The 275,223-nt window shown below is 38.2% G+C and overlaps 15 protein-coding genes and 1 long non-coding RNA gene across 31 annotated transcripts; 10 read left to right on the forward strand and 6 right to left on the reverse strand.

Annotated features, from left to right (window-relative positions):
* Positions 1 to 215: 215 nt before the first annotated feature.
* bada (BCL2 associated agonist of cell death a) lies at positions 216 to 3,293 on the forward strand. Its single transcript, XM_067422842.1, has 4 exons — positions 216 to 900; positions 1,056 to 1,196; positions 1,306 to 1,529; positions 1,610 to 3,293. Exons 2-4 carry the CDS (start codon positions 1,064 to 1,066, stop codon positions 1,712 to 1,714), a joined length of 462 nt encoding a protein of 153 aa, XP_067278943.1. The 5' UTR covers positions 216 to 900; positions 1,056 to 1,063; the 3' UTR covers positions 1,715 to 3,293.
* A 588-nt stretch (positions 3,294 to 3,881) lies between these two features.
* On the reverse strand, positions 3,882 to 14,582 carry zgc:110782 (uncharacterized protein LOC541358 homolog). Its single transcript, XM_067422841.1, has 2 exons — positions 12,477 to 14,582; positions 3,882 to 5,031 (listed from the first exon to the last, which is right to left on the reverse strand). Exon 2 carries the CDS (start codon positions 5,003 to 5,005, stop codon positions 4,142 to 4,144), a length of 864 nt encoding a protein of 287 aa, XP_067278942.1. The 5' UTR covers positions 5,006 to 5,031; positions 12,477 to 14,582; the 3' UTR covers positions 3,882 to 4,141.
* On the forward strand, positions 7,073 to 10,872 carry LOC137046466 (uncharacterized). Its single transcript, XR_010898971.1, has 2 exons — positions 7,073 to 7,164; positions 10,350 to 10,872. It is a non-coding gene; the product is annotated as an uncharacterized lncRNA (long non-coding RNA).
* Positions 14,583 to 14,724: 142 nt separating the features above from the next.
* On the reverse strand, positions 14,725 to 18,176 carry zgc:77262 (uncharacterized protein LOC402952 homolog). The gene is made up of 2 exons (XM_067422840.1): positions 18,020 to 18,176; positions 14,725 to 17,106 (listed from the first exon to the last, which is right to left on the reverse strand). Exon 2 carries the CDS (start codon positions 17,023 to 17,025, stop codon positions 16,033 to 16,035), a length of 993 nt encoding a protein of 330 aa, XP_067278941.1. The 5' UTR covers positions 17,026 to 17,106; positions 18,020 to 18,176; the 3' UTR covers positions 14,725 to 16,032.
* A 1,790-nt stretch (positions 18,177 to 19,966) lies between these two features.
* Positions 19,967 to 66,584, reverse strand: mark2a (MAP/microtubule affinity-regulating kinase 2a). 14 transcript variants are annotated; one of them, XM_067424070.1, is made up of 20 exons: positions 65,767 to 66,584; positions 65,469 to 65,646; positions 45,918 to 46,073; positions 44,537 to 44,590; positions 44,152 to 44,200; positions 43,782 to 43,847; positions 43,019 to 43,089; positions 41,384 to 41,440; positions 41,023 to 41,259; positions 40,827 to 40,946; positions 39,888 to 40,026; positions 36,561 to 36,673; positions 34,014 to 34,134; positions 33,798 to 33,925; positions 33,611 to 33,699; positions 29,163 to 29,300; positions 27,295 to 27,555; positions 25,671 to 25,697; positions 22,347 to 22,385; positions 19,967 to 21,443 (listed from the first exon to the last, which is right to left on the reverse strand). In XM_067424070.1, exons 2-20 carry the CDS (start codon positions 65,517 to 65,519, stop codon positions 21,008 to 21,010), a joined length of 2,352 nt encoding a protein of 783 aa, XP_067280171.1. In that variant the 5' UTR covers positions 65,520 to 65,646; positions 65,767 to 66,584; the 3' UTR covers positions 19,967 to 21,007. The 14 variants fall into 14 exon arrangements, with proteins under 14 accessions (XP_067280171.1, XP_067280172.1, XP_067280177.1 ...); XM_067424071.1 differs by having other exon boundaries at positions 66,423 to 66,567; XM_067424076.1 differs by having other exon boundaries at positions 39,924 to 40,023; positions 65,469 to 66,583.
* Positions 66,585 to 70,749: 4,165 nt separating this feature from the next.
* Positions 70,750 to 78,442, forward strand: si:dkey-175m17.7 (uncharacterized). The gene is made up of 4 exons (XM_067423226.1): positions 70,750 to 71,066; positions 74,618 to 76,794; positions 77,470 to 77,775; positions 78,048 to 78,442. Exons 2-4 carry the CDS (start codon positions 74,634 to 74,636, stop codon positions 78,311 to 78,313), a joined length of 2,733 nt encoding a protein of 910 aa, XP_067279327.1. The 5' UTR covers positions 70,750 to 71,066; positions 74,618 to 74,633; the 3' UTR covers positions 78,314 to 78,442.
* Positions 78,443 to 86,050: 7,608 nt separating this feature from the next.
* Positions 86,051 to 89,415, forward strand: si:dkey-175m17.6 (N-acetyllactosaminide beta-1,3-N-acetylglucosaminyltransferase 2). Its single transcript, XM_067423601.1, has 3 exons — positions 86,051 to 86,284; positions 86,921 to 88,287; positions 88,869 to 89,415. Exon 2 carries the CDS (start codon positions 86,924 to 86,926, stop codon positions 88,247 to 88,249), a length of 1,326 nt encoding a protein of 441 aa, XP_067279702.1. The 5' UTR covers positions 86,051 to 86,284; positions 86,921 to 86,923; the 3' UTR covers positions 88,250 to 88,287; positions 88,869 to 89,415.
* A 498-nt stretch (positions 89,416 to 89,913) lies between these two features.
* On the forward strand, positions 89,914 to 103,545 carry sart1 (spliceosome associated factor 1, recruiter of U4/U6.U5 tri-snRNP). Its single transcript, XM_067422716.1, has 20 exons — positions 89,914 to 90,419; positions 91,275 to 91,329; positions 91,461 to 91,516; positions 92,702 to 92,828; positions 92,922 to 93,027; positions 93,130 to 93,207; positions 93,897 to 93,996; positions 94,148 to 94,290; positions 94,455 to 94,661; positions 95,884 to 95,987; positions 96,068 to 96,219; positions 96,338 to 96,462; positions 99,200 to 99,364; positions 99,447 to 99,557; positions 99,637 to 99,724; positions 99,812 to 99,902; positions 99,997 to 100,132; positions 100,211 to 100,300; positions 100,508 to 100,629; positions 103,309 to 103,545. The coding sequence occupies exons 1-20, from the start codon at positions 90,170 to 90,172 to the stop codon at positions 103,325 to 103,327; spliced, it is 2,325 nt and encodes a 774-aa protein (XP_067278817.1). The 5' UTR covers positions 89,914 to 90,169; the 3' UTR covers positions 103,328 to 103,545.
* Positions 103,546 to 104,124: 579 nt separating this feature from the next.
* Positions 104,125 to 113,190, reverse strand: hif1al2 (hypoxia inducible factor 1 subunit alpha, like 2). Its single transcript, XM_067422717.1, has 14 exons — positions 113,000 to 113,190; positions 111,609 to 111,835; positions 111,403 to 111,533; positions 111,232 to 111,316; positions 111,046 to 111,122; positions 109,448 to 109,623; positions 109,247 to 109,353; positions 108,811 to 108,958; positions 106,744 to 106,931; positions 106,586 to 106,659; positions 105,773 to 106,020; positions 105,606 to 105,678; positions 105,142 to 105,235; positions 104,125 to 105,060 (listed from the first exon to the last, which is right to left on the reverse strand). The coding sequence occupies exons 1-14, from the start codon at positions 113,098 to 113,100 to the stop codon at positions 104,795 to 104,797; spliced, it is 1,995 nt and encodes a 664-aa protein (XP_067278818.1). The 5' UTR covers positions 113,101 to 113,190; the 3' UTR covers positions 104,125 to 104,794.
* A 2,096-nt stretch (positions 113,191 to 115,286) lies between these two features.
* On the forward strand, positions 115,287 to 126,843 carry dpp3 (dipeptidyl-peptidase 3). Its single transcript, XM_067424234.1, has 18 exons — positions 115,287 to 115,392; positions 116,199 to 116,499; positions 116,584 to 116,673; positions 116,771 to 116,908; positions 116,993 to 117,067; positions 118,726 to 118,816; positions 118,925 to 119,058; positions 119,177 to 119,307; positions 120,343 to 120,401; positions 120,858 to 121,052; positions 121,181 to 121,293; positions 122,845 to 122,937; positions 123,786 to 123,848; positions 123,923 to 124,047; positions 124,129 to 124,249; positions 124,343 to 124,522; positions 125,824 to 125,986; positions 126,096 to 126,843. The coding sequence occupies exons 2-18, from the start codon at positions 116,230 to 116,232 to the stop codon at positions 126,236 to 126,238; spliced, it is 2,184 nt and encodes a 727-aa protein (XP_067280335.1). The 5' UTR covers positions 115,287 to 115,392; positions 116,199 to 116,229; the 3' UTR covers positions 126,239 to 126,843.
* Positions 126,844 to 126,927: 84 nt separating this feature from the next.
* On the reverse strand, positions 126,928 to 138,724 carry rin1a (Ras and Rab interactor 1a). Its single transcript, XM_067424233.1, has 11 exons — positions 138,471 to 138,724; positions 135,767 to 135,958; positions 135,553 to 135,667; positions 134,703 to 134,775; positions 134,522 to 134,613; positions 131,405 to 131,970; positions 130,825 to 131,323; positions 130,425 to 130,733; positions 129,056 to 129,187; positions 128,723 to 128,889; positions 126,928 to 127,907 (listed from the first exon to the last, which is right to left on the reverse strand). The coding sequence occupies exons 2-11, from the start codon at positions 135,953 to 135,955 to the stop codon at positions 127,593 to 127,595; spliced, it is 2,457 nt and encodes an 818-aa protein (XP_067280334.1). The 5' UTR covers positions 135,956 to 135,958; positions 138,471 to 138,724; the 3' UTR covers positions 126,928 to 127,592.
* Positions 138,725 to 139,289: 565 nt separating this feature from the next.
* Positions 139,290 to 145,631, forward strand: rbm14a (RNA binding motif protein 14a). Of its 3 annotated transcripts, XR_010899086.1 has the most exons (5): positions 139,367 to 139,522; positions 140,309 to 140,672; positions 140,755 to 141,604; positions 141,705 to 144,230; positions 144,747 to 145,631. XR_010899086.1 is itself a non-coding variant. In XM_067424237.1 (4 exons), exons 2-4 carry the CDS (start codon positions 140,324 to 140,326, stop codon positions 141,985 to 141,987), a joined length of 1,482 nt encoding a protein of 493 aa, XP_067280338.1. In that variant the 5' UTR covers positions 139,290 to 139,410; positions 140,309 to 140,323; the 3' UTR covers positions 141,988 to 145,631. The 3 variants fall into 3 exon arrangements, 2 of the variants coding, with proteins under 2 accessions (XP_067280338.1, XP_067280337.1); XM_067424237.1 differs by having other exon boundaries at positions 139,290 to 139,410; positions 141,705 to 145,631; XM_067424236.1 differs by having other exon boundaries at positions 141,705 to 145,631.
* A 301-nt stretch (positions 145,632 to 145,932) lies between these two features.
* On the forward strand, positions 145,933 to 159,356 carry actn3a (actinin alpha 3a). Its single transcript, XM_067423640.1, has 21 exons — positions 145,933 to 146,271; positions 150,981 to 151,095; positions 151,530 to 151,649; positions 151,777 to 151,863; positions 153,968 to 154,055; positions 154,333 to 154,411; positions 155,174 to 155,255; positions 155,345 to 155,430; positions 155,542 to 155,634; positions 155,744 to 155,974; positions 156,083 to 156,230; positions 156,322 to 156,472; positions 156,572 to 156,680; positions 156,905 to 157,045; positions 157,310 to 157,492; positions 157,599 to 157,733; positions 157,819 to 157,998; positions 158,170 to 158,316; positions 158,415 to 158,480; positions 158,606 to 158,764; positions 158,859 to 159,356. The coding sequence occupies exons 1-21, from the start codon at positions 146,140 to 146,142 to the stop codon at positions 159,015 to 159,017; spliced, it is 2,691 nt and encodes an 896-aa protein (XP_067279741.1). The 5' UTR covers positions 145,933 to 146,139; the 3' UTR covers positions 159,018 to 159,356.
* Positions 159,357 to 159,678: 322 nt separating this feature from the next.
* slc29a2 (solute carrier family 29 member 2) lies at positions 159,679 to 167,933 on the reverse strand. The gene is made up of 13 exons (XM_067422976.1): positions 167,864 to 167,933; positions 166,888 to 166,930; positions 166,661 to 166,739; positions 166,442 to 166,575; positions 166,190 to 166,329; positions 165,825 to 165,959; positions 164,974 to 165,071; positions 164,767 to 164,845; positions 164,529 to 164,662; positions 164,312 to 164,411; positions 164,150 to 164,235; positions 162,956 to 163,155; positions 159,679 to 162,824 (listed from the first exon to the last, which is right to left on the reverse strand). The coding sequence occupies exons 2-13, from the start codon at positions 166,917 to 166,919 to the stop codon at positions 162,713 to 162,715; spliced, it is 1,329 nt and encodes a 442-aa protein (XP_067279077.1). The 5' UTR covers positions 166,920 to 166,930; positions 167,864 to 167,933; the 3' UTR covers positions 159,679 to 162,712.
* Positions 167,934 to 187,360: 19,427 nt separating this feature from the next.
* Positions 187,361 to 232,474, forward strand: LOC137047031 (complement factor B-like). The gene is made up of 18 exons (XM_067424562.1): positions 187,361 to 187,496; positions 187,694 to 187,909; positions 188,384 to 188,569; positions 188,824 to 188,997; positions 189,139 to 189,234; positions 200,973 to 201,106; positions 214,564 to 214,714; positions 217,519 to 217,653; positions 223,666 to 223,758; positions 223,928 to 224,062; positions 224,275 to 224,372; positions 226,672 to 226,798; positions 226,904 to 227,042; positions 227,130 to 227,209; positions 227,371 to 227,483; positions 227,923 to 228,052; positions 228,212 to 228,261; positions 231,708 to 232,474. Exons 1-18 carry the CDS (start codon positions 187,436 to 187,438, stop codon positions 231,876 to 231,878), a joined length of 2,289 nt encoding a protein of 762 aa, XP_067280663.1. The 5' UTR covers positions 187,361 to 187,435; the 3' UTR covers positions 231,879 to 232,474.
* Positions 232,475 to 240,738: 8,264 nt separating this feature from the next.
* LOC137047032 (complement factor B-like) lies at positions 240,739 to 261,075 on the forward strand. Its single transcript, XM_067424563.1, has 18 exons — positions 240,739 to 240,879; positions 247,541 to 247,756; positions 247,937 to 248,122; positions 248,389 to 248,562; positions 248,691 to 248,786; positions 248,921 to 249,054; positions 249,345 to 249,492; positions 251,545 to 251,676; positions 253,953 to 254,045; positions 254,243 to 254,377; positions 254,647 to 254,744; positions 255,045 to 255,168; positions 256,054 to 256,192; positions 256,280 to 256,359; positions 256,521 to 256,633; positions 257,373 to 257,502; positions 257,617 to 257,666; positions 260,233 to 261,075. Exons 1-18 carry the CDS (start codon positions 240,819 to 240,821, stop codon positions 260,401 to 260,403), a joined length of 2,280 nt encoding a protein of 759 aa, XP_067280664.1. The 5' UTR covers positions 240,739 to 240,818; the 3' UTR covers positions 260,404 to 261,075.
* The last annotated feature ends 14,148 nt before the right edge of the window (positions 261,076 to 275,223 follow it).

The raw sequence follows: 275,223 nt of genomic DNA on the forward strand, positions 1-275,223 counted from the left end.
GGGGGCGGATCTTTGCGAAGAGTGAATTGTATTGCCATTAAATCAGCAGACTACGCAGCAAACCATGATAAATGCCAATAATAGATACGTCAAAAACTGTCCATAATAAAATATTCATAATTGAGCAAAGCATAAACTCCCAGGGACGGAGCAGCTCCAAGCTAGAGATGCACCACAAAATAGACTGTTTTGAATTCTACTCTATGCAAACAAACATAGTTAAACGGTGCGTTTCTTTTGCAAATTCTCTCGTGGCGGTGGCGTCCTCAGTGAGCACGATGTATATCTTCCCATGCTTCTGTGAGCCTGGGCCCGTGTGAGGTAAACAAGTCACGGGACAGCATGCAAAGGCTCGCAAAACCCTATCGCAACAGTGACGTTGTATCAGAGAGCGCCCAAAACACCCTAGCAGCGGGCTGTGATTGGCTGATCAAAGAAGCCGAACGCCGTCTGATTGGCTGAGAGCGGAGCACTACTGTAAACGACGACGGACAACAACAATATCCGAGCCGAAATGAGATCATACACACTGTGGCGATAACAACAGCCGGACTGGAAATTTGGCACGCTACTTCTTGCGGCGAGAAGACAATCACTCCGACTAAATGTCACGAAAAACTGGATTTTTTTTCCATTATTTTTGGCCGACGACGTTTTCAGATGAGCGTGACTCAACCTTAGAAATATGAAACTTATATAAGTAGCACTTGCAGCTATTGTTGTTGTTTGGGTGTGTCACATGCCATGAGGCAATCAATATATGTTGAGAACTGGAGAAGCTACTCGTAATCGTACTGGAGATAAGAAGGAATAACATCTAGTCAAGTGCCACTACCAACTGAGACAGGGAGAGACGAACACATTCAGATCTATTGTCCTGGAATTCGTCCAGATCCACAGGTATGCATTTAGGAAAACCAGCTAATAACCTTAATGTCAAGAACTTAATTTAATCATTGAAAACCTTGTGTCATTAAATGTTCATGTTAATTAGGTCATTAGTTGTTTTAACTAATTGAAATTCCAATATTAATATTCTTCTCTATGTTCACTAGCTCTCACAATGGACAACACATTGCATGACCATCAAGATCATTTCAGTGCCTTGGATGGCAAAAAGAAATCATATCTGGAAGAGACAATCAGAAACCACGGACACCATCAGAATCAATCCTTGCCAAGCATTTCTCCTCAACGTGAGAACTTAAGACAACCACACTCTTTATTACATATAAGGAAATGTATTATAGATTGACCTAGATTTAACAAAAAATTATCTTGCCATGTGATCACGTGCTTTTGCAGGGCGTGTGCGGCTCTATTCAGAGTCTCAGGTGTATACAGTCAGCCGCTGGCAGGACGCAGAACCCCAGGATGGAGCATCAGTGGAGGAGAATGGAGGAACGGGAGATGGACTTCCATTCAGAGGTCGTTCTCAGTCGGCTCCTGCTGCGCTGTGGAAAGCAAAGAAGTACGGACGGCAGCTGCGGAGAATGAGCGATGAATTCGACACGTGGCTTGACAAAGGGGTGAGCCAGTTATATGGTACACTGAATGCATTTCAGCCTTAACCATGCTAAATCTTACTAAGTTGTTTCGTTGTTTCTAGGATGCCAAAAGACTGAACAGCCAGAAACAGAACTACAGAGGATGGTTCTCATTCCTCTGGAGTTCCAAAGAAGAGGAGGGCAGAGAATGTGTAGTCATGCTTTAGCAAGGCTATACAAACTTAATAAGAGTTACCAGAGCGCTGCTCTCAGATGAAGGCTGGTCTGATCACCATCATGGCCTTTTTGTAATCAATGTGCTCAAGCTAGTGCAAAAACAATCTGAGAGAATGGTAAAAGTGCTGTATCAAGTTTTACCACTGCAATAACGCACATTTAATTAAAGGAATTGTCAGGGTTAATTCAATTTGACAATCTTAAAAGGGACAATGGCTGCATCGGAAATCACATACTTCACTACAATATAACAGTATGTGACAAAAGAAGTATGTTCGAATTCACAGCACTCGTAAAGGAGTAGGGAAATAGTACTCGGATGGCTTATTTCTTCCGGCAAATTTCTTAAGTGTGCATATGATGCACTTTACTACCCCATGAGGCCACGGGAGAGGTCACATGATGAATATAGTATGTACGGATTACATTCATACTACACACATACTATCCACCTTATTTTTCAATGTGGAAGTAAGGTTATCAATAAATAACTAGGAGAATATATCATAGTGCAGTAAACTGTAAAACTGATTGCGCTAAAAACCAGCATGTATAATTAAGACAGAAATAGCAAAATATAACTGGAAGCGAATGACACCGTTATTCGAATTACTAATGGCCATGCCTGCGCTTAGACGAAACATAAGGTGGATATTCAATGTACTTTTTTTAAGAGCTGTGAAGTAATTACTTATTCAAAATAAGTATCTACTCGAGAATATGCGATTTCGGACGCAGACAAATATATCTCCTAAAATGTTATAATTCATTGGACAATCTTTCTATATACTGATTTTAAAAATCAAACCTCTATTTAAAACTATTTATCAATATGTATTAAGTTCATATTTGGCAAAGAAATGTGTTCTATGATGTATTTTATAGATTGATATATAGATGTGCGTTTTTGTTGTACTAAAGGCTGGAGCGGTTGCTTGCAAAATGTAAATATATTTCAAGGACTGTGACACTGGAAAAAGTTGTAAAGTTTGACGTTAACAATAATACGGGTAATTTATTTAATTTGTTGATATATGCTACATCTCAGGTTTGTTTGTTAATGCCAAACCATTGTGGTGGATAACTAGTAAGAGTGGATGAAATCACTTGTTCTGCCATCTCTTTAATGCTGAATATACTTCGATATATCACCAGGAAAACGGAACAATTTATTTAATTGATACTTTCATAGCCTTGCAATTCATCACTGCCTTTGATGTACATATTTCTTGATTGTAAAGTTGTCTTTTGTCATTATTGGATTTGAACCCCCCCCCCCCCCCCCCCCTTTATATTCCATCTGCTGGTCTTGTATGTAAAACAACATTCAGTCTCTGCTAAACTTGTGGGGAAGCAAATATGCAGATGGATAACAAGTGCTATTGCTGTACTATCAGTCTTGCTGTGCTTTATGTGTTTCATTCCTTTTTTAAGATCCTAGTTGTATATATTTATAGCTGTTTACATAGTTTGAGTAATGGATGAACTGTTTAAATACTTTTTAAAACAATCAAGTTTTTATCTTTTTTCTATAATTTTGTGGTCAAAATAAAAGATTTTCTGGCTGAAGCTAGTTATGTTTTGAATCAAACTGGGGGGAAAAAAATCAGTTTTAAACAAGTGTTCTAAGTGGTAGAAATTTTATCTTTGTAATCAACTTTGGTTTCAAATGGTTTTGAAAAACTTTTCTGACATATTCAACAAAAGTCTAAATTTAAAGAACTTGTTTGGTTTAACCATCAATTAAACTGTACACTATTAAAAACAAAAATCAATGGGTGCAATGTACTGTATAAATATGTATATTGTAAATAGCTCTTTACAGGTGTTTTACCTGTATTTTGAATTACACATTGCATTATGTTGTGTTTTAAGTGTTCACCCCCTTTCCAAGTATTATAATGGCAGCCCACAATTTGAACCCCAAAAAAGTACATCCATTCATTATAAAAGTACTTCACATGGCTCCGGGGGATAAAGGCATTCTGAAGTGAATCGATGGATATTTTTCTTACAAAATCCCATATTTAACACATTATAAAGTAAAATATAATGACTTCCGACGGACCGCCTTCTGTATTCAACTCACACACAAAAAAACTTTTTTAGGTGAACTATCCCTTTAATGCTTCTTAAAAATAAAACCTTTTTCAAATATTAATTATTAATTCAAAATATATTTTTATTAAGTCAAACCTAATTATACAGCCTGAACTAGACTTGCATTACATCAAAAAGGTTCATTATATTACATAAAAATACACCCAGTTGTATCGCTCATAGATTTTTGATTACTTTTTGTTTTTTTTACTACAAATTTTGTAATAATAAAAAACATGCTCATCACTGGTGTATCCAAGTCATGGCCTATACAAATACCATTTCTGTTTTTTCACAAGAAATAGTCAAATCAGGACTTAAGCTATATTGCTAGAGTCTCGTTTACAAAATCTTGCTCCACAATTCAGGGCATCCAGTCTCATCATATCCTTCTCACTTAACTCGAAGTCAAACACCTGTGCATTCTCCTGCACTCTGCTCGGCTTCGAGGACCGAGGCAGAATCGAGATGCCTTGCTGCACAGCCCACCTCAGGAGTACCTGGGCAGGGGTTCGACCACAGCTCCTCCCTATATCCATTACCTCTGGCTCCTTAAGGAGAGCTCCTTTACCCAGAGAAGAGTAGGCCTGGAAGTGAATGCCTGTCTCCATACATAAATCCCTCAATTCCCTCTGGATCAGCTTCGGTTGACACTCCATCTGAAAGACTGCTGGGGGCACGTGGCAACTCATGAGCAGCTCCCTAATGTGCTTTGAGGTGTAGTTTGAAACCCCTATGGCCTTGAATCGCCCACTGGCATAGAACTCTTCTAGGGTCGCCCAGCTCTGCGCCCGATACTCTGAGTGGCGAGAATCCAATGGGTCAAGACCCTGCATCCCAGGCCAGTGCACCAGATAGAGGTCGATGTATTCACAGTCTAGTTGCTCCAGACTCCTCAGGCAGCCTTCCTTTGCCTTCGGCCCATGATCAAATGGGGCAAGCTTGCTGATGATGAACACATCTTTACGGTTTAGACCATACATGGGCAACAGCTCTTTGAGGACTTGCCCTAGAAGTGCCTCATTTTCATAGACCGCAGCTGTGTCAAAGGCTCGGTATCCTGCTTGAAGAGCAGAGCTAACAGACCCTTTCAGCTGCTCATGGTCCTGTAGCTTGTATGTGCCCAAACCCAAAAGTGGCATCTGCACTCCTGACTTCAGCATTACTGATGGTACTATCATTTTTATAATATTGCTTAAATTTAGCCCTGAAAAAAATTGAAAATAAGAAATTAGTTTTTAAAAAATAAATACATTTGGCCATTTTTTTTTTTTTTGTAACACATTAAAGCTATAATATAGCGGAAGTAGCTACACATCTTCTGTATTGTGAAGTGCATCTGAGTGAAACAGGTTATCGAAAAAAGAAGGATGGGAACTTCAGTTGTTATCCAATGGAGAGCTTGTAAGAAAAGTGTCGGGTTAAGGTTGACTGATGGGAAAATTGTAGTACTCAAGACTGGTCTTAAAACTGGTCTTTTTGACAGTCTTGGTCTTGTCTCGGTCTCGACCACATTTGTACTCAGTCTTGCCTCAGTCTCAGATTTAGGATTTTGTTTCAAGACCGGTCAAGACCACGACTGCTGGGATATCACTAAATTACCAGTGCATTGTCTGATTTATTTATTATGTCATTAATGTAATTGTATGTAAAACTTACTGCTTCATTTATTTATTGTGCCGATTCAGAAATTAATACGGGATTTGCAAAACTGTCACACATTTTTTTATACAAATGCACACAAAATTCAAGATATTGTTGCAAAAAGTTATTGAATGAGATTTGGATGCATAACGAATACATCTTCTGTACCACCTCTGTACACTGTAAAAAATTTTTTTGTGATTTTGTTATTTCAACAAAAAATTTTCAGTAGAGATAACTAGATTGTCCAGACAACAAGGCATTTTAAGTTTTCTTGTCCTCAACTAGACTGAAAGTTAAGTGAACAAGTATAATTGTTGTTTTAACTCAAAAACATATGTTGAAATAACTACACTAGATTTTCTGTTGAATGAACAAGTATAATTGTTGTTTTAACTTAAAAACATAAGTTGAACTGTTCTGGATTTTACTCCAATTATACTTTAGTCTGTTTATTTAACTACAGTAAACTAAACTTAATCTACTATGTGCAGCTGATTTATATACAACACTCTAATTATATGGATATGAGCACATTTATTTAACTTACCGTATTTAATACGTACCATTCCACACCATATAAACCAAGTCATAATTCAAGGAGTCAATTAGTAAAGAGTTTTTGTATTAACACGGCTTGTGAAAACAGCGCCATCTGGCGGAGAGGATAATTATGTACATCCAGGAAATGCACGTGCTGTATGCGCGCGCCCCCGTATCCCCTCCCCCACCGACTGACAGACCAGACGCCATTTCCATTCAATCGCAATGCTGAGCAAATGAGTAGTGTTTACACCGGCATAGTGTTTTATCTCATTAACAGTATGAAGTTTATAACATTATATTGTGGTAGGATGGTGTGTGTGTGTGTGTGCGTGTGTGTGTGTGTGTCCGTGCGCACCTAAACTTAGAGATATCTTCTTTGACTCGCGGTGCAGAGCGGAGGATAGAAACAGGCGACTGAGGCGAGATAACTTTTTTACAGGGGAATATTATAAAGTAAGTGTTTTATCTCATTTACCATTTGTTTTTCATATTCATTGATTTATACCAATATGTAACTTATTTGCTGTGCGCGAGCCAAAAATTTTCTCTCAGGGGACATGACTCACCGTGCAGTGCAGACATGGAGTTTACTTATAACCAAGATAACACAAAGTAAGTTACGTGTTTAACCTCATCTACAAAGTGTATTTATGACATTATATTGTTTTATAATTATATTTGTGTGTGTGTGTGCGTGTGTGTGTTGTGCTCCCAGAGGCGTTGAAATACAGAGTTCCTAACGTTACACGCTTTTACCTCGCGGGGTTCATGGAGCTCTCAACAACTCGCGCCGTCTATTTGTTCGAATGGTTAGAGGTGGACAGCAGTTTCACTATATTTGCTGCAATTTCTGGTAAATATTAACTTTATGAATTTAAATAATATCAAATTGTGAAATTTGAAGTTTTCAGCCCTAATTAAATCACATTGAGTCATTGTACAGTGTAAACATTGCAACATGTTGTCAATAAGCCTATAAAATGTTTTTTTTTATTATTTTTTTTTATGTTTTTATCTATTGCTCCTTGACAAGAAACTGAACTGGTTTATGGATCGGATGAAACTACATCTCGCTTCACTGCATGGTCTCTCTCTCAGATCGCCATCAGATACAGATAAGTTTCATGAAACTCCTTGAAAATTATTAAATGTGAGTTTGAATCGATACAGGTAAAATAAATAACTATTAAAGGGTAAGTTCACCCAAAAAGGAAAATTACCTCATGATTTACTCACCCTCAAGCCATACTAGGTGTATTCCAGACGAATACAATCGGAGTTATATTTAAAAAAAATCTAAAGCATTATAAATGGCAGTGAATGGCAGTCCAAATTTTTAAGCCCAGAAAAAAGTGCATCCATCCATTGTAAAAGTAATCCACATGGCTCCAGGGGGGTTAATAAAGACATTCTGATGTGAATCGATGGGTTTGTGTAAAAAAAAAAATCCATATTTAACAAGTTATAATGTAAAATATGTAGCTTCTGGCACGACGGCCATCCGTATTAAAGTTACGGAAAAAGTGTAACTGGCACGGCGATGTCGTCGGATGTAGAGGGGAAGAAAAACACAACTGGCGCAGCGACGGCATCGGACATGGTGTAAAAAAAACGTAATTGCCGCGACGATGACGTCGGACGTGGCGTAAACCTTTTGAACTTTGAGAGGCATTACACTTATTTCGTAAGTTGAAGGCGGTCCGCCAGAAGTCCGCCAGAAGCCTTTATTAACCTTTATTAACCCGGAGCCTTCTGGATTATTTTTATAATGGATACAGGGCTTGACATTAAGCATGTTCATGTGCTTGTCCGGAAAAAAGTTTGATATTTTGTGTGTGTGTGTGTGTGTGTGTGTGTGTGTGTGTGTGTGTGTGTGTGTGTGTGTGTGTTTTAAATATAATTTATTCTGAAGCAATATGCTGACCAGTATTCAATCAGCTTTGACATATTTAAATCTGCATATTTGTGAATTTTTTAATTATTATTTTTTACCTTATATAATCTTTTTTAATATCTAATCTTATTAAATATAGGCTATGCTTCAGGTTTCATTTTATATTGTAAAATTTGATCTATACATTAATTTAAAATAAGACACTATAAGGGCTGTTACCAATCACATTAAATAATTTACACTGAAAAATTTAATTTGCATTAAATAATGTTTTGAAATTTGTATTTTTGAATAGACCAATAATGTTTAAACATCAAACCAAACCTCCAGTAGGTGGTAGCAGGTGGCCTTTTTAATGAGTGAGTCATTGAGTTGTTCATTCAAACGCTGAATCGTTCAGTAACACACATGTTGCTGTGACGTGTTGCGACGTGAATGATTTTCACTGCTGAAATAGAACAAAACATTAAATATTGCTTCTTAAATGTAAGTGACTTTAAGGGAATGTTAATTTAAGTGAATGTTAATTAATTGTTTTGCTATGAACTGTCATATGAAGTCAGTGTCATTTTCAGTCGTGGTGGTATTCAGGAAAACGGGTCAAGTGTTGTAATGTCTTCTCTAGAGGCTGCACAAGTGTCAACAGCGCGACCTTGTTATCGTCAGTTCATTATATATTATTATCCACTATCAATCGCCACTTACACTAAATTAATGCACAATCATTCTTGCATTTTGGTGATTCGCTAGCTATTATTTGTTTTAATCAGGTCCATCGGGCAAGTAAAATTCTCTTTCACTTGTCCCTTCGAAAAATCCACAAGCGTTAATGTCGAGCCCTGGGATAGATGCACTTTTTTTCTGGGCTTCAAAATTTGGGCAGCCATTCACTGCCATTTATAATTTTTGGATTAGCCAGAACTTTTTTTAATATAACTGATTCAGGGCTCGACATTAACGCTTGTCAGGGACAAGTGAAAGAGAATTTTACTTGCCCGATGGACAAGGGCCTGATTAAAACAAAAAATAAACTAACGTTAGCGAATCACCAAAATGCAAGAATGATTGTGCATTAATTTAGTGTAATTGGCGATCGATAGTGGATAATAATATATGATGAAATGGCGATAACAAGTTTGCGCTGTTGACACTCGTGCAGCCTCTCGAGGAGAAATTACAACACTAGAGCGTTTAAGCTGTTTCCTGAATACAATCACGACAGAAAGTGACTCTGATTTCATATGACGGTTCCATAAACATTACATTAACATTCACTTAGTCACTTACATTTTGGATGCAATATTGAGTGTGTTTGTTCAATTTCAGCACCGAAAATCGTTCACAGCAGAACCGTAACGCATCTCACAGCAACTGAACGATTCAGTGTTTGAATGAATCGTTTGAATGAACGACTCAATGGCTCACTCATTAAGACGGCCACCTGCTGCCACCTACTGGAGGTTTAGTTTCATGTTTAAACATACTTTCTAACATTTGAATTTGTCTATTCAAAACTACAAATCTCAAAACATTATTTAATGTAGTTGTGATTTTTCAGTGTAAATTATTTTATTTGATTGGTAACAGCCCTTATAGTGTCTTATTTTAATTTAATGTATTGATCAAATTTAACAATATAGAATGAAACCTGAAGCAGAGCCTTTATTTAATAAGATTAGGGGGAAAATCCCCTTTATAAAAGGTAAAAATATCATACATTTCAAATGATTAAATAATTTTTTTTAAATCACAAATATGCATATTTAAATATGTCAAAGCTGATTGAACACTGGGGAGAATATTGCTTCAAAATAAATTATATTTACAACGCACACACGCACGAAAAAACAAAAAAATATCAAACTTTTTTCCGGACAAGCACATTTTTTATTTGGCCAAGTGAATGAACGATTTACTTGTCTGAAGGACAAGCACATGAACATGCTTAATGTCAAGCCCTGTGATTGTATTCGTCTGAAACAAGAATGTAATACACCTAGAATGGCTTGAGGGTGAGTAAATCATGGGCTAATTCTCACTTTTGGGTGAACTAACCCTTTAATATGACAGTGGTTTTAAATGTTGTTTTTGTTGCTTTTTTGCATTTGAATATTGCACTTTACTAGTAGATACAGCATGAAATAAACATGTATGAACATCAGAGAATATGTTTGAAGATACAGTACAATGTATGAAATCTGTATTGTCTCATGTAATCGCAGTGTTTCAACTGCGCAAACGTTAATAAACGTCAATAAATAGCTTTTAAGCAATGTCGTGTCACATTTACCTCAGAAAAAATATTCTGTCAGCTAGAAAAAGTATATTTACTATATTGCATAGTTATTGTATTGCTGTTCTTTAGTATTTAATGTATGTTTGAATAAATATTTTATGACAGCACCACTTAAAATTTGTATCTGTGTCTCATTTTTTTCCAGCCAGATGATGATGAGAGAGACATTGTTCATGGGGTTAATGTAGGGCATCTTGACCATGAGTGAGGACATCAGACATGATAGTGCCTTCCCAGATGATGTTGTGGATGATGATGTCATACTAGACGGAGATTGTGGTCATGGATCTAGAAGATGCCCTAAATGCCTTTGCCACACTGTTTGGGCTCGAGCTATGAGGTTATCCAACTTTTTATTTTATTTTTATTTTTAATCTAGGTTTAATGGTTGGGGAGAGCTGCAAAGCTGAAAAAAATGCAGTGAGGTAACACTGGTGCATATGTGCTGTTTATGCTCATTGATAAATGTACTGAAGCTTGAGAGCTTACACATTGTTAATTAAAATGAACTTAAATTAAGTTTAAATTAAAATGGTATAAAGCCAAATCAGAGGTGTTTAACAGTCTGTGCCGTTTCTTTTTGCAATTTTCTGAAGAAAGGACATTTCAGACCTTTTGTGTGGTTGTTTTTGGTGTTTGTTTTTGCAATAAATATAAATGTGTACTGATATGTGTTGCTGTGATTTTAATTTGCTATAGGTTTTATTCTAAATCAAATGTAATTTACAAATCAATATAGTAATGCAATTAATACTTATTAAAGCAGCTTTGCAACCAACTAAAGTGAAGTTATGATGACTAGAACATTTAAGTTCAGAAAACTGAAGTGAAGTTATGATGACTAGAACATTTAAGTTCAGAAAACTAAAGGGGAAGTTTTTATTACTAAATGGAATTAGTTCAGATAACTTATTCAAATAAGTAAGAGAAACTTAAAAAAACCAATGCAAAAAGATAACAAAATATATTAAGTTAAGTCAACAAATAATTTTTTACAGTGTAGTGCAAATAATTTGATTGGCAACAGTTCAGGGTGGGGGCAGGTTAGGTTCTGGATAAGAGATCTCAAACTAAGATTGGACCAATCAGCTGTGAGAAAAGTGATGCAATAAAGTCACTCCCCCTGTTTCTGCTCCAAATTAAAGGTCACTACATAGCAAATGTTTTGTACAGACTAAAGCATCTGCCTTCTAACAATGCTTATTTATAATAATAATACATTTTAATGATTTAGATATAATTTATGTAATTATTATACCCATAATCAATTACACATGTATCATTTTAGTTATTCACTCATTAATAGGCACTTAAAAATAATATTAATAGCCTATAAGGGTCATACAAATAAGCTTTAAAATCAATAAATAAAGCTATAAAAATTACTATATGCAAGCTTAAATTTTCATTTCTCTCTATCAACTAAACTAACTTCATTAATTTTACTTGCATTTTTCTTGCAGATGTCCTCTTTTATAGACAGCTATTTTCTTATTGCTGTGTAAATTTGTTTAAATTCTTAATATTTTTCAATCAATCATGTAATATTCTACAGAAGATCAGCATCATGGTACCAACAAAAAACATGAATAGATTGGCTGGGTTTTGTCAACTCGAAACTAATTCCGTAACCCCGAGTTTGTTAAACTACCATCATGGAGGCCCCTGGTCTGGTCTTGACTTTTTCTTGTCTTGGTCTCAGATTAGGTGGTCTTGACTACAACACTAAGACCAATGCAGCTTGTCACCAGAGTCAATATAAGATTGAGTATTTAGGTTAAAAAATATGAAATGAACACTAAAATACATTTAGAAAATAGAGGAGTGAACTTTAATTTCATAGAAACATTGAGGTAGATTTATATTCCCTGGATCTTTGGCTTGCTTAAGATTTTAAGATTACATTTGAGTTAATTCAAGTCTTTAAATTTTCTAACCTTTAAAGATTATGTAATTTAGTTCAGCCAAAAATGAAGTCTGCCCTCATTTACTCCCTCAAGTTCTGCCAATTCTCTATGAATTTTTCTTCTGCTAAACTATTTTTAAGAATGTCGGTAACCAGTTGACTATCCTAGTATTATTTTTCATAGTCTAATAGAAGTCGAAGGGGTCCAACAACTGTTTGGAAACCCACTCTTTCAAAATCTTCTTCTGAGTTTAGCGGCTCGTGTAAAAGTAATATCATCAGAATTTTACATATGCGATCAATTAGGCTAGTTTTGCGTATTGCAAGAATTTTTTTGTGTTTTAGGTTTTCTATGTTAGTACTCACGCGAGTCGCAAGTAAAGCAGGTGTCTGGTCAGAACTTAGACTGTAAAAAACGGTGTTCAACGGCCACAGGATCCGCGTGCTCATACAGCGTGACGTCACATGTGCGGATCCGTTTCCTGAAATGGGCGGGTGATGGTTATGCAGTTCGTTTTAGGGCAGCGGTGGTCGCATTTTTGTCGCTGTGGTAATTTGCATGGTCAGGATCAGCTACTCTTTTAAGTTCATAGATGATTGCAATACTGCAGTTAGCTGTGCAATGAGGCAAACAAATTCACGACACAAATGATTAAATTACCACCACCTTTATTAACAAACAGATATTATTGAGCATTAAAGAAAGGGCTATTACACATTGCACTTATTTCACTCACATTTACACTGCAAAGATTGTGAAAAAACACGCCAGAGTGAAATTTATATAAACGACAAAGAGCTAAATCAGATAAGTGCTTTTCTTTTTGGGTAACTGTTCTTCTCGCGATTTCATTTATGGAGGTTAAAGATGTTACATCTTACCTAGTGCTCTTCTGTGTTATACAAATAGACCAGACCCACAAGTCTTAACCTCCCACATGTGCACATTTGATCTGCTGTCACAGGATATCCTACTCACTCAGTGATTCATTTTCTATCGTCTCTTAATTCTTTACCTGAACTAAATGAAAAATATAATATATTGGTCATTCTCAGGAAACGGTACTATGTGTGCTATACATTTACAGGAAAGAGGTTACAATTTAATGTGAAAATAATTGAATTGTTTGGCCATGCACCACAACATGCAGATTAATAGTAAATAATGACAGGTTTTCAGTTGCAGATTATTTTGACTACTACCTTCATTATAAGCAGGTGGTTAAAGCATTTTAAAGCACCAGCTGTATAACTAAATCAATAGATAATTTCAACCCAAGATAATGTGTAAGTTTGTAATGTATACAGGCCTACTCATAAATGGGATGAATGGCAGTCAAATCTTTTTTTTTTTTAATTGACAACACAATGGTATAAGAAAGTGAAAGGACAATGAAAATTTCATTTGTTTTAAGGAAAAACAATTAATTTACATAAATTACTTGAATTGAAATATTTTCTTTATTCTAAATAACTATGGTGATAAATATGTAAAAAAAAAAAATTATCTATTGACCAAGTTCAGACCATTATACTAATCTTAAATCACCAACTTAGCAGACAAATGAGTTACCTGAAAATTACCCTAATGTCTACATAGATGTTCCTATTTAGTTATATTGTACATTTAATTCTATTTAAAACTTTATTTCATGATCATGCTCTTTGATATTTTCTGTAATGTGTTCATTACCTCATTTTGGTCAACAGAACGCCAAGCAAATTAATAAAACATGCTTATTAGCTCTAAATTCTAAATGGTAACTGGAGAGTAATCTAATAATGTATAGTTTATCATTCTCTTTAGAAACAGGCTATAAGCTGGTGCCTGGAGTATTTCAGGTTCACACAAGGCCTGTAGTGCAATGCATTTGGTTTTCTCTTGAGACATTTTTTAGTTCAATGGTTTAGTTTTTCTTTGATAATGTATTTAACTTATTACATTAAATAGCTTCAAAATGGAGGGGGGGGGGGACAATAACAAAAGTACAGTAATAAAGTGAAATAGTTTATAAAGAGTAAAACTGTTCCGCATCTTGATAGAGCTGATTGATAGAACTTCACACAGTACAAACTTCTGTGGTGGTGTCTCTACCGAAAGGCTGTGAAGGGAAAGATACAAATCACCTGCACCTACAATCAGAATGAAGCGTTTCACAAACAAAATGGCTGTTCTGATATCATCAATGAAAAAAGCAAAACCAGTCAAACAGGCTCTGCTAGCACATGATGAGATTCAATAAAGTGCAACATGACAAGGAGAACAAAAGTCCAAACAATCCAGCTCAAAATACTACTTACCTTCTCTTTTAACTCACCCATCCTGATGGAACAAAGCTTTAACATTCAGAACAGAGTATTAAACATTCATCTTGGCCAGGGGTAAATGAACAAAAATAAGTCCTAGTGACTTTAATTACTGGGGTTTAAATTAATGCCTTTGGCATAAAGGGTTCAAGCGGAAAGTGCAGTTTTAATACGAATCTATTTGGCACATTACTTCACACATGAGAGATCAAGTCATAGGACATTTGTATTATACGAATGATAACGTCAGCGAGAGACATGGTAGAAATTAAAGAGACTCAATTAAAAACGAGTGACATGAAAAGCGTTGCGTCTAAGTCAGTCGAAATTTTATTCAGGCGGCAAGATGACAGCGACTGGTAGAACATGAATCTGTTTTCATAGGTTTAAATCAAAACAAGCATAAGTTTCGAACCTGCTCGAGTGGACAATATGATGAAGAGAGCGGTTTCGGATAAACAGTCGAGAAAACAGGCTTTTTACAAACGTACATTTTAAACAGAAGTGTACGCTAACAAGAGGCAAACAGCAGTAGTACAAGTAGGACAGGAAACAATGTTGAGAATTCAGTAATATTTTCAATCACAAGCACGTCCATTATAATGTGATGCCAAAATAAGTCTTTAATCTTTAAAAACTTTCTGAGCCTACGGAGTCGGCAAATCAGCTATTTGTCTAATACAACGTGATCTCGTAATACAGTGTTGAACTGATTCAGCGTTGTTTTTAATTTATTAGGCGGTCGGCGGCTGGTCGGTCGTTCGTTTCCTTTGACCGATGGTCCTAGGATGCGGCAGCGGATCCGAAAGTTGAGCGGCTGGTGGATGCGATGTGCTCGGTTAGCCGGTAGGATGTGATTGGTTGATCAGTCAGTTAGCATACAGCTCCGCCCACAACCACCTCTTTACCCATTTCCTCTCTGTTCCTTCCCACTGGTCTCACTTACATCCAACATTACTTCTAGCACCACAGCAAGTTAATTTGCCTACATAAAGGTAGTCCAGAGAAGAAATTCAATTTAAAAAAAAAATTATAAATTCAAAACCCGAGAGAGAAAAAATAAAGACAGTATTAATATAATTTAGCTATGAAGACCAATGATTAAAGTCTCCAAATTAACTTTTGACTCATGCAAGACAGTGACAACACTTGAATATTCCTAAATACCAAACAGAAAAAAACAGGTAAACATTCAACATGACCAATTTCCTGTTGGGTAGGCTATGCATGTTGAAATATAAATGCAAAAAATAGATGCATTCAAGCTATTTTTTTGTATTTAGTGCATGCCAGAGTAGAATTAACCAAAAATGTGATATGATTTAAAAAAAAAATTATAATAATTAAGAAAATACTCAAACCGATATGGCTGGCAAATATAGGTACATCATAACATGCTGTAAAACTCCGAAACTCTGTATTTGCCGTTCCTTCATCGGGCGGAGGTAAATCTATTAGTTAAATGAGTACAGTATTAGCTGATTGACCCGTTATCTAAAATAGCTACAACTATCACAGAATATTACAAAAATTGACCCCTAACTCCCTGAAGTTATGCCCCTCTAAAATTACTTGGCTCCTCAATAATAAAAAAGGGACAGACAAACTTCAAATCTTAGTAGCTACGGCTGAAGCCATTGCTGTACTTGTCCTCCAAATAATCATCCTTATCAAAGCCTGAGCCAAGAGAATAGCGCTGATAGTGGGAGGAAGGAGGGGCGGTAGGGGGAGGGGGGGCGGAGCTACCACCATTGCGGGCGTAACCACGGGGGAAGGCGCCAGAAGAGGGTGGAGGTGGAGGCGGAGGCAGGAGAGAGCGGCGACCACCGAGAGGGCTGCGCTCACGATAGTAGCGCCCGGCGAGAGGAGGTGTGACTGGTCGCTGAGGGGGCGGAAGGCGCCGTTCATATGGATCCCGATCGTAAAAACGTGGGGCTGGGGCAGCGTACGGGTCATGGCGCCTCTCGTACACTTCACGCTCGTAGTAGGCGCGGGGCGGCGGCGGTGGGAGAGGAGGGGGTGGAAGTCGGCCACGAGGCGGATAGTAGTCACGGGGCGGCGGGCGTGGGGGGAGAAAGTGAGGATGATGGTGTGGGTGAGGTGGGTAGTGATGCGGGGGAGGAGGAGGATAGAATTCCTCCCCTCGGCCGTTTCTGGATGGGTTACTGCGTGAGAGGGACACAAAGATCTTTTGGCCCTCCAATTTGGAGTGGTTAAGCTCTGAAATGGCCTCCAGAGCCTCACTTTCCCTCTGCATGTGAACAAATGCGTAATTCTTCACGATATCGCATTCCACCACCTTGCCAAACGGCTGGAAGAGCTCCTTGATTTTGGCAGCTGTGACGCCTTCGGGAACATTGCCGACGTAGATCTTGGTGGCATTGCGTACCTTGGTGGTGGCATATTCGACGGTAATGCGGGAGCCGTTGACCTCGTGCTTGTGCAAAGCGGAGACAGCCTTTTGCGCCGACTCTTCTTCATCCATGTGCACGAAGCCATAGTTTTTTAGAATATCACAGTCAGACACAGTGCCATACTTCTCAAACAGAGCACGGAGCTCATCTTCAGTGGTTGCTGAAGCTACATTGCCAACAAATATCTTCACCATTTTGGACAGGAAGAACTGCAGTGTGTCTAGGAATCAGTCTTTGGTTGATCTGCACATGCAAGGTTTCAAACAATGAAGTTCCTAAGACAAAAAACAAAGTCAATTAAACAGGAAAAAAAAAAACCTAAGTATAATAACATCAACTTTAGTTCAAGCTATAATTAGAAATTAGAAACGGGGGAGAAACCACAACTTCCCTGCTACCATAGTGCATTGTTACATTGTTTTTTAAATAATTTAATTGACCCATAATTTAATCATATGAATATGGAACAGGATAATTAATGTCTGCATGTTTATTACAATTACACAGCTACTTTGAGTAAGGATAAAACATAATTTATATAGCTCTGTGCTAAATGATAGTTAGCTGCCACGCGTCAAAATTATTTTACCGCTCAAAAGCTTAATGTGACTGACCAATCAGAATCAAGTATTTCAGAGCGTGCGTAATATGGTCAAAACGGTTTCACTATCAGGCTATATAGCGTATATAATTAGTCGGTTTCAAGCACGGTTCACGGTCTATTTTGATACCGATTATGAGGTCAAAATGAATTTGGCTGAATGTCTGATGAAAACAGTCCATCTTTAACCTCTTGTATAGACAAACAGATCAACTGCACCACAATCATGCAATGACTAAAGCTATCGTGCTAACGATAGCATACGTTAGCCTCAAATTAAGGAAGTAACTTAGCTACATAATTCCGGTGAGGCAGGACTGTAACGTTACAGTCATTACGACCCAGTAACACTCGCTAACAAAAGAATCTCACATGTACAATATATTCGTGTTATTAAATTACGATATTTTCGGTTCACATGAGGACGACGCTCGGTGTAGGAGAAAATATCGACAACGGAGTCAATCATTTCTAAGTTATGGTCAATTAAACGGTCTTGTCGTACTTCTTATAATGTACACTCGACGAGTGAAATACCGAGGGAAATGATTTAAAGTATCTTATTAAGTGTAATATTTAAAACTCACCTTCAAAGCGCAGCTATAACGAGGACGTAAGCTAGCTCGCTGATAATAGATGATGACGGAGCCGATGGCTTGTTTGAGGCTGGGGGAGGGTTACATGCACGGTGAGCTTTCTGGAGTTAGCGCCTCCTACCGATTGACTCCAGTAAGTGATTAATTTTCTCGAACCGGTTCTTTCTATGATTCTTTCGAACAGTTCATTGGCTGTAAATAATTGAATGACTATTTTACGTAGTACGTCATCATGTGATCCAACATTTACACGGTCCGTGCTGTAAAATTTTGCCTTTTTTAAAAGGTTGTATATACTTGCGCCGTAAACATTTGATATTAATGTCATTTTCTCTAATATATTTCTGATATTCGGCTACTGCAGTCGAAGTAACTTTATGCTTAATTTGTGTTTCAATTAACATTATGAACAGCTGTTCACTTTGACGTCTAGGCTATAAGGTTAGGTTTAGAACTTGGTGTTATCTGTTCTGACAAACAGTGTTAAAGCACAGGTAAATTTGGCTTTAAAAATACATTGCTTTGGTCTTGGTTGAGCTTGTGTGTGAAAAAAGTTAAAGCATTTTAAATTAGTGTTAACTCTGTATGTATTATTTCTCAATCTGTGTTGTTTTTATAGTCCACACAGACAGATGTGCTAACTGAGTGGAAATGTGTTAAAAGTGTTCGAAAAAAATGTTATAGCAATTGTAAAAAAAATAAAAATAGTTCTTATTTCCTTCGCTCCCTGCCAGTTTGTTCACGGTTACTGATTAATTAAGAGTATTCTGTTCAGAGTTGGCTATTTTGAATGAATTATCATAAACAATTAAATCATGTTTGTAATTTCGTTTGTCGAGCACCCAATATGAGCAATTTTTTTTGCTTATGTGTGCTTTGCAATAACGATTCCTCTTCGCTCAAAAACTGCTCGGACCGATTCAGTGAGATTTGTAAATGAATCATACGTTTTCTGAACCGACTCGGAATAACGATTCGTTCAAGAATCGGACAACACTATCCCAGGTGTGCATGACGTGTTGCATCCGGTGTCATTTTTTGCTTTACTTCCTCGGATTGTTCAACTCAATTTGCAAAAAAAAAAAAAAAAAAAAAAATATATATATATAATTTATTTATTTATATTTATTTATATATATATATTTATTTATTTATTTATTTATATTTATTTATATATATATATATTTTTTTATTTTATTTATTTATTTATATTTATATATATTTATTTATATTATATATATATATATATATATATATATATATATATATATATATATATATATATATATATATATATATATATATATATATTAACTAGGCAGCCTATAACTTGATAAAGATGTCCAGATTTAACTTAAAACAACGCTACTTTTTATCCCCCTTAAAGCATTGTCATGTTCACATTTTATATATTCGTTCATTCAATTAATCATCTGATATAGACAATGTTATCAGTACTCCATTAATAAGGGAGGCAAAAAATTTTACAAACGCAGATAAATTTGCTGCTGGGTTATAAGACATTTTTCCTAACATAAAGAAAAGGAATTTTGAATTGTGTAAAAGAAAAACTATCACTATATTAAATACAAAAAGATAAGGGTTTAACAACTGTAATTGAAAACATGTAAAAGATATTCAACAAATAACATCTGCTACTATATAAAATACACTAACTAATAATCGGTTAAGCATTGTATAATGTTAAATGCTAATGAATGTGTTACCCTATAAAAAAAAGCCACTTGAATTAGTAAGAGACCTTTCCTAAGTTTCTTAGGTGGAAAAGTTTTAGAAAGTAAATAGTTTTATTTGTATTGCACGCTCTTTAAATCAATTAAAGAACAAAATCATATTTCTTGCTTAAAGGTGAAACAAAGGAAATAAAACAATACACTAAAATAAAAATAACATTGTTCATAAACAGGTGAACACAAATCATCCAACGTCTGGTTTATTCATATAATAATATTAATAATTATCTTCTCCAGAGAAAGGCAACGAAACACAGACTCATTCCAGTGCAGCAGATTGGATCCAACCAGCAAGTCTTAATTACACTACAATCCACCAATAATTACTTAATTGGCCCTTAATTAGTTTCAGATATATAACCCCTGCAATAGAGGGAAAAAAAAACAAAAACAACAACAAACTAATTGTCTGGGCATAGAGTGCTAAGAGGTGATTCACCTCCAGTGCACCAAGGGTTCAAGTCAACACTTCCATTTCAGCTCAAATAAGACACTGTACTGTGATGTAGAAATGGGGCTGAGGTTACGGATTAGCTACCATACCGATCAGAGCATGATGAGTGATTATAAAAATTCTAATTATGGCTCTAATGAATGTGCCTAGCCATTTGGGTCTCGATTTTTTTTGTTGTACATTCAGAGCATCAAACCGCCAATCTCTCCATCACAGCTCACCTTGAATTGGAAGTAAGATCAAGTACTGTGGTTTAGTTTACCATTGTTTGTGTTTGGGGATGAACAAGGAATAAGGACCAGGGTATGGGGGGCGTCTTTCCATGACAGTAGTTGGTTTGCATTTGTAGAAAAAAAAAAGGTTCACTGGCAAACAATTCCAGTTTATTAATGTCAACCTCTTCTCGCTCTCTCATAACTTTCTGAACTGAGGACAATTGTGAGGTCCAAGAAAAACCACAACATTTGAACGAAATTGCCAAAAAAAAAAGATGACATCACAAAGTATTTGAGGAGGGTGAGAAAGGAACAGAAAAACCCAAACCAAGACAGAACACCTCCCCCAAAAAATAAACCCCTTGAAAAATGTCTATATGCACAAATGTCCTCTGTGAACTCGTCTTACATCTTTCCTCCCTTTACAGCCTCGAGACTCTTCATTGCTGTTGCAGAGCTCACAACTCCAATGATTTTCCTCACAGTGCCTCCTCATACCCAACATACGGGCTCCAGCCGCTCCTTGAGATCTTTTCCACAGAAACGATCGACTTCCTCACAGTTTTAGCTCGTTGGCGATCTTCGAGGCGATGTTCTTAAAGGCGATGGATGTTCCGGAGATCCTCTTGAAGCGCACCCCGTTGAGAGAGAGGCGAGGTAGCTTGCACACCTCCATCTCCCACTGGACAAAGTCGTCACGCGCAGGGTTGCCCGAAACGCAGAGGAGCATGAAGCGCTCGCGCAACTCGTACTCGCAGCTGTTGGAGTCCAGAACTTTCCGGATCTCCTTCATCATTTCGTTGGGCTCCATGGAGGAGGTGGTCTTCATGCTCCAGGTGAAGCGGAGGGAGCGTGGCTTGGTGTCCTTGGAGGCCAGGGTGGATGAGGGTGTGCTGGACGCTGGGGAAGAGGAAGAAAAGGAGTCCTTGTTTTCGTCACCCGGCAGTCCCTGGGTACCTTTCTCCATCTTGTCTGCCGGACTCAACATGGGTCTTTGTTGAAAACCATGAGAGGAGAGAGGCACAAACAGGAAAATGAAGGTGAGCACGAGGAAGACAAGGAAAAGCAAATAATAACCGGCAGAAAAATCTAGGTTGATTCAAACATCAACATAATAGTTCTTCTGCTTTAACACATTTTAAGTTTAAATCAACACGATTAAATGTTTTTATAATCAACACAAAAAACCAACATGGTGCCATGGTGGAAGACTACAATGCAGTCAAAATAAGAGCATCCGCTAACTAATCGGACATCTGTAAGGGGCTTGAGGGAGTTGAAAAGAAAACTTGTTATATAAATATAATAAAACCGGGCAAGAAGTGGACCTATTTTAAAATTCTCACATTGTTGTTTGTATATTAAAGAAATACAGTAGTAAAAGTTTGGTGTCAGTAAGATTTTTATACTTTTATATTTATCAAGGATGCATTCAATTGTTCAAAAATAACAGACATTTATAATTACGTAAACACTGTTAAACCGCACAACTGCTTTTGACATTCATAACAAATGTTTCTTAAGCAGCAAATCAGCATATTCAATGATTTCTGAAGCATCACGTGACACTAAAGACTGGAGAAATGGCTGTATTTTAAAATATTAAAAATATTTGTTTTAATTGTAAAGAAATGTAATGTTGTTACTATTTTACTGTACTTTTGATCAAATAAATGCAACCTTGGTGAGTATGAGACTGCTTTCAAAATGATTAAAAAGCAGTAAGCATTCAAATGAAAACGTAATGATCTCAAACTTTTGAACAGCAGTGAGCATTTGATTCTCAAGTTGCAAAGTCATCCAATGATTAAAATAAAAAAAGAAAACAGTCTCAGTAAGAAATTATTCAGTGATTTGAGCAGTACACTAGGATTTTTATTAGTCGTTGTCCTCACCTGCTGGCCTCATCTTGACCCTCTCCCTCATACGGACTCCTCAAAGAAAACCAACAAGTTTAGTCCCTCAATTCAAGTTATTATTAGTGCTCGCTAAGTATTAGTCCTGTTCATGTAGACTGAATTATCAATGACTAAATTATGTTCACATAACTTCACTTTAGAGTAGCATGTCCTGTTTCCATCAGCAAAATGACAACATGAAAAAATCTTGACCAAAAGCCATAAAACATCTTTTTACAGTCCCTTCACCAAGTCCTGGAGAAAATGTTCCTTTTAAACTCGGAACCTTAGGATCAACACACACTCACATAAGCCACTCTGTACTTAATTTTAAGCATAAACGTGCACAAATGAGCAGACATGAGCTAGTAGACCAACATAAGTATATACATGTACATATTTCAAATGAACAGCGAATGTGTGTGTGTCAAACTGTTAAAGGGCAAATTCGAATTTCCTTTGTGTGTGTATATATATATATGTAGAGAGAGAGAGAGAGAGAGAGAGCGAGAGAGAGAGAGAGAGAGAGAGACTTCTATATATATATCTATATATCTAACTTCTATATACATAAAAACCTAATTCCGAAGCTTGTCATCAAAGATAAACTGTTAAAATGTGTATCTGCGGCTGACGTTTTATGAGGATCATAGCCTAAAAATTGTCTACTCATGTGCGTTTCGTACAGCTGAACAAGTGACTTTAGTGAGGTGTGTGTTGAAAGATAAAGTCGGACGGGGAGACCAGCCACCTCCAAAACAGCGCAGCACGAGAACGAAGGGACAAAAGCAGCACGTCTGTTTTAGTGCAGCCATATAAGAATAAGCAGTAGACCGTAAGAGGAGAGAAGCAGGAGTCACCCTATACAACCCTCACCATGAAAACACGACTGACATCCTCTATTTACTCTGCCAGGCTCGATGCAGACTATGAACTTACCCAACCTATTCGAAATCAAATGTCAAGCTTGTGGTGAATGTTTAGTTCCCATCAACCGAATATAAAATCACAAATAATTCGGTGCCTGGTATGTCTACATGCTGTTAGATATGAATATGGATAATTTTCTGTCTGAGGGGTTTACAAAATGGATCAGAAAAAGGAATTCATCAGTTCTAAATACTTCGCTAAACATACTCAAGACAATATTATTTTTGATAATATAGCATTTTATCTTTATTAAGAATACTATATCAATACAATTATTAAAGTATGATTAAAGGCACAGTATGTAAGTGTTCCCCACTATAGTTTTTTTTAAACAATAACAAAAGCATAGCTTGATGCCATGAATAACTTTTGAATCATGGGTTTTTTCGTCGTCAGCTCCACAGCCAACGGAAAGCAATCTGACAGAACTCAGTTTAAAGTTTTATTAACGTTAATGTGGAGCCAAGAAGCTCTGGTTAAAATAACTGATTTCTCTGAATTTGTACACTTTCTGAAACATTTTTGATAATGTAAGTACAATACATTGTTAAATACATGACAGTGCTCTAGTGGTTTTTGGATATTTTATCCTAAAAATCTTACATATTGTGCCTTTAATGAAGGAACTATAATACACTAGGTTTTTAAAACTTTCTGATTTGAACAACCAGTCAGAAACTACACTGATACAAATCTCACAACCCTTAAAGGGATAGTTCACTTAAAAATAAGTAATCTAATCACCATTAAGTTGTTCCAAACACATAAGAATCTTTGAAACACGAAGATATTTTTAATGAAACCTGAGAAATGACAACCAAATCTTAAAGGGATAGTTCACACAAAAATAAAAATTCTGTCATTGTTTACTCACTCAAATTGTTCCAAACCTATATAAATGTATTTGTTCTGCTGTACACAAAAGATTGTATTTTGTAGAATGTTTGTAACCAAGCAGACCTCAGGCCCCTTTGACTACCATAGTTTTTTTTTTTTTTCATACTATGAAAGTCAATGTCATTATTAAAATCCTAATTTGTGTTCAGCAGAAGAAGGACATTTATACAGGTTTGGAACAACTCGAATGTGCGTAAATGAAGACAGAATCTTCATTTTGGGGTGAACTATTCTTTTAAGGTTAACATAAAAAGTAATCCATGTAAATCAAACTGTTAAATGCAAGTCTTTTGGAGAGACACAATCATTTCATATGAACTGATTTGATTTGGCATTTTATTCATTCATATTATAGAACAATAAGATTTGTTCTCAAAAGTCAGAAAAGCAAATTTGAGCTTCTGCAAAAAGTGACTGTCTGTTTGTGCAGCAAGCACATTTGATCTTCACTCTACCATACTTGTTCTCCATGTACACGTGTTGATCAATGTTTATATATGAATAAAAGTGTAAATTAAATTAGTTCATCATGTAACACAACCCTGTCTCTTTTGGACAACATCGCTTCATTCATATGGTTCCCTTGGTTTCAAAAGTTATCATTACATTTTGGCGTAATGGACTTTCTATGGAGAATAATTCAAGTTTCATTTATTTGTGCTTTAAAGATATACCTCAGTCATGGTTTTGGAACGACATAAGGGTGAGCTAGCTAGCAAATTAACCATTTGAGTATCAGTTAATTTAGAGTTGGACATGACAAAACTTGCTTTTCACCAAGTTAAGAACAGACAGATCTCTGACAGATTCATTCAAATGAATCAGTTCATGAATCAGACTACAACTGTCATGCTGTATGTTTGTTGTGGACCCTGCGGTAGAAATGTGTTATCTATTTATAGCAGTGCCCAGTCTTTCTCTTTCATCGCAATAAATTTAGACTGCAAGCGCAATTGTTTTTTTAACCTAGGCACTGTAGATAGATATAGCTGTACATTTGAGTGTTTTAGATATGCAAACTGAATATCAAAATCATTTAGTTTCAGAAAGGGTTTATATCAGTCCTTTTTCCAATGGTCTAATTTGAAAGTCTACAAACACCTGGCAAACTTGGAGGGTGTATCACACTATCATTTAACTGCATTGTAGGAATGTAGTCATGTTGCATGATGACAGTACAAAGCAGAGAGACCATTCACAAGATCTGCGGCACAATGTACATGACCGGACTCCATGAGTTCAAATGAGGGAGGAGCAGGATGTGATGCAATTGAAAGAAGGATGCGTTATTCATCGAGGGAAGAGAAGGAAGAAAAGAGGGCTGGCGGAGGAGTGAGTCAGGCAATGAACGCAGAGCATTAGTAAAGAATAATACCATGAAAAAAATATGCATATGGAACAAAAATAAATGTTGGCAAGACATCACAGTAGAAATATAGAGCACAGGAAAAAGACATTGTCTGGAGAAAACGCAAGGGTAGTGTTATTGCCTACCTTCTGGGAAATCTGAATGAGAGATTTCTACAAAAAAATTAGAGAAAAAAAGGGAAAATAAAGTGTTTCTTACATGTGCATGAACCATTGAAGAAGCTCTCAAAAAAGGATTAAATACTTTGTGTTTGGGTGATAGATAAAGAGTTTTAAAAAAGGGTTCTTTATGAAACCTATAAAAGGTTCTTTGAGCATTAGTGTTAGCTGGGGGGTGCTAAAAAGGGCACCAGTGTTTAAAGTCAGATTGAAGAATGGGAATTATAATTTATTAAGTTAATACAGGGCCATTTAGGATCGCTAAGGAAATTGTGAATTGTAAATGCATTGCATGAATGATGGATGTTAAGATTAGGGTCCGGTTTACAGGGTTCCCACACCTTTTGGGGACTTTTTGAGGACTATCCCAATCTTTTCTGATTACCGGATAAAGATATATATAAAAAAAATTGATAGATAGATAGCTGTTAAAGGTGGGGTAAGTGTTATTTCAAAACCGTTTTAGAAAAAGGACTCGGGCCGAGTGGAATAACAAACTTGTAGCCAATCGGCAGGTAAGGGGCGTGTCTATGGTGAGAAGGCCCAGTGCATGTCATTATTCAAAACACACAAGTCACACAGGACAGACATTAGCCAAGAAAGAATTAATATTTGCTGGCTTTTGCTTGACTATGCTCGTGTGTCATGTTCGCTTGTTTGCCCATATGCGATCGTATTGTCGCTCACTTCAGCGATGATAAAGACCTGTTCATTTCCACACTGTATGGAGCATCTAAATCTAAATAAAAAAGGTTTCAAGGGTCAGCTCACAAAATGTGTCCGACAGGTAAGATACTATACTCCTGATATATTTTTGTTTCCTCTTTTTATCTATATAACCCATCCGGTCATAATTGTAATATGTCGTTAGCTGGACTATCGAGCTTGTATACTAATGTTATCGAGTTGTTCATGAGAACGGTTTGTGTTTTGTGATCGCTATAACTCTAATCTGGTCATAATTGTAATATGTCATTAGTTGGACTCGTGCTCGTGTACTATCGAGTTGTTCATGAGAACGGTGTGTGTTTTTGTGATGAAAAGGGTGTTTTTTATTAATTGAATTTTCGACCTGGATTAGTTACACACAGATTCTGCCATAGTCGTTGCCTAGGTTACGTATGTGTGGGGCGGAGCTATCAAAATAGGGCCGAGACCCTTTTGGGGGTAGGGGCGTGTTTGTTTTGGTGATTTGAAATACCAACAACGGTTACCAGAAAGCATTTACCCCACCTTTAAGGCAATTTAATTACCATAACTACAAAAACAGAATAAGATGAAATGAATCTCCATGACTTTCTAGGCATGGAAATCACTCCCTGACATTTCTAGGTATTCTCTGACTGTGGGAACCCTGGATTTAATGTTAGTTATCCATCAGTTAGCATCTCACACATAAAACCATCTCTGCTCCAGCAGCCCTTTGTTTCAGAGTTCATGATCTTAGCGATAAAAAACAGTGCCAGTCCAAACCATTTCGTCCTGAAAGAGGGGAGCACTGGTCATGAGAACGTGTGCATGTGTATTGCTGAACTCATTATTTCCCAAACGCAAGTAACAGTGTCATTATACAGACCGATCGTAAACTCACCTGCGTACAAATTTGGAAGTAAACTTGCTGAAGATACCGGCCCCGGGACGGCGCACCTGGCTGTTGCCATGGGACAGGGAAGGGGAGGCAGAGGGGTCGTTGTATGCTGAGGCTTGCTGGTCTCGTGTGGCTCTTTGCTGGCCGGCGTGGAAAGTGCTTCTGCTCGTCACCCCTCTGGGGAAGTTGGTACGGTCAGCCATTGAGGAAATGTTTATGTTCTGAGCTGAGGGGGACACAACTGGTGTTCTCTGGTTGGCTGTGCTGCTTATTACAAAGAAGTTTGCAAAGGTGAAAGAGAATCGGTTAATACTTTATTGCAGCCATTAAAATACAAAAAGGCATAGTAAAATTGAATCCACTTGATTTAAACATGCAGCTTCAATAACCAGGCACTAAAGTACAAACAGGCCATTTCATTAATATTCTAACAACTGTAGCTTTTGCTGCTAATGCACTGATGCCAGACTAATTATTATGGATGCACCGATATGACAATTTTGTCCGATATCGAGAACCAATAATTCTTTATATTTGAAACCCAATAACCGTTATATTGGCTGATAAATCCATTATTTAGTGGCTTAAATATATCAGCCAAGTTTTTTTATTGGACCGATAACATTAAAAATTAACATATATATTCCGATTCCAATATGGTGGCCTATGTATCTGGCATCCCTACAAATGTCCCAACAAACAATTTAATTTGAGATTGATTTTAAAATCTGATGGAATAAAACCCAAGCATGCACTTGCGTGTGAAATCCAAGTCTAATTCCATCATCAGCCCTTTTTGTACCATGCCAGACATGCAACAATCCACAGGCTTAAATCACACGAGGACCAGAGTTTTTTTTTTTTTTAAATATTACAAAACCATACAATAGATCATAATTAAAGGTGAAGTGTGTAATTTCTGCATCACCATATCATATATTGGCCAATATTATGCACAAGATCAGCCAATAAAAGATATTTAACCATTCAGCTTATTTCAACCCATTTATTAAAGTTATTTTAAAATTATAATTATTTTTCAACTGTTTTTACTGTATTTTTGAAAGGCAGTTCAACTGTAGTTCTTATCGGTATTGGACAATTTTTTATATCTATAAATCCCTAATGCAATGTCTTGCAATGAGAAACAGTATTTCAAATGCTTAACTTAAGGTTGTCTATCCACATTAAAGTATTTTAACACAGAAAAAAAATTACGCACGTCACCCTTAATACTTACCATGCAGCTATTACCAATAAATAATGAGACAATAAACAAAAAACAGCTTTAGGGAGGGAGACGAAACCATTGTTAGCATGCATACAACCATCTGTGACAATTGTTTAACGTTCCAGAATGGTACAAACATCTTAATTAAAGTCACGCAAGCAGTGAGACAGGTTTTTGAGGATACTAGATTTTCTGCAGAAAAGGGGTGGAGAAGGATGGGGCAAGCAGACCTGAAAACTGCAGTATGACAGCAAGCGAAGCAACAATACATGCATAAGTGAAGGAGGATCTTACAAGAAAAGAAAGACAGCGAAAAAGCATGCACGTGAATTATGGGTTAGAAAGAAATGGGTTGGAAGGTATGTGACGTAGACAACATTTTTTTACATAGAGGGGAAAGTGGGATGGCGAGTGAGACGGTTGTATTATTGTGGATAACGAGTGAGAGAAAAGTAGACAGGGTCAACAAAAAAACAAAGAAATTCCAAAATTTGTTCAGGGCCTTCCCATCTCTTTGCTTGACGAATTCGGTCTGCAGATCTCATGTACTCCAGAACTTTAAAAAAAGCGACTTGATTCGTCACTAGTTCTTTAAGTCGAATCCCCCTTTGGAATTGTTTCGAGTTTGGCTGCCACTTGCCTGGGGCGATGTGCATGGAGGTCTGGGGGGCTGGGGTGGGCGGAGGTGGACAGGGACTTGTGGTGGCGGTTGCGGGATGAGGCGGCGAGCACTGCGGCTGCCGAGGCGGTGGATGCGCGGGACCCTGGAGTGTTCAGGCTGGGGGAAAACGAATAACAACAGCCCCCACGTACGAACACCCCCACGTACAGAGTGGAGGGAAGTATGGGTGAGGTTGTAAAGCAGATTTAGCAAAGATGGCATGAGAGTTGAGAAAGTGATGGAATAAGACAAAAGCGCACACACACACACACACACACACACACACCAGGAGATAAAAATACAACACTGCGTTGCAATAATGCAGGATTGGGCTCGTTTTATCCTATTTTTAGATCTATACAGATCAAAGCTAGTCAACGACAACGTTGGATCAAACTTGCATTATTGCTGGAAAGCTCGCTCTGTCTCTGCATCTCATTTCAAATTCTCACTCAATGCACACTGATGATCAAAAGCGTCTGACAGTATAAGCCTCATGGGCATGATGCGCATTTACAAGCTACTTGCATCAGCTCAATTATTAAATAGGTTAAGTTTATCAAACTGAACATAATACATGCAGAATAAAAGCAACAGACGAAAGACATCTGATGCATTTGTGAGGGTTATTTGGTGGCAGGTGTTCCATCAGTCCTATAATTGTACTTTCTTTTTTTTTGCGCTGCTCTGCAACCTGACCTTTCGCACGCATATAAAACTCTTTCCCGCAGCTTTCTGACTGTGCTGCCGCTTGTCACCTCAAGCTAAATTCAACATCCATATAACAAGGTTGCCGTTTTTGGTGTCCAGCATCTCTTCTCTAAAACCTGATTATTTGGGTCAGGCAAAATCACTAATTCCAGATTAAGGGATGAGATTGACTACATACCAATCAGTGGTAATACATCAGAGTGTGTCCGAGTATATCTGCAGTAAAATATAGCAGTGAAATTTCACGATTCTTGATAGTGTTTCCACAGTGAACTTTCCACACTCTTTTATTTAAAGGGGGGGTGAAATGCTGTTTCATGCATACTGAGCTTTTTACACTGTTATAGACTTGGATTCCCATCCTAAACATAGACAAAGTTTCAAAAACTAAGTTGGACGTTTGATGGAGTATTTCTGTGTCAAAAATACTCCTTCTGGCTTCTCACAAGTTTTGGAGAGTTTTTTTCAGCTTGACGTCAACGGGTCGGAATGGTCTTGTATGGGCCGTACGGGCTCTTCTCCCGGAAGGCTGCGTGCGCACGCGTGACCAGAGCGAGAGAGAAAATGCATGCCCATAAACACTGCTCTCAAGCTGCAGATCCACTCGTCCGTGCAACACTTCTGTTGCACCGCGCTCCACTTTATTCATATGGGTGACATCAAACGACTTTAACTCGCCCGCATAGCATTCCGGGAAGGCAGCGCTGCATTTGAAGCGATTTGAACGCAGAAATGATGGGAAGCGTCACAACGTCACGTTTGAATCGTGTCGCAAAAGTCGATCTCCGCGGTCACTGCTGTCACAGGACTTCACCAAATCAACAATGTTACCAAAGTGTGTTTTTGACGGAACGGTCCCAGCGATAAAGATTCACGTCGTGCTTTGGAAGCAGGCGGTGAGCAAAACTGCTTTAAATGTCTATGTTGTTGGCTATCGTTGCGTAAGTAAACAGTAAACAACACGTAAACAGTAAACAACACGATCGCGTATGGTTAATTTATCAATGGAGCATGCGATCTATGGTGTGTGTTTAAATACATTTGTTTAGCTGACCACTATAGGTGTCAGTTTGTTTATTGTAAAACCACCCAAACATAAACCTAGGGGATGATCATACAAAGCGTGCTTCTTCATTCAAATCCACTACTCCATGTTTTTTTTTATACACTATCTGACATGCAAAACCATTTTGGTTGCTACTGCTAAGGTTTAGTCGCATACAATAGTCCATAAACCCAATCATGTCCTCATAAACCGCGAGTAAACACACGCAAATGTTGACAGGCCACTAAATACAGTACATACCACAGAGACGGAAGTCCTGCTGATGCTGCTTCTCCTGTTCAAAAATTATTTCAACTTCCGGATCTGATTCTCGATCATATATGTATTAGTTGAACCTGATTGATAGCCATGGTTTATTTAGGGTAACTTTTTCTTTTCCACGCATGACGATGTCAGCTTTCAGCTCCGCCCACACTATACGCCTCCAGGCGCTCGTTTTTTTCCGGAAAGACTCAGTAAAGCCTATCTTTCTTTTATAAATATAATAAAACTAAAGACTTTTCAGAGATATGAAGGATGCAATACTACTCTATAGGTACTCAAGATTGACATGAGATTGACTGAAAACTGAGTGTTTTCAATCTGATAAATATTAGCATAAGCAGCATGTCTAGATACCAATACAAAACAGATCAGACTTATTTTATTTTAGTACCAATTTGGCACTAAAATACATCTTTAATCTATCTGCAGTGCTCTGACTGCAGGAATTCAACACAGTAGATATGTATGGGAACCTTTAGGGACCATTAGAGAAAATATCCAGGTAGTATTCAAAATGGGCTTTAACGACAACATCTGTGGCATTCTGTGGATTACCGCAGACAATAATTCTCACTTGTCCCCAAGTGTGTAGAAATGAACTAATGCCGTTTCAATAGTTGGCATGCTGCCCGGAGGGTTTAAAAGGACATGTGCAGCTTGTATTTCTGTAAAATAAGACTTAGATTTTTAGCTTGAACTGTAAAGTTATCCAAATCTTTTTGGAATAGAAATACTTTTCTAGGTGGATGAAAACCTACAACAATTCCAGTGGGTGTTTCCTGAGAGAAAGTAGCCAGATTTACGGTTTAGTTAGTCATAGTATGAATTGAAAGATATAAGGATGTAACTTTAGATAAGCAGGGTCTGTAAGAGATTCTAAGACACCTGTCTTATGCTGCGTTCACACCAAATGCGAATTGAGCGTCAAAATCGCGTCTACCATGTCTAGTTTGACGCTTGAATATTTTGAATCCATTCGCGCGTCCACAGCGAATTGGACGTGTATATAAATTGAAAATTTAAAGCGAAATAGACGCGCTTTCAATGCGCTCCAGGAGAAAAATTTCATAAAACACCACTCTGTCTCTTTTCATGTTCAATAAAAAAAAAAAATATTAAACATTAATAGCCACACAAATGTGGTCCAGACAACTTCTACATTATCTTCACTGCATGTATATTTAAATATCCTAAGAAAATAAAGTTATGAAACTTCTTTGCCCTCAGTCAAAATGATTTGGCAGACAACAAATGATAGATTCATGACGCCAAAGATCAGCAATTAGATCTACACAAGACTGAGCTTAAAACAACTACATTTTACCTGAAAAAGTCTTAAAACTAAATTGTGACACAATAGTAGTATTTTTAAATTGTGCAGGGTTTCTCATCACGTCACTTTACCATGTGAAAGCAGCAAGCAGGCTCCTGATTGGTTAATGTGGCGTGAATTGACACCAAAGTTCAATTTTTTCAGCATGCGTGAATGCGCAAAAAGCACCACTTGCAAGATGTTCAATTCGCATTCGGTATGAACACAGCATTTTTTTTAAAAATTTAAGTAATACTTTTAATTTATCAAGGACATACTAAATTGATCAAAAGTGGTCAGTGAATACATTTATAATGTTACAAAAAAACATTCTGAAATTTCTATACAAAGAAACCTAAAATATATCAAGGTTTCCATAAAAATATTAAGCAGCACAACTGTTTAGAATTTTTGATAAATGTTTGTTGAGCTACAAACCAGCATATGAGAATCATTTATGAAGGAGTGTGTGACATCGAAGACTGGTGTAATGATGCTGAAATGATGCTTTGCCATCACAAATAAATTACAGGAAAATATTTTAGTATATTTTTGATCAAATAAATGTCATGGTGAACATAAGATACTCAAAAATAAAAATCTTACATTGTAAGTGTATAGCTGTGAATTATTGCCTGTGCAAATCCATAGAATGCCACTGACAGACGTCAAATTGAAAATAACCTTAAATATTATTTTATTGTATTAAAATGAACCCAAGTTGTCAAGCCTTTTAATCAGTACTCTGTTTTAATCTTTGGAGTAATTCTAAGTTCCTGAAGCGTCGCAAATCTAGCCGAACAGATTTCAGCTCTGTACTGCGCTCAAATGTGTGCAATTGTCAATGTGTGAATGTATGTGTGAGCATTACAGGATTAGGTTTCCCATGCTGGCAGGGCAACAGCCTGACAGAATGAGTCGAGAGCAGAGGAGCTTTCCAAGTCTAAATATACATATATGCGCATACTCTACTTTTAACATCAGTCCACTTTGCAGAAATGAATTTGATAGGCTCTTTCCATGTGATTCGTGGCTGGAAAAGAAGACTGTGCATAAAGAGGAATGTGGCAGTACCTGTCCTTGCCATTCTGTACTCCTAGAGTGGCTCTCTCAGTGATTGGAGAGTTCCTACTGCGGCTGGTGCCTGAGGACAGGATGCTGTTCTATACGGCACATAGAGAGCAAACAGAGACTTCAGTGACGTGAGATCACAACCCTGATGCCTATCAGTCATCAGCTCCTCAGGGGGCTCTGTACTCACAGTGGAAGGGGTAGGAGTTTTCTTATGGTCTCCGGAGATCAGCGGGCTGGGAGGGACTTTACTGGAGCTGCTTGAACTGGCGATGTGCTTACTGTCGCCCTGAGGACGCTTGGTGGAAGCGGAGGAGCCTGTGTTGGAAAAGGAAAATGTTAGAGATATACAAACCAACAGAGGCAGTGTTTATGGTGGCTTATGACCAGCAGAATGATGCTTTACTTTGGTCTGTGGATCTGCGCGACTTCTGATTGGAGGTGCTGCGTTGTGCCTTGTGAGACGGTGATTGGGCATTGTTTGTGAGGTCAGTGCTTAGGCGAGGCTTTATTGATAGTTCATCCAGCTAGGAGGGAGAGAAAAAAAAGGGTCAACAAGCATCTAACAATTATGTGCTCATCTCTTTTAATCTACAAAATTACACTATTATGGTTAAAAACAATTGCCATACAATTTGGTATACATCTGTTCCATGATTTCTTTTTCATGTTTAATGAAGCCTATAAAAATTAAGTCACACATACATACTTACATAATATATATTATGTATGTGTGACTTCATTCTGCTGGGATATATAATATATATTACATAATATATTATATATCCCAGCCCTAATATATTATATATATATATATTAGGGCTGGGACTTTAACGCGTTAATTAAGATTAATTACGCAAAAAAAAAAAAAAAGTAACCACACTTATTTTCTCCACGCGGAACATTTTTCAATGAATGAGTTTCGATGGACCGATTATACTGGAACACCAACTAGCGTTCACGAGTCACGACAACAACAAACCATAGTGAACATGAACGAAGAAGCTGATGAGACCACTTTGCTTGGCCCCATGGATGGGAAATTTTGTTTTAAAAACGAAAGGATGAAAGCGTCGACAAGAGCATGGTTGTGTGCAAGCTATACAACAAGGAATTTGCGTTTCACCGCACACACATCGAGCCTCAAATATCACAAATATGCTTTTGCTATATAATATAATAAATAAACAATATTTTGTTGATTAAGCTTATGTATTCAGTCATTATTAAATGGTATACTAAAAATCCATGTGAAAAATTACTTATTGTTCTCAGGTCAAATATTTATATGCAATTAAAATGCGATTAATTTGGATTAATTAATTACAAAGCCTCTAATTAATTAGATTCATTTTTTTAATCGAGTCCCGGCCCTAATATATATATATATATATATATATATATATATATATATATATATATATATATATATATATATATATATATATATATATATATATATATATGAATTAGAGCTGTATGAATGATCGTTAAAAAGATCATACAATCTTATCTATAAATGACAACCTATCATAGGCGTAATTTGCGGTTGGGACGGGTGGGACATGTCCCCACCACTTTTTGAAACATCTTGCTTCATGGATGAACCTAACTAATACAAACACAACATCTCTGGTTAATTTGAAGAGCATCATTTCATTCGTTTGTTAAATAAGAGGCGATCAGGCGCTCGTTGCCGCTCTTATCAGTGGTGCAGATTTCTCTCGTGGCTCGTGCAGTCCTCACAATGACCAGCGCTTTAATCTAACGCTTAACGCCGTTGCAAAGACTTTCTTTTTGTTCCGGTGAAATCACGGAACAAAATGCACAAAAACTGTCCCTGCTCTTGAGGTACAATCACTGTTGATATTCGGTTTTGATGAGAGAAAAAATACGAGGGCAGATTAGAAACGAGAACTTCTGATAAATTTACCAGACTAGACCAGGGATTAAAAGTGTGCAAAGCTATGGCTTTATTCACGTGAAGAATCTTGGCACTATATTATGTTTAGATTAAACGAGATCTATATCAATAAATGAACTAACTATTTAATTAATTTCTGGACATCTCAATACAAATTTTTCTGCAATTGTTATTGTACATGATTTACATCTGATATAACGTTGTATTAGCAGTGCTACCCCACCCCGCCATAAAGTGCGTATCATATACACGCGAAAAACTGCGTACCATTTGCATGCCAAAGCTCATTTTGACGTATACATTCCACAAGATTGCACACTCGTACTATTTATACGCATTTTTGTGAGACTGTCCCACCCACTTTTTAAAACAGTTACGTCACTGCAACCTATGCCTATTAAACTTTTAACGTGCAATCACAGAAAGTAGCTGTAATATATAGGTATGAAACGGCTTCACAAAGAGTTATTTAAACTGGTATTTTAGTTAAATATAAATGCTGATGTCTACAGTAGAGCTCAAACGTAAAGTAAATCACCTTTTGAAACTTGACACTTCAAATAAAGACTATCAGTTACATCGCTAATGTAAAAAAAGTGTTAAAAAATGTATCATTCATTCAGGAGATTTTTTCAAAAATATTCACTGATTCATCCAGTAGGTGCAATGAAACATGTGAAGTCTTTATTATTTAGTCATTCACTCAAATTTAATTCAAGTTTATTAAATATTTTTAACAGATTTTTTTTGTTTAGTTGTCTATTCATAATCGGTGGGTGAACAGTGATCATGATTCACAATTTATGAATCTTCACGCTCTTATATGAATTGTAAGGTGCCTTTTTAAAGACTAACTACAGAAACTGTCTGTATCGTTGGCTTAATATAGCAGTTTAAGTAAATATAATGGAAAAAAGAGAGAAAAGAACCAAACAAAATAGAAAATAAAACAGAACAACATTAAAAACAACCAGGAAAACAGAACAAAAAAAAAATGCAGATATTCATATGATATTTAGAGTAACATACCTCTGAGTTCCTATAGTCCAGTAATAAGTAAGTTGCCATGACATCATTGTATTTTTGGTTGATAAGGGAGTCTTGTATCTCATCTAATGAATATCCCATTCGTAGCATAATATCTGAGGACATAGACCAAAGGGTTAAATAAGTAGGAAAAGACAGCTTACAATTTTGATGACAACATGCTGAATTAGAGTTTTATTTTTACAGTGTTTCCTCAAGCATAACTTCTTGTCACAATGTGGATTCTAAGTTGTGTTGGATGTTTGCATGGGTGATTAATTACTGGACCAAGCCATAAGAGCCCATCACCTATAATCCCAAATTCTGGTCATTATACATGGCTAAGTTTCCTTCAAAAATGCAACCCACTAGTTAAAAAGGTCTGACTGCTTAGAAATATAAAAACATACTGGGTATAATTTAAGTATGCAGTACAAATGTTGCAAGATGAATTACGCACCAATTTTTAATACTTAAAGGGTTACTTCAGCGATTAGCATATGACTGACTCTTGCAGCGTTTGTGCTGTGATATTCCAGGGTACCCCCAGGATACTCCAAATGAAATTCAAGGCTTTTTAAGACCTTTTTAATACCATTTTAAATGAAATTCAATGCCAACTTCGTACCCATTCTGACAGAAATATGAGGGGAAAATGTCAAATCTGTATCAATTTTGAACCCTAGAAAATAATTATGTAAAAGTAGGCTACTTGAATTAAATAAAACATTTTATTTAAATGATCAGTTGCATTTAATAGGACAATTCACCATGACGTCACAACAGTAATAAACGTTCTTCTGGGTGGCAAAAGCCGAAGCGTTTCTATGGCAACGCTAGTAAATTGCTTGGGATTCAGACAAAGTTAACATGATTATTGAGGGACTGATTAACTAATTCAGGAGACAGCAATACATTAAATGCCTAACCTTGTTCCAGTAGATGTAGCGTTAGTCTACTACCATAATTTTTAAATGAGCCTCAGCCTACCATTGAGTAGTTATTTAGTGACTGTTGCTGTTTGAATTACAATATGTTAGACTATCGTAGATGGTCTATTTCCCTGTTATCTAACTATTTACCTGTTCTCTGCTTTTCAACAAATCATTTGCACGCATTTTTTTGTATCTGAAGCTATAGCAGCAACATTGCATGGTGTCTGTGTTTAAAACACGAAAGCTTGTGTGATCGCGGCCGGCTCGCGGTGCAAACAGTCGTGCCGTGTACCAGCTGATTTGATGCGATGATCAACTTAAATGACTCGTAGCATCTGCAATATCTCACGAGCTCCCGATGTTAAAATATGTTATATTTATCATTTTATATGGAGCTAATCACTACAACGGTTAGCAGTCATAATAAACATCTATTATTGATATAAAATAGCCGAAATCACATGAACAATCACACAAAAACCTTATTCCATAGTTATCGTGTGTTTATTAGCTTCTTAGTTCACGCGTAGAAATGTAGAACAGACTCGTTCTTCACAGAGCCAGAATGAGGAAATGTCCGAGACAGGGAGCACGTCATGCGAGGGCGGTGTTGAGCAATATCAAAAGATCTTATTTTATATCGAATAATTCCGTGAGAAATGAATAGAAATGGTATTCTGTATGACGAAATATTTTGCAAACGTGATATGTCAATATTTCTCCAAATATGAGGACTTTTGAATTAAGAGCTAAACTGAAAGCGGTTCTTTGCGATCTCTGTGAACACAAATGAGCCAGTGCAGACGAGAGAATGAACGTGCGTGTGAAAATCTATTCAAAATATCGTTCATAACGGATCGATTATAATGCACTCCTGACATATATTAAGAAATGAATGTCACTGCAACCCGTTTTATCATAAACAGTGTTCAAATATCGAAACTGGAGTCTTTAATCTTTCTGATGATAGCTGTGTTTGTCCAGATAAAGTAAGTGTGCAGTGAATGCTGAACAATAGTAATCTGAGGCCGTATGATCTTTGAATCATAAGGGGTTAAAAGAGATCTAAAGTTTACTAATATTAGTCTCGAATTTCCCCAGCTGAAGATAATTATGCTCTGCTATGATTTTGTAGATGGACCGTTTTGAGAATACTTCTCTTTAGCGCTACTTTTGACGACGTCCACTCGCTTTAGCCTCCTCACCCACAGGTTTTGTTGGATATATTTACTTCTTTCTGAATGAAATTGATAAAATCCTACACCTTTTGCTGTATATCTGACGGTGCAACCCCAAACACAACACTTTTTCGTCAGAGTTTCAACTTTAATCAACAACAATGTTCTTAACTATGTAACTGTTTACAGTAGCCGGCTAATCTTTTCAGTTTGTCAGTAGAAGCCGCTCGCGTTCTGCCACCCGGAAGTATCTTGAGGGAATTGTTTACAAACATTCAATTGCCTAGTAACCATAGTAACGGGTACGCAAGCTTTCGCGCTTACTGCTGTGACGTGGAACGCGAGGTGCACTCAACATTACGCTGCATTAATTTTTAATTAGCCTAAACTAGTAACAGTTCATTTTGTTACGGTATGAACTTAATCCTAGGAATAGTAAAAAATAAAAATAAAAAATTAAGACCTTTATAACGAAATCCAAGACTTTGTATACCAAAATCAAGGCTATTAAGGCCTTCATTTTAGATGATCAAATTTAAGACTTTTTCAATGCTTTTAAGACCCCGCGGGTACCCTGTATTCGCTCAGCGACTTACTCATTATATTGAATAGACACATTCAGTTTTTAGTGCCTGTTCTCTAACTGAACTGATTTTATGAAAATGAACACGCTGGGCAAATGATCCATTAATCCAGTAGCGGTGGCTTTGGGAGTGGCCTCGTAGGGCAGCGAAGCAATGCTTTCTGGGAATTGTGGTTTTTCTTCCCCATGAGACAAAAATAAATTTTCTGTCTTTTCTCAGTCTAGAAAGCACCAAATTCAAAAATAATTTCACATTTCTACTACATTAATGACCCAGTTTAAATACAGATTCATCTTCTCAGCGCGGAAGTACCCCTTTAAGTATAGGGATTGCATTTCCCTAACCCAAAGTACAAGTAAAACAACAATCAATTGATTAAAAAAAATACTAATCACAATTATGCAAATCATTTCAAACGCAAAACATAAAGATACAAAAAAACAGGAAATTTGAAAGCGTTAGTAAGCAGAAAAATCATCACCCAGCTGCTTTAACTCACAAATAAAGATGCTCAGTTGAGCTGCTGTAAGGAATTCAGATCCAGTCCCATCACCAAGATTTATTACCCAATCAAAACCCATCTAGATCTCAAATCCCACCCACAACCAAAGCCCCGGGCCACGTCTACCCCACCTCTCTTCCAACCCCCTGCACTGATGGGGTGCTGACCTGTCCTCTTAGGGTCCTTGTAGTCGGGTTGGGGTTCGATGTAGGGCTTTAACTCGTCGTCCTCATGACCCCCGTTCATCCACCGGTCCTTCATGATCTGCTGCTGAGTGCAAGCAGAAAGAAAGTGTACAGAGTGAAGAGATTATATTAGGTGGGTAGTAATGTAATGCAAAAAGATTTGGCCTTTATGAAAGGGATGCACAGAGTCAACTGAGGGCAGCACTTCAGAAATCACATTACACATTGCTGAAAAGCTAAATCACTCCATTAAAAACATATCAATCTGCAAACAGTTGTTTATGCAGAGTCTAAGCCTCAGACTATACGCCCACAGACCCTTCATGAACAGCCTGATGCATATTGCACACAAAAATAGCAATGGCTTTTATGTAATTTCCAGGAATCAAGGTTTTTAATCAGTCCATTGTGTTTACCAGGTATCTGCACAAGAGCAATTGCACACTGGATTTACCAATTTGAGAGGTTCAATGACATTGAATCTTACATACAATATTCAAAAGACGGTATTTTATACAATTTATAAAAACATTTTTTAGAACTTATCATTTTCATAAAAATTGAACATAAATGTTTGCACATTTGGACAGTTACAGCCTGATTGGAAATAATGCCTAAATTATTCTGCTCAAGAAATGCTATTTGTCATGTCTTCATCTTAAGTTTCTCACTGACAATCACCGTTGTCTCCTTGTTAACCAAGTACTCTAATCTTTGTTTAAAAAAAAATTGTTGTGTAACTCTGATTGTATTTGTCTAAAAGAACAATGACATATACACCTAGGATGGCTTGAGGGTGAGTAAAAAATGGGATAATCATCTTTTTTGGGGGTGAACTATCCCTTTAAGACACAATATTGCATAAGTATTTATGCATGTACAAACCTCAAGGCTCCCTCTCTTGGTTGGGTTGAGTATGAGGAATTTCTTCAGTAAGTTCTCACAGTCGGTCGACATATAGAAGGGAATCCTGTACTTGCCCCTCAAAACGCGTTCTCGCAACTCCTAAGAACAACCAAACACAAATATTCAGAATATAATGCAAAGCTGTTGACCTTTACTCCCATTTCTCTGTGCTCACCTTTAGGTTCTGTCCATCGAACGGCAAAGAACCACTGACCAGTGTATATAATATGACCCCAAGACTCCAGACGTCCACCTCCGGCCCGTCGTACTTCTTGCCCTGAAAGAGCTCAGGGGCAGCATATGGAGGGCTGCCACAAAAAGTATCCAGCTTGTTGCCCAGTGTGAACTCGTTACTAAAGCCGAAATCTGCGATTTTTATGTTCATGTCTGCATCCAGAAGCAGGTTTTCTGCCTGTAAGCAAGTGAGGATCTTTAGTGATTATGTATTTAAGGATGAAACCAAACCTGCACCATTATAGAAATTTACACTCACTAAAGAAAATACATAAAATAGTGTGAAAATATATCTTGTGTACCTTGAGGTCTCTGTGGACAATGCACTTCTGGTGACAGTACTGCACTGCTGACACAATCTGCGCACACACACACACACACACACACACACACACAGCTGGTACTTTTATCATAAACAATAACTTATAACTATTTGTTTGATGATTAAGACTATTTGTTTGATGATTTTAAACGTTACATTTTCAAATTTATATCACAATATTTCAAAGAATATTTGCGATAATGATATTTATGATATAAAATAAAATATATTTTAGAAAAAAGTTTTATTTGCAGCTCTTACTCTCAGACAGTTGTTGTTGTGCACGCTAGGGAACGAAAAATTGCTATATCATTGACATCACATGACGACACTTTTTATCATGAAAAAAAAACGGTGTTATTGTGGACGGTATATGGCGCACCCGTCATCATAGAGTGAAAGTTTATCATTTGCATGAATTTTCAAGTGCAAGAAGACTGGAACACACAGAGACATGCATATAGCATGTAAACACTCAATTCTTCTTCTTATTGCGCAGCAACAGGCAGGTACCCCAATTATTCTAGAATGACTAATTCTTTTCAAATAGAGCTATTCAAATAATCTGGTGACATTTTTATACATTGCAATATATAAAATTGCAACAACAACAAAAATATTGCAATGTAAAATATCACTTTTTTACAATTATGTGCAGCCCTAACCTGAATAGTTAGATTTACCTGAAAAACAAAGCACTGCTTATTTCATTTGTATCTTAGTTCTATTATATTTATGTACGATAAATGATATTTATATTTATTTAGATAAATTATATTTATCTTTGTTCTATTATATTTATTTAGGCCAGAGGAGAAACTGGCACCCCGACTGAGTCTGGTTTCTCCCAAGGTTTATTTTTCTGCATCATGCCCTGATGGAGTTTTGGTTCCTTGCCACTGTCGCCTTTGGCTTGGCTTGCTCAGTTGGAGAAAGTAAAATTATGATCCAAGTTATTAAACTAATTCTACAAATAAAATTAATTATTTAGGTCTTATTTAATTCTATATACTATAATACTCATCTGCCAACATTGTCACTATATGATAAATTAAAATAAGCTGATAACATCCCTGTTTTCTCCAGAATGACTATACAGCCAAATCAAATTTTGTTGCAATATTATCCTGTTTGACACTGTGAAGCTGCTTTGAAACAATCGTGATTGTAAAAGCGCTATATAAATAAAGTTGATTGATTGATACGCTTGTAATGCATTTATTATTTTCTATGGAGGAGCACTACCCTATAAAAATCACACCAGTCATCCTAGAATGATGAATTATTTACAAATAGAGCTATTCAAATCATCTGGTGAAATTGTTTTCATATTCATATGATATAACAAATGTCATCTGTGCAATATCATGCAGCTCTAATGTGACCAGGGTGTTACATTTTAAAATTAGAAAAAGTTTCTGTAAATTCAGACAAACCCAAACAACACTGTTTGGTGTGTGTCACGGTGAGTGAGTGAGTGAGTGAGTGAGTGAGTGAGTGAGTGAGTGAGTGAGTGAGTGAGTGAGTGAGTGAGTGAGTGAGTGAGTGAGTGAGTGAGTGAGTGAGTGAGTGAGTGAGTGAGTAAAAAAAAAGAAAAACGAACGCAGCCTCTCACCTGTCTAAATTTGGCTCGGGCCTCTTTCTCTTTCATTCTGCCATGGGCAACGAGGTAATCAAACACCTCACCTGCAAACCAAGAAGAGGAACATCAGTCATGTTTAGAAGAAACGCATGCACAAATCGGAGAGGTAAGCTAGGGTCTAGCATTGGTACAATCCCAGCCACTGGTACTTTACTATAAATCGATAACTTGGAAAACAAATAAGTGGCTGGCTGAAGAAATTACCTAGAGCGTCAATAAATTCAATATTGATCATTCAAGATGTTTACGTGTTGGGCTCTGCAATTTGTTTGTCTGACAAAACTATGGAATGCTGTCTCTGCAGTGGGATGTTTTTGCAGCGGTCATCTGAAGGTCTTAATGTTTGTAAAAAAATAATAATTCATACTTAAATTGTGCAATACAAAATAGATTTGACTTAAATCAATTAAAGAATTCTTTTAAAGAATCTCATGAATAGATTCATTAATTTTTACACTTAACGTCACAGTGCTTAAACTGCCTCACTGAACTGTGCTGAACAGCAGCGCATTTTCATCCGGGTCAGGCAATGAAATTTAACGAATGAAGATATAGTACCATGGTAAGTTTTGTATTTAACGGGGACTAAAGACTGAGAGCCACATCCTGTCTACAGTGAACTAGAGGCATTTGCACAACAGTTGAATTATCACAGTGCATCTGAGAGAAAGAAACAGTACAGGATGTAACGGTAAAAAAAAAAAAAAAGTTAAAATAGGTTTGGGAGAGCTCTGACCTCCGCTAGCGTACTCCATCACCAGGTAAAGAGTCTTCTCTGTCTCGATCACTTCAAATAGCTTCACTACATGAGGACAGATGAGGGAAAAAAGAGGAATGTAAAAAAAGGTTGAACTAACAGACACAATTTACTTTACTTAAATGCAATATCAGCACGCTAGCTAAAGGCTAAAAATGATTTTGATTTGGGTTATTCCCAAGAGGTTTTACGCTCACTAAATCCAGTTGCACAGAAAAACACTAACATTTGGACATGGATTAATGAACTCAAAAATGGGGGGGGGGACACAGTGGGTACTGCCAAAACCGGAAAACTGGAGACTCAAGCTGAGAGACTTAAGGGCGATTTGTCTGTCAGTTAAGCTCACCGATATTTGGGTGATTCAAGAGCTTCATGATCCTCACTTCCCGAAATAGCTGAAAACGGAGACAGAAGATGTCAATGTGTTGCAAACAGATGATGTGTTTGTCCTTCACAGAGCATAAATATTTCAAGCTTGTGCACATGAATAAGATGTGGTTAAGAACCCCCAACCAACCCTTCACTTCAGGAAGTATTTGAGCCTAATTTCCTATAATTAGCTGCCATGGGCCCTACAGAGAAAAGGCTTCAAGTCTTGAAAGTCGCAAACCAACAGGAAGAGACACAACTTAATAGGGGTGGGAGAGTTAAAAAAAAAGAAAACAAATTACCAGTAAACATCTGAAATAGAATACCAACCCCATTCCAACTTGAGGAAGGGTCACACTCACCTTTTGAAGACTGGACGAATTGAGCTGAGTCTTGTCTATGATTTTCACCGCCACCTGATCGAGAGGGTAAAGAGTTCAGTTTGGACAAGCGCAAGGAAAAGCCCTGAGGCGGAAGGCACACATCAGCTTTGGTCTGCATTTATACAGATCACAATCTCACATCATCAGGAAACAATTCACCGCGGCACATTGAGATTACAGCGCGCTGTTCCTGCGGCGAGCGCACGGGCAAAACCACAGCTTTGTCCCCCTCTACTCTATCAAGTGCGTTATCGGCGTCTCAGACACCATGCAGTCCCGTATTAGCATGTACGGGGATCCAAAAACAAACCGAATGTCAAGGGTGCTGAATCATGCACCAAGAACAGCCAGTGGAGGATTCAGAGACATTTAATTAAAAACGGAACCGCTAAAGGTCACGTGATCAGCTCATTATCCAGGAAGTGTAAATGAACAGCTGCATTCCAAATGCACATATTATTTGTATGATATAACAGATGCACCAATGTATTACCAGTATTAAAACCTTCCTAGACCTGATTAGGTCCTGTGATTTATATACAAAATCCCTTTTTTTTGCACAATTTTCTATCTCAGCTGGTTTTTATTTCATGATGATAAAGTGCCTTAAATTTGTGATGTAACGGAAGTAGTGTCAGATCTTTTCTTCCATAGTGACGTACAACCAAGTGAATAATTATTGAAAAGAAAAGGGTGGGGATTTTCCGTCCACTGGTTGTTGATTGGACAGCGACGTATGTAAATGTGAGCTTGCAGCTGATTTTAAGAAAGATGCAGAGTTTAAGCAGAAGTCTGGCATGTCACCAAAGAGAAGTCTGTTGAGTCATGATATTTCAATTAAAAAATGAGACTTGTATGGATGAATCACAATAAGAGCAATAATATGCATTTGGAAAATAATGTGATTTTCTATTACACACTGACTTTAAATTACAAAAATAAATGTGATAAAACATATTTAATAAAAACAAATATATTATAATATATAATTAAATAACAGTGTTTTAAATTAAGTATTTTACAGCATTTGTAAATCAAACCCGATAACCAATACCAACAAAAATATTATTGGGAAATACTATATTGCCATTTTTAAATAGTGAAAAGTACACTCAAATCACAAGGGAAGTACACATTTTCAGTGCAATTTTTTCTGAGAGGGATCAGGTGGATGGCTGCTGCAGTTACTTTAAAACCTCAGAGGAGTCAGATTCGAGCTAACAACTGAGTAGCATGTTTATCATCATCTGCATTATCGAGATCAGACAAATTATTCAAAGACATTCCCCTCATCTGACAAATCCCATGCCAATTAAACAGCTTTCGGATTTTTTCTTTGGAGGTTAAACTTGATCCTCACCTCTTTGCCAGTGAGGACGTGCTTGGCCAGTTTGACCTTGGCGAAGTTGCCTTTGCCGATGGTTTTCAGTAGCCTGTAGCAGCCGATGTGGGGCTGCTCGTCTGCTGTGGAGTGGGGCATGTTGCAGCGCCCCCCGGGCTTTGATTCGGAGTGAGACTACAAAGGGAGACAGAGATAGAGAAAAAAAAAAGAGTTTAGGCCAGTGTTTGTTTTCCCTCGACTATTCCAGACCACAGTTCTTCACCTGAGAACGGTTATGAAGGTTAAACCTTAACACACAGATGGGAGGTTTGCAGAGCTCTGCTTTAATAATATCCTTATCAGAGCTCAAATGATTCTGATTGGATAGGACTGTCGCCAGTCACCATCTGATTCTCACACTAGGCAGACATGCAGAGGGAGACAGATGAAGAGTGAGGTAGAAAAAGGAAGAGACTGTGGAAAAAGAGCAGAGAATAGGGGTGCACCACAATTTCATTGTTTTTTGCCTGGCAGAAAACGGGGCAGACAACCATGGCCAAATATGAGAACGAAAAAACCTTTGACATCCAATAACAGCATCACCGACCTTAAAAAGCATATTTAATGGTTCAGGTTTACTTCAAGTAAACAGCAGCTGTTGATGGAGGATTTTTTGTTGGGAAAGATGTTGTGTTCAACAATTGCATTTCCTATCTGTCTGTGTTAAAGTCCCAATGGCCAACTTAACATACTTTATTCCACGTCTTGGCTATTATTAGCACATTAATACAATGATTGCACAAAGCATACAAGTCTATCTTATGTAGCACGTCAGATAAATTTTCCCTCTGAAAATATACATTTCTGTACAAATATCCCAGGACATTCTGGGAAATGATACAATACTGCTGAAAATTTTGGGGTCAGTAAGATACTTGCTTTTGAATTAAGTCTCTTATGCTCATTAAAGTGGTTTTCTAATTTAATATATTTTAAATTATTGTAGGCCTTCTATATATATTCAGGGTATATACAGCAATCCTTAAGTTAAATTTACTACTTTTTAATACCTTTTTTTACTACCTTCAGAATATTTTTTAAAACCATCACGACACTGAATTGCAAGTGTTAATCAGCGACCTTTCTATTATTTACACAGATTTTGACATATATAACATCGACAGCAGGAGGAAATCTGTTATGTTATCATTCAGACAGAAAAACACATCTCAACATTCACAAAGGATGGTGAAGGAGAAGCATTACTGCATACACATCTGATTTACATTAATAATGGGTAATTCAGCAATTAAATTATTTAGTGTTTTTTTTCCAACAACAAAACCTGAGCCAAATATTACATTTCTATACTGTGATATCTTGTTGAATTTAACAAAATACTAAAAACTAGTGCTGTCAATCGATTAAAAACTTTAACTAGATTAATCACACATTTTTTTCTGTGATTAATCGCAATTAATCGCAATAAAAAAAAATGTTTTTGTACGTTTTTAATATGTTTTTTAATATAATAATTTCACAGTTAATCAAATAATGTAGAAACAACATAAAGACAGTATATTTTAAATACTTGTTTAAATGGCATATTTTTATGAATGAAGGCCAGTATTACTGATATTAATACAGCTACTGATTTTTATTTTTTTACATTTATTATTAGGCTTCAAAAATATAACAGTTTTTAATTTAAGTAAACTTAAAACAATGCTAACATAAACCCATAATAAATGTCATGTTTACTCCTGCCCTTCCTGTCTGAACAGTAAGAAAACATACAGAAATTTTATAAAGTTATCAAAGTAATATGCAGTCTGCACTGCATAAACTATAAATGAAATAGTTAATCCTTATTAAAGCTTTCTCTGTTCCCTTTGTTCTTTAAGTTTACTGACAGGAAGCTTTATAGGCTGCTGTCCCTTTAAGAGCCGACAGACACGCAGATCTCACTGTCTATGGATCGCGCCTCATTCTCTCAAAACTCTTTTTGTTCATTTTAGACTTTATATAAATCATTTAAGATTGCTCTTATGAGGATAGTCATTGAAGATATGCCTTGAAGCAAGTCTAAAATAAAACGTAAGCCAGCCACTTCTGTTGAGCGCGCAGTGTTCGGAGATGATGCCGAACGACCGCTGAATATGACGTCAGCATCAAACACACGTTGAGACGGAGACGAAAAGATCTTTGATTATGTGCCCAGATATGCTAAAGCCCATATTTAAACGAACTAACGCGAACGCAGATAGAATTTCAATCAGAATAGGACACCTGATAATCTGAAAAAATAATACCTAATTTGGAAAAAAATAATACCTCTGAGACCACATTTAACACTTTTAATGGCCTTAAATTTGACAATTTTGATTTATCACCTTTTAATACTTTTTAAAACCCCGCGGACACCCTGATATTGAGATTCTATATCTCAATGTGTGTGAGAAAAATATATTGCAATAATTATTTATACTAAAATGAATGCGTATTCTTTTGTGTGTTCATGCGCTTGAACTGCTTACTTGAAAACACTTCCGTCTTCCAACAACACTGGCCTTGGGCTATCGGCAGTTTTTGTATTGTTGACTACAATAACATCTATGCACCGCAAAAGTTAAAAAAAGAGAACATAAGCTAATCCAAACAAAGGCAAATTTAAAATGAACACATTCGGTTTGATTTTGAGACCGGTATTTTCAATATCAGACACTTTCATTTCAGTGCATTATCATTGTATATTATCAGAGATTATAACAAAAGAGAGAGGGGTAAAAGGACAGACAGCAGCCAAGGAAAGAAAAAAGGAAACTAATGGGGAGTGAAAAAGAGAAGAGGTTTGACAATGGGGATTTCTCTTGACTGGAGTGATGTACACTCGGTTCTTTCAGCGTTGATTGGGGAACAGAGCATCAATTGTGGCCTGTCCCTGTGAGTGAGCTCACATTAGAGCTACAGTCTGAGGACAGGCTGTTGACTATTGAGGTGAGCACATCAATTCAAACAGATACTCTTTTGTCTGGATTGTCGCACATTTTCAAAACACAGTTACTGCCACCACGTTCACATTAGTGGGTCCCTGAAGTCTGGCTTGTGTCTGTACGTCAGTGTGCTAAGGGTGCCCTTTGTCTATAGACGGCTACAGAAACTTAATTTGAAGTCACATAAAAAAAGCACAGGATGAGGTCTGTGATTTAGTTGATTCTTCCTGAAAACACCCTCATAGAGCCAGATGAATTGACTTCACTTCTGCTAAACACACCTATCTCTAGTGAATCAGTCAGGGGTTACTAAAGAACAACATTAATAGACTCTTAAGTGCTTTTTAAACATTACACAATGCGCATAACAAAAAAACTGTTATTTAGTGTAGATAAGACCGAATGCTACACTGGTAGTGAGAGATATCCGTGCATTTCAGGTACAGAAATCGAATAAAGTAATCGTGAAAAATAACCGCATATTTTCACAGATTAAATAAAATAATGATCCTTATTAAAGTTACAAAAATTGTTTAGTCATGAGCAATCAGTGATTTATGTCTCTTGTCTGATTGACATTAAAAACAGACAGCAGCAGGAATATTGGCTGCTGTCACTAAGACGAATGCATGGATATGTATACATTGTCTTACTTGACCTTTTATGTTCATTTAAAGGGTTAGTTCACCCAAAAATTAAATTTATGTCATTAATGACTCACCCTAATGTCGTTCCACAGCCGTAAGACCTCCGTTCATCTTCACACAGTTTAAGATATTTTATATTTTAGTCCCAGGGCCTATGCAGTCTATGCACACTATACTGTCCATTAGGGGTGCACCGATCCGACTTTTTCAGTCCCGATACCGATACCGATGCCTGGGCTCTGTGTATCTGTCGATACCCGATACTATTGTTAAATTAATAATAAACTGTATACCTTCCTTGAAGAGACTAAAGCCACCAGACTTTACTAAATAAAGATAATAAGACAAAATAACAGATGTATGCAAAGTGTTGAATTCTTATTTATTTAAAAAACAATTGTGCATTCAAATCTAAAATATAATTTAGGGCTCGACATTAAGCATGCTCATGTCTGTCCTTCGGATAAGTAAATAGATCATTCATTTGTCGTGCTTGTCCGGGAAAAAAGTTAGATTTGTGTGTGTGTGTGTGTGTGTGTGTGTTGTAAATATAACTTATTCTGAAGCAATGTTCTCAGTGTTCAATCAGCTTTGACATATTTTAAATCTGCATATTAGTGATATTTTACCTTTATAAAGGGCATTTTCCCCTAATCTTATTAAATATAAGCTATGCTTCAGGTTTTATATTATATTCTTAAATTTGATCTATACATTAAATTCAAATAAGACACTATAGGAATGTTACCAATCAAATTAAATTATTTACCCAGAAAAATTACTACTGCATTAAATGATGTTATGAGATTTGTATTTTTGAATAAACACAATAAATGTTAGGAATATAGGAAACTAAACCACCAGTAGGTGTGTCTTAATGAGTGAGTCATTGAGTCATTAATTCAAACGATTCATTCAAACGACTGATTCCTTTAAGAATGAGACAGTCGTTTACGAACAGGTTATTGAATCTTGATTCAACCACTGAATCATTCCGAACACGTGAGACTAGGCTTGGGCGGTATCCAAATTTTGATACCGTCAAACCTCCTCCCTATTCTACCTCGGTATACGGTATTACCGTGAATAATTAAAACATTATGATGTAAGGCTCAGACAGTGTCAACAAACTGTTGGCTTATATATATATATATATATATATAGGCCTATATTTTTATTTTATTTTTTACATTTGAGCCCCTGCCCCTGAGAAACTCTCTGCACGTTTTATGCTTACCGTTATGAGACAATTGTCAGACAATTGACATTTTTTTTTGTGAGTCCCATGTCCACTTGATTTTTGTGGAGTTCATGCTTATTGCTTACATTGCCAGCTGTGTGACAAAAGGCTTCGGCAATATTACAACATAGTCCGAGGGTGCGCTCGGTTTTTCAACCACGCAGCAGTGAGTGGATGGTGGTTTCGGATATGCGCCCTTAGGTTCAAGGTATTTCCATCTCTCGCGGTCATCTTTTTGTTGCACAATTTGCAAATTGCCTCGTCTGTATTTACCGTCAAAACCCAAAATACTTCCAAACTGCAGAAGTTGTGTTCTTTTTCGAGACCAAATAACTCAGTGCCCGACTCGCCGTCTTTTCCCCTCTCTCTCTCTCTCTCTCTCTCTCTCTCTCTCTCTCTCTCTCTCTCTCTCTCTCTCTCTCTCTCTCTCTCTCTCTCTCTCTCTCTCTCTCTCTCTCTCTCTCTCTCTCTCTCTCTCTCTCTCTCTCTCTCTCTCTCTCTCATCCATGCTGTCACAACAACGCATACACATATTTAGGCATTTAATAAATAAATAGTATTTAATATGTAAATAGTTTAATTAGTTCAACTTATTAAATATTTAATAATTAATTGTTGATCAGCAATATGTAAGTTGATCTGTTTTTTTTTTGACGGTTTGACGGTATTGAAACTGATACCGTTGCTATTTTTAGATCCCGCGGTATACCATTTTACCGTATTACCGCCCAAGCCTACGTGAGACGTGTTATGGTTCTGCTTTTTGGAACTTTGTTGCTTGGAATCTTTGTTTGGAACTATTTTCGCAGCTGAAATAGAACAAAAAGACTCAATATTGCATCTAAAATGTAAGTAACTAATGTTAATGATTGTTTATGGAGCTGTCATAGGAAATCAGTGACATTTTCAATCGTGATGGTATTCAGGGAAACAGCACATTTGGTTGTGTGAAGTTGTTTAACTGTATCATATGTTATAAAGATAAAAACGTAACATTTTTAATGTTTACCGCAATTACTATGTGTGAGTGGCGCTTTTTTGATTTCTTCTCAAGATGCGCGAGCGTCAACAGCGCGTTGTTACCGTCAGTTCATTACATTAGCATTATCCACTATCAGTCACTTACACTAAATTAATCCTTTGCATCCTGCAAAGTTAGCTGCTGGGCTATATTGTCCACTCCTTTAGTTTTACTGAGCTGCAGGAATGCAGCGTGCTCCTTAACATGGTGTTTCTGGATTAAATTGGTAGTATTATTGCCGACAGATGAACTAGTTGGCGTGGCAAGCATAAAATATCTCTACACATCCGTCTCTCTGGCTCACTCCATGTTGCTTCGAGCACGCGACACACGTGAAGCTGACGAATGACGTAGGGTTCTGCTGCGATTAAAAAAAACAACAAAAAAACACCTGGATCGGCCTGTGGATCTGTTCATTTTTCCGATCCCCGATCCAGCTTTGTCGTCAGTATCGCGGCCGATATCCGATCCTAATATCGGATCCGTGCACCCCTACTGTCCATGTCCAGAAAGCTAATAAAAACATAATCAAAGTAGTCCATATGTGACATCAGTTGGTTGATTAGAATCTCTTGAAGCATCAAAAATACATTTTGGTCCAAAAAAACACAAAAACTACGATTTTATTCACCATCAGTCTTATCTTCCGTGTTTGTTTTCAAACCTCAAATAAAGATTCAAACAGCCATGAATCAATGAATCGATCAATGATTCGGATCGCCAATGTCACGTGATTTTAGCAGTTTGGATCATGTGTCAAACTGCCAAACTGCTGAAATCACGTGACATTGGCGATCCAAATCATTGATCGATTCATTGTTCTTTATTTAAGGTTTGAAAGCAAACGTGGAAGAGAAGATGGATGCTGAATAAAATAGTAGTTTTTGTTATTTTTGGACCAAAATGTATTTTCGATGCTTTAAGAGATTCTACTCAACCAACTGATCTAATCATTACCTCCTTCATATGTAAATCTCGTGCATGAAAAACACCATGGAAAAATAAGAGATTCTCAGCATAACGCCAACCATAACGCAATCGTTGGGGATCAGTTATATGCACGCCCACAACATTTGCATCTTTCTGAACATGTTCATTGTCAGGCGGAACTGACAGAGCGAAATCATCGGGACTGCAGATAAACAAGCGACACTCGAGGATAGCAAAAACGGCAGCTCTGTCATGTTCCAGGCTGTGCAGGAGACTTTTCTACCCTTCCCAAAGATGAAAAATGTCAATAGTCATGGTTGATGTTTATAATCGGATACCACAACAATTTAATTCAAAATCGTTTAGTTTGATCTACCCATTTCAAGCAAGCTTCGCTCAGCGTCTTAAACTGAAGAAAGTGGCAATATTTCTGCAACTTATCCACTTATTGACTGGTTAAACAATTTCTGTTTAAATTGAAAGTTTCTTAGAGAGACCGCATTGTCTAGATAACGCAAGATGCTCGTACAGTAATAATAGGAAACTCCAAGTACCATACAAAACGAAATAGTGTGTCTAATGACAAAGGTTAATATTATTAGTATTACAAAACACAACTGTAGATATGTTGCTTACAGATCATTCACTCGATCCTTCTAGCAAACGTCACCTTTTCCACCATATAAGTTAAAACGACAGTCATTTGACAAGGCTATTCATTTTGTAAAAATATATTTATATTGTTGAGAACTAAAGTAATATTATGATGTTTTTGCATGCTTGTATTTCAGAGTACACAGTCACTGCATAGCCTACATTGTGACTAACGTTATATAAACATGCAATATCGTTGATGAAAAAAGACAAGTCTAAAATCACTGGTTTTGGTGTTCGTGCTTGCGGTTGCCAGATTTCAGTAATTTAAATCCCCCAAATAGAGCTTTTCTGTGAAAAGAACACGTATACTATCCGGTGTTTTACCTAAACATGTACTATCTGGCAACCATATGCACGCGAGCTCTCTCTCACGTGGATGATCTGAAAACACCAATGAACAAGTAGGCTGTATTTTAACAATCTCCATTTGAGATGTTTAGATGTGGCCTGTGAAATGTGACATCACATGGCTACACAATTTTTTTTTTTTTTTTTTACACAAACCCATAAGTTAGCTTTATAATGCCTTTATTAACCCCCCAGAGCCACATAGATTACTTTTATAATGGATAAACATTTTTGGGCTGCAATTAACTGCCATTATAATGCTTCGATTAGGCATGTGAAAGTATCAAATTTTCATGTTTCGATTAATTGCTGAAGCTTTTATCACGGTATACGGACTATCACTATATTGAAACACGCTGCAAAAAAGTGTTGTCATACTATAACATTTACATTTACATTTATGCATTTGGCAGACGCTTTTATCCAAAGCGACTTACATTGCATTCAAGGTACACATTTTACATTATAACAGGTTTAATAATTTTCTAATAACAAAAAAACTTAACATTTAAATACAATAAAGCAATATAAAAACAAAAATGTATAAAGTAAACCAAACTTTTACACTGATCTCACTAGTTAAAGCATTAATATTAATAGCCGCTAATATTAATAACCGCTACATTTTTACAGAAGTTATTCTTCTTTGATTTTTTTATTCTTCTTCTATTCTTCTCTGCATTAGCTAAAAATCAACTGCTAGTTAGTGGTAGCTATAGTTACAACTTTTGATTTAAATGTGTCCTTAAATACTGAAATTTACATGTAACTAAGATTAATAAATACTTTTTCAATGTCAGTTTGTTAATGAATTAACTAATGTTAAATAATTGAGCCTTATTGTAAAGTGTGTGTAAACAACAAAGAATCAGAACATATTCAAGTATTAACCCTATCAACAGTATTACCGTTCACTGGCACATGTCTAGCCAAAATATTTTTTTATATAACACAGATTATATTAATCTGAAAGAAGAATGACATATACAGCTAGGATGGCTTGAGACGAGAGCGAGTAAATTATGAGATAACTTTCATTTTTGGGTGAACTATCCCTTTAATAGTAGCTGAATACCATGACAAAAAAAATCAACAGGATAAAGAACACTTACACAAGGAACTTTTGCCTATGGTTTAAAAATAACACAGGAAAAGCAAATAAAAATGTCAAGCATTATTAGAGACAGGTATTCATTCAAATGTAAAACAACACTGCACATTATGAATAAAATATACATTACAAATATAGTTAAAAAAGTTATTAAATCAAGAAAAGCTTTGTCTTTTGTTGTTTGAACAACTTTATTACAGAGATGGCAGCAGGAATATTAGGCTGCTGTCACTTTAAGCTCGGGGCTTAGTTGGTTAAGATAAATGCCACCGTGCGTCAGAGCGATTAAGTGCACGCACTGAGACGAGAGAGGTATGTATCAACTCGTCTTAGTTAAGGGAATAACACAGTTTAATATGAAAACACGGTGGAGTATCCCTTTAAAACTAGGGCTAGACCAGAATATTTGAATATTCATTGATTTTGTTTCTCACACCTGGCATCGGAACGGTTTTCATTCACACTTGAATATGTTTACACTATAAAATCTGGTGAAACACTATATTTTTGTACTATTTTTTATTTTATTATCTTATAGCCTAGTCGTTTTTAATAGGATGGACAGTTGAATAGGAACCCAACCTTGTTATACTTAATAAATATATTTGCTTCTTGGCTGAAGTGTTTCCTGCAAGGCTGCAACTGAGTATTCTTTGTCTAGAGCGCACAACTGCATAATCTTGCATTTTGGGTTGAACCGCATTGGTTTGACACGTTGGTTAGATTAATAGAATCAAAAATGTATTAGCCTTTTTACCCGTTATTCAAAAATGGCCACATATTCAAAAATGGTCGGGTTTAAATCGGGCTCGGGCTCATAATTACAGTTAATGTGTCGGGCAGGGCCGGTCTCTTGGGTGCATTGGCTCGGTAGGGTCGGGCTTGATTTTTTTGAGCTGATCTAAGCTCTAGTTCTGGCTAAAAATGTAGTTATGATGTACCAGCCCATTGGCATGAATTGTACTTGTGGTGGAGTGGTAGTGGAGCGCTCTCGGAGCGAATGAAAACCACAACGCTCCGACTTTTAAAAAACCTGCTCCTCACTCCATTCAAAATCTCGCCGCTCCACTCCTCGCTCCGCTCCCACTCCACTCACATACTACCCCCTCACCCCCACCGATATCATCGTCCATCGCAATGTTTTATTGTAACCATCGTCAGCTGCCGATTTAGGTGACATCGCCCAACCCTACTGTGATTATTGCATGCGCAGATTTTCAGAGCAGTACGGCTGTGATCAGTAGTTAACGCTGCTCTGCAAGCCAGAGGTCGCTCTCGCGCAGGGTACTCCAAGTATATGACACAGAAGTACGATGGCACATCATTCATGGAAATCCATGTGGAAATCGCTATGAACATCCTACTATCGGTGAGCTGAATAAACAGATTCAAAGCACTTAGATTAAACATGACTAAATGCTTAGATCATGTTTGGAAAGATGTTTGACGCATGTTGCTTTTTCAAATGTATGTTATAAGCAACTCAAACTTGCAGTGCTTTCAGATGATCACGTTACTACACTTTATCGCCTTTGCGATTTTATAATCACAATAAGCCAAATGGCGATAAGTAAAATGTAAAATTCGATTTATCGTGCAGCCCTACAATTCAGACCCCTCCCACCAATGCTTCACATATTCTGTGATGATTACTACCGAATTTTCAAAGCTCATAAAATGGTACTCGGACCAGCCCTAATTAAAACACACAAAAGGTGTGAGAAATCAAAATTAACATTTTATAACAGGCATTTGATTCCTGACCTTAAGTTTTCAATTCCCAACCCTAGTCTTACATTACGGACATTGCAGTTTATTGTTCTGGCCACACCTTATATAAAAATATTTTATAAAGAATTGTAGGACTTTTTTCTATTTTAGTGTGAAACACAACCCAGACATTTTGTAAGTGTGTGAGATTCACCCACTTACAGACAATCGCCTCTTCCTGACAAAAGGGAAGTGTAATGATACTGCACCGAGTGAACGTCACAATGAGCTGATATACTGTGAGGGTCTGCAGTGAGATTACCACTGAAAACACACACCAACAGAGCTCTGACCTTCAGTACAGCAGCACTGCTGATCAGACACTGATTTACACATCCATCACCTCGCCAAATCTATATCACTTCAACACAGATGTTGCAAGAGAAAACCAACAGAAGACAAACAGAAATCTTTCAGCATACCACGGTAAATCTGACACAATTAACACCTGAGAGAGAAAAGGCTAGACCTAACAACATACGACAGGAAGAGATACGGCCTTCCTTTGAGAAACTAATAACAATAGAAGCAAATAAGCAACACGCTTCAGGCACTTTAAGAGGCCTCTAGTGTGGTTATTTTAAAAGAACTTTAATACTTATCACAAAAAAGTCATTTAAAAGCTTTTTTTATTTTTTTTAAGAACACAATACATAGATATGCAAACAAATCTTAAAGGGTAATTTAGCCTAGAATGAAAATTTGGTCCGAACATGTATGACTTTTCTTCTGACAAAAGAATATTTGGACCCCTACATTCTTAAAACGATCCTCTTTTCCACGGAAATCATTTTTAAACCTCTATGACTGACATGGGGTCAAGTCGAGGGCAAAATAATATTTTGGGAGATCTATCCCTTTAACTACTGCTTTTTATAATGGCATAATCAAGCAACCAGTAAAATAATAATAATAATAATAATAATAATACCCAGATTGGATAGTCATGCTTAATGTATCATACATGTAAGGAGAAATTCACAAAAGGTCTGCTCTTATATTCACAAACCGCTTGAAAGAGCCATAAGGAATTAAATCAAATTTAGGGTCATAAAGATTTTTTCTCTTCAGTTTTTCAGAGATTAAATACTTTAAACAGCATACAAAAAAGAAAGATTGTGGGGAAAAAAAACTAAAACAAACATTGACCAACAATTAATTAAATAGAGCCGAAAATATGCCTCCCTACCCCACCCCAGACATAAAGATGTGGCTCTGTCATATTTTAGATTATATTTATGCCTTCAAACTTAAGAGAAAAGGAAAAAAGCCACTTCTTTCGAACAGATAATATAGATGGATGTCCAAATAGAACATTAAACGGCGCATAAATCCTCACAGAATGACAGAACATGCTAACTTGGATAAAACACTTGGCTATAACTCTTTCTGGGTCACAAACATGCTGTGCATGCTTGTACACACACTGACACGAGACTGTCAGGTCTTATGTGCAGTGCATGTTACAACAAAAAAAATGGCACAAGAATATATACTAACCACCTGCGCTTTAATGACCACCTGTAATTTAATTTCAGTGTCTATAATAATTTAATTCAGTCATCAAAACATTGCATACCTCTAGTTTTTAGCTTCTGGGTCCATAAAAATACCTTCTGTGAAGAGTTGAATTATCTCAAATGCTCATGACAGAGGTGAGGACAGACACTTCAGGATGGTTAGAAAACAAAAGCCCAGCGTTGATAGCCGTACATGAATAACCGAGGAAGACTTCAGAGGCCAGGAGGTCTCTGGCTAAAATAAGATCCACATGCTGACCACTCTGGGCATCCGAGCTAGGAAAAGCAGCTTCCTCACACACTGCGGCATAACAGGAAGTGGCGCTAATTCCCGGAAGTACAGTGATAGAGGAGTGTGAGAGAGAGAGAGAGAGAAGGAAAAAGGCCTAAAACGATTTGGGTTCCAGGTCATACACAGGAAGCGACGTGTCTGGGTTTGTCAGGAGGAGTGGCTGGTGGAGCAAGACGAGGCCTTCCTGAAGCTCTCTGGAAACGAAAGCTGACATGCCCGGACAGCTGGGAAACAAGACAATGGAACGGAGTGGGAGAAGACAAACTGCAGACTGAGCCCTTCTGAAGGTTTCTCCAGTTAATCTGAGTAGCAATGAGTCAAACGCACAAGAACGCTAGATGAATGATGTCATTGCAGCTACATTTTAAAAGGAATTGAAGAGATTAAGGAGCTTACTGTAATTAAAAGTGGATGTTAGATTCAATTATTTCAGGCAAAGGCATTGGACAAAACTAAACTCGGAATGTTGAATGATCTATATTAATCTCTACAGTAAATACTACTGGAGAATTAGATTGGCAACAAATGATGACAAAAAGTGTGTAAAAAAAATGACAAACAACAAGGAAAATAAAGCAGAATACTAATCATTTAGATAAAAGAATTCACTTGTAAAAAAGAATAAGAGTATGTATTAAATAAAATTTGTATAAAATTTAAATCAGAGAATAAACCTCTAAAATCATCAGAAATGTTTAATTTGGTTATTAATCCCCCTTTTTATCAGTTTAGAAAACATTTTAAATAAAATTGTCAAAATTATCACTAAAATTATCTTATTTAATCTTTAAACCTACCTATTATTATTAATAATTAATCATTATTATTTTAAACTTGTATGAATGAACATACAAGGTAGATAAAGTATTCTAACCTAGTTAAACAATACACTTTTGTATATAATAATAATACGTTTCATTTATATAGTGCCTTTCCAGAGCTCAAGGACACTTTACAATAAACAAACAACAATAAAGGCAATTGACAAAAAGAGCAGACAGAACAACAGTAGGCAATTGAGAGTGCAAGTACAATAAGTGAGAAATCGGGAAGGAAAAAAAAAAAGTTTTTTTTTTTTTTTTTAATTCTAAGACCTATAACATTCAGAAAAGAGGTGTGTTTTGAGCATGGATTTGAATTCAGAGATAGTGTTAACAAAACGGAGTGATCGGGGTAGAGTGTTCCACATTTTGGGTGTAATATAGATGTTCGAGACCTCTAAGATCATCAAGAAAGACACTGCTGCTCTATTTTTCTTAACAGTGCATAAAACTACAAATTTTAAAATACAATAAAACTGTAGTTGAAACTAGGCTACCAGTCACTTTAAATGTCTTATTTATATATTATTGATTTCCTAATGATTACTCAATTTAACCATTCATATTTTTTAAACAGTATGATTAATTTCCACCTAAAAGTACATAACATTTTCCATCAAGACTTAAATTGGGCATGTTATGAGATCAGGCTAATATATTTCTGTCATGAGTGAAGTGAGGTATTCCCAGACTCTTCTGGGCACAAACTTTCTGGACTCTCCCACCATGATCACAGTGTGAGAGGAAATTTTATGAGTCAGCCATGAGTCGAGTAATTCTTTTAGCCAAAGATCAATGAACGACTTAAATCTCCCAATGATTTGCACAAGATAAAATCTTGGACATGAATACACATTTATAGCTTTAAATGGATTTCAATTTGTTGCCTCAACTCAGCTGAAAAGACCTGCATCCAAGACATTATGTGCGTGGGCACATTCGTGGGCACGGTCAGTCCCTTTTTTGGGTCTCTGGAAGAAAGTACATGGTAGCATTTGTTGTGTTATAACAAGATAAAAGCAATGAGTTCTGCTTTGATTTCACAACATTTGCCAAAATCACTGCAGTTAAGTACCACACCCATCGCAGTAAACATCCATAAAATAATCATTGTTTCTGCCACAGAATGGACCTGACCAGCTGGAATCCTGCTCAATGAATCCTAAAAAAAATTGACAGCTTATCAATTGCATACCAAAGAAAGAAGGCAGAATACAAACACTGCGCTTCCGACATGCTACAACTGAACCAGCTCCACCTGTCTCCTAGAAAAACCAGTTTTGCCCAACACCTTTATTTCCTTTAACCTAGCACCAGTGGGAAAACCAACCAGATGATCCAGCTCCACATCTACAATACACAACCCTTCATTAAGCCATTCCGCTACTAGACTAAGAGTTCATCAGGACTTGAGACTCCTCATTATGTCATCAGTCGAACCGGTTGGAGTCCTCCGATTCCTCAGTGAACAATCTGAGGTTTTCTAAGCTAGATTAGTTTCTGCATTTGTCACCACTGACGTTTATGGCCCAGTAGAGAGGGCCGTTGACAAACATTAAGGAGGGGTTTGTTTTATTGGGACAGTATGTAACAATTACAATCCAACTAAAACCCATTAATTCAGAAAATGACTGGTGTCAAGCTAGCGTTGCTAAGATCCGACTGCATTCACCTTCATGGCATAACTCGGAAGTTTCATGTTGCTATGGAGATCTCTTGCTCAAAATGTTCTTTTCATTGTATATATGCTCACCTCAGCCTTCGGTCTTTCTCCTTATATAGAGACCTGAAGTTCAACATGACATCTCTCTTACACACACAGAAAAGTGGGGTAAGATGGGTCAGTGGGTAAGCAGTTTCATTTCCTTAACAGTGCCTCATTTATTTTATTAGTAAATAAATATCACATCACATTGGCCCTAATTCTACATGACACAGATCAAATACATTTTTCGAAGCAAAACTGTCCATGTGTATAAAAAACAAAACAAATGTGTGTGTGTGTGTGTGTGTGTGTGTGTGTGTGTGTGTGTGTGTGTGTGTGTGTGGCCAACAGCTCAACTAATAGTATCAACAAGAACAAAAAAGGTTTGCAATTTATTTTTTATTTTTTTTCAAATATTATTTTATCGTAATATCTGATTAACCTGAATCTTATTTTCTCGACTTCTGTCAAACTCTTACCTATGCACAGAAAGTAAGTCCTTTGGGAAGTACATTTTGCAATACTACTAAAAATATTGAAAATTGTTCAACTACATTCAACTATTTGGAATATCAAACCCATTAATGTCTGGTTTATGACAAATACAGCAACACAAGACTTGAGATTGCCCACAATTTTTTCCCCTCATTTGTGACCCTGGACCACAAGATCAGTCATAAGCCACACGTGTATATTTGTGGCAATAGCCAATTGTATGGCCATTGTATGGGTAAAAATTATTGATTTTTCTTTTATGCCAAAAATCAAAAATAAAGATCATGTTCCATGAAGATATTTTTTAAACAAAATTCCTATCATAAATATCTCAAAAAATGTATTATTAGTAGTAATGTGTGTTGCTAAGGACTTTTTTTTTTGCACTTCAGATTCCAGATTTTCATATAGTTGTCCTATCCTAACAAACCATATATATATATTCAGATTATGTATACATTTCAATTTCAAAAGTTTTTTATGGTCCAGGGTCACATTTGTGCTCATTTTATTTAAAATATAAATTGCTAACATATTGACAAATTATTTAATTTGCCCATGTACAACAAAGTATAGAGTTGTCTCTATGTTGTCTATAATAAGTCCCATTTCTATGGCCCTACACTACTGACGTGTTTATCTAATTTCAAATGATAGCAAACATCCTGAAATCTCTCCTTCTCTTCCCTAGAAGATAACATCAGTAAAAAAGTGGCACAGCTTACCCCACTCCCCTATATGTAAACAGAACCAAACAAGCTGGCTGGGAGGCAACTTTGTCACAGTAGTGTCGGGAAGGTGCCATTGGTTGAAGAGCAGCTACACATGGCGCACACATCCTATTGAATTGCCGGTTTTTAATTACAAAAGCTTGAAGGAAGACATTCAGGTCCGCATGAATGGCTAATATCTGACAAGGATACGAAAACCACTCCGAAGACGTGATGCACACCCGAAAGAGGACACCGATTGTGGGAATGTTGCCGAGCGACAGCTCACCACCACGTTCAACATCGGCACTCCGTGCACTAGAAGGTCAAGGAGAAGCAGAGGCTCCGAATGAGGGGTAACTATCTGAGACGCTGGGGAAAACAGCAGAGTAGACTGGTACAAGGGGGAGGGGGAAATAAAGGAGGGGTGTGAGCCAGCTTGTCATTTATCAGTATTTTTATCACAACATGACTATTTCAAGAGGAGGGAGGTAGCAGCCAGTACACAAATAGACGGCAGCTGAACATCCCCCCATCGGTGAAACGCTACAAAGCTTCAAGCTTAGAGATACTGAGATGCCCATGTGAAGCTCAAACTGCAGGTGATCTGCTACAGCACATGATTGAAATGTCAAGTGAGAAAATGCAGGTTATTTCAGTGGCAAAGCAGACAAACGATTCAAAATCCTAATAGTTTTGTGATTCTCTCCCATGATGACCTTCCAGACTTATAAGCATCTAGTTAGGTAATGCTTGAAAAACACATTGTGCATGAAGACTTACTAAACATTCAAAACAGAAACACCTCCAATGACACTCCCCGAATCATGCCCGACTGGATATGCCAGTCAAGACTGACAATGCTTCGGATCACAAATCTTTGTCCAGAAACACAGAGCCACAACTCCTAGCATTGCTTAAGGAGTAAATACATGAAAGTCTTTATCTGACCTAAAAAAAGATTTACGTGGAGAGAAGATGATTAAAAATCATTACACTACTTCAGGCCAAACAGATTATACTGGATTCCCCTAAAACCACAAGAAGGGTTCTTGAGGGAAAAGTGCTGACCAATCTTTTTAGACTAGAAGATGGTCGTAATTTTGGTGATCGTACCGACTTAGCAAGAGACATTTCAGTAAATATTTCATCTCCACTATAAACAACCCTTACACTCAAAATGACCCCAAATCAACTTTATTTTAACTACAATCTGCTTACTGTTAGTATACAATTCTGCCATTGAGTGACTGTAAAGGACCATAATAATTTACTTAAGAGTGCTTTAAGAGTTCCTTCCATGGGTTTAATAACATTTAAATTATTTCAAAAGCTCAATCAAGAGACCACTTGGATCAAGTGCAGCTTGTGATTAAATTCCTCTAATGCGAAGCATCAGATGAGTACTTACTAGGAATGTCACGGATAGGGGTGTGATGGTTAGTATATAATCGTGAGACCGACGGTTATAGTTAAACACCGTCATTAGAACTCTATAACCGCCAAAACCGTGTTATTAAAATATTTTTTACAAACATAAAAAAAAAAAAAGATGCACTCGGGAGGGAAATTGTATCAGCTGACGAGGTAAACGGAGGCAGAGTTAGTGGTGCTTCGGAGGCTGCTACTGCTGGAGATGATTCGGGAGAGGTCTGTGCATCACCCCTACCAAGAAGAGAAATCTTGGAGATCATCACGGAGGTCTGAAATCTCTGCCTCTTTACCGATCAGAGCGCGCACTGACACAGAGTTAACCCGCTATCGCCAAGAACAACCAGCGCTGACACAGAGTTAACCGCTATCTCCAGGAACAACCAATTGACTCTACGGCTAATCCACTATCATGGTGGAGAGACAATGAAACGCGCTATCCGCTCTTAGCAAAATTGGCACATAAATACACCAACATGCTTCACTATGTACACGACCTGACTGTATTACTTTTGAGTGTGCGTTATGATGTACACAGCGCGCGCCGCGCTCACATGCACCAAGCTATAATGTTGACAAGAGAGGGATAAACTTTTTATTTCATAAGAAGTTATGAAGATAATTTTGGCATAATGACACCTACTCATGTAAGCAACTACTTCAACTGCGCCTGACATTAGAATTTATTTTTTCTGACATGATTATACACTTTACAACAAATAAATAACTTTTATAAAACTGTATAAGTACTAGTGGCCGTTGAGAGTAGCTATGGCATCTGTAAACAAATCGGTGTATGGCCTGAATATAGAGTAACACCAATGCCACAAGACTAGAACCTACAACTACGAAAAATACACAGGAAAACTCAACGACTTTAAAAAACTACTGACCCAACTTCACCCAAATGTCTGACTAAGAAGTTATAAATCAAACCTACAACTACTACATAAGTATATCTCACTTTATCGGCATACATGTAAGCAAAATATACAATATAGCAAATCTCAACTGCATGATTGTTTTAATCACAAAATGTAAAATATATTATCGCACAGCTCTATGCATAAAGTTGGATATCATTGCATAGATAGAGTATACTTGTCTAAATAAATTTTAGATTAATCAGATTTGAGGGACAAGTCTACAGTTTATGTCAAGTTTAGGCTTAAAACAAGGCTTAGGTGTTGAACTACATCAGTGTTATATCATTTCCACATGATTTTAGGGATAAGTTTTGGATAAGATTAAATTTAGGGGTTTGACAAAATTTTCAGACTAGTCAACAACATGAATCTTATTTGGCAAAAATCACAGTGACCTGTCTAAAGAGACAGCAGATCTCAACTGTTTGGGTGTTCATATTATTGAAGACAGTATATTATTATGATTTCCTATATTTAAAAAATAACTGCATTGAAACTGTGTATTGAGCAAAGTATTCTATACAAATCAATTTGACCAAGTAAAAAGCAGATACACATCTATACAGAATTTACAAAGAATTCTCAACCTCTTAACATGAAATGGTACAGAAAGTAAACTGGTGATGTATATCTTCCCAAAAACGAACAAAAGGAAATCATGACAACATGTTAAAATAATATCTAGAATTAACTCATGCATCTCAAAACAAGCCTCTTCTATTTGTGGTAAAGAGGAAAACTATTAGTCAAGACTGTTGTGCGGTTTCCTGTTTGTAGTGTACAACAATAATAAAAAGCATTTTCGTATTACATAATTTTGCAGTGAAAAACTGACATGCAAACTAGAGAATCATAAGCTTGCTTCTATACTTTATTCTAGCTAACTAGGCCATGATCTGACATAATATGGTAATGCAAGAAAACAAAGCAACGTGGAAACAAGCAAAACTTGCTTGTTTTTGAAAAAACTCACCTGGCCAGTGGTGTGGTCAATCATGGGTAACAGTGGTGTCCTCGTCGACATATTCAGAGGTTGAATTTGGCAGTTTATTTTCTGAAACTGAACGTGTTCACAGCTCTCACAATTCAATCAGATGTGGCATCGGCACAGCACGATGAGAAGTATCCAAAGTCCAACTTGTAAAGAGCTCCTGAACTCGGTGCGAGACCCCCAAACCAGCACAGATTAGTAAAAAAGTCCTGTCATTAAGTCATAGTTTGTTTACTAATTTCGGAAGGAAGACAATTTTTACAGAAAACTATCGACTAACCCTGTCGGCGGGTGTCAACATTGAATGTCAACTTCCTATGTGAATTTCTGCATTTAAACAAGTGAGTTTTCAGTGGAATTGCAGCAGTAAAACATTGCCAGATTCATTTGAACCCGTCAGCTAATGAAATACAACAAATTGTTCCCAGCACAAATGTGCAAAATCGAGTCCGAGGACTCACAAGTTTTATTAGGCCAGGTGGCAAAAGGGTCCCTAATTTAGCCCCCAACTATAAATGTTCGGCTGCCTATTATTGTGCATCTGTAATGTCAAAGCTTAAGTCCTGTTTTCCTCTTTACAAGTCTGAGGAAAGGCATATGGAAGTCCCGCTAAGCACAAACAAAAACTTTAGGGCAAGTTATTGAGCTGCTCCTTCCAGTTAGCCAACTCAGCAGCGCTCAGATCAGCGTTACTCCGAGTAATGATCCGTCACACAGGTGTCAACATGTCCTTTTCAAAACCAAATCAAACAGTTGGTATCGTTTCAATGTCACAGACTAACAATCCACGCACAAAAACATCGCGGAACTGCTGGTATACTGGCTCTCTGCGCCTCTGAAAATCGCATCTAACCTGCTAACGCGCGTTAGCTGGCCGGGTGACTTCGAAAAAGTCACTGATATTTTGACAGTATGATTGTAAGAATATGTCCTAACCGTAGCCCGGTTGTGAATGGGTGTAAATTGGTCGGTTCCAGTCCGTGGTACGCGACAAAATTACATCTGTGAGCCGTGAGAAGCCGAGCAGTCGGGCGGTCACGACTGGTACCGCAGCAGCGCCCGGACGCCAGTGTTGTTTGCGTTCAAGAGAAATGAGAAACCAACCAGGCTGTTGGTCGACTTCCTCTGCCTCTCTCACACATAGCTTTAAAATAAAAGTCTTTCATTCACACACATGATTTTAAAACTAAATTATTATATATAATCGCCATGCAAAAAACGTATTTTATTATAGGCAATAGTAACGTCACAGGATGTCAGTTGTTTTGTGCTAGGTTAATTGAAAAAACAGACAACAAAAAAAAAAACTCTAAATTGAACCTTACTGTGTTTTCTTGTTTTATTAGGGCTTTCCAGTGCTTATTATACTGTACTGTACAAAATGTATTATATCCCTTTACACTAACCCTACCTTTAACCCCATCACAGGCCTAGGCCTACTTTCTGCATTTTTGTTGCATTTTCATGTATGATAAGCTGTTTTCCTCATGGGAACTGAAATGTCCCCGCACAAGGACAAGGATTTGGGATATAAGCCATAGGCCTATTTGTTGGGAAATTTTATGGGGACATTCCATAGACATAAGGTTTTTATACTGCACAAATTGTAGGCCTATATTATTTTCCCTAAGCCTACCCTTAAACACAACCCTCACAGAAAAATCACATAGACCAAAAATTGTATTTTGCCCCCACAATATAGGGTTTACCAGGACACCACACACACACACACACATACACTTGTTTGTTTTTGTGAAATGTGGCGAAATTCCATATGCGTAATGGTTTTTATACCGTACAAAGAAACCGTATTTTCTATCCCCCTACACTGCCCCTACCCCTAAACCTACCCATCACAGAAAACATTCTGCATTTTTACTTTCTCAAAAAAACTCATCCTGTATGATTTATACGCATTTTGAAAAGTGGGGACATGGGTAATGTCCTCATATTTCACCCTCTCCTTGTAATAACTAAGTCATACCCATGTCATTATTATCATGTCATTATCATACCCATGTCATTATCATCTCTCTCTCTCTCTCTCTCTCTCTCTCACACACACACACACACACACACACACACACACACACACATAAACAAAACATAATAAATAAATAAATGTTAAATAAAATGAATAAATGTTTAAATAAATGTTCCTCAAAAAATGGTTTATGTACAAATATATGATCAGCGCTTTTGGAACAATTTGTTAGAAATTATACACTCACATAAAATGAACACTCCTGATCATAAAGAGGTTTACATTGGATGGGTTCCTTCATGTTGGTTGCCATATTAGATCAAATACAGTTTTTGTCTACTGCTTACATAGGTTTTGCTAAATTTGGCTGATTGTGCAAAGCTCTACACTCTAAGCAAATAAGACACAACACTGGGAAATAAACCATTCACATCTATGGTAAATTGAAACACTGCTATCAAAACAAAAAACTTTTGTCAAAATGTCACTCTGATGACAAAATGATACGCCCTTGCATCATATGAATACACTTTCAGATTAGCACCAACAAACTAGTGTGCTTTATATAAAACACTGCAGTTTTAATTTTCATTGTTTTTATTCAGGTCATCTGTTAGCATTCTGTGAAGCAATGCAACACTTACAGTTTTTGTTCTCTTTTTCCAACAAAGGTTTTCACAACAACCAACAATGAAAATACTGAAAGGTTACGACATACTCAGTACTGTACATAACAGTACAATACTTCACAGTGAAATCCCAATGGTGTATGTTCCACAAAACTAAATAAATTTGTAACAAAAGGAGCACAAGCCAACTTGCAATACAGTAATATGATATGGTGCAGTATATACTGATACAGTCTGGAATGGAGAGTTGCTGTCTTACAGTCTAAATGTCCTTATGATGGATGCAACTGTGATGCAACTGTGAACTGGTTTAGATGTGGGTGGACTCTCTGCCCAGCTTCCCTCATTGTCAGGCCATGATTTATCACATGATCCACCAACGTTGCTCTAATACCATCTGAAATATTGTTCCGTGCACAGCCCCCTACCCCCCCCCCCCCCCAAAACACACACACACACACACACACACACACACTCACTCTTTCTCTTCCTCTCTCTCTTGCTCTCCATGCCTCAAAGCTTGCAAAGTTCCCAAAATGGCTCAACTGAGTTGGCTACTGAGATGTAAACAGAAATTTGTTCTATGTTCTAGTTCAAAACCAAACTTTCACCTCAAAACAGCTCAATCTGTGAGCTCAAAACTGAACTATATTGTCAAATCGTGCCCCGAGTCAATCAAAATTAAAAACACTATAATGTTTTTAATTTTGATTGACTCTGGCACGATTTGACAATTTGGGCACGATTAGTATACTAAACAGTCACCAAACAGTAGAAAAATAGAAAACACAATGCTGAACATGAAGTTGGAGAAATAAATGTTTATTGTTTACTGTAAACTAAATGCATGTTGCAAAACAAAAACCTGTGCATTTAGCACTTTATACAAAAAGACAAAACCTAAACCTTATGGGTTTGCCACTTGTGCAGTATTCCTCTCAGATTTATATCCATTTTAGATTCTCACAAACCAGTGCTCTCTGAACTGGCTTACTGTATATGTTCCCTCACATTATTAGTCACAAGTGTGATCAATTTTGAGTTGTTGTGTTAAAGTGGGGACATCTGTGCTTTAGTTGTGGTTGACTTTTGTCACCTGTGCTCACCATTTTGAAGCACAAGTGCATCACAATGAAAATGTGTTGGCAAGTTGTGTCTAAATAGGTGAAAAGTGCTTATGGTTTTGCCGAAAGAGTGATTGATTCATTCAGTGGGTTCAGGTAACTGAGCATTTGGTTCTGACAATAGGGTTTAGTGTTTTAGCAATTGAAAAAAACTGTATTGGACAGCGAATGAAGGAATGAACACTTTGCTGCCATCTCTAGGCGTTTAGTGGGATATAAATTGTGTAAAGCAAAATAATGCACTTTTCAGTTTTCCAGTGAGGAACATTATTGCATGTGATTATGATTATGGTCTCTTGATGATGCCTTTAGAGGGATGCCCCTCCCCACTACCCCTAGTGGCAAGACCCCCACACACACACACACAAATAAAAAAAAAAAGAATTCTACTAACATTCTTTAAAATATCTTCTTTTTGTGTTCTGCAATTAATACCTAAATAAATACAGGCTTGGAGTGATGAACTATTAGCTCCCTATAAGACTAAATTAATTGGGCTTTAAAAATAAACCTGTTTTTGTAATTTTATGTGGTAGTTTGGTCGACCATTTTGAAACTTCAAATTTCAAATGGTTTTTAAAAGATTTTTTTCTCCATGACAAACTGGTTATCATGTAAAACAACAACAACAACAACAACAACAACAACAACAACAACAACAACAACAATAATAATAATAATAATAATAATAATAATAATAATAAATAGCATGTTTTGCTTTTTTTTATTGACTGCAAACAGAGATGATATTAATGATACACAACTTTGGAATACAATACACAAAATGTATCAACAATAGGCCTATGTTCAATGTCATCTGAACATACAGGAGAGAGGTGAAAAATCACAAAAAATTTCTAAAAAAGGAAAGAAAAGAAAAATATCAAAGATAAAACATGAGAAGATAAAAAAAATAACATGAGGGTAAGATATTATTTGGGATTATTGGGATTGTTTTACTTGCTTTTTTTATTCACTTTGGATGAAATAGTGTTGAGGTACATTTATGGATTATGGATTTGTCAAGACAATACATTTATTTTTTTAACAAAGCAAGCTTTGTTTTTTGTGTGGTCAGAGAATGGAATAAGCCTATCCAAAATAATGTTATTGATATATACCTTGCTGGATATTATCTTTAATAAATGTCAACATTTTTCCAAAGTTGTTCAATATATAGCAATATTACCAAAATAAATTATAAACTGTTTCTGTGTGAACTTTGCAACATTAGCATATTGTGTCAATATCAATTGCCTATTAATATTATAAAGTAGGCTATTTAATCATAAAATATTTAACAGGTTAAATGTTATTTATTATTTTTAAAGAAAAAAATCTACATTTTCCTTTTTCCAGTTTAAGTTTTTAAATCAATTATTCCTGTAAAAGACTGCAGGAGATACATAAATAATATCTTCATTGCTTGTTTTGCTGCAGCTACGTTATTTGGCCAGCGTTTCGTCACATTTTGTTTGTCATTGGTCTAGGATGATGTCACCTACACAGAAACCCCGCCCCCCACATAGCGCGCTGTCTCATGCACACGCACACTATACAGAAGCGCACATTGCATCGCGATGCCGTACACATTGTTATTGTGTTAATTGTCCATACTGATGAAGTCAAGCGCGTTGAACAGTATGAGGATAAACTGCATGAATGTAATATACTGATGGACATCACTGGATTTTTAAAGTGTAACCCGTACACTAAGGCAGACCATAGATAACCGCAGCTATGTAAATGTCTCGCGGCACTGGAGCGGAATTGTCGCGCGGAGAAACACAAGGTTCTAATTTATCACAAACAATGACGATACAGCGGACGTACAGATTATAACGTAAGTCATTTCTCTTCCTCGTTTTATTTTTTATGCCTTCATAATCAATGATATATGTGTTTCCGGCAATAAATTATACTACTTAATGGCTACTTAATATTTTATATTCAACAAAATGTCGCCTGGTGAGAACGTGCGAGATGTATTGCTGCTATTGTTTTATATAAACAATTCAGTATAAAAAAATAGTCCACGTTTTGGAGCTTGTCTTTAAAGAAACGACCAAATATAGGCAAAACGTTTGTAATGCAAATACGTTTGAAATAAAATAAGCATAATTTTACTTAGCGTTTATATTGAATGGCAGTGAAACCGAGCTCAAATGCCGAAGAGACACCGGGCTACAGTGAAAGCGCATCCGAAATTGCGTGAGCGCATCAGCATGGCCTAACAAGTGACAGTCAATACAGTTGCAAATCTGTGGCGGATGCTCTTGTTTTCTCTTTCATTGACCAGTTTAGGCCTAGATAACGTTGTGTTGGTTAATCATTCTTTTTGGCGACACGTACGCGTTTGTTCAGACATCACATTAAGCGCAGTTATGCTTGGACAGTTGTAGAAACATTAGAAACAAAGGCTCCTGATTACCGCTGTGATTTTGCTTTCCAGTGAGAGAAGCTGGAAATTCAGGGGCAATGAACGTAATGACGTGTGACGATGCGCGAAATCATTCCACTGGATTTCACCCTCTTATCCTGTTAACCTTTCCCCACAATTTTTATAATGACTTAAAACAATGCAGTCATTTCATTAGGCAAAGAGTTGAGCAGGCCCATGCATCAGCAGACTGTTGACTTGAATGTAAAACATGCCTGGAAATGATCCGTATGAATGTATAATAAGTGTGTATAATGTATATAATATAATGCTAATTGTAGCCTATACATTAAATTATGTGAATAGGCCTGTTTGCGTAATGCTTTGTGGCCTTTACTCTGTTTTAAAAATATGGTTATAGTATCACAAAATGAGAGACACATGAATTATAAAGCGCAAATAATTTCAAATGTTACTGTTTTGGACAATAATTGTATATTTGAGACAACTTGTCATTCTCATTACACTTTGAATTGGAGAGTGATTATTCTAGATGACCAATTCAAGTCACAAATCACATTTAATAATATAATTCCTTCACTGATACTTTCTTGTCACAAGATTTCCTAGGTTACTAGATATGACCAGCAGATAAATATTGAATTTTTTGGTCTAGTGGTAACATTTCTGCTTTGAGTATAGGGAATCTGTGACTTGATTCGCCTTAGTATAGCTTTTAATGAAAAAAATAAAAATAACAAATTCCATTACTGGGTTGTCATATCATAAAAATGGAATCCTTTGATATCATTATTACATCTCAGTTACATATATGATTTTATAAAGTGGTGTGGACGAAATTAAAAATGATTTTTCCCTTTCTTTCTGTAATATCAGATATGCATGTTTGTTTTCAGTTATCATCTTGCTTCAACATTACTGTATTTATACAACCACACACTGTTCTTTGTGGTGATATCAGTGAAACCTGATCGTTGTTTGTAGCTGTGTTGGTGCTCAGTCGGTACCTGAGCTCATTGATGCTGAGGCTGTACATCTCTGAGAGAAGCACAAGCTGATGCCCGAGCGTGTGCTGCTGTACGTGATTCATTGCGAAAACCCCATTACACATGTGGTTTGTGTGTGAAATACTGCTGATAAGGTGTTTAGTGTGAGAGTTAAAGTGATTGGAGTGATGTTGACTTGCAATATGACAAATCTGGGTCAATGTAACCACCCACCCCCCTTCACCACCACAGGCTACAAAAGGCAAGACTGAAAAAAGCAAAAAGGATGAGGATACCATCACCAGGCTCTGTGCGTGAATGTATGCATGTGGAAATAAGAGCATGGTGTGCTGGGTCTGTCCTCGGGTCTCGCTCTCTCTTTCTGTGTGTGTGTGTGTGTGGCTGTTGTGTTGGGGTATATGTCTGAAGTGCTGTTGTGCATGCCTCCCTCCTACATGAGGTCAATCCAGCCATGTCACATCCTGTAACTGTTCTCTCGGCGCTGCTTTATATTCACTTATACACATACACTTTTTGTTCCCTCCTATTTTGACCCTTTGGCACTTTATTCTTAAGGAATAAAAATGAAAATCATGCTATTATTTACTCATTCTCTTGTTGTTCCAAACTCAAAATACTTTTTTTTTTTTTTCATGGAACACAAACATGAAGCCTATTTTCCATGTTCTTTTTTGTGCAATAACTATGTAGAAAGACTGAAGCTTTTTTGCTTTTTTGATCCGTTATAAAAGTGGTTACAGGATTAGTTCAACCAAAAATTAAAATGATCTCTTCATTTACTCACCCTCATGTCGTTCCAAATCCATAAGACTTCCGTTCATCTTCTGAACACAAATTAAGATATTTTAAATGAAATCTGAGATATTTCTGTCCTCACTACTACTACTTTGACGTGTCATAAAGATCATAAAGAGATTGTTTTTTTTTATCTCTTCATGAACTTTTTGAAGCGTCAAATTGGTAGTTATGAGGGCAGTCAACGGAGCATACAGAAATCAGATTTCAATTAAAAAATATCTTCATTTCTGTTCAGAAGATGAACGAAAGTGTTTGGCAGTGGCACAACATGAGGGTGAGTAAATGATGACCGAATTAAATTTTTTAAGTGAACTAACCCTTTAATATTACTTTATGGGTTTGGAGGGTGAGTAAATGATGACTAAATAGCTCAATAGCTGATCTATTCCTTTAACCTTCTCATTGTCTTTTCATTGAAATTCCATAATGTCCGATACTAATGTTTCAAACTGCCATTATTTAGAAATAATGAGCTGGTCTATCTGCTCTGTAGAGGGGTGATTAGTGCAGCCATCAGATTATATCTCTATTTTATTAGACAAATTATAACATTATTCCCTTTGCATTACCTGTTTGACTATAATAGATATATCGTTAAGATAAATTCTAAGTGCATCATAATCTCTAGCATAAAACAATGACCTCCCTTTAACAGTTAAGTAGACAAAGTCGATATGTTGCGATATGTTGATATGTTGCTTCAAGACAATGGTGATAGCCAAGAATATCAAATTGTCAATATTTCCCAGATGTGACATTAAAAGGCTACCCGATTTATACAGTTCTTTACATGGTTTGCTTATGTGCTTGTAATGGTTGTTTCATGCCTTTGATGGATGTGAACCTCTGGCATGGTAATGGGTCAGAAGGGCTTTCCTGTTACATTAGGGGTTGTCTTACTGACAAGTCTGTGATGTTCCCTGTGTGCTGTTCTTTATTCTTTCACAGTGTTTATTATAAGGATGGTTGTGAATGACTAACAGAAGACTGTCTTCTGTGCTTACCTCATCACAATTTTTGATGTAATTCTGTGTGCTGTGACTAATATTAACTGTATGCACAATATTCACATTATGTATGTTGTCTGTGCATATTTCTAAATTACTATTAATTTCTAATTACACAAGTACCAAAGTAAATGAGCACTGATTCATTTGCCTTTTTTGTCTCTGCTTTCTAACCCCACAGCTTTGCTCAGCCCCAGATGCCTCCACTCCCTCTTGACGAGCGCATAGTGGTTATTCAGCGCCCCAAAAGTTTGGCCTTGCGCGTGGCCTCCCCACCAACCACATCACAGTCTTCCTCCCACCGCCCAGGCACTCACAACGAGCCCCCACCCCGCTTACCACAACCCCAACTCCCACCACCCTGTTCCTATCCAGGTTCCAACTACTTGTCTTTGGAATGCAATCGCAGGCAATCGTCCCATGTTCACAGAGATAAAGGAGAACGAGGTGCTCCCTTTGAGGGCAGCGGCCACAATGCCAGCCATTGTCACAGCAATGGGACTGTAACTTTGGGTCCCAGACCTCAAAAGCACACGCATACCATTGACATTAAAGTGTCTTTAGACCAAGGTGGACGAGGAGGATCTTACATAGACAAAGGCCGCAGCAGTAGTCTTACCCGAAGTGGAAGCATCAAGGGGAGCAGAACTAAACGGGTATCCCTGCACTTGGATCCAGGGCAAGGTGAAAGGAAATGCAAAGGAAAAACTTCAGAGTTAGTGGGGAAGCACCAGAACCATCATCAGAGTCAAAATAGGAATCAGCACAGTAGCCATCATTCGAACCAACTAACAGTCTCTCCTGGAGGGGTCTTGGAATTTGTACCAGCCCAAAGACAGCAGTCAAAATCCAAGCCAACTAGAGAGAGAGATTTGTCAACAAAGTCTTGTTCTGCAACTGCCAGCTTCCCATTGCACAGTGAGAGGGACGTATCATCTGTAGGAAACAAAGAAAACTCCAAACTGGGACCCGGCCACCAACTGCCCCACACCCACAGCCTATCCCGTCACCACAGTTCAGCCCCATTACCCCATGCTGCCATCCTAAGCCCTCACTACCCTGCTGTTCCACCCTCACTCCCTCCTCGAGCCCCTTCCTCCTACCAGCACATTAGTCAACCCCGCCCCTCACGCACTAGAGAACATCGTCCCCAAATTCTTCACGCTTTGCCTCTCTCCCCTACTTCCTCCAGAGGAGGCTTCCCTAGTCCTGACCACACATGCACGATTGACTTTTCCCACCCTTGTGGCTGTTGGAGGTTGGTGCGTTGTAGAAGAGGTAGAAGTCAAGGTCACTCAGCTGGCTACCACGGTCGTAGTACAAGCCCATCCTCTTCGTTTTCCCACACCCAAGGAACAAGTGCTGCCAACGGAGGTGGCGAAACCATGGGATTGAAGACTTTAGGAGGGTGTCTGTCAACTGCTTCCACCACCAACACCTCCTCCTCAAACAGCACTGTCTCAGACTGTCGAACAGGGCTGCTCAGACCTCTAGGGTGTGCATCATGTTCTGGAGAAGCTAGAGGTTTTGAGAGCCCTGCTGCTTTCCGTAAGAAGCTGGTTGGTGGTTGCTTACCCTGTACTCCCCTGTCCTCATCTGCACCTCTTCGAGCCCTCCAGAGCTGTGTCAGTGGATGCAATCCAAAAGCAAGCCAAAATGGCAGTTCCACATGCAGCTACTGCAGTAGTGACCCCATTGTAGTGACCTTTAACCCACACAGAGGCAATCCTCCCAACATGGGCCGTAATATTGGAGCACATACCATGGGAGGATACCAGCCTGATGATGACGATTACAGTGTGCGCACAATCTGGCCAGAGGAGTTAGCAAAGAAGATGACTCGCTCTAAAACCCAACCTATCCACCATAACACAGGGATTAGCATGGGCTCGGGAAGGGCCTGCATGGGCAACAACCAGAATAGTGGCAATGGTGGAAATCCTGTAATCCTTGACTGCAGAAATCTTATGGAGTTCACTCGTTCCCAGCTGACAGATCAGGCAGGACGACGTAGGCTCCAGCAAGGCAAGATGGCAGTTTTGGACTTTATCGGATCAGGGAATAGTGGGGACCAGGGCAGAGATTCCCTCAAGAGGCTATGGAACAAAGGAGCAGATGGTTGCATGGGGGATGGCAATGGGTTTGATGATGAAGTGCTTCCACAATCCCCGTCCCTGCGCTCTCCTTCTCCAGATTCCCCTCCATCCTTCTCTCCTCCACCCTCTGCTCCTAGCACACTTATAAAGCCCAAACCCAAACAGAGAGAGAGGGAAGGTGGACACACCTTACCCTCTGCACAGTCGCTCCACCTGGTCCTCAACTCACTCAACAGAGAACAAGATGAGGAAAATGGACGAGGTAAAGATGCTAATGTGCAAGTACACAGCAGGTTGACTGACATTTTTATAATGTGCTGTTGATGATTGACCACTCAGAAAGAGGAACACAATCTCTTCACATTGATAATACCACTTGAATGTACTGACCTTGATTTCATTTTCTCATCTTCCATTAGGCTGTACAACTTTGTGCACTGATAGTATTCAAATAAAACGATAGTTCAGTTAATCTGTGGGGTGCATAATCCTCATTAGTCTAGCTTCAAAAGATTGCCAGAGTGACATTATCCATGATGCTTTTGTAATGTAAGTTCAAGTTCAATCAAAAGTTTTCTGATTAAACCCTTTCTACCTCTGATTCTTTTGCTTAAATTTCAGCATTTTTTATCCTCTGCTTTATGTTAAAATTAAGTTTTGTAAAAGAACTAAAGGATAATAGCCATTCTGTGGGGGAAAGAGTGATGAGACTTCAAACAAGAAAGATAAGCAGGGATGGATTTCTTCTTACATAAGAGCTTGATGACATCATACTCTGTGCCATATTTAAATTACAGAAAAGAATCTGAAAACATTAAAACTCCATTTCCAGCATGCCAGCACATCTCTCTAGGACGATCACTTAGAGTGAATAATTTAGAAATATAAGAAAACAGATGTAAGCAGCAGTATGTTTTTTTTGTTTTGTTTTTGCCAGTGCACCTTTCCCTCCCTCTTTCCTCCTCCCTCCCAGCGTCACTGTCTGAAGAGAGTGTGATGACCCCAGATGTGGAGAATGCTGTGATCAGCCCCATCCTCCCTTTCCTTTTTCTGGGTAACGAGAGAGATGCAGAGGATTTGGATCTACTGCTTCGTCTCAACATTGGTTTTGTGGTCAATGTCACAACCCATCTTCCCCTCTACCACCTGGACACAGGCCTGGTGCGTTACAAAAGGCTCCCTGCTACTGACAACAGCAAGCAGAACCTGCGACAGTACTTTGAAGAGGTTTTTGAGTTTATCGGTAAGAGAACTGGTCAACCCTTTTATAATTGAAATTAAATGGCTTGTCAAGTACATTTTTCTGTCCTGTGAAGACTTGTTTCTGTTCCTTTCTTTTTTAAATAACTAACAGCTATATAGCCTTTAGTGGATACCTGCAGGACATTCTCATTATAGAGAGCATTTGATTGAACCACAATCTAGTAGTGCAAGATAGTAGTCATCAATATTTTTGGTTTGGTTTGTGTTGTTTGTTGATGTATACCACACATTATTTTTCTTTCTTTTTTTCAGAGGAATCGCACCAGTGTGGACGGGGTGTTCTTGTGCACTGCCAAGCAGGCGTGTCCCGCTCAGCGACTATTGTCATTGCTTACCTGATGAAGCACACCCTCATGACCATGACTGATGCCTATAAGTATGTGCGGGGTCGGCGACCAATTGTCTCCCCCAACCTCAACTTCATGGGCCAGCTGCTAGAGTTTGAGAGAGACCTCAACTCTGGGGTAACACCTCGCATTCTCACCCCCAAACTGAGTGGCCTGGAAACACAAGTTTAAAAGGGTGGAGCAAGAAAGAAAAAAGAAAACAAGAGAGGAGAAGGAGATAATTAGAAGATGGAATTAATGGAGAGAAATCAATAGATAGAAAATGATGGAATGATTAAAACTGTTTAACAATAGCAAAAAGTTGAGAGATTTTAAGATTGAAGATTTAAATAGAGAGAGGTAGATGATATAAATAACCAGAAGATGAAAGCAGTTTAAAAGAAATGGAGAAAAAGAGTCTTTCTTCTGTTTTAATTGAAGTACAGTACCGCCGCTCTTTTAAATCTTTCTGTTTTTATATAAATAGCACTTACAGTATGTTACATTTGGCAAATGGATATTTGCCCTACCCACCTTAATACTCTGTTATTGTTGTGCCAAGTTTTAATTCAAAATAACTCAATTCATTTAAATTATTGTTGTATTACTATTATCAATTTTATTTAAATATTAAAGTTATATAAGATTAATTGGGGGAAAACAAATGCAATCAAAGTACTCTAAGACTGTCAAGCGCAGAAAAATATTCAAAGTGTTGAGACTCTCAGAACTGTGACATGCATCACATTCGAGACCCAAGAGCTGTAGCAAACTTCAAACTCCTATTCCACTGTGCACAGAACTTTTCTAGACAGATTATTTTTGATTTGGGAGATCATTTGAAAGTGCTTTTTTGGGTTACTTTTGTGTTAGCTGCATGCCAACTATTTATAAATTTCTCCACTGACATGAACATTAATTTTGCCTTTGAAATTTTTTCAATACTGCTATTTTTGTTACTTGATTTTACTTCTTGAATCCTTTATCTTAGTGTCTTTGTGTGGGAGGTGTGCAATAGAGACTGATGTTGTTGTGGAAGTAGAACTGATTTAATTTATTTTTCGCTCTGACATTGTTTCACTAATGGACATTTTTCATGGGACATGAACCAGCCACTATAATGGCAGATAAAATCCAAAAATCATATTTTTTTCTATTACTTGCTTATGATATTGGACAGAGGGCAATTTGTATAAGTACAGTGTAATGAAAAATACACGTGAAAAGCGAAGATAGTGCACAATAGACTATACATTTTTTTTGGTCTTTTTTTATTCAACTGACTAGTTTTTTAACAGGCAGTGCAACCACTTAAATGTACACATTTACTTTTTTTTGTGCTTTCTATGTTATATTGTTGTCTTTTTTTTGTGCTGCACATGGTGTTTTGAAATGATGAGAAGAAGGATATTGTGGAATCGAGCGCAGAAAGAATGATACATTTTTAATAAGGAATATCTGCACTGTTGATTACTGTGCAAAATGACTATGGCCAAGTCATCATCATGAATCTCCACTTCAGTATGACTGGAATTTGCATTTCAGAATTGCACATTAAGATGACAAGTAGGTATTTTTAGTTTATGCAAAATCAGCTTGAAAGTACCACGATGGTAGTGTGCAGATGTAGCTAAAACTGTGCTTTCTGTCATTTGGTATTCAGTTCATGGCATATTAAAAAAAGGAACGCCCTTATCAGATTTAATGCCTGAACCCATTTTAAACACCCTGTCTAATTTGACCATGATCAGATTTTAGTGCTCTCAGGACTGTAGGCAAACAATCTGGTTTTGTATTACGTACCACAAAGGAAACCAGAGCCCCTTCACCCATTTGAATTTTTCCTTCATTTACCTACCTTTGTTTTTCTTTCTCTGTGTTCTCTTAGAGACTATGCATTACTATGGGAATATATTCTGTGAAAAGGACTTGGTTCACTCAGTTCACTGTGAAACACATTCTTCTTCCTGCATACTGTCAAGTTCTCAGCCTTGGTCCTTGAAGCCTCTTTTCATCAGTCTTGACAAGCGAGGAGTTTGTCTGCCATCTCTGAGCTCTTATCTGCCTCACTGAGCCATTGGGCCTTCACACACCACTGCTATGTCTCCATCAATTTGCTCTGCCCAGCAGTGCATGAAAAAGTATACTATTTTGCATTTCAGTTCAAATATGCTCCAGTTCAAAACCCCTACAATACCTACATGTGTAGGTGCCTTCTTATAGGTTCAAGACCACAGAAATGCCCCCAAATTTGTGTATCCGTCTGATCCATCTATAGCTAGGTGCACACTGTAAGATTTATAATAGTCTTTTACGACTGTTGCTTGTCAGACTGCACAAACATGATCCCGGCTGTAAGCCTTGTCACAGCCGTGTAGGATCTTAGCTGTCATTAATATCAGACTGTATGGCAGTCAAGACACATTAACATGTTCAGTGACTATGAGCTGCATTTACATGCCAACAAAAACAAGCTCTAGTGTTAATTTTCATGGCTTTATATAAAAAAGGAAAACTGTGAAAAAACAAAAAAAACTAGCAAGTAGGGGTTTGTTGTTGTCTCACTAACTGCGTCATGAGGTTCTGTGTTCCTATTGGTTTTTGACGGTTGTCATAGGAGAAGTCCCGCTACCAGACTGTGTGTCATATCTTCTGACTGTGCCAGAATTTTGTAATATTTGATTGCAATGGTAATTAATCGGCTGTTAGCGAACATGTCAGAGTAGCAATCAAAGACTTCAGATTTTGGCCTATGATCAGAGGAATCTTTTAGGATTTACAAAATTTGTCTCAAATTGTGGTCAAAATGGTAAGTCTGATGCACACTGTACGATTTTGGGCCGTCAGACAAATTTAGCAAATCCTCTGATCCTGGGCTAAAATCTGAAGACTTTGATCGTTAGTTTGACATGTTCACCAACAGCCGATTAATGACCGTTGCAATCAACGACAAAATGACTTCAGATAAAATGATCTATGGGCATGGTCTAGGTGCGCTTAGGTCATGTCCGAATCGACTTTTGCTAGTTTAACAATGGGGAAAATAGTTGCTGCCACTGGCACATGGTCTAAAAGGGTTGTACTTAGTCTCTTAATGAGTCATGGGTGTGTCAAAGTCTAATCTGCCATTCCTTTTAAAAGCCAGTTGTGCTTGCACCATGACACGCACCATGATTCGCTATTTACATGGCAGAATTTACAAGCGGAAAGACTTGAACACAGAGAGGAATCCTTTTATTTTTAATATTTAAACATTTTTGTGTGCTGCAGCGCAGCTAATTCCTGTGTGTGTAATTAGCAGTGTATGCGCATTATGCACCCACTTATAGGAACATATTACTAACGTGCCCTTTAAATAATATATAAAAACTGACTCAATGGCACAGTCGATATCAATTGCGTCAAAATAGAGATGCACCTGAACACACCCTGTTTTCAGACCAGCATGCCCAAAATGCTTTTGCTGGACTTGAAAATGATAACTGGCTGAAACTAGCACAAAAAAAAACTTGGACCGGGTTTATTATTGGGCCCTAAAGATTTCTTTGTAGATACCATTTCAGTCCCGCATGAGATACAGCTCACTGTTCCTGAATGTGTCACTAATTCATGATGTAATGCTGCACACAATTTTTCTTGTGTGTGTCTGTTTTTAAGATGTCTTGACTGTCATACAGTCTGACTTTAATGACAACTGAGATCTTACAGTCTGACAAACAACAATAGGTAAAAGACTATTATAAATCGTTATTAGGGTCAGCTGCTGCTTGTGTTTGTCATACTGTGATACGCTGACTGTTTTATTCTGTCTCTCTCTGCTGACAGTGTGTTTGTCTGACACTGTAGCTTGATTATGCCCAGAGGAAACGATTAGGTAAGCAACACCTAATAAATAGGTGTCAGTGAGATGACAGCGTGCTGAGAAATCAGACAAATCTTTTAATCTAAAAAGCAGGCAAAATTTATATAAGAATTAACTATCGGCATCCCTTTAGTCCTTGAATTTGAATTTGATTTGAACTGACCACATGCCGCAGCATATTGATCTGAAATGACATGGAGGAATTCAAAGAAATTCAACACAGATTTACATGCCCTGGCGAAATTAATAACTAGTGACTTTCTATGCTAGACAGATCCTTTGGTATCTGGCATCAGGTACCTTCTTCTTCCATTCTTGTAACATTTTGTTGTTTACCATTTAAAATACTGCCAGACCCTTCCCATCCCTGCACGAGTAAATGTATATAGTGTATTATAAGCGAAAAAGTAATGCCAGGGATGCCTTTTGGTACAATAACCGTCTTCCGAGTCAATGTAGCACCTATCAATGGAAAGAAAACGAAGCACTTGGAAGTCTTGTTAATGTTATGGATTTGTTTTGCTCTGTGCTATATCTGTTTGCGCAAAAGTGTGTGTGTGCGTGTGTGTGTGGGGCAAAAAGAAGTGAATCTGTGTGCGTTTGCTGTGTGCTAGACATGTTGAGACACGAGAGTATTGCGAGTTCAACTTTCCTACCATTTCTATCAAGAATCCCAACCTCAGGCCTCCGTTGTCCATTGGCACAACTCAAGCTTCGCTGTTAGCTTGCATTTGTCAGTGCCATGAGCCACTGCTGTATGCCTTCTTTACCCTAGATTTGCTCTTCCAGACATTAGGGGAAATTTACCTCTTTGTACATTCAATCATACCTTTCACTGTAGAAACGAATACTGCATAGGCCTACCAGAATCGCCTGGCAAAACGGAATGAATAGCGCTGGACATCATAGATTTGGTGAATTGCTGTTGGCTGTCCACATCTTGAGAATCTCAGTGTATGAAAGCTGAATTTGTTTAAATAATGTGTGCAAAGCGTCTAAACTGGATACTATATATGACCAGTATTTCCTGTGTTGAATAATCTTATATACAGTATATGGTTTGCACATAGAAATTAACTAAATGTAAAGTTTTGTGTAAAATTTGTTTGGACATGTTGTAAATTTGTGAATTGATTCTTTCTGTGACTTTATTCATGTATGTAATGCTTGTTCTTTTGTTAAATTATTATTATTATTACTATTGTTATTATCTAATTTTTGTGCCAAATATTGAAATGAAGGTTGGCTTGGACGGTTGGCATCTTAATATTGACAAAAAGAAGTGCCCTCTAGGATAAAACATGTTTGAACTGCTGCGACTTACATTGTTCTCTGGGCGATATGATGTTGTCATACTCTGTTACTGTACCTTTACACTTTTCTTACCCACTAAACTGCTAAATTGCTCATTGAAGATGTTATATTTTCACATGTTCATTTTTGTTTGATCATGGCGATTTTATCAGTGACTCTTTGGATAGAGGTTTATAGCGATTCCTCAAGGGTTGTACTTTGAATGCACGTGTCTCCAAACTGACCTTCCAGTCTTCTCTCCCCTTCCCACTGACTCAGCCGTTCTCCCCTGTGAGAATTCAGTGCCCACGCTGCTTCAGAGAGAAGACGGACACGGCAACCTGTGTTGGTTTGACCATATACTTGTGTGTACTTCAGTTTTATCACTGACAAATGATGGGGCTTCATCCTTCTTCCTGTTTAAAACTTTACTGTGAGAGACTGTGATACTGTTGTGAAGCAAAAACGATAAAAAGTGTTGGACTGACCTTGTAATGAATATGAGAATAACGTACCTCTTTAAAAAAAAAAAGAAGATCAGCTTGTTATAGAATTGCTCATCGATATGATGTTCTTGCAAAGCTAAAACGATTTGTCGAAATAAATTTTTTTACAACAAATTGGTAACGCTGTTGTGTTTCTTTTCATATTGCTTGTGACACAAAGTGAATGTTGCATTAGTCTAACACTCTCTCCCATAAGCTCACCCTAACCAGGGCCCATTCATTCAGATCCAGGGATGTTGGTTTGGAAATTATTGGTTGTTACAGTATGGTCAATGAGCTGTCAGATTACCATTGACAAATCAGCAGCAGTGTAACCCACCAGTTACATAATTGTTAGCTGCTGTGTTGTGCGACTGCGCTGTGATTTGACACCCTGAGGGCTTGGATCAATAGTCAGTATGGTCTAATACAGGACACCTATCATATCAAAGTGAAACCTAGGTGCTTCTCTCTCTTGGAGAGATCTCTCTTGACTAGGTTTTCATCGGCTTTTCTGCGACATCCTTATCACAATCTATTCTGCTTCCTCCTACTCCTTTAGGGATCCCTCCTGTGAGCGCCAACATGCAGGCCACTTCAGCATTAAAGTCAAAATGATAGAACAAAGCTAAAATGGTAGTGTGCCTGAGAGGGATGAGGAAAGAAACTGGGGCAAAGGCTTTTAGAGTGTGTGTGGAATTGTGTGCACATGTGAGAGGCCAGCATAAGAATGCTCAAGGCAATACTGCTGATCCATGTCCCCAAAATCCCCATGTAATGGTAAAACTTGATGACTCAATTCTGTAGCCTGGTCTTGAAGGCTTGAATGAAGAGATGCATTTGATAATTAGATGATGATAACTGTACAACAGCTAGCTCCAGTTCAATTTGATTGACTGAGAAGTTGGGGATAGTAAGCGAGCATTTAAGAGTACTTGACCACTGCACATACTTGCGATTGGTTATGAATTGTGCGCCCGAAAACATTTTGGAATGCAACAGCATTGCTAGAAGCTAAAGCAAATAAGTACACCTGCTGGCCGAGCACTTGCAACTGCATTTGTGTACTTGCCTGAAGTTTTGGGACATAAGATCCAAAAGACAGACTGCCAGCCAGTCTGTTCATTAGCGGTGGATATTTTTCAGCGACTCTTTCTGCAGGTTACCTTGGGTGTGTCTCAATCGGCTCCCTAGTTCAGTAGTCAGGGCACTGATCAACGAGTCGGCCATTTTAAGGGCTGTCTAAATCCCAGAATCCTTCCAGCACTGAACCTTTGCTCCCTAAAAAGTCCCACAAAAGTGCACTGTGAAAACCAGGGCGCGTCGATGCTTACTATGTTCACCTAAAGGATTAGTTCACTTATAAATGAAAATTTCTTGATAATTTATTAATTCCCAGCTCATCCAAGATGTTTGTGTCTTTCTTTCCTCAGTCAAAAAAAAAAAAAAAACAAAAAAAAAACAAAGGAAAAGGAGGTTTGTTTTTTTGTTTTTTGAGTAAAACATATTCCAGGATTTTTTCTCCACATAATGGACTTCAATGGTATGGTTAAGGGTCCAAATCAATGCAGTTTCAAAGGGTTTCAAAGGGCTCTGCACGATCCCAGCCGAGGAAAGGGTCTTATCTACCAAACCATTGGTCATTTAAAGAAAAAAAATGTTATATACTTTTTAACCTCAAATGCTGGACTTCGGTGTTGTGCTTATTCATGACGAATGACATCATAACGTCGGAAAGCATCTCATAATCTTCTCCAATATTAAACATGTCCGACATGGTTGTTACATTTATTTTTGTAAAGGCCGTTTGATTTAGTCTTTGGTCTGATATTCAGGCCAACAGCTATCTCTCATGTAATTTTTCTTTTTATATTCTTTGCTAACTTAGGTAGGAAAAAAATACTTAATTATTATTATGTAATGATAACTTTGTACCTCCAATAAGGAAGAATCCAGTCTTATTGATTCAAGGCACGTTTCACTGAATTTCTCTGGAGTCATCAAACGTTGCCCAGCAACAAAATCCTTTTAATTTATTTTTTATTTTTTTGGTTTTTGTATAGCCTATAGGAAGCATCACGTATCAAGCAAGAACATTGTCTATTGTAGCCTAAGCACAACAGTTTGGTTGAAACTGACATTATAATCTCATTCCAGGCTTTTAAACAAATATCAGAAGGCTTGTTGGTATAATGCAGGGATGTGGGTGTGGCTTATGTGCCTCCTCAAATAACCTGTGGCATGCAAATGTTATCATTTAGAATCGGCACCTGTGAAGACAGTGAGAGGTAATCCTATTCTATTTCAACACTCCACCAACAGACCCAGAGATATGATTTTTGCACAAGAAAGGGACAATTTAATGTTTACATATTCCTGGAAAACACCACAACCAGCATGGAAAGACATCGGGGACCTCTGAGGACCTCTTAAGAAAGGATGGGAACTGCGTGGGGAGAAAATTCCAGAAAAGTGACAAGCGTTTGCTAAAACCATCAGAGCAACTGAGCATCTAATTTGAAGGTATTGTGAATTGATTTCTCTACTACAGAAGATTTTTGTAAGATAATAGATTATCTCACAGTTGAATGTGTCGCTTCAGCTAAAAATGTATTCCTTAAAAAAATGTTTTTTATTTTTTTATTTGTATTTAATATATGTATCAGTATTTATGTATTTTCTGAATACAGCTGTACCAAGTATGTTTGAAATATTAAGAAATCCCTGAATGTTTTGGGAAATAGTTTTCGCTGTAGAAATATTTTTCCTGGTGGAAAAAAAACAAGACTACTGGATATTCTTTGCCATCCCAGATTAGTGTGCTTCAGTTGCCCAAGGGAAAATAAACAAAACAGTGCTGTAAGCAAGGCTTTTCCATATGCAGAGTAAATGTTGTGGTCTTAAAGTACATGATGTAAATATGGGCGGTAGGATGCTGTGGACGTTGCCTGGTCAGGCGCGCATAACGAGTCTCATGAGGCAAAACCATGGAGACAAAATTCTTCAGAGGCTTACTCCTAGTGGCAGAAGCCCTATATTTTACTCTAATATAAACAGCTTGGCCTGTCTTAGATTCCTCATCTGTAATTCACTGAAATGTTATGGTATGTATTAAGTATCCATTTACACTACCTTTCAATGTTTTCCATTCTCTTCCAGTCCATGGCACGCTCCAGGTGTAATGGAAAGATCCTATGTCTGTGCCTCTTGCCTTGTGTGATGGTAAGTCACCTGTTGGTCTACATTATGGTGTCCATATTTGTAGCCGTTTCCTACTCCCCTCCTCAACCGCAGCTGCCCCTCCATTTCATTGCCACCGGAGCCTCCAGAAACTCAGGAGCTCTTGCATCCCATCCAGTTCGGCCCTTCTGGAATCTCAGACTAGAGGACGGGGCACTGTGGAACCGCCTCCAGCACATTTGGGACAGAGAGCACAACCCTATATTAAGAAGTAACGGCACAAGGTCCAAAGGTCTAATCCTTGACACAATTCAACCCTCAGAGACGGGAAAAACTGGTGCCTGTGAACAGGACGAGGCTTGGGCATCTCACCTGCCTGATTTTAACACCCTTCCTGAACAAATGAAGGATTTTGTCCGTTCCATGCACTGTAGGAATTATGCTATCCTCGTGGAGCAACCCAACATGTGTTTCGGGCAGGAGTCTGAAGCGGCGTTCCTTTTGATGGCGATTAAGTCACAAGTCGGAAACTTTGAGAACAGGCAGGCCATCCGAGAGACTTGGGGAAGGAGTGGCTGGATCCAAGGGGATGGCAGAGGGAAAGGCTGGTTTGTACGTACAATCTTCTTGCTTGCGAGGCAGGACACGGAGACAGGGCCTCATCCAGACCTGAGCGCCCTATTGAAGTTGGAGAGCAGCACCCATAGGGATATCCTGCAGTGGGATTTTAAAGACACTTTCTTCAACCTCACCCTGAAGGATGTCCTCTTCTGGGACTGGCTTTCAAAGAACTGTCCTCATGTCCACTTCATTTTCAAGGGAGATGATGATGTGTTTGTTAGGACTACGGCTCTGCTGGACTATTTAGACCATGTTGGAGTACAAAAAACGCATAAAAATAAAACGAAACGATGGGATAATTTCATTGTAGGGGATGTTATTGCCAATGCCTGGCCTAATCGGCAGCCTAATACTAAATATTACATACCCGAAAGCTTCTATAGGGGAGCGTATCCGGCATACGCAGGAGGCGGAGGGGTGGTTTACACTGGTGCTTTGGCCATGCGTCTGCAGGAGGTCTCTCAATGGGTCCGCTTGTTTCCCATTGATGATGTTTACTTAGGAATGTGCCTTCACAGGCTTGGAGTGTCCCCCACTCATCATTCAGGTTTCCTCACCTTTGACCTTCCAGAGGATCTGCGGGAGAAGCCGTGTGCGTATCATAATGTTCTCCTAGTGCATAAACGCACCCCAAAAGAAATGCTAACGCTGTGGAAGGAGCTACAGGTTCCTCCTCTGGAGTGCTAGTGTAAAGAAGGGCAGCTTGTTCATGAAATCTAATGAAGGTAAATGATGCAATGGGGACCCAGACTTTTTACCACAAGGTATTTTTATGCCAATTGGGCATTTTAATTTGCATAAAAAGGCCCTTGCTTTTTTTATGTTGGGCTGTGTGTGCACTCGTCATTATAAAGAAGATCAAATTGGGAAGGCAAGAGAAGTCACAATGTGTACAACACGTTTGACTTCACAAGAGAGGGTTCTTGTGGAATGGCTCTTGTTTTATAGGAATAAGAATTCATATTTAATAGACAATAATTGTTTTTCATGTTTTTTTTAATTATATATATATATATATATATTTTTTTTAGATTTAAAGGTTTGTGGCCCAAAACAATTAGGGGTTATCTCATAATGAAGCAAATAAAAAATGTCATCAACATAAATCTGTTTTGTGTTTAAAAAACTATGCTACTGCTTTATGATAAATAATAATAATAAAAAACGCTTTACTATTTCATCTGAAATGTTTCAGAGAGGTTGTAGAATTATTATTTTTGTAACAATATTTTTACGCTTGGAATCTATATGAATTTTATGCTCTGTTTGAGTTTTACATATGTGTCATTTTCCTTTGTTTTGCAAGAATTACCAATGTGGAAAAAATAAATGAAGAGGATCTGGACTCCATTTTGGAGAAGAAAAACGATCTGGATGCCTGAACACCCTACAGACATTGTCATCTGGTTTAGGCCTTGTGGGCCTAATTATAGCCTGGTGTTGTTGGAGGCATACTGAATTACAACAACAAAACATAATAATGGGAAATAATTAATGGCAATAACAAAACAATGTATGATTTGTTCGATCAATCATAGAATTTACTTTAATATTTTATACTTTAAATGTTTGCGCATGGATCAGATTCATGAAATGTAATGGTTAAGAACAGTTTTATGACCATAATTTCATTATGTTTGGTTTCACTTATTATTATAATCTCTGTGTTTTCATTTGCCTTGAATGGCTCTCTGTCAATGTATGTTTATTATTAATAGAGGAAATGTCCCTCTTCATTTTTGTTTGATAAAAAAAGTCACCTTCAACCTCCGGATGTCTGTTATAATCATGCCAAAAGAAACTGTCAACCTCTATTAATTTAACTGTTGTTTTTTGTGCTGAATTCGAGACAATAAAAGTGAGTGGGTCTTGTCCCACCCACACACAATGGTTCTGAATTCTGTGTATAAAAAATATATATTTCTGTGTTCATCTCTGCTTTCTTTCGAGAATAGTTAGAATTTTCTATGGCATTTCTTATCTGAACTTGCTCACTAGAAATGTGAGGTACTGTTTTCTGTAAAAACACTGGTAGAATATATATTTTGTACATATATGTTAGATGTTAGATACATGAACTTGAAGAGAAAGATACACAAATCTTTCTCTTCAAGGTCATATATCTAACATTAATACATTAAAAGTATTTTATTGTATAATAAAGTGTATTTTACAAATATCTTATTTGACTAATAAACATTTAATGGACATTTTATAAGGCAATAATTAGTTTTGCATTTTGTGAATTATTACCACACTGTACAGACCTATGGTACAGACCGGTACAGACCAACAGCCTCCATATTAGTAGGTGGCGCTGCATCACACTCTTTGGCCATTTAACCCGGAAGTTGTCAGAGCAACAGCGTTCATCAAACGACTGCGTTGTTGCGGTAGTGTTAGTCGTGTTTGTTTAGTGTTTACATTTGGCAAGAAAAATATATGCAAAATAATCCGTTATTTAAAAATTGGATAACAGAATCTGGTCCTGATACTGCGATGTCTTTGTATTGTTGATATTTAGTAAATATTTACCTCTTCGCCGTGTTATAATCAACTAAAGTAAATAGAGAGAGACAGCACATTTAGTCCGTAAACAGAACTGAAATGGGTTCATCAAAGAAACACAAAGAAAAAGAGAAAGACCGGGATCCCGAGGACCGGCACCGTGAGCACAAGAAACACCGTCACAAGGATCGAGACAAGGACCGAGAACGAGAGAAGAGAAAGAGATCCCGGTCCAGAGAGAGGAGCAGCCGGGGAGCAGAGAGAGACCGAAGCGGTAAAGGAGAGAAGAGCAATGCAGAGCCGCGAGTCAAGAAAGAGAAGCTTGATCCTGCTTTCGAGGACAACAGCGGTCAGTCCTGTAGTTTCTGACAAAGTTACATAATTACAACAGTAACGTTACATCTGATTGACTTCTTCTGTACTGTCATCAAAATGAAAATGTAGGCGGCATGTTTGAGCCTCGTATGACTCATTAGGCCTTAATTCAATTAGGGCATTAAGGTAGCTATGTGCCTTAAAAATATTAACGTTACTGGTGTGAATCTTTAGACTAAACAATCGATCTGACCTATGTCAGTGCAAGTGGCTTTCAGTTAAAACAGCTCAAACATGCATTTAGTCTAAGACGAGTCTCAAAGGAATAACTTTGTTTACCATAAAATTAAATTGTTTCATTTACTTTCCCTCAAATAGTTTCAATCCTGTATGAGTTTGTTTCATCTACTGAACACAAAAGAAGATATTTTAAAGAATGTCAGTACCCAGGCAGTTGATGGTCCCCATTGACTTCCATAGGAAAATACTATAGAAGTCAATGGGGACCATCATCTGTTTGGTTACAGTACAGACATTCTTTAAAACTTATATATATATATATATATATATATATATATATATATATATATATATATATATATATATATATATATATATATATATATATAATAATAATATAATATATAATATAATATAATATATAATATTTATTTATTTATATATAATATTTATATATATATATATATATATATATATATATATATATATATATATAAAGTATTTTTTTCCTTATGTGACTGATATTTGTCTAATTTTGTGAGAGAGCCTTTATCTTATTCTACAATTTCTACAATAGCCCATACATTTCTTTCACGTCATGATATTGGATGGTATTAATGTACCGGTATGTCAACATCTTGTGTTGCAGAGCCTGGTCCCAAATCTGCAAGTGGTGATGCTTCACTCAGCATTGAAGAGACCAAGTATGTGTTGTAGCATACTGCCATTTTTAATTATGGGAGGGGAAAATATAATGAATTTCAATGGGGGTGTGTATATAATTATATATCGTATATCTCATATGACTAAAATGTCATTCATCTTCTTTTTGCAGTAAACTGAGGGCCAAACTAGGTTTAAAACCCCTTGATCTCAATGAAAACAAGAAAGGTAAGAATATTATGGTTATGTTAAAGCAAAGTGCTGTTTTATACACTTCTGTTTAAAAGTTTGGCGACAGTAAGATTTTCTTTTTTATTATTATATTTTGATAGTGTTTTCCTGAGGTGCACTAAAAATATTAGTATGTTTTTTACATACATTTTTTTTGTACCCTGATTTAAAGGTTATTTTTTACTCTGATTTGAGCGCTTTGTTTTAAGGGTGTCTGCTGTTAGACTTCAGTGCACACCCACTGCTAATGATGCATAACATCTTATATATCACATGTTTACAGGGTTAGTTCACCCAAAAATGAGAATTGTCATTAATTACTCAACCTCATGACATTTGACACCCGTAAGACCTCCGTTCATCTTCTGAACACAAATGAAGATATTTTTGTTGAAATAAGATGGCTCAGAAAGGCCTTCATTGACACCAATGCCATTTCCTCTCTCAAGACCCATAAAATACACTAAAGACGGTGTTACAAAGTCCATCTCACTACAGTGGTTCTAGTGCACAATAGTGTTTGTGCACAAAAAAAAAAGACTTATATAGTGATGGGCCAAAACAAAGTTTCTAACCGTTATGAATCACTGTATCGATTCATGACTCGGCTCGCCAATGTCACGTGATTTCAGCAGTTTGGCGGTTTGACACGCAAAGCAACCCATCACTATATAAGTCTTAATTTCGTTTTTTTTTTGTGTGTGTGCACAAAAACTATTCTCGTTTCAAAGGATTTGTATTTCAAATAAATGTGGTTTTGAACTTTCTATTCATCTCAACTTTCTATTCTATTAAAAAAAAAAAAAAAAAAAAAACACTTTCCAAAACAATATGAAGCAACACAACTGTTTCCAAATTTCTGATGCATGTTTCTTGAGCAGCAAATCAGCACAATAGAATGATTTCTGAAGGATCATGTGATGCTGAAGATTGTATGATGCTTTGCCATCACATGAATACATCACATTTTTAGATGTTTTGAAATATATATTTTTTTTAAATTTTATTAATATTACTGGTTTACTGTGTTTTTCATCAAATAAATGCACCTTTGAGCATAAGAGACTTTCAAAGATGTTTCAAATATCTTACTGACCCAAACTGTAGAATGTTAGTGCACGTATTACATTGTTTTAGATGTCGCATGTCTTCTAAATCTATGAGTGTTTGACGGTTCTTCAGAGCTCGGAACCAAGGAGGAGCCCCTTGTGGCTGAGACCATTAATCCTGTCCATATCAAACAGCAGGCTGAGATAAGAGAGAAACTGGCTGCTCTTAAAGAGAAGCGTCTTCTCAATCAGAAACTGGGGTAGGATATTGCTGCCAACTGCAACAGATATAATAAACTAATATAATATAATGAAACATACTAATAGCAGTTTTTGTTGTTTTATGGTTTTAGAAAAGTAAAGGCACTTGGGGATGATGAACCATGGCTGGACGACACAGCAGCCTGGGTGGAGAGGAGTCGCAAACTTGCCAAGGAGAAGGAGTTAGCAGAAAAGAGGGTGAGAATAGACAATTGTGGAGACAACCCGATGACTAGCTTTGTGTCTCGCTTTTTCTTTGTCATGGTTTTTATTTTGTCTGTGTAATTCCTCTCTTAACAGGCCAAGCTCCTAGAGGAGATGGATGAAGAGTTCGGTGTAAGCAATCTGGTCGAGCAGGAGTTTGCACAGGAAAAGAGGGTGTGTGACCTTAATATTGACACTTTCTTGCTGTCTCCCAGTTAGACTTAAATACAGCTGTTCTTAACCTTTACTTCAAGCTTCCGAAGACAATGTTTAAAGGCCCCCCTAAAACATTTATTCTACATCTGCTGTAATGACAAATACTTTCAGGCTATTCAAATAATACAATTAAAATTATTACATAAATATTATATATAATGAATGGGATTCACATGTAAAATAAATTCCAGAAGCTTCAATGAATTAATACATTGAAATATTTTCTCACAAATAGCAATTTCTACCCAATAAAATATTTCAGAGATTGGAATAACTACAAAATTATACTTATTAATTTCCATGACATAAGATTTTATGAATGTACTTGAGTTTTCCACACTTAGAAATCACAATTTTAAGATTTAACTTCCTCAAATACAAGTTTAGCAAGATCGTGGGAATCCTGGTTGTTGGACTGTGACTGTTTTGAAATGTGATTGCTGTTGAAGGAGTGAATTAAAAAAATAAGAAATATCCTTATGTTTTAGCTTATTTCAAGATTTAATTGATTTTAAATAATTGTTTGAAATGGTTAAGAACCACTTTTAATCACCAGTGAGAGAAACTAACTTTGATCATGTAACTGTTGTTATGATATTGCTTATCCATTTATGTATTAATTCAGTTTAGCTGTTTTTACTAACCAGGACTCGTACAGCTCTCACCATCTCAAAGGGCTCAAGGTTCAACACAAGATGGACTCTTTCAGAGAGGGGGAAACGGTTGTCTTAACTCTAGAAGACAAAGGTAAGCTAACATGATGATGAGGATTATGATTGTGAGGTTGAGTAAATGTACTGTTGCTTTAGATGAATATGGACCTGCTAAATCACTGACAGCACCCACACACACTCCTACAGGCACACTTACGGTTTCTCTGTGTGGGTGATTTTCACAGGTGTTCTAGAGGAGAAGGAGGATGTGCTGGTGAACGTGGGTCTGGTGGACAAAGAGAAGGCAGAGAAAAATGTGGAGCTGAAGAAAAAGAAACCCGATTATAAAGCTTATGAAGAAGATGAGAGTGTGGATGATATGCTCGTTGTAAGATTGCCTGTTAACTTTCAATGTCGCTAAATGCGTTAAAACATATTTAGGGTGCTTTCATACTCGCACCTGCAACATTTATAATGTAAAATTTGATAGCGCTGTGTGCTTCTGTCTTTCTTAAATGTAACCACCTTTTGTTTTCTGTTAATTCTTTCCAGTTCAAGCCAAAGTCTGTGCTGTCCAAGTATGATGAGGAGATTGAGGGGGAGAAGAAGAAGAGTTTCAGACTGAGTTCTGGAGGCTTTGTCGGGGGTGAGAGAGAGCGAGAGTTACAGGCCATCAGAGAAAGCCTGCACAATCAGGCCCAGTCTCTGGACATGCCCTCTCTCACCCTCGCCACTGAATACTACACACCACAGGAAATGGTGAGAAAGGAGTTTAAGTACAATTGGTTTTAAAGGGATAGGTCACCCAAAAATTCTGTCATTTAATTATTCACCCTCAAGTTGTTTTAAACATATAAGACTTTTTCGTTACAACCGTAAGAGATTTTTAAAGGGATACTCCACTGTTTTTTTTTTCATATTAAACTGTTATTCCCTTAACTAAGATGATTTGATAAATACCTCTCTCATCTCAGTGCGTGCACTTAATCGCTCACACCTGACAAAAAGTCAAGCCTGACAAATACTCCCTCACATCTCCCCCTCCCAGGGCCAGCTCTAGCTCTTTGGTTGCCCTAGGCGAGATGGAGTTTTATGGCATAATATGGCATCTATCGTTACTCCAGTAAAAAAGCCCAAAAAGAACGAGTGGCCCCACTTTTTATTTGCTTCCGACGCCCATGTAGCGAGCTTTTGTACTTTTCATAACTAACATGCATACGTTATCCATATTTATAACGAACTGGACTTTTGATATTTAAATGACATCCATGTAGGTTATTATAGATTATTGTCAGTGAAGTTATGTTTGCAATACGTAGTAATACGTAGAAAACTAGCAAGTGATAGCTTAGTGACAATATTAATAATATTTATAAAATAAATATTAGTTGATAATGCTAAGTAATTTTATTTTGTTTGACAATTTATTGGCTGAGATAAAAAGACTAACCTTTATACTGCTTTCTTTTGATCTATTTCTTTCTTGCTTTCTTTTGATCTATTTCTTTCTTTCTTTCTTTCTTTCTTTCTTTCTTTCTTTCTTTCTTTCTTTCTTTCTTTCTTTCTTTCTTTCTTTCTTTCTCAATCAATAATCACCATCGATTCAATCTAATAATCAGGTTCATAAGTAATTAAACGTGTGGCTGAGGGGGCGCCCTATGATGATCATGTTAAATAAACATTATGTTGTATTTCGCTTGTTCCGATTCTATGCTTAATGGGAAGTAATGGGCGGCACTAGAGCGCTCTCGCGCCCCTAACACAATTGTCGCCTTAGGCAACTGCCTAGCACGCCTATAGCAAACGCCGGCCCTGCCCCCTCCCTCTCTCATTTCCTTCAATAGGAGGAGATTTTTCAGGTGTAACTTTTTACTGAAAGAAAGTGACGGTGTCTCTTCTACTCAATTCATATGGATTAGTTTTCGGATCTCTAAGTTTGATGTCTATTTTGACTGATTTCTTTTGACATGCGTCACATCAGGTAGGCTTTAAGAAGACCAAGCGTAAAGTCAAGAAAATCAGAAAGAAGGAGAAGGCTGGTGACCTCTTGATGGATGACACTCGAAGCACAGATTTTGGCTCCAGGTATAGCTTTCACTTGATTGCTCTTGAATACTTGAGCGACACCACAGTTATTTCAACCCAAAACTGGTTCTGGCACTCAGGTCTCGAGGTCGAGGTAGAAGACAAGAGGAGGAAGAGGAGGAGGAGGGTGCAGATTCTAGATATGCTGCTATGGAAACCAGTAGCAAACCCAGTGATGTCCTCCAAAAGTCGGATGACATTAGAATGGCCGACATGGACTTTAGCGATGAAGGTAATGATTTTTGCGTTTTCTGAAGGCGTCTATTTCTGTCTGTCAGGCTTCCCTTTGAAATTCAAATGAATCGCATCAGTATGCAGAGACACTCACTCTTTCTCCTTGTCTTTCTCAGAGGACTTTGTCTCTCCGGAGCCTACTGCATTAGAAGAGGATGAAGCCGAGCAGGAGCTCCAGAAACAACTTGAGAAGCAGAGGAAACTCAGACAAAAACAGATGCTCAAAGATTCAGGAGAAAGGGTCAGCACTTTTTTTCGTCTTCAGGATTCAGATCACAGGATCCACAAACAGATATTGTTGAACTAGTGGCAGGTTGTCACAGCTGACCTGAACGGCACACTATTCACTAACATTTAGCCATGTTGGTTTTACATGGTTTCAACCATTCTAAAATCTTTAACTGTTCATTTAAGTGCCCTAGAATGAATTGAAACGATATGTTAAATTGTTCTCTTATATCTACATAGAGCAGGGGTCTCAAACTCAAATTACCTGGGGGCCACTGGAGATAGACTCCGGGTCAGGCTGGGCTGCATGCCTGCATTTTAGTAAATCTTCTCAAATGTTCAGAGATCTAATCTGCTCCATTACAATGTTCATCAATGCGTTTCTCCTCGCATTGCATTTTGTGTGCATTTGTGTGTGTGCAATTTAGTTTTGTGATTTCACTGGAAAGAATAGTCTCTCTCCGCAACGGAATTAGGCCTACTTGATAGATTAACAAGCTAGTCTGGGTGTGTGAAGACTGCGCGAGCACGTGCGCGCTGCGCGGACCAAAAGAGACTCTAAATCCCGCCTACTTTAATTTGGTTGGCCATTTGAGCGCCATTAAACCACATTCATGACTGTCTGATTAGCCTCTGTTCATGTCAATCATGCGGTGTCAACCAATTATACTGCATGAGGGAGGGCCGAGCTAACTCTCTCATACACACACACACACACACACACGGCACACGCAACGACTCCACCAAAAATGATTTTCAGAGCAACGCGCGTGCCACACTAACGCTAAACTTTGATGTCAAGTAGGGGGCCGAGACCCATGACATAAAGGGTATGCGGCTTATTTAAGGACAAACATTGTCCAGATATGGTTGTATGCACGGGAGAGAGCGTGCTTGTGTGCATATGGTTGCCAGATTGCACGTTTAGGTAAAACACTGCATCGTATACCTGTTCTTTTCACAGAAAAGCTCTGATTAGGGGAATTATTACTGAAATCTGGCAACCGCAAGCATGAACACTCGAATGCTCATCTTTTTCCCCTGACAAAACCGGTGCTTTTAGTTCAAGTTTTTATTTTATAAACTACATTTTAGACTCGCCTTTTTTGTCAACGATATTGCATGTTTATATAATGTAGTCACAATGTAGGCTACGCAGTGACTGTGATGTACTCTGAAATACAAGCATGCAAAAACATCATACTTCAGTTCTCAAAAATATAAATATATATTTTATAAAATTAATAGAATATGGTGGAGAAGGTGACGTTAGCATGAAGGATCGAGGGAGCGATCTGTAAGCAACTAAGCTAACGTAGTATGACTTGCGTATCTACGGTTGTATTTTGTAATACAAAATAATATTAACCTTTGTCATTAGACACACTATTTAGTTTTGTATGGTACTTGAAGTGGTCCTTTTGTTACTGTATTAGCATCTTGCGTTATCTAAACAATGCTGTCTCTCTAAGAAACTTTCAATGTAATCAGAAATTGTTTAGACAGTGAATGAGTGGATAAATCACTACTTACTGCTTGCAGGAATATAGTTGGAATTGCCCCTTTCTTCAGTTTTAGACGCTGAGCGAAGCTTGCTTGATATTGTCCCAGTTCAGAAAAACTGTCTGCGGTGAAATGGGTCGAGCAAACAAGCGATTTTTAATTAAATTGTTGTGGTATCCAATTATAACAAACATCAACCATGACATTTTTTATCTGTGGGAAGGGTATGAAAAGTCCTCATGTCCCCTGCACAGCCATGATCTGCCATTTTTGGTATCCTCACATGACGCTTGTTTACCTGATGATTTGGCTGCAGTTCCACCTAACAATAAACATGGGCTGACATGCAAATGTTGGGGGGGTACAAATTAATGATCCCAGCGATTGTGTCACAGTGTCAAAATTTGTCTATTTTACGTGGTGTTTTTCATGCACAAGTTTTACATAAGAAGGAGGAGGCAATGGTGTTTGAGACTCACAGTATGTGATCTCCATGTACTGAACTCTTATTATTTCACTATGGCAAGGTTAATACATTTTTTCATTGTAGGGCACCTTCAAAATTTAAAAGCATACTGATTTGAAAAAAGTGGCTTTCATGCAATTCCCTGTTGTACAACCCTTCCCCCCTACTTTATATAATACTATTATATCCCATTGAATCAAGTCAGTGAAATTACTAAAGTAAAATGTACTTTAACTAATGTCAACTAATGAAGCCTTATTCAATAAGTAGTATTTAATAAAAGAAAATAAGTATTACCTAACATGAGGTAATAATTAACAAAACATTTTTTACAGTATTAAAGGGGTAGTTCACCCAAAAATGATAATTATTTAATTAATTACTCCCCCTTATGTTGTTGGACACCCGTAACACCTTCGTGCATCTTCGGAACACAAATGAAGATATTTTTCTTGAAGGGTGTTGGCTGAGAAAGGCGTCAGATAGGCCTCCATTGCCATTCAGTACATTCCCACTCACAAGACTCATAAAAGGTACTAAAACGTTGTTAAAAAGTCCATCTCACTACAGTGGCTGTGCAATAGTTTTACAGTTAAAAAACAACTGTATTTTTATTATGTTAGTTCAAACTCAACTAATGCATTATTAAATGTTGAAAAATAACACAAGATTAATAAATGCTGTAGAAGTATTGTAAAATGTTACCCTTATTTTCAGTAATTAACAATAAAACGCTGAGAAAACGTTTAATCAAAGTTTCTTTTGTATGCTGTGTTTTCAGGTGGCTGAGAACATGAAGCAAATAAGGACGGCAGATGATGACGACAATGACCCAGACAAAAGGAATAACATTGTCTTCAATGCCACCTCTGAATTTTGTCGTACCCTTGGAGACATCCCAACCTACGGGCTGTCAGGCAACCGAGAGGACCAAGAGGATATTATGGTACAAACCATCCCAACTCTGCGCTCTTGTGACATGTTGCTTCACATGCAGGTCTTGATGGCTTTGATGATTTGTCTCACAGGACTTTGAAAAGGATGTTGAGAAAGAAGGAGGTGGACAGTCAGACTCTGATATGGATGACAACGTGGGCTGGAGCACCGTCAACCTGGACGAGGAGAAAATCCATGCAGATGTGAGTCTTCCGCTCACTTCACTGACAGCGATTCAGTTGGAATGTGAAGCCTTTTCTTTAACACGATCTTCTGTTATAGTTCTCAACGGCATCCACTACTATTCTGGATGAAGAGCCCATTGTGAACTCTGGTCTCTCTGCCGCTCTGCTTTTGTGCAAAAACAAAGGTGAGGGAACAACCATATTTGTTTTGGAACTAGATCGAATGGGTAATGTCTAATTATTAAAAATGTATATTTATTAAACCCATTCAGGGCTGCTGGACACACAGATGCTGAAGGTGGCTCGTGTCAAACCCACAAAACCAGTTCTGGCAAATGATAACTACTGCATCGAAGACAAGATGTGAGTAGATGTTGAAATACTCTCCCCAGTTGTCTGTATTTATTTATTTATTTAAAAAGGCTAAGATGTTTCCATTTCCTTTTCATTCCTGCAGGAATATTGATGACAAATACAGCAGGAGGGAGGAATACAGAGGCTTCACTCAGGATTTCAAAGAGAAGGATAACTACAAGCCTGACGTTAAGATCGAATATGTTGATGAATCTGGTCGCAAGCTGACACCTAAAGAGGTGTGTGCACGTTTCTTCACCCATCATATTATCAAATATCACTGCTACAAGTGCTCAACTTCATTTGTTGTCCTCCAGGCTTTCAGACAGCTGTCCCATCGCTTCCACGGGAAGGGCTCTGGCAAAATGAAGACAGAACGGAGAATGAAAAAGCTTGAGGAAGAGGCGGTATGTTTTCTTCACATCTCCAAGCACATCAGAACATGTCTATGTCTTCCCTATTGTGACAAATGGTTTATCGAACAAGAAAAAAACATCAAGTGGGACTTGTCCTTTGGGAATTGTTTAGCCTGTGGTGAATTTTGAATCTTTTTTTGTGTGAATATACCACCATCTGTCTGGTCGAACTGTTTTTTTCCCTCATCGTTCCTGCAGTTGCTGAAGAAGATGAGCAGCAGTGACACTCCACTGGGCACCGTCGCTCTTCTGCAGGAAAAGCAGAAGTCTCAGAAAACTCCTTACATTGTGCTGAGTGGCAGTGGGAAGAGCATGAATGCGTACGTATTTGTTCCACACTTTCTGTCCCATTCTTATGGGGGACCAAATTACTCAAATTGAAATAATTAAATAAATAATGAATTCGATAAAACAACCATTCAATTTACCAGTTTATTCTGAAATAATTAATTAAATAAATAAATGTATCTATTTATTTTATAAAATTACATGAAATTTTCATATATTTCACAATAACCTCTTTCACACACAGTTTAAAGGTCCTGTTCTTCGTGTGTTTTCGAAGCTTTGATTATGTTTACAGTGTGCAATATAACATGAGTTCATGTTTCGCGTGTAAAAAAACACAGTATTTTTCACACAATTTACTTATCTGTACAGCGCTGTTTTTCTCTGTCCTAAAAACGGCCTGATGATTTCCTTGTTCTATGAAGTCCCTCCTTCAGAAACACGTAACGAGTTCTGATTGGGCCAGCGCTTCCCGTGTTGTGATTGGACAGCAGCTTAGCGCAATTTGCCCGGAAAGGTCCCGCCTCTTACCATAATGCCTGAATGTGCGCTTTTCCCCACGTGAGAGAGCAACAAGACCACACCCCCTATTTTACTAAGGCTTTGAAAGGGAACTTCTGTTAAATAAAATATCTCGCTTGGCATTGAACTTTGAGCGTTATCATTTTACAGGTATTATTTATACTCCAACAGCAGCATTTCACACTAACTAAAGTTTGAAAGATGGCATCATGAAGAACGGGACCTTTAAAAATCAAAATTTTCATTATTTAATGTGCTTTTTCAAAAAGACGTTTTTCATAATATGCTGCATTTATGAATGACGCCTATTTGACGAATCATGCATTTCCAATGCATTTCACAAATGCCAATCAACAGGCATTGGCCGGTGCTTGGCGCTGATGTGGTGTGGTGGCATCACAGAACACCAAGGATGCTTCTCATTTCTTATTTGTGACTGAAAATGTATTTTGACTATTGGATTTTCTAAAAACCTGAAAACTATGAGAACTGTGGCTGTGTTAAAGGCAGTGCGTTTTTATCTTGATCAATTCCTACCGCCATATTAATTTCCAATCAATTCCCCAATTTCCCCTTGATACTTGCCAGATCCTAGACTGATCTCATGAAATGGCGTATGTATGCGTGTCGCCAATTCGTATGCCATTTTGGCGTGCTATGAAGACGCATAATCGCTTTTTAGCGTGTTTATCAATGCCGTTTCATTGTAACCTCCTACACTGCCCCTAACGCTACCCCTAAATCTACCCATCACACACACACACAGCCCCTAAACCTACCCATTACAAGAAACATTCTGCATTTTTACATAATTTAGTATTGCTTATAAATCCATTTACCTTGTGGACACACACATATTCAGACACATTTTGAACGCGTATCTCAAACTCTTCCCTAAACCTACCCATTTGTGTATTATAAAAAACAGGATATAACAAGCAGATACGACTGCAGGCACAATTTATTCAGAAAGTACAAATATTCTAAGTGTTCTGAGGCCAAACGATTGATTTGTGTGAAGAAAATCCCCAAAAGCGATCAGAACATCGAGTCCATCCGCCAAAATTTCAAATATTGCCACTGGAAGAAACGTCACGTCAGCTTTGACAGCATTGGCTGTCGTGTGTTTCGGGAACAATTGCGTCATTACGTCAGCTTTGATTGTAATGGCATTGGCTCTCGTGTGTCTCGTCGCCAATCGCGTCATTCTAAACTTCGTGACGAGTGTATCATTTGAATCAGATCATTTGAATATGAACGAGTGCGTGTGTGTTCTGTTCACAAAGGGGCGCGATCATCATTTCAATGATTAAAACATTAAAATCAAGTCTGTTCTTCACATGAATTTATCGTATGACTTCAGAAGACGTTTGAATGCAACATGAGTTAATACTTTTATACTGTTTTTGGGTCAGTTTTTGCAATAAACACATGTGACTGTACATTTATTTGCCTGTTACATGTTTTATATTGTTGAGAGTGGGTAGGTTTAGGGTAGGAGTGGAGTTAGTTGCTCCAAAATATAAAATTAGGCTATAAATATTAATTCTGTGAGATCAGGTTGGCGGAATCACATGACTTTGTTTAGGCATAGACATACATGCGAAATCACACGGCGTAAACATACACTCGGATAGCTCAAAATGAATACAGATAACACGCCACTTGGCTTTAGAAAGTGGCATGTATGTTTATGCAAAGTCATGATGTCATGTTGCAGACCCAGACGGAAAAAAGTAATCAATCTGAAAGGATTATCCGATAAGGGCCAAGCACCGCCCACTGCCTGTTGATTGGCATTTGTGAAATGTCCTCTATTATTATGAAAAAAATCTTTGGGAAAATCGTGCTTTGGAAAGACATGAGTCGTCAAATAGGTGTCATGTTTGTAAATGCAGCATATTATTATGAAAAACAGCTTTTTGAAAAAGCACTTTTAATAATGAAAAAAGGTATTTTTAAACATAATAGTGTGTGTGGAAGAGGTAATTGTGAAATATATTAAACAATAAATTTTGTGAAATAGATGCATTTAATTAAATTAATAATTAAATTAATAAATTAATTTCAGAATAAACTGGTACATTTGTTTTATTTAATTAGTTATTTATTTATTTCATTTTTAATAATTTGGTCCTATAATACATCTATAATTCTGGTTGTTAATTGGTTTTATCTTCTTTTCACAGGAACACCATAACAAAATAAATCTAGGAACCTAAGAACTGGCCTTTCACAGAAGACTTCTCAAAGAAAATGTACTCGTTTTAGCCGTCTCTTAAAATGAATAAAGTCGCAATTAGTGATGTATATACAGACACTGTCCTGTGAGTGAATTTAAATCCCTTGATTGATTTCTTGATTTAGACCACTTTCCATAAAACTTTCTTTTTATTACTCATTAAATGCTATTGCAATTTAACAGATCTAGTGTTATTTATGTATTATTACAAGCATTTTGATTGTTTTGTAGATTTAGTTTAAAAGACATATTATAAAATAAGCATAGTCAGTGTTTCTTAGCTATCCCTGTTTTAGTTTACTTTAATAACCAGTACCACAGTGCTATTAGATGCTACATTGCCATCTATTGCCATGGATCTGCATGACCTATGAGTTTTACATAACTCAATAGTATCCGTGTAATTTTTGACGGTGGTATACACAATCATTAATTCCCACCCAGCCATGAAAAAGAAGCAACTTGGGCATCAATACTGAAGATTTTTTTTCATTGTCAAATCTTTCACTTGTCTAAGGCGTTAATTAGTGCGTTTCGCATCAAACACCACGCTACCAGCATATCTAAAGAGGCTGCAGCCAATGAGCGTGAGTGAGGATTCTCACTGTGCCTATATAACCTTTTAAATTAGCACCAAAGTCTTGAGTCTTTTATTTGATAAGATGGAAAGGTAACAAATGAGTGCAGACACGCTGACCATAAGTAAAATTATCATGACCCAAAGCATGAATTTTTTTGAATCAAGACATTGTGACAGTGCAAACAATATGCCCTTATTTATTCTTAAAGATTTCTAGAATATGCTGAAATACAACACAGCAATCGTAGAAGACTCAATGCCATAATAACATACAGTAGTGGCTGAAAGTGATGTCCAACGGTGATCATTTGTTTTTAACGACCCTTTATGTTTGCATAAGCCATTAAAATATATGGAAAATATTTTATATTTTTTAAATACGAGGTAAGAACAAAACCCTAAACTTGGTTAAGGTATTTATCTGACACAATCATTTGGCAAAAAAGGCAAACTACAGCTACAGGTTTTACTTTATGCAAAAATGCATAAATTAATTTTATTTTCCATGTATTTTCTCTTTGTATGTCATCTTGGCCAAAAATGATGTCTGTACAATGTGCATGTCAATTGCATTATAGTATTAAGTATGCATTATACTTACAAAATCTGTAATAAATCTTTAGTAATATTTAAATGGTGAATATGTCAATTTTCCTAGGCCAGACATCACTTTTGGTCACTACTATACTATTTGCGCTGTAACTTCAGAAAGGTGTCATTTATAGCACAAAGCCTAAGATGAATGAAAACTTTACTCATCACACAGGTTTTAGTAATGTACACTAAGGCAATGCTTGTTGGTGTTGATTACTGGTAAGTGTCGTCATCATAAGACTTCTAATTTTGTATTGTATCAGCACCAAGGTACTCTTGAGGCCACTTGGTCCAGAACAGATGTAATTTCTGTCCCTTGGAGCAAATAGGATGTGGGGTCAAGAGGAGCATTGACCTCACACTCCCACCCACTCAAAATAGGAAGAGTTAAAAGTGCTGAGTCTGCTTTTACATCATAAAGGTGCTTTGTATTCTGAAGATGATGCTTGGGATTCTCTGGAAGTGGTCTGTACTTTGATCCAAGTGGATTGAGGCCTCTGTGACATTGCCTTGGTATTGGCCCATCTAGTGGAAATGCCATCAATGTAAAAACTGCTATATATATTGAGGAAATATTGTTTTGTTGAAATCTGGAAGCGATCCTACCAATGTTCCAGTGTGTTCTGTTGGGTTGTGGAACTTTTAGCACTTCCCTCCAGTGATCAGCTGAGAAGAGGGGATGCTCTTTATAATTATAAACCTGCAAGAATGGAATTAGTCTGATTACTTACTGAAAACTTAATTTTAATGTATTTTCAGGGTTGTTTAAACTCAAATTACAATCTAAAATTCTAATTCAGTATGGAATATTAAATATTATCTTATACTTTTATACAACAATTAAATGAACAATACATTCATTTGTATAACTTACATTTTAGACAGAATATTGCACAATGTTTTTACTTTGTCTATTTTTGAAAATAATTTTAAATGAACTCTAAGCATAATCAACAGCTGAGCAACATACAGTAGTGGTGCTTCTGTGCTGAATGAGTCCACCAATCAAATTGGAGGACTGGAACAAACTAATATAATAGGTAGTTTGCATGCACATGAGCACAGTATACCTTTGAAATTCTGTTCACAAGTTGTAAGCTGTTATTCCACTGCTTGGCTGTTGACAGGTTAGTATCGGTGAAACTATAACAAAATAAATGTAATAAATCTATTAATAGATTGCAAAAGGCATATCGAGCATTATTGTCCACCAGAAAAATATATTTATTAGACACACCTGTTTGTTTGAATATAATGGCTGACACTTTGTTGGCTATGTGTAAAGCTCTTCATGGGTGGAAAGACCTTTCCCTCTGAATTTTGCAACCGAGGGTCCAGTTTTTGATGTGGACTGTTTAATGATGGTCCACACACATTTAGTTCAGCGCTGTTCACTGTCCCGTCTAAAAAGGGAGTTAGCAGGAAGTCCTCTCCATGCATGGGAATGTATGGAGCCAGACTGTCCAAGTCTAACTCACACAGATCCTGCAGTAAAGCACAGCAAATAGGCAGGATTTCACATATGTACTGCACATGTCACTTTTCTTTTTAAAAAATATGCATTTAATTGATCAAAAGTGACAGTTAAAAAAGTTCAATGTTACAAAAACTTTTTTTGTAATTAATTCTGTTGTTTTTGAACTTTGTATTCATCAAATAATCCTGAAATATGTATTCCAGTTTCCACAGGAATATTAATCAAGCACAACTCTTCAGCAATGATAATAAGAAACGATTAGAATGATTTCTAAAGGATCGTGTGACTGAAGACCGGAGTAATGATGCTGAAAATCCAGGAGTATATATATATATATTTTAAATGCATTAAAATAAAAAAGTTATTTTAAATTGTAATAAAATATCACAATATTACTGTTTTATGTTTGATCAAATAAATGCAGCCTTTATGCACACTTAAAAAAACATCTTACCAGCCCCACATTTTTAGTGCAAATGTGTTTAGTACCAATTTAGCATCATGGTGTGCTATATCAAAATACTACGGTATTAACATCCAGGATACCACAGTACATTTTGTAAGGGTACTCACACAGTTGAAATTGCAGCACTCTTCTGTATCATGTGTGATCTCTCTGCAATCATGAACTTCCTGCATATCACCCTCTAAGCAAAAACACAGTTCATCATTATAAAATGTATTTTCAATAACATCATATGCTGTGAAATGTTAATATCTATTAGTTTTACCTCTTTGCTTTAGGGGTATTGTATGAATACTGGGCACATTTGATTTGCTTCTAAAGCTGTTTTCATCCTGCTTGTTTGCAGACAGTGGAAAATGGGCAGGATGGGATTCTGGACAAAGTGAATTGAGTGGCTTCGGATCTTGTTTTTTCTGCTCTAGTAAAAATGCCAAATCGGGCTGCTCCACACCACTAAAATATGATGAAGTGAACAAATACATTAAAATGTATAAATAAGAATTTAAATAAGACAATATAACTTCAGCCATTCACACATTTTGGGCATGTTTACTTGACAACACTGCAAAAAACTGAAAAGTTTTTCATGGATCTGCGAAAACGACTAAAAAAAGGTATCTTGTATCTTGCATGCCAGGCCAGTAGTTGGCGATGTCACTTTGTAAAGAAACACTGCACACCCATAGACTGAACACCCAGTCTGTGGTGAACCAAGGGGGTAATCTAGCGCTCGGAAAGCGTTCCACCCATAGGGGTGGCCATTGCTAACCAAGCCATCACCTGCTGTTAGCATCCCATTGACTCCCATTCATTTTTGAGTCACTTTGACAGTGAAAAACTTTACATCTGAGACGTTTAAAGACTCCATTTGTCCATTGTTTATTTCTAAAGAAAAACGACAATGTATAAAAGGCTCCGTTACCTTGTATCTTACACTATCGCCCCGCAGAAGCTGTTTTTGTAAAAATAGGCTAACGATTGCGTCATAACCAACGCGACCCTGTCGCACAGTTGAGAAATTACCGTATAGACCGGAGGAGACGCTCGCAGGCAATCTTTTACTGTCTATGAGACAGTCGGGGGGACGTGGAGACATAAAGTCTGATAAAGTCAAGGGGGAAGAATGGGGAGAAGCCCATAGTGAGCCAAAAGCAACGGGAGAAAATATTTAAACAACGTGATTCAGCTTTCACTTTCCACAACTACTAGAAGACCTACAGCTGTCAGACAGGAGGCTCACGTCACATCTACGTCGTCAAGCTCAGTCTGAGCCTGCGCAGTTCGCTCAGCCATCAGGAAGTGAGTGCCCCTAGGTTGACTTCATTATTTCGCCGTTGCGTAATGGGATCGCTCGGTCCATTTCTTTTACTGTCTATGTGGTGAACACGTAATTCACATGCGCATGATGTCAATGTGTAAACAACAACACTTATTTGTGAAAACAGAGAAGAACGGTATATTTTTTTTAGCATGTAAGTAAACAGCTAAAACGCAAAAAAAGCGTTCTCTTTTTAGTTAAAAACGTTGTTCCCCATAGGAAAAAAAAAGTGTCTTATAAGTTTAGATGAGACAGTTTTCAACTAAAAACAAAGCTTTTTTTTCATTTTGGCAATAAGTTTACACGACAATGATTCAAACTCAGGTTTTTGAAAACTAAACCGTTCTTGTCTCCCTGTAAACTACAAAATGGATGCGCATGGATATTACGTGTTCAGTCTATAGGTGCGTAGTGTTTCTTTACAAAGTGACATCGCCAACTACTGGCCTGGCATGAATAACACAGCATTTTAATTTGTTTTCCCAAATCCATGTGAACAAGGATGGTTTTGACAACATTGTCGTCTGTACGCAAAAAACGCCAAGGAAAACCGTTTCTGTTTTTAGTACATCATTCGGGAGCACTTAACAATAAGGTTCATTAGTTAACATGAATTAACAATATTAGTTAATATGAACTAATAATTAACTGCACTTATAAAGCATTTATTTATCTCTGCTAATGTTAATTTCCACATTTATTAATACATTATTAAAACCTTGTTAACATTAGTTAATGCACTGTGAACTAACATGAACAAACCATGAACAGATGTATTTTTATTACCTAATGTTAACAAAGATGAACAAATACAGTAACAAATGTATTGCTCATGGTTAGTTCATGTTAGTTAATACATTAATGTTAACTAATGAAATCTTATTGTAAAGTGTTACCCATCATTCTTGTATAAACGTACCCTCAGTAACTTACAATACACTTAAGGTATAGTTTTAGTATGTGCATTCTGAATTGAACCAATGTCTTTGGCATTGCTAGTGGCAATTTTCTAACCTAAGAATGTAATTGATGCAGATGACACTCTCTGGCACACCAGTGCAACTGTTGCACACCACTGACGCGTCTGTCTCTGCCCAAACATAGCCACCATGTCTGTGCAGTAGCCGATATTTCCCAGTTGACATCTGACCCTTGGAGAGCACTGTTCCGGAAAGATATTTAAACATTATTAAAGAGAAAAAAGAAAAATGCTGTCATTATTAAAATAAATTAATACAATTTGCAATAATATCTTAGAAATAAAGTCAAATGGGTTTGGAAAAACATGAGGTTAAATATATAATGCTACTTTTGTGTGAATATCCCTTTAAGGGCTGCTTACTTTAAAATGTACAGTACAGTTTTTGATATATATTTAACAAATTTAATAATAAAACAAGTCAAATTAAGCACACAAAGTGGAGCACAGATGACAAGATATCCCTCTTACAGCAAACGTGTGCCTTGTGGATTTGTTGGCAGTCGGCGGGATGATAATACTGGTACACTGATTGACCCAACAACTCGGTGTAACGAAAGCCGGTAAACTTCACAACCCTGAGCCAAAAAAAGAGCTTTAAATATAAAGACGACCCAAAGAAGGTCAAAGGTTAGGTTTTTGCACTTGAAAGCCACATGCATAAGCTTTTACCTTGAGTGGCAGTAGGTAAACTTCATGTCTGGGCTGTGTACGCTCATAAACGTGCTTGTATTCAGCGCTGCATCCACTTCAGTGATCTCCTGCATGGGCAGAACCCTGCACTGAAGAACTAGGCAACTGAATCCAAGTGTAGCTGATGTCTTTTTCTTTCCAGTACACTGAATAATCTTCAGACAAAAAAAGCAAAGATTCATAACATTTAATTTGTTACATTTATACAGGGCTTTTTGGTCACTCAAAGAACTTTACATATCGAATGGGGGAAATCTTCTCAACCACCAGTGCAGCATCCACCTGATGATGTAATGGCAGCCATATTGCGCCAGAATGCTCAACACACACCAGCTTATGATGGAGAGGAGATGGGGTGATAAAGCCAATCATTATACAGTGCCCTCTACTAATATTGCCACCCTTGGTAAATACGGGAAAACCAGGTGGCTGCTGGTAGAGGTGTTAGTGAGGCCAGCAGGGGGCGCTCACCCTGTGGTCTGTGTGGGTCCTAACGCCACAGTATAGTCATGGGGACACGATACTGTCAATGAGCATCGTCCTTCGGACGAGACGTTTACCCGAGGTTCTGACTCTCTGTGGTCATTAATAAAAATCCCCAAATTTGCCCATTGGCCCCTGTCCATCATGGCCTCCTAATAATCTCCATATAATGATTTGCCTAATCACTCTGTCTCCTCTCCACCAATCAGCTGGTGTCTGGTGGGCGTTCTGGCGCAATATGGGTGCCGTCGCATCATCCAGGTGGATGTTGCACATTGGTGGTGGGTGAGGAGATTCCCCCTTCTATATGTAAAGCGCTTTGGGTGTCTAGAAAAAGTGCAATATAAATATAATGAATTATTGAATGCTCTCTGATCTCTCTGTCAGGTGTTTTCCAAACTCATCAGTCATTATAGAAGAAAACTCAGAGTTGCTATCTTGGGAAAAGGATGTTGCAATGATTGGGTGCCAATAATTGTGGCCAACGTGAACTAGAGGAAAACATTTATTTCATAATGAGATTTTGCCCCCCACTTTCCATTGTTTTACTTCAATGAAAGGTTAGCACTTTTTGATTTTTTTGAATGAAAGATCAAAAGGATAAACAATGCAGATTTATTTTCACAGCCGCCTTTGCTCATATTTATCAAGGGTGCCAATACTAGTAGAAGGTACTGTATTTATGAGGATGATTAGGAGGCCATTATGATGGAGAGAGGCCATGGGCAAATTTGGCCAGGATGCCGGGGTTACACCCCTACTCTTTTTTAAAGGACATCCTTGGATTTTTAATGAACAGAAAAAGTCAGGACCTCAGTTTAACATCTCATCTGAAAGCTTTTTTTGCCAATAGTGTCCCCATCTCTATTCTGGGGCGTTAGGACCCACACAGACCACAGGGTGAGGACCTCCTGCTGGCCTCACTAACACCTCTTCTAGCAGCTACCTAGTTTTCCTAGGAGGTCTCCCATCCAGGTATTGACCAGGCTCAGCCCTGCTTAGCTTCAGTGGGCAACCAGTTTTGGGCTACAGGTTGATAGCTGCTGACAACATGTAAAAACAATGTGCGAACAATGGAAAGAAGCGTTTCTTACTTTCCAAGGAGTCAGCTTCTGGTTCATCACACTTTTTATTCTGAGGAGCACTTCACATTCCTGCTGTCCTTTGTTTCCTGAAATATTATCAGCAAATCAAATAACCGTGAGGAGCTAGCATAAACCAGCCTAGACCATCATGGAAATTTATGGTCAAAATGGTTCTTTTCAGCATGAAGTGCTCACCCATCAGTCTTGAGAGGATGTCTTTGACCTCTGTGTGATCACACGGATGCAAGAACTCAAACAAACTTCTCCCGATCAAATCCATCTGGAAGAGAAACGTTTGCGATTTACTAAAGAAGCCAGTAAAGTCATTCCAAGTACGTGCAATTCATTTAGTTTTAGTGTCATCACCTGGTTAATTCCAGTGTGTGTAGTTACGCCATTAGTGGTGAAGATGACCTTGCCATTCAAAGACAACAAAACCACAAACCCTCCGAGGGCAGAATCTAGCAACTCCCTCTCATGAGGTTTAGTCGATACTCCTACAATCACAACGGCCTTTAGAAAAGTTGCTTACTTTCAACCCCTTTTCTACTTTCAGCCCCCTTTCTTTCTACCTGGTGAAGGAGGAGAGGACTGTGTACAGTTGTCTGGTGTGTTCAGAAGTCCCCTCAGGTGGAGGTAGGCGATTGTGAGACGTATGACTGAAGCTTTGTCTCGCTGACCGTCCATATTGGGGTCCAGAGGCAAAAGAGCAGTTAACTCCTCGAACAGCTGACTCTCCATCTTCCTTCTGCTCCGTGCCGCCAAGCGAGAACATATTTTTGTCCATTCTGTGCAGACCCTGTATTTAAGTTATGGAGAATTTGAATAACAAAGCATTTTCAGCATAAACATGCAAACATTTTAAATGACATTGTTTTAGTTGTTTGCACACGTTGCTGTTGACCCAACTCTCAACTAGCGTCATTCAGAGGAGGGAACATACACTAGAATCATCATAATTTTCTCTGTAGACAGAGGACAGCACCCATTACTGATGGAAAAAGAGACGTCATGACTGCGTCACTTTGTCTTATCACTACCAAGCGCAGTTGCCTGCAGCTTCTGATACAATGCCATGCCTTCTGATAGTGCCTCCCCATGTGCATATGCTTTTACACGTTTTTTTATTTATTTATCTGAAAATGTAAAAAATAAAGATAATAATAATTGCTAAAATATTTGCTAAAAAAAACGGATTGTGATTTTATATAAAAAAACATCATTTATTCTTTATTCATACAATTACGTTTTTCTCTGCTCTAGCTTGTTTCCTAAATCTTCTAATAAACTGCCATCATATGCCATAAATAGTGTCGACTTTGTGAACAACTGCTTTATTAACTCTATTGTACTGTAAGTCATTTTGGATAAAAGCATCTGCTAAATGCAGAAATGTAAAAGCATTTTAATGTATTTTTCATTTTAATTGTATATATTTCCTATTAAGTGGCATGCAAATAATTGCCCAAATTCCTCTGTTATCATAACTTTGCAATGTCCTGACTGATTTGCTGTTTAGGTATTATCTGAATATTTCTTTAATTTGAAAAAAGATACTATGCACGATAACAGAGCGAAATTTATCATTATTTGTCGCTACCAGAAAGCCCATGACTAAATTTTTTTTAAACGTTTGTTTCCTTTCCATTTTAAGTGTTTAAATTTTCCGAAGATAAATTAATAAAAGATTTAACTAAAATTTGTTGTATGTGCATCTTGTCCCAATTTCTCAGGTTAGTTCTAATGAATGCATTGTCACAAAAAATAATATATATTTTGTATATATATATGATTCTGAATCCATAGTGTGTCTATATATATATATATATATATATATATATATATATATATATATATATATATATATATATATATATATATATATATATATATATAGTATGTATTTTGTACAAAACTGTTGAATTTGTATGTGAGTATCATGGATTAATGTTTTTGTACTCACCTCGTTTTCTTCTGCTCAATGAATATTTGCTTTCTTCTAGCTTTTCCATGGCACTCTCCTCTTCGTGGATCCCTAACCGTTTCCAAATGCGTTGGAATCATTAAAACAAATGTAATATGACTCAAGCGATCATGTGCTCATGTCAGGCATGTTACCAGATGGAATGTGGTCAAACTCACTGGTTGTAATCTCTGGACATGCTTGTGTTTATAACCATCTCTGTAGGAGCCCTAAGACCCTCCCTTCATGTTCCATGTGACAGATGGCCATTAATCACCAATAGGTTTGCATCTGTCAAAACAAGATGGTCTTTTACTTTTCTGAGAACTCAGATCTTGTAGATTTGGTTTTGAATAACGACCACTCGTGATTCCAGGAAATCTACTACCAGTTTAAAAAATATTGTCAAATCTATTATTTCATAAGCAACAATAATGAATTTTCTTATTTCCTGTGTGATGGCAGTTAATTTAAATAATTTAATTGAACAATTTAATCTAACATAAATAAATGAATTCAAACAAACAACAAACACATTTTTAACATTAAAATAAGAAGAAAGCACTTAAAATAATCTATTAACATTCTGAAAACCAAAATGAATTTACCATAAATACAACAAATATGGCACATTGTGCACAAGTAAAATCTTCAATCTTGCAAAAGGGCTGCTAAGTAATTTTAACACCCAAAATCAAATACATTTGTAGGCTACTTGAAACATTACCTTAAAGTTAAAACTCCACACATGGATCGCTGAAAACCATGTTTAAGTTTGGGCTTGTAATAGTAGTCCATTGTCCATTGCCCGAACATATCAGTAAGGATACATTTCATATTTGGTATCACTGCAGATGATCTCTTCAATTTCATGTTAATCCTTTGATACTTTCCCGTGCACATCACGTTATCTCCGAAAAGCAGATGCGTGCATCTAACTTGAAGCATTTTGGTCAAAGCAAATACTTGGTGGCATAAGGTAGAATCACAGGCATCTGTAAAAAAATTCCAAGCAAAGTAAAACCATGAATCAATAATAAATGGTGTCTGATTTGCTCTGTTTTCCTTCCCCTCTGGTTAAGAGAACATGCAACAGCCGACGTTCCGCCCCAGTAACCTGTTGGATCTATGTGATTTATTGACATTTGCTTTCTGTGATTGGCTTGCTCTAACCACAGCTTTGCGATTATAATGCATGCCGGTAGGCCTACTTATTATTAAGTAATAGGATATGCCTGTCAGTTCTCCTTGTGGTAACAGACTATTTTTGTTTTGTAGGCTATTTTACTAAAACAACACTATTTAAAATAAATCTTAAAATAAATTTAAAATAATCTTTTTAATCTGATTATAATAAGGACATTATCACAAACAGCAATTATTAAAATTATTGGATATTATAGCATTTGGCATTTGAGTGTTCCATTAGCATTAAATTGTGTAGTGACGACGGTTCATCAGCAGGTGTTTGCCCCGTTTACTATCTTCTAGACGAGTTTACTATCTTCACATCTGGCGCCACTGGAATTCTGTTGATGCCTAGATTCCACAATGAGCTCCATACCCACCCTAGAAGTGTGCCAATCTCCCATGGCCGGAATAAACAATGGGGTGATTTTAATGTTTGGGCATTATGCTTAGGCTACTCGTTATGATAGCATTCTATTAGAATAGTGAGGGGAACAGAAATTGATGGAATTTCCATAGTGAGAGAGAGAGAGAGAGAGAGAGAGAGAGAGAGAGAGAGAGAGAGAGAGAGAGAGAGAGAGAGAGAGACCTATATAGTTCATTTAGGTATTAATTTACCTCTCTGTAGTTTTAAGGATTAATTGATTGATTGATTAATATTAACAGTATTATCTCTATTCGGGCTGGACTATTTCATTCACCGGCATTTTGTATTCTCATCTGCAAGATTGTCAAGAAAGCAAACCACAGCACATTAAACAAATAAATGATCCTGGGTGGCCAAGATGCTGTTTAGAGTAGACCATGCAGATGGACAATTTCCTGTTGACAGAAAGTTTATTTTAGAGTGCTGGGAAATGATTTCCACTTCAGCACTTAAGTGATAAACACGTTAATTTAATTATAATAAATATATTAAATACAAAACGATAAATATATTAAATACATTTGTATAATAATCATAGATAATAATAATACAAGAAAACATTATAATAAACATAACAAAGATTGTTTTTTGCTAAACATTATTTAATTTTCGATTGCTCAAAACCTCTTTAACCTGGTGTTGCTATTAGTTCTCACTCCAGTCAGTTATCTTCTCCGCCGTCTGATTGGCTGAGGGGCGTGTCATTTGGTTGAATGAGTAACGGAAGTAGATTCGGACGTTGGTGCTCATTTTGACAGGAGTGAAACGCACAATTCAGGTAGAACTTGTGTTACATGCTGTTATTAATATATGGGATATTGTTTAAACAGAAATCGTATGCTCTGTTTTAGATGATAGGATATTTGTATAGAAAATGATTGCATATTTGTTTGCATGGCACGCACAGATTTGCGGGATTTCATTGTTTGATTTCCTGCACTATCAAGTGTGCTAACAGTATTAGCTGTTCAGTTAACGTTAAGTCCCAGAACTGAAAGAGAAACCCTCCGTGTCAGTGATGATTCACCTTTTAGCCTCAAGGACAGTCTTTTGACTGTGTATTTCTAGAGATTTACATATCCAAAATAATTACTCAACTATTGGCTTATTAGCTGTGTGTGTGTGTTCTTGTTCATATTACATTGTGTGGACCAAATGTCCCCACAAGGATAATAAAACATGAGATCACCTGGTCCCCACTTTTCAAAAGGTTTATAAGTCATACAGGATGATGTTTTTTGAAAATGTAAAAATGCAGAATGTTTCCTTTGATGGGTAGGTTTAGGGCAGTGTAGGGGGATAGAATGTACAGTATAAAAAACATTACATCTATAGAGAGTCTCCTCAAACCACAAAGATAGTGGACAAGGTGTGTGTGTGTGTGTGTGCGTGTGTGTGTGTGTGTGTGTGTGTGTGTGTGTGTGTGTGTGTGTGAGTGTGTGAGAGAGAGAGAGTGAGTGAGAGTGTGTGTGTGTTCAGGATGTAAGCTATATGTGAATCCCCAATAATAAGGTAATTTTGTTATTTTATGTACTATGACTGACATGTAATCAATGATTCTTTCATGCTTTTGTGAATTTTCAGTGGAGAGGGATCTAGCTGCCTAAAGTTTGAAATGGTGGACTCTCAGTATTACCTCCCAAATGACATTGGGATCTCTGCTCTGGATTGCCGGGAGGCTTTCAAGCTGCTGTCTCCCAAAGAGCAATTGTATGCACACTACCTCTCCCGGGCGTCCTGGTACGGCGGCCTGGCTGTGCTGATCCAGACATCTCCCGAGTCTGCCAACATCTACGTACTGCTGCAAAAATTATTCCGAGCACAGGCGCCACTGCAGCTGAAGGCAACGGCGACTGCAGCTGGACTGAGTGCAGAGGAATATCAGGTTAGTGAAATGACCACTACCTGAACACCTAAGTTAACATCTGCTCCATGATTATTGTCATAACAAATGTCTATCTCATTCTAGGCCTTCCTCGTATATGCTGCTGGGATTTATGCAAACATGGGGAACTACAAGTCGTTCGGGGACACCAAATTCATCCCCAACCTACCAAAGGTAAAATACCCTGTATATCCCATTTGTAGTCTGTCATGTTGTTATGTAACATCCCAGTAGTTTTAGTGTTTGATAACTATGCCTTTTTTATATCCAGGATAAGTTCAAGGCTCTGGTGTGGGAGAGCCTGGCGTTTGAGGAAAGCCCCAAGGACATAGAGTCACTGTGGAGCTGCTGCTCTGAGCTCCTCTACTCCCTAGAAGACAAGCTAAAACAGCTCGGTCTGGGTGACAAGGTAAAAGAAAAAGAAAATAACTTATTTTTATTTTTTTACAGCTTAGTCTCAGGTTGATGTTTTACTGTTACTATTCTTTCCTAGGGGATCACAACTTACTTCTCAGGGAACTGCTGCTTAGAAGATGCAGAGTTTGCCCAGAAATTTCTGGACTCCAAGGTATCCACCTTAGCTATTTTCTGTGAATGTGTGAGACTTCCGATTCATTAGCCGCTTTTGGTAGATAGCTAGTAGAATGACAAAGTGGTAAAACTGCTGGTGAAAATATTTAAGCTACAAAATGGTGAGTTTATAATTACATAATAAATGATACACCAGTTTGCAATATCAAGCAGCGTAACAGACTGTTTTTGTACAGCTAACTGAAAGCAGCTGACACCGGAAGCCTTGCACATTCCCAACAGCTGTATTGTTCCGTGGATTAATAATCAAACTGTGGAATTAATATGGTGTATGCCACATGTAGCCCTCGTTTCACAGAAAGGGCTTAGATTAAGCCAGGATTAGGCCTTAATTAGGACATTTAAGTAGCTTTTATTAACTTTCCTTTGTAAAATAAATACTGGTGTGCATTTAGAGGCAAAACAATGGGTCTGACATATTTTAAGATATGTCAGTACAAGTAGCTTTCAGTTAAAACAGCTCAAACATGCATTATAGTCTGGGACTAGTCTTAAGCCTTGTCTTTGGAACAGGGGGGTAGAGTATTATCTCTTTCCATTATTAAAGGGATAGTTCACTCAAAAATGAAAATGTGATGTTTATCTGCTTATCCCCAGGGCATCCAAGATGTAAGTGTGTTTGTTTCTTCAGTAGAACACAAATGAAGATTTTTAACTTCAACCGTTGCTCTTATAATGCATTTCAATAGGATGCATTTCTATGAGAGTCAGCATGAGAGTAAAAAACACAGACATATGAACCCATATTAAACCCTGCGGCTTGTGACGACACATTGATGTCTTAAGACACCAAACAATTGGTTTCTGCAAAAAAAAACGAACGGTATTTATGGAATTTTTTGGTGTCTTAAGACATCAATGTGTCGCTACGAGCCGCAGGGTTTAATATGGATTTGTATGTCTACTGGTATGTTTTTTAGTCTCAGTGGTTCTCACAGAAAAACACCCCATTGAATGCATTATATGAGCAACGATTGGAGTTAAACATCTTAATTTGTTTTCTACTGAAGAAACAAACATACCTACATTTTTGATGTCCTGGGGGTAAGCAGATAAACATAAAATGTTCATTTTTGGGTAACTATCCTTTTAATGCATAATTAACAAATTATTTTCCATATTTGTAAAGATAATGTCCTGTGTTTTGATCCCAGGGATCACGCATAGGCCTACAGGAAAAAATATTAAACATTGAATAAATTTTAAACTAAAGCATCAAATAAATGGAATTTATATATCAGTAATAATTTACAATAAGGTTAATTTCATTAACATTATTGAATGCATTAGGTGTCATGAGCAAAAAATGAACAATACTTCAACAAAATGTATTAAGCCAGGTTCATTTAATGTGTTGTACAAATGGACATCTGTTAATGTGCTTGGAAAAAACAAGAATTAACAATTAACAAGAGTTCATAAATTAACATTAATCTATAATAAAAACTGTATTTTTATTGTTTTTTGAATGGGCATAATAGCTTATTTCAACCAACTGAACCATGTTGTAACTTGATCTTGTTTTATCCTCACTGACAGCAGCTATTTCTGTATGAATAAACCAATAATATTCTATAAATAATATTATTTACCATTAATATTGACTCACATTTAGATTACTGTCTGTTCTTGTAGAAACTGAGTGCCTACAACACCCGTCTGTTCAAGACTGAAATAGAGGGCAAGCGGTGCTATGAAGTGCGTTTGGCATCTGCCGAGAAGGCGGGTGAGTATAAAGACCAGTTTATATGTTGTGTATTACTTTTCATTTCATCTGTGGTTTTTCCTTCTCTCTATTATTTTCTCATTTCTGTTATTTCCCTCCCATCTGCAGACTGCTGCGATGCTGAGAAGGGCGGTGAAGCTTTTTGTGGCAGATATGATTTTGAGGATGCTGTGTTCTCTGTTAAGAGGGGCGATTATTCCTTTCTTATGGAGAAAGTGTGTCAGAACTTGGAAAAAGCCATGGTATGACAACGTTCAAGTTCAACCAGGAAAAACACTGACTCATTGATACTTTTGGATTACGGAATGAACAGCATGACCTTTTGAAGCACGAGTAAATCTTTTTTTGTTGTTGTCTCAGGCTCATGCAGCCAATGAAAACCAGAAGAAGATGCTGGAAGAGTATATCCGCAGTTTCACCTATGGCTCAGTGGAAGCCCATAAAGAAGGGTCCCGTTATTGGATCAAAGACAAAGGACCTATTGTGGAGAGGTGCTTGACCCATATTCAATAGACCTGTGGCCTTTTACACACAGTTAATTGAACAAACTTTAAGTTTAAGAGTAGGTTAAATGCTGACAAGACCAAACAAATCCAACCCGGTTTAGATTCAACAGTTTCACAACGCTTGTTATAAACATTCTACGGCAACTTTGAGCCAGGGATTTTGATTAACTCTGAAGCGCGTGCACCTGAAAGTGTGACATCTGCAACAAACAGCCGATCACACGAAACATGGAGGGCGTCAGTTGGATTCACTCGGAGTGTCAGCACAGTTTAGTTCTCTGCTGAAGATTTATACAGAGATTGTTATGAGACTCATTTACAAGGCAAGAATACACTGCTGCTGCTGAGAAAGTTGAAAAATGGTTGCTGAAAGAAAACGTCTATATCAATGCAAGTAAATCGACTGAATTTCATTTTTATAGGTATACAGTGAGCTTAAAATAAAAAAGCAAAGTTGTTTTAAAAACATTTTGAATTTGAATGCGTTTTTGAGTATTCAAACAGACGCATTGTATAAATAATTAGAAATAAAAGCTGGTTGTTGTTTTTATTCCAGCACCTTTGCCTTTATGCAGATTTGTAGTAGAGAGGACAGGAAGTGGGTGGGAGAGAGAGAGAGAGCGAGAGAGGGGAGGATAGGATCGGGAAAGGGCCATTAGCCAGGATTTGAACTAGGGTTGCCCATAGAGAGGTCATCAGCTCAGATGAAAGCAAAGTGATTTTAGTCTCAAATTCTTTTAATGTCTAGTGCTTTAATTTGGAGCAATATACTGAATGTAGGAGTGAGTTTACAACATCAGATATATATGCCACTTTGCTCACAGCTGATTGGTTCCTAATCCACAACTCGGAATAATAAGTACCTTGGAGCATGTTAGCCGTGTAGCATTAGTTAACATGGCGATGAACACAGTTAAAAACTAATGAACCTAACTAATGAAAACTAATGAATGAATGTTTGATTTCATTGTTGAACTAGGCTTATTGTTCTTTTCCATATGTTATTTCTATTACAAACAGTTACATTGGTTTTATTGAGAGCTACAGAGATCCATTTGGCTCAAGGGGTGAATTTGAAGGTAAGCTCAAATATTTTTCATTTATTTAGAATGAAATACACATACAAATGCAATTTATACATAACAAACCTTGAATATGCCACCCTCATCTATGATTAACATGTTTTAAATTTAAGAATTTAAAACATTTTTTTTACAGAATTTAAAAAAAATTAAGATTTAAAAAAATAATTTTGTTATTGTAATGAAGAAAAAAAAAAGTCTCATTAAAGAAATTAAATTCTTAAATAGTTGGGGTTGATCTTAATATAGTAATTAAAGGATGATGATGATAATATTTATGATAATGATTGTATAAAAAAAAAAATCATGTGGTGCAACCCAGTTCATCAAAAAAAAAAAAAAAAACAGTAAATCATTTCACACAGATTGCTCAAACATCAAGTAACTCTTGTAGATTCCCAGTTATGACTTCTGTTTCTCTCTCGCCTTCGCACTTACCATCTTGCACAATAGGTTTTGTTGCCGTGGTGAACAAGGCCATGAGCGCTCGCTTTGCTCAGTTGGTGAGCTCGGCCGAGGTTTTGCTTCCAGAGCTGCCTTGGCCTCAAGCCTTTGAGAAGGACCGCTTCCTCAAGCCAGACTTCACCTCTCTAGATGTACTCACCTTTGCCGGCAGCGGCATTCCTGCAGGAATCAACATTCCAAACTGTGAGTCCTCTGAAATGACATGTATTTTTGTTTTGTTTTGTTTTCAGGTTTTTGCAGTCAGGTTTAATTGATAAATGTTGAAGTTATGATTTGATATGATATGAGAAGTTTTAACCATTTATCTGTAGATGACGACATCAGACAGACAGAAGGTTTTAAGAACGTGTCCCTTGGGAATGTGCTGGCTGTTGCGTATGCCACGCAAAAAGACAAGCTCACCTTTCTTGAGGAGAATGATAAGGTAAGACTGATGACGGCTGTTTGTAAGGTTCTAATGCTGGGGTGCTCAATTCTGCCCCTGGATATCGACCTTCTTGCAAAGTTTTGCTCCAGCCCTGATCAAACACACTTAAACCAGCTAACTGACATATCAGTAAACCCCTCCCCTTGAATGCGGATGAGCCAATTGCAGTTGAGTATCAGTTGCACAGGGACCTAAACTCGGACGTCTTTTCAGGTTTTAGCGCTACAGAGAAACATGGGAAGATCCAAAGCTGTCATTGGTTTGATGGTGTTTATGCTTATGTGCTTGGATTACTTAGCCTAGAAATCTAGATGGACCCTAGCGGCAGCAAATATAATTTGCAGCCAGAGTGTCTACCAATTGGCTTACAAGCTTGAAAAACCAAACTCTAGTCAGGCCAATCACATCATGTATAGAGTTGGTGGGCAGGCTTATTGTAATGACAGCAGAGTTGCGTGCAACTTGGAAACAAAGAAGCTGACAAACAACGGTCTTTCGAAACAGCTTTGGCCACGACTCTGGAATACTTGGAGATTAAGCTTTTCTTTGAGAAAAGATCATAGAACTGCAAAAAATTAAGATGTGTTCGGAGTTTTGCTGACCAGATAAGGTAAACCTTTAATCTATCAACTAGCTCCGCTTTACCATCTTCATTGCTCTGGTTGGTTATAGTGCTATCCTATTGCGTGCAGAGGGACTTTGAAAGACATACACTCATTAAGTTACAATTAAAGTTAGTGAGTCCATACTAACATACAAACATAAATAACTGACTGTTAACTGACTGTTCTCACGTCATGTACATGGGTCAACAACACAAACGAAGGTCTACATTTCAGTGCCTCTCCATATTAAACTGGTTAAATGTAAATTAATTTAATCTTACCCTGCGGTAAATTAAGTGTTGATCCTGCAAGTTGCCATCTGCAGTTGGGATGACCGTAACATGAGGCTTCTCCTGCTTGCGTTGAGATCTGTAAACCCTCACTTCCAAATTTATTTTGTTACCCACCATATTTATTTAAAAATCTTTTATGTATCCCTCCATGGCATATTTAAGTCCCACGTGAATGCTCCTTAACGAGAGGTGGTCCTTCTGTGTCAAAAATGTATCAAAAACATTTTGGGACAAGGTTTTTACACTGACAGCTGTCATTGTAAGACAGTTAGCTACTCCATTTGTTTGTCCAATTAACTAAGGGGGGGCAGGGCTTACCGATACTTGATAAATACAAAGAGGTGTGTTAGATTAGGGTTAGATCTGAACTCTCTAGGTAGGAAGATGATCTCCAGGAACTCCAAGGATTGGGCACCCATACCCCTGGTTTCACAGTCATGGCTTAGGCCTAGTCCCAGACTAAAATGCATGTTTGAGCTGTTTAACTGCACTCTGTGTCAATATCATGTCAGTGCCATTGATTTGTCTCAAGATTATAATAGTTTTTTTTAAAGGCATGTTTATAAAAGGTACTTAATAAATGCACTAATTGATCTAAGGCCTGATCCTGGCGTGGTCATTTCTCTTCCTCTGTGGCTTTATACCTGTAGGACCTGTACATCAAATGGAAAGGGCCTTCTTTTGAGGTGCAGGTTGGACTCCATGAGCTGCTGGGTCATGGCAGCGGGAAGCTCTTCGTTCAGGTAGAGAAGCACAAGCAGATTAACATGTTGCTGCTTATATATGACTTGTGGGTTTTAAAAAGGACATTTTCGACTTTCTACTGATGGAATAGTTCTGTTTAAGATTTATTTATATATGGTGTGGTATATGTATGCCGAGACGGTAAGATTTAAAAAAAATTAATTCCTTTTCACAATGATTCAAAGTGATAGTAAAGACAAAATATTTATATTTTAAAAACATGGGTTGTACTTTACAAATATGTTAACTACATCCATTAACATGAACTAACAATGAAAAATATTTCTAAAGAATTTGTGAATCTTAGTTAATATTACAGAAACATAGGCTTATTTTCCAAGTCCCTTAGAGTTAAATCGTTGAGTTTTACCGGTTTTGAATCCATTCAGCTGATTTTTGAATCTGGGGGTAGCACTTGACACAGTCGTTAATACTACATGACGCAACTACAGAATAGTAAAGTTTCAAATAGAAAAAATATTATCTTTGAAAAAATAAATTCTTTGGTCCTTTCTGAGCATAATGGTCTAATCCAATTCAATGATGTACGCTAAGCTATGCTAAAAGTGCTACCGCCAGATGCAAAGATCAGCTGAATGGATTCAAAAACGATAAAACTCAACTGTTTTACTCTAAGGGACTTGGAAAATGAGCCTACTTTCAAAAAGAGTGTTCCTTTTATTAGTAATTCTTCTGTTTAGCTATGAAGTTGATTAAATTGTCTTTTTAGCAGAGGGTCTGCTACTGGAGCTTAAATTCTCAACAGAGCATAGTTAAATTGAGCCCAGAACATTTCATGCATTCAAATGTTTCAGTTTCTTTATCTTGTGTGTTTGTATTGAAACAGGATGATAAGGGAAAATTCAACTTTGATCAAACTGCTGTTCGTAATCCAGAAACAGGGGAACTGGTGAGTTGTTTACCTTGACGCTCTGCCTATTACTGGATGGAACATTTTACTGAAAGGGAACTTTTGGCTTTCAGATCTCGAGCTGGTACAAGGGCAGCGAGACATGGGACAGCAAGTTCTCCACCATCGCCTCGTCCTATGAGGAGTGTCGGGCTGAGTGTGTTGGTCTCTACCTGTGTCTCAACAAACAGGTGCTCAGGTAAGTCACTGAACGTTCAGTCACTTCTGCGTGGATTCACTAAGATATGAATGCTAAGCAATTTGTGTGTGGGGGGGGCAGTATTTTTGGGCATGAAGGGGAGGATGCGGAGGAGGTGGTGTACGTGAACTGGCTGACCATGGTGCGTGCCGGCCTGCTAGGATTGGAGTTCTACACACCAGAGAGCAAGAGCTGGAGACAGGTGAGATTCAGATGTGTACCTGTCCAGAAAACATTATTCTCTTGCTTGGTTATCTTCTCGTGTTGACATTAAACTGGCATCTCGCTGTTGTAGGCACACATGCAGGCCCGGTTTGTGATTTTGCGGGTTCTGCTGGAGGCTGGAGAGGGGCTGGTTGGTTTGAAGGAATGCACTGGGACAGATGGACGACCAGATGCTGTCATAACCATCGACCGCAGCAAGATCAACACAGTGGGCAAGAGCGCCATCCAGAGGTTCCTCTGTAAACTGCAGGTGCAGCCATTTTACTGTTCAAATGGAATTAGTGTTTTGCTAACTGAATACTGCACTGCATACGCTAGCCTACCTGTTATTAAAAATAGTATGAGAGACAGAACACATTATGCAACAGAAAACATTTCCAATAGTAGTATGACCACATGACATTGCATGTTAGTGAGTTATAGAATATAATAATCTAAATGTACAGTCAAACCAAAAATTATTCAGACACCAGAAATAATTTTTAATGCGTTGTTACTATTGGGTGCAGGACACTATAGTTAATTTATGTAAGTGAGGATAGCAAAATAAACTGTGACCATATTATAATCAAAAATTCTTCATACAGTGGTCTATCAGTAAAATTGATACAAATTTGGGACCAAAATTATTCAGGCTCTTTGACCTGACCATGTTTTGTTTAATTGTTTTTTCTTTAATTGTTAATGCGACCTTTTATACCACACACTGAACAAAATGAAGCACTGCTTGGCAATTGGTTGACCTGAATGGGTATTCTATAATTGTGTACTTAAATTTAACAGCTGATTGGCTGATTGTATTCCTTTACTTACCTTTCTATCAAAGTTATCTGACATTATCAAGATGAATTTGCTCTGACGCAGTTTAACTCTGAGTTCTCGTCATATTTTCTTATTACCATTTTCTAAACTATAGTGAATAAACTGGGATAATGCGAGAAATATTGAAGTCTGTCTTGATAAATTGATTTAAATTGAAGTGTCTGAATAAATGTACATATTATTTTTATTTGTTTAATGTTTTAACTTTTGGTAGTCTGATAGAGTAATGTGACTAAATTACTGTTATTGTTTTATTTTGAAATGGTTTTTATTTGTATATTATAAGTTTTATTTTAAGTATTAGTAATTTGTTGTTTTTATTAAAAAATAATATACCTATATAATTGAACTTAAACTTAATTTTTGTACTTCAAATGAAACTAAACAAAAATGAGAACTGACACTAGCTGAAATAAAATGCTTGTTTTATTACATTTTATTTCAGTTAATGTGATTGTATCTAACTGTGTGACTTTATACCTTTTCTCATAATGGTGACTTATTATATATATAATATAAGCCCATGCAAAGAAGTTTAGGATTTCAGCATGTTCCAAAGTTCAAGTTGGTAAACTCTGACCTGTGAATTCGTTTTATGGGAAGACATGTGATCAATAAGTAACACTTTTTTTTGCAGTAAAGTGGAGTAGATTGTATATTTTTACTTTCTGGATTCATTATTATGTTATTTGTTGAATTCCTATTCATAAAAGAAAACTTTTTGTAAAGGTGCACAAGTCGACAGCCGATGTGGAGGGAGGAAGGGCTCTGTATGAAGGCTACTCTGCTGTGACTGCTGACGGCACCTACGATTTCCTGCGCCTCAGAGAGACTGTTCTGCTCCGTAAGGAAGCTCGTAAGATGTTTGTCCAGGCTAATACCTACATCAAAGGTTTGTGTTCAGCCACATAGAAAACATTGTCATTCTTGTATGATCCGAGACTGAAACATAAGCTACACATATACACAAGATGACTAATGTGCTGTTGTCTGTGTTGTAGATGATGCTGTGAAGCTGGTTGAGTATGAAGGCAGCGCTGAAGGACTCATCCAGTCCTTCGTCGAGCGCTTCCCTGATGATGCTGAGGAGGTAGAGAGCAAGCTGCTGGAAATGACCCTCACGGATTCCACCTGCTGGTGCTAAGAGGACACAGTGCTGTGGAAGACATCCTCTCAGACGAGTATCGGGCCACACTGAGTTACAGCTACTTTCGGAAACGAAAAAAAAGGCTGCAGAGTGCACAAGGAAGGAACTAGTAATGATTATAAAACCATTGACATATAGGAGGAAGGAAGAACTGCACTTAAACACAGGAACATAACCCCAATCTCTTTACCGTACTACTGTTTTCTTTCTATTTTGTCTATTCACTTCTAAACAAAGGCAACTCTGATAAGAGTTTTAATTAGAATTTTCTGTTCCTGCTTCCGCAGCCCACACTTCCCACATAGGCATGTGAAAGCGCCGACAAGAGTGAACTTGCCGTGTGAGGGTGGGACTTATGTAATCACAACACGTAACACACTTTCTCAACTTACTTTAAAATAGAAACACTCTGCACTAACTTCAAATCATATCTAGTTCATATGCCGATTCTCTGATATCTAGGAGAAATGGTAGAATTCGTTCTTAAGAAAATAAATTCTTCATTGTTTACAGTACTTTCAGTTCCTCAAAGTGGCAAAGCGTTCAGTGTGGACTATGAACACCAACAGTCCATACCAAATAAAACCAATAATTTACAAAGATATTGTATTGTTGTTTACTTTCAAAATACCAAAACATTTGTACAATGCATTTCATATAAATATTATCATGATACAAGGTGAACAATAAGATAATACATAACTCAATACTGACCATCTCACAAATGAGAAATTTCCATAACTGGTTAATTACCCACAACGTTTTTACATTAGAAAAGACTAAAAGGGAAAGAAAATGAAGAACTGAAATTTGGAGTAATGAATCCAGTCATTAATAACCAAGACAAATAAGACCATTGAAAATAATATAACAAGAGAAAATGCCTTATTGCAATTTATATGCCAAATAAAATCTCACAACACCAGCAGAACACTATCCATAACTACTATTAATGGACACAAAAATACAATACACTCTTAAAAATGGAAGTTTCAAAAGGGATTTTGCTGCAATACATTAGAAGATCAATTTTGGCTTCTCAAAGAACCTTTCAGTCAGCAGCATTCTTTCTTATTATTATGAATAATCTAAAGAACATTTTGTGCAATTAAAAGATTCAGTTAATGTTGAAAGTTCTTCATGGAATCATGGATGCCAATAAAGAACCTTTATTTTTAAGAGTGTAATCTTCCAGTCAATATTACATTAATTCAGTGAAATACAGCTCATAATATGAGCTCCATTACAAGCATATTATTATTTTATGTGGCAAACCAGGCATGCTGTATAAAATACAGAATTGCTTTGACCTACATGTAGCATCCAACAAAAAGTCTCTTTGTTTTTATTTTTATGAAGCCTCCTCGGTGAGATCCACCGCCCCACCTCTGTTCAGCTTCTGGGACCTTTCATCCTGATTTGTCACCTGGTAAATAAGGGGAACCATACTCGCTCCGATGCTCTGCAGATCTTGAACCTGGGCGTTAGATGGGATAGGTGTTAACTCCCCGTCATTCCTCCAGTACAGGCTGTAATCCTCTGGCCGGTCCACCCCAAACTTCAAAGCACAGAGCTGAGCCATAGCCTCACCGTCGAGGGCAGTCTTCCACATTAGAGTTTTCACCATGCTACGGTCACCATCTTGAAACAGCACCTTTATAAATCTCTGTGGCATAGAAACAACAAATAGAGCTCTTGTTTTTTGTTGGTACTTTTGATATAAACTTAATACTTGCATAATTCACAGTGCTGTGTAGTAACTGATTACCAATCCATGTAATCTGGATTACGTAATTAAATTCCACAAATGAAGTACTTGGTATTTTACATTTTAAAATGCTCAGATTACAGTTACTTTTTTATTGGTTACATGATTACATGTTATTCTTACAATGGCAGTAAATTATTCATAATTTATTGATTACTTTTAAAAAAAAAAAGTCTTTTTCACGTTCAGAAGGTCTTCCAGGTTTGTGGAATTGCACACAGAGACCTTGTGACTATCATTGAAAACTGAGACCCACACAGCTTTTGTTCACTGGATTTACACAAATCATTCCACTTTGAAGAAGTGTTTTCTTAACATTGCATCTGCATATTTAATCAGCTCCTGACGAACATTATTATTTGAATTATCACTCAGTAAGTCATTTAACAATGTATTACAGTATTTGTAAGGCTTTTGTCTTTTAGACACATTAAAATTTACAAATTTCAGTCTGGGAAACCCTGATGATAAAGAAAGGAATATATTTTATTTCTAACTATTTTTATTATCAATAATATGGTACAAAATGATCCTATTCAAATCAATGTGATCAAAAACTCAGGTTATATTACCTTAAATGTTTAATGTAATGGATTACATTATAAGTAACATTTTTGTAATCCGCAACCAACTACATTTGTAAGTAATCTACCTAGCACTGACGATTCAGCAAGTGTTGATGTATTTTGCTTTGTTCAACCAGTATATCTGACCTGGTGCAATTTGTTGTCTTTCTGATTTGTGGTTTCGTTGCTCCGACGCCGACTCCATTCTTTCAGAGACTCCCTGGCCTGGTTTGTGAGGCCGCTGGGTGGCACGTCCTCTGGCTGACTCTGAATCAGACTCAGACTGGCATAGAGACTTGTCAGATAGTAACCCCCTTCAAGAGAATAATAATACAATTATTATTATATATTATATAAATTTAATTCATTTGTTTTTTATGCAGTTCAAAGTCAATTTACAGAATGAAAACTTAAATTTGAAAATGTGATTGGAGTATTGATTAGTTGTGGAGCTAAAGATTCCAAAGTGTTTATCCATACCTTCTCCTGTAAGCCAAGAGCTTTCCAAAAGCTCCATCATATACTCCACCTCCAGAGAGATCTCTGGCATATTGCACAACACCATCACGTAGGAGAGAGCAGGCAGGAAGTCATCAGCTCCAAATTCCTGACCTGTTTTTAGGGATACAGATAGCAAGATCTCATTGCATTGATCAATCGTGACAGTTAAGACATTTTTAAACTCATGACAGTAAACTAATTTTTTTTTTTTAATTGAGTTCTGCGGAGTGGTCTAAGACCCTAGGACTTTTGTCGCACTTGAACCACCAATACACAAAAAAATGGACCGGATTCGAGGAGTTTTGCGCTTGAAATCGGGTCAATTTGACCCCCGTAGGAATGAATGGAACGTGAGGAATGCTTCAGTACACAGAAAAGTTGCTCAAAATTAAAACTAAAAATGCTAAAACTTTTCCAAAACATTTTTTTAAATAATATCTATGTTTGTATCTGATTCTGAATGCATACGGGAGAGAACTGAATTTAGGATTTCTCAGCGGAACAGCTCATTCGCTCCATATAGACCCTATATGGAGCAAATGAGCTGTTCCGCTGAGAAATATTATAGAGCTATAAGGCCATCTAGTGGCAAGAGTCATGAAATATCTTGTTATATTATTATTTTTCTTCTGCAAGAGGTCAGCAAAGATATTTTGAGCTGAGTTAAAAGGGTTATGCATGGAATTGTGACTTATTTTGAATTGAAGTTGAAAGAATTCAAATAAAGTGCTTAAATTATTATTTATGTATTATTTATTGATAAAAATCTAGTCATTTAAAGGTAAATAAAATATAAAAATTTAAATCTTCAAAAATATTTTAAAAACTCGATAAAGTTGGGTCATTTTGACACACGAGGGAAGGATTTGTTAAAAAGTGCGAGCAAGGAATGAGGATTCCTCAAAGAATCCTGAATTTTTTTAGCATTGGTTCCACAAAAATACTTAACAGCACAACTGTTTTCTACATTGATAATAATAATAATAATAAGAAGAAGAAGAAGAAATGTTTTTGAGCAGCAAATCAGCATATTAGAATGATTTCTGAAAGATCATGTGACACTGAAGACTGGATGAATGATGCTGAAAAATCCGCTTCATCACAGGAATAAATTACTTTTCAAAATGTAATAAAATTATAAAAACTATATTAAATATTAATAATATTTCCCAATAGTACTTCTTTTTTTTACTGTATTCGATAAAATAAATGCAGCCCTGGTGAGCATTACAGACTTCTTATAAAAACTTTAAAAATATTTTACTGACCCCAAACTTGAAGCTAGACTATGTGCACAAATAAATCTGCATGTATAAAATAAACCAATGTACTTTAAGAACTTCCTTACCTGATTTGTTTTTCATGGCTTTGTAAATGAGTTTGCAGATCTGCAGGAGTAGCAGCACTTTGTCAATGGGCGAGTAAGCCCGCTGCATTAGAGTCAACTTGTGCTTAATTTTCTCAATGCCCTGGGCGTCAGGAACGCCCACCTGAACCCCAAAGAGCTTCTGCGGTGAGGCTCCTTTGGCTCTTTGCAAGCTGTCCGTCATTCTCTGGAAGGAACCATCTCGTTTGTGCAGGGTCTGTAGAGCAGCATCAATCTGAGGCTTCAGAGGCTTCAGCACACAGCGGAACATGGCTTTCTCCAGCGCTTGGTCTGCACAAAGGAAAATACGGTGGTATTTCACCATTTAACTTGTTTGAATGATACTGACAACCTTATTGCATGAAATCACTGATTCAAATACCTTTCTCGTTCTCAGTCAGAAGAGTTTCTATTGGAGGTTCAAGCTCTCCACACTCCAGAAGGAACGCTTTGGCCTGACCGATGAAGAGACGCAAATCCTGCAGCAGCTGTACAGCAGAGGTCAAGCACTGGGGCTTCAGCGCCTCTCTCTGCTGCCTCAGGAAGTCCTGAACCAGGGTTCCAAATGCCATGCGCCGGTCACGAGACAGGTCCTCCACCATCCGCGCCACTCGCTTCTCTGGGGCGAAAAAGGAAATGAAGGCAGCGCTCATCTTGCGTAGGGCGGACATTGACTTCCTGGGAGGCGGCGTGACAGGGTTGCTAGTGCCTCGTACGAGGGGAGGACGCTCGGGACTCTCCTCAGTCTCGTCCAGGCTGCTAAGCGAACTGCTGCTATCCAGCTCACTAAGGGACGGAGCGTGTCGCTGTTCCAGAACAAGCTCTTCCTCGTCATCTGCTTCTTCCTCCTGTCCTTTCTCCTCCAGGATTTTCGCCTGGGCCTAAAAGCACAAAAAGACAGTGATGAAAACACAAACTTACCTTAAATGTCCCGTAAAATCGGTGCTGAAAAGTCTCAGTACCTTCTGAAGAGTCTTGGGCATCTGATAGTCATCTTCTTCAGCAGTAGGAGAAAGAATAGGGCTGACCATGGTCTTCTTCTGAGACGCTACACAAGGTTTCATATAGTCCGTGGCTTCCTCCTCAGTATTCTTGATAGCTTCCTCACCAGCCTGAACTGCAACAGGTGGGATCATCTGTTTTGCAGCTATTAATCTCGCTTTGCATTTGGCTTTAGCCAGTAACGGTGGTGGAGGTGGTGGGATGACAGGTGGTGACAGGGGGCTGGAATTTTCAGTGGAGACTCGAACCTTTATGCTGGTTTTGAAATGATGACGTCTGCGCATGGCGTTGCGGCCAGGGTAGTCTTGAAGGAAGAGAGGGTTGACGAAACACAAACCTTTGCCTCCCCCGTAATTCAGCTCACAGGGACTCCGTGTTTGGATTGGGCAAAGCTCCTGGAATGGGGTGGGGTTTAGGTTGCTGGGCGTTGAGCAGTCTTCTGGGCTCGGAGTTGGGGGCAAGAGTTTGTCAGCGGCAAGAGGATCATTACGAGGACCCCGGACATTTAGGTGGGAACTCCAGAACTCTGGAATGCATCATGATGATGAACATGTTTTATGATGCATATTAGCTGACATTTATGAAACTCTAAAATCTTTTGAGTGAACAATAAAGTATCATATAAGTTATTGAATACAGTGACTTATAAATTCAAGTAAAATTACAATTCCACTATTTTTTCTAATTTTAGATTAAACTTAAATATTTAAAGTGTATATATATATATATATATATATATATATATATATATATATATATATATATATATACAGTCTTGTTCAAAATAATAGCAGTACAATGTGACTAACCAGAATAATCAAGGTTTTTAGTATATTTTTTATTGCTACGTGGCAAACAAGTTACCAGTAGGTTCAGTAGATTGTCAGAAAACAAACAAGACCCAGCATTCATGATATGTACGCTCTTAAGGCTGTGCAATTGGGCAATTAGATGAAAGGGGTGTGTTCAAAAAAATAGCAGTGTCTACCTTTGACTGTACAAACTCAAAACTATTTTGTACAAACATTTTTTTTTCTGGGATTTAGCAATCCTGTGAATCACTAAACTAATATTTAGTTGTATGACCACAGTTTTTTAAAACTGCTTGACATCTGTGTGGCATGGAGTCAACCAACTTGTGGCACCTCTCAGCTGTTATTCCACTCCATGATTCTTTAACAACATTCCACAATTCATTCACATTTCTTGGTTTTGCTTCAGAAACAGCATTTTTGATATCACCCCACAAGTTCTCAATTGGATTAAGGTCTGGAGATTGGGCTGGCCACTCCATAACATAAATTTTGTTGGTTTGGAACCAAGACTTTGCCCGTTTACTAGTGTGTTTTGGGTCATTGTCTTGTTGAAACAACCGTTTCAAGGGCATGTGCTCTTCAGCATAGGGCAACATGACCTCTTCAAGTATTTTAACATATGCAAACTGATCCATGATCCCTGGTATGCGATAAATAGGCCCAACACCATAGTAGGAGAAACATGCCCATATCATGATGCTTGCACCTCCATGCTTCACTGTCTTCACTGTGTACTGTGGCTTGAATTCAGAGTTTGGGGGTCGTCTCACAAACTGCCTGTGGCCCTTGGACCCAAAAAGAACAATTTTACTCTCATCAGTCCACAAAATGTTCCTCCAGTTCTCTTTAGGCCAGTTGATGTGTTCTTTGGCAAATTGTAACCTCTTCTGCACATGCCTTTTTTTTAACAGAGGGACTTTGCGGGGGATTCTTGAAAATAGATTAGCTTCACACAGACGTCTTCTAACTGTCACAGTACTTACAGGTAACTCCAGACTGTCTTTGATCATCCTGGAGGTGATCATTGGCTGAGCCTTTGCCATTCTGGTTATTCTTCTATCTATTTTGATGGTTGTCTTCCGTTTTCTTCCACGTCTCTCTGGTTTTGCTCTCCATTTCAAGGCATTGAAGATCATTTTAGCTGAACAGCCTATCATTTTTTGCACCTCTTTATAGGTTTTCCCCTCTCTAATCAACTTTTTAATCAAAGTACGCTGTTCTTCTGAACAATGTCTTGAACGACCCATTTTCCTCAGCTTTCAAATGCATGTTCAACAAGTGTTGGCTTCATCCTTAAATAGGGGCCACCTGTTTCTTCACAAAATTGATGACCTCAGTGATTGAATGCCACACTGCTATTTTTTTGAACACACCCCTTTCAACTAATTCAACTAATTGCCCAATTGCACAGCCTTAAGAGCGTGCATATCATGAATGCTGGGTCTCATTTGTTTTCTGAGAATCTACTGAAACTACTGGTAACTTGTTTGCCACGTAGCAATAAAAAATATACTAAAAACCTTGATTATTCGGGTTAGTCACATTGTACTGCTATTATTTTGAACAAGACTGTATATATATATATATATATATATATATATATATATATATATATATATATATATATATATATATATATATATATATATATATACACACACACACACACACACACACACATAATATATATATATATATATATATATATATATATATATATATATATATATATATATATATATATATATATATATATATATAATATAATATAGTGACATTTTATCAAAATAACAGGTTATATTATAATAATAACAATTCCTGTGATGGTGAAAATTACAGCATAATTTATTCCAATCTTCAGTGTCACATGTTCCTTTAGAAATCATTCTAATATGCTGATTGTTGCTCAAGAAACATTTAGTATTATAACGCTTAATATTTATTTGGATACAGTGTTGTAGTTAAAGATTATTTGATGACTAAAAGTTCAAAAGAACAGCATTTATTTGAAATATAAATCTTTTGTAACATTATACATTCTTTACTGTCAACTTTGATCAATTTATGCATCTTTGCTGAAAAAAAACTTTTGCCACTTTCTTTTTGTACAGTATGCTTTTTTGTACAAAAAGAAAGTATAAAAGAACCTATGCCCTACCTATTAATCTGGGATTGGTGTAACATGAGGATCCATAAAATGCCTGACAGAAAGGTGCCTTTGAAACCTTTAATTCATTTCAACAGATTTAAACTGGTACCTACCTACACCCATATGAGAGATTGACTCCAACTGTTTGTGTGAGGAAGCCTTGGCTATTGCTTCAGGCAGCTCCAGAGTGAAAGGAAGCACATCCCTAAAAAACAGATAAAGAATAATGGAATAGAAATGTAGGGAGTGTCTTGCTGTTGTTGTAGATAGAACATATTAAATACTAATCCATACCGACTGACACAGTAGAAGGCAATGAGTCTGCACAGATCTGGAAAACTGATAGCTGAGCTTTCCAAAGAGAAGGCTGTTAATAAAAAGGAAATGGTTTAGTCACTAAAAGTCGATTACTAATACTGACATGAAATTTAATTAAAAATAAACACAGAATAGTATTGCCTACTATATTAATAATTTATTTATTTTTTGAAATAGTAAAGGGATAGCTCACTCAAAAATGAATATTATGTCATTGATTACTCACCCTCATGTCGTTCCAAACCCACAAGACCTTCAGTCATCTTCAGAACACAGTTGATGAAATCCAAGAGCTCTCTGATCCTTCCATAGACGGTAATTTAATGAACACTTTCAAGGTCCAGAAAGGAAGTAAAGAGATCGTTAAAATGGTCTATGTGACTCCAGTGGTTCAACCTTCATTTTATGAAGCGACGACACTTGGCACAGGCCAGAACGAAATTGTTGAATTATTTTGGTTTACAAAAAGTATTCTCGATGCTTCATTAAATTAAGGTTGAACCACTGAAGTCACATGGACTATTTTAACTATATTTTTAATACCTTCCTGGACCTTGAAAGTGTTCATTAAATAGCTGTCTATGGACGAGTCCGAGAGCTCTCGTATTTTATCAAAAATATCTTCATTTGTGTTCTGAACAGATTAACAGAGGTCTTACGGGTTTATAATGACATGAGGTTGAGTAATTACTGCCAGATTTTAATTTTTTGGGTGAACTATCCCATTTAAACACATGCATATTATACTTTACTTTTTTTCAAGCTTTATTGCTTGCTTAAAATGCATTCAATATGACAAAATATTAATTTATTTCTTTAAACTCACCTGAGTCCTCTTCTCGGATGACAACCTGCTTAAAGAAGGACGGCATGCTGTCATCTGCCAGCCGGACGCACAGCATTTTTTTCTGTGATGTACTGGACTTACGCACCAAGAAGGTCTACAAGGAAATAAAAGATTCCAAGAATGTTGTTAAAGTTTGATTGTAGGCTAACTGTCTATTTTCAATGCAGATGGTATGTCCGAATGTGCTGCTCACCCCGGGGGGCTCACGCCGCAGGATGTGTAAAGCCGTAGCCGAGTTACCGGAGAGCTGGAGCCACACAGGATGCGTCAGCAGGAGCCGGTCCAGGACACTGATGCTCCTCAGGGATCCTTTCTGCGGACATGCCCGCCTGTCCCCCACAGGCCGAGAGTCAGGATAGTCGTACACAGGGTCACCCTGCATCTTCTAAAAGACAGACAGATTTCAGCTCCTTTGACAATGAATCTCTGTTTTTCCTTTTATGTGGACATTGGCACAAAAAGGAAGGAAGTTGTGAGAAAGTAAGTCTCTGTAAGGCAGCTGAGACCTTAGCTGAGTCTTACAGTAAATTATTCATGTACACATCTTTGTTTTATCTTGTGTGTTTCTCGTACATTTTGTCACTGGTTTTCCTAGAACGGCTATTTTAACACAATCATGTGCCTTCTTATTCCTTCTGACCATTGCTTTTGAATGACTTCGGGAAACTCCCTCACTGACTCTGTATTTCGCCTGGCCATGTGAGAACCGTGTGTCACAGTCTGACTAATACCACATCTCTACTGTTTTGGTTCTGCATTAACACAGACCATTCAAAAAGCACTTGCATTGTTCATATAGACGACACAACAGAAGCATCATTTGTACCAAACGGGGGTGAAAGGTGAAGAAGAACTGAGAATTACATTTTCGAGAAGTATTTATGAAATAAAGGCAGTTTACCGCCCATGAAGTAAATCGGTTCTAATTAAAAAAATAAAAATACAGGAGTGGATGCATTGTTTGAAAACTTTCTTTTTTTCACTGATACATCTTATATAATGACACACTTTAGTCTCTAAAGCTGACTCTAAAGTAACTTGTTCACTAGTTGAGTGAGGTTGGGTGGCAGGTTGACTGTGTGGGCCAGTGTGGAATACTTTTTGGCAAGAGTCAATGGCTGCTATGGCAACAGAGGCTTACATATACCACTGGGCATTCCTACCCACGGACACACACGCCTCCAATGTTAAAATTTAGGAAAGGACAGATACTTTTTCCAAACCTCAATGTTACAAACTGGGCTCAACTGAGAAGAACTGATCAAATTAAAATACTTTGAATACAATGTAAATGGCTTTTTGATCAAAAGTGTCTGCCAAAATGCATAAAAGTAAAGTATTTTTTTGCTAAATGTAAATAAGTATTAATATAATTTTGACGTTACTTGGAAGATAAAGAACATATAGGTAAAAAATATATTTAAAAAAAGATATATTAAAACTTTCCTCTCAAGGTACTATTAGTTTTTTTAGGGAAAAAAAACCCTTGACTGTAGATTCATTAGTAGGACAAAAAGCCAAACTGAGATATGCCTCTAATAATACTTTATAATAAAGGTTTCTTATGATTCAAAGTATAAAACACGAAGATGAAAAAAAATTGGTGGAACCACTGCACCGTGAATGTATGTAAGTGTACTTAATTAGTATTTAAAAATGAAAAAAAGAAAGAAAGAAAAAATGTCATTCATGACTTAAAAAGTTGACTCAAACACATCTTTTGCAAATATCGTCACCTTTTTTGATGAGTCAAAAACCTTTACTCCATTTGACTTGAACAAAATATATAAAATGCGTTATCATTTTGTTAAATAAAAAAAATCTAAATATGGGATATTTAAATAAATAAATGAAAATAGTCTTGTCACACTTTGGCTAAAATTTCTCCTTGAACATTTGTATTTGTCCTTGACCAATCCAATGATGAATACAGTTTTAATGGATAAATAAGGGCGGGTAAACTGAAGTCCTGTTCGCATGAGCTCTGAAATAATTGCTGCCTCATTTACTGTAGACTTGGCATGAGCAGAGCAAGTCCAGACTGGTGAGAAGGAAGCCTTTAAGTATGCACTGGGAAAGAGCTGCTATTATCTCTGTTTTGTAATGCTGGCTCAGTTTTATTTTTAATTGTTGGCTGAACAAGATATTTTAGGAGCTGTAAAGATACAGCACTAAATGGAATGACAGTGGATATGCTTTTTTGTTTTTTTGTTAAAAATGGTACAGTGTACACAGTGTAGTGCATTGCCACTAAGGCACAGCCATTTCTAAGACTGAAAACAGTATGGCCAGAGTAATGGGATTCATAAATGACTTAGAATTCAACAACAACAATGATAACCTAATAATGATAATACATATAAACTGAGAAATGTGTTAAAAAGGGTGTAATGTAACTGCTTTTCAAATATCTTATAAAATAAATACACTTAAATTGTATTATATAATGTATATATACAATATAAATTATATAATATATAACTATAATTTGACAGCCTCCCAGTCCAATACAGACACATTTGTAGATTAATACATGTATATATATTTATTAGAGAGAGAGAGAGAGAGAGAGAGAGAGAGAGAGAGAGAGAGAGAATTAAAAAGAAACACTGAACTATAACTGAATACTTGTACAATAGGAGAATACAATAAATCTTGACAATGCGAATCGTTATCAATACATATGAACAGTGAACAGTCACTTCGTAAAATCTTCAGTAAAAAAAAAATCAACATCTCACGCTTTTGTAACTAAGCACACACTTCCTCGATCTGTTTTCTCTTAGAAGATGGTTAATGTTTTACTGTATTGTAGGCTAAATGCCACATGACAGTAAAATATGTCAACCTCTAACACAGGACTATATTTATACGAGACAGAGAAGATGCGCACTTACCTCTTTTCAATCGCTGTTATTCAAAACTGACTTTTCCCAAAGAGTCAGATCCATGAACTGCTCTGAATTACTTTTGGAAATATGGAAAGTCCAGGAATATATAATTAAATGGATGTTGCGTGTTATTCCACCATCCACACGTTTGAAATATGCCTAAGGGAGTCTACGTGAAACTGTGATTCACACTCTTCCTACACATGTGTTTTCCAGGCGAGCGTTCTTCTACATGACAAGTCGTTTCAAACCTGGGCCTGCGCATGCGTTGTTGTAACACGAGAGAAATATTCTATAATAATTCATTGCCCCACGTCACATTCCCAATTATTATTAATAATAATAATAATTAATAATAATAATAATCATAATGGAGATATCTTCCACAAGACCTAGTTAATCTTTTTTTATATATATTGCTTGTCAGATTATAATAAACGTTGCAATATCACTATCAAGTCTAGACACGCACACACATTTTCATGTTTTATACTTCCATTTTTTATACTGTATTCTATTCCCTAATCCTACTACCCCAAAGCTACTCACAGAAAACTTTCTGTGAGACATTTTCAACAACAACAAAACATAATTTAGTCCGATTTATAAGCTGTTTTCCTCATGGGGACAAATTGCCACACACACACACACACACACACACACACACACACACACACACACACACACACACTGGGTTTTCATGTTTTACGGGGATTTATAAAATAGTCTATAAACGATAAAATAGTTTCTCTTTGTGCCCCCCCGTGAAAAACAGCGTTATTCCCTATGGAATTATGAATTTCCTATTTAAATACTAATACCTAATAGTCTACTTTATGATGACAATTCGGATCCTTCCACCTATTATTTGCACTCGCACGGACCGGACGACCGTCACACCGTCAAACAGTCTGGAAACGGATATGAAGTCTGTCCACCGCGTTAGGTAAGAGAGAGAGTCGACAAAACACTTTTGTCGTGTCTGATACCTAGCGCATCGAATCTATTCATTAGCTTTTGGTCGTATTTGTTCCCGCTTTCCCTGAATTGTTTTAACAGTGAGTATGATGAGCGTTCATTTTTGTATTTCCTTGTTTATGGTTGCTAACAAGCTAGCGCGTGGCTAGCTAACTACGCGCCTGCTAATTCTGTGATTTTTAAAATGCCTTTAAGGCGTCTATGAACACATAGCGCGTCTTACGGAGTTGGCAGGTGCAAATGTTTCGAAGAAGCTGTTTAAAGTCAACTGGCTAACACAATGTGTTTAAATCGTCGCCAGTCGTCATTAGCTAAGCTCGGTGAGCTCAGCGCTTTCTTGAAGCGACTGCGTAGCGCATATTAGCAGCGCGTCACCGCATCTGGCGGGCTAGTACAGGGTTTGTTTAATAACGGTAACGTTAATAGTCGGTAGTTTTATTTTTAATTTTCTCCTTTTTGCTTATGTCTGTTACCCAATAAGAGTGGTGCGACGAACTATAATTTGGGCTATACACACAGAACGCGTTTGGCGTTTTAAAACATTAAATACAGGGCAGTGGAATGAATAAACCACGCAAGGTGTATAGACGGGTTTTTTAAATGTCAACTTTTTAAACTTAGTCAAAGAAATTAAACTAATTTAAGCTAAACGGTCTAACACATTTACATGGAAAACAATTTAAAAGTGGGGTAGTGGAATTTTGCGTAATTTTGATTTGCGGTGTCTCAAGTGCTCTTTATTCAGCAGAACCTCAACTTACGTTTGATAAGACCAACTTCAATTCAATTTCAGACCCATTTAGTTTTAGTATGAATTGGTTCTTGCCGCCAAAAAGTAAGAAATAAGGCTTGTTCCCTATTTCTAGGTATTCTGGGGTGCAATGGACGACAACACCGCAGTGAAGCTCTTTGTTGGAAATCTGGATTTGGAAACCACACAAGATGACCTAATAGCACTTTTTGCCCCTTATGGAGAAGTGGTGCACATAACTGTACTGAGGCAGTTTGCCTTTGTCCATCTGCAGGGAGAAGGGGCTGCTGACCGTGCCATCCGTGATCTGAATGGTCGAGAGTATCGTGGCCGGAGCCTTGTAGTTGAGGAATCCAAAGGGAGGCCCCTCAATTCCACCAAAGTATTTGTTGGCAACCTGTGTGCTTCCTGTTCAGTTGAAGACCTGTATGATCTCTTCTCAGCTTACGGCAAAGTTCTTGATTGTGACAAAGTAAAGAGTAAGTATGTCTTTATAATGCACCCACTTTGTGTCAGTGCATAATTATTGGTGTTGTATAACATTGACTTGTTCTTTTGCAGCCAAGCTCTCCTCTTTAACAGGCTACGCCTTTGTGCACATGGAGCGCAAAGAGGATGCAGAACAAGCCATTGAGGGTCTTCACGGGACCTCGTTTATGGGACGTCCACTTGCAGTGGAGCTTTCAAAAGTACAGCAGACCACAAATAAGGTCCCGTGTGCCAGCTGTGGTGCACATGGCCACTTTGCAGGAGAATGCCCAATCAACAGGCCTCCCATGGAGCACCACCAGAGTCAGGCTGCCGTCTTAGCTGCAGCTGCTGCCGCTGCTGCTGGGCTTCCTCTTCAGGTGCAGCAGAGTGTCCACAACTCTTTCTATAATACTGCGAGCACTGACCCGACGTTTGCAGCTCTGAAAGACTTGACCACTTCCAGGGTTGATGGCAAACCTGTCAGTGCTGCGGTCTATGGTGCCCTGGCAAGCCAAGTCTACAGTGCTGTTGCAGACCAGGTGCTCAGCTCGACAACAAGCCAGACTGCGAATGGCTACCCCAATGAAGCACAGGCTCCTCCGGGTGCCACTGCAATTAACCCTGCCTACGGAGCAAATTCCTCTCTGTACGGTGCCAGTCCAGCTTATGGGACCATGGGAGGCACGGAGCCGGACCCCCAAGCCGTTTTTGAAGCCGCTCGGGCCCGATTCTTTGAGCAGGGACAACAAGTTCTGGCTGAACAGCAGGCTGTGACCAAATCCGACCGAGACCGAAGTCCAATACGGCGTGCGGCCCCATTACTGCCTGACCCAGTTCCTCAGCCGTTCTCCCAGACGCGACCCAAACGACGAGCCCTGCTGCCCACACCACCTGGTGGTCCAGAACTACCTGCAGTTAAAAATGGAGACCCAATTGCAAGGTAAAGTCATCCTAAATGTTTTGCTACATACATAAATAGGTACAATTTTTATTATTTTATGTGAATAAAGCACATCTAAACTATTCTTTCTTAATACCAGGTGCTATGCAGAGTACTACCAGCAGTACCAACAGTACCAACAGTACCAACAATACCAGCAGTACCAGCATTATCAGCAGTACCAGTACAGCTATCCGCCACCGCCGCCGCCACCCCCTCCGATGTCCATGGTGCCTCCAGGCCCAATGGATGCGCACCAGATGGCTGCCCCTGGCACCACAGCTTCACCAAGAGTGTATGAGCCAACTTCAACACACAAGGAGCCCCTCCTACGCCATCCTGATTATTCTCACCAACACACATCTGAGTCCCCATATCGATAGCCCTCAATATCTCACATGAGTGTGTGCACACATGTATGGCTGTGAAAGTGTGTGTGTGTGCGTGCGCGTGTCAGTTTTGGTCCTACATTATAAAATAAACTGGAGGAAAGGGATAAATTGAATTGTTACTGCTACTTTAAAATTTGATATTTTAGTTTTGCAGTTATCTTTCCCCCTCATAATGTCAAATGTCATTATGTACAGAATGTAGACGTTTACAAGGCCATTTTAATTCTGAGCCCCTCGTCGTTGTTTTTTCCCCCCCCGAAGTGCTCAGAATTACATTAGCTGTCAGTTTTATAGATAAAATACTCTTTGACCGTTGTGGCGAGTCAAACGTTCTCTGAAGTCAAATGACTGTGCCTTGTGAAAATAAAAGTTTTTTTTTTTTGTGTACAGACTTTTGTATAACCAAGTGCTTCAGATCAGGTACAGTTTTATTCAATTCATAGTTTAGCAAAGGAGCAAGACTCCTCCAAATTATTGTCAGTATATTGTATTTGGCTTAGACTGATGTTAAATTTCACAGCGACTAGAAAGACAGCATTATTTAGATAAAATATACAGAGGACCTGTGTGCGTGTGTGTGCGTGTGGGTGAGAACACAATGTTGACAGTTTGACTGATTCCCTTAGCTTACATAACCACCACAATCACATACACATCATACTTCTTTTCGTATAGTACTATGAGTAAGAGTGGTGGATATGGACATATTTAGGTGAATCCGAACCAAACAAATCCACAAACCTGTACTTAAACGCTCTAACCACTGCCTCACTAGTGCAGAATGGTTACGCCTGCCCAGTTCGACAACAATAAAATTGATATTAATATCGCCTGTCGTGAAAGAAAGAGGTAAGAATAGATTAACTGCAGAAGGGACACATTTAATTTGTCACTCGATAGGCATATTCAATGTTCTAAATGTTTTCCATTCGGATACCTCTTTTGACTCTGAAAGAGTTTAAGATGCCGTTGTTGCGAAATAGCAAACAGAACTGGTTCTATAGCCTGCCAGTAGCAATTATGCATGTTTTGCAGGATTTAAAGAGCGAACAACTGCCATCTCTGGCCTTGCATCTTTCTCTTACATGGACAGAATACTTGGGAGTATTGACTTATGAGTATGGGTGTTCACCCCTTAAATGTCTTTAAAAGAGAATGAGGTTTTTACGTTCTTGTTTCCTTTGAAAGTAGCCCCATGCAATTACTATTATGTTTCTCTGACCATTTATTTTGTTCACATTTACGTTATCATAGTCTCTTTATTCTTAGAGTCGTGAAGTTATTTCATGGGCTTCGGGGTGGAAACACGTAGTTATTTAGGGATGTGGGGGGGGGGGGGTGTAAAACTTGTTCAGGCCTGACGTATAGCTAGTTAAGGCAATTGGTTATAAGAGTGGAAAAAAAACAGTGAAGTGCTTCATGCAATTGTATTTTTGTTCTTAAGGAAGAAAATGTTCTGTCTCAGTTCATGAGCATTTTAGGCAATTCAATTAAACGTTCATGTTATAACATTATAAACTGAAAGTGTGTGAATAATTCATTAAGTTAAAGTCCATGTAACTAGTGCCAGATGATTCAAACCTTTGTAAAGTTAATGAAGGGAATCTACCCAAAATGTCACCATCTGCAATGGATGTTTTGCTCAAATTTCGAAGTGATACAGGTGTTATGACGGTTGAGTAGCTTCCCTTCAGATACAATTAAAAAAAAGAATAATAATTGCAATTGGAAGGTATGATAAAAAAGAATGGTTTGTTTAATCATGTTATGTATGTCCTCTTTTCCTAGAATGCCCCTCAGGCAGTCTTCAGTCTTTCATTCCAAAGAAATATGGTGGGGTACACACACAAATCTCACTTAGCACACGTAACCCATAATCTCACCACTCTACATTCGACATCATCTATTTGGTTACACTTCACAGGCAAACATCCACTGTAATGTTAATGTTCTTAATTTGATGTATGATAGAATTGAGATAGAAAGGTGGTGGCGGTGTAGCTTGTTGCAGCACACCAGGGCTCCACACAAATGATTCTACACAGTAAATTATGTCTGTTTTGTATTATTATAAATAGTGCATGTCTCTTGTTATTATTACTGCTGTTCCAGCCACATTTTCCCTTTTCGCTAACTACAGCTAAAATGGCTCCCGGGCCTCAGGACGCCAAGTTGAGCATGACGGGGGAAGAGAATTAGCGCCCCACAATGCCTCGGACGTGCTCCCCACTAAGGTAAAGCCATTTGCCCCCAACCACGCCTGCACCTCGATTATACACTTCCCCATGATTCTAACACGCCTACTAAAGAGGCTCAGAACAGGCCCACATCAGTTTTTTTGTTTTCACTGACAGTACAGTCAACACAATGGGGATGGCACATCTTTTCTGTTCTGTGGTTGGATCAGTGCCTATTGAGGGGGAATTGTTTTTCTCTTTAAGCCTGGAGCAGTAGAATCGTCACCTTTAGATTCCCCAAATGCTCATTGGTTTGGTATTGTATCTAAATCTTAATTGGTAGAAAATCTAGTACTTTTCTGGGTTATTTGTTGAATATATTTTGTTAAAATATATCTAAAGAGTTGTACTTTTTGCCCCAAATTCTCATGATGAAAGGTTTTAGTGCCTTTGAGGTTTGTTTTCTGGCAGTATGCATTCAGGTTGAGCTGGAAATAAATTTCCAAGTGTTTTCTCAAGCAGTTAGAGGGAAGAATGGCTGACATTTGCCTTGGCTTGTTCTCTGGCATTTAGTCTTTTTGAAGCACTTCCAGTTGGTGAGATGAGGCGCTACAACTGTGTTTGAATACTTAAGAAGGGTGCAGAGCTGTCCAAAAGTAGGGCAATGATCTCGTAGGTGAGTAACCAATGTGTGCAGCTCACATCCACCTCAACTTTGTCTACTACCACCATGTCTCACAAGATTCCACTGCAACACACTGATTTTAGTTTTAAGTCCAAGACAAGGGTTTTTGATTCAGATTACTTCTGCAAATTATTCATAAAAGAACTTAGATTTTTCTGTTTTCTCAGTTCTCTCAGGGTAAAGATTGAGCATGATCTTGAATGTTGTTCACATACAGGTATAAGCAAGTGAGAAAGAACTCTCTCATCTTAACATAGGGACAGTCTGCTGCAAATTGGTCAGAGAAATTGATTTTGTGGGTTGGTTAAAAACCCTTGTTAAAGGTACACCTATTCAGTCACTTGATATAAAACTCATTCCTGTCTGAAATCAGTTTGTGCTTTCCTCTAATGATTAAACGTTTAACCTCAAATCTTTCAAATTTTAGAACACTTTAGTTATGCATATTGATTTTCTGTCTTTCACAACCTTCCAATGACTTAAATTTTCACCTCTGATTTAGAGGTACTTTGAAAAGCTGGGCAGTGGATCATTTTAGGTCGAAAAACTATGATTGTAGATAATCGAGAACTGAAATATTCAGTACTTCAGGGAAGTTCAAGTATCATTGATCCTTTTTTTCTAGGTCTGAATGGGCAACTTTCATTGTGGTCTATGTAATTGTCTTAATGTCTGAATCTGAATCCTAACGTTTTTTATTTGCAAACTGGCTTTAGTGCCATGATCTTTGTAATTTCTTCTTGTAAAATTCAATAAATGATGCTTAAATCGTATTTATTGTCTTGTATTATTTATTTGTTTTGCTTTTCATGTTCAGCTTATCAAGATTTTATCCAAATACAAATGCATAATAACAGCATAGTAATTGTATTTTTGTTTGTGTGTAAAAGCGTAGATACGCATAAACCAAACTTGCTTGACACTCTTGCTGCTGAAGGAACGTGCTTTTGTTTACCTAATACTCAATACTCTGTCTGACTTGACGCTGTTCGTTCAGCACCGTTTTTAAATCCCGCCCATCACCTTTTAGGAAATGAAGTTGTGACCAAATACTGCAGCAGTTAGTCACACATATTGGGCTCCGTTACTTGTAGAGTCTGGGCACCAGCTGTCAGCTCATCGGCCGGTAGGAGCAGTTACCGCAGGCAGGGGTCTGTCTTCTCTCTCCAAACGCTCACGGGACACCGATCGTACGACACGGGCGTGTATGTTGAATTAAGAGATAAATAAATAGGTTGTGTTGGTTGAGGGGATTCTAAACACCCCAGGGAAGACGGCAAAATGACCGCGATTGAAACGCAAGTGCAATACAGTTCTTACATGATGACTACGACTGAGGAATACATGACCCAAGAGAACGACTGGGACCGCGACCTGTTACTGGACCCGGCCTGGGAGAAGCAGCAGAGGAAGGTAAAATCTCACTTTCTGATTTTCTTTATAAAGGTTTACTCAAAGTTAATACGTCTAAAGCCAAAAAAGTGTTTGTTTCTATATATATATATATATATATATATATATATATATATATATATATATATATATATATATATATATACATACATATATATAGGACAAGTTAGTTTAACCGCCGCAGCAGGTCTACCTTATGGACTGTAAAGCAATATTGCTCTCGCTATCCGCACACTGTAGTGTAGGCTATAGTCGAATCTGCACGTCATGTACTGCATGGTAACACGGACCAATCAGCTGTGACCTCGTTGAGCGAATGGTTGGGCAATTTACTTTAGTCTAACTTTAATTTCAACGTAAAACAATTGGCTTATAAATACTAAAACGCGAACATTAATGCACATAAGGATACATTTGTGTTAACTTATTGTAATGAGGAAACCAGAAATGGCCACTGATGTAACCTATTGTCATTTGTCTGTCGTTATTTAAAATATAAATCACACATTTAGGCCGACGATATTTGTATGTGAAATAGTTTATTTGTCTGTTTATGGCTTTGAGCAGAAATTAAGTAACCTACATGCGTTTCAGGCTGTGCTGCAGGTTCATTGCATTAGTCAACTAGGCCTACAGCAAAGTGACGGTAACAGATGTGGCGACAGTCAGAGGAGAGTCAGTTGTGTTCAAAATGGAGGAAGTGGTTAAGCAGCACTGAGCCGGAAATAGATTCTACAACTAAAAATACTGGCCCAATTCTGTCCCCTTAACCCATTAATCCAAGCAGTTTGTTCATCATCGTCTGTTGATTCTAATTAAATGACCTGCAGTTAATGTTCAGAGGTGTTTATTAATAAGCAAGGATTTAACATGATTACACTGCAGATTTATTTACATCCCGTTAGGAGTGCACACCTTTTCACTGCCAAACTGAAACTCGCATTATAGGTTTGTGAGTTTTAGATGGGGTGTTCAACGTGGTCTAAGAAACTAAGTAGTATAACTCTAAGAATCTGGCACTTTCCATGAATAAGGTACACAATATGACCTGATGGTGCTTAACCTTCAAAAATGATCATCATCAACCTCAGGGTCAAACTAAATTGTATGTGATTTGTTTTTCATGCAGATCTTTGCATATTGTGTAATGCAATTTAAAAGCTAGCTACTTTTAATCAATTGTATATTTAAGTTTTTCAAATAATGCAAATAATATAAGTTCTTCTTCAACTATTAAGTAACAATAAGTAAGCAATTTAGTTATTTTAATGCTTACACATATTTTTGGTAAAAACCCAAAGGGAACCATTCTGAAAGATATGCTACAGACCAAACTTTTTTGTGCTTGTCTTGTCAGTTATTTATAGAATGAAAATTCCCAAAGGAAAATGCATAATTTTCAATGTTCACTGTAGCCTATAGGGTGGTAACGTGCTTGATTGTTTTGCTTTTGCAGTAGCTTTCTGTTTTTGTCATACTGTTGATGTATTTTTATGTGTACTCCTGGCAGCCTAGCAATCACGTTGTGAAAGCTAAAGGAGATCTAAATAAAGCTTGAACCCAGAGCATTTTTTTGCACCTGAATGTAAGCAATTCTGTTAATGCAGAACTATCACGCTGCATCCCCTTTGCCACCTGTTAGGACTAGTTTATCAGACGGAGAGACTTCATCTCTACTGGGTTGCATAACTTTAATGTGTCAGATCCTGCAAGGGAAGCCAAGTGGACCATTGGGTTTGAATAAATAGAATAGAGAGAGAGTTTTAGTTTTATTATACATTTCTGTTGTGTCCCTGAAACAGTCTTCTGTCCTTGCCTGTAAAGTCATCATTTTGAGCCGTGGTTCATGTAGTCCAGGCCCTATCCAGTTACCTGCATCAGCGGCATGTAAAATGTCACCAACATGGGGGTTTTATGGACACTTACTTTGGTGGTCTCAAAAGGTATTGCACTTAAAGAACTTTTTACTTTAGTACTAAATTAGTTTTACTGATAACATAGGGATATGCTTAGTAAAATCAAACAAAAAAAACACATTTGTGCTGGATGTCACCCAATTTCTGTTTCCTTTTTCCCTTCTTAAAAAAATGCAACTAAATGTGTGCATATTTCATCAAATTAAATGTGCACGTTGTCCTTTTAAAACAAATGCTATCTGTAATTCAAAAAAGTCAGAGGAAAATTATTTCCCCTGCATTCTATGAAGGAACTCGAATGCCTAGCACAGAACCTGAGGGTTACAGGTAGGTGTCTTTCTTCAGGCACACGGAAGGGGGTGGAGGTGGGACATGGGGGGTGAAGAAAGTCATGAGTACGATCAAATGGCAGTTGCTATTCCAGAAGCGGTGTCCTTGTAGGGGAGCTTCTATAAACTACCTAATGAGCATGGGGGTGGGAAAGCGGTAATTTACTGTATGAGACCAGGTCAGCCAGGTAAGTTTATTTCGACCGGATTTGACTTTCATTCCCATTTAAATGAGAACAATGAAAGAGTGTGGACATATATGACTAATCATAACTTGTTGCAGGTTTCTGTTGGTCAATCCCCTTCCCACTCGATAAATTGATTTCCACTTTAGGTGTCTTTAGGGTTTGTACAACTTTAATATTAAAGAAACGTGCTAAGGTGAATTTAAATAGCTTGCATTGCTTTTGCTGTACAGATAAAATTCAAATTCAAGGTTACAGCTTTAAATGCCAGGCCTTCAAACTGTAAATATCATGTTACCCAGAATCCTGCGTTCAGCCCTTTCACCTGAATGTGCCTCAAGCCACTCTACAATTTCTCACAGCCACATTTATTCAACTTGTAGTTATGTGACAACCAAACATAAGGAATTTTTGCTATGTATTTTTGTTAGTGTCGATTGCAGTGGGGATATTACTTTACATCTGGGTAGTGTTCCCATCGTGGTTACTCTCGTTAACCAAAACCATAAAAAAAGTTACTTCTGTGCATAATTACATGCAACCCTAAAGCACACCCTAATCCTAACCCTTAAGAAAGTACATGTAGCTAATTATTATTACCCCATATGTAAATGTATAATAACACTGTAACATGGACACTTTAATATAAAGTGTAACTAATATTTGTACAAATTCACCTTTTTGAAGGGTATATACTTACCTGTGAAAGGTTTTGAATGGCCAAATATTCAAATGTGTTTTGATTATTAAATCATTAAATGTTAAAATAATGAATAGATAATAAATAGACATAAAATCTGTTTATAAAATCTAAAATGTGCAGTGGCCTTTTAAATGGTAAAAATATACAATAATATGTAGAATATATTATAAAACTGTGTGTGTGTGCATGCGTCTCTGACTGAATTGTGCAGTCTTCGCTTTAAACAATGCCCTGTCATGCTAGCAGCAAGCTATCGTCAGCTGACTCATAAATGGAAAGCTTTTGCACAGATGCATATGTATGACAGGGATGGTTGAAGTGATGATGTAACTGGAGTGCCATTGGATCACAAGGCTAAAATGATGCCTCAGTGATAGTGAACATCTCTGCTGTAGTCATTATAGTAGCTACAGTATCAGACATCAGAACAAAAAAAAAAAAAAAAATCCTGCAATAGTCTGTGTGCGCATGCTATTTTAGCTATTACAGTTTGCACCGCTAAGTCCATTAGGCATTGTCCTAACCATTTCAATAATACTAAAATCTGAATTCAAAGCCCACTGTTTTGTATATAAAAAAAAAAAAAATCTGGCAAAAGGAGTATATGCAGATTTTTAAAATGTTTGATTGATCAGTGCTAAAGATATAAGCCTGTGAAAACGAAATGAAACCATTACCGACATGCCAAGTTATTTCTGTACGACCATCTGTAGTGTTGCTTGACTAAATATTTATACTCTCATTCACAATGTGGCGAGTTCAAGGAAGTACAAGAAAAATGTTTCATATTCCTGGTGCATGAGAAGTGCACTTGGGTGGCCCTTCTCATTTCTTGAAATCCGTACTATATCATTATTATTATGTTATGTCTCATTAACTCCAATTTATCACAACACTCAGCGACGTTTATTGGTTTTGAATATAATTCAATGTTTTATGAGTGTTATATAAAATGAATGGGCCCAGCAAAGCGTTTTCTTTCGCTGTTATAGTGTTTTGAGCGTCTGTTCCAGGAATGCTGTGCTTTCAGCTGTCTGCTGGTGTCTCATGGCTCCCCGATATAGCTTCCTTCAGTCCCCCCTCCTCCTCTTCTTCACTTCCCTCCCATGGGTCATGGGCTAATTTTGGTGATCTTTGGCTGAGGAGGGGTGATTTGAAGGGGGGCCACCTGCTGCAAAAGAGTCTCCACTTCCAGCCTTACATCAAATTACGTTGGTCCTTGGCATTCTTCAGTCACCTTATTCGCTAACTGTCCCCTTCTCCCTTACACTGGGGCTCCCAGTGAGGCATGTACAGTCAACGCTGCTTATAGATCCAACTATTTGTGTAGGTCAGGGTCAGAATTAACCTTTGCTCAAGGCAAAAATGTCACAGAAACAAAAAATGCCACTTCAGATATTTCAAATGTGGGAACTAATGTCTTTTATTTGGGTTTGATATTGTATTGTAAGCCTAGACCCGCTCTTATGCATTTAAAACCATTTTTATCTACATTATTTGACATTTAAATTATTTTAAGTAAAAGGACATCATGCTATACTTCTATATGACATATATTGTATTTTTCCCCCGTCAGACTTTCACTGCCTGGTGCAACTCTCACCTGCGTAAGGCAGGGACACAGATCGAGAACATTGAGGAAGACTTCAGGAATGGACTCAAACTCATGCTGCTGCTGGAGGTTATCTCTGGTACGGGTCTAACTTGATCTCAGTGTCCCATATATCAATGTTCTGTTCATGTATTACATTGGACAATATCAGGTTTGCACCTGTGAAACAATCTGGACATTAGATAAGTATACTTTAGCACTTCTGGGTAAAAGAACTTTGAGGAGAATATGCAAGATTTGACTTTGGATCCCCTTCTGGATCAGTGACCGGGCCAGTGTTTTGCCTATACACTTGTAATTTGACAAAATATGTACTATAAATATATTCCTCTATTGGTCATGTGTTCATATTCTGCATTTCTCATATCTCTGATCTTTGTACATGCATGTGCATAGAACTTTTTCATATTCCCAAATGTAGCTAATGCAAAGATGTTATTAATTTACACTTCCCCTATTATGAAGGAAAGGAATATACATGTATTATGAATTGATGTGTGTGTGTGTTATCAGGTGAGAGACTCCCTAAACCAGACAAAGGCAAAATGCGTTTTCACAAGATTGCCAACGTAAACAAGGCCCTGGACTATATCAGCAGCAAGGGAGTCAAGTTGGTTTCCATTGGTGCTGAAGGTGAGGATAAAAACAAACTACATCAGATGCTTCAGATGCTCTAATATCGTCACCTAAAGCTCCTCTATTATTGCCCCTTTCATAACTGTACTCTGAAACTGGTTTGTCTGGCTGTAATGACTTGCAGAGATTGTGGACGGCAATGTGAAAATGACCCTTGGTATGATCTGGACCATCATCCTGCGCTTTGCAATCCAGGACATTTCAGTGGAGGGTGAGAGACTCCAAACATCTGACACATTAGCACCTCTGCAGCCTTGTGTTTATTTTAAGGTCCACTGATTTTTTTTGTTTTGTTTGTCACACTGGTTGGTTTGAATGTCGCTTTGAACTTTTATTGACATCTAGCAGTCTGGATAAAGCATCGCACAAAAGCAACATTTTTACATTTGCCAGTTGCCATTGTATAAGTGATTTCGGAGAATGAGTGTTAGGCCTTTTTTTAGGCCGCTTAATGCTTAAAAGGTTATTCACCCAAAAATAAAAATTCTGTCATTAGTTACTTCCCATAATGTCATTGAAGATATAACACAAATGAAGATATTTTTGTTGAAATCCGATGGCTCAGAAAGGCCTTCATTGACACCAATGTCATTTCCTCTCTCAAGATCCATAAAAGACACTAAAGACATCGTTACAAAGTCCATCTCACTACAGTGGCTTTACAATCATTTTATGAAGTCACGAGAATTAGTTTTTCTGCGCAAAAACCCGAAATGACGACTTGTATAGTGATGTGCCGATTTCAAAACAAAGTCGTTATTTGTTGTTTTTTTGTGCACGAAAACTATTCTCGTCGCTTCATAAACTTATTGTAGAGCCACTGTAGTGAGATGGACTTTGTAACGACGTCTTTAGTGCATTTTATGGGTCTTGAAAGATGAAATGACATTGGTGTCAGCCATCAGATTTCCACAAAAATATCTTCATTTGTGTTACGAAGATGAACGGAGGTTTTACGGGTGTCGAAGGACATTAGGGTAAGTAGTTAATGACATAATTTTCATTTTTGGCTGAACTAACCCTTTAAACCCTCATCCGTTCGTCGCACTCTGTAACAAATCAGTCCTCCACAGATCAAAATGACCCAAAGCCCTAAAATTTTTTTTTTTTTTTAGGTCCAGAAAGCTTATACCATTTTTACTTTTATAATATTTCTGTTCTTTTTTAATGCAATTGTTTTGGAGATGTTTAAAACATTTTTTAGTTCACCTTTAAATTACAAACTTTTATCTATAAATAATATAATTAAAGCACATTCTTTCAACTTATATAACATATTTCATGACATTGCCACTAGGTTGCCTTTTAGCTCTATATGAAGCAAATGAGTTGTTCCGCTAGGTCCTAAAGTTAGTTCTTGAGTTTATCTCTTCAGAATGCATTCAGATACACATGTAGACATTATCAAATAATTTTTTGTTAAAGTTTATGAGAATTGTTGTTGTTTTTTTTCTATGTATGTAGGTATGTAAATTGACCTGTGAGGGACTGATTTGTTACTTTTTTCTCCCCCCGTTTCAATGACATAAACTCCTCAGATCCAGATTATTATTATTATTTTTTTGTATTTGTAGTTCAAGTGTGACAAAAGTCCTAAAGTCTTGGACCACTTCATGAACACTTAATTATTATAATTTTTTCCAAAAATGTATTTTGGGTCAAAATAACCCAAGGGGTGGATGTGGGTTAAGTAATTGTGGCAAGCAGGGTACGGCCAAGAGCAGTGGGAACGAAGGGAGGTAGGTGTCGTGAGTTTTAATGGGCTTGCTGCGCATGCACCACGCCAGTCTCGTGTGCCATGAAGGAGCTTTGAAAGGAAAAAAGGAGGAGTGAGGACAGTGGAACTCGAGACTAATGTGGCACGCAGGTAACCCTACTAGCCGCGCTCCATTCCTGCGGCTCTCTGCCCTGCTTGCTACAGCAATTTTTCTAGGCATGTTGGCCAATAAGTCTTTTATATTTCTGCAGTACAGTGGAGTCAAATCTGAGAAGGGAATCCAGAAGAGATTAGTTGTAATTCATGGTTGGGATTATGCACATTATGAATGCATGTGTATGTGCACCCTACTAACAAATGACTTGAATTCATTAACATACACATGCTTAACTATCAAATCTGAGGTTCATGAAGCATTTGCGAATCCAGAGGCGAATTCCATTTTAGGAGCAAATTATTTGAATTTTCTCATACCTACGCAAGTTTCATGAATAAGGTCAAATGAGCATGTCTTTAAAATATGTTGTGGGGTAAGGTCAAGGTTTCGACATCAATATTTTGTGTAGAAAGTGAAAATGTTCTGACCTGATCTCCCCAGAGACCTCTGCTAAGGAGGGTTTGCTGCTGTGGTGTCAGAGGAAGACTGCCCCCTACAGGAATGTCAACGTGCAGAACTTTCACATCAGGTGATTTTTTTTTTTTGCATTCCTCCCGCTGACCATGGGAGAGAACAGCATGTTGGCTTAATTTCATTATCTGTACTCTGTTTAACCGATTACGGCTCTTGTCTGTGCGTTAGTGCGCACCTGTGTATTATTTCTGTTAAAACTCATCTTCATTACCCATCATGCTTCTAAACTCTCACGTAGAGCCTCTCTGCACAACACTTATCATTGTGTTAATCATTCCATGATTCTTTTCTTTCTCCCTGTTTTCCTCCTTTGCTTGTGGTCTGTGTCTTAGTTGGAAGGATGGCCTGGCTCTCTGTGCCCTCATCCACAGACACAGACCTGACCTCATCGATTATGCCAAACTGCGCAAGGTGCCATCACTCTCTTTCAGTCACTCTTATCAAGCATCTCTGCCTTGTTTTCTATTCACTGGCTATGTCCATCCATCTGCTCTGTTTCAGATAAAACTCACCTTTTCACTCACACTACACCTGTCATCATTGACCTGTTGGTAACTAACTTTGTGTCTTTGGCTGTGAATGCAGATTGTATTGCTTCTAAAAAAGGAGAGCTGATTAATTGACACTAAAATGTAACACTTTTTTTCTTATTGAAGTGGTAAAGAGGCCTCATTTGTTTTGTCGGTTTTGTTAATCTATAATATGAATGACAGGGTTTTGACACTTCTGTGTTTTTGGTTATGATACCATGGTAATACCATGTTTCTTTTTGAACATACTATAGCAATACCATGGAGTTCTTTTTAAATAGTATTTTGGTGCACAATGTAAAAATCATTGTACACGAATATGGTAATCATGGTGTAAGTCATGGTAAATATCAAAGTGCCATGGTATTACCATCTGATACCCTAATGTAAAAAAACCCCCTGAATTTATTTAAAAATGTTCTCAGAAATGGATTACATTTTTGCCTGTTTATGAAGTGTCTGTAGTGTATAAAATGGCATGTCGTATCTAAAAACAGTAGTTATGCTGTGGATGAGTATGAACAAAAATTGTGTATATGATTAACTTTCTTTTCTAGCAATGTTCAGTTGAGGAGTGTGAACATTTTTATTTTATTTATTAATTCTTCATGGACTTTCTTCCTGGCTTTGTCTGCCCTTGCAGGATGACCCTATTGGCAACCTCAACACTGCTTTTGAGGTAGCAGAGAAGTACCTTGACATCCCTAAAATGCTTGATGCAGATGGTATGACCTCTTGGAGAATCATGTGATTTCATGTTTCAAAATATAAAAATAAAATGGTTTCCTGAAAAATTGGTTTGTCTCCATATCAGACATTGTGAACACTCCAAAACCTGATGAGAAGGCCATCATGACATATGTGTCATGTTTCTACCACGCTTTCGCTGGTGCAGAGCAGGTATTGGAATTCTTCTGGAGATTAACATCTGTATAGGAAGGAGAGTCGCTCCTTTTAGAATGTAATTGCCCACCTTATTTCCCCTTTGTAATCAGTCACACTGTCCTCCAGGCTGAGACAGCAGCTAACAGGATTTGCAAAGTATTGGCCGTGAATCAGGAAAACGAGAAGCTGATGGAAGAATACGAGAAACTGGCTAGCGAGGTGAGGATACTCAAATTCTCTAGTCTGGTAGTCTTGCTGAGATTTGGTTCTCCTCAAGGTTTCTTCTTCAACCCATTTAAACATACACTTGTATGTTTTTTTCCCTCAGCTTCTGGAGTGGATCCAAAGGACCATCCCCTGGTTGGAGAACCGCGTGGCCGAGCAGACCATGCATGCCATGCAACAGAAGCTGGAGGATTTCAGGGATTATCGTCGTGTGCATAAGCCACCCAAAGTTCAGGAGAAGTGTCAGCTGGAGATAAACTTCAACACCCTACAGACCAAGCTGAGGCTCAGCAACAGGCCTGCCTTCATGCCCTCTGAAGGCAAAATGGTTTCAGTATGTGCTGCTCCATTTCTCTTAAACATGATTATGTGTTAAATGACCATGGCTTTCAAGTACCCTTCAGAGATGAAAGTATTTTCTACTTGGCGTCCCCTTCTGCAGGACATCGCCAATGCCTGGAAGGGTCTGGAGCAGGTCGAGAAAGGCTATGAGGAGTGGCTGCTCACAGAAATCCGTCGTCTGGAGAGACTGGATCACCTGGCTGAAAAGTTTAAGCAAAAGTCTACCTTGCATGAATCATGGACCACAGGTATTAAGCTCAAATTTTAGTAAGCCATTTAAACTACTTTGACAGCTGACAAATTCCTTCTCATTGTGTAACATTTTCTCATTCAACACAGGAAAGGTGGAGCTACTGTCTCAGAAGGACTACGAGTCAGCCTCTCTGATGGAGATCCGTGCTCTGATGAGGAAACACGAGGCCTTTGAGAGTGACCTGGCTGCTCACCAGGACAGAGTGGAACAGATTGCTGCCATTGCACAGGAGCTCAAGTAAGAAAGATACACCTCAGCTCTCTTGAAATAAGGAGAGTTCGGTCATACAGATTTTAATGTAGTTAATTATGATGATAAAGATGTGCTGTCCTTTAGTGAACTGGACTATTTTGATGCTGCTACCATCAATGCCAGATGCCAGGCCATCTGTGACCAGTGGGACAACCTGGGCACCCTGACCCAGAAAAGGAGAGAATCACTAGAGGTACATGTATATGATAAAACTCTTGTGTGTAATGGTCTTTCTGTCTTCCCCAATTGTCTAATTCTTGAATTGAGAACGTGGTAAAAACAATGTAGATTGTACTTACAGAAACAAAGTCGCTTTAGCAAGTTTAGGCAATGAAGATTATGAACAAAATATGGCAAATATACACTATATAAAAGATGTGGGTCTGCTGTAACATTTCTCCTGTCTTTGTCGTATAGCGTGTGGAAAAGCTTTGGGAAACAATTGATCAGTTGTACCTGGAGTTTGCCAAGAGGGCTGCGCCCTTCAACAACTGGATGGATGGAGCTATGGAAGATCTGCAAGACATGTTCATTGTGCACAGCATTGAGGAGATTCAGGTGAAAGACAAAAGCTAAATGCTTGAAGGAAATCTTATCCATTTTATATAATATCTTTTTTTTATATATATATCTTATATTATAATATAACATTAACTGAGCTTCAGTACCTTCTGAATCTGCTTTGGGACTAGGGTACTTTTGTAGTTCCCTTAAAACTTTTTTAACATCTCTTACTGTCCCCTTTTTGTACCTTCTTTCATTGACTACTTACGCACCATGTCTTAACGTAATTTTGTTCTTTCCTTCTTTTATAAACCCCAGAGTTTGATCACAGCCCATGACCAATTCAAGGCCACCCTACCAGAAGCTGATAAGGAGCGTTTGGCCATTATGGGCATTCATAACGAGATCCTGAAGATAGCTCAGACATACGGGATCAAGGTAGTGGGTGAGAATCCCTACACTGTCCTATCTCCACAGGATATTAGCAACAAATGGGAAGCTGTGAGTGCTTTATAATCTATATTTTACAATTTCAGCATAATCAGCAATAAAAAATGTCTCAATATGGCTCCACCACTGAGAAATGTTGCTTCCTTCACAACAACAGGTGAAGCAATTAGTCCCAATGCGTGACCAGATGGTGCAAGAGGAAGTGGCCAGGCAACAGTCCAATGAGAGGCTGAGGCGCCAGTTTGCTGCGCAGGCCAATATTATTGGACCCTGGATTCAAACCAACATGGAGGTGTTTCACCATACCCCTTACCCACATTTAAAGTATTTACTTGTGAAAAAACTAAAACTGACATATCTGAAATAATCTTTCTCAGGAGATCAGCCATGTGTCAATTGACATTTCCGGTTCCCTAGAGGAACAGATGAGCAATCTGAAAACATATGAACATAACATCATTAATTACAAATCCAATATTGACAAACTGGAGGGAGACCACCAGCTCAGCCAGGAAGGTCTTATCTTTGACAACAAGCACACCAACTACACTATGGAGGTACTGATGACCAGCTATTTTCTATTCATTCTAAATGCGTTTCCTCTTTGAAGTTTTAAGTGTCATTAGGTAAGGTGTTTTATGCAATAAGATGTTTATTTCCATCAGATCTCTTTAATCTTAACTTTCATACAAGGCTTGTATTCACTTTTGTATTTATTTATATTTCAGCATGTCCGTGTGGGATGGGAGCAGCTCCTCACCACTATTGCCCGCACAATCAATGAGGTTGAGAACCAGATCCTGACCCGCGATGCCAAGGGCATCAGCCAGGAGCAGCTGAATGAGTTCAGAGCCTCATTCAACCACTTTGACCGGGTTTGCAATACACTGAGTCTTTTGTTTCTACTTTGAATAAGCAGTTATGCAACATGGTCCAAATTGTAAAATAAGCACCTTCATTTTTGTATTTGCAGAAGAGGAATGGCATGATGGATCCTGATGATTTCCGTGCTTGCCTCATTTCTATGGGTTATGATCTGGTGAGTGCATTTAGTCTTGGTCAAAATATGACTGCCACATCTTAAAATAATCCAGAACCACCAGGACACAAAATCAACTTTCTCTCTAAGGAATTCTCTCACAAACCCTTCTTTTCTTTTTTTAGGGTGAAGTTGAATTTGCACGCATTATGACTCTGGTGGACCCCAACAACACAGGAGTTGTCACCTTCCAGGCCTTCATTGACTTCATGACAAGGGAGACAGCAGAGACTGACACTGCTGAACAGGTCGTGGCCTCCTTCAAGATATTAGCTTCTGACAAGGTAATTCCAAAATAAGAACCAACAAAAGAACTTTGAGAATCTGCTAAATATGGCTCCAGTTGTCTAAGCATCAGTTTTTAACTACGTTCTGCAGGCATACATTACAGTTGAAGAGCTGAGAAGGGAGCTGCCTCCAGAACAAGCCGAATACTGTATCAGCCGCATGACAAAGTACATGGGTGGTGATGCTCCCCCAGGTGCCCTGGATTATATCTCCTTTTCCAGTGCCCTGTATGGAGAGAGCGACTTGTAAAGCCTCTTCTGTCACATCCAGCACCTACATCCTTCCCATAAATTCATGAAACCCTTAAACATCTAACTCCAAGAACAATGTCAGAAGTAATGGATGCCCTTGCTGCAATAATTTGGTCCTGTGCGTCACCAGTTGATAGCCATCAATGTCTCTCTGATCCTTGTCTCGTGTGGTGAAAAGTTCTCACAAGCCAGTAGGGATTAGAGTAAAAAAACTGACAGAATATTATTCTTCACATTGACCGTTAACAAGAGACATCTGCTTTCCCTTCATACAAGTAGCTTACATTTTGGAGGAAGATAAATAAAATAAATGATCCTAAAGAATATCGCATGTAGTGCATTTTGTTATTTAATCAAAGCATGAGTTTTCTGAACAATGAAAACCTCAATAGTAAATGCTTAGAATGTATTTCATTAGTCTTGAGTGCTAATGTTAGTAAATAGTTTGCCATTATGCATAGAATATAATAGTAATGTTGCTCAGTATGTACAAACTATGACTATTCATGCTAAGCCCACAAAATTCCACATATAGGCATTAGCAAATCAAATTTTTTTTTCATTTCCATCCAGGGCTTCTGCTGTTACCAACAGGTCAAAACCACTAATCACGAAGTGTTTATATATAAAACTTTTATTAAAAAATTGTGATACAACAAAACACACACACACACAAATATAAAAGCATACAAAATATAAAAGGCAAATAGCTGCACCAAGATCAAACTTAAGACTTCAAAGAAATTATTAAAAATAACATCATAATAACATACTATTTATAAAACTCGGATCACAAATGTAACAAAAAACATAAAACATGTTCAAAGTGAAACATTTCCCTTTAAAAAAAAAAACATCCAATGAAAATGCAAGTGATACCCCATAAGATTAAGAGAAAAGTCTATAAAATCTACAGTATCTAAATTTTTCTCCTTGTTCTTTCCTTCATGGGATCTTCACAATTATGACTATAACAGGGTATTGCAGGAATCCTGAAGTTAATTTCAATACCTTTTTAAGACTTTTTAAAGACCTTCTCAAAATATTTTAAGACCTTATGGCACTTCAAGTTCTAATCGGCAACAAACCTTTAATAAACAGTTGTAGTAGACTGTAGAATTAAAATCTCTATCGTAGGCCAATTTTGTATCGTTTATATTGCATATCTGTTTCGCAACGTATGGGGACACCTAACGTGACGTCACCTGTAGATGGCATGCACCAGGGATGGAAATTAAAGGGTTACTTCAGCAATTAGCATATGACTTTGTATCAGTAGAAACCCTAGAGTATATTCAAATGATTGTGCTTTCCCCCCTCATATCCCCCTGAGACAAGAGATTTATGCATTTTATTTCTGGAAAAGTTCCTCCTATGATGCAAATTGACGATATTTGCATCATAGGAGGAATGTTTGCCCAAAGGCTAAAGACTACAGCCAGCAGAGGGAGCCATTTCCACATGTTTTGAATCCGCACATGGGGGATGGGAGATTACACTCAGCTTGCTGGGAGAGCTCAGCTGGCAGCTGCAGGCACTCATTTAAACGGAGCTATGGTGAGCAATGTAAGTCTTTTAACTTCTCAAATTAATTTCTATGAAAGTTAAGCTTGCAAAGGCATGAACTGAAACGCGCCAGACTGAACTCGCGTTGTGAATGTATGCCGCGAGTGTAGTCGCGATTACCTCAGCTCTCATCACAAGAGCTCATCAGCTCATTTATCTCACTCCTGCCGTTAGTGCTCAGTGCTGTGATACTCGCGCGGAGACTCACTCATTATATTGAACAGACACGTTCAGTTTTCAATTGTAGTGTCTTCCCCAACTCAGTCACAGTAATCAAGTTGGTGGCTTTTGTAATGGCCTCACTGGGCATCGAAGCATTCTGGGAATTGTAGTCTTTCATCCCCATGGGACAAAAATACATTTTCTGTCTTTTCTCAGTCTAGAAGGCACCAAATTCACAAATAATTTCACATTTCTACTGCATTGATGACCCAGTTTAAATACAGATTCATCTTCCCAGCGCTGAAGTACCCCTTTAACTTTTTGTAAAATCTACCACTCAATGTTTTTAACAGCCACTTTTTTGTTTTTAACCGACAATTTGTAACTGCATGTGAAAATTACTACTACAAGCTCTACAATACTTAAGCAGTTCATTTAATCTCAAGTCTCAATGAAATGCTGACATTTTCTCTTATACACACACAAACCATGAACTGATATACATTTCATTAAAGGAGTAGGGCTCTGTGCTCTGCACGCTCTTTTTTTTACCTGGATGTGGCATTTGGATGATTCGTGGTCTTTTATGGCTTCCAGTTTTATGGTTTTTAATCCCAACAATAAAACTATTCGTTTTGGCATCTTCTGAAGCGTGTTGACGACATACCGAGCAGAAAATTGTCAGAAGGGAATGGGATGCACCGAAATCTAAATTCTTGGCCGAAACCAATAAAGAAGAAACCAAGGCCGAAAACACAGAAAGAAATTATGACAATTCTATGTACCATTGCATTTATGGCTAATGCTATGACTGTGTAACTTTACAAAAAATCAAGGCATGCGATTGCGTAAATTAATATTAAAGTTTCAAATAATAAATCAATTACAAACTATGCACATATTTATTCAGCACATTGCAACAATGCACAGTATAAAATAAAATTCAAACTAAAATGTTTAACTTGACCTCACTCATGTGTACATTAAATAATAATGTACAGGCCTGCAGGAAGGTACAGAAATTGAATAAAGTAATAAAATGTAAAATAACTGCATATTTAACTGTTTAAATGAAAGATGAATCCTTATTAAACTTACAAAAGCTATTCAATCAAGAGCTGTGAGTGATGTCCTTATCTTTTGTTTGACAAACAGCAGTAAAGGCTACTGCACCTTTAAGACCTAATGGAAGGATATGCGTCGTCTTTCTCGACTCTATATAGTTCTCTTAAGGCATATTTAGACAATGTCTGCTAGAATACTCATCAAGATGGAGATGTTGACATACTTCTTGTGTTTGTCTGTTTAAGCGCAAGACTTGAAAGAGAACTCAATATGCGCGCGCTGTGAGATGATGCACAGAGACAGATCTTCTCAAAGAGCCCGCGAGTCTTCATGCGAGTGATTACGGGGAAAGCGACTGGTCATATGCGAACATACGGCAGCACTCGCATGCATTGAACAAAGTTTACAAAGAGGTGAAACCGTATGCTCGGTAGGTGAAGCAAGTTTACCCGCCACAACTCAAAATCGTCCGCATTTGTCTCGTGGTAAAATCCGGGTGCTAATTTCCATCCCTGGCGTGTGCGCTCCAAACTGATCTCAGATTTAGCATCCCGTTGTTTTTTAATACTTATTGGGATGAAAATAAATATATTCATGAATAGTTTTTGGATTCAAACTCTTTTGAGGAAGCTTGAACAAAATTTAAGACCTCATAAAATTGTGATTAAGACTTTTTAATACCTTTCAAGGGTCTTAATTTTCCCAAAATGGATTTATCAACTTTTAATACTTTTTAAGACCCCGCGGACACCCTGTATAAAGTGCCATAAAGCCCAGAGTATAATTGAATGGAGCGAGGAAAAATAATTCTAGTTAAGCCTCAAGACAGTACTCATATGAAACATGTTTATGTTGGTGAGTAATGAGATAACAGTATTGTCAGTTTTTGTGAGATTTTCCCTAAATAATATTTTTAAGGCCAAAGGAGAGAGCGGCACCCAGAGAGAGTCCCAAAGCCAGGAAGAATGTCATCAGAGCCCCTGCTGTCTCCGCATCTTTAGGACTCACCAACCTAAATAAAGAATATACCGTAGAGTTTGAGGGAAAATGGGTTTGAGAATACCAGGAATGGTGACATGACATTACTTAACCCAGTTGATTTTGAATCTTGAAAAAAAAAATGTTATCTTTAAGAGTACTTACTGTGGAGCATAGCTCATGGAGAGGCAGGCAAAATATCCACTTGTCATGGCAAACAAAGACATGAAGGCAATATAAGCCATGTCATGATTGAAAAACACTGGGAGATAGAAGCGAGGCTGAACGTTGCAGAGCATGAGGGCAGGAATGAAAACTACCCGTAATACCACGAAAAGAGGAAATAAACGACTCTTCATTGAAGGCTGGAAATAGAGCAAAATTAGACGTTAGATAAAGAATAATTTCCATAGGTAGTCATTAGCATAGCACTGTACAGAGCTCCGAAGGTTATTCAGCATTGTCTTCTCTTCCGTGTTTGTTTTCAAACCTCAAATAAAGATTCAAACGGTCATAAATCAGCGTATTGATTCATGATTCGAATCGCCAATGTAACGTGATTTCAGCAGTTTTGCACCCAATCCGAATCCTAAATCAATCAATGATTCATGACCGTTTGAATCTTTATTTGAGGTTTGAAAACAAACGCGGAAGAGAAGACAATGCTGAATTAAGTCGTAGTTTTTTGTTATTTTTGGACCAAAATGTATTTTCGATGCTTCAAGAGATACTAACTAACTAACTGATGTCACATATGGACTACTTTGATGATGTTTTTATTCCCTTTCTGGACATGGACAGTATGGTGTGTATATACTTAGATACGCTCTTGGACTAAATATAAAATATCTTAAACTGTGTTCCGAAGATGAACGGAGGTCTTACGGGTGTGGAACGACATTAGGGTGAGTCATTAATGACATAAATTTCATTTTTGGGTGATCTAACCTTTTAATCTATTCACATGTCTTCTTTCTTAAAATGTAAGCGCATACAGGCCTGTATGTCAGCATAATCATGTATGTGTAAAGAATGGAAGGGTGCGTCTCAATCAGCTCCCTGGTTCAGTAGTCTGTGGGCCGACTCCCTGATTAGTGCCCTGACTACTCAACTAGGGAGCTGACTGAGAGGCACCAGAAATCCGTCATGTAAAACGAGCGTATTGATACAGTTCAGTCTGCCTGCTATTCTATCTGTTAATGTTACTCCTGATCGGAGGCTTCCATAAATATTTAGTTTATATGTAGATTTAGGCTTTAATGCTTGCTGTTCCTTCCTGCCAAAATGGCATCGTAAACAGAATGGGTCACGTGACCTCCGGAGCTCTATTGTGCTGATACAGGATCCGATGGGACTCACCCACTGAAGACGAGAAGTGAGACTTCTGCCAATCCAGTCCATCACATTGAAGACAATGAATGAACACAGAGGTATGAAGATGTTCTCTGTAAGATGAAAAAGGAGATAAACCAAAGGGCTTTGAAAAGCATAATACATAATAATAATCTTTTCTAGACTCACCTTTAAATAAGCCAGAAGATTGTGTATTTACAGTAATTGCTGGGAAAACGGACAGTGTGACGGCAAACACGCATGTCACACATAATGCCATCACCCAAATCTACAAAAATTAAACGCATAAACAAAAATTCAGCTATTTACTATTACTTGGTTTACAATAAATGTAGAGGTTTGAAACAAGGATGGTGGTTATATAAACAAAACACTTTCACTATACCTTTTTGAAGACCTGTGGCACAGATGACTTCTCCTCAGATTCTTTTTTTAGCTCATTCAGCTTTTTACATGCTTCGGTTTCACCAATGTTGTCAAATCGTTTGTCAGCGTTATCTAACTTTACTTTAACCATCTCTGTAGCAAAAACCCCCACCAAAATTCAGGATTTAGAAGAACCAACAGTGATTGACTTTGCTGTATTTTGCCCAAACACTGGAAAAATATGCAATGTCACATACCAGATCTATCTGCCGATGGCTCTTTACATGTCTCTAAAGTTTTAGGGGACACATTTTCCAAATGAAGTCGGGCAAATTTCTGAAACATAACAAGGAATTTCATTTCATACAAAATAACAGAAATGAATAGAATATTGTTTATGTACTATTTTCATATTTCAACAGTTAGATAAGTAAAAATAAATAATGATAACCTAAGGCACCTACCAGATGCGGAAGTATGAGATAACAGCACAAAGTAAGTAGAGTTGCGGCACAGGGGGTAATGAAATATCCCAGGGCAGAACTCTCAGAGTCAGTTTTAACTAAAGGTGGCATAAAAACATAACTGTCAGCAAATGTGTTTCTCTCAGAGTTCTAATAAAAAGCACCTCCATTTATTTAGGTAAATAAAAATAAATAAAAAATTCCCCCGCTATTTCTCCTTTCTTCTTTCCTTTTCTGGTCTTTGCTACTCTGAGCAGTGTACAAATCTTGGTGTTTAGGGCACTTTTTGTGTTTCGTTGCCTCTTCTTGACGGATCGCTTCCTGTTCTCCTGAGTTGTAAGTCGCTTTGGATAAAAGCGTCTGCTAAATGCATAAATGTAAATGTAAAATTTAGGTACAAGTAAGTATGGAGTGGAATAGAGCTGCACAAAAGAGCCCTGCGTGGGACTATTTTCTTAATCCCACTCCCGCTGAATTTCAGACTATTCCCACCCACTCCTGCAATGTGTGTTCCACTACCTCCTGCACCCAAAATGTTTTTATCAACTTCCAACTATCCCTAAAACTACAAGTCTCCGGCCCCTGGATCCCGTGTTCTGCATTAAGGGGCTACTGGGAACAGTGGGGAGCCATTTGCTTATTGCTATTAGCTTATGTGGCTAGTAGCTATGTAATAAGTGGGATAATGTACATCTAGCTAGTTATCACCACAAAATAAACTCATTTAGGGTTATACAAGACCTGATCACCATGTCTGGGTTTTATTTTGTGATAACAACACGCTGGGAGTGCATTTTCCCTTACTTAGAATATGTTTTTTTCTTGGTTTAAAATGTTTGGAGTATACTCACAGATATTTGATAATAGCATGGCAAGACCCGAGAAGATTCCAGCCACCGCCTGTCCACTCATAAACAAGGAGCTGAACTTCGGAGGTAGCTTACTGACCAGACCGAACAGACTACCTTGCAGAATGGCCCCAAACACTGAGAGAAAAAAAGTGCAAGAACAACAAGTGGTGACAGATATGTCAACTGATTCACTTACTCAGAGATGTTGAAGTAGAAGTGGATCTAGTTTAATACCTTAGAGTTTTGTCGGGAATATAAAAAAAAATCTGATTAATTGAACAAATTATTGGCCAACTAATCGATTATCAAAATAATTGTTGCAGCCCTAGTGAACATAATGTAGGTGTAAGGTATAAGAAACATACTGTTAATAAACCAGACTGTTGCCATGGTAATGGAAAAAAAGTAGTCCCGGTCCATCTTAACTTTCACTAAAATGGCAGTGAGAATGAAGAGAAGTAATATGAAGACCATGCTACCCGCAATCCGCATCTTCTCCGCAATGCTACATAAGCAAAACAGAAGAAAACATCTCATGATCATATTATTATCTATACAACACTACGACTTGCAAAAGTAAACAAAATGAACTTTGCTTGACTGAGCCAAGTACTCACTGCTGGTATAGAAAGGAGTTGAGAAGTGTGAATAGCAGCAAGGGAAGCTGGGCTAACAACACACTCATGTTATCAAACATGTACGGGTCTGACTGTAAAGAAACTGTACCATTTCTCAATCGGTCAGTGAAATACTGCAAACAAAAGGCAATAGAGTATGAGAACATGAGATTTAAAGATAACCTTAAGTATCAATCAGCAAAGGTATGCATGTCTTACATTCATTGCAGTTATGAAGAAGTTCCATGGAAGCAGAGTTCCCATTCCCAACAAGAAAATGATAACAGCTACAAGGCCACTGTCAAGGTTAGAGAGAGAAAATTATGCGATACTGTCAAATGCCATAATCTAAACAAAATGAACTAAAGTTATCTTATTTTTTCGAATAATTCAGCATGGCCGTGATTGCCAACTGATCTACCGGTTGGCATCAGACCTCCACTCACCGCTTGTCGGATGTTCCCTTACAAATCCTCATTTTAAAACGCCCTGGAGAAAAAACAAAAGTTTTATTTGTTGTTGTTAGATTATGATCAAGTTTAGTGACATCAATACATCACTGAGTTTTAGTGACATCTACAGGAGTTTTGGGTCAAGCAGAAGTGAGACAAAAACGCGGTAAAGCCGGTTGTCAGTGGTTCTGCTTTTGAAACCTTTTTTATTTTTTAGAAGAGAAGAGAAACCTGTAAGTGCTGATAAAATACATTTATTTAACCATGAGTTGTTTTGCGATTATAGAAGATCCTATTCTGATTCGTTAAAAAAGGGAAATATCTTGATGTTTGCGTTTTAGCTTTTTAATGTCATTTTATATAATTAAATAGTTTAGTCATCCAGTGGCTGGGGAAGCCCACCGGTAGGCACTTGTTTAAATGAATATAAACTAATATCAGTCATTTCCATCACACCTAAACACAGAAACGCGGCAGGACGTCCTCATTTGGTGTTAACGTTACATGAAAACCAGGTTCAGTTTCAACGACGAACTAACGTTACTTAAACTATCGTTGATCAACATTTAAGTTATATTACATTGTTGAATTTATTGACTTGAGTTTTATTTGTCAAATAAACATTGTAGCTACCAAACATCACTCAAAATCTGAAACATGTGAATATATGCCCAAACTATTCATCAGGGCTCCCTTTCCCTTCTACATCTGTCAACCAATTTTCCCATGAAAAAAAAAAAAATCAAGACTAACGTTACATGCGAGCAAATAAATATTGATTCAGTGACTGCACACTAAAGAAATGTCCTGACATTTTAAGGCATATATATATATATATATATATATATATATATATATATATATATATATATATATATATATATATATATATATACACACACTGTATTGTTATTCTAAAATGTTATTCTTTTTAGAACAGAATAACCGGTATATTAAAATATATACTCACAGACTCGTAGTTACACACGTCGTCTTTCCACAAAACAAAAACAAAAAACGAGGGGATTTCAAAAGCTTCCCGCTCTTCAAAACGCGGCAACATGAGTGGGCGTTTCTAAATATGTGGGTACTGATGGGTGTTTATAAATCACGCAATGAAAATGATACCCTTCACCCAACCCCACCCCTAACCCCTACGCCCCCCTACCTACACTGTGACGTGGCAAATCAAGTAACACTTGAAAACCAAAACGTCCCTCTGTTTATGGCCACGCCCACTGACGTGGTAACGCCTATTACTAGCCTGCAGAGACCCGCCTATGCATGTGGCGCCTGTTGTTTTTTATCAGACTGTAAAAAAATACTTTTACTGCGCGAGCACCCGGAAATGTAGTCATCGTCCCAATCATAGACTGTAAAAAGGTCCCAATTGTGTGCATTATCAAATGTTTTTCTGTTTAATTTGAAACCTTCCATAAATTACATTTAACCCACATTGTGTTTGATACAAACTATAGACTGAAAAGACATAACAAAAATGATTTTCATAGTATTTTATTTTCTCCATAGAGGGACATTTTTTAATAATTATTTTAAAGAAAACTGTTAACTGTTAAAGACAGACCTCGCGAGACCTACGCAGACCATAACTACTCGAGGCTGTACAATTATACTTTCATTTATTCTAATGATATTTTACTTATATTTTATTTATAATTATAAATAAAATATTAATAGGCTACTAATATTTATTATATAATACTTATAAAAAAAAATCGCATACATTTAATTGACGCCTGCCCTGGTGTTTCTTATTTATGGTCTCATTAGATGTGATCCTGCGTAAACTGTATGAATAGATATACATAATAAAGGCCTTTATTATGTATATCTATGGTAGGGTGTATCACATCATCCCTAGACATCATATAGATGTCTAATGGCATCATCCTTATGTGCTGTAACCATAGACCGTAAAAAAATACGTTTAAAAGTGAAGCGTTTAGTTAATGCGACAATAGTGCCACCTAGCGGAATTACAAAAATACAGCATTTTTTTTTTTTTTTTTTTTTTTTTTTTTTTTTTGCAAACGCACCTTCCGCCGCGCTCTCGTCTGACTCAACTCAAACACAACTCAGTCAATAGCTCTTACGGGTGTGTGTGCTTGTGACTACTTTCAATAAATGGTCAAATGTTTAAGAAACGTTTAACTTTAGCTGCTTTTAGTTGCTCATGAGAGTAAGCAACTGAGTGTCACTCTGTCTAGCACGAATGTGTATATAAATGCATACGAACAAGCTGCATTAACCCCACTTTGAATCCTGAAACTGCCGCAAGCAATTACTAAATAAACGGCAGATTTTGCATTTTCTATTAAACTCGTTTCATGCACTTATATGCGCGAGCTCGCGACTCTATCTAGCGGCTGTAATAGGCCTTAGTATCTCAACATGATTATCGTTATGCGTGTCAAGTTTGTGATCAGTGATCTGGATTGTATGTCATTTTTGTTCTTTACCCGAACTTATAAGTCATTTAAATTTTTTTGGTTGAAGAATAGTCTTTTTTTTTTACTTTGTTTGAGCCTCATTTGTGTATAGTGTATGATGCCTTTTCTCTGTAACCATTTACAAAGACAGCAAGTGTATGATGCCTGCCTGCTGTTTAAAAATCTCTTCAGATTTTAAAAGTCATGTAGTGTAATCCAGCCTTTAATCAAACCATAAGCAGCTGGCAACAAATGCAAACAAGGAAACAGAATAAGGAACAGTGACAAACCAAATCAAAATCCAACAGAAACACAGACTAAACATGACATGCATCCTTTTTCTCTCCTTTTGTTAGTCTTTTTCTCTTGAAACCAAGAGTTAAAGCATGTTCCATGAAACTAGGCCACATGTTTATTATTAACAATAAAGTAAATAACAAATATATTGTCTGGTTCCAAAGATGAATCTACTGCCTATATGGGCCATTGCACAAAATTGGTTAAAAGTCATAAAAGTCAGTTGTATAATATCCAAGTTACACATTTCTAGTAATCATGCAGTTAATTTTCATTGTATTTTTTAGATAGTTTTGGAATATTTTTCTTCTCCTAAATTTTGTCACCAATGTAATACAAAAATAAATAATTTAATAAGGAGGCTTATACACTCACCTAAAGGATTATTAGGAACACCATACTAATACTGTGTTTGACCCCCTTTCGCCTTCAGAACTGCCTTAATTCTACGTGGCATTGATTTAACAAGGTGCTGAAAGCATTCTTTAGAAATGTTGGCCCATATTGATAGGATAGCATCTTGTAGTTGATGGAGATTTGTGAGATGCACATCCAGGGCACGAAGCTCCCGTTCCACCACATCCCAAAGATGCTCTATTGGGTTGAGATCTGGTGACTGTGGGGGCCATTTTAGTACAGTGAACTCATTCTCATGTTCAAGAAACTAATTTGAAATGATTCAAGCTTTGTGACATGGTGCATTATCCTGCTGGAAGTAGCCATCAGAGGATGGGTACATGGTGGTTTATAAAGGGATGGACATGGTCAGAAACAATGCTCAGGTAGGCCGTGGCATTTAAACGATGCCCAATTGGCACAAAGGGGCCTAAAGTGTGCCAAGAAAACATCCCCCACACCATTACACCTCCGCCACCAGCCTACACAGTGGTAACAAGGCATGATGGATCCATGTTCTCATTCTGTTTACGGAAAATTCTGACTCTACCATCTGAATGTCTCAACAGATATCGAGACTCATGAGACCAGGCAACATTTTTCTGTCTTCAACTTTCCAATTTTGGGGAGCTCATGCAAATTGTAGCCTCTTTTTCCAATTTGTAAAGGAGATGAGTGGTACGGTGGGATCTTCTGCTGTTGTAGCCCATCCGCCTCAAGGTTGTGCGTGTTGTGGCTTCACAAATGCTTTGCTGCATACATCAAGTGGGTATTTCAGTTGCTCTTCTATCAGCTTGAATCAGTTGGCCCATTCTCCTCTGACCTCTAGCATCAACAAGGCATTTTCGCCCACAGGACAATGGTATATGTTTTTTCCCTTTTCACACCATTCTTTGTAAACCCTAGAAATGGTTGTGTTGTGCATGAAAATCCCAGTAACTGAGCAGATTGTAAAATACTCAGACCAGCCCGTCTGGCACCAACAAGCATATGCCACGCTCAAAATCACCTTAAATCACCTTTCTTTCCCATTCTGACATTTAGTTTGGAGTTCAGGAGATTGTCTTGACCAGGACCACACCCCCAAATGCATTGAAGCAACTGCCATGTGATTGGTTGATTAGATAATTGGATTAATGAGAAATCTGTAAAGTTTGGAACATTCAAAATCATGAACAGAGTGGAGAAGTTTGGAAGAGTCCATTTTTGGGCCAAGGTATAATGTGTGTATGCCTTTTCAGCATTTCTGTTGAAGTTCACTTAATTTATTAAAATGTGGGTATCTCATTTTAACTCTGGCTCCATGAATAATTGAATATGACTCCAATTTGATGTGACTTCATTAAATTTGTTACAATTGTAACTGAACAGCTGATCATAAGATTTGTGATTTGATTTAATTCTTAGTAGGCCTATCTCTTATTTTTTCATTCTGCCACAGGATCCAGTATCGCACAGAGACTACACGTTTGCGATTACATGAGCTCACGGATCATGTAATCTGGTTCTGATATTGCAGGGGATTGCAGAGTAAACTATTTTACCTTTAAACCAGTTGGGCTCTGCTTACTCATAACAAAAAAGTGCAATATTTGATATAGTCAGAAATCGTATTGCTTCAATGAGCTACCGGCTCCATTCCTTGGGTCTTCGGTATGATCTAGCAAAAGATTTGCGGTAACCGGTAATACCACCTACTTCTCACTGGTCACTACTAAAATAATGATTTCAGAATGATACAGAATAAATCAACATTTATTTTGGCCAGACAGAACTTAAATAAAAATAATTAAAAAAGAGTCCATGGTACACAGCATAAAATATAAAACACAAATGAAAATATTTTTAAGTTAGTCATGAGTTATCATATCTGGCACAGGACACACACTGTTCTTTAAGAATACAGAATTTCCCCCATGGCAGCTCTGCCACCCTTCCCTAAACACACAGACCAGAACAAAGAGGTTGTAAATATTTACTACACAAACACCTGGTATCGGGGGAAAAGATCAGATATCTTAAAGAGAAACCACCCAAAATGGAGAACAGAATTTTTATAACTTTTAATCTTTTTCATAATACCAGTCACTGCAGTGACACTAGATTCACAAGATACATCATATCTGATATATAGACATTCTGTGACTTGACTCAGGGTTAAGTGAAGGGATACAAGGTGAGAAGTTTAGACAGGGGGGTGGTGTCCTATACGCTTTATAATAATAATAATAATAATAATAATAATAATAATAATAATAATAATAATAATAATAATAATAACTTTATTTTATATAGCGCCTTTAAAAGCATCTTCTCAAATCACTGTACATAAGAACATAAAATCACAACAAAATATAACAATATATATATAAAAAAATAAGAAGTACAGAAATAAAAAATACAACTAAAAACAACTTAAACAAAATAACATTACATAAAAGCTTCCCTAAAAATAAAAAGAATGTTTTCAAACTGGATTTGAATATGTGCAATGATTTTGCATTTCGTATCTCTACAAGCAAGGAATTCCAGAGTTTATGTGCAAGATTTGAAAAAGCCCTATCACCCATAGATTTTAGGCGAGTTACAGGGACAGATAAAAGACCAGCGTTGGTGGATCTAAGATTTCGAACTGGGGTGTATGGTGTCAAAAGGTCAGTCAAATATTGTGGTGCCAAATTATTTAATGCTTTGTAGATCAGTACACTGTAAAAATGATTTAGAAAAAAAGTTACCTGGTTGCCTTAAAATTTTGAGTTCATTGAAATTAAAATTTTGAGTGAATAAAATGAACATTTTTTGAGATTCAACAACCTTTATTAAAATATTATTAAAATATTTTGTAAGCATATTGGGTAAATGTGTGTTTTATTTCTGATGACGCAGTGAAATATGCCAAATAGTGCTATTTTCATGATTTATCAAATTTTTTATGTGGTTCAGATACAATAATATGTTGAGTTTCTATTTGTAACGGATGTAATTTTCTCTATGGGACTTTTATTTTGACGGGTTTTCTCTCTCTCGGCTGTCTGGGCGGATGATGCAAGGACGGCGGGAGAAAGGAGCGAGAGGTGTTGCGTGACAGACATTCCATGATTGCTGTACGAGAAGTCAACACTTTCTGAAGTATAAATCAGTGGTGCACAGTTAAAGTTTAATGAGTTTAGTGAACTAACATTATCGTGCATAGTTAAAGCAGAAGTTAGGTCGATTGCGTCATCGGAGGGTGAACGGTGTTGGAGACTGGCTGAGAGCACGAGAGAGAGTTGCTAGAGCCGTGAGTTTCATTCAGAACACTTACTCTCGGCGTTATTCTGTCTACACATTTTTTTGAGAGTTCTACTGCTTCCTGAGTCATCCTTGAACTGTGCTGTGCGAGCGAGAGACATTGATTTCTTCCTGCAAATCTCTTAAGTGCACTTATTAGTGCGCGAGAATGCGCCCGTGAACTGAACGATCGTTTTTGAAGGGACCTGTCTGCCCAGTCGTACCGTGTGGGAGCTGGACTGGGCCGCGCCATTTTGTTCCAGAAAGTTCCTGAGTTTTTCTAGGCCGCGCTGAAACTTCTCGTTTCTGTTTATTACCCTGCCATCCTCACGACATCTCACTGTCCTGTCCCAGCTGTTATCCTGTTATCTTGTCATCGCAAGTCATCTCATCGCAAGTCATCTCATCACAAGTCAACGCAAAGTCATCGCAAGTCATCTCATCAAGTTGTCGTTGCCACAGACTGGTATAACAGTTCGACACACACACACACACACACACACACGGACATTTACTGATATACAGTGAACCGAACTGAGTGTTTGAATGAACTTTATGATTCAATCGTCAATTTGAACTTTGTGAGAACTGAGTCAATTGGAAATTTAATCATACATTGATTCATAAGAAGATTCATACGAGTCATTTGAACTGAGGTATTTGAACTGAGGTATTTGAACTGAGGTATTTGAACTGAGTCATTTGCACTGAGTCATTTGAACTAAGTTGTTTCAACTGAGCCATTTGGTTTGACTTATAAGAGTCGTCAGAGTTTGAAACATACAGTGTTGTTTGTGAATCAGTTGGTGCCTTAATATTGAAATTAATTTTGGAAAATTCATATCTAAGGTGTTAAAAGAGTTTTTTGAAAGTGTTAAATATTTGAGTGGTTAACAAGAAAAAACAGAAGTCTGTTTATTTCCTTTTTGTTACTTTTTGTTATCTTATCTGATTGAAAGAGATCCTTTAAGCCAAACTACAGTTTCCTAAGGAAGGGAAAAATAAATTAATAATTGTTAAAAACAATACAGCTGAAGGTTTAATTTTTTTTATTACTTACCTTGGAGTAGGGGCGTCTCACTTACACTATTAGGTTAGGAAGGGGGGGGGGGGAAACGTGCGTTTGCGTTATTGCATGTTTATACTTCAGGAAGCCACTGTGTTGAGATTTAACCCACCTGAGGCCCAACCTATCTATTCCTGTAGTATATTATACAATAGTGTAAGATAAACCATATTCACGCATTGTGCATAATTGAGACTCAAAGCACCAGAGTGGGGACCAAGATCCTTTCACTCTCAAGTCATCCAGGGTAACGTTTAAATTTCCCCTACGGAGCGGAACACACAGTTTCGTTACATTTGGCGTCACGAACAGGATAGAATTATTGTCTTTAAAAAATTTTTGTGTGTGTGTGTCACGAGTCCCAGGCCTACAAGCTGAAAAATGGCGGAGCTTGAAGAACTGAAAAGGGAGATGGCAGAGATACAAAGGCGCTTTGCGGAGCAGACGGGAGCACTTGATCAAGCCAGAACCGAACAAAGAGAAGCCCTGTCACTAGCAAGAGCCGTCATTGAACATCAAGCCAGCACACAATCAACCCCAGCTGCCATTTATATACCCAGGGACCGAAAACTTCCAGAGTTTAGTGGTCATTCAACAAATACAGGAGAGTTAAGCATTGAAGAATGGGTATCATCAATGAAATCTGCCTTCCAGGTAATGAGAGTGCCTGCGGAAGATCGTGTAGAGTCAGCAAAACAACATCTTAGAGGTGAAGCCAAAGCAACAGTGAGGTTCATGTTGGGAGAAGGTGAAGGGTCTGCTGACGCCATCTTCAAAGTCCTGCTAGAGACGTATGGAGACAAAGTTCCAATCGGTACCAGACTGAAAGATTTCTATGAGCATAAGCAAATGCAAGGAGAAACTATACGCTCATATGCGTATGACTTACAAGAGAAGCTCAGTCGAGTTCAGCGCAGGGAGCCAAGGCGTGTTCCGGACGCCGAAAGTGTGTTAAAAGAGCAGCTCGTCCTGGGCCTTCGAGATGATTTCTTGAGGCGTGAAATGAAAAAACGAGTTAAAGAGGACACAAGTTTGACTTTTGTTCAGGTAATGCAAGCAGCAATCACGTGGGCAGAAGAAGAAGAGACACAAATGGCAAACAATCCAAAACCCAGCCCACGTGTCAGAGTAGTTAATGCTAATGCGGATCAAGCTTCCTCCACATTAACCCTTGAAAAACTACACGAAGCTATACAGAAGATTGCTGCCCGTCAAGAAGAACTTTACCAAGCAGTACATGGTAACAGCAGAGTACGATTTCAACAGAGCCGTCCTAATAGAACACCCCTGAAGGACAGCGATGGCCGATACATCTGTTATTCATGTGGTGAACCTGGGCACACTAGCAGGCGCTGTCCACAAGGTGCGGAAGCCACCCAAGCGTCTGATCAGTCTCGACGTTCTACAGGGATAGCTGAAACTAATGTCGGAAACGTTCCAGCAAGTACAATGCAAGCCATCCCTGGGCCATCTATGATAAGAAGTCATACAGCTGAGTGGACTGATGGAGCGACAGAGACGTTGAAAAAGGGTGCATTTGGAGATTGTCTGACTATTGAAGTTAAAATAGCTGGTGTCAAGACAAACTGTTTACTGGATACAGGCTCAGAAGTGTCTACTATTACAGAGTCACACTTTAAGAAGCACTTCGGAGAGCAAGAGTTGAAATTAGCATCTGCTCACTGGGTTAGACTCACCGCAGCTAATGGGCTCAACATTCCTGTCCTAGGATGTTTGCAAGCTGATGTGGAGTGCATGGGGAAGGTTCTCCCAGGGAAGTGTATCTTTGTGCTGACAGACACCAGCACAGAAGCAGAGGAGATAAGAGGACTTTCAGGAATCATTGGGATGAATATCATCAGTGAGTTTAAGTCGTTGCTTGTCACAGGGGAGAGTGTAAAGACAGCCAACAAATATGGGCAACCCACAGAAGCAAAGATAAGAAGGGTGCTAGCCAGTGTTGAGAAAGCTGAATCCCTGAGTTCTGACGGCAAGATTGGTTTTGTCAAAGTTGGTGGAAAACAGGCCATCACCATCCCTCCACTAAGTGAAAAGGTGTTCGAAGGTCGCTGTAGAGTGCCACCTAAAGTGAAGTGTCAAGTATTAATTGAGCCCGCCACCAATGCAAGCCTACCCAAGGGGCTTTTAGTTGCCAGTGTGCTAACAAAAACTGAGGGTGGTAAAGTCCCTGTACGCGTAATGAATTCAAGTGAGCGGACCATCAGACTTAACCCAAGATGCAGAGTAGCAGTAGTGTCTTAACCACAGGAAGTGTTAACAGAGAATACATTGGAGTTTGAGGAGGAGGAAGGTATGCTACATGTCAGACGAGTGGCACATGTTCAAGCTATCGAAATCTCTGACAATTCCCCAGTACCAGTCCAGGTAAATTACGAACAGCTTACCCACACAGAAAGAGAGAAACTAGACCAGTTGTTGGCCAAGTACAGAGATGTATTCTCCAAAAGTGACAGCGACTATGGTTACACCCAGGCAGTGACACATGACATCCACACCGGTGATGCTCCACCAGTAAAACAGAGGCACCGTAGAGTGCCGCCACATGTTTTCCAAGAATTCAAAAAACATGTTCAGGACCTAGTGTCGCAAGGCATCCTCAGAGAGAGTGCGAGTCCATGGGCGTCCCCAGCGGTTCTAGTCATGAAGAAGGATGGCAGTGTGCGTTTCTGTTGTGATTACAGAAAGCTAAATCAAATTACATACAAAGACGCATATCCACTTCCCAGAGTGGAAGAATCTCTTGATGCATTGGGGAATGCTCAGTTGTTCTCAACCCTAGATCTGACGGCCGGCTATTTCCAGGTAGCTGTGAGTGAGCGTGATCGTGAAAAGACAGCAGTCACTACCCCGTTCGGACTGTTTGAGTGGACGCGGATGCCATTCGGGCTGTGCAATGCGCCAGCCACCTTCCAGCGCCTTATGGGGGTAGTGCTCGGGGATTTGACTTTCGACGTCCTCTTGATATATCTAGATGATATTATCGTGTTTTCTAAAGACTTCAAGAGTCACTGTGAGAAGTTAGAGCTGGTCTTTGATCGACTGAAGCGTCATGGTCTAAAGTTAAAACCAAGCAAGTGCTTTCTCTTCAGGTCTGAGGTAAACTTTCTGGGCCACGTGATCTCCTCCGAAGGAATCAAAGTCGACAGTGAAAAGGTTAGTGCCTTGGATACTTGGCCTGTGCCGAAAACTGTGAAAGAAGTTAGACAATTGATTGGATTCATGAGTTACTACCGGCGGTTTGTACCCAATTTTGCTCAAATAGCAAAGCCATTGCATGCGTTGATGGTCAGCAAAGACAAAAGGAGGGCCTCTGAACTGTTCATGTGGAGTAGCGAATGCCAGACCGCATTTGACAAATTGAAACAATGTTTGATGTCACCACCTGTCCTTGCTTACCCTGACTTTAGTCTTCCATTTATCCTCACCACAGATGGGAGTCATCAAGGCCTCGGAGCTGTATTGAGCCAAAAGCAAGGGGGAGCAGAGCGCGTCATTGCATTTGCTAGCAGAGGCCTGAGAGGGTCAGAGCGAAATGACAAGTACTACAGTGCATTCAAATTGGAGCTGTTGGCCCTTAAGTGGGCTGCAACAGAAAAATTTAAAGAGTATCTGATGTTCTCAAAGTTCACTGTAATCACAGACCATAATCCACTGCGTTATCTGGAGACTGCAAATCTTGGTGCAGTCGAGCAGCGCTGGGTGGCTCAGTTAGCAGAGTTTAATTTTGAAGTTCTGTATAAGCCTGGGCGACTGAACACCAATGCTGATGCTCTGTCGAGGATTCCCTTCTGTGAGGTCCCTGAACGAGAAGACACAGAGAAGGATTTCATCCGACTGAACTCTGAGGAAGTGCGTGCATGCCTGTGGCCCACAAACGGGTTGAAACGGAGAGAATCCGGAGTTCAAGTGGCGGTACAAGCATCCATCAAGAAAGTGCTGAATGGTTACAGCTGGGATGAAATTAGAGCGCTGCAAAAAGGTGATTCCTTGATGGGTCCCATATACCATGCTGTGTCCGAAAACAAAAGACCAAGCCATGCAGGACAACAGAGTATGCTGCCAGAGTTGAAAAAGCTTTGCAGAGAGTTTGAACGTCTTCAGCTGCATCGTGGAGTGATGTTTAGATGCATTCTTGACCCAAGAGATGGAGAGAAAATTAAACAGCTTGTTGTTCCTGCCCCCTTACGCCGTTCAGTTTATGACAGCCAACATGAGCATGGAGGTCATTTTGGAGAGAGGAGTACGCTTACACTGATCAGAAGAAACTACTATTGGCCTAGCATGTCTAAAGATGTTCAAGGATGGATAGAACAGTGTAAAAGATGTACCCTTGCAAAGGATGTGTTTCCAAGGATCAGAGCACCGATGACCTGTAGCAATGTCACGGCTCCTCTAGAAGTTCTGGCAATGGACTACACCCAGCTGGAAATGTCCTCAGGAGGATATGAAAATGTTCTTGTTCTGACCGACATGTTCACTCGATTTACTGTTGCTGTTCCGACCAAGAACCAAACAGCGAGTACCACTGCAAAGGCCCTCATAAAACATTGGTTTGTCTACTATGGCTGTCCAGCACGTCTGCATTCGGATCAGGGAAGATGTTTCGAAGCGCAAGTAATCAAGGAACTCTGTAAAGTGTACGGTATCGGGAAAAGCCGTACGAGCCCCTATCATCCTCAAGGAAACTCTCAATGCGAGAGGTTTAACCGTACAATGCATGATATGCTGAGAACATTGACACCTGAACAGAAGAAAGACTGGAAAACTCACTTGCCAGAGCTAGTGATGGCATACAACAATCACATTCACTCATCCACTGGCTATTCTCCTTTTTATTTGATGTTCGGGAGGGATGCACGCCTTCCATTAGATGTCCTGGGTGGAAAGGATTTAGAGGAGAGTGATGCAGAAAACTTGGATGATTGGGTGAAGAACCATCACAGCCGACTAAAGACTGCCGTTGAAGTTGCAAACACAACTGCACAAGAAGCCTCTAAGAGACGAAAGAGAGTGTATGACCGCAAATCCTCTGGAGCACTTGTAAGGCCTTGTGACCGTGTGTTGTTACGTAATCACAAACATAGGGGCAGAAATAAGATTCAAGACAAATGGGAACACACACCCTACATTGTAGTCAAACAGAATTATTCAGACACTCCCGTATTCACTGTCAAACCTGAACAGGGGGGTCCGTCCAGAGTAGTACACAGAGATCAGCTCCGTCACTGCACATTTCCTTTGTCGTTATCTAGCACACCACGTCCAGCCAGATGCGGACCTGAAAACCAGTCAGATTCTGAAAAAGAATTCCCAGATCTTGTGTGTTTTCCAGCCACTGCACATAGACAGAGTAGAGATGAAAGGGTGGTACAGGTGGGAACCAATGATGTAGAACATAGAGAAAGTGTAATTCAAGAACAGGGGAATGTAGTACAAGATGTGATCCCTGAAATAGAGTGTAGAGTACAAGAAGTTTCTGATGATGCTGACATTTCAGATGTTGAATGTGAAAATGTTCCAGAGCTCAGACGCTCTCAAAGACAAAACCGTGGTAAATTACCTGCAAGGTATAGAGATGATTATCTTATGAGATAAGGTGAAAGAAAAAACATTAACTAAGTTTGTGATGAGAAATATTTAGGAGTTTGTGTGAGATTGTAAAGAATGTATTTTGTGAATTGTTGCACTTTTAAATTGTATTCTGTTTATGTTCCAGGGGCAGGCTGTCTGGAGATGTCGATGGTATGGCAGGGTTTAGCAGGGGGGAATGTAACGGATGTAATTTTCTCTATGGGACTTTTATTTTGACGGGTTTTCTCTCTCTCGGCTGTCTGGGCGGATGATGCAAGGACGGCGGGAGAAAGGAGCGAGAGGTGTTGCGTGACAGACATTCCATGATTGCTGTACGAGAAGTCAACACTTTCTGAAGTATAAATCAGTGGTGCACAGTTAAAGTTTAGTGAGTTTAGTGAACTAACATTATCGTGCATAGTTAAAGCAGAAGTTAGGTCGATTGCGTCATCGGAGGGTGAACGGTGTTGGAGACTGGCTGAGAGCACGAGAGAGAGTTGCTAGAGCCGTGAGTTTCATTCAGAACACTTACTCTCGGCGTTATTCTGTCTACACATTTTTTTGAGAGTTCTACTGCTTCCTGAGTAATCCTTGAACTGTGCTGTGCGAGCGAGAGACATTGATTTCTTCCTGCAAATCTCTTAAGTGCACTTATTAGTGCGCGAGAATGCGCCCGTGAACTGAACGATCGTTTTTGAAGGGACCTGTCTACCCAGTCGTACCGTGTGGGAGCTGGACTGGGCCGCGCCATTTTGTTCCAGAAAGTTCCTGAGTTTTTCTAGGCCGCGCTGAAACTTCTCGTTTCTGTTTATTACCCTGCCATCCTCACGACATCTCATTGTCCTGTCCCAGCTGTTATCCTGTTATCTTGTCATCGCAAGTCATCTCATCGCAAGTCATCTCATCACAAGTCAACGCAAAGTCATCGCAAGTCATCTCATCAAGTTGTCGTTGCCACAGACTGGTATAACAGTTCGACACACACACACACACGGACATTTACTGATATACAGTGAACCGAACTGAGTGTTTGAATGAACTTTATGATTCAATCGTCAATTTGAACTTTGTGAGAACTGAGTCAATTGGAAATTTAATCATACATTGATTCATAAGAAGATTCATACGAGTCATTTGAACTGAGGTATTTGAACTGAGGTATTTGAACTGAGGTATTTGAACTGAGGTATTTGAACTGAGGTATTTGAACTGAGTCATTTGCACTAAGGTGTTTCAACTGAGCCATTTGGTTTGACTTATAAGAGTCATCAGAGTTTGAAACATACAGTGTTGTTTGTGAATCAGTTGGTGCCTTAATATTGAAATTAATTTTGGAAAATTCATATCTAAGGTGTTAAAAGAGTTTTTTGAAAGTGTTAAATATTTGAGTGGTTAACAAGAAAAAACAGAAGTCTGTTTATTTCCTTTTTGTTACTTTTTGTTATCTTATCTGATTGAAAGAGATCCTTTAAGCCAAACTACAGTTTCCTAAGGAAGGGAAAAATAAATTAATAATTGTTAAAAACAATACAGCTGAAGGTTTAATTTTTTTTTATTACTTACCTTGGAGTAGGGGCGTCTCACTTACACTATTAGGTTAGGAAGGGGGGGGAAACGTGCGTTTGCGTTATTGCATGTTTATACTTCAGGAAGCCACTGTGTTGAGATTTAACCCACCTGAGGCCCAACCTATCTATTCCTGTAGTATATTATACAATAGTGTAAGATAAACCATATTCACGCATTGTGCATAATTGAGACTCAAAGCACCAGAGTGGGGACCAAGATCCTTTCACTCTCAAGTCATCCAGGGTAACGTTTAAATTTCCCCTACGGAGCGGAACACACAGTTTCGTTACATATTTATTAAACAAATTTCCTTCATTGTATCAACTCATGTTTTTAATTTCAATAAACTCAAAATTTTAAGGCAACCAGGTAACTTACTTTTTGTTAATTGGTTAAGTTAAACCAACAAAAAACAACAATTTTTTTTTTTTTTTTTACAGTGTAGTAAAACTTTTAAAATCAATACGAAATTTAACTGACATCCAGTGCAGTGATTGAAGAATTGGTGTAATATGCTCTGCACTGGTTCCAGTTAAAATGCTTGCCGCGGAATTTTGAACCAACTGCAATTGACCCTTCGCTAAGCCCCGCCCCCCGTAGTTACTGTTGCTACGCCTGTCAAGCTTTCACGCCTGGCACGTCTATTACAGTATGTATGCGCCGGTGTCAGACATTTCCGAGGAGATAATTAGTCATTTCTGGCGAACGGGAAATATCTGAGAGAGTAAGAAAAAAGGGACTGCATTATGTATTTGCGGGATATATCCGCGACATATTTTGCAACTGATTATAGAATAATTTCAATAAAATTAAAGCTAAAGCCTATGGTCTCAGCGCAATCAGCAGCTGCCTCATATGTATGTTCATGCACAACAGGGTAAGAAAATGAGAAAAAAATCGAATAATTATAAATCAAACAACTTATCAATAAATCTTGTGGAATAAACACAAGACATTAGCCTGAAAACATTGCAATGTTTCTCCGGCTTAACGATATATTTAGCGCGCCGGGCTACTGCTCACATGTCGTGTGTCTATAATCTACTCCTTGGACCTGGCACTAGCCTGAGATTCTGACCTGAGCCATTCATCAAAAACCACACATTTACTGAAACCTTATAACAAAAAGCCAGTCTCTCAAACATGATGGGTTTTATTAATATTATAAACACAGCCACTGCAACAATCCTTATGATGAAAGTCTTAATCTGCACACATTTTGTCTAAACAAAACTACAATACAAAACTAATAAATAAAGCTAAGACAGTTCTTTTTATAGTCTATATACTGCATCATATGTAATAACTTGCATCAGTCAAAAACCTCATGTATTTTCAGTTTGTTGAAGCAAACATAGGTGTTTTTGTTAATCCTGACGACATTTAACGTTGTGAATGGGGTCTCACACACACTGCTTGATTCAAGGCTGGTATTTCTTACCTTCAGTTTTACGTTTTGGGGAAGGAAAAAAAAATACACTATCTGTCCAAACTTTTAGGATAGGCATCAGATTTGCACAATCCATACGCACAGATTTGCATCGGCATGTTTCCCTCGCTCGAAAGCTTGACAGACCTTCCGTGCCTAGTTACGGTTGCTAAGCCACGATTGGCCTGTGGTGGTATTCGGGCATGGCTTAGCGAAGGGTCAATTCATTGAGATTAGTCTTTGGAATTCCAGCCAGCAAGGAGCTACAATAATCAATGCGAGAAAAGACGAATGTGTTGATAAGCTTTTTGTGGCGTTGATAAGCCACAGTAAAAGTTAACATTGGACACAATCTGGCAATGTTTCTGAGGTGAAAGAAGGATACTTTAACAGTGTTTCTAACCTGTAAGTCGAATGTTAGGTTAGGATCAAATATCACCCCCACATTTTTTTATTTGTCTTTAAACTGTACAATGGCGTCATCCACCTGTAAGGATGGCGGCTCCATTCTACGTAACTGGTGTGGTGAACCAATGAGCATGACTTCGATCTTATGTTAATAACTGTTAATTTCATACTTGAGACAATGTTACACAAAGACTGTGAGTCCAAAGTAGGAAAGTTGGAAAGTGGAACACCTGTAAATACATAACCATTTGATGTGTTGACAGATGCCACTTGTACAGTGTCAATATGATTACGTATGTCCTCAATCTTACTGTTGAAAAACTTTAAAAACTTGTTGCATAGATGAGCTGAAGCTGGCACATTTGACATATTATTCCTATTTAGGAGTGTTTATCGATAGAAAGAGTTGCTTTGGGTTATTTTGCTGACTTGTTATCATTTGTGAGAAATAGTCTGACCCAGCAGATACAATTTGTCCCCTATACTCGACCAAACTGTCTTTCCAGGCCAGGTGGTGGACAGTTAAGCCAGACATACTCCATCTATGCTCAATTTTACGACAATGAGCCTTGTAGGATCGTAGTTCAACAGTGTATCAGGGTGCATTTCGCACAAATGAGACAGATCGAGACTTTAAAGGAGCAAATCTGTCCAAACCAATAGATAAAATTAAGTATAAGCCAGTTACTTTGTCATTCAACTCCTCGGATAGCAGACCATAATCGAATGAAGAATTTATATGATCAGAGAACTCGAGAGGCTCAATGTATCTCCATTTTCGATAGCTTATGGAACAATTTTGTTTGTAACATGACAGTCCATATTGAAGAAGATCGCCCGATGGTCAGACAGACCTAACTCTGTGGTACACAGGTGAGAAACAAACGATCCATTTACAATGAGAAGGTCTAAAATGTGGCCCTTATTGTGAGTTGGAGAATCCACAAGTAGATGTAATTCGAAGCACTCCAATAAGGATACAAAGTCTCTTGTTGTTGAACAGTCTATATCGTCCATGTGAATGTTAAAATCCCCCACAATGAGAACTCGCTCAAATTTAAGGATCAACACAGACAGCATATCAGCAAAATCTGTTGTAAAATCCTTATTTCTCTTTGGAGGCCTGTAGATAGTTGCTATTACAGTAGATACCGGTGCACAAATACTCAGAACAAGACTTTCAAAAGACTGAAACTGAGGAACAGCCACCGGACACAAGTTTTGTGGATGTTTATACAACACTGATGCCACCACCTCTGCCAGAGGATCGCGGGGAGTCACATAATCCGTAGCCATTTGGGGTCAGTTAATTAAAAAGAAGGCCATCTGATTCCTTATGCCAGGTTTCTGTTAAGCTTATAATATCCAGTTTGTAGTCTGTAATTATATCTGCCAGAAACAAAGTCTTATTATTTATAGAACGTACGTTTATAAGCATCGATTTCAGCAGACTTGTGGAAGCCGGTGAGTCTGACGATTGTCTCATTTCCTGGAGCAGGCACCAGCTTGCCCAGAACAACAAGTCCACCCATCTCTTAGGGTGCCCATTGTACACCATTTTCAACACTGATCTGTAACATAGAATATTGTGCACATACACAGATACACAGTCTCTCCAAGATTTGAGCTGATCAAGCTCCAGTTCTAACCAAAACATGCTGATAACATGTGCTTTCTTTCAGTGAGAGGGACAAACAATAGTACAGGCAATATTCATTTTGACTTTTTAGTCTTTCAGTAAAAGGAAATATAAAAGGAATAAAATATAATAAATTAAATGAAAGACAAGTCCATATTTCATCTCTGGAAGCCGGGCTAAGTGAGCAAATGCTGTTACTGCACTCCTGACATGTTAGGGGTGTGTGATACCTCCAAAATCCAAACACACGATCTTGTGGCAAGTGTTTAGTGACACATCACGCATCTCTAGGCCAGACCCTCAGTCACTCCTCAGAGACTAAATATACACTTTAGAAAACAAGAAACTAAAAGCAAAATCATAACTGGATAGAATCATTATAATAATATAGGAAGGTAAATATTGATTAAAGTTTTGATTATGAAGTTATTTAGGATATAAATATATACAGGTATATTGAAGTGGCAGTGGATTTCAGAATCACCCTTTCAGTAGTGAATTTAAACAATATACAAGGCAGGCTACTTATAACTCATTGACTTGGTAATGTAGGGTTGTAACCCCGGCATCCAGGCCAAATTTGCCCATTGGGCTCTGTCCATCATGGCCTCCTAATCTTCCCCCTATCCTGATTGGCTTCATCACTCGGTCTCCTCTCCACCATAAGCTGGTGTGTGGTGAGCGTTCTGGCGCAATATGGCTGCCGTCGCATCATCCAGGTGGATGCTGCACATTGGTGGTGGTTGAGGACATTCCCCCTTCTATGTAAAGCGCTTTGAGTGCCTAGAAAAAGCGCTATGTAAATGTAACAAATTATTATTATTATATAATGTAGCAATCTATCAGTATTGCACAACTTTTATGCAACTATCCATGCTGCACACCCCTAATCAATACTCCTAACCTTACTTGAAATATTACAGAAGCTAGGTTTAGCTGTAACAATATCCTTGGTATTCATATATCCTGGGTAATATGCTGGGTAGCCAGCAGCCATATCACCCTGTAGCCCAAGACTGGTTTCCCACTGAAGCTAAGCAGGGCTAAGCCTGGTCAGTACCTGGATGGGAGACCAACTGGGAAAACCAGGTAGCTGCTGGTAGAGGTGTTAGTGAGGCCAGCAGGGGGTGCTCACCCTGTGGTCTGTGTGGGTTCTAACGCCCCAGTATAGTGGTGGGGACACTATACTGTCAAAGAGCACCGTCCTTTTGATGAGACGTTAAACCGAGGTCCTGACTCTCTGTGGTCATTAAAAATCCCATGGCACTTCTTGTAAAAGAGTAGGGGTGTAACCCCGGTGTCCTGGCCAAATTCCCTCGACTGGCCCTTACCAATCATGGCCTCCTAATAATCCCCATCCACTGAATTAATAACTACTATCACCCTCTCTCCTCTCCACCGATTGCTGGTGTGTGGTGAGCGCACTGGCGCCGTTGTACTGTGGCTGCTGTCGCATCATCCAAGTGGATGCTGCACACTGGTGGTGGTTGAGGAGAGACCCCTGAGGCCCTGACATGAGTGTAAAGCGCTTTGGGTGTACAGTAGTACATATGAAAGCGCTATATAAATGCCTCATTCATTCATTCATTCATATACTAATACGATCACTAGTTAATACTATTTTCCTCTAACCTGGGAAGCCAGACCCACATCAAGATGTTTGTTCTGGAAACTACCATTGACAGGGCTCATGTCCTCAAGGGGTGGGATAAACGGTTGTCTTTCAAACTCAGGTCAGTAGGAGTGAGCACAGTTGACAATTAAAGCCACATGTAAGATGAGATGATTTATCTGTGTTTTAATGTGCTTCAGTTCACAGAGATTTTTAGATGGATGCTGAAGTTTTTTAGGTCAGGTAGAATCTGTGATCTCTGACCCAGTTTGTTTGCTGGGTTCCATGGCTACTGGCATCCTGTGGTGTTGAAATACTATTGGGTAAACTGGCAACGTGCATTATCGCACAGACCAAAACCTAAACAGACATTCCGACACAGAAAGCACATTTCAAAGTAAAAATAACTGGCTGAAGCATTGTTTTTCTGAGAAACAGGCAGGTGAATTTAGCAGGTTTTCTACATATCTGCAATCATATAATGGACTTTTTATGCTTTAGTAAAGTTAAAAACATTCAGTACCTTTTAATATTCATACAGTAAGCTTATGTTAATGTATGAGGCAAGCAGTTTAAAGAAGTATTCTAAGAATTAATCCTCAAGTTATATATATAATATATATATAATGATCTACTGATGACGGTAATTATTTTGTTCAGTGTTCCAGGAAATTGATTCTCTTTATTTGACTTGAGGTTAAACATTGACTAAATGGTGAATAAAATCCACTTGCTGACCCCACTATAAAGATGTTTCCCTGTCCATTTGCTTCAGTTTTCTTTATATATCAGCTGAAGAATAGGAATAAACAGCATGGAGTGTGTGCAGAGATTTAACTGGTTAATGCTTGCAATGATATGTCCTCTTATTGCAGGTACGTCTTTTTACTTAATCAAGATAGATGCATTCTGAAATGTATATAAAAAATATTTAAACTTACAGTAAGCTTATGTTAATGAGACAAAACATAATGAGACAAAATCTTTCAGCATGAAAGGAATATATTAAAATAAAGGTAATTTCGAAATTGAAAGGCAACAAATGTTTTTCTTTCTTTTTCTTTCTATATAGGTGCTCCATCCTCCATGTCCAAAAGACATGCATCATGTCCCAAAGAAAATCTTAACATTATCGGAGGGAGCTTTGTTCTTTCTAATGGCTATTCAGATGGAAGTTTACTAAGATACATCTGTCCGAGTGGATATTACCCATCGGTTAAGTCACGTCGTTGCGATAATGGACTCTGGACCCCAGAGACTAGCACCAGAAAACCCCCAGAGTGCAAAAGTAAGAAACAAGACATAATCATGTGGGTGAATGTGATTTCACCAAGTAAAACGTTCTTGAATCCAATCAACCAATCAGATTTGAGGAACATGTCTAGAGTTTATGTCAAGTTTAGGCTTAAAACAAGGGTAAGGTGCTTCTACCTCAGTGTTGTTCACTCATCATCTCCCTCTGATTTTAGGGATAAGTTATGGATAGGGTTTGGTTTAGGGGTAGGGATATGGTTAAGAGTAATACTACATTTTTGCACAGAAATGCTGTTCAACTTCCAGGATCAACAAAACATGTTGATGCAGGAACAGGACTTGGCGAAATCATGTTCACCCACATAGTCACTGTGATTTTGAGTCATTATATCATGAATAAATGCTGGAGTTTTGAATTCTATTTAGAAGCAGAGTTATGTCATTTTATTTATTTGAGACTGCTTCAAAACATCTCTTCTATATGTGTTTATTCATGCTTTTATTCTAGAGGTCACATGTCCCAATCCTCGTGTTTTGGAGAATGGAAAGGTGACCCCATATAAAGACAGGTACTATGTAAATGACACAACCAGCTACTCGTGTCATTCTGATTATAATTTCCGTGGATCGGCGGTCCGTGTTTGCAAGCCTAATGGGAAGTGGAATGGAAGCACACCAATTTGTGGACGTGACTGTGAGTTATTTTCAGCAGTTTCCATAAAGTAATCAGATATAATAATGCACATTTAGTTCCTGCTACAATATCTCAAGTTAAATACATATGCCTAAAAAGTCCTTGGGTTTAGCTAAAAAAAACTTTGTATAGGTGTGTGATGTGTTTTTATCTGATCATGTTAGTTTAACACAGCTCTAGCAGAAAGTTCTCTCCATGCATCTGACTAGATGCACAGATCTTCACTTCCATTTGTCTCTGTTATGTTCTCACAGCTGATCACTGCCCTGATCCTGGCGTTCCCCCTGGTAGCAGGCGAACAGGCCACATATTTAACATTGACGACAAAGTGAATTACCGCTGTGACAGTACATTGACCTTGATTGGTTCCAAAGAGCGAGTGTGTCAGGAGGGTGGCCAGTGGTCAGGAACAGAGCCACAATGTTACGGTGAGTCTTCTAAAAGCTACATCCAAGTTCCAAAATGATGTTCCTTTCTTGGACTTGCGTTCTCAAAAGTAAGAGCTTTTGCTTATAAAATGACTTTTCTGGATAATGCACCTATAATGTTGTTGTGTAAATACTGTACAGCACATTTCACATACGACACCCCGGAGGAAGCGTCAGAAGCATTCAGCAGTGCTCTGAAGTCAAATCTAGCAGTTTCTCAACAGTATGAAGAAGAAGGTACGTCTGTGTGACTTTAAGCCTTAATCATGTATATTAGGGATGGGTGATTTTTCAGAATTATTTCAAATGGAATGTTTAGCTGTGATTTTATTATTTTTAAACAGACTAATCACGAGCAACACATTTTGAACATTATTTCATTATTTGAACACATGGCAATTTGAAAAAAAGCTAAGATATTAGACACAGGTTCATCTTTCTTCTATGGGTGTGACAGGTTCATGGGTGTAACACTGCTCAAGACGCGAGACATGAGTGCAACAGCCAAAAACGTTCACCAAACATAAAAACAATAGGAAAATGGACGAAGACAAACACGTCTGAAAAACGTCTGACAAACACATTTGACACGTCTCCTTTAAGAAGTTGGAGAATTAGAGAGATTGTTGATGCAGTTTTCCAACTGTTTTGGTCTTATACTGCAATCCTGTAGCTCGAAAAGCTACAATCCTGTTACTGGTGTTATTTATTGGTATTACTTTTTGGCTAAGAAATACTTAGCATTTCTCTTATTTTATATTATTTCTGAGTATATAGGATATGTCTAAGATACACTATGTTTATACAATATTTGCCTTCATTATTCATGCATATTTTCAGAAAGATATTTAACAAATTAAAAGTCATTTATTTTACATTTTTCTTTTTTAATTTGAGTAGTTAAACATAAAACAAACAAGCAAAAAACAAAAAAACAACGAAATCTTGAATTGGTCAATCATTCTGAAAATGCCATCCATCCTTCCTCTTTCACTTATCCGGGGCCGGGTCGCGGGGGCAACAGTCTTAAGCTCTATTCGGACAGGACTAGATTACCATGGGACGTGGGGGTAAAGCAATTTTTACCAGAGGTTCTCTGTGATTTTAGTCCCTTCCTAATGTGCGATCTCGGTAAACATTACGGACAATGTCAGTGAAGATTACTGAGACTTTTACCTTCTGTGAAAAGGTCCGGAAAAATTAGCAAAAAGGTATGGTAAAATTCTGTCATTTCCTGTTTAAAAGTTTTAAAAAAAGCACATTTTACGAGCTTGGAGGCGCTTGAAGCATTCGATTGCATTGTAGGTGGTAGGACAACTCCGTGGCAAACGTCCAGTATTTTCCGCATGTCATGGAAAGCAAAAAGAAGATCAAAAGCACTTATTAGCGGCACAACAATTATTTTAGCTCTAGGAAAGTGTCTATTAATAACACAATCCAATCAGAATCGTTAGACTGGACCCAACTGTTTTATAAAACATATAAAACATATATGGGCCATTCTACAGAATTGGTGCAAACTGCTGTCCTCCATCCAAAAAACACATTTTAAAAGTATTTAATTATTGAAATCTTAGATGTTTACTAAGATCCTTAAATTATCTATTGAAACCCACTATAACATTTAAAATATCAGTAAGCTTTATATATATAAAATCGTCATTTATTGGGTACTTTCAATTGGGAGGTGGCTGTCCCAAACCCTAACATCTAAATTTCAACTTGTGAAAATTATATTGAAACATTTTTTGTAATTTTTTCCTTTCTTGTTTTTAAACATATCTTTTGGATTGTTTTAAAAAAATGAAGTATAAAAAATTTACATTTTATATTTTATTTTTAAAACATGAAACTTTATGTAAAAAATGTGTCCCGCATTTTCATGTCACTACCGAAACAGTGAATGTTTTAGTCCACTGGCTGAGACTGATTTTAACCACACCCCTAATTTTTTGATCAGGAAATATTCCTGTGTCCCTCTCTCTCATATGCTACTTGGTGAAAAGATTTGTCCCATCATTTTGATGTAATTGTGTTTTAAAGTCTGAAAATCTGCGTGTAACTTTAAGGAATGTCACTACCAAACACATTTTTTCTGCGATTAAGAACACTTTTTTGGATGTTATTCCATAAAATTTCGTTTTTATGTGTGGACAACTGTTCTGACCAGTAATTGCTAACCATGTGCTGATTAGCATCTTCGAACTAGGCTCAAAATTATCTAAAATTTTCACTACCAAAACAGTCACAACCAAAACAAATCTTGAAGTTTTGGTTGTGACATCATTGTTTTGGTAGTGACAAAAGGGAACAAATAATTCTTTATTTTGAGGATTAAATTACATTTTAGTACAGTTATGCAAATCATTAGTATTGTACTATGTTTTAGTAGTGGTTTAGTATGCAAGTTTTAATTCTGTAACCTCATCACATTACAATTACTTAAAGGTGCAGTCCATGATACTAGCGAAGGATTGTTAGGTTGTTGTCAGTAATGTTACACTCACTCACTCACTCACTCACTCACTCACTCACTCACTCACTCACTCACTCACTCACTCACTCACTCAATCACTCACTCACTCACTCACTCACTCACTCACTCACTCACTCACTCACTCACTCACTCACTCACTCAATTCAATTCAATTGTGCTTCATTGGCATGACATACATGGGTACATATTGCCAAAGCATTTCACAAAGCAAAACAGATACATACATCAAACATATTCACACATTTATATTTATATATACAAATAATATACAATACAATACATATATTATTAATCAGGATGTGTTCACTCAGTACATCTCAATTTGTGGCATTTATATGCTGTACTATATAAGTGGAAGCAGGTCCTTCACCGAGTAAGACCTTCAATTTTTCGGGATGGTGTAGTGACTGGAAGTCAGGGACAATGTGTTGTATTTGGCCATACAGTGAGTCTCTTAGGGCGGTGTATTTATCACAGTGGAGGAGGAAGTGTGCCTCTGTCTCCACTGCTCCTGATCTACACTCTCTACAGATACGCTCTTCTGTGGGCAGCCATGTCTTCTTATGCCGCCCTCTTTCTATGGCCAGCGTGTGGTCACTCAGCCTGTACTTCGTTAATAGCACTCTGTGTGTTGTACCAGTAAGTATTACATTTAAATGTAAAGCATAAGATATATGTATGTAAACTGCATATACATTTTCAATGCATTTGGATTTTTTTTACATAGACAAATTAATAAACTGAAGGTCATTGATATATGCCAGTTATACGTAAATGAAACAGTTAGGAATTATGTAAAAGTACACAGAAAAACGCCTATGTTAAATGAACACTTCCTAGTGTTGATATGTGTGCTCACTACTTAGTTAAAGTACCATTGAAGCAGTGTTGAAGTTAATGAGATAATTAATTGATGTTTGAGAATTAATGATTAACACGTGATGATAACAAGCAGAATCACTGAAGGAAAGAGAAACACGAGAACTACGACTGACTTCAGCAACAGCTTTAGATGAAATCAACTGAAGATAATAGAAGACATTAAATCTCTGAAGATCTCATCAGAGGACTAAACAACTCCACAAACAGCATTACCAGCTTCACACATTACTAACCAGACTGACTTTATTGTTGTAATTTCTGTTTTAAATAAAATAATAGTTTTTTATGAAGTCACCATGATGGTGAGCTATGTTTGCTTTAGTTGGGCTCTTGACCCTTGATTCTCCAACATTAGTTTTCTGGCTGCTTAACCCATGTTTATAAAGCACTTTTGTTATAGCATGGAAAGCCAAAAACCATGGCCAGGTGATTTGGCTCTTTAAGGATGATTATATAATCATCAGGTAGTGGCTGAATCACTAAACTCATTGAGATTCTAATGCTCTGGTTATAAAGGTAATGTGTTAATTGTGAAGTATGCGTAATAAAAGCCATGTGGTTTACATTATAAACTCATGCATCGTTGTGGCAATCAAACAATTTGCAGGACCAAAAAAAAAAAGGTTTAATCTACGGTGTTATTTAGACAAACACAGACATCAAGCATCAGTGTGTGCATCTCTACAATGTTGACAAAAAAAATAAAAAAAATAATCACAATTCAGATGCATAATTTATTCATGCCGCAATGCATGCTGGGACCCATTGGAGAGTTTTGATTGGTGGTACCCAGCATGCACTGCAGCATGAAGCTTTTCATTGATTGTCACCATTGTTGAGATTCATACACTGAATCTTGATATCTGTTTGTGTCTAATAATTGCCGCAGATTAAAACCTTTTGTGCACTATTTTTTTTTTAAATTCTGCATATTAGAGTGCCACGACAGGGCTCATGCTATAGAATCTACTGGCCACTATTATGATAAGACAAAATTAATAACGCATAAACAGAGTCTTAGACTCTGAACAAGACCAGTGATCACTAGATGAGGATTATATAATCATGAACAAAGAGACAAATCATCTGACCATGTTTTTGCTTGGCTTTCCATGCTGTAACAAAAGTGCTTTATAAACACAGTTAAAGGAGCCAGAAAACTAATGTTGGAGAGTCAAGGGTCAAGAGCCCAACTAAAGCAAACACTGCTCACCATCATGGTGACTTCAAATAAAACTATTATTTTCAATAAAACATCAACATCCACAGAAATAAAGTCAGTCTGGTTAGTAATGTGTGAAGCTGGTAATGCTGTTTGTGGAGTTGTTTAATCCTCTGATGAGATCTTCAGAGATTTAATGTCTTCTTTTATCTTCAGTTGATTTCATCTAAAGCTGTGGCTGAAGTCAGTTGTAGTTCTCGTGTTTCTCTTTCCTTCGGTGATTCTGCTCATTATCAGCAGGTGTTCATCATTAATGCTCAATCATCTCTTAATTCTCTCACTAACTTCAACACTGCTTCAATGGTACTTTAACTCAGTAGTGAGCACACACATCAACACTAGGAAGTGTTCATTTAACGTCTGCGATTTTTCTGTGTACTACTTCATAAATCTTAACTGTTTAATTTATGTTAACTTAACTGTTTAATTTATTTATAACTGGGATTTATCAGTCACATTCCGTTTATTAATATAATTAAATAAATCTTACCTGTTTCATTTATAAATGATTTACAAATAAGATTTTTATTACTGATTCTAAGATAGTGATTCTTAGTAAGTTGATTAATTTGTTTGTTAAAATTAAATAATCCAAATGCATGGAACATTTATATGCAATTCAAATACATGTTTAGACATTTTTTAAGTGGATAAACGTGTAAAGTGAATTACATTTTTAAGAACAACTGACAAAAATTTTAATTGTCACAATATTTGAATGTCAAATTAACAAAATAGTTTTTACAGTATTTTCTCAAAAAACATGCAGGTTTTTAATACCAATATTTGTAGTTTTATCAAATAAAATGTATTATAATCACATGTTGTAAATATAACAAAATATTCAGTTTAATATACAAAAGTTCACTGTGATTCAAACAAAAAATATATGCTTTTGGGTTTTCTATAATTTTCTGTTGGGATTTTACATTGTTTTTCTGTAAATTTCACTGGCATAAGGTTAGATCTATTGCAGTTATTCACCGTATATAGTACGGAAACTTTGTGTTAACCAAATAACAGTTTTTAACTGTAGCATTTTTACATCCTTTGACCGTTAAAATCACGATCATTTTTTACAGTGTATGCCTCTCTCTCGTTTTTCATTATTTCTTTGATTTCTGCAGATTTTACAGGAGCAGTGGTATACGCTTTGTTCATCAGTTCTGACACCATTACACAAAGATTACTTTTTTGGGTTTGTAGGGCTTTAAAATGAAGATCATCTTTAGAGCTTGAGTGTAGGTGGATCCAGAACTTCAAGGCTCTTTTTTTAATGGTTAGATTAAGGGGCAGTCGGCCTAGCTCCGCCCTGCATGCGTTGTTCGGTGTGTTTCTGTGGACGTGGAGGATGTTTCGACAGAACTCTACGACATGTAGGCCTTCTACAGGGTGTTTGTCCCAGACCTTATGTCTGAAGTTACTCGCTGGGCCCCGGACCTCACTTCCGTACAGTGAAACACTCACTCACTCACTCACTCACTCACTCACTCACTCACTCACTCACTCACTCACTCACTCACTCACTCACTCACTCACTCACTCACTCACTCACACATACACTCACTCACTCACTCACTCACTCACTCACTCACTCACTCACTCACTCACTTACACATACACACTCACTTACACATACACACTCACTCACTCACTCACTCACTCACTCACTCACTCACTCACTCACTCACTCACTCACTCACTCACTCACTCACTCACTCACACATACACTCACTCACTCACTCACACATACACTCACTCACTCACTCACTCACTCACTCACTCACTCACTCACTCACTCACTCACTCACTCACTCACTTACACATACCCTCACTCACCTTACTCACCTCACTCACTCACTCACTCACTCACTCACTCACTCACTCACTCACTCACTCACTCACTCACTCACTCACTCACTCACTCACACACTCACACACTCACTCACACACTCACATCAAAATTAACATGAAATATTGGAATGGATGTTATATTTGTTAATTTACTGTAATTTTAGGCTATAGATGGAATCCATTTTGTCATTTTTACGTGAGACCATTTTGTACACTTAAATAATTCTGATGTCTATTGCAATGGACATTTTGTAAAAATAAAATAGTGATTCTGAAACAATCTACATTGTAAGACATTTTTAGGTAGAACAATCTGTGCATACCTCATCTCACTTGCACCTCAAGACCCAAAGTATAGAATAGCTCTAGGTGTTCTTATCAGATATTTACTGTCAGATGTGTCTGCTATATGTGCTGACTGCATATGTGCAGTTATTTGTATTAACATAAAATGTTGACAGTCTGATTTAGCTATGACAAATTAAGTATTGTGGTCACTACCAAAACAGTACTGTCACTACCGAAAATGAGCAGTCATGACCGAAACATGGGATGTTTTTTCAAAAATAAACTATATTGAATTATCAAATAATATGTTATGATAGTGTTTGGTTTAATGCATATTAAAACTAATGAATCCTTATGTTTAAAATCAGTATGATAAACTGTATGCCTTCTACAAAAAATTGTAAAAAATTGTAATTGTTATTGATTTAACCTGTAAAAATATTTTTTAAAAATAGTAATATAATAAAATATAATAAAAAAATTCTCCAGGGAACCGTTTCCCCTCCAGGGAGGCAATGAGGAGCCTCCACCCGGCACCGTTAGTGTTCGCTGTTAGCTGTTAGCTGTTAGCTGTTAGCTGTTAAGAGCCGTAGGAAGGTGGCTTTACTGGTTCCTCAGGGGGCTCATGAGGCTATAACGCCAGAAGCCACCCATGCTAATGGCTAGCTTGTCACCGAGACCTTTGGTCTGGGAATCCTTTCCCAAAAAGGTCCAAAAAGGCCTGACAGCATAATACACTGGCCTAGTGAGCGTCCCAGCTCGGGCCTCACCCTCAGGCGGCCTGCAGGCAGGTGGCTTTACTGGTTCTTCAGGGGGCTCATGAGGCTATAACGCCAGAAGCCACCCATGCTAATAGCTAGCTTGTCACCGAGACCTGGTCCGGGAATCCCTCCCCAAAAAGGCCCAAAAAGGCCTGACAGCATAATACACTGGCCTACCGAGCGTCCCAGCTCGGGGGCTCACCCTCAGGTGGCCTAGAGCGGCCTACTTCCTGCCAGCCAACGTGCAAACTGTCGGGAGCTGTTGTGTTCCCGGGGCTCACCTCCAGGGAGGCCTGTTTGATGCCACGCACAGTCCGGTCCTTTTAGGGCGGCCTGGAGAGGCCTATTGCCGAATGGCAGTTCCCTATTAGAATGGTGACAGACGGTGCTTATCCGATGGCAAATCCCACCGGAAACCCCGCAGGGCCGGGAAACGACCATAGGACGGCCTGAAGCGGCCCGTCCCTGATAGCAGACCATACTAGCCGCCTGGCTAACACCCACGCACACTGTTGCAAGACCTGGGAACCGGGGCTCACCCTACAGGAGGCCTAAAGCGGCCTAGATCCTGTCAACCAATGGTCGGAACCCTAGGTCACCCCCTCAGGGGACGCCATGTGAGGCGTGCTGAAACTCAGCGAGCCCTTAAAGTCAGGCTGACAGTGGCTATCTGCTGGCTGATGAGGACTGGGTATCCAGTCACTACCTGGGGACTCATCCCCAGGGAGGCCGTTAGGGGCCTACTTATGACGAGGTTTCTGGGAGGCCTACTGAGGCCTACCACCTGACCCAGAGTTAACTGCCCGGACTGCCTCGGCTGGCGTCTCCCGCCAGCCAGCCTTCTATAGTCGGTCCGCCCCAGCAGCCCATAGCAGCCTTCTGCGACGGCGCAGTCTCTCAGGCAGCGCCTACCAGCGTGGACCTAAAACACAATGCCCACAGCAGTGCACTCAGCATAAAACGCCTTGAACCCTCTAAAGAGAGGGTAGTACAACTTACGCCACCTGCCTCCAGGGCGGCCGTCTGGTCGTCCAGCGGTCCGCCGTCCGCGCAAGGGCGTCAGCCGTGACAGTGTTTCGACTCCAGGGGAGCATCCTACCAACCGATGCCTTCAGATGGTTGCGAAGTACAGCCCGACCCGAGCCTAAAAGGTGAAGCAGAAGACACAGAGCAAAAAGTGAAAGATATTGAACACACACAACCGGCCATTTCCTGAACCAAGCCGGGGGGCCGCCCAGAAGTGGCGGCCGCACTAGCTCTGGGGGGCGGGGCTAGCAAAACCAGTCTGACTGCGCACCGCGAAGAGACGCCTACCCCGTCCCCACGACCACTGGCTGAGTCCCGATTCATTCTGCTATATACCTTTTTGCATTAATAATAACCCCCAAATGCAGAAGGGGGGTGGGCATTGGCCGGACGACCCTACTACGGGGAGGCCGGGTAGGGATACAAAGCTCCTGCGGGGATACCGACAGGAGCCCGGGGCAACTGCCAGGGCGATATGCCACCGCGAGACGCCACCGTCATCCCATCAACAGCCTAGGCCAACCTGATGCACTAGCATCGGCCTGATAATCCCACAAACAACGGCCCTAAAAAGGACTTGGACAGACCTTACTGTAGTTCATGCGCTAGCCTGACCTCACATATTCATCTAGATATTTCCCTAGCAGAGGTGCCAACGCTACCCAGAGGTGGCTACAGCTAAAAAGTTCGCCAGGAGAACATACATCAGTTTATATCGCCGCTACATGCCCGCGGCATGTGCGGTGGCCTCTACTGCTCATATTACACATATCCAGAAGAGAAAACAGCCTTATAAACAACTGTTGCTACACTAGCAAACATACAGCCTACATAAACACACTGTGTTTATACAAACATCGTTCTAGCCACCTTTACCGGGGAACTACAGGCCCACTTCTCCAACTGTTACACTTTTCTTCATCTTTTGGAGACAAAATATCCCTCAGGGAAGCATAGAGTCCAAACATACGGCATTGAAAAGAAGAATGTTTGCCCTAAAAGGGGACTCACCCGCTGTCTTCAGTGCCTCATCCCTTCATGTAACATGCATGCTTCGGCGCACTAACCTGAGGGCGGGGCGCTTTATTCTCACATGTAAGGCCGAGGAGGCGGCCTCGAAATCACGCTTTTTTTTTATTTTATTTTTTGATGATCCTCGGATTTCGAAGGGCCAGGGACACCCTCCTGCCTGGGCGCCGCCCCAGACCTCAGCGGAATACACGTTCTATACGCCGCTGAGCGCGCCCTCGCCTCTCTGAACTTTCCCACCACCGCCTCGACGGAGGTGCCGAAAAGCCCAAAGGGCGAGACCAGGGCATCGAGGAGAAAAGCCTTTTCTTTCACCCCGATGTCCACCAAGTTTAGCCACCGATGCCTCTCCGTGGCGACCACAGCCGCCATCGACCGTCCGATGGCAACTGCTATGTGTTTGGCCGCCCGGAGAGAGAGATCCGTGGTGCGCCACTCAGCCATCGCATCAGGGGGTAGGCCCTCCCCCCGATCGAGGTCCCTCGGCAGGCCAGCTTGATAAGCCTGCAACACAGCCATTGTGTGCAAGGCCGTTTTTTTTTCTTCTTTTTATTTATTTATTTATTTTATTTTTTTCGCCGCCTGACCCGCCGATGTGTATGCCCTGCCATTAAGACGTGAAGTCGTCTTTAATGGCTTCGATGACAGGGCTGGAGCTCTTAGTGTCGATGGCCGCCCGGAGCTGGGCGGCTATGCCATCACATCCAGCAGCTCCCCATACACGGGGCAGGATGGCTGGGAGGATTTGGCCTCAGCCTTATTTTCCTCCTCATCCACAGCCATCCTCTGATCGACTGGAAAAGCACGGGCTGACGAAGAGGAGGAGTCTCCATCCGACTCCTCCTCCGTCCGCCTGCTCTCGCGACCTGGCTGATCGTCCGTGAGCACTGTGTTCTCCAGACGATGAGCCAGATCCATCTGGGAGCCCCAGGACAAACGGCGCCGCTCAGCCTCGGCATGAGCAGGACCGCTCCCAAATGCTGGCTCTTCTTCCCTCGAGAAGAAGGCCAAGCGAGAGCGGAGCGTCCTCAGTCGGAAAACGCTCGCAGTTTGCGCAGGAAGCCCCCTCGAGAACCGACTGCGCGTGCTCTTCCCCCAGGCAGAGCACACAGAGGGTGTGCGTGTCCCCAGGCGTGAGAAACCTGGGACACGGATCAGCGCACTTCCTGTACGCTCCCTTGGATTTACGTGTGCACTTCATTTCATTTTAGAAAGACTTTCTAGCGAACCAGACAAAACAGTCCCTGAAGACGAAAGGATGTTGTCATGTTGGCACGGTGCCTTTTTATACTTCCTGGTCGCACGGTGATAACATCACCAGCTGCCGACGGTCAGTAGGATTGTGATTTGATAGCGATTTCAGACACCTGTCACGCTGAAGGCGTTCCCCGTAGCGTCAGCTGACGCAGCGCGAGTTCCCTTTCGAAAGGGAAATATATTTTTAGTAGGTAGATGTAAAAAAATCGTAATAGGTCATTATAAGCCTTCTCAATAAATTATATATTATTGTGTTTTGGTAGTGACAAATTTGGGGAGAATGAAAATATTCCAGCATTTTCTGAAAATACAGTATGAGAATTAACTGCACAATTACTATAAATGTGTACCTTGAATACTATACAATTTTCATACATGCAAGATTTGTGGGAAAAAAATAAAAATTTTCAAGATGTTTCCACCTCTGACTTTGCACCAATTCTGTAGAATGGCCCATATATATATATATATATATATATATATATATATATATATATATATATATATATATATATATATATATATACATACATATATATATGTGTGTGTGTGTGTGTGTGTGTGTGTGTGTATGAGACACCGTTCAGACCATAGACCGTAAATTGACAAGGAGGATACCGTGGTGCGTAAAGCGAGTTACTCCTCCCACTTCTGCTATTTTTACTGAGATGTCTTATCCCGTGTGAATTTTCCATTAATATTACAGACGTCCTAAGGTAAAATTACTTTACCCCCACGTCCCCATGTTAATCTAATCCCGTCCGAGATTAGAACAAGACCCCAAGATACTTGAACTCCTCCACTTGAGGCAGGAGCTCTCCCACAACCTGAAGTGGGCAAGCCACCCTTTTCGACTGAGAACCATGGCCTCGGACTTGGAAGTTCTGATTCTCATTCCAGCCGCTTCACGCTTAGCTGCAAACCATCCTAGTGCACGATGAAGGTCCTGGTCTGAGGCTGCCAACACGACAACATCATCCGCAAAAAGCAGCGACGAAATTGCTTGTTTTGAATTATATATTGTTTTGCAATATCGCCCAGCCCTAATATATACACAAATGCACGTTTTTCATCATCATTAATAATTTTTGTGCTCAGAAGAAGAAAACAATCATATTAACAAATTTAAATATGATTGCCTTGTTCTTTCTGTTTTCAGATCAGCATGGGAAGAAAATATCTTTGGATAAAGGTGGAAAACTTGATATCTACATTGCTGTGGATGCATCTAGCAGCATCAATAAGACAGAATTTGACAAGGCAAAAAAAACCATTCAAAAGCTTATAAAGAAGGTATGTCCCCCAGCAATTGATTTAGGGAAGTTGTAATACCACTTATTTGTATAGGAAACATTGCCACTGTGATGCTCTCAATAGTGAACTTGACTTTTAACTCCACATCCTTTCCAAAAGCCTCAAATATGAGCCCTAAAGGATTAGTTTACTAGTTTATTAATAAAAACTTTTTTTATTTGAGGTCAATATGCACCCTCGATCCGCACTTCTGCCTAGTCTGCACTGGTGCGGGTTACACAGCGGACTTCTTCCCGGCAGTCAAAGCGGCATTACTTTGTGAAAGTATGGTCTCGGAGGAAGACCGTGAAGGTTTAGGGTGCCATTTGGCTGGGACAGGGCCAATATTAACCATGTTCACTCTGTCATTAAGCACGTTTACATGCACACCAGTAAGCTGATTACTCACAAATATCAGCTTGAAATTTTGACAGAACTTGAAGTTTTCCCCGTTTACATGCAAACCACTAAACTGACAACGCAAAGTAAACCGTGTTTACATGACTTTATTAATAAACCGGGTTATTTCCTAGTGATGTCAAAAATAATAATCTCTTTATCTGACTCTGAGTATTCCAAATGTTATGTCCGTTGTGATGTTAAATAAAGCGTGTACGTGTCAGCGGGAGATTTGTGGCTCATATCCCTTATGCAGTTACAGATGCAGCGTTTTGACTGAACCTCTTCTTCTTCTGCTGCATGAGATGAGAACACATCTTTACAATTTTCTGGGTCTTAAAAGAGTGCGTTTATGATATATGTCTTTATTTCATGCAAAATGCTAGCTCGCTCTGTCTGGATGCGTTTAAATCTGCTCTGAGTTTGCGTTTTTGTCACCTATCACACATGCGCACTTCAATAAGTCAACAGAAAGCAGGTTAATGCATTTACATGCAGCACAAATTTGGGGTAAGAGTCAAAAAACAACCTGTCCCGACCGGTTTATGCTTAGGTGCACTATGCAACTTTTCGTCCACTGGAGGGCGCCAATTCTAAACGGCTCGCGAGTAGTGGGACTTTTATTATGACGGGACGGGACACAGTCGCCGGGCGCACGCATTTCCGCTTTTTCTGCTCAGGTAAAAACAGCTATTTTTATCATATCAGATACATTCAAGGGGCCAAGGGCTTCGGCCACCCGTCCACTCTCTTCCCTGAACTGAAATGAAGTAGTGGGCTGTACTTTCCACACGATTGACATCAGGTTCAAGTACGCCAGGTTGGCTGGTGGTTATGTTGCCCGCATACCGCCTCCCATGGCCGAGACTGGTATTACGATACCTGTCGGGCCGGGGCTAGTAATGCTACTGCTAATTAAGGTTGATATCTCTGCAGCACTATAACTTGACATTTTTTTAATGACATCATCGCCCTTATTTCTTCTCATTCTTTTGATGCGTGTAGGTCATTTTTTGGATATTTTTACCTCAATTTTTACAGATGGCACCTTTAAGCCGTTTATGACCGTACACAGATAAAAGAAAATGGGTTACCGCGTTTACATGACCATGTTCATGGTCGGCTTATTAGGCATAATCGGCTTAAGAATGTGCACGTAACCGTGCCGATTCACTGCAAAGTCTTATTAGTTGTATATACTGCATTTCTGAGCAGTCTCCCTTGTTTCTTGTCTCTTGGTCTTAAATTATTGCCTGTTCTGTGGATTACCATTTTGCCTGTCTCTCCTGCCTTGTTTGCCTGTTTGGACTGCCTGTGTTTTGACCTTGCTCTACTTTTGACTACGATTGTGGATTACTCTTTCAATAAAGCTGTGGTTGAATCCTCAATCTTTAAGTCTCATAGCAGTTAGGTTACACTAACATAGACAGTTGTCCATATGAATTGGGCGGTTTAGTCCCAATTTTTTGAAGAGACAATCGCTTTATATGATAAACAGACTGAATTTAGGCTTTTATTCACATATAAAAATAGACTGGGTAAACCCAGCCCAGGGGCATAGCCATCTTTTCAGAAGTGAGGGGGACAGAAATGTCGTAATACCATTTTTTTTTTTTTTTGGACCAATATAATGTATCGCATCTCTTGCTTTTAATTGGGCAAGATATCAAACACACTGCTGAAAAATAACCAATAATTAATATCTATAATATTATTCTCCTATTCTCCTTTTTTTTGTGCCAATTTTATGATTGGTTTATATACTACAAACATTCTGCATTAAGACTCCATAGATTTTATGCAATGTAAAAAAATATATATATATATTCTGATGTAACTCATCTGTTCTCTGTGTGAATATATAGTAAAATGTAATTTATTCCTGTGATCAAAGCTGAATTTATCATCATTACTCCAGTCTTCAGTGATCCTTCACTAATCATTCCCATATGAGGATCTGATGATCAACACACATTTAGGATTATTATCAGTTGTGCTGCTCATGGTGATGCTTAATTTTCTAAACATTTGTGGTAAAATTAAAAAAGAGAAATTAAAACTTTTATTGATCAGACATGCATTAAATTGATCACAAGTGATATTTTTAATATTACAAATTAGATAATTTATTTAATAAAATCAAATAAATGCTGTCCATTGAACTTTCTATTCACTAAAGAATCCTGAGAAATAACATGTGGGCTATCATGGTTTCCACAACATTTTGGGAACTGTTTTCAACACAGATAATAATCATAAATGTTTCTTGATTATGAAATCCTCATCTGAGAATGATTAGTGAAGGATCATAGGACACTGAAGACTAGAGTAATGATGATAAATTCAGCTTTGATCACAGGAATAAATTACTATATATTCACATAGGGAAAAAAGCGGTTTTAATTTGTAATAATGTTCAAAATATTACTGTTTTAACTTTTTTCGATTACATAAATGCAGCCGTGGTGAGCAGAATACTAAACATTAAAAAAGCTGCATTATTCATATGATACTTTATTGTCAATAAATAGCCTACATTGAGATGACTTAAAAAACACATAAAGCATATATTGTCGCACTCGTCTGATTGTCGTCGTCACGTTTCATCATCATAACGATTGTTTTCCTTCAGCTGCAGCTCCAGCGTGACTGGGTATTACGAATCCACTTTTGGACTTTCTGCGAGAGCGCCCTCCTCATATTAAGATTCGGAAAAAATTGCAAGGTCATGCATAGATATTTTTTTGTCTCTGAATTGAAATCTTGATGTATTCACATTGGTTTCTATGTAAATACACTTGCCCCTGACCTCAAGAAGCGCGCTATCAACCGAGTTTAGAGAAGGCTGTCGTAGCGTCCCTGTTAACTTGTCCGCCCCCGCACAGGGTAACACCGGTTCGAATCCCGCTCGGAGCGGGTCGACTAGGATCGGTGAGACCCAGTAAAAGTGCGGGGGACGAAAATACATTTTATTAAAAGTGAGGGGGACACGTCCCCCGCGTCCCCCGCGTAATCTACGCCCATGACCCAGCCTGATCTGCCGGCGATTTGATTTCGCCCTGCAGCCCAGTCTGTAAACCTGACCTGTACATTAATTTCTACTGCTTCTGTTACACTTTTGCGGGAACCAATCACAGATTGGCTTATTCTACTGGCACGCTATTGGCTCGTTTAACACGATGACGGATAGAGAAGTGATGGGTCATTGCTTTTTTATAGTCATGATTTTTGCCTCTTGTGGTCTCATTGGTTGAAGGACTATTTAATTGCATAAAGAGTCATTTAAATTATGCTGGTTTATCACGCCTCTTGTGGAGTAGAAATCCATAGCAAACTCCCCAGACCAATGTTCTATCTTAAATTCGACGAGGCTGTCGAACGGCGGTCTTTTGAATCAGCTTTGACTTCAACTCTGGAAGACTTGGAGTTAAGCTTTTCTCTGAGAAAAGAACAAAGAATGGCACTGAAGTCATTAATAAAAAGGGAAGATGTGTTGTGAGTTTTGCTGACCGGATACGGCGAAAGTTTAATCATCAACTAGCTCTGCTTCACCTTCGTTGCTCTGGTTGGTGTAGTGCTATCCTATTGCGTGCAGAGGGAGTTTTAAAGACAACCGTTTATCCCACCCCTCGGATTGAGCCCTGTCAATGGTGAGTTTCCAGACCAAACATCTTGATGTGGGTCTGGCTTGTCAGGCTAATAAAGTCTAATAAAGTCTCTTCAGAAAATGTTGACTAAACCACTCATATGGATTTGTTTTATTATCTCTTTATGAACTTTTTGAAGCATCAAAGTGGTAGTTATGTATCTGTCTATGCCATAGACTGTAAAAAAATATGGATGTTGTGTCCATGACATCACCCATAGGATTCTGGAGAATAGTTCTGAAGCGAAAAGTAGGGTTGAGCTGGCCATTGCCATCCAAGCAGCACACCATCGTGCGTCACTCTCGTATAACTGACAATGGGCAAAGAGGCAGGACGTGGCTGGAGCCAGGTGACGCGATGACTAACAGAAAGCAGACAAATGGATATCCACCTGTCACTCAAAGTGGCCACGCCCTTAATTATGCCGAACTTTAAGGCTTTATATAATGTTGACGAATGTGTTATAAAAAAAATCATCCCCTCACAGTTGTCATGAAGGGCAAAATTAGCTTTTTCTGCTGTAAAGTTGGGCATTTTAACATGGGGTTCAATGGAGAGCCACTTCCGTATTGGCTTCAAGAGAAACTGGGTGAGGTTGCCGCTTGGTCTATGCACATAAAGCTCTCAGATTTCATAAAAAATATCTTAATTTGTGTTCCAAAGATGAACACAGTTTTATGAGAAGGTGCAGCTATATTTGGGAATAGTTCGAATATTCGTTTTTTTTTTTTTTTAAGAGGGAATATTCGAACGTCATCTTTGAGCAATTTTGACAGCCCTATTCCTAACTGATGACGAGGACTTGAAAGAGCAGTCATCAAGTTTTAGACAGTATTCTAGGTTACTACTTGTGGAGTTTTTTTGGTCCAATGATTAGAATCTACTTTTTCAGAATTAAGTAGTAGGAAATTAGTAGTCATAAAGTCTTTACTGCTGTGCTCTTTGGAAAAGTCGGAAGTTGAAGCTTTACTTCTTGTAAATTTAGCCACTGTATCAAATAAATACCTAGGGTTGTGTTTGTTTTCTTCAAAGAGAGTTGGAAAAATAAACGGCTCTATCTGTTTTTAAGGCCTTTCTGTATGCATTCATGCTCTCGTTCCATGAAATGCAAAAAAAACCTCTAATTTTGTTTTCTTCCAGGTGCGCTCCGTTTTCTGGCTGCTCTCTTGAGGGCCTGAGTATGCTTGTTGTACCACGGCATTAGACAATTTTCTTTAATCTTCTTTAAGTGCAGAGGAGCAGCTGTGTCTGGAAAATAGTTAGAAAAGCTCCAATTTGCTAGCAAACCACCCTGCTTCACAGGCATATTACAAACTTCAGTGGAGAGCAAGGTGTCTCACGTCCTCAAAACCGAAATACAGAGCCTTAAAAGAGGGCTTAGAGGTGGTACCCCCAGTGTGAGTCAGGCTTTTACAGCTGCTACTTCCCCCTTTCCCAAAAAGGACAGTGGTCTTAAACCCATCCTAGACCTCAGACGTCTGAACAAGGTCCTTATTAAATGGCCTTTCAGAATTTTAACACTGAAACAAATTATCGCCCAAATTATCGCCCAAATTATCGTTCTGCCCGATGGATTGGTTCTTCTCAGTGGATCTGAAAGATGCATACTTTTTTTAAGTTATCCCCGTCACAGGCAGTTCTTGACATTCGCCTTCGACGGGATGATTTACCAGTACGCAGTCCTACCATTCGGTCTATCCCTGGCCCCTGCACTTTTCACAAATTTCACAAATCTGTGCTTCTCAGCCATCTAGAATGCCTGGGACTCAGAATAAACACAACCAAATGTCTGTTGCTTCTCAGGCAGAGAATCTCTTTCCTAGGAGCAATTTTTAGACTCAACCCAGACAAGGGCGTGGCTGTCGAACTAAGTACTGGCTGAAACCCAGGGTTCCTCCCCAAGCTTGGCACTCAGGCCAACTTTTGATAAAAGTGGGCCACAGCTGTGTCAAAGCCCTGGCCCCTTGGTTAAAACCCCACCTCAACGAGCAGGGGGGAACATGGGGACTGTCTCAAGACGAATGGTGGTCACCATGGACACCTCCAACATGGGTTGAGGCGCTCTCTGTGAGGACAAATAGACCTTTGGCTCGTGGTTGAGTGCGGAGTCGCGGTTACACATAAACTAGCCCTCAAGTGGTTCTAGCCCTCAAGACCTTCCTACCTTGTATTTCGGGTCATCATGTCTTGGTGCATACAGACAACACGGCAGTGGTTTCTATGGTGCCCTCTTGGGACCTCTCTCTGATCCTACGAGCACTTACAGAGCCTCTATTTGAGCTTTTACAGACAGCCGAAATTAAAGCCACTCATGTTTAAGACTGCCTTGCTGTTCCTGCACTAATGTCAGTTAAATGTGTGGGTGACATAAAAGTGCTCTCCATGAATGCTTCTTGTCTGGAGTTTTGCCCAGGAGACACTAAAGTCATCCTTAAACCAAGACACGGGCATGTGCCCAAAATGGTTACCCTCTACCACGGGCATGTGCCCATATCCCTCCCCTCCCCACCCCCCGCCAAGACAAGGCGCACTCCACCAGAGGCATTGCCTCTTACTGTACATCGTCCAGTGGAGTTTCTATCCATGATATCTGTAGAGTGTCAGGTTGGACTACTCACGGTCTACATTTACCAGATTGTACAACATGGAGGTCAAGCAGAAATCCTTGGTGAATAAATAAGAGGTTAGATGGCATCTATGAGCCCACTTCTCGCTAAGCGACATTCGGAGCCTTGTGTCCTAATGCTCCAGTGTTAATTCTATTCCTCTAGTGTATATAGCTGGCCTATATGAGCCCAGTTTGCAAGGGGATATATCAAGTGTCATAAGATATGTGTCATATCTCTGGTCTGGGGAGCCCTTCATTCCAGTGCTCCAGCATGAGGGAGTAAATATTGTTACGCTATCAAAAGTGCGGCAGGATTTTATAGGTTCCCCTGGCGTCTTCGACGCAGTGCGATTGACCGCCCAAAAGGGAAAGGGCTCGGTTACGTATGTAAGCTTGGGTCCCTGAGATAACGGAATGAGTACCGCCTAAGACTGCCGTGCTATGTTGCTAACGTCTTGTGATTGTCGCTTAATTCTATAAACCTGAATATATGGCAATGCGAGCGTCTTTTATAGGCAGGTGCCCTGCCCATATTGCCGTGTTCTGTGCTCAGCTTCGCAGACCCAGCATTGATAGGTTTGCACAGTTACGCCGCTCTGCCATTGGGTCATGCAGTTCCCACTGACCAGCCAATAGCATGCAAGAGCCCTCTTCGCTGCTATGAGTGTACAGTAGCACTGCATGGTTTCATAAGCTTTCAGTAAAATCGGGGAGCAGGAGTTAACCCCTGGCATCTTCAACGTAGTACTCGTTTCCTCATCTCAGGGAATTGAGATTACATACGTAACTGAGTACATTGTTTGTTGGTTTTTAACATAAAACTTGGTGAATTGCTTTAACTGTTTAGTGCCAGTACTTTTTGGACATTTCTAGCACAATTTAATGATACTGTGATCATTTTGGTCACTATAATCATGAAATTGAATATTCATACTGTTTGATCTCTAGATATGATCCACTATAAAATCAACTACAGTTATGCGTTTTTAGAGGATAATATACACAGTACTATTTTTTATGAAGAACTCCAATTCTACCCAAAAGACTAGAATAGCGAGAATAACATTTGAATAAGATTAAATTACAGTAGTGTAAAATGAGTATCATAGACGAAATGATACAGTTCTTTGGCGTAGGCCCCGTCCATAGTCCGATTGCGGAGGGTACTGATGCTTGCAGTTGGAAGATTCTTTGATTGAAGTACCTGCAAATATTTGCAAAGAAAATAGCTTATATGGTAACACTTTATAATAACGTTCAGTTGTAAGTCATTTATAAGTGGTTAGTTAATGATAAACTAATCATTTACAAAACATTCATAAATGATTATCAAGTGATATGCTAACATGTTATGTTTTGTAAATTCTGTTACAAGTCATTTACAAGTGATTAGTAAATAATTAACTAATGATTTAATGAGTGATTTGTTTATTATTTTACATATATTTAGTAGATTCAGTTATAAGTAATTTACAAGTTATTAGATAATGATAAACTAATAATTTACAAATCATGATTATACATTCATAAATGATTACTATGCTAACGATTTACAAATCTTTCATAAGTTAGGCCTTTTAAAAAAATAGCATTTCATAAAATAATCAAACAGATCCTTAGTAAATGGTTAAGTTACTAGTTAATATATTAATCACTGAAATGTCAAAATACCATTATCTCAATAAATTGTTAATCATGAACAAATGATGATCAAACCATTAGTAAATGATGAGTAGCCTTTATAATGTATTGATGCATTACATCCCAATGCATCAGATCAAGACGCATTTAATTCTTTGCATTTGTAAAAGTAGACATGATTTTATAATAGGCTTTTATTGCAAAAACTGACCAAAAACAGTATAAAAGTATTAGCTCATGTTGCATTCCAAGTTTTCTGAAGTCATACGATATCTTTATGTGAAGAACAGAGCTGATCTTAATGTTTTAATCATTGAAATGATAATCCCTTTGTAAATGCATATTTCTTATATTTATAATTCAAATAATACTCCTGACTCTTTAGCATGATGCAATCGGTCACATGACACATGAGAGCCAATGGCATTTTACAATCAAAGATGACGTAATGACGCAATTGGTCACGAGACACACGACAGCCAATGCTGTCAAAGCTGATGTGACGTTTCTTCCCGGAGGCAAATTTTGAAATGTGTTAATCATTAATCATCGGCCGGTGGATGAACTCGACGATGCTGATCACTTCTGCGGATTTACTTCACACAAACCAATCCAGGCCTTGGGACACTTGGAATATTTGTACTTTTTGAATAAATTGTTCCTGCAGTCGTATCTGCCTGTTTATATATATATATATATATATAACACAAAAGGGTAGGTTTAGGGAAGGGATTGGTTATGTGACAAATAGGAATTAAATGCTTTCAGTAATTAGATGAATTACCTATTTACACATTTCTATTGCAGCAGGTGTGGAATAGCAGAATTTAATTTTCACATTTAACGTTATATTTGTTGTAGCAATCAATGGACGCATTTGTAACGAGTGGGAAATATCTACAAATGATGTGTAAAACATACACAACTGATGAATAGTCTACACTTTAGATTAGTGGACGCTAAAAGCGGTGTAAATGCCTTGTATACGTGTACAGATCATTTGTAACGGGTAAGAAAGATCTACGAATGATGTGTAAAACATTTACAAGTGATGAATAGTCTACACTTTAGATTAGGGGACGCAGAAAGCGTTGTAAATGCTTTGTATACGTGTAGAGATCATTGGTAACGGGTGATAAAGATTTGTAAATGATTTATTCATGCGTTTACAACATCATCTCCAGCAAGTGATGAACTCAGTCACTATAATCCAGTAGCGGTGGCTTTGGGAATGGCCTCAAAGGGCAGCGAAGCATTCTGGGAATTGTAGTCTTTCATCCCCATGAGACAAAAATACATTTTCTGTCTTTTCTAAGTCTAGAAAGCACCAAATTCAAACCCCTCACAGAATACAAGTCTGCAACATTGAGTGAAAGGATCTAACTTAACACTGCAATCCCCTGACTTTAAGTCATTCTAAAATGTTTATTAGTTTGACAACTAGTAATTTATCATTCTTTAAAATATAAATGCATTTATAAATGCTGTTTAAACAGACCAGGTTAAAAATTTAATGATGCATAAATAAGTTATATATTCATTATCTACTAATGGTTTGATCATCATTTGTTCATGATTAACAATTGTTTATTGATATAATGGTACACTGACATTTCAGTGATTAATAATATATTAACTAGTAACCTAATAACCATTTACTAAGGATCTGTTTGATTATTTTATGATATGCAATTTTTTATGGACTGGTAAATGGACTGCATTTATATAGCGCTTTTTTAACAGACCCTATGGCCATCCAAAGTGCTTTACATTTTTGCCTCACATTCACCCATTCATACACCGACGGCGATGTCAGCCATGTAAGGCACCATCCAGCTCGTCGGGAGCAGCTGGGGTTGGGTGTCTTGCTTACCACTACATAACTTTAAAGATAACTTACCACAGATTTGCAAATTGTTAGCATATTATACTTAATCATTAATGAATGTATAATCATGATTTGTAAATGGCTAGTTTATCATTATCTAATAACTTGTAAATAATTTATAACTGGATCTACAAAATATACAAAAAAGTAACAATTTAGTAACATTTAGGAAATGCATTGTCATGTTTTGGTAATCATTAGTTCATCATTAACTAATCAATTGTAAATTACTTATAACTGAATCTTCTAAATATATGTAAAATTATGAACAAATCACTCATTAATCATTTATGAATGTATAGCCATGTTTCATAAATCATTAGTTAATCATTTACTAATCACTTGTAAATGACTTGTAACATAACTAATTCATTCATAAAATGTTAGCATATCACTTGATAATCATTTATGAATGCTTTGTAAATTATTAATTCAACATTAATAACCACTAATAAATGACTTACAACTGAACGTTATTATGAAGTGTTACCATTGATGTAAAATCAATAAACAGAAGTTTTAGAATGAATACGTTTTAGAACAGAATTAATACGCTACTGCCTAAAGTATTTGAAGGAAGCCATGATAAGCAGGTGTATGAGAAAGCTGCGTGCTGTAAAGATGGCCATGTTAGGCCGTGTATACTGCCTCGACAGGCTGGGTTACTGAAAGCCAAGTAGGCTGTATGAGCTGGCACGTTAGGCCATGTACACTGCCTCGATATGCAGTCTATGCACACTGTACTGTCCATGTCCAGAAAGCTAATTAAAACATAATCAAAGTAGTCCATATGTGACATCATTTGGTTGATTAGAATCGCTTGAAGCATCAAAAAAACGAAACAAAAACTAATAACAAAAACTATGATTTTATTCAGCATCAGTCTTCTCTTCCGCGTTTGTTTTCAAACCTATTGACAGAAAAGAGTGAGTGAGGGGGAGATGTGAGGGAGGATTTTTCAGCTGTGACTTTTTACTGCGCATAGTCGAAGTACACTCAGAAGTGCTATTCCGCCATACATTAGTTCTCCTAGTTCTCCACGTTTTATTTTATGTCATTATATTTGAACGTTCAACTATTCGTGTAACTGCATTTAAATAGGGTAAACGTGGAGGTGTTTGGTCGCTTCTCACTTGATCTCTGTTTGGTACCATAGTGAATGAACTGGGCTTAGTGGGCTAAGCTAAATGCTATCAGATCGTCATCGCGCATCAGAGAGATAAGGTACACGCACTCAGACGAGAGAGGTTTGTATCAACTCGTTATAGTTAAGGGAATAACATAGTTTAATATGAAAAAGTGGTGAAGTATCCCTTTAAGTGTCTCATCATCTCTAAGGGAGCGATAACTTCCCAAGGTGATGTTATATTGTGCTCTGTTAATATGTGGTGCAACTACAAAATATCAAAACGACGGTGGGGGCGGTGTCAAGCCTATTCGCAGCAAGCCTATTACCCGTTATTATCAATCTAAATGAATCTACTGCAAAATATAAGAGGTTGTTACTGGAATGTAACAGACCAGAGTGTTTGTATCAATAGAGCAGTATATTCTTAGAGCATAAGCCCTGCCCGTGTAAGACGTGCCGCTTCTCGAGATTTCTGCCTTTATTAGAGAAAATAAATATGTTCAGCCCCCTCCCTCCGAAGTTGATTTACTAACGATGCTTCGAAGCTCAAAAAATTGTATTTAGACCAGCCCTACCGTCCCTTCTCTTGAATGACCATTGTGGCCATGGCTTGAACAGGAATCTCTGAAGACGCAGAGAGAGATCCGTAATGACATAGATCTCTTCCCAATGTGTCTGACCTGGCATGGTCGACACCTCGTCCTGCAGCTCCGGTAAGTGGTCAGTATAGAGATTGCGTTCAGAGTCCAGAGAGAGTGGCTGTTTTATAAGTGCATCCAGTGCTTTGGGTGGCAATGTTGGATTTGCAGTTGCTGTGCGCTTTGGCTCCATTGGGGGCATTCGGAGATGGCCTTCCTTTTCCATCCCCTCCAAATCGTCTTCCTCGTCCGTGCTGAGCACACTGGGCAGAGGGACGCACGCATCAAGCGTCAAGGTGGGCAGCTCTACAAGAATGGTTTCCTGCTGAGTGGCAGCTGGAATGGGGCTAGGAGACATGCATCGAAGGCTCTTTTTATAGTGAAGTGTGCACAGTTTTCACAGAAACCGGGGTTCTTAAACGACAATTGGCCATGTTTCAGCTCAAGACAAGTCGACCTGGTGTCCCACATGAACAAAGTCTCTTTCACGCACAGAATCTTTTTCACTAGCCAGGATAGTCCACTGTGGTGTGGCAGGCAGCGGGGCGAGGGACCGCGAGAGCGGGCCGGTGATTAACGTTCATGAGTGCCAGCTGCGTGGCACACCGGTCTCGTCTCGCGGCCATGTGACGGGAGCATATATAAGGAGGAGCAAGAGCTGCGGAAAACGAGACCGGTGTGCCACGCAGCTGGCACTAGTGAACGTTAATCACCGGCCCGCTCTCGCGGTCCCTCGCCCCGCTGCTTGCCACACCACATCCACATTGCTGCAGCCATTGTTGTATCAAACAATCCTTGTGATCAGCTGGGATACAAATTGAAGGAGCCAGACAAAAAACGGCGTAGTGACCAGTAGTTTGTTCTTTGTTAAAGGTTTTTACAAAATTGTAGGCTTCTGGTGTGAAGCGAGAAGAGGTTTTTGAATGAAATAATGACGTTGTGGAATGAGGCGTGAGGGATTTATACTGAGGACTCTCAGATACTCTCTTTTCATTTAACTATACCACAATGTAGAAATAAAAGATTCGGTGATGCTGCTTTTAGCCGTTGTGATTCTCGCCTCTGGAATAACCTTCCAGAGGAGGTAAGATGTATTGAAAATATTGTAAAATAACTGTAAAATGTTTTATTTATTTTATATTTTAGTCCTTATAAATTTTATTCGTGTATTTGAAAGGGTCTATTTGTATTTTATTTTTATACTTACTATTTTATTTAATATATCTTTCTTGCCTGTAAAGCACTTTGAACTGCATTGTTTTTTTTAGGAAAAGTGCTAGAGTACTTTTCCCAAAAAAAAAACAATGCAGTTCAAAGTGCGTTGGCTTGCTTGCTTGCTAAAATCATGTCTAAAACTAAATTCGATCCTACTAAAAATCCTGTTTCACATTATAGTAGCAAAATACACCTGTTGTTTCATATGGACTTAAACTTAAACAATTTTTTTTTGACTGGATAACTGAGAGATGTTGCTTAAAACTGAATTCTTAATGCTCTTTCTCAAAAGATTAGTGACTACCAGGTCTCTCCAAACTATGAGATCCTGATGTTTGCTTCGGAGGTTCAGCTGTTAATCTCTATGAGGGACTTTAAAACTAATGGAGGTGCAAGAAACCTAGAACAGGTTTTTGAAAAACCGGACAAATCTAAAGATGAAGGTACGTATGGCTCTGAGTCTTATTGTGTACATTCAGATTGATACAGTCAGATTTAGAGAGGATTATTACAGAAAATGTGCCATGCCAAAATAGAAGCCTACATTTTATGGTGGATAAATTTAAAGCCCCTCTGAAATCAAAATGTAAATTTTTTGCTTTTAGTATATGAATAGGTTATAGCCTTAAGGTTATGAATATGCTAGTGTGTTCTAAAACAATGACAAAATTCTAATTTAAGAGATATAAGCAATGAAATTTACAGTCTTTCACTTCTTCTAAAATGGATCATAATTTTTATGTCATTACTGCAGACTTCAGCTTCTGATCAACAATCAAACGCTCTTCAGAATTTGAAGCATCTCACTCCCTAAATAGACACTGAAGCTGCTTCTGAAATCGGTCACTTGTTCACACATTTACAATTTTCCACATATTGAATGCCACATAGTGCACTATAAAGGGGATGGGGAACGATTCAGAGAGTGTAAATATGCTTTCAGTTGTGGCAGGGTCTAGTTTCTCTCTCTCTCACATGCATGAATGCACGCACACGCACACGTACACGTACACGTACACACACAGAGTCTGCTCAGTGCTCCGCGGTCCAAAGAAGGGAGAGCGTATCGCCACAAAACTCCTCAAAACATATCGGACCCATTTGAATTCTGCACAGAATGCATTATTTCAAAGCAACATGAAGGAGATTATGATGAGAAACGAATAGATATTATGAGGAAACTGCAGCTACTGAGCTGAAGTGCTGTAATCTGGGGTAGCGAATTCCAGTAGTCAAATGTGATATGGGGGGGTGGGGGTGGGTATGGTGGTGGTGGTGGTGGTGGTGGTGGTTTAGTCAGGCGCGAGGGCGTGAGCAGCAGCAGGAGGAACATCACTGCCAGTCGAGAGAGAGAGACAGAGAGAGACGGAGTTGGGGAAAGATTGTTGAGGAACTGTTATTGTACCGGGTTGTTGAGAACACAAGTTTATTTTGTTTGTATCTGAGAACTCTGAATAAACACGAGTGAACTTTGCAACGTTGTTTCTCTCACAAAATACTTTCACCACAGCTAACAGCAAACACGACATTGACATGAATACAGTAAGAGCTTATGTTGAGCATAATTACTAGAGCAGCGTCATTCAAACGGCAGTTTGGGCAAGTGTGCACTGAGATATACATGTGATTGACCGATTCGAACATTATAAAGAGTTCTTTGATCGCTCTCTGTAGTTTAATCATTTAAATAACAGATTTGTTTAATGCTATACCAACAAAAACAATGTTAAGTTAATCGTTTTAATCACTGGCTTGATTCACTGATGCATCAAGACGGCCAGCGGCAGGACTGACAGTCCTAAACGATTTAGAAAGAAAGTCTTTGTGAACTTGAATGATTACCTACACATCAGAACTCAATGATCCCAGATAAGGCATCAATGAACACTGTTACTCACTATTTGTGGTGGTGCCGTCGAAACCAGATAATAAAGCCTGTGCTGACTGTGCATCGACATTGCGAGGAAGGGGAGGAAACCTTTCCTGGTATGACGTCATAACAGGAGAATTCAAGATCAACTCTCTGAGCTCTCAGTTTCTCAAAGGCAGAGAAAGACAGCCAGAACTCAGTTTTACACCGATCAAAATTTCTAGCCTCTTGGGGACAATATTCAGGCTATGGGACCTTTAAAAAAAGGGGAAGAGCTGCCTGACATGTCCCGCCCTGTCTTCCTGTTTCAGGTGAAATTACGTTAACTCTTTAAATAATACTGCACGTTTCAAGGCTCTTTATTGGGCCTTGAGAAAAGAAACAGAAGACTTTAAGGAACAAGGATGTTGCCAATAACCGGATAGATTTCAGCAAAACAGTGCTTCTGAAATATACTTGTAGTTGTGTAGATCAGGGGATGCAGAAAGGGTTGTAAATGCCTTGTATACACATACAGATCATTTGTAACAGGTGATAAAGCTTGTCTTTCATCCATGAGACAAAAATACTTTTTCTGTCTTTTCTCAGTCTAGATGCACCAAATTCAAAAATATTTTCACATTTCTACTACTTTAATGATCCAGTTTAAATAAAGAATCATCTCTCCAGCGCTGAAGAACCCCTTTAATTAATTTACATTTAACCAGCTTAATATGGAGAGGCACTGTAGACCTTATTTATGACCTACACTGTTACATGACGTGAGAACAGTTAGTTATCTCTCTTTCTCACACACACACACACACACACACACACAAACACACACACACACACAAACACACACACAAACACACACACACACACGCACACGCACACATGTTGGTCTATGTGGTTTACAGGGACTCTCCATAGGCGTAATGGTTTTTATACTGTACAAACCGTATTTTCTATCCCCTTACACTGCCCCTGCCCCTAAACCTACCCATCACAGGAAACATTCTGCATTTTTACTTTCTCAAAAAAACATAATTTAGTATGTTTTTAAGGCCATTTGAATTATGAGGACATTTGATATGTCCTCATAAACCACATTTATAGTGTAATACCAGTGTAATACCCATGTAGTTATACAAATTTGTGTCCTCATAAACCACATAAACAGGCTCACACGCACACACACACACACACACACACACACACACACACACACACACACACACACACACACACACACACACACACACACACACACACACACACACACACACACACACTGCCACTGTCCCTAACAGTATTTATAATATATATACTTTTTTTTCTATTCATGTTCCAATTTAAATTAATTTTAATAATATTTGTCTATGGTGTTTGTAACAGATAAATTGGGTGATAAAACAGGTACCAATATCGCCAAAGTCTATTCAACCATTTATGCCAGCATGTCAGGGGAGAAAACCGCCGATCCAGAGGGCTTCCTTGAGACCCAACATGTCATCATTGTGTTCACTGATGGTATTTACATACATAATTTCCATTCATAATTAGCTTTTACTATTCAAACTATTATACTATTCTAACTACACACATATGCATGCAATTATGCATGTTTATACTGTAATTGTACAAAATGTACCTTGAAAACAATTTTTATCCCAATGAGGAAAAAAACTGCACATAAATCACACTAAATCATGTTTTTAAAAAAAATATTATTCAATGAAAAATATATTCTTTGTTGCCCTTTAGTCGGTCACGTTCGACGTACGAATTGGATCACTTCTGGGAGCCCCTATCAGCTTCGAGATATAGAAAACAGGCCAATGAACATTTGCGTGCGTCCTTTGCATATCCCAAACCCCATCCCCCTAACCCCCCCCACCCCCACCCCCTGTTCGGTTCGGTGGGCGTGTTCGTTTTCTGGTGAAAGCAGAAATAGGCTGCACACAAACCCTGTTATTCTGCCGCGGTCGATCCCTGGGTGCTTCAGCACTAAAAGAGCAAATTTTCCTCACAAAAGAGCTACATGGACGTGCCGTCCTTTTCAGGATGTCTTTCCAATTGTGCATTTCTGGATGCGGTTATTACCTTTCTTCCCAGAGGTGCATGAGGAGCTGACTAGATAGTGTAATGCACCGTTTAGCGCCTGTGGGCGACCTAGTGGTTCCTCCCCCCTCACTACACTTGATGACGGGCAGGCCAGGGGGTATGAGGGCCTGCAGGTGCACCAAGCACAGGCGCTCATGGACATGCACGAGGGTAGTCCAGTCCCAGAGCTCCTCCGGGAGCTCCGGACGGCGACGGACCTCGTCCCTACGGGTGACGAAAACCACCGCCCGTGCTATTGGCCAGGCGATGTCCACCTTGGTGGTCCAGGAGCGGCATCTCTGGCTCAACAAGACCGATAAGACTCGGTTCCTGGACTCCCCTATTTCGTCGGCTGGGTTGTTCGGCGACGCGGTAGAGAGCTTTGCCCAGCAGTTCTCGGCCGCCCAGAAGCAGACGGAGGCCATCCGGCACTCCGTGTGTGTAGCCAGCGTTGAAGCAGTCTCATATGGAGCACCCTGAGTGGCGTGACCGCTGCTACCGATGCCATATGCCCCAGGAGCCTCTGAAATTGTTGTCCTGCGTTTGAACTAATTCAAGCAGTTCAACACCAACTGGACGCGCTCCTCGGTGAGGCGCGCTGTCAGGGCAACTGAATCCAGCTCCACACCGAGAAAAGAAAACCTCTGCATCGGGCAGAGATTGCTCTTTTCCCAGTTGACCCGAAACCCCCACTGGCTGAGGTGCTCGAGCACCATGAGCCCGAAGGGTGAGACCTCGTACTGATATCCTCGTCCGTTGAACACAGAACGTAGAGATGGTCTGTGTCATGGGAGAACGGAGACATGAACGTACGCGTCCTTCAGGTCGATCGCTGCAAACCAATCTTGGGGACGGATGCACCCGAGGATGCGTTTCTGCGTTAACATTCTGAACGGCAGCCTGTGAAGGGACCAGTTCGAGAACCGCAGATCCAAGATCTGCCGTAAACCGCTGCCTTTCTTGGGTACAACGAAGTACGGGCTGTGAAAGCCAGACTTCGTATCGGCTGGAGGGACCGGCTCGATCGCGTCCTTCGCCAGTAGGACTGCGATCTCTGCCTGAAGCACCGGGGCGTGCTTCTTCAACACGAAGGTGAAGTGATTCGGTTGCCTTGACAGTGCGCCTCACCGAGGAGCGCGTCCAGTCGGTGTTGAACTGCTTGAATTCGTTAAAACGCAGGGCGACAGTCCCACTCAAACAATTTCAGAGGCTCCTGGGGCATATGGCATCCATAGTGGCGGTCACGCCACTCGGGGTGCTCCATATGAGACCGCTTCAATGCTGGCTACACGGCTGAGTCCCGAGGTGGGCGTGGCACAGCGGATCCCAAACGGTGCCGCCAAACCTTTAGCCCGTGGTCGGACCCTGTGTTTCTACGGACGGGGGTGCCCCTAGAACAGGTATCCAGGTATGCGATTATCAGTGTTGTGCAAGTTACTTCCAAACTGTAATATATTATAGATTACTTACTACTGCTATTTAAAAGTAATTCATTACACTACAATATTACTGTCTCAGAATTGTAATGCGTTACATTACTCCTGTATTACTTTTGAGTTACTTTCACTAAAATAACTTCAGAAGTAGCTCTTAACATTCTCAAATGTAGGCAGAGAGCATTTTACATCCAGTAGAAGGCGATATAATGAACCATAATGACATGGGCTATCCAGGCTAACAATAGAGAATTGGCAAAAAAGTGAATGCTCAAGACAATGCAAGAAATCATGACGATCCAACTCTGTTATAAGTATTATTTTAGAGGTAAAGTGATTATCTGGCAATATCTGGGAATAGCTTAGGTCTGTTCATAGACACAACAGAACTGTGTAAACTCTAAGTTATGACAATATGCACATTTGTTATTTTCTTATTGTTGCGACATAGTTGCGAGATAGCCTAGTTATTTCGGTTTTAGACAAAGGTTGTATTTGACTGCATTTGCATTTGACTAGCCTATACGTTCTTGTCCTTATCTCTGATAAACTAAGCAATACGCACGCATCCATCTCGCGAATGTACAGTAGGGATGAGACGGTGGGGACATTTTCCCACCGGTTAATCAAAGTGTGATGACATCACCGGTGTCTGGGCTTTTAAATCACTAGTCTATTTAACCGAAAGGAACATGCGCACCGCCGCTTGGGCATTAATACCGGGAGCGGATGCAAAGCGAGTGCTTTCAAAGAATTCCTATAAAAGTTAAGCTTCCATATGAACTGAAAACGCGCCAGTGCGCGCGCACCGTGAATGACAGCTCGTTAGTAAACGCGCGTTACGGGGGGGTAACGCACGCGTTACTGGAAATGTACCGAGTAAAATATTACTGAAAATTGATTAGTAATGCCTTACACTACTGCGTTACAGCAAAAAGTAATAAGTTACTGCAATGTATTACTTTTGTAATGCGTTACTCCCAACACTGGCGATTATCTCCACGGATGCCTCATCCACTGCCACGTACAACGGGCTTGCGGTTTGCGGTCTGCGGACGAGGCCTCAACTGCAATGGCACATCAACAGCCTAGAGTTGTTATGGACTGCATTTATATAGCGCTTTTATCCAAAGCGCTTTACATTTTTGCCTCACATTCACCCATTCATACACCGACGGCGATGTCAGCCATGTAAGGCGCCATCCAGCTCGTCGGGAGCAGCTGGGGTTAGGTGTCTTGCTCATGGACACTTCGACACTTGGTCAAGTGGAACCGGGGATCGAACCACCAACCTTCTGGTTTATAGCCAACCTACATGAACCACTGAGCCACTGCCGCCCTGTTAGCAGTTTGTCTTACCCTGAGCCACGTCAAGACGCCGCTTCAGGGCAAGCACGTTCTGGTCCGTACGGACAGCACTGCGGTTGTAGCGTACATCTACAAACAGGGTGGTCTACACTCCCGTTGCATGTCACAACTCGCCGGCCACCTCCTATTATGGAGTCTGAAGTATCTGAGGTCACTTCGTGCCACTCACATTCCGGGCCGACTCAATCGTGCGGCCGACGAGCCCTCACGGCAGTCAGTGCTCCTGGGAGAGTGGAGACTCCATCCCCAGGTGGTCCAGCTGATTTGGGATCGCTTCGGGGCTGCACAGGTAGACTGCACTGTTTGCCGTCCCGTACACGGCCCATTGCCAGTTGTTTTATTCCCTGACCGAGGGGACCCTCAGCACGGATGCGCTGGCACACTGATGGCCCAGGGGCCTACGCAAATATGCGTTTCCCCCATTGAGCCTTCTTCAAGGTCAGGGAGGACGAGGAGCAGGTCCTGTTGGTGGCGCTATACTGGCCCAACAGGACATGGTTCTCGGAACTAGTGCTCCTTGCGACAGCACCTCCTTGGCCCATTCCTCTGAGGAAGGACCGCCTGACTCAGAGACGGAGCACCCTCTGGCACCCGCATCCAGACCTCTGGAAACTACATGTCTGGTCCCTGGACGTGACGCGGAAGTTCTAGGTGGCCTGCCACGGACCATGGTAGACACCATCACTTGTCACTTGAGAAGGCTGTCTCGCTCCACCCTCAACGTGTATGTGGCCGCAATCGCTGCCCATCACGAACTAGTAGAAGGTAAGTCTTTGGGGAAGCACAACCTGATCGTCAGATTTCTGAGGGGTGCGAGGAGATTAAATCCGCCTCGCCCTCTTGGGACCTGTCTCTGGTGCTCAGTGCACTTCAGAGACCTCCCTTTGAGCCTTTGCAGTCAGTGGAGTTAAAAATTCTGTCTCTAAATACAGTACTCCTGACTGCATTGGCCTCTATCAAGAGAATAGGGGACCTGCAGGCATTTTCGGTCGACAAATCGTGCCTGGAATTTCAGGCCGGACTACTCTCGCGTAATCCTGAGACCCCGGCCTGGATAGGTGCCTAAGGTTCCCACCACTCCCTTCCGGGACCAGGTGGTGAGCCTGCAAGCATTGCCTTCGGAGGAGGCAGACCCAGCCCTGGCTTATCTCTGTCCTGTCCGAGCACTTCGGACTTATGTGGACAGAACTCAAAGCTTTAGGACCTCAGAGCAGCTCTTTGTCTGTTACGGAGGACAGCAGAAGGGAAAGGCTGTCTCTAAGCAGAGGTTGGCCCACTGGATAGTGGATGCCATTGTCTTGGCGTATGAATCCCAAGACGTGCCCTGTCTGCTCGGGATTAGGGCCCACTCCACCAGGGGTGTAGCCTCTTCCTGGGCGCTGGTTTGTGGCGCCTCGCTGACAGATATTTGTAGAGCTGCGGGCTGGGCGACACCCAACACGTTCGCTAGATTTCATAGCCTATGTGTAGAACCTGGTATCTTCCCGTGTACTCACTTCTCATAGTCGGTAGCACCGAAGTGGCCGTTCTATTGTCGGCTTGCTGCTCCACTCCCTTCCTCATGGAACGGATATGTGTGCTTATATGCTCTAGTCGAGTTCCCCAGTATGGCGAACCCTGTCGAGTCCTCCGCAACCCGCGGCAGTCAGATGTGGCGGAGCGTCGGACGCCAGGTCTAACACTCGTATGCATTGTGGAACTTGTGTTAGGCTGGGTTCCATATGTAGTGACCCCCACGGCGGTCCCATGTGTGTATTCTCCGTGGTACGGCTCCCTACGGCGAGTCTGTGTCTTTCCCTTGGCAGAGCCCGCTCCGCCGTCTAAGTGCGGTGACTGTCCGCCGCCCAACAGGGCCGGGGCCACCCCTGGGACTCCCGTATGTAGCACTGCCTGCGGCCGGACTAGTCCATACGTGTAATTTCCACATGGTATCCCCTTTCGGGGTAGTGTGGCTTCCGCAGCGGCCTCCAGGGGCACGCTTTCCCAGCGTTATCCAATAGTCCACTGTTTGGGTCTTGTGGGATGGCAGTGTGACTCTCCCTGCAGGAAATTCCCCGCCCGTTGAGACGGGGTCCGAGGGACTCCGGCAGGGCGCTGGAAGTGGTAGTAACTGTGGCGTTTTCCATAGGGATCCCAATTCGTCAGTCTAGTCCGATGTACGTCGAACGTGACCGACTGAAAGGGAACGTCTCGGTTACATGTGTAACCCTCGTTCCCTGAAGGAGGGAACGGAGACGTACGTCCCGTCGCCACATTTGCTGTACCATTACTGCAGTTCGAGCCACGGGTTCGGCTCCTCAGTGAAAAACAACAGTCCGTGGCGATCACTTCAGCTTTATACCCACGCAGTGGGGCGGGGTGCGATATGCAAAGCACGCACGCCAATGTTCATTGGCCCGTTTTCTATATCTCGAAGCTGATAGGGGCTCCTAGAAGTGATCCCAATTCGTCGGTCTAGTCCGACGTACGTCTCTGTTCCCTTCTTCAGGGAACGAGGGTTACACATGTAACCGAGACATTTTCTATGATGGTTCTTTTTTTATGATGGTTTAGGGTTTATGTCCATGGAATGATTTAATTAGAGATCTACTTTGAAGCAAATATTCACTGTAATTTATCTAATTTTACTTCATAGCTCATGCAAACATGGGGGGGAATCCCATACCTAAAGCGGAGAAGATAAAGCATTTTGTCACACAAAATGATCCGAAGCGAGAAAAGAAACTTGGTAAAAAAAATTTTTTTATTAATCATAATTATGAAATGAAATATTTAGGCCTAATAGTATTTTTAAAAAATGTCTTTCATTTAAAATAGTATCAACAGCAAAAACTGCAGATTTTGATTTAGAATAATTTTTGATGTCATATTGATATGAATGTGTCCTCTTTTTCCAGATCTTTATTTATTTGGGATTGGAGATGTAAATAAAGAATACGTTAATGGCTTGGTATCACAGAGGGACCAAGAACAACATTTCTTTCATCTTCTAAACTTGGACGCGGTGCAGACGATGTTTGACAGCATGATTGGTACTGTAACTATTATGAATAGATTTAATATGGATATACAGTTTTAGATATAATATTTCTAGATATATCCTGCTTCTGTTCATTTCAAATATGGTAGTTTTACAGGTTTTACTCCATTGAAGAAAAAAAAATCTATTTGTGTGTGTGTGTGAGAGAGAGAGAGGAAAATTGATCAGTTTGAATTGTTCTTATGTACCCACTTCCTCACACAGATGAGAGCACCAGTGTAGGATTATGTGGGATTCATCAGAAGTATGACAACAATAATAAACGACGTGAATATCCCTGGTTGGCACAGATTAATGTTGATGTAAGCATAACCTTTTTACTTTTTATCATTCATATATATATATATATATATATATATATATATATATATATATATATATATATATATATATATATATATATATATATATATATATATATATGTATATGTATATGTATATGTATATGTATGTATATGTGTGTGTATAATTGTTCTGAACTCCACTGTCTAGGGTAGAAGGAACAGATTATAAAATAATAATCATAATAATAAATAAAATATGCTGAACACATTAAACTTCTTCAGAGTACCCGTCTTCCGTCCCAGCACTGATTTAACACCAGAACAATAAGTCAAGCAAAATGATTTAATTAAGGAACATAGGAAAAACAGTGACAAAGAACAAAGATAATATTTTGGAGCTTTTCTTCAGGAGAGGGCAAATGCCAACATAACAAACAAAACGGCTCGGGTTATGTATGTAACCCTTGTTCCCTGAGAGGGAATGAGCACTGCGTCGGAACGACGAATTTGGGGATGCTCCCTAAGCATCAGCGAATCTGAAGTCTGAATAGACACTAGTCCAATCCGATTGGCCTGCGTGATGACGTCATTGTGACAACATACCCGGAAGTATAAAAGGGGAGCCAGCGCATAATGACGGATGCATGCAAGTAAAACTAGTCCGGAGTTTTAAATCATCCATCAATGACTTGTTTGGTGACAGTGTGCTGCATTACACACTGTATTACATAAATGGGATTTAAATGATAAATACACTCAACTGAGGCTAATTCGACACCCTCCTCAAACAAATATATAATGCTGCACAAAATAACCTTAAAAAGACTTTGAAATGCCAAAACCTCACTTACCTGAAGATATGCGTGACCGAAAACTCATGAAAGCAGATGAGAAAATGGTGCCGTATCAGTCAGATTCATTCCACTAATGAGATGCAACCACCTGAGGTGTGAAACCTCTGATGTCAGCTGTGCTTGATTTCAGGTGTCCTGTGTTTTTCCATATATAATCCAAAGGTTTACCACAAGTCAGCCTTTCTCACTTTGTGCCATAGCTCAAACACATATGGCCCTTATGTGTACATTGTTATCTGGGCCATATACCTCAAAATGAGTTGTGAAAAAAGAGAACATTTCCTGCCGATTTATAAGTTATGGCAAAACAAATATGGTCACATTCTGGCCCATATCTGTTCAGCCATGCCATATCTGGGCCATATGTGCCAGATAATACCCACATGTGGCCCAAACATGCTTGCTATCTGGGAAGGTCCTCGGAACTGTCAGAGGAGGATTGGGAAAGTGCTGCAGCAGTCCCAAAATCCTCTGACAAGTCCCGCTGTGAACCCCATGCTCTGCGACGCCGAGCCGCCTCAGCGACCGCGGGTCCAGAACCATGGGGCTCACGATGCTGGCCGGCCTCATCGAACACGGCCAGCCGAGAGAGGAGCAGTCTGAGTGTCAGCCGCTCACAATGCTCGCAGGCAGCTCCCTCGAGAGCCGCCCGGGCATGCTGAACACCCAGACACTGCACACACAGCAGGTGTGTATCCGAGCCCGAAATGTAGCCGGGACACGGATGCACACACTGCCTTAACTCTCTTTCCATATTTAATATACTTTCACACACTTTTTCACTTTCACAACTGGACAGACAACAGTAAATAGACAAACAATCACAGAGAGCGCTATGCTGAAGAGCAATCACGCAGGCCAATCGGATTGGACTAGTGTTTATTCAGACTTCAGATTCGCTGATGCTTAGGGAGCATCCCCAAATTCGTCGTTCAAACGCAGTGGGAAGTTCCCTCAATAAGGGAACTAAACGTGACTTGCCCCGCACTCAGGGGTTAAAAGAAAAAGAATAATTTTACAATCGAGACATCTCCTTATCACTAATCTCAAACACTAGTGAGATATATCTTACATTGTATACAAAAAAACAATGGAGAAACGGAGGTCGCATCTGCAACAGGAGACAGAGATTTTCCGCAAGAGAGATGGAGGTGAAACCTCCCGCCTCGTCCATACTGCAGAACTGGTCGACTTTTATAGTAGAGCACATGGTTGCAAGAGCGAATCAGCAACGGGAGCACTCGGGGCAGGGGCGCTAAATAACAACAGGTGTAGTTACTCATCCTAGGACAGCAGAGAAAAATATAGAAAGACACAACAGGCATACACATCTATACAAGAATACATACAGTGACATAACAATAATACTTAAAAAAAAAACACAAGACTAAATTGACATGCATGTTATGGCTAAACAGATGACGCATGACAATTAACATCTATCTTCTCTGCTCTTCATGTAGCGTCCTTCACTAGGTTCAAACTGCATGGGGTCTTTAGTCACCTCAAGTTACATCTTGACAGCAGCTCACTGCTTCAAAAAGGAAGACACACCTAATAGGATAACAGTTATTCTGGAAAAAGACCTGGGTAATGTTGTGTCCTCAACTGATACACTGTATTATCAGAACAATTAATGAAGAAAAATGTGTTTCAGCATACATTTTATCAATAACGTTTACTTACCCTTTGCAGTTGTAAAAGTAAAACGATTCATACTTCATCCTGACTATGACATCAAAGCAAAAAAGCATATGGGAATAAATGAATCTTATGAATTTGATGCAGCTCTTATACAGCTGGACAAGCCTGTTAAAATGAGTTTTAATCTACGGTGAGGAGTATGTAATGTGATGTTACTTTATTAAGAATTAAAAAAAAGCTGAATTAATTAAAGATCATCATGTGTATCTCTTTACAGACCAATCTGCATCCCCTGCACCAAAGAAACCAATGGAGCTCTGAGACTTTCAGACAGTGAAGGGACGTGCAGAAAACATGGTAAAGTACCAGATAAGATATCTGCCAGACAAGCTGCATGCATATTAGAACATATCAAAAAGTTTGAAAGATTAATTAAATGTAGATATATTAAACATGTGACACAATGAAATATACTAAACACAAAATATCATACATTTTTGTCCATGCACTTGTTACAGAGGAATTACTATTTGGCAATGAACTTGTGGAAGCTGCTTTTACGTCTAAAATGGATTCCAGATCTAATGCTCCACAAAAAATAAAAAAGATCACAATCAAGCGTGGAAAATCTGTAAGGATTTTATTTGATCTTATTTCGAATCTGATGGTAGTTTGAAATTAAAAATTAGTTTATCTTAATAAAATCTTCAGTGCATTGAGTCATACATATTTTTTTAAGATCGTATAAGATTGTAGTCATATTAGAGAGAGGCTATGCATTTTAAATGTATGTTGTGTATTTTCTAAAAGCAGATTTTGCCAATGTTTACAATTACACAAGAATATGAACAAAATAAAAGCAACAATTTTAATTTAGATTGTATAGCCTTTAAAAGCCACAAAGTTCATATTCTGCACAATCATTTGCTAGTACTTGAATTTCAATTAGCCATTTAACATTAATTACGTGAAATATGCAACAGAAAACTTATTTGAGTCTCGTATTGATATAAAAAATATATTTCATCCACAACAATCTAAGAACACTTCTTGGTGTACTTGTTCTTTAGCGGGATGCCTGTGTTGAAGATGCAAAAAAAGCACAAGGAATCAAAGTGACAAATGCAAAGGACGTAGTTACAGACAATTTTCTGTGCAGTGGTGGCACTGAACCACAAGTAGATGATATTTCCTGCAAAGGTATGTTTGATATTTGCCATTGTTACAGCAGCTTATATTCGACTCTAATCTACCATTCAGGTCATAATGATTGTTGATAACATTTTAATCATTAGAGATCTGAAATTAATTGATATAATCTTATACAGTTCTTTGTGTCTGCATGTCATTTTGTAATAGGTGAATCAGGTGGGGCCACTTATGTGAATAAAAAAAGTCGACTGATTCAGGTGAGATTTCCTCTTTCTTTTGAAAACAGTATTGGTCATTTGGCTGTAAAGTCTTATATAAAATGGCACTCAGGGAGGAGCGCCATTAATAGGGGCGTGCCAAAAAAAGTGAACACCTTCATGTGTTATTATGGTTGTGTGGTGCAGCAAAGATGAGGAGATCCAGGACTTCCAAACAGACAGGCTTTATTATCATAAACTTTAAACAGAACACCAAACACTACTAATATAGCGTGACTCAGTATATCATAACTCAAGTCTGGACAACCAGAGACTGAACAAAGAGGAACTTAAATGCAAACACTGAAGACCAAGAATCAAGGGGGGAAGGTGACACAGATGACAATGAACTAAACACAGCTGAAATGAACTAAACTGACGAGGGTGACTATGGCAACAGAAAAGAGGCGGGAAACAGAACAAAGGAACATGTGAAAAATGAAACCAGGAAGTATACACTCACTAAAAAATGCGGGGTTAAAAACAACCCAATTTGGATTATTTTGGCAACCATTTTGGTTATATTGGTTAAAAACAACCCAATTTGGGTTATTTTGGCAACCCAGCACTGGGTCAAAAAGGGACATACCCAAAGCTGGGTTGTTTTAACCCAATTAAGGGTTGGAAATTACTACACTGCTGGGTTAAATGTAACCCAAAAAGGGTTGGAAATTAAAACTAGAAATGTTAATAATTAAAATGACTAAAATAACATCTACAGCAATACAGAGTTCAGTAACCAAAATATGAACATTTATTTTTGATTTATCAAGTAAAATTGTCCATTTGTAAAAATATATATATTTTTTTACATTTCAATCACTTCCACCCCATTGACAAAATTCAATGAACATGAATGAAATCATATCACAGAAAGACATGTAATAACTTCTTAAAGAAAATATGAAGTGAAATCTAAAAATATTTCACAACATTTACATAAGCATAAGATATCATGTGAGAGACATACTCAGTAAGAATCAATTGTAGTGTTTTACTGTAGAAGAAAAGTACAAGTATTTAGAATAGTAAATATGAAGAAAAAACAGCATAAAAGAGGCAAGGTCGCAGACAGTAAAAACCTGTTTGACAACAAAAATGAGATTGAGAAAAATGAGAAAATTCAGGAAAAAAACGAACCTTTTTAAGAAGATATGAATTTGAAATCTTAAAACATTTCAAAGCATTTACATGAAGCTCTTGAGCTTAAGATATCATGTGAGAAATACTCAGTAAGAATCAATTGTACTGTAATTGTACCGTAGTAGAAAAGTATTTAGAAGTAAGTTTAGAAGTAATAGTTTAGAATAGTAGTAAATATAAAAAGAACAAACAGCATAAGAGGCAAGGGCACAGAAAATAATAACAAAAACTACTGTTTGTCAGCAAAAATGAATGCTCACAAAACTTTCATTGTTGGTGATTCATCCCCAGGAAGTCCATACACCACAGTCTGTAAAAACTGCCACACTGTGGAACACTGTTTTGGGTAGTCTATGTCAAATACGTAGAACGCCTTGAAGCAGACATCAACTGCAGCAAGCAATGTATTTTGCTTGAGTGTCTCTCCATGGTATATGGCAAAAGGTTGAAAGCAGTGGTTGTCTCCAAGCATGATTGATGTCTACTTGTGGAAATTCTTGGCTGTCTTTTGAGCGCAGGTACTCAGCCATATTGGTCCCAATCTGACAAAAAGAAAAAAGAAAAAAAAACGAAGAATAAGAAGAAGAAGAGGGGAAAAAATCAATTAATTAATTTAGGAACAGTAAATGCTATGACACACCAAGCCAACAACCATCGGCCAATGTTAGCACTAGTCAGACCCCTGTTGCAAGGGGTTGGTCCTTGGCCATAGCCTTTGCAGTGTGTTCCAACGTTCCAATGTTGTTGAAATAAACAACATAATTTAACAGTAATAAAAATGTCTTACTGTTTTGCATTTATTTTTCAATGCTTGCGCTGACTGACAGCTTCAGTGATTTATGGAGGAAGAGTGCAGTGCTGCTTTAACAACCTATCACAAGACTCCCTGCATTGGTTGTTAGGCCAGCCAATCAGAATTAAGCAGTCTCATTTCTGATTGGCTGGAATTGTCACATTGTAACATTGAATTGTGTTGAGCAAGCGAGCCGTGGAGCTTGAGCAGTCAGAGCGGAAGCAACCAAGACGTTGCACATGCCAAAGAGAATGTTGGCGCACATCCAAATAAACTTATTTTAAATGCAAAATAGATTTTGTTCGCTTTAAATACTTTCTTATTTGCGAGACGAACATTTCTTTGCAAAACTCAGTTCACGTGGGTGCGAAATGCCCCTTTGTGCTTAAAATATGATCTTGCATGCGCAGAATTGTGGCAGAATCGTAACCCCATAGTAGCGTGGATGAGATTGATATAGCAGGATAAAGGTCCTTCTTCTAAAATAATATGTAGGTGTATGTTCGTGTAGTAGGCCTATGCATTTCGAAACTGAGTAGGTTTAGCCTATATCTCATATCTTCAACCTGTTGAAATTCTGAATAATAAATAAATAAAATAAAATAAAATAAATACATTTATTTCTGAAATAACCTTCCGCAGTCCAGTGGTCGTCTTTTCATTAACAGTATTTTACACTTACTGATCATCTTATTTTATACCCGTTAAATTTAGATTAAATGAATTTGACTGACACAGTAAGTTCTTTAAGAACCATGATGAACCATGGTTTTATGTAGTAACCGTTTTTTTCACAGATTGATTACCATTTCTATTACCAGTTTTACTACAAATAATATGGTTTTAGCAATGGTTTACCCCTACAATAAATCATAGTATAATAATAATACAATAACAATAAAATGTTTTTTGGTTTTATTTGTAGTAAATTCATGGTTAATTTTCAGAGGAGCAGTATTAAATAGATAAATGATTGTGTGGTAACTACCTTCAAGAAATTTAATAAAATATTTAATTATTCTTAAACAGTAACGCATTAACAGCACGACTACTTTGAATATTAATTAAGAAAAACTACAAGTTTCATTGAGTTTGGAAAATTCTGTACGCAGTAATCGTAAGAATATCTCATTTGAAATCATCCTGCGGATGCAAATTTTAAGAGCCTTTTATTTAACTAGGTGATTACAGCACATTGAAAATACAGAACTGGAAAAATTGATACTGCTTCGATAAGCACTTTCAGTAACCAATTGCTGTGAATCCTGTGATAAACATCTATTGGTGTTATTGGTGCTAAAATCATAAATGCCCACCTCTGAACCAAGTCCCCAGAGGATTAGATCAAATCAGGAAAAGCAATTTAAAATGGAAAAGACATAGACATGTCAACGCTGATCCAAAACACTTCTTTTGCCCAAATTGTGTCACAGGGTAAATTTAAAGATTAATTTGAGAGAAACTGAGAAACAGGAACCTTCTTTTAATGTCTGTAAAATCTTTTTGATAGGTTGGTATCGTAAGCTGGGGAGTGAAGGACATCTGCGCAAAAGATCCAAACTCCCGTTCAAAAGAAGACACCAGAGATTATCATACAAATCTTTTCAGTGAGAAGATACAATTATTCCTTAAAGAGCACCTAGGAAATGACCAAATAGGACACTCTCTATCATTCTTCTGAATGTTTCAGCAGACTAAAATTGTGAGTGGTAATTTGATCAAATTTTCATATTATGACAATTTAAGACCTTTAGTCAAGTAGCTGGTCTTTGTTAAAAATGTATCTAGTTTATCAACAGTCTTTTCGGTTATTTGTTCCATTTTATGGCTATGTTATGTCCATGTTTGTGTGATACTATCTGTATATCCAACCAGTGACAAGCAGGGGAGTGTCATTAATGTTGCAATTTTGTTTGTACCAGTGGTGCATAAAATGTGCATTATAAATGGAATTACAAAATAATGACCATGACACAGAAGTGTATTTTGAAACGGTTTTGGGCATTTTGGTGAAATCAACCTACAAACTGCTACTACAAATTCATAGTCTCTACACACACACACACACACACACACACACACACACACACACACACACACACACACACACACACACACACACACACACACACACACACACACACGCACAGAATCAAACTTGTCTTAAGTGCTTTTTAAGAGAACATGCCTTGATATAATATAGTTTGTACACCGCTCTGATGATAAGCAAATACTTCAAGATGACATTTAAAATAAAGTCGATTTATTCTGACTTCATCAGTGCAAAAATTTGTTTCCATCTGTTTTGAGAACGATCACAGTAAGTAATAAAAGCCTTACTGTACATCACTGAAGTTTCCACTAAGCTGTTTTATGGTTGAAGCAAGACTACATCCTATGAAATATGACAAAAATGGGCACTGAGCAGAAAAGAACCATTACATGTGTTCCAAACACACTTGTTAGGCTGGATGTCCCAAATACACAAGCCATTCTATGCAATAATGTGTGATTATTTTGTAAATTAATCCATACCGCAGTATGCACACATCAGCCGCTGAATGCTACACCCCAGATAATCATGCAGTGTGAAAAGAACAGTGATCTGACAACTTTGAAAATCGTGCGGTGTGAACTCGACATAAGCCAATTAAAAGGTTTTTGTGTGTGTGTGTGTGTGTGTGTGTGTGTGTGTGTGTGTGTGCAAAGCCTGTGAATACTTTTTTGTTTGTTATTTATTTATTTATTTTGTATTATTCATGAAACAATACATCCATTGAGAAATAATAAAACACTCGAGTCTAGGCAAACAGCAATATAATGGGACATAGAAACGAGAAAAAATCATACAAACAAACAAACAAAAATGGTAATGAAAAGAGAGATCTTATAATTAGAATGTCTTTAGGGAGTAGTTATTTAGAATATTATTTTAAAGGGTTTTCAGTAAATTCAAAATTTTAACAATTTGAAAACTGTTATAATGGGGAAAATAAAAAAAATCAATAAAATAAAAATAATAATTATTATAGTAAGTAATATAGTGCGTACATTTAATTTACATATAAATGTTGATATTCATACATATACTTATTATATGAGGATTTTTCATCAGTTCATTCATATTGTGCAGTGCATGGAGTATAGATAATGATAGATAATGATCAAATTCTTGAAATAAATTACACCCTCAATGTTGTTTAATTAGTTCAAATTACAATCAATTATCATTAATCAAATTACACAAAATCGTTGTAAATGCAGTTATCATTTATTCCAGTGCAAACTCACTGAGCAACACTGATGCATCTAATTCTCAATCGCTCCTCAAATGTTTTCTCATTAAGTCTGCACCGTTCTGCTCTGAAGATCTTTCCTGCAACACTAAAGATTCTCTCAACAGGTGCAGAGCTGCTATGGCAAGATGGACTGCTGTGTATATGAATTTCTTAGAATTTTTATTGAATTTCAATTCTGCTTCCTTTAATTCAAATTTGAATTGTAATTCTAGATCCTGTTTTGGACATCAATTCAAATTCAAGAATTGAATTACGATTCAGGAGTCATTTTCAGTTCGATTCTGAATTGTGCACAAGCCTTACCAAAATGCCTTACCAAAATGGTTACCAAAGCCATATTTTTCTAATGTAGTGTAGAGAAATTTCCAGTTTACCATATCGAAAGCCTTTTCAGCATCAAGTGAGATGATAAACGTATTCATTTTTTGTTTAGTGGAGCTATTAATTATATTGAATAGCCGACGTGTGGTTTTGGATGCAGGGCCGTTTAAAGGAATTTGGGGGCCCCAAGCAAAATAGACATGGAGGCCCCCCAATAAACTGAAAATGGAGGATTTGAACTGTGACGATGATTGACAGAGCAGTTTAAATGGTGACGGGAAACACGTAACCATGCGACATGCTTAAGTTAACTAACGATATATGTATTTATGTAATGGTGAGCTTACAAAACCATGTGTATATTGTTTTGCGTGTAACAATGGTCATTTGCAGGCAGCGTGCCTTTGTGGGAAGCTGATGCTTTTAATGAGAGCAAAATAAAACTGTCTGAATCAGAAGAAGCCGTTGCTGTGCTGCCAAACCACGATCACTTTTTTCAAAACTGTGGTGAGAACTGACTGCTGCTGAAAGTGAAACAGGGGGTTTCATGACCCTTTTAATAGAATGATTACATGATACCAGTCACAGACTCACAGAGACAAGGGGGTGGGCTCAATCTACTCAGACAACCAATCACTATCTCAGGATCATTGTGATGCTATTAAAACACGCCCTAGCAACCATTTAGAGCTCCCTAGCAACCGATCCCATAGACTTCCATTGAAAGAGATCAAAGTTATATCTCTGGATAGGAGTGCCATAGAAACATGGGGGTGGGTTTGTTTGACTCAGGGCATCAACAGCCAATCACAAATCACCTTCAACACCTCCTATTCACGCCCTAGCAACCACTATCGAGCACCCTAACAACCCAAACCCACAGTGTATATCTTCACATCTGGATGTCATAGAGACACGGGGTTGGTTTATATCATTCATACTGGCAAGGAGCTTTTGGCGTATCATTATGGGATGCTACCAAGCCACTCCATAGCAACCAAACAGAGTACCCTAGCAACTGTTTAGCAAAACCTATATCTCTGCATTAGTACATCATAGACACATGGGGGTTGGTTTATATCATTCATACTGACAAGGAGCTTTTGGGGTCATTATAGGATGGTGCCAAGCCACTCCATAGCAACCATTTACAGTACCTTAGCAACCGTACAAACACATAAAGAAGCCATATCTCAGCCCCACAACATCATACAGACATGTTGCTTGGCTTTTTTGCATCACAAATGCCACAGGGCCCCGAGTTTTGCCACGGCAAGCACCACTCACAATTTCTTCAGGAATTGTACTTTCTAGTACCATTGAAGTGGCCAAATGCCATAATGAAATATTTGAAACACATTTTGCATTTAAAAGAGTACCAGTTCCCTCTTGATTTTCTTAATAAATGTTGATACAATATTATATTTTTCTCTGTGATTTACTACCTATACTCCATAACATTGCCCTAGGGGGCAACAAAATAAAATCTGCCAGGGGGGACGGGGGACGGGGGGACGGGGGGGGGGGTGGGGTTGGTTTTTTAAAAATATATATATTTTGTTAATCTATTATCTTAAATCTTCCAGAAAATAAGATTTTTTATTTTTTTTATTGCATAAACATAATTCATGCATTAGAGGGTTAACAAACAAATTATGTAATGTAATTTCATTAATTTATTAATCATTTTGATAATTTAAACATGTTAATTACACAAATAAAATGTTTATTAAGCGAAGCAAAGATTTTTTTATTATTCATTGATTAGATGCGCGTCAAAGTTGTGTTTGTTGCTACAGCAACATTAGACTCTGGGTGCAGTATTTCAGCATGAAACTTGTGATCACCAGAAAACAACTTTTGTTATCTCAAGATCACGAGGAAATTAACTTGTGATCACGAGAAAACAACTTTTGTTATCACGAGATCACGAGAATATTAACTTGTGATCATGAGAAAACAATTTTGTTTTCTCGAGATCACGAGAAAATTAACTGATCATGGCCGTTCAGGGCTTCCGTATCTAATAAACCACATTCTTAATAAAAACTTTAAGGCAAGCAAAATGCGGTAACTTGGCATCCAAAAAAACACACAGAAGAAAATGCAGGTGAGTGGGTTTAATAGAAAATACTCTCATTACAGAGTTGACATAAACACAGCTGGCTCTACCACAGGCCAGAACACTCTTCTTCAGAACACGGGGTAATTCCAACTCAACATTAACATATACACTCCCTAGCAGCCACAACTGGTACTAACAGATATGCACTCAGTCTACTACACAAAGTGTGGTCTTTCTATTCTTAATAAAATATGCTAATATTACAGAGTAGTCTTTCTTTTCTTCCAACACATTCTCACACCCAACTCGTCACATATGGACGCTTGACCAGGACCCCTTGTCGTCACTTTTCAACGAACTGGGCGTACCTTTATCGTCAATTTTCGACGCGATGGGTGCTTCATTCATTTCAATGAGAAACCTTTGGCCGCGTCATACACAGACGCATTTAATTATTTGCGTTTGTAAAAGCAGACATGATTTATTTAAAGGCTACTTTTATATTTTGGAGCAACTAACCCCACTCCTACCCTAAACCTACCCACATCTTAACAATATAAAACACATACCAGGCAAATAAATGTACAGTCACAAGTATTTATTGCAAAATCTGACCAAAACAGTATAAAAGTATTAGCTCATGTTGCATTCCAAGTCTTCTGAAGTCATACGATGTCTTCATGTGAAGAACAGAGTTGATCTTGATGTTTTAATCGCTGAAATGATGATCCCGCTGCCCCGTGAACGAACTCATTCATATCTCATTCAAATAATTCAAAAGACTCCTGAGCATGACGCAATCGGTCACAAGACACACGAGAGCCAATGACATTTTACAATCAATGCTAACGTAATGACGCAATTGGTCACAAGACATATGAGAGCCAATGAAATTTCACTATGAAATCTAAAGTACGGGCGGCAATATTTGAAATTTGTTGTGTTCGTGATCTTTGGCGGATGGAGATGCTGATCGCTTTTGGGGATTTTCTTCATGCAAATCAATCGTTTGGCCTCGGAAAACTATGGAGCTAGAAATATGACAAAATGATCTGAATTTGAATTGTATAAATCTGAATTATAGACAAGTGTAATCTAACAAAATTGAATATTATGTTGCATTTTACATAGTACTGAATTTGATTTTTTTTTAAATGTTGAATATAGAACATCTGAAATGATTATATGTCGAAATTGTACAGACATGTATTTTCAAACAGCAGATTTTTTTTCTGAATTAATAGACTGTAAATATTCAGTTTTTGAAAATACAGATTCAAGATTTCAGATGAAGAAGAAATTCATATCATCAAATTCAATATTCTAAAATTCAGATCATCAAATTCAATATTCTAAAATTCAGAACATCAAATTCAATATTCTAAAATTCAGATCATCAAATTCAATATTCTAAAGTTCAGATGGCAGAAATTCAGATCATACAGAAAGTAGGCCAGAGGTCATCATCAGGGAAATCATCATCAGGCATTTCGAAATCTCTTTTTCCGTGCATTAATCTAAAATAAACAAAAAAGTATAAAAGGGCTGTTTGATCTTCTCTTTATTCCATTACAAATAGGAAATGAAATGATCAGGTGGTGCTCTGTAGGATTTTTCTGACATCCTTTACTCTTCCCTGATGATGACCTCTGGCCTACTTTCTGTTTGATCTGAATTTCTGCGATCTGAATTTTAGAATATTGAATTTGATGTTCTATATTTTAGAATATTGAATTTGATGTTCTGAATTTTAGAATATTGAATTTGATGTTCTGAATTTTAGAATATTGAATTTGATGATCTGAATTTTAGAATATTGAATTTGATGATCTGAATTTCTTCTTCATCTGAAATCTTGAATCTGTATTTTCAAAAACTGAATATTTACAGTCTATTAATTCAGAAAAAAAATCTGCTGTTTGAAAATACATGTCTATACAATTTCGACATAAAAACATTTCAGATGTGTTCAATTTCAAAGGTTCTATATTCAACATAAAAAAAAATCAAATTCAGTACTATGTAAAATGCAACATAATATTAAATTTTGTTAGATTACACTTGTCAATAATTCAGATTTATACAATTCGAATTCAGATCATTTTGTCATATTTCTAGCTCCATAGAAAACTTGGATTATTTAACTTTTTTGAATAACTTGTGGATGCAGTCGTATGTTATATCCTGTGTTTTATATCATGTTCACACAAATGGGTAGGTTTAGGGATGGGGTGGGGTTGGGTTACATGTTAAAATGTGTCTAAATAGCGTAAATAAAATAAATGTAAATGAAATCATGTTAAAATGTGTCTAAATAGTGTAAATAAAATAAATGTAAATGAAATTATGCTTGCTGATTTAATTGAGAAGCACACTCAAACATGTCATAATGGCAAAATTATAAACCAATAAATAATTTCAATAAATAAATCAAAAAATAAATTTCACCATGACGATAATATTCCCATTCCCAGTGCGTCTGTGTATGACGCCAAAGGTTTCTCATTGAAATGAATGAAGCACCCAGCGCGTCGAAAATTGACGATAAAGGTACGCCCAGCTCGTTGAAAAGTGACGACAAGGGGTCCTGGTCAAGCGTCCATATGTGACGAGTTGGGTGTGAGAATGTGTTGTTTCTTCATAAAGTATATTCTTAATAAAATATGTATGGTCACTTTCAACCTTACAGGTGCTGGCCATATAATTAGAATAACATCAAAAAGTTGATTTATTTCACTAATTCCATTCAAAAAGTGAAACTTGTATTTTTATTTATTCATTACACGCAGGCTGATATATTTCAAATGTTTATTTATTTTAATTTTGATGACTAAAACTGACAACTAAGGAAAATCCCAAAATCAGTATCTTAGAAAATTAGAAAATTGTGAAAAGGTTCAATATTAAAGACACCTGATGCCACACTCTAATCAGTTAGTTAACTCAAGACACCTGCAAAGGCCTTTAACTGGTCTCTCAGTCTAGTTCTGTAGGCTACACAATCATGGGGAAGACTGCTGACTTGACAGTTATCCAAAAGACGACCACTGACACCTTGTACAAGGAGGGCAAGACACAAAAGGTCATTGCAAAAGAGAATGGCTGTTCACAGAGCTCTGTGTCCAAACACATTAATAGAGAGCCGAAGGGAAGGAAAATATATGGTAGAAAAATGTGGACAAGCAATAGGTATAACCATACCCTGGAGAGGATTGTGAGACAAAACCTATTCAAAATGTGAGCGAGATTCACAAAGAGTGGACTGCAGCTGGAGTCAGTACTTCAAGAACCACTACGCACAGACGTATGCAAGACATGGGTTTCAGCTGACGCATTCTTTGTGTCAAGCCACTCATGAACAACAGACAGCGTCAAAAGCATCTCGCCTGGGATAAAGACAAAAAGGACTAGACTGCTGCTGAGTGGCCCAGAGTTATGTTCTCCGATGAAAGTAAATTTTGTATTTCCTTTGGAAATCAGGGTCTCAGAGTCTGGAGGAACAGAGATACACCCAGTCCACGTGGCTTGAGGTCCAGTGTAAAGTTTCCTCAGTCAGTGATGGTTTGGGGTGTCCTCTCATCTGCTGGTGTTGGTCCACTGTGTTTTCTGAGGTCCAAGGTCAATGCAGCCATATACCAGGATGTTTTAGTGCACTTCATGCTTCCTGCGTATGACCAACTTTATGGAGATGCAGATTTCATTTTCCAACAGGACTTGGCACCTGCACACACTGCCAAAGCAACCAGTACCTGGTTTAAGGACTTATGTAATTTATGTAATTACATAAATGGTTTATATAATTATCATCAGACAAAATGTTGTCTATGCTATAATGCATTTCTATAAAAAAGTCTTGCTTTTCAAGCAATGCAGAAGCAAAAATTTTAACACCCATGTTACCTTTGCAAGCACAGACCATTTAATTAGTTTAATTTGTCTTCCTTTTTATTATATAATTAGCATCAAACAAACAAAATAGTTCTTGTTCACGATGATTATTAAACAAAATTATTATGTTGGATGACCTTCCTCCTGGATGCATGTTTGGAACCAGCACACCCTGAGTAAGCAAACTTTAGGTTAAGCAATCAAGAGCTCAGTGAATTTTACGGTAAGCTATTGCTTTCTGGAATACTCCCCAGGAAACAGAGACAAACCCAATCAAAATCCAACAGAAACAGAGACTAAACATGACATACCCAATCAAATCTCTCTCCTTTTGTAGGTTTTTCTTTTTCTCTAGAAACCCAGTTAAAACGTTCCATGAAAATAGGGCACATGTTTATTATTACCAGCAAAGTCAATAACAAATATATCTTTTGGTTCCAAAGTTGAATCTACTGCCTAGATAGCTTTTGATTGATTTTATTTATTAATTTAAAATGGAAATTTGTGCTTTGCATCAGTTTGTCATTCAGTGTAGGCCTGACAGCAGTACTAAAATATTTTGCCTCTGCCTCTACCAAACAATGTCCTGTTCTTTGATAATATATTATGAATTTATCAATTCATAAATTAAGTAGGTGTTGCTGTATGAGGCAAGCAGCTTAAAGAATATTGTTCTCAAATTAACCCTTGCCTTTGAGCTGCTCTCTGGACCCAAAAAATGTAAATTATTGAGGTGTTTAACTCTAAAAATATTCTGTATTCCCCAACAAATCTTCAGTTTTCTACATCTGTATATTTGATAACAAAATAGAATATTGCAAATAGAATCATGACATAATTGTGTATGTGTGTGTGTGTATATATATATATATATATTTTTTTTTTCTTCTGTGTGCTGAAAAAATTGATTCTCTTTATTTGACTTGAGGTTAAACATTGGCCACTGAATGTAAATAAAATCCATTTGCTGACCCCACTATAAAGATGTTTCCCTGTCCATTTGCTTCAGTTTTTTTTTTATATCAGCAGAAAAACTGTAAGAAACAGCATGGAGTGTGAGCAGCGGTGGAATTGGTTAATGCTTGCAATGATATGTCCTCTTATTGCAGGTAAGTCTTTTTGCTTAATCATGATAAACGCATTCCGAAATTAAGAGACAAAACTTTTGTTTATTAAAAAAGGAATATTGGTAACACTTTATAATAATTCAAGCTATAAAGCATTAATTAAGCATTAGAAAATAGTTAGTTCATCATTTATAAAGCATTAAAGCTACACTGTGTAACTTTTTAAGTTTATTCTTAGCCAAAATCACTTAGTTCTTTCAAAAATATATGTGCTCATTAATGTATATTTACTTCTTTCAAGTAATAATGCATTCTCGTAATTTTATAATATACCATTGAAAATGCATAAGTGTTAGGGGTTCGGATGGCGGTCGCCATGTTGCTCCTCCATCTTGAAAGTACATTTGCCAAAGAGGGACATACCCGTAAATTCAAGCTTCGCTTTTCGCGTTTTTACACTTTATGGCACTGTGTCGAATGTGAAGAGGAGGATTGCTTGAGGCTGCTATATGATGATGGAGGATCACTCTTAAGCCCCTTTCTAAATGCACGTCGGACCCGCAATATTCCCGGAATATTGCCGGGTCGCCTTCTGTGTGAAAGCAACCACGTCCCTGAATTGATTACCGAATTCCACCCGGGTCGGGGACCTAGTAACATTGCGGGATATGTATCAGAGTCGCCAAGGAAGCGGAAAAGAGAATTAAGACGGCAACGCAACAGGCAAATCAACAAGACAAAAGTAAATATTGGAGTGGCCTTTCCAAGATGGAAAGAGCTCATGAGGACCAATGATTTTAAAAAGAACGCCAACGTTGCCTGCTTTCTTCTCGACAGGTAATATTAATTCAGCCTATTTGTGTATATTGGAAGTTTTATTGTTGCTTGGCTAATTATATGATGGTGTGCTGAGCATAACACTAGAACGACGTCTAGGATAGTTTTCCTCGCGTCAATGATGAAAAAGTATTGTTTACCTTATAACATAAATCCGTGTTCTATGACGGATAACATGAGATTAATATTTGAATTGCATTATAATTTGTTTGCCTTACGCTAGTGATGTCATATAATATAAAGAATAACGATAGCACTGATAAAAAAAGTTCCTTTACTAAGATTAGCTTGCATTCGTCTGGAACCTGATAGCTGATGTTAGCAATGAAATGGTAAAAAATAACGAAAACGTAAAACTATTATTCATTTTACATATATTAATTTGATCATAGATCATTTGGCAAATTAAATAACTGCAAATTATAATAGTTTTCAAAAGTAACCTCATCACTTGAAGCAACACTCACCGAAGAGGTCGAACTGGAAGCCATGACTAAATCGGCCACCGTAGGAGTTGAAACGAAATTAAGTTGAAATTAAGAGGAAGTTGAAATTAAGAGGAACAGAAACTATTATTCACTGGATGGTCATATACCTTTTCACCACTAGATGGGGGAAAATATCACACAGTGTAGCTTTAATAGACATTTATAGGCAGTTTATAAATACAACTATATAATAATAATAACTATAATATAATAACTAATTTAGGAATGATAAATTGATTATTTATAAAGTAAAATACAATTATTAAACCCATTATAGATATGCTTATAAATCAAGAACAAAGCATTTATATCTGTATTTATAAACAAAATGAATAAATGTCTATTAATGCTTTATAAATTATGAATTAACTATTTACTAATGCTTAACTAATGCGTCAAAGTGTGTAGTTATTATAAAGTGTTACCGGAATGGTAAAATGAAGGTAATTTTGAAGACTTTTATAAATAGCTCACAAATAATTCTCATCCAAGTCTGTTTTGGCAATACTACCAGTCAAAAGTTTCAAAATCTCACCAAGGCTGCATTTAAAAAAATCTAAAATACATTAAAAACACTAATACTGTGAAATATTATTACAATTTAAAGGAACTGGTTTCTGTTAAAATATATTTTAAAATGTAATTTATTCCGGTGATGGCAAAGTGCAATTTTCAGCATCACTACTCCAGTCTTCAGTATCCTGATGGTCCTTTAGAAATCACTCTGATTTGGCGCTAAAGAAACATTTATTCTTATTAATAATGTTTAACAGTTGTGCTGCTTACTATTTTTGTGGAAACTGTTTTTCTTTAAAGGATTATTTGATGAATAGAAAGTTCAAAAGAACAGCATAGCTTCAATGTGATTAGGACTAGTCAAAAACCAGTTAGCGATATCTCTAATTATAATTTTTACTATTAATAATTTAGTTAGAGATATCTCTAATTTAATTATCACTAGTAAAATTGTAATTTTATCTCTAATTAGAATTATGCCTAGTATAAAATCAATTATAGATATCTTTAATTACAATTTCTACTAGTCAAAACTCATTTGAAGATATCCAGAAATATTTTCCAATGGAAGTCAATGGAAGAATATGACTAGTAAAAATAGCATTTTAGATAACTTGAATGTATATTATGACTAGTCAAATAAACATTGTAGATATCTTCAATGCATATTATGACTAGCCACAATCACATTGTAGATATCTTAATTGCAATAACGACTAGTCAAAATTGCAGAGGAGAAATCTAGAAATGGAATTATGACTAGTCAAAACTGATTTATGACTAGTATGGGAAGGTGTAGTTAATGCTAAAACGGCTTGCCATATTAGGAGATCGTACTGGTGATGTTGTGTGTTGGTAATTTAATGAATGAATTTAATGAAATTACCATTGTTGTTAAGTTGTCAGTGAGTCATAAAATTACCAATATATTACGTGGAAAGTACGTATCTGGAATGTTGTTGGTAATATTGTAACATTGTGAGAAGGTCATTTTATGGGAAGAAAAGTATAGGCATGCAACGTAGTTACGTTGTCAGTCAGTCATAAAATTACCGAAATATTAGAGTATTTCACAACTGCTCAGTTACTGGCATTTTCTAGAGTTTTCAGAGAATGGTGTGAAAAGGGAAAAACACACTTAATTACAAATGTTTGTTTGTTGCTTGTTTTGTTTCAATTAATGCAAAAAATAAAAAAATTAACTTATCATAGAAATTTTTAAGCATTCATATATTTGTCAAAAATTTGGATTTTTAACTGCTTTTAAAATAAATAAATGGAGTTGCTCCTCTTGAGATCATCGGTGAGATCATTCCACAAGTCGACCCCTTTTACTGAAATGGTGTTCATTTTGAAGTTTGTTCTGACCATTTGTTTTTTAAACATACTCTCTCCTCTTAAGTTATACTTCTGTTCCCTGTTTTCAAACAAACATAGTATGTTTTCAGGCAATATTTTCCTATTGACTTTAAACATGTAGACACCTGTATTCAGACTGACTAAATCAGGAAATTTTATTGCTTTAAATTTGCAGAATATTGAGTTTGTCGGTTCATTATACGGTGAATGATTGACTATCCTTATGGCTTTTTTTTGTAAAGTAAAAATAGGTTTTGTGTTAGTGATGTAAGCATGCCCCCATATTTCAACACAGTAAGAGAAATAAGGAACCATAAGAGAACAATACAAATTATACAAAGAGGGCATATTTAGAAAATATTTGGTTTAATGTAATGTAGCAATGTGTGGTTTCCAGGATAATTCATGATCTAATATTTTTACAAGAATTTTCTTTTCATTCACCCTTTCTAGTACCACTTTATCCATCTTTAAGCTCATGCTGGTTTTAATTTTTACATTGTCGATTACTGAATATTTAGTTTTACTTGAATAAAAATTTCTCACCATGAGTAAGCAAGGCCTCTAAAACCATACTACTCTAATTTATTCTTTAACAATTTATGATCTATAGTATCGAAGGCTTTTTTAAGGTTGACAAAAACACCCAAAGTAAAATACTTTTTGTCTATATAAATGCAGATGCTTATAATCAACTAATTTAATAACAGCCATTGAGGTTGAACAACCGCTCCTGAATCCATATTGATCGTCACTTAATGTCATGCATTTTTCTATAAAACTATTAAAGGGGGGATGAAATGCTGTTTCATGCATACTGAGCTTTTTACACTGTTAAAGACTTGGATTCCCCTCTTAAACATAGACAAAGTTTCAAAAACTATATGTTGGGCGTTTGATGGAGTATTTCTGTGTCAAAAATACTCCTTCCGGAGAGTTTTTTTCGAGTATGGGTCCGCTTGACGTCGACCGAGCAGAAGGTCCTTGTATGGGCTCTTCTCCCGGAAGGGTGCGCGCACGCGTGACTAGAGCGAGAGAGAACAAATACACGCCCATAAACACTCTCAGCTGCAGATCCACTCGTCTGAGCAACACTTCTGTGGCGCCGCGCTCCACTTTATTCTTATGGGTGACATCAAGCGACTTCAATGCTTCAGCACAGCATTCCAGGAAGGCAGCGCTGCATTTGAACTGATTTAAACGCAGAAATGACGAGAAGCGTCACATCACGCTTCAGTCGCGTCGCAAAAGTGGATCTCCATGGTCGCTGCTGTCAGGACTTCACGAAATCAACAGTTACCAAAAAAGTGTGTTTTTGACAGAGCGGTCCCAACGCTAAAGGTTCACAGTCGTGTGCGGTGAGTAAAACTCCTTCAAATGTCTATGTTGTTGGCTATCGTCACGTAAGTAAACATCAGTAAACAACACGATCATGTATAACGTTAGTTAAAGGACCCGTTCTTCACGTGTTTTCGAAGCTTTGATTATGTTTACAGTGTGCAATATAACATGAGTTCATGTTTCGTGTGTAAAAAAACAGTATTTTTCAAACAATTGACTTATCTGTACAGCGCTGCTTCCTCTGTCCTAAAAACGGCCTGTGATTTCCTTGTTCTATGAAGTCCCTCCTTCAGAAACACGTAACAAGTTCTGATTGGGCCAGCGCTTCCCGTGTTGTGATTGGACAGCAGCTTAGCGCACTTTGCCCGGAAAGGTCCCGCCTCTTACCATAACGGGGAAATGCAAGCGCTCTTCTCCACGTGAGAGAGCAACAAGACCACGCCCCCTATTTTGCGTGTTCTTGTGGGCGGAGGGTTAGTCAACAAACGGTTCTAGTGACGTCATTACATCCCTGCACTTCCTGCTAGTCCAAACCAGCCGTTCGCTGTAGGCTTTGAAAGGGAACTTCTGTTAAATAAAATAGCATTGAACTTTGAGCTTTATAATTTTACAGGTATTACTGTATTTATGCTCTAACAGCAACATTACACACTAACTAAAGTTTGAAAGATGGAATCACGAAGAACGGGACCTTTAATTTATCAATGGAGCATGCGATCTATGGTGTGGGTTTAAATACATTTGTTTAGCTGACCACTATAGGTGTCAGTTTGTTTATTGTAAGCCACCCAAAATAAACCTATAGGGAGGTTCTCACAAAACGTGCTTCGTCATTCAACGGACTCCATTGTTGTTCTATGTATAACGTTACACTAGTCTGACGTGCAAAACCGTTTTGCTTGCTACTGCTAAGGTTTAGTCGCATACAATAGTCCATAAACCGAATCAGGTCCTCATAAACTGCGAGTAGACACACAAATGTTGACAGGCCACTAAATACAGTACATACCACAGAGACGGACGTCCTGCTGTTGTTGCTCCTCCTGTTCAGTTTATTTCATCCTCCGGATCTGATTCTGGATCATATATCTATTAGCTGAGATCGATAGCCGTTTTCTTCTCCACGCTTGAGGACGTCACCGCTTTGTGTGCGCTCGTCATTCTTTAGCTCCACCCACACGATACGCCTCCAGGCGCTCTGTTCTTTTCGGAAAGACTCGGTACAACCTATATTCCTTTTATAAATATAATAAAACTAAAGACTTTTCGGAGATATGAAGGATGCAATACAACTCTATAGGTACTCAAGATTGACATGAGATTGACTGAAACAGAGTGTTTCACCCCCCCTTTAAGTCTCTTCAGAAAAAGTTTTTCCAGTATTTTTGAAAATTGGGATAATAATGAAATTGGTCTATAATTTGAGTATAGATGTCTATCACCACTCTTATAAATTTGAATAATTTTAGCAATTTTAATCTTATCAGGAAAGAAGCCCGATTTAAAGGACAAATTGAAGATATAAGTCAGGGGTTCTAATATAAAATGAATAATATTTTTGACTAATTTCATATCAATATCTGTCCAATCAGTGAACTTTTACTTTTAAAACCATTCACAATCTCTAGTATTTCATTTTTGGTAATGTCAGACACAAACATGGAGGAAGAGTTCCTACTGCTATATTCACAACTCTTCATATTTTTGCTTTTTGAATCAATAATGCCTTTTTATTGGTATATGCAAGGGATATGGCTTCAAACGCACCATAATGTAGGAAATCACATCTACAAAATAATAAATTTTATGGGGGAAAACCCCCAGACCCACACAAAAAAAAAAAAAATGCCCCACCTAAAATATTTTTCAACAGCTGCTATTGGGACCCACCAAGTTTTTTATTAGCTTCCGACGGACATGGGTTCACATGACAATGCTGTGCTAAAAACTGAAAAGATTTTGAGATGACAACATTGTCAAAACGATCCCTGTTCACCTATCCGTCACTTAACCCGAGGACAACTTAATTAGAAGGTATCTTAAACTGTGCACACAAAAAACACATTTCCCAACTACAGTCCGCCCGGTGAATTTCGGCCATTTCCATGTCAATCGTTACAATTTTTTTTTTCTGTGACCTCCACTGATCTGACTGTTTCTAGGTGCTCCATCCTCCATGTCCATAATACATGCATCATGTCCCGAAGAGAATCTAAACATTACTGGAGGGAGCTTTGTTCTTTCTAATGGCTATTCAGATGGGAGTTTCCTAAGATACATCTGTCCGAGTGGATATTACCCATCGGTTCAGTCACGTCGTTGCCAATATGGACTCTGGACCCCAAAGACCAGCACCAGAAAAACCCCAGAGTGCAAAAGTAAGAAAGGCATTATCATGTGGGTTACCGTGATTTTGAGTCATTATATCATGAATAAATGTTGGAGTTATTTATTTTGAAGCAGAATGGTGTAATTTTTAAACAATTGTTTTTTTTTTTATATCTGAGGCTGCTTTAAAACATCTCTTCTATATGTGTTTATTCATGCTTTTATTCTAGAGGTCACATGTCCCAATCCTCATGTTTTGGAGAATGGAGAGGTGACCCCATATAAAGACAGGTACTATGTAAATGACACAACCAGCTACTCATGTCATTCTGATTATAATTTCCGTGGATCGGCGGTCCGTGTTTGCAAGCCTAATGGGAAGTGGAGTGGAAGCACACCAATTTGTGGACATGACTGTGAGTTGTTGCCAACATTTTCAGCAGTTTAACTAATTAAGTTATAATTAATTGGATATAAAAATGCAAATTTAGTTCCTGGTAAAATCTCCTGCAAGTTAAATACCAGAGTCATTGGGTTTTCATCTGTGTCATGTTAGTTTAACAGAAATTTAGCAGAAAATAGGTTTAGCAGAAATATCATTAAATGTACCTTCGTGCACCTGCCTAGATCAAATGGAGGTCCACAGATCTATTTGTCTCTTTTGAAAAATACTTTCTCACAGCTGATCACTGCCCTGATCCTGGCGTTCCCCCTGGTAGCAGGCGAACAGGCCACATATTTAACATCAACAACAAAGTCAGCTACCGCTGTGACAGTACATTGACCTTGATTGGTTCCAAAGAGCGAGTGTGTCAGGAGGGTGGCCAGTGGTCAGGAACAGAGCCACAATGTTACGGTGAGTCTTCTAAAAGCTACATCCAAGTTCCAAAATGATGTTCCTTGTATGGACTTGTGTTCTCATTTGCTTATAAAATGTGGCTTTTCTGGATAATGCGCCTGTAATGTTGTGTAAATACTGTACAGCACATTTCACGTACGACACCCCGGAGGAAGCATCAGAAGCATTCAGCAGTGCTCTGAAGTCAAATCTAGCAGTTTCTCAACAGTATGAAGAAGAAGGTACCCTTGTGTGACTTACAGCCTTATACATTTACAAATGCATGTTTTTAATCATTAGTAATAATTGGCTCGGAAAAAGAAAACAATCATATTAACAAATTTATACATGAATGTGTTGTACCTTCTGTCTTCAGATCAGCATGGGAAGAAAATAACTTTGGATCAAGGTGGAAAACTTGATATCTACATTGCTGTGGATGCATCTGGAAGCATCAATAAGACTGAATTTGAGAAGGCAAAAAAAACCATTAAAATGCTTATGGAGAAGGTATGTCCCCCCCAGAGTTTACTGTAGTGAAATTGTAAGACCAATTAGCATTGTTTTTAGGCTACTGGTGCAGGTGATGAAGCTTTCTTAAATCATTCTAAAAGCAGTAATGTACTTGCTATTCATTTTGATGTTAAAGGCTCTTGAAAATGTTTAAATTCATTACCATTGTAATGCTATCGATAGTGAACTTGACTTTTAACCTCACATCTTTGTCGAAAGCCTTCAGTATGAGCCTCAAAGGGTTAGTTCACCCAAAAATGTGAATACTTACTGCTCTTTCCCAAAAGATTAGTGACTACCAGGTCTCTCCAAACTATGAGATCCTGATATTTGCTACGGAGGTTCATCAGATAATCTCCATGAGGGACTTTAAAACTAATGGAGGTGAAAATCTATTACGGGTTTTTGAAAGACTGGAGAGGTTTAATTATAAAGGTAAGTATGGCTCTGAGTTTTATTGTATACATTGATACAGTCAGATTTAGAGATGATTATTACAGAAAAATGTGTCATGCTAAAATAGTACATTTTGGGGTACGGCAACTTGTTACAGGGACACTATCCTCCAAAAATACTGATAGGCACCCTTTTACTGATATATACTCTCGAGATATGTTAAGATACTAATAGAGACAATAAAATAATGGTTTTACTTTTGGGAGTTCTTCCCAATTGACAAGCTGTTGTACCCTTAAAGGTGTATAGTTCTTTCAGACCAATACAATTGGAGTTATATTTAAAAAGTCCAGGCTAACCTTAATCCAAGCAGTAGTAGTAACGCTAGCTATTTTTGAAGTACATAAAAAATGCAGCTGTCCGTCAAATAACATGCTCCACACGGCTCCGATGGGTTAATAGAGCCTTCTGATTCGAATCGCGTTTGTGTAAGAAAAATATCCATATTTAAAACTTTATAAAGGAACCCCTCCTTGAAGTCATCCATTGTAGTCATGGCTGTTTAAGTATTTAACAGCCACAAGATGGCGCCAGCGTTAAGCATAGAAGTAGTACCGGCAGTTGTTATCTGGAAATAACATACCGCTGGAATGCGTGATTGACCAATCAGAATCAAGTATTTCGCAGAGCCGCTGAGTTGTGCTACTAAGGCCTAGTCCACACGTACACGGGTATTTTTATTACCGGAGTTTTTCCTCCTCCGTTTTAAAAAACAATCGCGTCCACACAAGCACGGTTTTTAAAAAAAATCTGTCCACATGAGAACGCAAAACTACGCTATGATTGGCTGCCTGATTTCCACATGGGTCCCATTCACTGCACCGATGCACATTGCACTGACTGAGGGATGCCATGGGCTCAAGTGAAACACTTCTACGAGTTCCTTTACTTTGGACTCAGTGACAGGTAACTGTATACACAGGTGCAGGGCCGAAGTGGACTGTATAGCTTCACACACTTGCTTTACTATTTTGTATTATTGCATTCTGGCGCCTTTGTTCTGCAATACAATTAAATAACTGAACATCTGTAGGATAAACATGTGATAAGCGCTGTTAGTGGAGTCCACCGCATAGAATCGACTCACGTAAATCAAAAGGAGATGTGGAAAATCTGACGTCAAACAAAGGAGAGAACGGCGCGCACTTCAATTTAAAAAACCGAAATCTCCGGTTTCACCATCTACACGACAACGCTGTAACCGGAGTTTCTAAAAATCTTCACCCTGGCCGGAGTTTTCAAAAAAGTCCGGTTTTAGTAACCGGATACAGCGTTTGCGTGTGGACGAACAGCCAAACCGCGTAGAAAAAGCTGCGGTTTTGAAAATACCCGTGTTCGTGTGGACAGGGCCTAAAATTGTGGTAACGAGTGGTAACAGACCAGATGTACACACACACACACACACCTCTGCTTTTGACGTGCGCTCTGCTCAGCGCCACTGCGTATTGAAGAACACACAGGTGACGAAGCCGAAGCCTCCCACCATGTTCATATGTTTAAAGCCCCCCTAAAATGGGCCTAGCGACACCATTTGGCAATATAGTGTATATAATTACAGTTTAGACTAACTTGAGCTAAATTTTTGTACAAAAGTAGTACAAATTAAACAAATTGTATATACTTAAAAAAATCCCAATACATGTTCTAATTTAGATGTTTTTATTTTAGATTTAATGTAAGCACTTGTACGGTGTAGGCTACATTTAAGGACACCCTCAGACCTTAGTCATATGATTAAAAGCCTCAGACTAAAAGGCTTTATAGTCATTGGGCAAAACGGCATCATGCCTTAACCTGAAAGGCTTCAGGTCTTAAAGTCAGTTGAATCCGATAAGTAATTATGAGACCTGACTCCTGAGGCTGTTTTTCCTGAGACCTGAAGCCTTTTAGTCTGAGGCATGATGTTTTTTCATCATGACTGAGGTCTGAGGATGCCCTAAAATGTACACCGGACACTTGCTTTTAGAATCAATAAAATGTTTCTCATTAACTTGCTGATTGTAATATTTGTTTATGGTGTTTTTGTAACAGATCAATATTATCATACGGGTACCAATATCGCCAAACTCTATTCATCCATTTTTGCCAGCATGTCATTGGAGAAATTCATCAATCCAGAGGGCTTCCTTGAGACCCAACATGTCATCATTGTATTCACTGATGGTATTTATCTATTCCATTTATAAATTGTTTTTACTATTCAAACGATAATTCATGTATGTGTATATGGACAAAATACCCACACATTTTTGATCTTGTGGGGAAATTATATTTTTTTGGTCCCCACGAGAAACCCCCCCTTATAAAGACTATAAATAACACAAAATTATGTTTTTTTGAAAATGCAGAACGTTTTCTGTGACGGTTGTGTTTAGGGATAGGGTTACAGTGTTAGTTCACTCAAAAATGAAAATTATGACATTAATTATTCACCCTCATGAAAGGCTGATCAAAGGTGATCAAAGACTTTTGTTCATCTTTAGAACACAAATTAAGATTTTGTTGTTTATCGATGAAATCAGAGAGCTTTCTATTTCTCAATATACAGCTACGCAGCTACCACTTTGACGCTAAAAAAAAAAATCATAAAGAGGTCGTAAATCGAATCCATATGAATTGAACGGTTTAGTCCAAATTCTCTGAAGAGGCTCAATCGCTTTATATGAAATCGCTAACAAATTGAATTCAGGCTTTTATTCACATATAAATATTGATCAGTGAACATAAACAGAAGCTCAACGGAACCAGCTTGACACATGAAAACAAACCTCATTGGTTCTTGTGGAAGCTCTAATACCACGTAACACACAAGAATGAACCTCACTGATTCTCGCACATCAAGCAAACATGCTTGAGCTTGAGCTTCCGTGTGAGTTGTTGATGAATGTTTATGTGAATAAAAGCCTAAATTCAATCTGTTCATCAAATAAAGTGATCAAGTCTCCAAAATTTGGACTAATTCATAGTTTTACGATTGTTTATGAACTTTCTGAAGTGTCAAAGTGGTTGTTGCGCAGCTGTCACTAGCTAGGTTTAGTGTATCATACTGTTTACCAATAGCTGATGGAAATGCCAATTATCGTTTTTTTTTTTTTTTGCTGCAAATGTCTGCATAATCGTTTTCCGTTTATCTATCGCAAATAAATTTTGCTTTTTAATAAAAAAACTTTTTGTCGAGACAAGGGGCTTTAACATAAATAAATGTGATGTCATGTGACACATTTAGCCTATTAGCCTTCTGCTCGTGGCGTTGCTCCCGCACCGTTTCTCTGTAGTTTAAAGGCTCACTAAATCTGTTATATTATTCAATATATTAAGTTATTGTATTACTATTATTACGTTATTGTATTATTATTATATAATTGTATTACTATATTATTAAGTTATTGTATTATTATACTACACTCTAAAAAATGCTGGGTTAAAAACAACCCAAGTTGGGTTGAAAATGCACCAACCCAACAATTGGGTTGTTTTAACCCAATGGTTGAGTTGTTTTAACCCAGTGGTTGGGTTAAATGTTGCTTAAGACAACCCAATTGCTGGGTAAGAACAACTCAACCATTGGGTTAAAACAACCCAATTGTTGGGTTGGTGCATTTTCAACCCAACTTGGGTTGTTTTTAACCCAGCATTTTTTAGAGTGTATTATTAAGTTATTGATATATTAAGTTATTGTATATGATATAATTGTATTAATATATTATTAAGTTATTGATATATTGAGTTATTGTATTACTATTGATAAAAATAAATAGTACTATTACTATTGGTAAGAATAAATAGGTTTCCTCTCAAATATAATTCATCCTTATTTTTGTAATTTTTTGTTTTTTACAATCTAATAAAATGTCAGAATAATCAGAAAAACTAAAGAAAAAGAATAGCTAGCTAACGGCGGCCATTTCTGAATATTGCTCGATGAAGTATTGATCTAAACAGTGTTTTTAACAAAGTAAAAAAAAACCACTTGTTAAAACATTTTCTATGTATATGGCCTACAATTTAATAATATAATAAAGTTTTTTTTTTCAAAATAGATAAAAATATAGCGTCTTGAAAATCTCTGTAGCTCCTCAAAAATAAAAATGTCAAAAAAAGAAAGGATGTTGGAGTACACAACATTCGTCTGTATCTAAATAAAAAAATAATCTTAATTAAAAAAATAATCTTAATAAAATTTTTCCTAATTTGTGTTCCGAAGATGAACGAAAGTCTTATGGGTTTGGAATGACGTGACGGTGAATAATTAATGACAGAATTTTCCACTTTTGGTGAACTAACACTTTAAGGGATGGGATATACAGTTTGTAGAGTATAAAAATCATTATGTCAATGGAAAGTTTCCACAAAACATGAAAACCCAAAAGGTATTTTGCCATAAAAAAGAAATAAAAATATATAATTTTCACTGTAATTGCTGTCATCATACTTCATAGGTCAAGCAAACATGGGGGGGAATCCCATACCTAAAGCGAACAAGATCAAACATTTAGTCACCCAAGATGATCCAAAGCGTGAGAAGAAACTTGGTGAGCAATGCATTTTATTAATCAAAATTATTAAATAAAAATAAAAAAAAATATTTAGAACAAGTAGTATTTTTCAAAATTGTTATTAATTTACAAGTGGCATGGGACAGCAAAAACTGCACATATTGATTTAAAGACTTAAGAAGATAGAAGTTTTCTTTATGTCATATTGATATGAATTTGCCCTCTTTATCCAGATCTTTATGTATTTGGAATTGGAGATGTACAAAAAGAATACATTAATGGCTTGGTATCACAGAGGGACCAAGAAAAACATTTCTTTCATCTTCTAAACTTGGACGAGGTGCAGACGATGTTTGACAACATGATTGGTACTGTAGCTATTATTTATAGATTTAATATAGATGTACATTTGCATATTGCTCATAGTGTCTATGTGAGAGGAGAATGCATTCGTTTGAATATGTGTAATGGACAATGAGATTGTGTGTGTAATTTTGTTCCATGAAGGAGAGAAAATCATACAGGTTTGGAACTACACAGAGGTGAATGAATGTTGACAGAATACATTGACTTAAAGAACCTCTCGTTCTTATCATGTAATGAGTGATTATTCTTATGTACCTGCTTCCTCACACAGATGAGAGCACCAGTGTAGGATTATGTGGGATTCATCAGAACTATGACCAAGATAATAAACGACGTGCATATCCCTGGTTGGCACAGATTACTTTTGATGTAAGCATAACCTTATTATTATTATATAACCTTATTATATAACCATTATTATTATTAATATTTATAAGACAGACAGACAGACAGACAGACAGACAGACAGACAGACAGACAGACAGACAGACAGATAGATAGATAGATAGATAGATAGATAGATAGATAGATAGATAGATAGATAGATAGATAGATAGATAGATAGATAGATAGATAGATAGATAGATAGATAGATAGATAGATAGATAGATAGATGTGATATGGCTATAGCGATGAAGCATGACAACTTCTTCTCTGCTCTTCATGTAGCGTCCTTCCCTAGGTAAAAACTGCATGGGGTCTTTAGTCACCTCAAGTTACATCTTGACAGCAGCTCACTGCTTCAAAAAGGTAGACACACCTGATAGGATAACGGTTATTCTGGATAAAGATGGTAAGGTTGTGTCCTCAACTGATACAACTTGTCAGAACAATTAAAGAAGAAAAATGGGTAACACTTTAGAATATTTTTCCATCATTAATGAATAACTGCACATGAACAAACGAGTAACGCACTATTAACATTCTAGTAACTATTAACTAAAAAGATATTCTGATTAATGAATTAGTAAGTAATAGTGCTTAGTCGAATGTGGTAGTTTACTATTAGCTAATCAATACTATATTTTTCATACCTCCCAGAGGACTACAAGAACTACTTTATACAGCTTCATAATTAACATGCATAATTAATTTTAAAGTAAAGGTCATGGTAACCCACTAGAAATGCTTAAAGTAAGCAAATCCTTCAGAGGGAATTACTAATAGGTGTATAATAATATGTTTTTTCGCTTTAGAATACTGATCCAAATAATTAGTAATTCTAAAACATTATAAATCTTTAGTAATGACTTAAGTCATTTGTAAGCTTTTGAGATTTTTGTATGTTTTTTTCTTCAAGTTTTGGATAGTAATTCCTTCTGATGGATTTGGTAACACTTTAGTCATTACTAGTGGGTAACCATGATCTTCACTTTAAAATGAATTACATTATGCACTATTCTGTTCATTTTGAATCTTTGAATTCAGTTCTATGGGAGGTTTACATATAGTAGATACTGATTAGCTAATAGTAAACTACCACATTCAACTAAGCACTATTACTAATTTGTTAATTAGAGTATCTTGTTAGTTAACAGTTACTAGAATGTTAATAGTGCGTTACTCATTTGTTCCTCTGTAGTTATTCATTAATGATGGAACAATATTCTGAAGTGTTCCTGAAAAATGTTTTAAACAGTACAAATCTTATCAATGACATTTACTTATCCTTTTTCAGTTGTAAAAGTGAAACGATTCATACTTCATCCTGAATATGACATCACATCAAAAAAGCATATGGGAATAAATGAATCTTATGAATTTGATGTAGCTCTTATACAGCTGGACAAGCCTGTTACAATGAGTGCTTATCTACGGTGAGTAGTATGTAATGTGATGTTACTTTATTAAGAATTTAAAAAAAGCTGAATTAATTAAAGATCATCATGTGCATCTCTTTACAGACCAATCTGCATCCCCTGCACCAAAGAAACCAATGGAGCTCTGAGACTTTCAGACAGTGAAGGGACGTGCAGAAAACATGGTAAAGTACCAGATAAGATATCTGCCAGACAAGCTGCATGCATATTAGAACATATCAAATAGTTTGAAAGATTAATTAAATGTAGATATATTAAACATGCGACACAATGAAATATACTAAACACAAAATGTCATACATTTTTCTCTATGCACTTGTTACAGAGGAATTACTATTGGGCAATGAAATTGTGGAAGCTGCTTTTACGTCTAAAATGGATTCCAGAACTAATGCTCCACAAAAAATAAAAAAGATCACAATCAAGCGTGGAAAATATGTAAGGATTTTATTATTATTATTTTAGGATTTTAATTCTAGACCCACTTTATATTAGGTGGCCTTAACGATACAATGATGTTTTACAAATACCTGCATGCAATTACGTCAGTAATTAATTTGTAATTAATCGGTAGTTACATTTATAATAATATATAATATATAATAATAAAACACTGTTGACATTTCCCTTACACAACCGTACCATTAACCTACTCATACTACTAAACCTATGCCTAACTTTACCCGTATCCCACCTCAAAGCAAGTGTTTTGCAATATAATATGAACAAAATAAGGAAATTGTACCTATTTTTTATGTAAGTACATAGCAGTTAAGGCCACCTAATATAAAATGGGACCCAAATGTTCCAGTGCATTATGAATCATCAGTTTTTCTAAGATTGTATTCCTAGAGGGGAGAGGCTGTACATTTGAAATGTATGTTGTGTATTTTCTAAAAGCAAATTTTGTCAAGTTTTACAAATACACAAGAATATGAACAAACTAAAAGCAACAAACCTTAAACTTTGATTTTATGGGGCCTTTAAAATGTCACCTAAAAAACAAAGTTCATATACTTCACAATTATTTGCTAGCACATTCCTTTAGCCATTTAACATTAATTATGTGCAATACGCAAAAGAAAACTTAATCAATTAAAAAAATTTTAAAAAACGAATATAAAGGTATTTCATCCACAACAATCTAAGAACACTTCTTTGTGTACTTGTTCTTTAGCGGGATGCCTGTGTTGAAGATGCAAAAAAAGCACAAGGAATCAAAGTGACAAATGCAAAGGACGTAGTTACAGACAATTTTCTTTGCAGTGGTGGCACTGAACCACAAGTAGATGATGTTGCATGCAAAGGTATGTTTGATTTTTACGTCATAATGATTGTTGAACATTTTAATCATTAGAGATCTGAAATTAATTGATATAATCTTATACAGTTCTTTGTGTCTGCATGTCATTTTGTAATAGGTGAAGGAGGTGGGGCCACTTATGTGAATAAAAAAAGTCGACTGATTCAGGTGAGATTTCCACTTCCTTTTGAAAACAGTATTGGTCATGTGGCTGTAAAGACTTATATAAAATGGCACTTCAGGGAGGGGGTGCCATTAATAGGGGCGTGCCAAAAAAAGTGAACACCTTCATGAAGGGCCTTTCCACAAGTCTATTAGTGAATGGTAGGCCTACATGCCACGATCACAGGAAGTAATTATAACATTTATGGTCATGTGACCCAGGGTGGTGAGTCATCAAAAGCTATGGCAAAAGAGTCCGAGTTAATGTATAAACAGAATAATTCAAGTTGTTTAGTTTTTTTGTGATATATTGCACACATTTGCATTTGTCATGAATTATTTCATATGAAGTTTAAATAAGTTATGCATAGGTAATCAATACATTTAATGGTAGAACCATAATGTTTTCTGACTAGCTGCAGGGTCCAAAGAAAAGATGGCATGTTTTAAAGTTGAAGAAAAGAGAGGATACTCCCCAGGTAGCAAGCAATCATTGAAACTATGTTGAGTCAATGTTGATGCGTCAACGCTAATTGCATTGAATCAAAATTACAGACTGATGTTGGTTCAATGTGACTTTTGCACCGGCGGTTAATGTTGAAAGAATGGTGAGATTTCAACAAAAAGTGTTTATTTAAAGGACAACTCCAGCGAATTTTTAAGTTTATCTTGATCGTTATATCTTTGTGAGTACAGTCTATAGAAAAAAAAAACGAACCGTGGTGCTTGCAACACAGAGTTATTACAGTTGCTGCCCAGAGCCCTTCCTCAGCTAAAACGGCAGCTTTGGGGGCATTCACGTAAAGGGTGTCTTTGTGCCTCTTAACAGACACAAAATGCAATTAAAATGGCTGTCCAAAATGAACAGGTCCCTCACATGACAACGAGATGCGTTTAGCCACTAGCCATTGCTTAAATTCACCTGTCCCGTGGGAACGCAGCGGTAGCAGTAAAAAAAGGACAGTCCAGTTGGTAAGAGCGCCATGTGTGTGTAAAGCAAGATTTTAAATTACTGCACATATTTCCTCAAGCCGGGTCTATAGACTGTACTCACAAAAATATAACGATCAAGATAAACGTAAAAATTCGCCGGAGTTGTCCTTTGATTTTTACAGCACATTGAAATCGGAAAAATCAATACTGCTTTGTCGAGCACTTTTGGTAAGCAGTGTCATTGTGATAATTGTCCATTGGTGTTTTCCAACCATTTTTCGATACACTTGCTATAATCACGAAGGCCCACCCCTAAACCAAGCCCTCAGTGGATCAAATCAGCTAAAGCAATTGGAAATGCCCATCATGGTTTGACACACCAAACTGATTGGGAAACACCCACTAGTGTTCTGCAGAGATACATACCTGCATGATCTTGTGGTCATCAACTACATATCACTGTTTGTTCAATGTCACTGTCTCCACCCATGTGTGCTGTTGGCTTTCATCAAAATTTGAATTGTGATCCAACACTTTAAACATTGAAATGTCAAACTACACCAGAATCGATAGTGCATTGTATTCGCAGCCATTCACTTTCTCAGCTGGCGCAAATCTAAATTTACTTCTGTTAAAGGTGCACTATGTAGTATTTTTGCAGTAAAATATCCCCAAAATTTTTTATATATTTTGTTCAGTTGAGTTCTTACAATATCCCAAATGTTTCCAACTATTTGTAAATTGTGAGAAAATTGCTATTTTAACCAAGGAGCCGGGACGTCGCCTGTCAATTGCGTCATATCTGTGTTACTCTCGGTTTCCGGTTTTATTTAGCAGAAGCGCTTTACTCTTAGCAGTGTGAACAAGTGTCACAGCAGTCGCCGAGCGAACGCACAGAGTAACGCCATAACATCATTTTAAACACAATTAAATGTAACTAATATGATAAACAGAGCTGCGTTTCCACATACTAATGACTGGAAAAGTAGAAATGGTGCCGGCGACTGTGTCTCGCCATAATAAAAGTCCCATTGCATGCGAGGCTTGTGTTTGTGTAGCAATTGCTCCAGCGGCCTTGCTCAGCTCCCTCAACACTCCGTCCTGCTTTGCTTCATACTACAGTAACGTTAATAACCGCATCCATGAACATGATTTCTGCCCGAGTCCTATCTCAATTCTTTTCCACCGGCTATGGACAACACATTAAATAGTGGTGATTAGATTGGCAATTCACCCTTGTGCATAACTAGCCATGATGTTACCACAAATATAACACATCATGAATACAAATCATACAATATTAATCTAAACACACACACACACACACACACACACACACACACACACACACACACACACACACACACACACACACACACACACACACACACACACACACACACACACACACACACACACACACACACACACACACACACACACACACACACACACACACACACAGTCCATAAGATCATTATACACATTATACACATATCACAGTTTGTTTAGTTCTGCTTCATGTTTAGGGGCGTGTGTGCATCTAATTAATTCTATTAATTCAAAAACGTTGTGCAAGTTTAAAGTGTGTAACTAAGAAATATTAACTTTTTTAACGTCTGTAAAATCTTTTTGATAGGTTGGTATCGTAAGCTGGGGAGTGAGGGACATCTGCTCAAAAAATCCAAACTCCCGTTCAAAAGAAGACACCAGAGATTATCACACAAATCTTTTCAGTGAGAATATACAATCATTCCTTAAAGAGCACCTAGGAAATGACCAAATAGGACACCCTCTATTATTCTTCTGAATGTTTTAGCAGACTGAAACTGTGTTAGTGTAATTTGATAAAATTTTCATTGATATATTATGACAATTTTAAGTCAAATAGCTGGTCTTTGTTAAAAATTAATTTAGTTTAGAATCAGTCTTTCATGTATTATTCCTTTTCATTTTATGACTATGCTATGTCTATGCAGTTTGTGCGATACTATCAGTATGTCCAACCAGTGGCAGGCAAGGGAGTGTCATTATTTTTGCACTTTTGTTTGTTGATGCCAATGGTGCAGAAATTGTGGATGACATGGAGTTACAGTATATTTTTGAAATTCAATGCCATTGTGTTTTTTTGTTGACATTTTGGTGAAATCAACCTACAAATTGCTACTACAAGTTCCAAGTTCAACATGTCTCTCACACACACACACACACACACACACACACACACACACACACACACACACACACACACACACACACACACACACACACACACACACACACACACACACACACACACACACAGACACACACACACAGACACACACACACACAGACACACACACACACACACACACACACACACACACACACACACACACACACACACACACACACACACACACACACACACACACACACACACACACACACAGACACACAGACACACACACACACACACACACACACACACTGAATCAAATTGCAAATTGGTCTTAAGTGCTTTTTAAGAGAACATGCCTTGATATAATATAGTTTGTACACCGCTCTGATGATAAGCAAATACTTCAAGATGACAATTAAAATAAAGTCTTATTCTAAAGACTAAATCGGTGATACATTCTGACTTCCATTACTACAATTCACAATTGGTTTCCATTATCACAATAAATAGCCTTACTGTACACCACTGACAGCTGTTTAATGGTTGAAGTATGAAAGAAGATTATGTTCTACATTAAAAATGTCAACTATGGCACTGAGCAGAAGAGAACCATTGTTAAGCTAACATGTTTTACAAACACTAACTAATGTTTTGGAAGTATAAAGTATGAATTGTACAGTCTTGTCTCATGGATATCAGGTCATTAGACTGATTCCCTAAATTCCCTAGATTCCCTAAGATATCAAATACACTACTGATATATCAGCAGTGTATTTGATAATATAAATAGAATTCTCATCTCACAAGACATTTTCTATGTTATAATGTATTTCTATAATAAAAAAAATTATATAATAGATCTTACTTTTCAAGCAATGCAGAAGCAAAATTACTTTTTTTACAGCCATGTTATCTTTGCAAGCACAGACCATTAATTAGTTTAATTTGTCTTTCTTTTTATTATATAATTAGCATCAAACAAACAAAATAGAATTCTTATTCACGATGATTATTAAACAAAATTATTATGTTGGATGACCTTCCTCCTGGACACATGTTTGGAACCAGCACACCCTGAGTAAGCAAACTTTAGGTTAAGCAATCAAGAGCTCAGTGAATTTTACGGTAAGCTATTGCTTTCTGTAATAGTCCCCATGAAACAGCGAAAAACCCAATCAAAATCCAACAGAAACAGAGACTAAACATGACATACCCAATCAAATCTCTCTCCTTTTGTAGGTTTTTCTTTTTCTCTAGAAACCCAGTTAAAACGTTCCATGAAAATAGGGCACATGTTTATTATTACCAGCAAAGTCAATAACAATTGTTTGGTTTCAAAGATTAATCTACTCCCTATAGCTAGCTTTTGATTTGATTTTAATAATTTAATAAATAAAATATATAAAATAATTAGTGCTTTGCATCAGTTTGTCATTCAGTGTAAGCATGACAGCAGTACTAAAGTATTTTGCCTCTGCCTCTACCAAACAATGCCCTGTTCTTTGATAATATATTAATTTATCAATTCATAAATTAAGTGGGTGTTGCTGTATGAGGCAAGCAGCTTAAAGAATATTGTTCTCAAATTAACCCTTGACTTTGAGCTGCTCTCTGGACCCAATAAATATATGTTATTGAGGTGTTTAACTCTAAATATAATCTGTATTCTCCAACAAATCTGCAGTTTTCTACAGTTGTATATTTGATGAACAATTGCAAATAAAATCATGAACATAATGAACATAAACTCCACTACAAAGAGAAAACTCCCCAGTCCATTTGTTTCAGTTGTTTTATATCTCAGTTAAAGAACAGGAATAAAATGCAAGGAGTGTGAGCAGCGGTAATGCAGGTAAGTCTTTTTTGTAAATCATATATTCTGAAATTAATAGACAACATCTTTCAGCATGAAAGGATTATTTTAAAATGAAGGTCATTTTGAAGACTGTGATAAACAGCTCACAAATAACTTTCATCTATACGTCTTGGCTATATCGATCAAAATCTCACCAAGGCTGCATTTATTTGATTAAAATACAGTAAAAACACTAATTTCACGAGTTCACACTTACTTTAATTAAATAGAGTAAAGATTATGCGTGTTTGGCGTGCTGCCCAGGGGAGGAGCTGCTCTGACTGAAAAGGCACTCTGACTAAAAGCACTTTTCTCTCAGAGGAACAACACAATCTCCTCGGGCCGACCCTCGTGTTACTCTTTGTGTGGTGTTTCTAATGTTTACAACAGATGTTAGAATAGAGGTTTGAATACTTAATGACATTTTCCCAACTTAAAAGCTTATGCTTTTGTAAAATGGCACAATGATAATATCTTCATGTTTTTTTACAGAACCAGTTTGTAAGTGATGTGAGACAGACCTGTACTGTACATAAACATATTAGCTGCCTGAAGTTTGATCTTATGAACCGGAAATTTGCAATATTAAATTTGACTCGATTGCAGACTTTTTTTAATCTGTGATTTAAAAGTTAGTTTAGAGTCTATTATGATGCCTAAGTATTTGAATTCTGAAACTTTTATTAAAAAAAGTTTTTATTTTTCATTTTTTAAATAAAGGTTTCTGAGTGATATCAGATTGCATTTGTGTTTTTATTGTACTTACCCTGTAATTACATGAAACAAGAGGGGAACAAGAGCCCCTTTAATTTACAGCCCGCACATTCATACTTACCCCGTAATTACACGGATAGTTACCCATTAATTAAAAAATACTTACAGTATAATTACCCCTTAATTAAAAAATACTTAGAGTATAATTACCCATTAATAAAAAAATACTTACAGTATAATTACCCCTTAATTAAAAAATACTTACAATATAATTACTCCTTAATTAAAAAATACTTAGAGTATAATTAACCATTAATTAAAAAATACTTACAGTATAATTACCCATTAATTAAAAAATACTTACAGAATTACCCCTTAATTAAAAAATACTTACAGTATAATTACCCCTTAATTAAAAAATACTTACAGTATAATTACCCATTAATTAAAAAATACTTACAGAATTACCCCTTAATTAAAAAATACTTACAGTATAATTACCCCTTAATTAAAAAATACTTACAGTATAAATAATTTGTAAATTTTCCTGATAATTACCCCTTTATTCCCCCAATATTACATATTGTTCCCATATACTTAATTACCGAAAGTTATGCTGTAAATTCACTTTAATTACAGTACTTTCCGGGCCGTAATCTAAAGCGTTTCCACAACAGCCGCTGACTTCCACGCACTTGGAAACACATTAATTTTGGTTAATGGTGTTAATAATGTGTAACTGAATTCTGCCAAATATGTCTTTAGTTCTGGATGCTTTTAGTGTTTTTATTGTCTGTAACTGTGCGTTCAAACTGCCGGCGGCGAGAGCGGCAAGGTGGCCGGAAGTCATTCATTTTCAATGGGAGCCGGGCGGCGAGCTACGGCGAGAGCGGCGCGGCGCGTCTTGGACGATTTGGGCGTCGAGGAGAGTTGAAATCAGCTCAACTTTATGGTAATGAGCTATGACGCGGTTCGACGGCAACAGGCGGCAACCAGTCAGAATGTAGAAGTGCTCCGCTTGAGAGAAATCCAGAGAACGCAGGCCTGTAAACGTTGGTTCCGACCACATTAGTTCCCAAGCAAAATATAAGAGAAGTTGATCATTGCTGTGCGGGTTTCCCTATCATTTATGACGAGATCATTCATAGTGATGTGTAATTTGTTAGTAAGTCGCACAACACTATTTTATAGGCGCTAGAACGCTCGTTGTTCAGCGAGTATGCAATTCATTCTTTCTTTCACATTTAAGCGATTTCATGAGGTTAATTTATACCCTACTTGTGTTTAGTATATCCATCAACATGCTTGTTTGACTTGTGGGAAATACAGTTTAAAAAAAGAAAAATCATTCGATCTACGTCAGAGCGGCAGCGCGTCCACGATTCTTTCTACAGCGTCGTTGGCAGGGCGGCAAGAGCGAATTTTGACGCTCTCGCCGGCGGCGGTGTGAACGCACGGTAAGACTTCAGATTCTGTGACTGTGCCCAGGTTGAAAATTGGCTCTGAATTATTTATCAGACAAATATTTAGATTGGATGGTAAGCTTTGGGCAATATACAGATTAAATAAAAAAATGATTAGACATCTGAAACTTTGTTTGTGTTATAATTTGTCCATTTATCTTAATTTCTAAGAGTTGTTTTCTATTTGTGTTATGTGTTTTGTCCTCCTCCCCCTCCTTCATCAACTCTTACAGCTGATGACTTTGCATCATTTTTCACAAACAAAACATCTCTCATCAGCAACCAGTTCTCCTCACCACAAACTGACACGCACATCTCAACAACTAACACGAACACGCTTCCATCTTTCTCTCCGCTCTCCGAGGCAGATATTTCTAAACTCATCCTTTCCAATCACCCTACTACCTGTCCACTTGATCCTATACCCACTCACCTCCTTCAGGCTATTTCTTCTTCAATCACTCCTGCACTCACTCTCATTGTCAACACTTCTCTTAACACGGGAAACTTTCCCACAGCATTTAAGCAGGCTCGGGTAACCCCACTGCTTAAGAAACCCTCTCTGAATCCAGCACTTTTAGAAAACTACAGACCGGTATCCCTTCTGCCTTTCATTGCAAGGACACTTGAGCGAGATGTGTTCTTGAACAGAACAACCTCCTGGAGAACAACCAATCCAGCTTCAAAAGCGGCCATTCGACTGAGACTGCCTTGCTCTCGGTTACTGAGGCACTGAGACTGGCAAAAGCAGCTTCCAAATCCTCAGTGCTCATCCTGATGGATCTGTCTGCTGCTTTTGACACAGTTAACCACCAGATCCTCCTGTCAACACGTAAGAAGATGGGTATCTCAGGAACTGCCCTCCAGTGGTTCAGGTCTTACCTCTCTGGTAGGTCCTACAAGGTGTAATGGAGAGGTGAGGTGTTGAAGTCTCATCATCTAGATACTGGAGTTCCCCAGGGCTCAGTGCTTGGACCACTTCTCTTCTCCATCTACATGTCATCATTAGGTTCTGTCATTCAGAAACACGGCTTCTCCTATCACTGCTATGCTGATGACACTCAACTCGATATAATCGAAACAAGCATGGCGGCCATGTGCAACGTGAGCTGAGACTCGGAGAGTGTATTACTTCTGGATACTTTGGTGTATAAATCACCAGAATGCCACCATCGAGGAAAGGCCCAACACCGGAGGAGTTTGAGGAGATAAAGCTCTCTCTCCACTCCCTGTGCGGCGATGTGACTGCGGTAAGAGCGCAGCAGGAGCAGCTCCTGGGGCTACTGGAGGAGGTGAAACAACTACGCCTCCGGAACGCGGAAAAAGACCGGCACATTGAGGATCTCGAGCGGCGAGTGGATGAGCTGGAGCAATACTCCCGCGTGAAAGATGTGGTCATCACCGGTATCAAGATAAGGCCGCGCTCCTATGCGAGTGATGCGCTGATCGGGGAGATCAGCGACCAGGAGATAAAGTCGGTGGAACAACAGGTTGCTTCCTACCTCCAGAGCAGGGGAATAGAGACGGAACTGGAGTACATCGAAGCGTGTCACCCACTGCCCACGAAGAACGGGAGACATCCAGCAGTCATTATGAGGTTTACCAATCGGAAAAAGAAAATAGCACTTCTGAAGCAAGGACGCAAACTGAAAGGCACAAATGTTTTCATAAATGAACACTTGACAAAGAAAAATGCTGACATCGCAAGGATTGCACGACAAGAAAACAAGGCAAGATTCAACAAACCTGGGTAACTAACTGTAAGATCTTCATCAAATTAAATGGGACACCGAAGGAAGCAAAAGTCTTAGTGGTAAAGAGGATAGAAGATCTTGACAAGTATTGACATAATGACATTGATGCAGCACCTGGTATTAAAGTAGCTTGTGACTTACATCATCAAAATGCTACACATACCAAGAACACAGACTACATCAAGTATTGAAATAGACATGTTACAGAACATCCTACAACATCAACAAAAGGAACTGGGAATGTGTGAGTATAAAGAGCTGAGATAGACCCTGACAACAATTTCCTCTCTTCGATTATTAAAAACTGCAACTATTTTACCCATGAACAATATGAAAACAGTGTAAAATCAGAAGATAACCTTTCAATAATATATTTTAATAGTCGAAGCATGTACACTAATTTTGAGGCTATCAAAGATTACTTGGAACATTTCTCTCATCCATTTAGCATTATTGCAATTACTGAAACCTGGTTTAATGACGATAAGGGTATTGATTTCTGTCTTGATGACTATGAATTAAGATATACAAATAGAATAAACAAAATAGGAGAGGGGGGGGGGGGGTTGCTTTGTGCCTTCATAAATCAATTAAATTTAATGTTTCAACCGATATGACCATAGCTGTTGATGGTTTATTTGAATGCATAACAGTGGAAATTCATAATGATAAAAAGACAAATATCCTTATGAGTTGTGTATACCGGGCACCTGGTTCAAGCATAGAATCTTTCAATGAGTGGATGGGTAAACTGTTTGCTGCTGTGAACCAAAAGAACATATTTATCTGTGGTGACTTTAATATTGATTTGTTAAATCCAACCAAACTAAAAAACGTTGATGACTTCAATGACACAATGTATAGCTTGTCTCTGTACCCAACTATAACGAAACCGAGCAGAATAACGTCACATAGTGCCACAATCATTGACAACATTTTTACTAATATTATGGGAAATCAAATCATCAGTTGCCTATTTATATGTAATATCACTGACCATTTACCTGTTTTTACTTTGTATGACTGCAATCTCAAGAAAACAAAAGACACTATGATAAAAATCTCTAAACGAAAAATTACTGAGGACATGATTAGCACCCTTAACAATTGTTTGGCGCTCCAAGATTGGACTTCTGTATACAGAGAACCTAATGTGGACAGTGCTTACTGTACTTTTTTAGATATCTTCACTGCCTTGCATAATAAACACTGCCCTATGAAAGAATATTTTATAAAGGATAAACATAAGAAAAGCCTTTGGATTACGAAAGGAATAATTAATGCCTGTAAAAAGAAAAATAATCTATATAAATTGTTTATTAAAGTAAAAACAAAAGAAGCTGAACAAAGATATAAGAAGTACAAAAATAAATTAACTGATATTATAAGAACAAGCAAACGGTTATATTATCAAAAAAAAAATGATATGAACATAAAAGCAATATAAAAGGGACTTGGGATGTTTTGAATAGCCTAATTAAACAAAGATCATCAAAGTTGATATATCCTGATCACTTTATTGATGAAAATGGTGAAGATTATAATATGAGTACTGTTGTAAATAAGTTCAATAAATTCTTTGTAAATGTTGGCCCTAAGTTGGCCGCTGATATTACAGACAGTGGAGTCGCGAAATCAACTACTGAACGGAATTCTTTGTCATTCTTCCTCTCAGCTACAAATGAACAGGAAGTGACAAATATTGTGTGGAACTGTAAAAGCAAGTCCTCCACTGACTGTCATGGTATCAATATGACATTGATTAAAAAAGTTATACGGAATATTGTAAAACCTTTAACTTATATTTTTAACTTGCCATTCCAGACTGGCTGCTTCCCAAATAAAATGAAAATCGCCAAAGTAATTCCACTTTTCAAAAATGATAACAAACACGCTTTTACTAATTACAGACCAATCTCTCTTTTGCCTCAATTCTCAAAAATTTTAGAGAAACTCTTCAATTCTCGACTTGAAAAGTTTCTCTGAAGAACTACCTCAATGGCAATAACTGAAGCTATTGAAGAGGTCACTAATGCACTGGAACATAATAATAATAATAATAATAATAATAATAATAATAATAATAATAATAATAATAATAATAATAATAAATTTTATTTGTAAAGCCCTTTTCATAGTTAAAAACAATCCCAAAGTGCTAAATAAGAAGCATAAGAAGCATGCAGTTGGTATTTTCATTGATCTAAAAAAAGCCTTTGATACTATTGATCACTCAGTTCTATTAATAAAGATGGAAAGATATGGAATTAGGGGGCTGGCTGGAGATTGGTTAAAAAGTTATTTAATAGGGAGGTCACAGTTTGTTAAAATGGGTCAGTATTTATCAGATACTCTTGACATTGTTTGTGGTGTCCCCCAGGGGTCAGTATTAGAGCCAAAACTGTTCAATGTTTATATAAATGATATGTTTAATACATCTGAAGTACTGAAATTCATACTATTTGCAGATGACACAAATATATTTTACAGTAGTGATGATTATAATGAGCTCGTAAATACGGTGAATAGGGAATTACAAATATTAAAAAAGTAGATGGACACAAATAAATTATCCTTGAATATAAATAAAACTAAGGTAATGATGTTCGGTAATTGCAACAAAATGTAAAAATAAAGCAAAACTATACCTTGATGAAAATGCACTCCGTATTTTATACTGCACCCTAGTACTACCCTACCTTACTTTTTGTGTTGAAGTGTGGGGGAATACTTACCAGAATACAATAAATCCTCTAATTATATTGCAGAAAAGAGCTATGAGGATCATTCACAAGGTTGGTTTTCTAGAACATACTCATAATCTGTTTATGCAGTCAAAGTTGCTAAAATTTGATGATCTTGTAAAATATAATACATCAATACTCTTATATAAAGCATTTAACAAATTATTACCCCCTAATTTACAAGTGTGTAAACTGGCGTTATAAAAATTAGTTGTTACTTGTGGTAACGCCACCATGATATAACATTTGTAAGTAATCCGTGAGAAATATAACAATGAAGATTAATTATTAATCACTAAATGTGTAACTAGGGTGGGATTAAATAAGTAGTCTTCTTCCCAATCCCTATCAGGCAGAATTCGATCGTCATATTTGAATACTTTATATTCTGTTTTGTTTTGTTTTTTGTTTTCCTTGCACGATATGACTTAAATTATAATTTGTCTACCTTGTACTTTTTGTGCCATTGCCTGGAATAAATGAAAATGAATGAATGAAAATGAACTCTACTTCTCATTTCAACCAGATGATCCTCCAGTTGGTGTTCGTATCGCTGTCTGTCTGACAGACATTTCTGACTGGATGAAGGAGCATCACCTTCAACTCAATCTTGCAAAGACAGAATTACTTGTTGTCTCAACCAACCCAGCACTTCATCAAAATTTCTCCATTCAGCTTGGTTCATCAACCATAACTCCATCCAGGACAGCCAGGAACCTTGGAGTTGTGATTGATGACCAGTTAAACTTCACTGACCACATTACTGCAACAGCCCGGTCCTGCAGATTTGCTTTATACAACATTAGAAAGATTAGACCCTTCCTATCAGAACAGGGTCTCAACTCCTGGTTCAAGCTCTTGTTCTCTCCAGACTGGACTATTGTAATGCTCTTCTGGCTGGGATTCCAGCATACACTATCAAACCCTTGCAGCTGATCCAGAATGCAGCGGCGAGAGTGGTCTTTAATGAGCCGAAGAGAGCTCATGTTACGCCTCTCTTCATCAGACTGCACTGGTTGCCAATGGCTGCTCGCATCAAATTCAAGGCACTGGTGCTCGCCTACAAAGCGACCACTGGTTCTGCACCAATATACCTAAACTCGCTTATTCAGACTTACACACCCTCCAGAAGTTCTCTGAGTGAGCGACGCCTCGTGGTTCCATCCCAAAGAGGCATGAAATCACTCTCACTGACATGTTCCTGGACCGTTCCCACCTGGTGGAATGACCAGCCGATCTCAATTCGTGCTGCCGAGTCTGTAGCCATTTTTAAAAAACATCTTAAGACACAACCAATTGCGTCTTTTCCAATTGCACCTGACCAATAAAAAATAGTATTTAACTATCCATTTAAATTTTGTTTGTCTGTCCAAAAAAAAAAAATTGTATGTGTACTGTGCTTAATTAACTGAGACTTACAGATCTTACAGGTTGTTGGCCTTGTTTGTTTCGTTGCTTCTATTGCTCTCCCCTTTTTTGTAAATCGCTTTGGATAAAAGTGTCTGCTAAATGATTAAAGGTCCACTGAAATCAAAATTTAAGATTTTTAGCTTTAAGATTCTTAGACTTTTAGTATGACTGTGTTAGCCTTTAAGTTATTAATAAGCTGGTATGTTCCAAAACTATGACAAAATTTGGGAGATATAAGCATTCAAAATTTACAGTCTCTCACTTCCGTTAAAACGAATCTCAGATTTTGGTGACATCATCGCAGACTTCACTTTCTCGTAAAATCTTCTGTCCAATCAAAATGCTCTCTAGAATCTAAAGCCCGCCCCCTACACTGCTGAAGCTGTGGCTGAAATCGGTCAGTTGTTAACACATTTACTAATTTCTACATGGTGAAAGGCACATAGCACACTACATATGTGATAGGAAACGATTCAGTGTAAATATGCTTTCATTTGAGGCGAATAAAGTCTATTTTTACGTTAGTTTCACGCACCGCAGCCATAGACAGTAAGATCGCATCAGCACACAAACCCTAACGGCTCTGGTCTAAATTTAGGCTACAGACACGAGAGCGCAGTGCGGATCATATGCTCGAGTCCGCGCAGACAACAAACATATCGTCCCGATATTTAAGCCTAAACATTCCAGTTCCTGATCATTCAGCCATTGAATTTCCTGACACTGAATATTATTTTTTATGTAAATCATGACACCACCACCCTTTGCTCCTTTTCTGTCTCTCCTGAACATATTTTACCCAGGGATGTGAAGTGCTGCAGAGGGGGCATTGTTATTTAGCCAAGTCTCAGATAGACAGAGATAATCCAAATTTGAGTTCAGTAACAGGTGATTAACTTCTTCTATTTTTGGCATAATGCTTCTTATATTTAAATGCCCACCCAGCAGACCTTTGGGTTTTGCTTTAGGGTCCCAAACTATTTTTGAGTGTTTGACAGTTTCAAAGAACGCCCATTTCCGATGTTTGGCTACCCCTGGATTGAGTCGCTTCCGGTTTACGGCCGTTACCATGGTAACGGAGCGGCCATTCAGGAAAGTTTGTTGTTGTTCTGTGTTTGGATCATGCCTCCCACTCCTAAGTGAGGTCAAGGCTGTACCACGCTGTTGTCCCATGGACTCACTAGCTTATCTCCGACCCGAACCCGGAGCTACCTCGTGCAGCGCCCTGACTGACTGCCCCGGTACCACGCCATCCACACCATCGCCCTCGCCTCCCCGGACAGACAGCTTGGCCACAGTTAATGACGGGAACAGAGGAAGGAGAGGATCAGGACATTGTGCAGAGGAACACGGAGATGCACCTGAACGTAACGTTACCTGAAAGGTATGAGTGGCATGTTTGTCCTCTGCGCGTCGATTAGTCTCTCCTGACGTCTTGAAATGGTGTGGGCCTGGGCACGGGTGGATGTCTCCGGATCACATCAAACATATGGCGATAATAAGTCCAGTTGTCAGCGACGATTGAGTCGGTGTTGTTGATTTAGTCTTCTTAGTAAACCTATTGTAAAATAGTGGGTAGACCAAAGTCACGGCAAGTGTGTAGGTTCCATAGCCGGTGCTTGCTTTTGCCAAATCATTGTTTGTCTGTTTGTATCCCAGATCTTCATATTTTGGACGGGTTGTCACTTAAGTGAAGCAGAGGAAAGATGTTAACATATATCTGAACTGCATCAACATGAATAGGCTTTAAAATCTTTGTGAACAAACAATAGACTAGGAGCACTGTGACAGCCCCTCTCCCACCTGCAGCCATCTTTGTTTTCCTGGTTCAATTTAAACTATTAAAACTCTGTTGAACTATATTTTAAATTGCAATGTATGCCTGTGATGGCAAAGCTTAATTTTCACTACTCCAGTCTCCAGTGTCACATAATCCTATGCTAATTTGGTGCTAAAGAAACATTTCTTCTTATTAAGACTGTTAATGGGCCGACCATCCAACCAAGCAAAGTCTCCCTGGCTGTTCATTATTTCCTAGGGTTCCAATAATCTAGAGGTAATGCCGATTAACAGGCCAATATCTGCTATGGTAGGAAGTGATGCTCCTTCCAGGTAAGGCAATCTGGATTTTGGGATGTTGTTTATTGACAGGCATTGGAGGTTTATGTGTATGCATCTGCAAGGACAATGAATTTGTACTCATATAGTGCAATAAACAGAGCAGACACCACATTACTGACCATTGCCTTTTCTTGATTAATTGTTTGCAAGGGAATATTGTTTTTTATCAAGCTGATTCATTAGGTCTGTGGTGAAAATGCAGCTACTAGTTACCTCTCTGACTCTGACTCTGTAGCTGAGACCCTAATCCACTCCTTCATCACGTCCCGACTTGATTACTGTAATGGTATCCTGTTTGGTCTGCCTAGCAAAGCTACTGACAGACTACAGTATCTATGTACAGAACTCTGCGGCTAGGATGCTTACGCACACAACACTTGGATCTCATATTACTCCAATCCTCAAAAAACTTAATTGGCTGCCAGTTAAATCATGGATCAAATATAAATTTCTCCTTCTGACGTACAAATCTCTAAACGCACCGCAAGTCTGACCGATCTACTCCCTCCTTACAACCAAGCCCGGTCCCTGCAGTCCTCAGACAAGGACCTGCTCGCTGTCCCAAAGTCCAGGCTATGGACGTTTGGTGATAGAGCCTTTCTGTGTTGGTGCACCTTCACTCTGGAACAAGCTTCCTCATTCCATCCGCTCTGCATCATCTCTAGCAACCTTTAAAAACCAGCTTAAAACACACCTCTTCACTGAGGCCTATGGACCATAGCTGCTCTGGTTTCTCTCCCTTCCCCCCTTCCCTTCCCTTGCTGTCTGTTAAGCGTCCTTGGGTTTCGTGAAAGGCGCTATATAAATTATAGTTATTATTATTATTATTAAAAATGTGGCAGAGCTGCCAGGATCCAGAAATGTATACATTTTCTCAATTTTGTTTCCTTTATTCACCTTAAACTTTGGCGGCACAATTGAAAGTACACATTCTTCCTCAATGGCCCTAATGTGACCATAAGCATTGCAATAAATTGATGGTTTGTCACGATTAGGATGAGGTACTTCTAGCTGTCTTCTACCCTTTTCCACCTTTTCTATGAGAAGTATTGCTGGGTCTTTCAGAGTATCATCACAAATGGTTTAACGGACTAAGGTTACAGGTTCAAACAATTATGAATCATACATCTGGAAGTCATTTGTGCGGCCTGATTAAGCACATCTCAACAAGGTCCTTATCAATGTAGGAATTGTAAGACGTCTCAGACACAAATGAATCTCTTAAATGATTCGTTAAAACATAACTCCTTACAAAAACAACTTAACTGGGAAAGAACAGGTGCCGGTCAGTCGACATCAAGTGACATATCATCAGCTAAGTGCTTTATTCCCTTGCCAATCATGGCAACTCTGGGCAATACCAAAGATAACATCAAACTTTGTTTGATCACAAGGCAAAAAAACAAACCAGATATCTGTCTTCTCAATGACCAACATAATGAATTGTTCTGCATCTGCGAGAGTATGGGTGGGCTTTTGATATTGCCTCTACTTCCTGCTCTCTACTGTGCAGATTCCAGTCCCAACACCACTACAGACTCGGTCCCAAATCTGCAAGATGCCAGTGCCATATTCGGATCCCCAGAGGCTTCAAAAACTTAAGTGGAAGAGAATAAAGTTGCGTCGTCCATATTTTTTTTTAATGGTCTATTGATGATAGACTGATATATTGACTGATGTCGTAAAGATCGTATTTACGAATTGAATGCACATGAACGCCACCACAAAGTCGGAAATGCCAGTGGGGAGTTTCGGGATTTTCTTTAACCAGTTAACGCCCACCGGATCGTGGGCGGGGTGGTTGACGGAAGTGGGCGTGTCTCTACTTTTAATTACTTTTGTTTTATACAAACTATTCAATCAACTATCACAAACTATGCATCACTTGAAAGCTTAAACACTCAAGATTCATGTTCTGAGGAGAGGAAAGGGTTAAATGAAATGCTAGAGCACTAGCCATTTAAACATTAACATAATAAACGCGGAACTCATCTTTCATCTCCTATTGTGCAGATCATATCGGACGAATCCACGAAACAACATCAAACATGTCTGTGTAAGAGTCCACTCTTCAAAATGCATACCACTTTTAATCCAAAACAACGAAAAAATAAGGGGAAAAAAACTAAATATCCTCCGTTGTTTGCATGAGCGTTTTGAGTTAGAGTAATAAATCATGTCCATTTTCAATGAAATAGCGATTAATCATTATTCTTACGATCTCCCCATTACGTTGGACTGTTCCTGTCATATTAAACCCTCCCAGGTCTCTCTTCTTTAATCACAGGCTTTCTGATGACACATATAGGAAGGGAGCGCGTTACTGGCTGCTGAAGCTGTCAGTCAAATGCGCCCATGCTTTTAGTTGAATAAGCCACTCAATGCCTAGCCAATGCATAGCCAGC

This window comes from Pseudorasbora parva, chromosome 18 (assembly GCF_024679245.1).
Source record: "Pseudorasbora parva isolate DD20220531a chromosome 18, ASM2467924v1, whole genome shotgun sequence".
NCBI classification, from domain to species: Eukaryota; Metazoa; Chordata; class Actinopteri; order Cypriniformes; family Gobionidae; genus Pseudorasbora; species Pseudorasbora parva.

Bases quoted from the DNA above. Each gene is read 5' to 3' on its own strand.
- zgc:110782 (XM_067422841.1), bottom strand. From the start codon at position 5,005: ATGATAGTACCATCAGTAATGCTGAAGTCAGGAGTGCAGATGCCACTT.
- si:dkey-175m17.6 (XM_067423601.1), top strand. From the start codon at position 86,924: ATGGCACGCTCCAGGTGTAATGGAAAGATCCTATGTCTGTGCCTCTTG.
- si:dkey-175m17.7 (XM_067423226.1), top strand. From the start codon at position 74,634: ATGCCTCCACTCCCTCTTGACGAGCGCATAGTGGTTATTCAGCGCCCC. The intron at 76,795-77,469 runs GTAAAGATGCTA...TGTTTTTGCCAG, and splicing joins AGATGAGGAAAATGGACGAG to TGCACCTTTCCCTCCCTCTT. The intron at 77,776-78,047 runs GTAAGAGAACTG...TCTTTTTTTCAG, and splicing joins AGAGGTTTTTGAGTTTATCG to AGGAATCGCACCAGTGTGGA.
- dpp3 (XM_067424234.1), top strand. From the start codon at position 116,230: ATGGTGGACTCTCAGTATTACCTCCCAAATGACATTGGGATCTCTGCT. The intron at 122,938-123,785 runs GTAGAGAAGCAC...GTATTGAAACAG, and splicing joins GCGGGAAGCTCTTCGTTCAG to GATGATAAGGGAAAATTCAA. The intron at 125,987-126,095 runs GTTTGTGTTCAG...TCTGTGTTGTAG, and splicing joins GGCTAATACCTACATCAAAG to ATGATGCTGTGAAGCTGGTT.
- rbm14a (XM_067424237.1), top strand. From the start codon at position 140,324: ATGGACGACAACACCGCAGTGAAGCTCTTTGTTGGAAATCTGGATTTG. The intron at 140,673-140,754 runs GTAAGTATGTCT...GTTCTTTTGCAG, and splicing joins TGATTGTGACAAAGTAAAGA to CCAAGCTCTCCTCTTTAACA. The intron at 141,605-141,704 runs GTAAAGTCATCC...TCTTAATACCAG, and splicing joins AATGGAGACCCAATTGCAAG to GTGCTATGCAGAGTACTACC.
- slc29a2 (XM_067422976.1), bottom strand. From the start codon at position 166,919: ATGAGGATTTGTAAGGGAACATCCGACAAGCG. The intron at 165,960-166,189 runs GTATGTTTCTTA...TTTTTCTCTCAG, and splicing joins AACAGTCTGGTTTATTAACA to TGTTTGGGGCCATTCTGCAA. The intron at 164,236-164,311 runs GTGAGTCTAGAA...TTCATCTTACAG, and splicing joins ATCTTCTGGCTTATTTAAAG to AGAACATCTTCATACCTCTG.
- actn3a (XM_067423640.1), top strand. From the start codon at position 146,140: ATGACCGCGATTGAAACGCAAGTGCAATACAGTTCTTACATGATGACT. The intron at 156,473-156,571 runs GTAAGAAAGATA...GCTGTCCTTTAG, and splicing joins GCCATTGCACAGGAGCTCAA to TGAACTGGACTATTTTGATG. The intron at 156,681-156,904 runs GTACATGTATAT...TTTGTCGTATAG, and splicing joins AAAGGAGAGAATCACTAGAG to CGTGTGGAAAAGCTTTGGGA.
- LOC137047031 (XM_067424562.1), top strand. From the start codon at position 187,436: ATGGAGTGTGTGCAGAGATTTAACTGGTTAATGCTTGCAATGATATGT. The intron at 187,910-188,383 runs GTAAGAAACAAG...CTTTTATTCTAG, and splicing joins AAAACCCCCAGAGTGCAAAA to AGGTCACATGTCCCAATCCT. The intron at 227,043-227,129 runs GTGAGGAGTATG...ATCTCTTTACAG, and splicing joins AAAATGAGTTTTAATCTACG to ACCAATCTGCATCCCCTGCA.
- zgc:77262 (XM_067422840.1), bottom strand. From the start codon at position 17,025: ATGGTGAAGATATTTGTTGGCAATGTAGCTTCAGCAACCACTGAAGAT.
- bada (XM_067422842.1), top strand. From the start codon at position 1,064: ATGGACAACACATTGCATGACCATCAAGATCATTTCAGTGCCTTGGAT. The intron at 1,197-1,305 runs GTGAGAACTTAA...GTGCTTTTGCAG, and splicing joins GCCAAGCATTTCTCCTCAAC to GGCGTGTGCGGCTCTATTCA. The intron at 1,530-1,609 runs GTGAGCCAGTTA...CGTTGTTTCTAG, and splicing joins ACACGTGGCTTGACAAAGGG to GATGCCAAAAGACTGAACAG.
- rin1a (XM_067424233.1), bottom strand. From the start codon at position 135,955: ATGCAGGGTGACCCTGTGTACGACTATCCTGACTCTCGGCCTGTGGGG. The intron at 131,324-131,404 runs GTACTGAGACTT...TTGTGCTTTTAG, and splicing joins TGCCCAAGACTCTTCAGAAG to GCCCAGGCGAAAATCCTGGA. The intron at 127,908-128,722 runs GTCAGATATACT...TCTATGCCACAG, and splicing joins AAGACAACAAATTGCACCAG to AGATTTATAAAGGTGCTGTT.
- sart1 (XM_067422716.1), top strand. From the start codon at position 90,170: ATGGGTTCATCAAAGAAACACAAAGAAAAAGAGAAAGACCGGGATCCC. The intron at 93,028-93,129 runs GTGAGAATAGAC...CTCTCTTAACAG, and splicing joins AGGAGTTAGCAGAAAAGAGG to GCCAAGCTCCTAGAGGAGAT. The intron at 96,463-99,199 runs GTCAGCACTTTT...CTGTGTTTTCAG, and splicing joins TCAAAGATTCAGGAGAAAGG to GTGGCTGAGAACATGAAGCA.
- mark2a (XM_067424070.1), bottom strand. From the start codon at position 65,519: ATGTCGACGAGGACACCACTGTTACCCATGATTGACCACACCACTGGC. The intron at 46,074-65,468 runs GTGAGTTTTTTC...CTCCCTTTGTAG, and splicing joins TTGACCACACCACTGGCCAG to TCTCACTCCGAATCAAAGCC. The intron at 25,698-27,294 runs GTGAGTTTACGA...ATTTTTTTGTAG, and splicing joins ACTTCCAAATTTGTACGCAG to AAATCTCTCATTCAGATTTC.
- hif1al2 (XM_067422717.1), bottom strand. From the start codon at position 113,100: ATGATTCCAACGCATTTGGAAACGGTTAGGGATCCACGAAGAGGAGAG. The intron at 111,836-112,999 runs GTGAGTACAAAA...ACTTAAATACAG, and splicing joins ATTGAGCAGAAGAAAACGAG to GGTCTGCACAGAATGGACAA. The intron at 111,534-111,608 runs GTAGAAAGAAAG...TTGTGATTGTAG, and splicing joins GTCCTCTCCTCCTTCACCAG to GAGTATCGACTAAACCTCAT.
- LOC137047032 (XM_067424563.1), top strand. From the start codon at position 240,819: ATGGAGTGTGAGCAGCGGTGGAATTGGTTAATGCTTGCAATGATATGT. The intron at 240,880-247,540 runs GTAAGTCTTTTT...GACTGTTTCTAG, and splicing joins GATATGTCCTCTTATTGCAG to GTGCTCCATCCTCCATGTCC. The intron at 257,667-260,232 runs GTGAGATTTCCA...TCTTTTTGATAG, and splicing joins AAAAAAGTCGACTGATTCAG to GTTGGTATCGTAAGCTGGGG.